The sequence below is a fragment of the Syngnathoides biaculeatus genome, chromosome 6, assembly GCF_019802595.1.
Source record: "Syngnathoides biaculeatus isolate LvHL_M chromosome 6, ASM1980259v1, whole genome shotgun sequence".
NCBI classification, from domain to species: Eukaryota; Metazoa; Chordata; class Actinopteri; order Syngnathiformes; family Syngnathidae; genus Syngnathoides; species Syngnathoides biaculeatus.
In genome coordinates this window covers 1,084,442-1,308,739 of record NC_084645.1, presented here as the reverse complement: position 1 = coordinate 1,308,739, position 224,298 = coordinate 1,084,442, and the positions used below count along the sequence as shown (strand labels likewise).

The following is a 224,298-nucleotide window of genomic DNA, read 5'->3' as shown; positions in this document are numbered from 1 at the left end:
CATCTTCCATTCCACATATTCTCACTCGGGTTGCGGGCCCGCTGGAATTTATCCCCATTATCTTTGGATGAAAGTCAGGGTACACCCTGAAGTGGTCGCAGGCCAATCGCAGGGCAAACAGAAACAACCATTCACACCTAGGAGCAATTTAGAGTCTCCAATTGCCCTTCGCTGCATGTTTTTAGGATGTGGAAAGAAACCAGAAAATAAACACGCAGGTATGGGGAGAACATGGAAACTCCACACAGAGGGGGTTGGATTTGAACCCAGGTCTTCAGATGTGCTAATCATTTGTACACCATAGCGCATAATATTTGTTTTTATTATTGTTAAGAATTCCAAAAAGAACAAATATAAGGAACAAGAACTTGGGAGCTTTCTGTATGTGCCAGCAGTACATTTCGGTCGAAAGCTAGTTTTTATTGTGGTGAATGACAGCTGCTCATCTTTCTATTGTCACATTTTCTCTTCCCAGAGAAAATGGTTGTTATTTGTTTTCAATCACCCTTGTAACAGGATCAGAGAGACTCGGGTAGGTGTGAATAAAACAAGTTCCTCGACTTTGAACAGAGGTGCTGGATTAGTGTTGGGGGAAGAGACTTCACAGGATTCACAGGCAGAAGCAAGATTGCAGACAAAAGGTGTCGAAAGGTGCGTACAGTTTGCCGGCGGGATGGAACAACATGCAGTAAATACACTCGGAAAGCTCTTTACAGATTGGAACAAATATGTCAAAAAATAGGAATGGAAATATGAATTCAATTAATTTTTGATTAAATTTGTAATGTCTGTGCACAGACAACGAGCTGTATCACTAAGCCATCAGCATTTGGGGTCAGTACCGTACGCGAAACGGGAATGAAATCTAATGAGCCCAGACAGCCAAGCCGAGCATAGGCTTTTGAATTGATTTCAACATTTCGGCATTTGATTCATGTACCCCTTGAAGTGCTCGGCCGACTCCAGAATTAAATCAGTTTCACATATAGTTTCACTATCCACAAATAGGAGGACTACAATTTTGTCTTTGTGTTTTGAGTTGTTTTATTACTTGACATCTACTGCCTTAATCTTGTGAGACAATCCACAGAGGAATGAAGAAAGTGCAACTTGCTTATTGAAAAAATAAAATACACTAATTTTGAAAAGAAATAAAAACAACAGACGTGACTTTTGACTTCTATGAACATTTTTTCCAACCTCCAAGGAAAACCATCCATCCATTTTCTTTACCATTTATCCCCACGAGGCTCGCGGGGAGTGCTGGAGCCTATCCCAGCTGTCAACGAGCAGGAGGCAGGGTACCCTGAACTTGTTGCCAGCCAATCGCAGGGCAAATGAGGACAGACAACAGTCGCACTTCGAATCATACTTAGGGGCAATTTAGAGTGTGTCCAATTAATGTTGCATGTTTTTGGGATGTGGGAGGAAACTGGAATGCCTGGAGAAAACCCACGCAGGCACGGGGAGAACATGCAAACTCCACACAGGTGGATCTGCGATCGAACCCGGGACCTAAGAACTGTGAGGCCAACACTTTACCAGCTGATCCACCGTGCCGCCTCCAAGCAAAACCATGAAATCAATTTTTTAAAAATCCATTTATTATATCTTGTGCTCTTATTAAGGCCACCTGAGTCCTACAGCTTGTCCAACTGACTTTGGGTGAGCTGCACCTTGGACTGGACACCAGTCAATCACCGATCTTCAAGCACTTTTGCTTCGATCTATACTCTACTGAGTGTATCCTAATAAATGTTCATGAACATACTGTACTATACAACACATACTGTACACTGGAGCCAATTTTAGATACAGTGAATCCAGCTGCTATCATCTTTATTTCACACATCCTACATCCTCAGATAATCCCTTTAGACATCCCTTCCTCTTGGTCTTACCATTAAATTCTCTGTGATGTTTTTAAAGTGTAAGAATTCCCTTGCATTTAGTAATATCGTTCCCCCCAAAATAGGATCAAGAATCCAAAAGGTCTCCCCCCTCCTAATCCCCCCGATGCCCACAAGGATGCAGGACATTGGTGTTTTAAGCGCACCATACCAAAAGCGGCATCTTCTTATAATGAAAAGAATTATTTTGGGCTGTCGCCGGAGGGAAACCACTCATCAAAACAGGAAGGTTGTAGAAAAAAAAATAATCAATGGGCACAGTTACTTCCTGAAAGGAGAAAAGAAGAAGCCAATAACACAGGCTGAAAAATCGCAACGCCAATGCCGTGAACACAGGAAGAGAGGAAAGGTATTTCTGGGCACAATAACGCCGACGGAGGCGTCATTAAGTGTTATATGATATTTTTACAGAAGCCCAGAAAGCCGACCTTAAAGTCTGAGGGAATTTTCGGTCGGACTTCATCATGATGGGAGCTAAAAAGTGAAACAGACATCAACACGTACAGCCGAATCCAAAGAACCTACATAGCAAACTGTATGTATGCACAAAATCTGATCTACAAAGCAAAAAATAAAATCTGACTGTAGAGTATTATTATAAAGATTATCATGACATTGTTATTATTACGAATATTATGATATGAAGTTAACCGGACATGTGAGAGGCATTATTATACAACATGGCTTCAATTCACCACATAATCAAATGCATCTCAAAATTTTTGTCTCCAAAATGTACTTCAGTCCACGAGAAGTTTTTCTGACGTCCCTCACCTGTCTCACCAGCAGGGGTCAAAACATTACGTTTGGGGGTGTTATCATTTCTTTCTCTTCTTCAAATTTATTCCTAAAATGTATAATAATTTCTGGCCTATAAACCGCAACTTTTTTCACATGCTTTCAACCCTGCAGTGTATGCGGCAATGTGGCTAATTTGTGCATTTTTTTTCTAACGGCCGCAAGGGGGCACCCGAACGGAAAAGATAAGAGTGAGACTGGTGGAATATATGTGCCGAGGAAGTGACTTTTACCGGTATGTTTTTTTTTAACCAGCCCTTTTAGCGCAGCACTAGCATTAGCGTTGTGCTAGCGTGTTGTTGTGTCTCAGTGATTTTTACTGGCATGTTTTTTTTTTTTTTTTTTAAACCGGCCCTGTTAGCGGAGTGCTAGCGTGTTGCTGCTGTGTTATTGCCGTGTCTCAGTGATTTAGGTATGTTTCTTTTCTTTTTTTTACCGGCCCTGTTAGTGCTGTGCTACCGTGTTGCTATTGTGTGCTGCCACTGCTGGTTTTTTTTTCCTGGTATGTTTTTTTTTTCAACAGTCCTGTTCGTGATACCGTGTTCTTGCTTTGTTAAGCTAAGCTAACGTATGAAAACTTTGAAAACTCTGTGTACTGTCTTTCTTTGTATATATCTCGTGTTTCAATGTAGACACTTGTGGCTTTTACACAGGTGCGACTTATGTATGTGCAAAATGGTATTTCATTTAGAAATGTACTGGGTAAGGCTTATCAGCAGGAACCAGAAATTACCGTAATTGCTTTTCCTCCCCAAAAACACTATTTTCACAATCTTTCTTCTTTTAATTTCTTCTGCCAGAAAACACCAGAATCGTTAAAAATGTTTAATCACGACCTACTTGGGTTAAATATCAGTATTGTAAGGAAGAAATCGTAAAACACCAACCCATGAAACATTGATAGTTGCGGATGTACACAAGACGTCATGTGTGCGGGCTTTATGTGTGCCGTAAACCAGCAAAGTCCTCGTAGTGGTCCTTCCCAGCAGTCCCAAGTATTGACAGTACTTGAGAAATAGCGACATTGTTCATCAGAGCAATAAAACATTTTCTTAGGTTAATCTATTGTCCGACCAGGATTTCGGGTCAAAGGTCGTTGCCAGACAGATGAAACATCCACGTTACAGTAACCTCCCAGATTCAGACTATGACTTAGATTTAAATTTTCCAGTTATTTTCTCCTCCCTGACAGTTATTGTGGCATTTTTAATTCTCTTGGACGGGGCCAAGAAAAAGTCATACAAAATTTAAAGGTTCCATATTTGGGCTATTTAGACTGCCAACGGACTAAATATAAAAATGTCAATTTTGTGTAAAAAAAAAAATATATATCTTGGTTTAGTCACACAAGTGTCCAGAAAAGAACCCTCTGACAGATATTTCCGCTTGACCTAGTTTTTTTAATCGGCTTTATCTATATTTGGCTAAGAGTACTCGATTTCGTCTGATTGGTTGTCTCAGTAGAAGATCTACTTGTGAGAGCAAACGCACCAGTTTTGTTGACAGCGGAAAGGGAAGACAGAGATCTTCGCTACAGACGTAGATAAGCTCGAGCCTTTCGGCAGAAAAACATCTGATACTCAAGCACGTGTGGACGGTTTTAAGTGATATTTCACATTCTTCCTGATGCACCAATATAACTCCCAAACACCGTTGGTTTGGCAAAATATGGAACCTTTAAAACAGTGCCGATACAGCTTTTAAAAGCAGTTGCACTGGAAATCATGGTGACTTTGCCTTTTTGTTACTAGTTAATTACTGCATTTTCCTTTGCTTTTAAATGAATCACTTTTGCTTCAGTTAGACATTTGCAGAGAATTAAAGAAGACCTGAGGTACTCAGAATATTATTTCCAATGAATCTCTCTCTAAAGGATGCAAGATAAAAGAGGAGTGCGATAAGTTCCTCCCAAATGAGCACACAGATTGCATGATAACTCATATTCAAAAACAATTAAGGCTGCTTTTGAATGTGAAGGAGGCCTCCAGGGCATTGGTACATTTGCCTCTCAGAAGCTGCCCCCATTATGAACACAATGGTAGCATACTGTCTTCTTTCTTCTAACACCTCCAAGAGGAAATTATTGAAACCAAACGCAGGCTGAAAGCTTCCACAATGTTTGACTGTTGAGAGGCTACTGGTACAAGCCCAAAATGTTTTGGAAATTGCAATATCCAAAGTCCCCCCCCCCCCCCCCCCCCAACTATGGTTAGCCAGAACACTAAAGGCTTCCATGAAATGAGGTTATTTCTACTCACAACGGCAGTGGATGCATGGAGTAGGATTTGAAAACTATCAAAACTGAGATGGTGAAAAGAAAGACATTATTTTGGCAGCAGATAACCCAGATGGATAGATTGTATACTTCAGAAAGAGCATGCACATACAGCTGCAGAGGTGTCATCACAATATTTAGTCACGCAGTAATACAATTGCTGCATGTAACATATGAATGTCATCATTATGTCAAGCGGATAATCCAAATTTCAGATACGGGAATCAAAAAAATCTTCCCGTTCTTGTGTTAAATTCACTTGATTGCCTCATTTCCAAGAAATGTATTCTGAGATCTGAAACATTTTGGCAATAGCTGTCTCCTTGAATTTCCTCAGTGCTGCGGTTCTTAACCTTCTGAAAAGGAATAACATTTCTGATACATTTTTCATCATGTCATGATTTGAAATACAATGCAATACAAGGTGTTACCAATGACCGTATACAAATAAAAGTGCTTATAAGCGTGTTGAGATTTTATCACCATTTTACTTCTTGACCCTACACCCTTGACCACTTCAACTATTAAATAATAATGACCATAAATTGGTTTTATAAAGAGCTTTTCTATTCATACAAAGATCCAGAATTGTATTAATCTTGACAGGCCCAGCTTCAGAGCATTATTAGTACAGTTTGAAGACATCTATGAGCAAACAATGGTATGTACAAATGTGTCAACAAAATCAAGCCAAAAAGCAGATTCAAAACTTTCCCCCTGCTGTTGTGCTTGATATGCAAATTGGTCATCAAGAGGGAGGGATGAGAGAATGCAGCCCTATGGGGGCACAAACCAGTGCAATCTGTAGGCCGGTCCCAAGCCCGGATAAATGCAGAGGGTTGCGTCAGGAAGGGCATCCGGCGTAAAAACTGTGCCAAACAAATATGAGCGTTCATCTAAAGAATCCCATACCGAATCGGTCGTGGCCCGGGTTAACAACGCCCGCCCCCGGCACTGCTAACCTGCAGGGCGTCGGTGGAAATTCAGCTACTGTGGGTCGAAGACAAAGAAGAGGAGGAAACCGGATCCAGCGTCAGAAGAAAAAGAGGAATGCACAGAGCCTACAACTGAGTGTAGGGACTTTGAATGTTGGGACTATGACAGGAAAAGCTCAGGAGTTGGTTGACATGATGATTAGGAGAAAGGTTGATATTCTGTGCATCCAAGAGAGCAGGTGGAAAGGTAATAAGGCTAGAAGTTTGGGAGCAGGGTTTAAATTATTCTACCACGGAGGAGATGGGAAGAGAAATGGAGTAGGGGTTATTTTAAAGGAAGAGCTGGCTAAGAATGTCTTGGAGGTGAAAAGAGTATCAGATCGAGTGATGAGACTAAAATTTGAAATTGAGGGTGTTATGTATAATGTGGTTAGCGGCTATGCACCACAGGTAGGAGGTGACCTAGAGTTGAAAGAGAAATTCTGGAAAGAACTAGATGAAGTTGTTCTGAGCATCCCAGACAGCGAGAGAGTTGTGATTGCTGCAGATTGTAATGGACATATTGGTAAAGGAAACAGGGGCGATGAAGAAGTGATGGGTAAGTACGGCATCCAGGAAAGGAACTTTGAGGGACAGATGGTGGTGGACTTTGCAAAAAGGATGGAGATGGCTGTAGTGAACACTTATTTCCAAAAGAGGGAGGAACATATAGTGACCTACAAGAGCGGAGGTAGAACCACGCAGGTAGATTATATTTTGTGCGATGTAATCTGAAGGAGGTTACTGACTGTAAAGTAGTGGTAGGGGAGAGTGTAGCTCGACAGCATAGGATGGTAGTATGTAGGATGATTCTGGTGGTGGGTAGGAAGATTAAGAAGACAAAGGTAGAGCAGAGAACCATGTGGTGGAAGCTGAGAAAGGAAGAATGTTGTGCGGCCTTCCGGAAAGAGGTGAGACAGGCTCTCGATGGACAACCAAAGCTCCCGGAAGACTGGACGACGACAGCCAAGGTGATCAGAGAGACAGGCAGGAGAGTACTTGGTGTGTCATCTGGTAGGAAAGGGGAGAAGGAGACTTGGTGGTGGAACCCCATAATACAGGGAGTCATACAAGGAAAGAGATTAGCGAAGAAGAAGTGGGATACTGAGAGGACTGAGGAGAGGCGAAAGGAGTACATCGAGATGCGACGTAGGGCAAAGGTAGAGGTGGCAAAGGCTAAACAAGAGGCATATGAAGACATGTACACCAGGTTGGACACGAAAGAAGGAGAAAAGGATCTCTACAGGTTGGCCAGACAGAGGGATAGAGATGGGAAGGATGTGCAGAAGGTTAGGGTGATTAAGGATAGAGATGGAAATGTGTTGACTGGTGCCGGTAGTGTGCTAAATAGATGGAAAGAATACTTTGAGAAGTTGATGAATGAAGAAAATGAGAGAGAAGGAAGAGTTGAAGAGGCAAGAGTGAAGGACCAGGAAGTGGAAATGATTACTAAGGGGGAAGTCAGAAAGGCATTACAAAGGATGAAAAATGGGAAGGCAGTTGGTCCTGATGACATACCGGTAGAGGTATGGAAGCAATTTGGAGAAATGGCTGTGGAGTTTTTGACCAACTTATTCAACAGAATACTAGCGGGCGAAAAGATGCCTGAAGAATGGAGGAAAAGTGTTCTAGTTCCCATTTTTAAGAACAAAGGGGATGTTCAGAGCTGTGGGAACAATAGAGGAATAAAGTTGATGAGCCACACAATGAAGTTATGGGAAAGAGTAGTGGAGGCTAGACTCAGGACAGAAGTAAGTATCTACGAGCAACAGTACGGTTTCATGCCTAGAAAGAGTACCACAGATGCATTATTTGCCTTGAGGATGCTCGTGGAAAAGTACAGAGAAGGTCAGAAGGAGCTACATTGTGTCTTTGTGGATCTAGAGAAAGCCTATGACAGAGTACCAAGAGAGGAACTGTGGTACTGCATGCGTAAGTCTGGTGTGGCAGAGAAGTATGTTAAAATAGTACAGGACATGTATGATGGCAGCAGAACAATGGTGAGGTGTGCCTTAGGTGTGACAGAGGAATTTAAGGTGGAGGTGGGACTGCATCAGGGATCAGCTCTGAGCCCCTTCCTGTTTGCAGTGGTAATGGATAGGCTGACAGATGAGGTTAGACTGGAATCCCCTTGGACCATGATGTTCACAGATGATATTGTCATATGCAGTGAAAGCAGGGAGCATGCAGAGGAACAATTGGAAAGATGGAGACATGCACTGGAAAGGAGAGGAATGAAGATTAGCCGAAGTAAAACAGAATATATGTGCGTGAATGAGAAAAGTGGAGGGGGAAGAGTGAGGCTACAGGGAGAAGAGATAGCGAGGGTGGATGACTTCAAATACTTGGGGTCAACAATACAGAGCAATGGAGAGTGTGGTCAGGAAGTGAAGAAACGGGTCCAAGCAGGTTGGAACAGCTGGCGAAAGGTGTCTGGTGTGTTATGTGACAGAAGAGTGTCTGCTAGGATGAAGGGCAAAGTTTACAAAACAGTGGTGAGGCCGGCCATGATGTACGGATTAGAGACAGTGGCACTGAAGAAACAACAGGAATCTGAACTGGAGGTGGCAGAAATGAAGATGTTGAGGTTCTCGCTCGGAGTGACCAGGTTGGATAGGATTAGAAATGAGCTCATTAGAGGGACAGCCAAAGCTGGATGTTTTGGAGACAAGATTCGAGAGAGCAGACTTCGATGGTTTGGACATGTTCAGAGGCGAGAGAGTGAGTATATTGGTAGAAGGATGCTGAGGATGGAGCTGCCAGGCAAAAGAGCGAGAGGAAGACCAAAGAGAAGGTTTATGGATGTTGAGAGGGAAGACATGAGGGCAGTTGGGGTTAGAGAGGAAGATGCAGGAGATAGGCTAAGATGGCAAAAGATGACACGCTGTGGCGACCCCTAACGGGACAAGCCGAAAGGAAAAGAAGAAGAAGAGGGAGGGATGAGAGAAAAAGGCATTTTAGGTGGTCCTTGAGCTATTTGGTACTTGAGTAATATTTAATCATTTTTACTGCAGTTACAGTTAAAGTTTGTTTCTGTAGATTGTGCATGAATGATTTGAAAACAACTCCAATTTTGAAATGACCAATAAACCATTCGATTTCATATATACAAAAAAAAAAAGCAGAGCTAGAAAACTGATGCAGGTAGGTCTGTGTTTGATTCCCCATCAGTTTCCTAGTATCCATCCACTGAAGCTCCCCCATGCCAAGCCCACCCCCAGAAAAAGAAAAGAGTTGCATCAGGAAGGGCATCTATGAAAAAATGCACCAAACTATCATTTGAGGGATTTGATCCAGAATTATCTCAACAAAATTTTTATGGCTTCCCCTGATTTGCAATATTTCTGCAGAGCAGATACATTTTTATAGCTTGACTTCCTCCAACTTGTGAGCTGCTTTCAATCCCAATTGCAAGGCAATTCTTCTTTGCAAAAGTGCAGGAAGGAAATAGCTTGCATATAATAAAGCAATAGAGCAGGAAAAGATCCACTGCTTTTACTCATGTGTTTGAAGACTATTCAAGGGAAACGTTTTTTCAATGTGATGCATTCATGAACATTCTGATGGAATCTGATTTTTCAGCGTTGGAAAACGTCTAATGTTGACTACATTGTGAGGCTTAAACATGTCTTTTATAGGCCTATTTACAAACTCAGGTTGCATAAAGTATCACAGTGTTGTTTTGTTGGCCTTTTGCGTGCACTGGATATTTTCCTCCTTCGCAAGTGGAGGTTGAGTGAGACGTGCTGACACTCATGAAATGTTAGCAGTGCCGCACGAAACACAACGACCCTGTGGGGATCCATTATAAGAGCCGACTTCTATTACACTTGCCCTTAGTGCTTTATTGATGTAACACTGACACACAACGTCCATTTTCTGCACAGCCCCGATCCTCGAACATAGGACAATTATTCATCTCATGCGGTTCGGCTATTTATTGACACAGGCAATTTACAACTGAAATATACCCCTTAGTGTACAAGTTAAAAAAAAAACAAAAAAAAAAGTGGTCCTTGTGTAGAGGCCAAAGCTGATTTCTTTAAGGAGGCAACAAACAAAGTCAACGAGAAAGCAAGAATAAGCTTTTTTTATACATGGAGATTGTGCAGTATTGCTGAAAGGGTGTAAAAGAGGCTAGCATGGGTTTCTTGTCACGAAACGGGGCTCAAGGGTGGACCCAAATGCACGACTCCAGAGACAGCAGACAGTACAGAGGAAACCTTTATTCGGTCCGAGGTCTGAGATCCGGTAGACAGTCCAAACAATCACAAGTACTAGTACGGATGGGCTTACGAGGGTGGTCAGTGGACAGGCGTGGGTCGGTGCACGGAGAGCAGCAATCAGGAAAACAGGAGTGCGGGAACGAGGCATCAAGAACAACGATCTAGCGGAGTATTTGTCGTCCCCCGGGTCCTATATATACTGGGTCTAATCAGTGGTCATGAGGCGCAGGTGTGCGCCTTCTGATTAGCTGGCCACGCCTAGCCCGGGCTGGAATCCAGGAGCATGACATTTCTGATATTACATCCAGAAGCTGGAAAATTGCCAGGTTAACTTCATTCCCTTTCAGTGCTGTTTAAGTACCAATACCAACTTTACAGGAGGTGTAAAAAAGCGACACTGGATTCAACCCAATCGTATACAGTACTACTTGTTTCGTGTAAATACCAAGGGGGTAATTCACAGGTCTCTACTACCGTAATTTCTGGCCTACAGAGCACACCTGATTATAAGCCTCACCTAGTACATTTGCAAAGGAAATACAATTTGGTACATACATAAGCTGCACCTGTGTAAAAGCCGCAAGTCCCCACATTGAAATATGAGATATTTACAAAGAAAGACGGTACACAGAAAGAGATTTCAAAGTTTTAATAAGTTAGCTTAGCTTAACATAGCAACAACACGGTAGCATGAACAGGCCTGGTTAAAAAAAAAAAAAAACAGCCACGACAGCTACACAGAAGCAACACGGTAGCACAGCACTAGCTGGGCCAGTTAAAAAAAAAAAAAAAAACATACCTTAATGACTGAGACGTGGCTTTAACACAGAAGCAACACGCTAGCGCGGCGCTAACAGGGCCGGTTAAAAAAAAAAAAAAACAGATGTAAAAATCACTGCGACACGACAGTAAGACAGCAGCAACACGCTAGCACAGTGCTAAAAATAGCGCAGCGCTAACAGAACCGGTTAAAAAAAAAACCATAAAAAGTAAAAGTCACTTCCTCAGCATATATATTCCACTGGTCTCACTCTTACCTTTTTCGCACAAGTGCCCCCTTGCGGCCGTTAGAAAAAATGCACAAATTTGTCGCATCATCGCAAGGTTGAAAGTGTGTGAAAAATGTTGCAGCTTATAGGCCAGAAATTACAGTAATTGTCTTCTTCCATCCATCATCCATCCATCCATCCATCATCCATCCATCTATCCATCCATCCGTCTGTCTAAACAGGTGCTGGTCTACTACATATAACTCAGAAAGACAGATTACGCCATGTATTGATCACCCGTCAGCGATGGGGGAAAAGGTGCACTCAGTGGGAATTGACTCCACACCAATTGCACAAAAGTCAGCTATGTGAACGGCTACACTTCCCATGACCCCAAAGTGGTCTCACGAGGTCAAAGACAAAATCAGTACTTATTCCTTTTCAGAACTCTCTCACTCAGTGATAATGGAATTAATGGCGCTTCACTTTGTACTTGGCCGCTTAGCATGTGAAGTGCAATGTGAAGTGTCTTATTTTAACGCAGCCGCCCTGCCGAATGTATTTTTCCATCACTTTAATAGATAATATACCGCCGACACACTTAGAATTTGGGCTACCAGGCCCCACCTTTTGATTTTTTTTTTTTTTTTTTTTTGTCAAGATGTTGTCGCATTAGTCAAAAGGTCTACTTGGGCTTTTATAGTCACGCTTAAGTGTAACAAACGTAAATGATTGTCAGCTTTGAAGGGAAATGGGCGCAGAGTGCATTCGACTGTGTCAAGCGAGCTATAAAAAGACCTCCACCACATTATTCACATTTCTCTAGCAGGTTGAATTTGAGTAGTGTAAATTAGTCACGTCAAAAAAACTCAAAGGAGACAAAGAAGGGTGCATGAGAGGAGAAATGTGAGGATTCAATATGGCTCCCAAAAAAAGCTTTGAGTGGGATATGAAAAGGTGTGGGGAGATTTAATGAGGATATTCAAACATCATAGCCCTTAAAAAGAAAACGAATAACCAACGCGCAAACTTGATTTGCAGCTTTATGGCTTTAGTGGTCATGAAAACAGCAAGACTATCAGAATCCAAACGAGCATTTCCACCCAAGCGGCAGCATACCAACCACCGAGCTTTCGCGCTCACAAAAAGACAAATGCATTGGAGGTGGTTAAAAGAGGCCCAGGAGGACGCTGATTTACACGGCAGAAAACCGATTGCGTTGGGCGCTGATGGGCTGCTCCGAGTGTGGAAAGGGAAACCATTTGTTCAATTACTACTGCGTGGCTCTCCCTTGGATGGTATTCGATTGACACAATGTTGTAACTTTTTTTTTTTTTTGTCCACGTAATGAATAACAACCAGGCTAGCACCTGAACTGACCATCACTAGAGCATCATGGTGTGTATTGCAGGTGGTGGAGGTCAGCTGGAATGGCTACGACGCGACTGCCCATCGATCATCCGTCCCTTCGATCAATTCAAGATGCAAATCACTCCCAGCATCAATCCATTTTCTTCCGCACATGTTGTGAGCATTGGCATATCCGCAAGCTGACTTTGGGCAAGAAATGGGGTAGACCTGGACGGTTGAATCCCTAAGAGACAGAGACAACCATTCCCTCTCATTTTCACCGAATGCGAGTTTTTGGAATGTGGGACAAGGATGGAGTGCCCAGAGAAAACACAAATGAGGCAGATGTGCTAATCATAGAGCACAAAGCGGCCCTCAATTCAAAGGCACTTTTTTGCATTTAACACAAAGTAATAAAAGAAATGTGGCTGTCTTCGGGACACACGAGATCATTGCTTTTGAGATTTTGCAGTGAGGCGCATGCTGATGTGCGCCATTAGGCTTGAGCAGCTATCAGAGAGGCAGAAAGCACGCAGGATACATCACATCTCATCATTGCCAAGTGTGAAAGAATCTGCTCAATGAACATGTCCTTGACAAGGACGGAGACTCAGAGTCAGTGAACCCGGCTGGCACTCAGATGCTCTGTGAAGACCCAGTCTGTCATTGTAGGAAGTGTGAAGTACATAAGAGTTCAGGACAGCGTGTTTGAATATAACCAAAACTCAGTCAATTTTTTTTTATGATTGTTCCATGCATTTTTAAATAATTACAATGGAAAAGATGTTTATTTTGTATATATTTAGTGGAAAGTGAATCTAAATAAGTTTCCCATGCTATGCATGTGAAGGTTAATGCCGAAACATTCAAAGATGACAACCGTGGACAATGACTGAATTATTGGTACTATACTACTAATGGTATTATTGCACCGTGAAACTGTTAACCATTTCAGTTTTTCAAATTTTTGTGGACCTGGCTAAAATGGGGGTCTTACCTTTCAGAGTTCCTTTTACCCAATGAACCCATGCACGCTCTGAGGTCCTCTGGCTCCTGCCTTTTAGTCATTCCTGAAGTCAGGACGCACTCATGTTCCACTTGTGGAAAAGCCTGCAGGAAAACAATTGCTGCAGAGAACAGGCAGAAGACCGACGTTTGTAATTTAGCTCTCAACTATTATTACTTTTATCATATTTACTTCATTTTGTTTTTCAGCTTTTGACTTCCTTTCCTTCATTATTGCATCTTGTCCTCACATTGCCTTGTTTAAGCCTGTCTCGTCTAAGTACCGTAATTCCGGGCCTATAGAGCGCACCTGATTATAAGCCTCACCCAAGATATTTGTTAAGGAAATACCATTTGGTACATACGTATGCCACAGCTGTGTAAAAACCACAAGTGCCCACATTGAAGTACGAGATATTTATAAAGAAAGACGGCACACAGAGTTTAACGTTAGGACCGTGCTAACGCTAACACTACTCCGCGCTGATGCTAGCGGTGCACTAACAGTGCCGGTTAAAAAAAAAAATCCAAGTAAAAATCACTAAGACATGGCAGTAATACGCTAGCACAGCACTACCAGGGCCAGACCGGTAAAAATCACTTCCTCAGCACATATATTCTACCAGTCTCACTCGTACCTTTTCCACTCGAGTGCCCCCTCGGAGCCGTTAGAAAAAAATGCACAAATTAGCCGCATCACCACATAAACTGCATGGATGAAAGCTTGTGGAAAAAAGTTGCGGCTAATAGGCGGAAAATTACAGTATTCGTTTATTTATTCTAAACATTTTTTATTTTAACATGCTTCAGTACTACTGTCCTCTGCGCTGGGAGCTATGGAAGGCCGTTGATGTGGTCCTGGCTCACGGGGTCCCCGGTCATTGAGCGTGGAGTTCTGGTGCAGCAGAGGCTTCATCCTGGGGCCCTGTGGTGTGCAGTTTGTGGTCTGGTTCTGGTCCAGATGGTTCTTTGAGATGGTGTTTCATCACCTAGATACTCTATCCTCAGCCTCCCAGTGTCAATGGATTATTCCAACACTCAGTGGCATGTGATACTGGAGCAGTGCCTTTAGAAGCATAAACACGGGATTTGGATCATGAGAATCGTTGCTAGACGTCATGAGGCGTGCACAAACTAAATACGTTGGGCCCAAAGGCCAAGCCAAGAGGGTAGGGGGGCATTGGGGCTAGAGCTAATCTCGTATCACATTTCCAGCGGCTGTGTCAAGCCTGCCAGGTGACTCACACGTTAGGCTTCCCGCTCACCTGAGCTCACCAGCTGTTGCCATGCCAACACAAGACGTAGCCACAAGGCATGACTGTCGTTGAGACTGTGCCCACCCTTGCTCCTCTCCTTTGCTCCCAGATTTCGCTCTCAACAACGAGCAGACTTCATGAAGGGTGCCAACAAAGATTAAATGCGCTCTCTCTCTAAACGTGCACACACACTTGTATTTGCTCTAAGTACTCGGGTTTCCTCCCACATCTGGAAAACGTGCAAGGTGGGTTGATTGAAAATTCCCAATTCCCCGTTGTTGTGAATGTGAAGAGGAATGGTTGTTTATATCTGCCCTGTGATTGCCCAGTTCAGGATGTACTCCGCTTCATGCCAGAAGATAGCTAGGATAGGCTACAGCACGACTGTGTACCTTGTGAGGATAAGCTGCTTAGAAGATTTATAGCCGTTTGTCTCCAAGTGGAAGTGCCATGAATGCATCTGTAGGTGATCATTGTGTGTGCACTAGTGTATGAACGTCACTGTGGAGGAGGATGCTGTCCTGTTGCTGATGGCGATAAAGCCTCTAATGAGCACATCCCCAAATTGGCAGGTGTCCAGTGACTTTGTCTCTCACATTTCAGCCTACATTCATCAGCTGCCTTGTTGGTGGGTCCACTGAAAGCATTTTAATGGATGTACACGCTTACTTAAACAGGCAGTGGGGAATCTCCTTGATAAATAAGACAATACATTTTGTTGATATAAATCCAAGTATTTTGGTTTTCCAAAAGTTTTAAAGCGGATTTGACTGATGTTGATGTGGGTGGAAAAAAAAGGGGAGGGAAAGGTTGACTGGGGCAGATTTTTCCAGAAGAATGCAAATTAAATTGGCAACAGGCCCTCATCCCGGGAGCGACACCAAGCTGTGCTCTTTTATTATATTTAGCGCACATTAAAAGGCGCTGTTTATGGAAAGATGAAATTAATAAACTGAGGTGTCGGGCAAAGTTAGGAGGAGATCCAGTGACTATCCTGTTGCACAGCACCACTGAAAAAAATTGCAAAGGTGAAAAAAATTGCAAAGGTGACACGACGCAATAATACTTCGCCAACAATAGAACAAGTGGACACTATTTATTACTGGCCATAAACTGAGATGATGATCAATTTGCAAACATTGTCAATGAAAACGGGGATTGAATCATTCGGAGTGCAACAGTAAAGAGCGCATATAAAGTTATATGTACACACTTCTTTGGTACCGATTAATACGAATGCACAAAAGTCTGACGTACAATTTCCAGATACTTGAACTGTACAGGACATTTTCATAAATTATGATCAATAACGGTAAAGACATTCCTCAGTGGATTTCATTTTGAAGCTCAGTTGACTTTACTGATCTGAGTATTTGAATCATTGGCAGTTATTACTATTCCAACACCAATTGTTGGTACTAAGAAAAACAACATTTAAAGTCCAACTGACACCAAAAGCATGATTTTTTAGAATCTTAAAAAAAAAAGGCAGTCAGAATGAAACCATCCGTTTTTTTTTTTTGTATGGCTTTTTGTCACTCCCACCATGAAAATCCTCTCGAGGGATTTGTTTTCGAGAAGAAGCAGGAAGTGACGTTATCTGCAGACACCCACTCAGGTGGGTTTGTGTGTTTATACCAGTTTTACCTGCTGGAAGGTAGCTCGTTGTTCGTTCATGTTAGCCAAAATGCCGGGTCGTTGTATTGCTGGATATTACTCGAACACTTGGGAGGATCGATTCACTCTTCATACTTTTCCAAAAGACCTGGTTCGTCGTAAAAAATGCATTGCACAGGTGAATAGGACGAGGGTTTCATGGGTTCCAAATGACAGGTAGGCGTGTACAGAGCTACTAAAGAAAAAGTTGGTGGGGGGGATGTAATCCTTCTTTCAGCGAGCGACAACAACGCTCACAGTCGGGCCGCGGTGGCTCATCGCGCCGTTGTCGTCACTCACGGCTGAGTACGCGACGTACTGTCAGAGAATCTGTTGTTAGTTACAAGGGCTCCGCATATCATCAAAATATGGCTTGGAACGATTGGGTAATATTGCCCCGGTCACTTCACTCGATTGTGAGATGTTCTCTTCTTCGAAAAGAGCTTCCGTGTCAGAAGGGGCATTGGAAAAAAAAAAATCTGAAAATCTCTGTTGTTCGTCTCCCATAGCAGGTGGCACAGCATCTTCTCAACTGGGACTGTCAAAGTGTATGGGTACCACTAGCAAGTCGAGTGAGACTTGCGCAACTTTGTGCATGAATGACACGCTCTCTGCTCATATTTATTTTTTAGTATAGACATTGAGGTGAATAATATTATATGTAATTTTCATAATATCTATTTTACAATGTACATGGGGAAAATGTTGAATACAAAAATATGCAAATGTCATGACTTGCACATTTTGCAAAGATGCTAACTAAATTTTTTGGGTGGACTGTGGAGGGGTTTTCTTCTATTGCTCAAAATGCATTTTCCATAAAAAACAATCCAAATGTATCTTAGTATTTTCGGAGTTCCTTTTTTTGTTCACATATGTCTCTTCTTTCTCAGCCACAAGCTAATTTTACTGTTAATGCCAGTGAAGAAAGAATATTTATTATTGCAATACACCATCTGGGATCTGGGAGCTCAAGTACCAGAATGTAGCAACAATTTTGCATAAGAAAAAGCCATTCTTCACACAACAATTAGCTTTGTCTTTTACAATGTTACATTAAATTCGATTAATACTGAAATTGTGTAGGGGGTGTGGCATGAGATTTTTATAATGTAAATGTGCCATGACTCAATAAAGGTTGAGAAACACAGATGCATGAGTTTCATTTTGTGAATGGGAAATACTGAAATAACATTTTTCCACCACACATGGTAGAGGTTAATAAAAGTGTAGGGACGAGTGATGAGTTGGGCGAGGTTTAGCCAGCCTTAAACTCGTTGTAAAATACTTTTAATACATTTGGTTAGCACCTCAGAGACTTCAACTGTGCAGGTGGTCCGAAGCCTAAATCCTGTGATAAATGAGGAATTACTTTACAGTATTGAGTCTTGCATGCATTTATCACAGTCTTCATGAGTAAACTTCAATTATATAATGAGAACTCAATGACATTACTTGACATTTACAATTTGAATTGGGAATTCAGAGCTGCCCAACATCACCTACGTTTTGCCACTATGAGTAATGATTTGTGAGCCAAAGAACCCGTGGATGCTTGCCAACAGGCAAAAAGAATTCGTACTCAATCCCGTTCAGTTCAACATTTTGTAGGATTAACTCGGCTCATGTTTAGCTTTTTTTTTTTTTTTTTTAACACCACTTATTCCAAAAGAACCAGCGTCAATGAGATTTAAGACTTCTACTTGAAACAGTAAGACTCCAGCAGCAAATTAAGATTTGAATGATTTTAAAAATTCTTTACACCCTTGTATGACAAGTACAAATGTTTAAACATAGAAAAATCTTTTACATTTGTCATCTTATGGCGGTGCTTCTTTTCTGTTGCATCCCTGCCCACTTTGCTGCGACTCCAAATATTGCCTATAAAATTGTTTTAATTGCAGCTCGGCATAACATTTTATACTTAAAGAAAACAAAACATATTTGCAAGAAATATAGTTCAACTGAGTTACAAAAGAACAGAAACAATTTCAAGCGCATCAATTTGCCTGAAATAAAAAAACTAATTGTTTAAACTCTAAACATTTTTGACTAACTTATTACATCATTTGATAGTGAAAAATAAAATTCAATAAAATCAACAAATAACTTCAAATTCAGCTCAGCAACATTAACTCAGGACCACAATACAGTATATAAAACACTAACTTACAAAACAAAAAGGAATAAATCTGCTATGGGACCCTACCTTGTATAATGCGAACAGTTTACTCAAGGGGGTTTCACAAAGCGGGATGATTGTGGGCAATATTCGGCAAGTTTTTGCTGAAAAAAAAATCCAGCAGTTTATCAGCATGAGTGGGGTGTAATGTCTTTAAGTGCCACTGCCATCTACTGTAGTGGATGTGCAATTACACTTTATTGCAGTATAACCAAAAAAGCAAGTGTTCCCCAGGGTCACGCACACCCTTCTCGCATAGGACCGCACCCAAATATTTGAGAAACACTGTATTATGGTGACAGTCTGACCCCAGGACAGTTTCACAATTTTTTCCCCCGAGCCCAAGCGGTCCCACTTAATACTATATAAAGGACACACTAACTACTCAGACACAACACTACAGCAGGTAGAAAGGTGACCTTATATGGAAATCACGATGCTCAATTAATGAAGAACGTGCTTGAGTTGATGATGCTCAAACAAGAACACCCAACGACAAAAAAACATGATTAATAATTTGCATAAAATGTATCTGTTAACATCTTCAGATAGTGAATATGAGTACTGTACTCTTACAGCTCCTCTCATCTTGTGCTCATAAGGACTGGAGATATATATATTATTTTACATCCATGCTTTGTATTTTTTTTCTACTCTCTTGCCAAGCTGAACCCATAGCGAGGGATTGTACAAAGCCATTTCTTGCCAGAAATTCCTGCAGCCTTATTTGGATCGTGGGGGAGCTGGCGCTTATCCCAGCCTGTCAATCACAGGACACAAAGACAATCATTTACACCTACAGGCAATTTAGAAATGAAGAGAGACCAGGGACTGAAAACAAACCTTATGCTAATCATGCAATATCTAATACGTGGGAGGTCTTCTTGTGCTTTTCTGACTAATAAATGAAATGAAAAATCATCTAACAGCTGACTTTTACTTCACAGTAATTGGCTGTTATTCTCCAATAAATGTGGTCAGTTCTGAAGTCACATATCCACCGTTAAACACACTAAACCCAATGATCGGTCCTATTAGAATAAACATCGTGTAGTGTTGTTCCCGTGTGCCCGCGACACTGCGGTGAAAAAGTATTTGCCGACTCCTGATTTGGTTTTTTTTGCATATCAAATCACACACAAAGTTTCAAATCATCAAATCAATTTTCATTACTCACATTTTTTTAAGATTTGTTGAATGTGCAACCAAATATTTAATTATATAACTGAATTAAATATACATTTTAACCAATCAGTTGAAGGAAAACTGGGTAAATTAATAAATACAAGTGTCTTTATAATGCAAATACTTGGTGGGCTGTATGTGTGTCTGCTTGAACCCGGTCCATTTTTTGAACCAATTGTTCACGTTAAAAGTTGGAATGTTGTAAAATAATGTCTTGTCTTATCCCATCAGTTTGGCCGGTGTGCATTCGTCCTTCAGCCAATCTCACATGAGATTGACAGTAAACCCACATGGTTCAACATTTTGAATAAATGTGGGTTTCCTTTATTTTGTAGAAGTTGTCATCATGCATTACGCCAGTATTTCAGAGATTTAACTGCGAACAAAACGGGCAGAGACAAAAGGTAAAAAAAAAAAAAAAGGAAAATTGTGACATTGCCATTAGTTTCTGCAAAAAATGTACATGCAGAGGAGCTGACATTCTCGTTGAAAAGGTTACTTTGAAGTACAAAAATAAATTAGCTTAAATGGTAAAAGTGTGTAGACCAAGGGTGCTTAATGCGTCGATTGCAATCGGTCGATCGCGATGGCGTGCCGAGAAAAAAATACAGCTGTATTTTTTTCCCCCCACATTAGCTCACCACCCATATGCAAACAACGACAGTACAGGGAAATGAGCTAGTCGGCGAGTTCCCCCCTATTTTCAGCTCTCGCTTAAGAAATTGTCATACTCCTGGCATCCTCCCCAGGCTGGGTGTGGTTGGCCAATTGTCGACAGACACCTGCACCCTGTTTCAGCTGATTAAACCCAGTACTTATAGAACACGGGGGACAACTAGTCCTCCACCAGATCGTTGATTCCCATGCCTCGTTCCCGCACTCCCGTATACCTGACCTACTGTGTACTGACCCCCGCCTCTTCCCTGGCCATCCTAATAAGCCTGCCACTTCTGATACTGCTGCTTTTCCTGACTGACTCGCTGATCATTGACCACGGACCGAATAAAGGCTTTCTGTACTCTACCTGCTTGCCTCTGGAGTCGTGCATTTGGGTCTGCCCTCGAGCCCCGGTCGTGACAGAACGATCTGGCCAAAACATGGACCCAGCCGACTCTGAGGCCATCCACCGTTCGCTGCAAGTCCAGGGCAGACGCCTGGTCGAGCAGGAAGCTGCTCTCCAGGTTACGAATCAACGTCTCCATGAGATCTGTGCCCGGCTGGAGCGGTGGCTAGCATCCCAAGCTAGCGCAGCTGCTACGCCGACGATGGTCATTCCGCCTGTTGCTTCAAGTCCACCCGTTTCGCATGTTATGGAGCCCTCCCGTGCTGGCATAACTCCGCTCTCCCGACCGGAACGTTTCTCAGGCGACTCAGGCAACGTCAAGCCCTTCCTTGCGCAGTGCGATCTCCATTTCGAACTGCAGGTGTCAGCTTTCCCCACGGACCGCTCCCGGAACGCCTTCGTCATTTCCCACATGACTGGGAGGGCGGAGGCGTGGGCCACTGCAGAGTGGAGTCGCAACTCGGAGATCTGCTGTTCATGGACGACGTTTGTCTGCGCGCTCACCCAAGTATTCCAGAACGCGGCTCCAGAACGCAAGGCGGCGGCCTCTCTCATGACAATTCGCCAAAGCCGTCACCGCGTGACAGACTACGCTCTCGAATTCCGGATCCGGGCCACCGAGAGCCGGTGGAACGAGGAGGCTTTCCATGGCGCCTTCTACCGGGGACTTTCCCCACAGATCCGTGGTCTCCTCATTGCTGTGGATCTTCCGCCTTCGCTGGATGCCCTCATCGCACTGGCCCTCAAGGTGGATCAGCGCTTGGCCGTGCAGGGGCAGATGGACAGCATGACTGAGGAGGAGACAGGGAGGCTCAGCCCGGTCGCTTCCCGGCTGCCCACGCTGCTTTCTACGTCGGAACCCATGCAAGTTGAGGAGCTCGGCGGCTCAGCAGAGGAGCGCTTACGCCGGCGACGAGAAGGCCGTTGTTTCTACTGCGGTCGTCTTGGACACTTAATCGCCCGCTGCATGGTTCGGCCGAAGCGCTCAGACCTTAAGATCTCTACGCCGGTGAGTGTGCGGTATACTGTCGCTGAGTCAGGGCGGTCGCTTTTGCACCTCACCGTAGGAACGGACTCTCACTCGTGCTTAGTGACCCCGTTCATTCACTCTGGTGCAGACGCTAACCTTATTAATCCCCGTGTGGTCGAATCGTTGCGTGCGGCAACCTTCCCCACACAGCATCTTCGTATTGCTTACGCCGCCAACGGCAAGTTCCTCTGCCGGGTTACACACCGCACACAAACCTTACGTATGGACTTTCCATACACGCACACAGAGCGCATTAGTTTCCACGTTTTTAACTCTAGGAGCAGTGATATAATCCTGGGGAGCCCGTGGCTCAAGAGACACCACCCCCACATTGACTGGGTCACGGGTCGGATAATGGCATGGGGTGAGGACTGTCACAAGCAGTGTCTCGCTGCTGAGGACGGAGGGATTCAAGTTGCTGAACTGAGTACCACCTCCGAATTAGCCACAGTACCCTCTTGTTACCATGTTTTAAAGGAGGTTTTTTCTGAGTCCAAAGCAAAATTTCTGCCGCCGCATCGGTCTTATGATTGTGCTATCGAACTCCTCCCGGGTACCACACTTCCCAGAGGGAAACTGTTTTCTTTGACAGGACAGGAGCACCAGGCAATGACGAAGTACGTCGAGAAGTCCCTGGCAACCGGACTTATTCGCCCGTCGTCCTCACCAGCCGGTGCAGGGTTTTTTTTTTTCGTTAAAAAGAAGGATTCCACTTTGCGATCCTGCATCGACTACCGAGGATTGAATGACATCACGGTCAAGAACAGGTACCCTTTGCCCCTAATCGCTACGGCTTTTGAACTCCTCCAAGGAGCCCGGATCTTCACCAAACTGGACTTGCGCAGCGCGTATCTGACGAATTCCTTCACGTCTTTGCTGAGGTTGGGCCACCAGAATCTCTGTTCGACCACTGAACGCGTTTTTGCCATACCCGGGTGGCAGACCGTTTTGTTGGTATATGCGGCCCATCCAGACGTTCGTGGGCCGTCGGGAGCCAGCCGTTGAGGGGTGGGTGGGGTGGCGCGGGGGTACTGTCTCCTGGTATCCTCCCCAGGCTGGGTGTGGTCAGCCAATTAGTCGACACACACCTGCACCCTGTTTCGGCTGATTACACCCAGTACTTATAGGACACGGGGGACAACTAGTCCTCCGCCAGATCGTTGATTCCCATGCCTCGTTCCCACACTCCCGTATACTTGACCTACCGTGTACAGACCCTCGGCTGTTCCCTGACCATCATAGTAAGTTATTCTGATACTGCTGCTTTTCCTGACTGACTCGCTGATCATTGACCACGGACCGAATAAAGTCTCTGTACTCTACCTGCTTTCCTCTGGAGTCGTGCATTTGGGTCCGCCCTCGAGCCCCGGTCGTGACAGAAATCTTAAGAAATGAGTATGGATACTGCAGTAAAGAAGACAAAAATGTATCACTTTCATAAGGAATGTGAGGCGAACGTTTATTCACCATGTCATTTTCAAAGTGCGTTCACTGGAGTGAAACGTTGAAAATTTCAGTCAATTGAGTTGTTTTGGTGGCGTGTAATTTTTACAGTGGAACCGGAACTAAAATGTTGGAAAGTTGATAGTCACTTCAGTTGTCGTGAGTTTGAACAGTGAGCATCATTCCACCGAGAAGAAAAAAAGTTAGGGCACAGACTTCAGCCACTAGCGCTGCTAGTAAGAATGCTAAGCCTCTTCCATCACAAGCAAGGTGTTTGGAGGAAAAACAGCAGCAGGAGGAAGAGCACGTTCGCGAAGTCACGCACCATGTGACACCCCCTGGGGACCCTAAACACCTTGAAAACCCCAGTGAGGACGGTCTGACAAAGAGACAAAAGAAGAAGAGAAAGGATTGGAGGATACTGGACCGGCTGTTAAGGATATAGAGTTTTTCCGCAAAAACGAACTGCTGTAGAACTCACTGAAGACAGATTACAGGAAGCGGTCTGACAAAGAGACAAAAGAAGAAGAGAAAGGATTGGAGGATACTGGACCGGCTGTTAAGGATATAGAGTTTTTCCGCAAAAACGAACTGCTGTAGAACTCACTGAAGACAGATTACAGGAACAAGGCGAAGAGGCAACAGATACTCGAGACCAAAGCCACAGAACTACAGATCAGCGTGGACCACTTGCGGACCTGGTTTAAGTCCCTCAGGGACATGTTCACAAAGTTAGTATTTACGTTTAAATTCGGGAAAATTCTTCAAGTAATTGCCCTGAATGTAAATATAATGGAATTTATATACTTAACATATACCTACCATATATGTATGTACTTAGTATATTCTGACCGTATGCTAATATCATCTACCAGGATGGACAAGAAGAAGAGTGGGGATGGCCAGAAACATTTGACAGAAAGGGAGACATGGATAAGAGAAATTTGGATTTTTCCCACAAAGGTATCTACCACCGGTCGAAGCCAATCAAGAGTGTAAGTTCTGATACAGATATTGAACTAATCCTATATCTATAATTATACTTCAATATTGATTGATAAGTAAGAGATGAATGTCTGTACAATTGTTTGTCAATTTCCAAACACGCTGCGTTTACCTGTGTCAATTCATGTATTTCTAGTTGAAGGCGATCATCGCCGAAAGTCAGGGCGACCTGGATAAGGCTGAGCGGGCCGCGGCGGAGGAGAGGGTTGAAATTGACGAGTTTGATGAGAACGTCAACCCACCCAAGCCTTGTCTGTTTCCTCCGATATTGCGACCTTCCAGAGGAAGTCCAAGGAGAGCGGCGACATCCTGACGATGCTGCGTGAACGTCAAGGTCCTGAAGCCTTTCTGCGAGTCGGAGTCAAGTGACGAACACAGTCAGAACCGGTCCAATAGACCCCCTCCAGACAGGACTCACTCACGATTCAGTCATGGAGAGCTTAATTATTGCTATTACTGTTAATTATAACTACCATTGGTGCATTAGGCAACCCCTTGTATATCCAGACTTGCATCATTACTAAAATTGGCCAATAGCTGGTACGAAAGTTCGTCAAAAGAGTTTAGATTGGTTCAAACTTTGATGAAAATCACTCATCCCCACTCTAGGAAGCCATCTGACCATTTTGATTTTTAATGTATTTTCAGTTTCACTGGTGACGGACTCTGCCTACGTGTCCATAATTCAAGAGCTGTGAGTCAAATAATCGGAAATACTGACTATACTACGATATTTTGAATATCAAGTGAAAGGCAATTGTTAATTTCCTATTATTATTGTTTAAATGCAGTTTTGAAGGTGATCTAGGTTAAAACTCAGGGGTGTTGGATGCATGCTGATGTCTCAGTACACAATCAGCATGCGACCTCGGTGGTGGTAACTTCGCATCCCGTACTACCTGAAGGCCGAGAATGCATTGCGGCAAACTGTTTTGTAAAAAATATTAATATAAACCCCATCTCACCTTCACTACCCCACAAACACAAAAAGCTCAAAGTTGCCGCCAGACTGAGCCTGTCAGGCGTTTGCACCGTGAATATCCAGTATCATTAATCACCTGTACTGGTCTGTGGTCTCCACAGAGGGGGTTGATTGGGAGCTTGTGGTCTCCAAATGGAAGTCCGTCCTTCAACACATCCAAAATGTGCAAGATGGATTTCCAGGTATATTTTGCCAATGTGCTCATGGGCCCCTTGAAGGACGGGAACAACGAAAACCATGGCTTAAGCCAGGAGAGGTATAAATAATGTACCATAAAACCCAAACATTTCCAGAAGTAAACTGGGAATTGCTTCTTGCTCTGGATCCTCCAGGTCACAGGCCTCCAAGGAGCCGGAGAAGATCCTGATGAGCACGACACTCCTGGCAGATCGACAGCGCCTCTCCCTGGTTTATCAGACATCCGACCTCGAGGCCTTCCACTCCTTGGTCATACATTTCGCACCAAAAATGTATGCTTTTTCTTTTGAAGGGATGGAATGCAGGTTTGTATCTGTATTGAGACAGTGTTGTTTACAGTAGCAATTTATATGTTAAATGTTTTTGTACCTTGGGACAATGTTAGCTGCAATGCATTACAATGAGAATGCGCATCGATCACAAAGTGCAACCGCAGATGGGAAATTTCGCTACAGTCTTCATTATCCAAAGTACAAGATTGGTGGTTTTGTCATCCGCAACATTCTTGATAATCCAAGCTATGGCAATTATGACATACAGTCAATCAATGATTTTGTAGGGTAGTCTTCCAGCTAATATATCATATAATATATATTATCATATGAAATTTCATGTTTTTGTCTGGTTATTTGTTTTTTAGTGATTCCTTTGCATATTTTCCTTTTCATGGAAACAAGATTACAGATAAGTTTCAAATTTCAGAAGGGTTATTTAACCTGTATTTTTTTTTTCCAGGTTGACTATGCCGCCCTCTGTCAAGAAAAGACTGGCCTTGTCGCAGAAAGTTGGCCGGCAGCGCCTGTATCTGCCTTGCACATTTACATATGGTCAGCTGAATTCACTCCTGAACCAGGTCAAGAAGTATAACAATATTTCAAGAGATGCAGACTTCCAGAAGTACAGAAGCTTATGATTGGAACCCTTCACTCCTGTTGGAATCCCTTGACCCACTACATGTACCCCACATAAGGAAACAGAGTTTACTACACTAGAGAGTGAGTACTTTTTTTTTTTTCTTTTCTTAAATAAATAAATAAATAAATAGTTTAACTTCAGGTGTTCATAATGGTTCTAACGATACATCCTAGCTCTCTAGTCAAATGTCTTAATAAATGGTCATGGATCAGATCAGTTTCCTGTTAAATCAAAAGTTTAAATGGCTGTAAAGAGCCAAGATTGTCAGTGCTGTACATTTTTTTTTTTAACAAAAGAGATCACATTTTATTTTAATTCTACTTTTCAGAGCCAGTGATTTCAGACAAAGGAGTGCAAGAGCAAACACTTATGCAAGCAAATGTCAGTAGTGCAGTCATATTTTTAGAGGTAAGTATTTAACTTTGTTCCTTCAGGAATTCCTTTGGAACCTACTAGAGTTGAGGGTACCATTGTCGCCTTTATTGGCTAAAACGGAATTTATCAATTTTAGGCTTGGTTGAGCTGCAACTTTTCCCCAGATACTGATCAGATGTCCTTTTTGTGATACACAATTTAAATAAAACATAGGTCGACTTGAATTTCTGTGTCACTGTAAATGTAATGTGGAATCCTTGTCATTTATTATAAAAATGTTAAGACTGTTCCAATTCTTTTTCACCCCTGTGCAAGCTCCAGAAACACAGACCCAGACACCAAGATATGCTCCATCATCATCATGCTCATCATCACTATGTTCATCTTCCCGCCTTAAAGGACCCTTTACCCCAAGGAAGTTGAATTTGTTTCTGAAAATAAGAGACCCATGGAAGTTAAATATAAAGAACGCTTGAAAAATGTTACGTTCAGAGTACAAGGATTTGCGTGAGAAAAAATACTTAACTCGGGAAAGCAATCGCAAAAAAAGTCTCCATAATCAAGAAGGACCAGAAGATCAAACGCCATTGAATGGAGTTGTCTCAGTCTTCTCTGGCAAAACAACTGAAGGACACTAAGAACAAACTCAAAAATGCACTACGCAGAGACAGAAGTTTATAAAAAAAAAAAATTCTAAATCTCGTGTTACTTCTTGTGCTTCCTGTGCTGATGCAGACAGTGCAGTTGTGGAAAGATGAACTTGCTAAGAAAAATTCAATCATCATGGATTTAGAAAATGAAAAATTTGGTTTGGAGGAAACTGTTGAATCTCTTCAAGCCAGTGGTGACAAAGGGAGTTGCTTCAATAAAGAAGGCAAAACTTATTCTTTGGCGTTAAGACAACTTGTCTATGATTCTGTGGTGAAGAATGTACAAACCAGAAATATTCCAAATTTAATTGAGAAATTTGCTAAGAGATCAGAAATGCAACTTGATATGCTACCTATTAGGAGCACTGTGGAAATGATGACCAGAGAACTTGGTGTAATTTCAGATTTCCAGGCTGCTGAAATGTGCCTTTCACATGATAACCTCACACCTGGCTTTGATGCCACTATTCAGGAGGGTGATCATATTAATAATGTGCATGTTACTTCAGCTAATGCATGCCAGGACATTGCTATTGACTAGTTAGCTGGTGGGACTGCTGAGGACTATTCTTTGCATATTGAGGACAGTTTCAATCGGATCAGTGATGTGTATTGCAAATTTTATTAAAAAGAGAGACAAGAGAAAAAATTCTCAATAGTCTATCTAATACAATTACAGATCGAGCGGTGGTGAATCATGCCACTATTGGACATCTGGAATGCTCATGGCGTATAAAGCTGAATGAGCTGAATTGCCATTTACATCCATTTGCCAGTTCAATGAGGTCGGTACTGAAAAGTTTGGAACCTGAGCACTTAGGTAAAAAAAACTCGGGCACAGAATCTATCAGCCATCAGATAGTACTAGCGGTGAACAAATTCAGGTACAAAGATGGGCAAGGTTATCCAAAAGGTTTCACGTCATACCTGGATGCAGCTCATTTTCCAAGAGGACTGATTCCTTGTTACAGAGGTAGTTGACTTTATATCTTGTTCCACATTTCTGCACAGCTGCACACTTCCACTGTGATTTTTTTCAGAAATTTATTTGAAGGAGTGGTATCTTGTGGTGGCCTCCAGGATGATCTGCGTGCTGATGATAGCAATCCCTGTGCTCAGGTTGAGCTTCAGATTCCAGGACTTATTGGAAAATTACTGTCTGGCCATGGATGGCTATATTCTATACAAAGAGTAACTCGCCAGTTAGCCATGTCGATGGCATTGGGATTGTTAAGGACGTAGTTAGTGTTCTCAGGAAATTTTGTGCTGCCCCCATGGATACACTCACGACAAAGACCGACTTCTTTGGCAATGCATTGGAGGCCTCTGATCCCTTGGTGCAGAAACTGCAGGAAGGTCCATTGAATCAGGCTGTGTTTGTTACCATGATGGGGGCCTGTCTTTCCAAGGCTGGGGCTGTTCTACAGAAGCAGTATGAGAGGTATTTTGTGATTGATGTCACTGACCAGTTGCGCAAGGAAACAGAGTCTGCTCGATGTCACAACATCGACGCTGAGCAGGTTATGAGCATGTTCAGTGCAGCAAAGGATCGTGCACCAAATGCCACAATGTGCTTTCTGTCATCTCGGATACGAACTCAGAAGAACTCTGTCACAGATTTCCTTGACAGCCTGGAACTGGGAAAGAGGAAGAAATTAATAAATTCTTGGCAAACGCAGGAAAAATGGAAAATGGAAGAAACAGGTTGAGGTAAAGAAAGAGATAGCCAGTCGACTCTCAAAAGAAGAGCAGAAAAAGAAAGCCCTGGAAAGGGATAAACTGGATTGTGTGCTAAAAACATGTAAAACTAAGTCATTGGATATTTCACAGCATGCTGAATTCAGTGACATTGACCCTTCAGTCCTTGAGAAAGTGAAGGACATCCTGAATGGAAGGGTTGTGAGGTATCAGATATCCCATATTTGGTTTGACAAAGAGACAAATAAAAGGACTGTTTGTTTTGACAAAATTGAAAAACTGCTGAAGAGAAATGGAGGCACAGAGAATTGGATATTGGCAAGAGGGGCAGACCTATGAAGAAGATGCAGAGGCCTATGACGTTTCAAAGTACAGGATGGCTGTGGATCTTATCTGTGAAGTCATTTCTTAAAGAACAAGAATTAGTGTATAGAAACTGTGGGACATTGATAGGCAGGTAAGAATCAAGCAAAGCAAAAGGCTTTGTTCACTGGGCAAGAAAAGCCCAGATAACACTTTGTTTTTCATTATCTGGGTGTGTTTCAAAATGTTTTTAAATGTTATTTAAATTAGAATTAAATGAAAGTTTCTTCCTTGATTTAAATGGAAGTGGTTGGAATCTGTTTTACTTTCATAGGGCTTTATTCACTGAAAATTTCATTCAAATCCATTGATAAATAAAGCAATGGCAGTCGTTTTTCAGTCAGTACTCCTATTTAAGGTCATAAATGTTTCTGACTTTCCTATTGTTTTAAGGTTAATTTAATTAGCCCTGCGCAGTCAACTTGAAAACTTTTTTCATTATTTTACTTATAGTAATGGTTTTTGTGTCATTGTAAAAGGGTTTTTTCAAGCTCTTCCCAATGGTACAGAAATAATGTAATATGTTAAGTCTTAATCATTCTGTAATTTTTTAGCACAAAATAAGCAAGGGAGCTGGTGTAAACAAGTTTTGTGCAAAACTATTCATGAAACTCTCCATTGCAACACCACTGTAACTTGCATCAAGCCTGGTCACTGTCACACCCCGGACAGCCACAACCCCACCGTAATTGGTCGGTTCGTCAGCTCTGCACACAATACTCTAAAAGTGCCATTCATATAAAACTTCAGAGCCACACCATAATTTAACTTTCATAGTAAGGTGGGGGCCACAGAATATCTTTGGGGCCGCAAATGGCCCGTGGGCCACTCTAAAGACTCGATAAGATTGTTGACTTCAGGAGGCATCCTTCACCACAGCTGAATTACGATGTCCAACTGTCTAGTGTCAACCGTCGAGACCTTCAAGTATTTGGGAATTACAGTCTCAGAGGACCTGAAGTGGGGGACAAATATCAACTTCATCCTTAAAGAAGCTCAGCAAAGGATGCACTTGTGGCTTCTGAGGAAGCACGGCCTGTCACAAGAGCTGTTGAGACAGTTCTCCACAGTGGTCATCCAATCAGTACTGTGTACCTCCATCACAGTCTGGCTTGGGGCTGCCACAAAAAAGGCCAAACTCAAGACTGCAACGGACAATCAAAACCGGTGAACGGATTGTCAGCACCACGCTACCCATTGTTGTCAGACATGCTGATGTCTCAGTACAGAATCAGTATGCAACGTCTGCATTGGTGCCTTCGCATCCTGTACTACCTGATTAACCAACCTATCTTTGGCTAACAGCTGGTTGTTATACCGGTGTCATCTGCCCCAAAAACAGGAAAAGAAATACATGCCGCTACTGGATTTCCATACAGAACTTGCAGACTCTCTCATAAAAGCTTCCCTGGAAGCTGCTGAGCTATCGCCTCCAACGACCCCACCTCTGGCTCCACTGCAGAGGATATTCACACCTTCAGCTGACCTCAGACTCGACAAATATGACCATTTCCTGTTCCATCCAGAAAAACGGTCGATGGAGACTGTGGAAATCTGATTATTCGCAAATGGCCTGCACAAAATGCAAAGTTGTGCTCTGCTTCAACAAAGACCAAAAGTGTTTGACTTTCACAGTAAAAAGTAATTTGTACATCATGAATGGCAGGTGGTCACAGACTGAGGACAGTCATTTGTCACCCAAGTCATGTTCAGACAGAAGGTCCAAACCTTTTCAAAACAATAGCGTTGTTTTCCAGTCTTCGCATGTAAAAAAGTGTTCTGTATTACAACACTTTTTATTGTTTGGTTTTGTTCAATATTGCTTTCTAGTTACACCTGAAAGCTAATGTTGCAAATTTGCAACCTCCCAGAATGCATTGCGGCAAAACTGTCTTATAAAAAATATTAATATAATTGAAAATTTTAAGTCCAGCAGTATCATTTTCTGAAAGTTTCAGATTTTCTCTACAAAATTTTACGTGGTCCAGATAGGGTGAAATGATATTGGATTAACCTGAAATTTTCAAGGTACAGTACGTATGACATGACCTATTGGATTAAGGCTTTTCATTGTTCAGCGGAGTATTCCTTTAAAGAGAATAATATTAGCAGTCAGTTTGCAACGAACATTGCTGACTATGCTAGCAAGGTGTCAAAAAAAAAAAAACCCAAAAAACGGGAAGCTGCCGCTCAGAAGTTGGCAACTAATTTGAAGGCTCAATAAAGTATCTTTCAATGTCAAACTGCCATTCAAGAGTCAAGTACAAGGCCAGTTTTATGCTTTCATTCAAAATAGTACAAGCCAACAAAATTCTGTCTGAGGGCGAGTTTTTGAAATAATGTATTTTGTGCCCTGTAGAACTAATAGATGAAGATATCAGCAGTTTAAACAAAAAAAACTGAGTCATTCACATTTTATTCTTTAGCGCCTGATGAAAGCAATAATGTTAATGACACTGCTCAGCTCCTCATTTTTATCCGTGGTATTAATGACACTTTTGAAATCACAGTTTTTGACAATGGAGTCTCTGAAAGGACAAACTCGGGGAGAGGACATGTTTGACTTGGTGTCTGCTCTCAACGAAAATATGAAGCTTACTTGGAGTAAGCTTATCAACGTCACCAAAGATGGATCTCTGGATTTAAAAGGGAAAAACGTTGGCCTGCTGAGGAGACTCCATAAACAAGTGAAAGATGAAAACCCTGACCAGGATTTAATTTTCATCCACTGCATCATTCCCCAAGCATCTCTATAAAAATCGGGTGTTACAGCTGGATCATGTTGTGAATCCTGTCATGACTTCTGCACTGTGTTCCTGGAGGAAACCGATGTGGATCACCAAGACCTGCTTTATCATTCTTGTGTCCACTGGTTAATTTTGGCCAAAGTGCTTCAACACGTGTGAGAGCTCAAAGAGGAGATTGGCATGTTTTTAAAGCAACTGTCATGCTCCTGGCATCCTCCCCAGGCTGGGTGTGGTCAGCCGATTAGTCGACACACACCTGCACCCTGTTTCGCCTGATTACACCCAGTACTTAAAGGACACAGGGGACAACTAGTCCTCTGCCAGATCGTTGATTCCCATGCCTCGTTCCCGCACTCCCGTATACCTGACCTACCGTGTACCGACCCTCGCCTGTTCCCTGACCATCCTAGTAAGCCTGCCACTTCTGATACTGCTGCTTTTCCTGATAGACTCGCTGATCATTGACCACGGACCGAATAAAGTCTTTCTACTCTACTACTACTCTACCTGCTTGCCTCTGGAGTCATGCATTTGGGTCCACCCTCGAGCCCCGGTCGTGACAGCAACTAGGTAAGGCTGATGAATTTTCTGAGCTGATCAACAAGAGCTGGATATGTGACTGTGTTTGCTAAGGACATATTTTCACACTTGAAGAAGCTCAGCACAAAACTGCAGGGGAAGGATCATTTTGTGCACGACGTACACAAACATGAAAGCCTTCAAATCCAAGCTGTCTTTATTCTTGGGGCAAATTTTGAACAAGTCATTCACTCATTTTCCTACACTAGCCACGCTGAAAGAGCCCGGAGCAAAAATGGAGGAATAGAGTGAGTCACTGAATGCACTGCACGGAGAATTCTGTCGTTTGGTTCTCGAATTTCAACAAAATTAACAAGTCACTTCAGTCGGTGGCCTGTCCTCTGTTACAAAACCCCGACAGCTTCAGAGGAGCTGCAACTCGAACTTATCGACCCTGTCGTAAAAGAGAAGTTCAACTCTCTGAAACTAAATTACTTCTTTGCTTCACTCAATGAAGCAGTGTTTCCAAGGCTACTGCGGACAGCGCAGGAGATGCTGTCATTGTTCGGCTCGACCGACGTGTGTGAACAGACCCTCAGTATCAGGAACATCAACAGAGCCAGCCACAGATCCAAGTTGATAGACCAACACCTCAAATCCATTCTGAGAATCGCCACAACAAAACTAACTCCAGACTTTGATTCTCTGGCTAAAAAAGGAGACCAACAACACTGTTCCCATTAAAATTGAAAGTGTCTCTCTGATGCGCATGTTAAAATAAAAATAAACAAAATAAACAGTACACGCAGATCAAATATAACACCGCTCCACCACAGACGAGATTGCTACCACTATTTCGTCCTTGCACTGATATTTTTTGACTTTTGGCACTGATGATACAAACTGAATAGAACGAGCAGGACAGGTACATCGTGTATCTTGTGCTGACCCGGCCCGTCTGTCAAATTTAAAAGTCGATGTGGGCCCCCAAGCCAAAAAGTTTGCCCACCCATGCAATAGACTCGGGATCTTTGCACAACTCTGACTTATATGAAATATGGTATGACAGAATATCTTTGTTCTTGTTTGTATGTTCCTGTTTCTCCGTACTCAACAGGAATGTCGTACTTGTGTGGCACAGACGGCCAGAGACAAATTCCTTGTGTTGTTAAGACATGATTTGACTGAATGAAAAACGACTGAAAAATAGCCAGGGGTCTGGGGGCTGCAAGCATGATCAAAGAATGATCATCAATTTTAACGTGCAAGTTTTATAAATGTATTATGTATAATGAAATATATCTATCACATCTATAGATAAGTGCTTTTTTGTTTTTAAAATGTACACAATATGATCGTTCATTATTTAGGTGCATACCTTTACCCCAAAAAATTACAAATTCAAATCCAAATTCAGCTAAGTAAACTACTAAATTGGATTCAGATTTGCATCATGGCATGCAAGCATGCTTGCATAACGTGTGTATCGTATCCATTCAAAAACATTTTAATTTCTTGTTTTTGTAGATTGAAATGCATGAATTGGACAATTTCATGTTTCGTTATCAATAAATATAACAGACATTTTTACAAGTAATTGTTTCTGAACGGTCACCTCGTTATTGACGACCCTGTCTGCAACTGGGGTTGGTTGTTTCGGTGGATCTTGCGTCTCAATACTGGGAGTAATGGAAGTAAACATGTCATTGTCATTTCGTGTGAACTTCCAATGCCTTGAAACCTCTTGATGCATAGTCAACGGTATCCTGACAACACGTGCACAATGCTTTACCCGGTCGATCAATTTTGCAAATGAAATCCCTTAACAGAGTGGTAACTTCCTTCTTTCCAACGGTATTGACAATTTCTCGTTCCATTGAAACTTATTTTTGACATTTCTATCAATTTCTTCCACTCTCGAGCACTGCCATTGTGTTCACTTGCAAATGGGCCCATTACTTGCCTGTTCCACATTCAACCAATCAACAGACGCGTATCATATTTTACGCCTCGCTTCCAAAAGTCGGATCGGAAAATGAACGAGTGTGGATTATGGCACGGGTTACGGTTGGAATATTATAGAAAAATCCAAAGTATTTTTTTTTATCTATGCAATTTAAAAAGATAGAATTCTATCTATAAACGGAAAAATCATATGTCTGGTTGTTACATACTTGGCCATTAAAGCAGATTCTGATTCTGATGTCCTGTGAGGTGAACAGTTAAAAGGTGGAATCTGAAAATTTGCTAACTTTGTCGCCAGAAATTGGAATGGTGGGAAAGCAGGAATTGGGAGTCAGTTGAGAAATGTGGAAGTAGAATGTGCTCCTCAGTATGTACATAATTAAATTTGGCATAAAGCATAAAAATCTATTTTTCTCTATTCTGTAAAAACAACCTAGAGGCTCGACATTAGATCACTCATAGTGCAAAGATTATGAACGCCACTTATGACTCAAATATATCCCTGATGACAAGGTGAGTTTTGGACACAGACAAGGCAGGGTACAGACGCCCGCTAAACGAGTGCTTGTAGTAATAAATAGGAGCAAGACACTTCCCTGGAGTTACATTGAAGAACGTTAACGTTCCACCGTCATAGTCGAGGAACACTCCCACCTGCTCCAGACTTTCTACAGTCACAGGGTTTTCTATCTGGTTGTGCACTGCATTCAGCTTCCCTCCATGAAATTCCAGGCACCAGGAGGATGCATTGTAGCCCAGAGAGGAGGTGCTCCCTGGACCTTTCCTGTCCATATGCGACTTGCAGAGTCCCACCTTCCAGGTGCCTTCGTCCTCAGGCACGTACACCTCCCAGTACCAACGGCCTCCTTCAAAGCCTTGATTGGCCAGCACCTGCGGGGAGGTGTTGAATCGAGTGTCTTGATCATCAAAGGACTGCGCGACCACATTGTAGGCCACCTTCCTGTTGTTATCTGACAGCCTCAGCTTGGGATGGGCTGTATTTGCATCCAAGATGGGGACAGTTCCATCTGCACAAGAAAAGGAAAGAGGGAACTTCTTGGGCAGGAGAAAAGGACTTACATTAAAAGATTGGGGACTTGTGTCGCACGACTTACACTGGGAATTTTAGGACCTGGGACTTTACCTTACGAAAGACTCAACTTAAGAAAACTGAAATTATTTAATAATTGTTTTCCCATTTATATTTGGAAAAAGTGTCTTTTGAAGAGACTGTGCTTTTTTTTATATAGTTCTAAATTGGGAAGAAATGTTACGTTTTGTGAAAAAACCTGGCAACCCAAAAGTTATGATGTGAACAGAGGCCATGTTATGGAAGTATCTGGAAGGAGCGATAAAATATTTTGGGGGGTATTCAAGTATCACGTTTAAGGTAAAATCGGGAATTCATTGATGCATTTCGATATGAGTGCCTCAACTTGTGTTTTGACATACAAGCTCCAATTCAGTCATTTTTTTGCTTTGACTTTCAAGCAGATACCAGCGGTGCACAGTGGCAGTGAATTCAACCCTACTCACTTCAACAGCACTTTGGAAAATACTTTACTACTATTTCTTCAAAAGGGGGAGTGTCATTTAGTGCCACTCATACTTGACATTGACTGTTTAAGAATTGTACTTTGTGTATTTAAACGACTACATTGTTTTTTTTTAATTGATTCGCAGTAACTCAGGAGTTACTTGAAACTGAAGGTTGAATTTTATTGTGACCACAACATGCCGTAATTTCTTGAGTATAATACGTCAAAAAAAAATCTTTCTACCAATGTATAATGCACACCACCAATTTGCTGCTATCCATATGATCAAAATATTAGGAATTTTCTGTATTTCTATTTTGCTAGATTTGTACTTGTATTTTTTTTTTTTTAAATCATCCGTACAACAATCATTACGAATAATCTTTGTGCATCTACTGATGATGTGATAATATACCATAATTTCTCAAAAATAATGCGAATTTTTTCCCAAAATATTTTCCAAAAGTCAGAGATAGACATATACATAGGTATAAATGAAAAATAAAAAATACAATCACATTGTGTAGTCGTATACAGTTACCTAGAGTGGTAAGAATGGGATACATATACATTTCGATATGATATTTGATGTCTTATGTTACATATTTATGTATATTATGGTAATGTGTGCCACCAACCTGAACTCTGACCTCCTGGGGGGTGAGCTATGCATTTTATGATTGTTAGCGTAGTACATTTGTTGCTACTGCACCAAACATCAGAAACGACTGCCCGTGAGTTTGTTTTAACTTAAAATCCCAATGACACGAAAAGCATGATTTTTAGTATGTTTAAAAAAAAAAAGGCAGCTGGAATGAACCCATCCATTTTTCCGCCACACAACATGATTTTGACATATATGGCTTTTTGTAACTCCCGTCATGAAAATCCTCTCGAGGGATTTGTTTTGGAGAAGAAGCAGGAAGTGACGTTATTAGCAGACGCCCACTCAGGCGGGTTCGTGTGTTAGTACCAGTTTTACCTGCAGCAAAGTAGGTCTTTTTTCCTTCGTGTTAGCTAAAATGCCAGCTCGTTGTATTGCTGGACATTGCTCGAACACTCAAGAGGATGGATTCACTCTTCACACTTTCCAAAAGGTCCGGTTCGTCGTGAAAAATAGATTGCACAAGTGCAAAGGATGAGAGCTATGTGGGTTCCAAATGACAGTTAAGTGTGTATAGAGCTATTTAAAAAAAAATAAATAAATAATACTTGGGGGGGTGGCGATGAACATGGCATTGTTAAAATCCAAAGCCCCGCCCAAAGCAGGTCAGAGTTCTCGTTGGTGGTGCACATTACTGTAATATAAATATACATATAAAAATGTGTAAAATCAGACATCGAATATCATATTGAAATGTATATGTATACCTTTTTTTACCACTCTATGTAGCTGTAAATGACTATACAATGTGATTTAACTTTTTATTTTTCATCCATGCATAAATATAATGTGCTCTAATGACTTTTTGAAAATATTTTGGGAAAAAATTCCACATTACTTTTGGGAAACCCCACCTCTCACTTAACACAAGTTTAGTTTTACAAGCTTTCATCATAAATTAATGGAAGGCGATCAAGTCTCACAGAGTGCTGCATGGAGGTCTCGGTCCAGATCGGGGATGACAACAGTGGCCAGACGCTTCTCTGTCCATGCCCTAAGAAATTTCATCTGAGCTTCATTTACTTCCTCTTGGGCCTCTAGCTGTTCCAAACAAGACTTCAGGCCACTGAGAATAGAAAACAAACACCACATGAACATCATTGACCATTTATGTGAAAATAACTTAACTTCTTAACACTGTTAAGTGGACTAAAAATTATTTTCAACATCTTCACGTTTTTTAATGGAATCGGTGGTCGACTGATGGGTATCCTAATCGTAGTGAATTGTGTCTGTGCATCAGCCCAACTTTTGCATGACATTTTTAAATTATCTTGTTTAAGATTAGAGTGGTATGGTTGGGAAGGTGTAAAAGATTGGCCTTACAGTTCTGAGGGCCGTGCTTCAATCCCAGCCCTGCCTGTGTGGCGTTAGCAAGTTCTCCTCGTGCCTGCATGGGTTTTCTCAAAGCACTTCTTGTTTTCTCCCACATCCCAAAATCATGCCAAATTGCCCCTAGTGTGATTGTGAGTGTGACTGTTGTCTGTCTTCATGTGTTCTGCAATTGGGTGGCAACCAGTTCAAGGTGTACATCGCTTCCTGCCCGATGACAGGTGCGATTGGCTCCAACACATACGCAATCCTCGTGAGGATAATAAGATCAGAAAATGAATGGATATTTAAGATTAGACCCTGCCAAAAAAAGCTAAATTGCAGTACAATGGACTAGTTACACGAGATCTGTGACGTAGTCCAATTTCTCATGAAATATACGCTTTCGGGCATAACGTGCACCTCCAAAAACCAGGAAGAAACCTATGTAGAAAGAGCATCATCTATTTGCTGCTTTCCATATGCTCAAAAGAGAGTGTTAGTTGTATTTTATTTTGCCAATAAATCTTTGTGCAGATCCTGAACTAATATATACATATTTTATACATATATATATATATTTAAGTTGGGAGAGTTCCTGCATAATGTATTAAAAAAAAAAAAAAAAAAAAAGAAAAAAACAATGTTGCTTGATATCACAATGCTGCAACGAATGGTTGCCTGCCTGCTGGCATTCTCCAATACTGCTTTAGAACATACTTCCCCTGTTCTTAACACTAAATGCCATTAATCTGGGAACCTACATAATACACAGATTATAAAATATAAAACAATGTACAGTGTTCCCAATTTTTGGCACTCTCTGCTGTTTATACATCACTGTATAAATATGATTTGTTTCCATAGTAAGATTAAAGTAAATGACTTACAGTTGTGGGACTTCGCTGTACTCCTGTGACCCACGAAAAAATTGTCTTGTTAAGTCATTAATCATACATATGTGTCATATTACATTCACACGCACCATTATAAAGGCTTGGTCCTGAATGACATTTTCTCCCTTCGCATTGATCAATGTGTCCCTGATGTAAAGGTCCTTCTGGACTGACTGCAGGGAGTTGTTCAGGTGGCCCAGTTTCTCCTCAAGGCTCCCCATCACTCTGCTCTCCTCCTGTTGCACACATTTGAGCACTGATTGCTCCTCCTGCTGCAGGGCCTCCCTGATGGCCACATACTGCTGACACACCCCCGAGCGCACCTTGCTCAAAACCGCCTGCAGATGCCAGAGGAATTGGTACAGGCAAAGACGGTTGTTTTAACAAATTCAATCAATCAAAACATGATTATAATTTTTAAGAGCCACAATGAAAATCATCCAGCTCACCAGCTTGACTCTTTGGGCAGACAGGAGGGCAAGGTTATTGGTGTGATCCCAGAGTACAAAGACATTACAGTAATCCCTTCTCTACTTAAGAGGATCCCCTATCGCGGACTCAGTGCATCGTATTTTTTCCACCCCCCACAAAAGTCAGATCGTCTTACATTAGATTCTACAGTGCCTTTTGAAAGTATTCGGCCCCCTTGAAGTTTTCAACCTTTCAGGCTTAAAACATAATGATATAAAATTTAAAATTTTTTTGTCAAGAATCAACAACAAGTGGGGCACAATTGTGAAGTGCAATTAATTTTTTGGGGATATTTTATACTTTTTTTCACAAATAAAAAACTGAAAAGTGGGGTGTGCAATATTGGGATATATATTATAATATTTGGGACACATCGGGAAAGCCTTAAAGTGAAAGAAAGGAATTCGAATGTTAGGACAATGACCGAGTTGGTTGAAATTAGTCAATACGGTAGACCACTGGTTAGAGCGTCAGTTTTCTCCGTGACTGAGTGACTTTTCTCCAGGTAGTCCGGTTTCCTTCCACATTCCAAAAGCATGCATTAATTGGAAGACTGTAAATTGCCCTTAGGTGTGATTGTGAGTGGAAATTGTTGGTATTTTCGATGTGCCCTACGATTGGCTTGCCACCAGTTTAGAGTGCACTCTGACAGCTAGAATAGAAAGTGATGAAAGTGTTCAAACTTTGCAATAATACAATGAGGTTGATTTCATGGACGAGGGACTCCGAATAGGTGGACTCGATGATAAGTTATCATGTTGACACAGCGATATAGTCCCTGCCGAAGTATTTTCTGGAATGCTGGAGAAGATGAGGTTGTCACGCATACTTGCATAAATTCCAAACTCTTCTGGAGTTTGGTGAATTCTTGTCAAAGCAAATCAAGTGAGACTGACAATTTCTTATCGTATGAGAAGAAGGCACCCATCTCTGTCGAAGCCAGTAAATATTCAGTTGAAGTGGAGGAATCTGTTTTTTTTCTCCTCTTCATTAGGACCTCGATAGAAGCGCCGGGGTCCTCCATTGCTGGTTGACTCATTGGTGTCCTCTATGCTGCACAGATGGTGTGGCAGTCTCAAAGTTACCGTTGTTAGCAACGCTGAAGGAGATTATAAATAACGAAACGAGAATCCGCCGTCAAAATAAGCTCGTAAGAAGAAAGATTCTTGCAATAGTTTCTTTCAATCTACATGAAAAGTCCCTTTTATCTTCAGATCATGCCTTGTCAGCATACATCTCAGTGTCCTATTGCCCAAGCATCTACATCGTGTGTGTGTGTTTGTGTGCTTCCTAGTTCAACATCATTTGCCCAAAGCGAAAGGTTTGATAAAATACTGTTACTATATAGAGATCGCGCGCGTGATGTCACCATTGTTTGCAACGCCATATTGCTGGTCAAACAAAGCTGCTCAGCAGTGCAGGAGTTGCTGAATCGGAGCAGATTTTTTCACAATGCCCGACCTGTTGTGTTGTTGGTTCTCACAAAGGATGAGAGAGTTCTTCAAAGAGATCATTCTATAGAATACCAGCTGAAATGACCAGAAAAGATTGATGGATTTCGGCAATTAAACGTCATGGATGGTGCCCAACTGAATACACACACTTGTGTAGCGAGCATTTCATTTCAAGTAGGAATTATTCTTCTCAATCTCAAATAACCAAGAAGTATTTATAATGCCAAGTTGACTCATTTGAGAACAATGCATATTTAAAAAAAAAACAAAAAACAGTTAGTTTACGGGAGTTAACGTGTGGCCGCAATACGCTTCCGTGTACGGAGGAGACGACTCCCTGTCCTAATTTCTTTTCCAAATCATAGTTAATTAATGAGTTTGTGTAAAACCAGGGGTCATTTATTTAAATATTGGTATTTGTATTGAAAAGAAATCTGTGTGGGTCAATCACAATGTGGGATTTATTCCTGATTGAGAACAGCTCCAGCAATGAAGTACTGTATTTTCCGGACTGTACGTCCCTCCGAAGTACAAGTCACAGAACCCATAAAATCCATAAAAACGAAGATAAAAACATATATAAGTCGTACTGGCGTATAAGATGAATTTTGGGGGGAAATTTATTTGATAAAAATCCAACACCAAGAACAGACATGTAATTTAAAATTAAAATGACAATTTCAAATAAAAATAGGGACTGGCAATATGGTGGTGTAGCCGCACGATTTCTACAGCATGTTTGAAACTCCAGAAACTTGGTTTTCTCATCCACATCACCCCACTTGCCCTATGTAGGAGCACACAAATACCAATGTAGATGACATTTTGTGTAGATGTAATCTGAAGGACATGAGTGACTATACATAAGGTGATGGGACAGCTATATTTGCTTCTATTACGGTGCAATTTGTGATCGCAATTAAGCAAATTAAAGCATACTTACTTAATTCAGTCTTATTAAATGAATCATTTTGAAGTTAACGTTGTTACATATTCTTTGTTCAAAAGAAATGCAATAAAAAAAGATTTTTCCCTTAAATAAGGAATAATTGTGTTAATGATTGTGATTAGAGCACAGATCAAACTAATTGTGAATATTATTTTGGCCAAAATCATCTAGCCCGACTAGAAATCATAGGATGAAAGACCAAAGAAGATTGATAGATGTCATGAAGACATGAGGGCAGTTGGTTTTTTGAGGACGCAGAAAATCCCGAACAAGATAAGGCAAAATAAGTACTTCGTGTTACACAAAAACATTGAATAAAACGTGAATAATTTAGTTTCTTACTCTGAAGGCTTCTTTTTTCTCAGTGAATTCAGTCACTCGGTCTTTTGTTTCTTGTTCCAGCCTCTGCAGTTGGTTGATCTCCTCTTTCATCTTACCTTGGAGAATCACAAAGCTCAATTTTAAAACTAAGGCTGTCACTATAGAATTTTTTTTTCTGTAATCGACTATCCTATCCAACATTCCATCAGTGATCAAGCAGGGTCATGTGCCACTTGTCACTATGTCACACAGTGACATAAATAGATGAACAAAGACACAATAGTCATCCATCCATTATTGTAAATATATTTTTAGAACAATTAAGTACACGAGGATACAGAGTAGATGAAAAGGTCATTTAAAGAGACACATTGGTGATTGGCTTTTGTTTTCTTTCAACGCGCTGATTGGTCCAAAAATTCTGGAAATTAGTACAACAATAAACACACTTGCATTAATTAATGGCTATAAATGTATAGCTGCAAACAGAGTTGCCAACTTATTCACTTCCAGATCAATTTGTCTAAATTAACATTTAAAACTCGAGAAAATTACCATCGGACAGTTACTACATTATATTATGTAACAGGATAAAAATCATTCAGAATATTGTTCATTTTCACAACATACTTTATAATTATAATCATTAACAAATTACTGCTTCTATCGTTGTCATTTCAACATACTGCATTTTCCGCACTATAAGGCAGACCTTCAATGAATGGCCTATTTGAAAACTGTTTTCATATATAAGGTGCACCGCATTATAGAGCTCGTGCACGTGATGTCACCATTTTCACGGCGCCATATTGCCAGTCAAAAAGAGCTGCTCAACAGTGTGGGGGACATTGAACTGGAGGGAATATACACAATGCCCGAGACTTGTTGTGCTCTTTGTTGTCACAACAGACGAGACAGATATCTAAAGAGATCATTCTATGGAATACCAGCTGAAAAGACAAAAAGCTTGATGGATTTCGGCAAAGATCGATGGATTTCGGCAATTAAATGTGATGGATGGTACGTACACGACCGTGCACTCCGTTTCAGCTAGGAATTGTTCTTCTCAATCTCAAATTTCCAAGAAGTATTTATAATGCCAAGTTGGCTCATTTGAGACCAATGCGTTTAAAAAAAAAAAAAAAAAAAAACAGGAGTCGTCGCCAACATACACGGAAGCGTGTTGCGGTCGTATGTTAAACTTCAGTAAACCTCTCAATGACAGACTTTTATTTTTAATATGCATTGTTCTCAAATGAGTCCACTGCATATTTAAAAAAAGAGAAACCGTCGGTCACAGTGATGTTTACGTAGGTTAACGTGGCCGCAACACGCGTCCATGTATGGGGGCTGATGCCTATCCCAGTGTTTTTTTTTGTTTATTTGTCAAAGTTTAAAGTGTGGCCACAACATGATTCGTGTATGGAGGAGCCGACTCGCTGTCCCCCCAATCATAGTTAATGAAGGTGGGACTGCATCAATATCCGCGCTGAGCCCATTCCCGTTTGCGTTAGTAATGGATAGGCTGACAGACGAGGTTAGACTGGAATCCCCTTGGACCATGATGTTCGCACGCAGATGATATTGTGATCTGCAGTGAAAGCAGGGAGCAGGCGGAGGAAGAAATAGAAAGACGGCGGTATGAACCAGAAAGGAATGAAGATTATCTGAAGTAAATCAGAATATATGTGTAATGAGAGGGGCGGAGGAGAAAGAGTGATGCTCCAGGGAGAAGCGATAGCGAGGGTGGATGACTTCAAATACTTGGTGTCAATTATACAGAGCAATGGTGAGTGTGGTAAGTAGTGAAGAAACAGGTCCATGCGGGATGGAGCAGTTGGTGGAAGTTCCCTGGTGTTTTATGTGACAAGAGTCTCTGCTCGGATGAAGGGCAAAGTTTATAAAACAGTGGTGAGGCTGGCTATGATGTACAGATTAGAGACGGTGGCACTGAAGAAATGACAGAAAGCAGAACTGGAGGTGGGAGAAATAAAGATGTTGAGGTTCTCCCTAGGCATGAACAGGTTGGATAGGATTAGAAATGAGCTCATTAGAGGGACAGCCAAAGTTGGATGTTTTAGAGACAAGGTTAGGGAGAGCAGACTTCGATGGTTTGGACATGTTCAGAGGCGAGAGCGTGAGTATATTGGTAGAAGGGTGCTGAGGATGGAGCTGCCAGGCAAAAGAGCGAGAGGAAGACTGAAGGTTGATGGATGTTGTGTGGGAGGACATGAGGCCAGTGAGTGTTAGAGAGGAAGATGCAGGAGATAGGGTAAGATGGAAAAAGGTGACACGCTGTGGCGACCCCTAACAAGACAAACCAAAAGAAAAATAAGTTAATGAATGAATTTGTGTAAAACCAGGGGTCATTCATCTAAAGGAAAAATCCAGTGCTTTGCATGAACAGTGTATCCAATAGGTCATGTAATATGTACCCTATTTTGACAATGTCACACTAAATCCTCTCTCATTTAATAGTGTTTTGACAACATTTACGTCACCAATTACAAATTTTAAGGGGCGCTGCCATCTTCGCTAGTCACATGATGTACGTGGGCATATGTGACGTGTACTGTGCCGTTACAAATGCTTGATTACATGGGACACCATTAGGCTCAGTGCTAATTTCTCGAATTTATCCTCATCTGATGAAGAAATAGCAGTATCGGTTGATCGGGAAGACTGAGGAATACTTTCATACAGATTTGAACCTGTGGCTGTAATTAATGTCAAATATTCAGATGGTTCTTCGGGCAGAGTGACGCGGAGTCTGACTATTCGGAGGGCTCCACGCGACATAAGTGCATGAACAAAGGCCCCCGGGAGCTCCAGGCCGGCAGCCGCGCATGGTTCTTCGGATGGAATGATGGAGTCTGACGAGCGAACTCCAGCGGCGGTGGCCTTTAGCCAAGCTTCGGTGGTGGCGGAGTCTTTTAGCCTAGCTTCGGCATCCGGGACTAACGGCCTCCACCGCACCCAGCTTCGTTAGCCCCGGACGCCGAAGCTAGGCTAAAGGCCTCCGCCGTCACCGAAGCGCGGCTAAAGGCCTCCCCTGACGTTGAAGCTCAGCTCCCGGCCTGCCTCCGGAGCTCGCTCGTCAGATTCTGCATCATTCCCATTCGAAGAACCATCCACAGCTGCCGGCCTGGAACTCCCGGAGGGCCTTTGTTTACGCACATATGTCAGAAATCTGAGAAATCAGCACTGGGCATAATGGTGTCCCATGTAATCCATCTTTTGGAATGGCACGGTACACGACACATACGCCAACCCAGATCATATGATTCGCAAAAATGGCACAGCCCATTAAAATTCAGTTACAGTTCAGTTCACACTATTAAACGAGACAGGATTTAACATCGCATTGTCAAAATAGGGTACACATCATGTCTTATTGGATACACAGTTAATGCAAGCACTGGATTTACCCTTTAAATATTGCTATTTGTATTGAAAAAAATCTGAGCGGGTCCATCACAATGTGGGATTTATTCCTGATTGAGAACAGATCAAGCAACTAAGTATTTGTATGCGTCCAGACTTTTCTACACTTTCAAACTCTTCCATGTAAATCTCGACGACTTACTCAACAGATACATGTGTAGATCTAGTTGTCCAAGACAAGCGGAAGCGGGTTAACAGTCGACTTTCTTATTGGCGAAAACATCGACTTCGGCATTAAATATGGGTCTTCTACGCCAAGTGTCTCACTTTTCCTCGTACCTTTGTTGATTATCACCTTATAAATGTTTAACCATATCGGACAAAACTCTGGGCGTTGTGCTATAAGCCATATTTTTGTGCGGTCTCCAACCGACTTAGCATTGAAGAATGCTTTGCTAGACCCTCATTATGCCCAGTCATATAACTTTGGTGATGTAGGTGCACGGGCTCTATAAGGGGCATAGAATAGAAGCTACAGTAGTGGCGGGGGTTGCATTATGCATCCACCAGATGGAGCTGTCCTAAAGGGAATGCCAAAACAAAACCGCCTGCAACAAGTATTCCCCAGTACAAAACAGTGGAAAGAAAGGAGGTTGTGCCAGGTGGGTTGGTCAAGGATTCCTCTCCACCCGAAACAATATATTGTACACAACCACATGTGGGCCACGATTTTTGCCTCCATCATCACGACAATCTGTTCCAGCTGTTTTATTCTGTGACAAAACACTTTTTGCCGCAAACCAAAAACACACTTTCAGGTCATTTTCAGCGACCAAAAATTTGATGAATCACTAATTATACTTACTCTGAGGTCTTGCTCTGCCTCCCTGATGCGGATGCAGCGATGGCTGCGGTCGGAACTGACAGCGGTGGACATTGTGCACATGCAGGTAACGCACTGCTGGGAGTAGATGCAGTTGATTTCCTGGTTCTCCTGGCATCTCCAAACAGAAACTTCCTCTGTGGGGGGAACCAGTGTGTGACTTTGGAACACGAGTGACTCGACATGGAGACGAAGATGCTCCGCACACATGGAGTCCCCGCACACAAGGCAGGTCCTCACCGCCAACTGGTGCACAGTTTTAGGGCAATAATGGCACTCTACAAGGTCTGAGCTTCTTCTCTTCGGCTGGGTGGATATGCCAATCCTGGTGGGGGATCCTGAGACAACAGCAGAATGCCTGGGGAACATCACAAATAACTCGTTTTTATTGTGTACAGATGACAGTGATAGCTGGGAGGTTGAGGCCGCTGTAAATGAATGACAGCTGGTAGGGGAGGCCCTTGGGTCTTGGACAACTTGCTGGGGTTTTTCAAGAGGAGGGATGCCACATAAATGTACTTCAGTGGAGCTATCCGAGGTATCCAATTCCACAATTTCAGATGAATTTGGTTGCTGTGAGCTTCCTTGTGGCACACCACCTGTGTTGTGCGAAGCTATCACCTGAGGAGGATGTACCACCATCCCACATGGAATCGACCTCTTTCCTGGTTGCTTCCACACTGGCGAGATGCTCTGCTTTCTCAAGCAGGGACTTTACAGATGTCTCAATGACACCTGACCTCTCACTTGTCGATGATCGCTTTGTATCAGGCTGCGCTGGAGATTGAGTGCTGGCCTTCCCCTTCCCGAGAAGCCGGATGGCCAGTGAGGGGACAGTCAGTGATGAATCTTTATTTGACGTCCCTGAAAATAAAAAGGAACACTCAGTTCAACTGAGCTTAAAACAGCAAAAGGAAAAAAAAAGAGAAAAGAACAAAGTACATGTTGATAGGTACATATTTAATACAAACTGAGAATAAAATTTTTCCTTCTCAAAACCCATATTTGGTTTATGTAGCATTATGGCACCATAAATAAAATAAAAGCACACACGCAACCAGATATCTTCAGCTCACAATCAGGCCTTTTCTAAATAGGTCATGTGATTAGGTATAGAGGTAAAGGACAACTGCCAATACATTCAACAGATGAACAGATTTGATGTTAATTGAAAGAATGCCATAAAGGATTCGGTAGCAGTACCTCGTAATCAATTAGGAGCATGGCTGAACAATTTCCGAGTTTGTTTTGGTTTCTTGTAAACAAATACTCCTATATAAATTTTAAATAAGGTAATTTACCATTATTTCTGTTTTGTTGTTTTTAGGGAAAGGAAAATTATCTTCAGCATTATTCACTAAAAGTAAATTATTCTATAGTATGACCAACGCAACATTGGATATAGCCTACAAAACTCTTTCTTGTATGTCATGGATAAACATTATGAATTATTAAAGAATACATCTTTATTTACCTATTTAATAGTTGAAAACAATAACCTTCTGTCACAATAGATTAACTTGATGCTGAGTAAAAATCTAAAAGTGCATCATGACGTTCTGTCAGTCGCATTGGTATCTGAGAAAAAAAAGTGGTATAGTTTTTCAGCGCCAAGGTGTATGTATATAAAAGGAGTTCAGACTCTGACCCCAGTTGTGAGAACTACAAACCGCTACCTAGTGGACTCTCAACTACCATCTAGCCTAGAAATCTGAACTTCCAAGCGTCAAAGGCCCCCACAATTCCTGAAACAAGGAGACACCTGCTGGCTGTTGAAAGGTACTGCAAAGTCAAACCATGAAGTATTTTAGTATAGTATTTTAGTATACTATTTTCCAAAAAATTACTCCAAAACATATGCTCTGATGTCTTTATCACATGTCAAATTTACAAACACAGCTGCTAAACTTGAGAACTGTTCGTCTTGATTTACTGGGAGCAGCATTAACATTTGATTTGCCAAGACGCGTACAAAGAGTCAAGTCTGCCATGCTTAACCTCTGAGTAAAGAGGACAAAGTTATGGTTGTATTAATATTAATATATGATTTCTAACGTCAGACTGGTTAGAGCATCTGGCTTGCAGTTCTGAGGAACAGGGTTCAAATCTCAGCCCCCGGCCGTCTGAAGTTTGCATGTTCTTCCGATGCCTGCGTGGGTTTTCTCCGGGCACTTCCCACATTCCACAAACATGCATAGTAGGTTAATTAAAGATTAAATTGGCCCTACGTATGAATGGTTGCTGATGTCTCCTGCGAGTGGGTGGCAACCAGTTCAGGGTGTACCCCGCCTCCTGCACAAAGATAGCTGGGATATGCCCCAGCATTCCTTTAACCCTTGTGAGGATAAGCGGCTCAGAAACTGGATATCTAAACCCATTTTATGGATCAAAATTGTAGAGTAGATTCAAGCTGATGGGTGTGGTCTTTACACTTCTTGAGCCCCACGTCAAGGCCATTCTCCTAAATTAATTACATCCATACTTCTTCTTTTCCTTTCGGCTTGTCCCGTTAGGGGTCGCCACAGCGTGTCATCTTTTGCCATCTTAGCCTATCTCCTGCATCTTCCTCTCTAACCCCAACTGCCCTCATGTCTTCCCTCACCACATCCATAAACCTTCTCTTTGGTCTTCCTCTCGCTCTTTTGCCTGGGAGCTCCATCCTCAGCATCCTTCTGCCAATATACTCACTCTCTCGCCTCTGAACATGTCCAAACCATCGAAGTCTGCTCTCTCGAATCTTGTCTCCAAAACATCCAGCTTTGGCTGTCCCCCTAATGAGCTCATTTCTAATCCTATCCAACCTGGTCACTCCGAGCGAGAACCTCAACATCTTCATTTCTGCCACCTCCATTTCTGCTTCCTGTTGTTTCTTCAGTGCCACCGTCTGGAATCCGTACATCATGGCCGGCCTCACCACTGTTTTGTAAACTTTGCCCTTCATCCTCGCAGAGACTCTTCTGTCACATAACACACCAGACACCTTTCGCCAGCTGTTCCAACCTGCTTGGACCCGTTTCTTCACTTCCTTACCACACTCACCATTGCTCTGTATTGTTGACCCCAAGTATTTGAAGTCGTCCACCCTCGCTATCTCTTCTCCCTGTAGCCTCACTCTTCCCCCTCTACTTTTCTCATTCACGCACATATATTCTGTTTTACTTCGGCTAATCTTCATTCCTCTCCTTTCCAGTGCATGTCTCCATCTTTCCAATTGTTCCTCTGCATGCTCCCTGCTTTCACTGCATATGACAATATCATCTGCGAACATCATGGTCCAAGGGGATTCCAGTCTAACCTCATCTGTCAGCCTATCCATTACCACTGCAAACAGGAAGGGGCTCAGAGCTGATCCCTGATGCAGTCCCACCTCCACCTTAAATTCCTCTGTCACACCTAAGGCACACCTCACCATTGTTCTGCTGCCATCATACATGTCCTGTACTATTTTAACATACTTCTCTGCCACACCAGACTTACGCATGCAGTACCACAGTTCCTCTCTTGGTACTCTGTCATAGGCTTTCTCTAGATCCACAAAGACACAATGTAGCTCCTTCTGACCTTCTCTGTACTTTTCCACGAGCATCCTCAAGGCAAATAATGCATCTGTGGTACTCTTTCTAGGCATGAAACCGTAATGTTGCTCGTAGATACTTCTGTCCTGAGTCTAGCCTCCACTACTCTTTCCCATAACTTCATTGTGTGGCTCATCAACTTTATTCCTCTATAGTTCCCACAGCTCTGAACATCCCCTTTGTTCTTAAAAATGGGAACTAGAACACTTTTCCTCCATTCTTCAGGCATCTTTTCGCCCGCTAGTATTCTGTTGAATAAGTTGGTCAAAAACTCTACAGCCATCTCTCCAAATTGCTACCATACCTCTACCGGTATGTCATCAGGACCAACTGCCTTTCCATTTTTCATCCTTTGTAGTGGCTTTCTGACTTCCCCCTTAGTAATCATTTCCACATCCTGGTCCTTCACTCTTGCCTCTTCAACTCTTCCTTCTCTCTCATTTTCTTCATTCATCAACTTCTCAAAGTATTCTTTCCATCTATTTAGCACACTACTGGCACCAGTCAACACATTTCCATCTCTATCCTTATTCACCCTAACCTGCTGCACATCCTTCCCATCTCTATCCCTCTGTCTGGCCAACCTGTAGAGATCCTTTTCTCCTTCTTTCGTGTCCAACCTGGTGTACATGACTTCATATGCCTCTTGTTTAGCCTTTGCCACCTCTACCTTTGCCCTACGTCGCATCTCGATGTACTCCTTTCACCTCTCCTCAGTCCTCTCAGTATCTCACTTCTTCTTCGCTAATCTCTTTCCTTAAAGGACTCCCTGTATTTTGGGGTTCCACCACCAAGTCTCCTTCTCCCCTTTCCTACCAGATAACACACCAAGTACTCTCCTGCCTGTCTCTCTGATCACCTTGGCTGTCGTCATCCAGTCTTCCGGGAGCTTTGGTTGTCCATCGAGAGCCTGTCTCACCTCTTTCCGGAAGGCCGCACAACATTTTTCCTTTCTCAGCTTCCACCACATGGTTCTCTGCTCTACCTTTGTCTTCTTAATCTTCCTACCCACCACCAGAGTCATCCTACATACTACCACCCTATGCTGTCGAGCTACACTCTCCCCTACCACTACTTTACAGTCAGTAACCTCCTTCAGATTACATCGTCTGCACAAAATATAATCTACCTGCGTGGTTCTACCTCCGCTCTTGTAGGTCACTATATGTTCCTCCCTCTTCTGGAAATAAGTGTTCACTACAGCCATCTCCATCCTTTTTGCAAAGTCCACCACCATCTGTCCCTCAAAGTTCCTTTCCTGGATGCCGTACTTACCCATCACTTCTTCATCGCCCCTGTTTCCTTTACCAATATGTCCATTACAATCTGCAGCAATCACAACTCTCTCGCTGTCTGGGATGCTCAGAACAACTTCATCTAGTTCTTTCCAGAATTTGTCTTTCAACTCTAGGTCACCTCCTACCTGTGGTGCATAGCCGCTAACCACATTATACATAACACCCTCAATTTCAAATTTTAGTCTCATCACTCGATCTGATACTCTTTTCACCTCCAAGACATTCTTAGCCAGCTCTTCCTTTAAAATAACCCTACTCCATTTCTCTTCCCATCTACTCCGTGGTACAATAATTTAAACCCTGCTCCCAAACTTCTAGCCTTATTACCTTTCCACCTGCTCTCTTGGATGCACAGAATATCAACCTTTCTCCTAATCATCATGTCAACCAACTCCTGAGCTTTTCCTGTCATAGTCCCAACATTCAAAGTCCCTACACTCAGTTGTAGGCTCTGTGCATTCCTCTTTTTCTTCTGACGCTGGATCCGGTTTCCTCCTCTTCTTTGTCTTCGACCCACAGTAGCTGAATTTCCACCGACGCCCTGCAGGTTAGCAGTGCCGGGGGCGGGCGTTGTTAACCCGGGCCACGACCGATCCGGTATGGGATTCTTTAGATGAACGCTCATATTTGTTTGGCACAGTTTTTACGCCGGATGCCCTTCCTGACGCAACCCTCTGCATTTATCCAGGCTTGGGACCGGCCTACAGATTGCACTGGTTTGTGCCCCCATAGGGCTGCATTAATTGAATCCATACACTCTACAATAATGTTCTTATCAGATGAAGTACAAGTGTTGAGATGATTTACTTTTGATAGTCATTTGATAAACCTAAATAATGATCTTGAGGACTTCATATTAAATTCAAACATGTTAATTTAAGATAATTTTCAAAATCTTGTGGTGAATCTTTTTACTTTGATCACAATAAAAAGACTGATTTAAAAAAAAGGATAGTGGAGGGTACAATTCAAAAACCTCAAATATGAAGTACTGCATGAAGGATTCAGAACATGGTTAGGTAAGACTTCTTAGTTGGACATCAAAGTGAAATCCTTGATTAAAAAAAGCTATGCATCCATTAGACTATTTTAATGTCGTCACTGTGATATGCTTGACTCAAATATTCAGGTCCAGAATTATTCAGCAATCAGAAATAGTGTTCCCCAATCTGCACATGCAGGGTGTGGGCACCAAGTGCTCTGGCACCCGTCCCTTTCCCTTTTGATGACCAAAATGTCCTTCTGTTAATTTTATTCTTTTTAAAGATACATATTTCATATGATGTTAACCTAAAGTATGCAAGCCTACTTAAGTAATTTTATTGATTAAAAAATAATATATATTTTAAAATAATTTAGGTAAATGGTCATTTATTTAATGAATTAACCTATAAGCTGTTTAACATAAACCTTGGAAGCCCTTTTTAAAAACTTATTTACGAATGACTTGGCCTCTGTGACCCTTTCAAAAATCAAACGTGGACCTACAACACTAAATGTAATTTTTCATTTCTGTTAAGTGAGCTCAAAGTTAACTTTGAAGTGAAAACGTACTCGTGCCACTTGGAGTCGAAAACCGTTGAGTGCTGCTTGGCCGCCATAAGGACACGCCGTCCAACGGCTGCGTCTGGTAGCTCGTTTTACACCGCCACTTCGGACAACGGAACGTCCCGTTAGGGGAAACAACTCCACAGGTCCCCGTTACATCGTCGGCAGAAGCGGTGGTCACACTTAAGAACGACAGGGTCCCTCGGAGGCTGGCTGCACAGAGGACACTTGGCTGGAGTTGTCAGAACAGACCCCATGTTGCTGTGTTTTCGTGAAAAAAAGCGAATTCTGGGATGAAGAAGCAAGCGGGCGGGGCTAGATTTGTTCGTTAGTCACTTCCTGCTAGGTTCAATGCTAGCATATAGAGTACCGTACTTTTTTCTTCATCTTCTTTATTGGCCTTGATTCAAGGATTGTTTCAAACCAAATTTGCTATTTCCTTTTAATTCATACTCGCTTGCTTAGAATGTACAACAAATGAGGGATTTATGAGATACATTTATTTTACTAGGATGTTACCTTTTTTTGGTTTTATCAGGTTCTACCTCGTACGTATGCACAGAAAAAGTGAGAGAGAAATAGCAGCACAAGTCATTTCATTTAAAACGTTTTTTTTTTTACTTGAAACAATGACAATTTCATTAAACTAAGTTCAAAAATAGGCATGATCATTTCTTCCTTGGATCAAATACATATTGAACACTGACACTTAAGTATCGAAGCGAGCCGTGAAACTATATTGATGGCTTCCCTCACCGCTGGTGGCCTTGTGAGGAAGCAAACCCGATTATATCTAGTCGAAACTTCTCAACATTTGCCTGGTCGTTCAAGGAAGACCTGTTGGCCATGGGGCATGGACCCCCAGACAACTTAGCTCGTAGGATCATTGGGAGACACAAACCCCTCAACCACGATAAAGTCACAGCTCAAGGAGGGGAATTACCCAGCAATTTAAAAATAAAACTAATTTGTTGCTGTTGCTGCATATACTCACTAATGGCCATTTAATTAAAAGCAGTCAATGTGATGTGAATTATTGTCCATGTGGGCCTGAGGAGACAGAATGACTCCAATGACAGCAGTGAATCACACACAACCAACCAGCCAGAAACCACTCACAAGCCTGATTGCTTTCACTGCATTGAAGTGACCTTATAACCCTTGGACGAACTATTCTTTTTTGATGGTTAATGAAATGGCTGTTCATGCCATCCATGATGCAGTTAACTTTAGTCCAAACATGGTCCCTCCTTTTAAGGCACTGTCCACTTTAATTACCTGTAAATTATTTTCTTCATGGTGGACATGGGACTTTGCAAAGGCTATTGTTATTTATGAGTAAAATATCAAGATGGCTTAATTTCACTTTCCACATTTCCTCCTTATTGAAGTGAATCCTGTAGTGTATGCATGTTGGATTTCATATTTTACATGGAAAAATATCATGTTTTTTTTTTGTGGAAAACAGTTCCTGGGTGTCTTTAAAACTTGGTGATGGAATTTCCCCTCCCCCCCAAGTTGGACTTGAACTCAGCCTGTGTGAAAAATCATGTGTGATGCGAATACTGTATGTTTTCAAGATCAGATGTAGAATAAGACCATCCATCCATTTTCATGGCCACTTATCCTCACAAGGGTCGCAGGAGTGCTAGAGCCTATCCCAGCTGTCATCGGGTATGGAGGCGGGGTACACCCTGAACTGGGTGCCAGCAAATCGCAGAATAGAGACAAACAGCCGCACTCACAATCACACCTAGGGGCAATTTAGAGTGTCCAATTAATGTTGCATGTTTTTGGGATGTGGGAGGAAACCGGAGTGCCGGGAGAAAACCCATGTAGGCACTGTGGAGAACATGCAAACTCCACACATGCGAGGTAGGGATCGAACCCTGGACCTCAGAACTGTGAGGCCAACACTTTATAGCTGATCCACCGTGTTGCCGCGGAATAAGAACATTTGAGGATGATCTATTTATTTATTTACATTATTCATTGATGGATTTACGGTGCAGTTGCATACAGAGGCCCGGGGGGGGGGAAAAAACAGCACAGTGATAGAGTGAAAATCTTTATTAAGTCTTGCTATATTCTTAAAGGAATCTCTTAAATTGGTGTTGGATAACACCCTATAGGTTGTGTCTACAGTCTTCCTATTTACACAAAACAGATGACGCTAAATCTGTTTCATCTCAACTTTACTCAAAAGCCACACCGTTAGATGAGACTGCATCCTGTTACCCTGTATGCGCTCACTAGTTAGCTCGTGGGGGAGTCAAAGAGAAACACAAACAGCAGAAGACATTAAAATAGATACACAACAGAAAATCTTTGTGTGTGTGTGTGTGTGTGTGTGTGCGTGTGTACTATCGTATAGTATACAAACTGAGACACATTCACACGAGCGTGCACACATGTGCTCATTAGGTCATACATTCACACAGTAGCTACACATCCTGCAACAGGCAGTCCGCTAACAGCCCCATCACAGTGTAGATAGGAGAGTTCAATACGAGAAAACAACAGAACCGAAGCACTGTGCAAAGTGAGCTAGACGGGGCATAGAAGGGATTGAATCTCATAACATCTTAACATATTTTCTGTACATACTTAAATCTACATGGAATATTTGTTAAACATGAACCGGGGAAGACAAACAAAATGGTTCAAATTCTTTTTTGTCATTGTCAAGCCTTACATAAAATAATGAAACACAACAAATGAAGAGTTTGTTTTCAAAAACGAGACATAGGCATTTTTTTCAGATTTACGAAACTCGCGCCAAAATTATCCAGCTCCGAATGGATAATTTTGGCGCGAGTTTTGTAAATCTGAAAAAAATGCCTATGTCTCATTTTGAAAACAAACTCTTCAAATCTACTGTACATGGATTCTGGTCTCGCCTGGATAAATTGTGAAACAGATATTAACAGTGGAACATACAGATCAGCGTTAACATAGAGTATAGTAAAAGGGTTATACAGTACACTATGCATGTGTGTATCGGATAATGATGTGTATGTTGTTGCAAGAATTGCTCAGTCCACACTTGTCATCTAGTAACAGTCTACGCCCCCTGACATGGTCCGTCAATGCAATGGGGGTTGTTCTGCTAGACTATCTGGGTTGAGGATGTATTACATGGGCTCGGTGTACGTCAGGGGGCTGCAGGCAAACAGGAGAGGACGATAGTTGAAGGTTTTTGGCAAGTTGATGGAAAGAAGGTGGGTCTCCTCTCCTCCCTTCCGGCGTGTGATGTTGACTCAAGTATTCTGTGGGTCACAGGAGCCTGAAAGTACGACAAATTTAAACTAATAATACAATACGTCCTCAAAAAAAAAAACTTACATCATTTCGTAGTCTAGTTACTTAGCAAGCAAGCTAAGTTTAATGTGTGACATGTGGGTTTTTTTTTCATGCATGGTGTAGAATAACATTCACTAGCAATGAAAAGACTTTTTTTGTGGACATATGTCCAGAGTAAAACAAGAATGTTATGGAAGTAAATATGTGCGACCAGGATTTGAATTTGAAATGCCACAGCAAGGATTTCAATTTGAAATGTAAAGTCATCACATTTTCAATAGTTGTATTTCAGTCTAACTTTTCAATGTTAACAATTCAACTGTCTACAATTCACTGTCCGAAATTCATCATTTGTTCCACAAGGCCAGGTCAGAACCAAACACCCAGCCAACCACAGTTACACTTTCTTCGCATGTGACGTTACGTGACTCAGAATTTTAGAAAGCGAATTGTCGCCAGGTGAATTGTTAACATTGCAAAGTTACACTGAAATACAACTATTGAAAATGTGATCACTTTACATTTCAAATTCAAATCCTGTTTTCTGTGGTATTTCAAATTCAAATCCTGGTGCCACATGTTTACTTCCATAGAATGTGCAGTGTGCATTTGAAGACATTTAATAAAAATACACTTTTTTGCAGGTCAAAAAGCACCAGCCAGCTCTTTGGGGAGACAAAATGAAAGTCTTCCAATAATTACAACAACTGAATTCAGGGGAGGCGGCACAGTGACCCAACTGGTTAGAGCGGTGACCTTACAGTTCTGCGGACTGGGGTTCATGTGGAGTTTGTATATTCTCCCCATGCCTGCGTGGGTTTTCTCTGGGCACTCCAGTTTCCAATATGTCCAACTCGATACAGACTGGCCTTTCAAATCGGCAAAGACATGCAGTGAAACTTATCAGGGTAGGCCAGTTTCTGTGCTTGGGTGCAGTTGTAGCCTCTATGAAAAATGGGTCTCACTTGCTCTTGCTTTTTCTCTTTCGCTCGTGCTAAGTGCTTGCTCATGGGTTCAGTTGTTGAGTGGATTCAGTGAGCAGTGTGGTTTTCGACCTGCTCCATGTGTGAAGTGCCCTGAGACAACGTCTCTTGTGATTTGGCGCTATATAAATATAATTCAGTTGAACTGAATTAACATCACTAAGACATGCCTACCAAATTATGTCTCGTAGTGTATAATTACATAATGATCCAAATGTCACATTTCCTTACTCACCAAAATGTTGCTAAGCATTGCCTCCCTCTGAAATAAAAAAGAAACATGGAGACAACATTAAAATGCATCTACACGTTCTCAAGGTCATGCTATTATTAGACTCCCACGTTCACTCTTTGCCGAAAGCATCTTTCGCATTGACTGCCTGTATTGCTCACATGCAGCAGCAGAGGGCAGCAGTGCTGAATTAGTTGGTGCAGAAAACAACAGCTTATCAGCAGACAGTGTTTGTGCTGTCTGCTAGGATTTGAACATTTAAGAGGATGTCATTCCTACATAATATCATTATTAGGTGATGATTGATGCTCACCCTTGCTCTCAGCCAACAGCTCCTCCGTCATGAGGCCGTCCTGTCGATTCCCGAGGACAAAAGCCAGAAATGAGAGGATGAGCGCATCGAGGATGCCCATGATGGCGAGGATGTAGGCCCAGCGCATGGAGCAGGCCCCCAAGCTGTACTTGTCCGTCTGCTCCCCACACATCCGCCGCACCTCGTCGCTGTCCCAGCCGTCCGGGTAGATCATGCATCCCAGGACCAGACACACACCTGCATGCGGGGGCAGAAGAACGGCAGCGTGTGTGAACATTTTTCAGCGCAAGATGAGGAAGGAGGGCGAAAAGTCACGAAATAGGATGGGATGTGAATACAGACTCATGAGAAACAAAGTCAGCAATACTTCAATGGCATTTTGCCAAAGACAAGTAAAAATGATTTAATGCTTCAAAATTAATTTGTTGTGATGCTCCTGCTGGTGTGGCTGCCTTGGCCAATTGGCACTAATATAATTCCGTCATACAGACAGAAATGAATAAGTCCCCAGTTCTCTTCAGTCAGACATCTACAGTATGTACTTTGTAAGCGGCAATCATATTTGTCATTTTTCACAGAGGACAAGAGAATATATGCCTGTGAGTAATGTAATATTATGTTTTAACATGGGTTGCTCTGCCATTTGTGTTCACGCCAAAACTATCCATTCGGCTGTCAAGGGGTTTTTTAATTATGTTTTATAGAGGTACAACAATGAATCAGGTCAGGACATTTGAATCTTTGTTTAGCCACACAACTTGATTTTCTTACTTGGCTTTTCAAGCAATCATTTGATCCATTTGTCGAGAGACCAGAGTGATGGTGAATTGTCTTGAATCAGAGCAGGAGAATAAGATCAGAGGCCTTTTTGAAATCGAATGAAACATTTCCCTTTTTTCAAATACTTTGGCCTTAGGGTTCAACTCTCTTGCTTTGTAAAATAAGATCTGAAGAAGCTGACTGTGCCACATTTCCACATTGGTAATGAAACAAAAAAAAAAAACCACAGTTATTGCCATTACTCTCACGTTGCTGAATTTTGGGTACGAATGCTTCTGCTTATCAACCTTATCATAGATTATGTAGAAATTTTTTCTTTAGCACCTTTTTAACTTCTTTTATGGACATCCCTTTTAAATTTAAATGCAATGCATTGATTTCCATCAATTTTTCTTGCTGTGGCTCCTCTCTAGTACTTGCCATTTTAAATGAATTGCTCTTCACATCAAGCTGTTGACACAATTGCATTAGGCTGAAACTGATATTGTAATCCATTGAAGAAACTATATACTGTACTACTCAGCCTCATCCAGTAGACAGTTGTAGGAAGGTCAAATCAATAAATTACACCAAACAAATTACAAATTAACTCCTTCAGAATACAAGATAGTTACACCAGTTTCCCAAAACTTCATTCAAGCATATAAAGAAATTTCATGGTGCACCACATCTCATCCGGTCTTTTCAGCTGGCACTGTATAGAATAATCACTTTGAATATCTGTCTCGTCTGTTGTAACAACCAAATCAGGACTCGGGTATTGTAAATGTTCTCCTCCGGTTCAACGTCTCCCACAATGTCGAGCAGCTCTGTTTGACCGGCAATATGGCGTCACGTGCACGAGCTCTATTCACAGGAAGTCATCTTATTCTGTTGCATCAATGGCAACAGGTGAAAACACACATTTATTGCACCTTATACTATTAACTGGAGGAACATTTAATCATTGTGCCTGTTCCTATTAGTCATTGGCAGAGATAGATGAAGAAATATCTGTTTGTGATTCATAAATAATCATTTTCAGATAAATTAATTGAAATTCCGACAGTACCCTTTCAATGTGCCATGACACCATGGTTGGGAATAACTTCATTGTATATTTAAAAAAAAAAGTTAAGGTTTTCAGTTATCTGAATTTTTACCGAAATTGGCCATAAAATGTGTTTTCATGTAAGTCCATAGACATCCATAGACAAACACGGTTATCTTAAACTAATATGAGAGAAATATTGAGAATGCGGTCTGCAGCAGGTTGTTTGAAATTGGAAGCGGCAGAGATTGTTTGAGTTTACACTTTATGAGAGGACCTGACACCAAACGAAGTGTAACCAAGGGTAGGAGCTTTGGACAAGATCAGACGAATCGCCGTTTTTTCCGTTTGTTGGTTTGTTTTTACACAAGTTGGCGGTGCTAGTAACGGCTTGGCTAAAAACAACTGCTAGTGACGGCACACAGTTTCTAAGAACGCCTGTGAAATGGGACATTGGCTTTCAGGGTGCTTCGTCTTTTGTAAAAGTCTTTTGACTTTGGTTCATTTACTTCCTGAAATGGCCAAAGGATTTTGACTTTTGTTAATTTGTTTCCTAAAAATGCAAGTGTTTCACAATTTGTTATATTGCGGGCCACTGTACAAAGGAGTCTGAACTACTTATTAACTCCAAAGGTCCAGATACATTTTCCTCCCTACACTGTGATATTTACATGTTGTGTTCAGTATAAACATGGACACATATAATTGTTTGTGTGGTATTAAGTGGAAGAAAACTGTGTTTGTCAATTGTTGTGACTTAAATGAAGCAGTGATCACGTTTTATAACCATTTTATGGCGAAATCCATGTAACTCCAAAGGGTTCACATACCGTTTTGCAAGTGTATATTAATCCTGAATGACAACAGGGGACATTTCAAGATGCTTCAGCGACTCCAAAGGAAATGACACAGGAATGCATGTAAGAGACAAATTTAAAAGAGCAGAGCGTCCTCCTCCAGGTCCCCCATGGCTCTAACTGTCATAAGCAATTCATGTGGGCCCGCTAGTTCACAGAGCAAAGACTCAGACTCTCGTTCTCATTCAGGTTGACAGCGAGCACCCTGCAGACTCACCAAGAGCCATGAACACGCCATTTCCCCTCCATTTAAATCCTGAAAACCAGCGATGAGGGAAGGAGGCAGGGAGCTAACTTTGCTGATTTAAAAAAAAAGTGTGCAAGTGGAGTTGAACCTTTCGCTGGAGCCACACTTAGTGAATGAAAAAGGGAGTTCCAACGGGTGGTACCGGACAACAAGACCTTTTCATTCATGTGAGATGTAAGTCGGACCTGACGGGCTGTGTACTTGGCCCCGTGTCACTCACTTTATGGTATCACAGCCTGCCAGATGTCCTCTAGAATCCTGTGCATGATTCTGCCCCCGGCTCGGGTCTTGACACACACGCATTGTGACTGGAGAGATGTTGTTCGTTTTAGACAGAAGTGGAGCCCGCAGCGGGTTGTCTCTGTTGCAATAGCCCCCTTTTTACCTAAATGTGTGTTCCTGTCACTAATACACCAATACAGCGGATTTTCGCATGGTGGAGCAATGGCCTCTTTGAGAGACTTTCTAGCGCGAAAACTCCAACACACAGGTAATATAGAGCTCGTCCACCTACGTCACTAAAATCACGTGACTGGCCATATTGCCGGTCTAGCAAAGCATTGGTCAATGCTAAGTTGGTTGGAGATGACACGAAAATATGTCTTATAGCACGACGCCCAGAGTCTTGTCCGATACTGTTAGACATTTAGAATGTGAAAATAAACGAAGGGACGTGGAAAAATTAGAGACAATTGGCATAGAAAACCCATATTTAATGCCAAAGTCGATGTTTTCGCCAATAAGAAAGTGGACTGAATTCGCTTCAGCTTGTGTTGGACATCTGGATCGACACATGGATCTGGTCAGTAAGTCGTCGAGATGTACACAGAAAAGTTTGAAAGCGTATAAAAGTTTGGACGCATGCAAATACTTCGTTGCTGGATCTGTTCTCAATGGGGAGACTGCTTGTGAACACGGAAGTGTGTTGAGCTACACATTAACATTTGCTGAAAACCATCAATCTTTTCAGCTAGTATTCAATACAAATACCAATATTTAAATAAATGACCCCTAGTTTTACACAAACTCACATTCATTAACTATGACTGAAAAAAAAAAGAGGACAGAGTCCTCTCCATGGAATGTAGACAGAAGCAATTGCAGCCACCCTTAACCTCCTTAAACCTCTGCAGCAGACAGCTTTTTTTTTTTTAAATACGCATTGTTCTCAAATGAGTCAATTTGATATTATAAATACCTCATAATTTGAGATTAAGAATAATTCCTACTTGAAATTAAGCAATTGCTGCACAAGTGTGTGTGTATTTTGCTTTGGCACCATCCATCATGTTAAATTGCCGAAATCCATGGATATTTTCTGGTCTTTTCAGCAGGTATTCCATAGAATTATCTCTTTGAATATCTGTCTCATCTGTTGTGACAACTAACAGCACAACAGGTCTTGGGTATTGTAAATATTCTCCTCTGGTTCAATGTCTCCCATGATGTCGAGCAGCTCTAACCCTAACCCGGCACCGTGAAAATGGTGACGTCACGTGCACGAGCTCTATAAAAACAGTCAATTCACATGTAAACTGAGCCACTTTACCGCTGCCTCAGTTTGGAACATTATTCCCTCCTCATTTAAAAATAGTGCAATGAGGAATTGGAAAAAAATCAGGACACTTTTGAGGTACCAGCTGGAAGAAGAAAAGCGTGTAGTGTGCATGTAGTTTAGTGAGAGTAAGGAGATTTTCAAGACAGACAGAAAACAGTGCTGCCGCAAAGTGAAGACTGAAGATGCAGAATCAATAAGATCTTATTTTTACATAGTCTTTATTTTTTTTTTAAATCATTAGACTGCACATAAGGACCTAAGCTTGCGACTGGTGAGTTTAGAGTATATTAGATATATGAACTCACATAAAAAAGGAAGAGAATCAATGGTTCAGTTCTTTCAGCATCATGTTATTTTTTTACTAGAGTAGTAACAAGATCTGTAGAAGATCCTTCTGGCTGTCTGCAGCACGGCTTCAGTGCCATCATGAATTTTACATGACCCAAAAGGATAAAGCAGAGGCAGAGAAAGAAGAATAGTCGCCTGCCATGGAGCGAAAACACCAGGGGAGGAAGTGGAGAACAAAAATAAGCAGTAAAAACCTCATGACAAGTCATAGAATGTGCTCTACATACTGTGCACATGCCTGCTGTCTGCATGCTGGCCTCATGTGACTCCAGACACAGAAAGTGGCAGGAACAGAAGCACAAAGCGGCCCTTCATGCAGTCAAACAAACAAAAAAAAAATGTAAATAAAATTATAGGCTTGCGGTCAACTCATCCACAAACACGGAAACTCACTCATTCCAGAAGTGGAGAATCCGCTTACATAAACTCTAAATTTGCACCACTTCAGCTGAATGAAAGACCCAATATACTTTATAGATGGGTAGCAAAATAAGAAAACACATATTTGTTAAACTGAGTTCCTGGGCAAATCTTACAAATAAAATAAATATGATTAAAGTTAATTGCCCAATAATTTTAATTAAGGAGGAGAATAGGACGACAGCTCTTCATTGAAGAATCTATCATGATGGGGAAATTCTGGTTCCGGTGTTTTTCTTTTGTCTATTTCTTTACTGATTCCTTGGTTGATTTTGGCACAACCAACTCATCCAGGCAAACTTTTATTTCGTCAGTTCAGAAAACAGAAAGTAGGAAGTCACATTGTCGTTTAAAAGTTTAATTGCTCTGTTGGCCAATCAGCAGCCCATATCGCTTGAACATTTTTTTATTGCTTCGGTCGCATCACTAGCGATCACTTCCTCATTTTTGTCCGTATAATAAAGAGTAAAAAACAAAACAAAACATCAACAAAGATCCAGTGCCGACCTCAGTTGCATTGCGCCAGTGATGGTCGCACAACATAGATCTTTCCGCTCTTTTATTGAAAGTGCACTTTAGCAGTTTCCCTTTTATCCTGGGTGCCATTCTGTCTGTTTTTTTTCTTTTTTTTTTTCTTTTTTTTTTTTTAGAAAATGTTCTGCACAAATAAGGCGCACCCCCTTTCATTCATAATCATGCGGCTGCTGGTTGCATCTGATAAGCTGAACGTGCATATCGGTGGAACCTTCACTGTTGAGAGCTATTTTTATGTTTTTACTCCAACTTTGTTGTTTTCATTAGAGACACTGCAATTAAATAAATAACATACATTTTGTAAATAGTATTTTTTGCCAAAAATAAAATAATTTCATTACTTTTTTTTTTTTTTTTTTACTCCATTAGCCTCAAACATGACTAGATTTCTGATTGAATGATCAAGGATGTTGCGGCAGAACTTCTGCCTAGAACAGATTTCAACCTTCTGCTGTGGAGCAGATTAGTTTTTACCTTGCATCCAAGTATTATGCACCGAGTCAATGATCATCATGCAGCTAAGGTAGAAGCCAACTTACTCTAGATCCTACCATTCGTCCATACCTAGACCATTCAAAAACCCAAAATAATACTTAACTAGAGGTAAGTTTCCTCCCCAAATTTTGTACATCCCTGAACTTGTATATAAACAGAGTCATTAGTAACCCGGTGTCCGACTTTGTTAGGGGTATTATTTTTCCATGACATCTGGAATCTCACATCCTCCCACTCCTACTGGAGCAGCATTTCTTCTCATTCTCGGCGGCAGCAGTAGCCTTACAGCTGACAGAAGAAAGAACATAATCAGTCGTAGCAGAGAGAAGAGGATGGCCTCATGCCAGGCTTGCCTCATGCCTCTTGCCTTTTCTCACTGAGGACAGGCACATACTGTGGAGGAGGAGAGACAGATTAGCAAGGGCGGGAGATGGTCGAGGTGGTGAGAGATGGATCTCACGCATGCAGGGTGACATGCTCCACCCCTGTCTGTCTGTCTGTCTGTCTGTCTGCATGGAGCCACTGGCAAGCAGCAACCACCACGCAAACATCAAAAGCATTGGCCGCCATATGCCCAAATACCCTCTGGCATGGCTATTTTAAGCCTTTATACTTTTCTGTCGTTAATGCACTCACCTCGCCTGTCTCTCTGCCATCCTGCAAACACTAGGATCATGCGAGTGAAAAACGGGGTTGAGAAATTCTAGTAAAGCCAACAGCTGCTTATGTAACAGGATGTAGCTAGGGCAGATGACGCTCAAACGGCGCAGCAAGAGAGTCTGACAGCAGACCGGCAGATGGTACTGCAGATTTGGCAACAGCGCATTGGCTCATTTGCACAAAGGGTGTAGCAAATCCAATCGATAGCAAAAGAAAAATCCCATTGACTTGTGAACTCTGAGCATCATTTGTTAGCGTTGTGGCACCATTTCAAGATTGGATTTGGCCAGAGCCAATAAATCTGTTCCTCAACAAAAATAAATCAATAAATAGATAAATAAATCAAGTTTTCAAATAACAAGACAGCTAGTAACTATAAATCCAGGTATCATTGTACTGTTTGCCATCTCGTAGGTTAATCATCACCATATATTCATTAATACTGTATCATCATTATTATTTATCATTATTCATCAGAATTATCACTGAATTGATCTTTCTACCATTGTATGGCACAGAAACAATAAATTTACGATACTTGTCATTAGTTCTAGTAAATGGACCAGTCAAGTGAAATTGGACAATTTCTCACAACACACTCATGCATGCGGCAGAGTGGGTGTAATCACGAGACTGTACAATTTGTCCGATAAAGGGGAACGTACCGAAAATCCAACAAAATTTGGAGAGTGTATTTCTGTGATTTTATCTACTGATGGCAAAGAGTAAAAATGGATTGAATAACGTGTAAGCGAAAATGAAATCAATTACATAAAGCTATTTTTACAAACATGCTAAGGAACAAGGTGTGGGGAAAAAGTGATATCTGTTGGATTATGAATAGCTGGTATTGATTATGTCAAGAATGAATAATTCACCGCCTTTGATGCAAAGCACATTTTGCTATTTGCCTTCCTCTTTGAATTTTTTACAAAATCTCTGAATCTGTTTTCTGGTTGTAGTGTGTTTAATTAGATTTCTTTAGATGACACGGGTGAGCTGTCACACTCCCCCCAAAAAAAGAACAACCCCCCCAAAAGACTCCATTGGACGAATGTTAGCATTTCTTCTCTTGTTCCCTTTATAGGATATAATCGATAGATTAATTTAAGCGGCATGCTGCACATTAAATTAACGATCACAATGACTAACTAATTACTAAAATATGCTAAACTTAATGTTGACATTTGACTTCAGAAATAAGCCTACTTCCGAAGTTCACTGATATTATTGCTAGAAATCCAAATCTAATGGAGGTTATTTTGGGATTGAGTGTTCTGCCTTGGCTTTCGTTACAGTAACAATCTTTGGTGAATTATATGCATGAAAAAAAAAATTAAACTCGGGAAATTGTCACCATTGTACTTCCAAACTGCAAATGAATGGCATTAGCATTGAAACCATCATGGCTAATCTATCTACAGTATATCTCTATTTATAAAGTAAGAACCCATAAAAATCTGATCAAATTTTTACTTGTGGAGCTAGCACCACCACCAGACCTCTGAAATACAAAGACGTAAAATGCGTAAATTTTTAGATTATCCTGCAAGATTATCCTTAGATCTCGTGCGTGTTAATAGCGGATCTGCTCCAATAAGAAGGTCCGAAATAGGTCGCGATTAAAATTTTAAATACTTAACGTCTTCAACCCCACCCAAAAAATTTCTCACATTTTTGGGAGAAGCCTACTTTTCCCAAATCATCGGAGAGTCTTAAATTGTGATCTGCAACAGAATGCAACCGACCAAGAAGCCTCCTAGACTAACGAACATGCGATTGGCTGTCAAAGAAAACCAAACATCTCTTACCCTATGTTATTTTTCTCTATTGAACATTTCAGTATGTGCTGGTTATCAGAAGCTACTACAGATAAAATCACGGTAGTCAGTGGCAACACTGCACTTTTGATTACCTAGTGGTTTTGACAGATTAGTAGGTCTGCGTAGATATACAGTATGTATATATATAAAAAAAAAAAACAAAAAACATCGGTATACAGGTGGGTCTTAGCCCAGCCTAGCTGCCGTGTCATGAGTGGAGAATGTGTCTGGTATGTTTATTAGGTCAGTTATCCAAATTGTTACACCCTAATTCACAAAACCCACTCAATAATTTGTAGACGAACAATGAAAAAGTTGGTTGTCTCTAAGACTCTCACATTTGCATTAAGCGACAGTATGCTGGAAGGATACCCCATCTCCTTTAGATAACATTCTCAAATGGTGTACATGAGAAATTATTCTAATTCCCTGTGTCAGAAAATGATTAAGACTATGAGGGAGTCATTCCAGTCAGAACTGTGTGTCGAAATAATGAGTCCATAGAAAAAGAAAGTGGGGGCCGCTCCTCACCCTGGACAGTTTGGACTCTTATCAAGCTCAAAGACAACAGCATAACTTTCCAAATACATGTACATGGCGCAATATTATCCATCCATACATTTTCTGAACTGCTTATCCTCACAAGGGTCATGGGAATGCTGGAGTTGATCCCAGCTGTCATTGGGCAGCAGACGGGATACACCCTGAACTGGTTACCAGCTATTCGCAGTGTGCATGGAGACTGACAACAGTCACACTCACAATCACACCTAGGGGCAATTTAGACTCACCAATGAATGCATATTTTTAGGATGTGGAAGGAAACCACAATTTCCAGAGACAACCCACATAGGCACGGGGAAAACATGCAAACTCCACACAGGTGGGGCCAGGATTTGAAACCTGGATCTCAGAACTGTGAGGCCAACGCTCTACAGCTGTTCCACCGTTCCACCACGCAATATTATGCATCCTGGTGGGCTGCAGTGACAGTGAAGGCTCGAATTATTAAGTGATTATGTTTCACGATTGACTCATCAGATGACAAAAAGACTGAATCTAGCAGTAGAGGAAGTAAAAGGAAAGCGTCAAAGGAATGTTTGAGTAATGTTTCTTTGCCGCCTACACTATGACAGATATAATTGTTAAATAAGATGGTTATTTAATCCATGAATATGTAATTTATTGTCTCCCAACAATCCACGCCAAGCAAACTAAAATGCATCTTGCAATTAGTGAATTCAGTATTAAAATATTTTTATCCAAACAACCTTACCTAATCTGTCTTTTAACAGGAAATAACTACTTATTAGCACACGAACTAGTGCTGTCGAGGTGAGGGAGAGGGAGTTAGGGGCCGGGTTGCGGGACAGACACATCCAGCTCGGAAAAGGAGGGAGCTACAGCTTATGTAACAGGTCCAGAAAGAGGTTGTAGACCTCCACTGAGGATAAGCACTGGCAAAGGGAATGGGGATCAAAAACATCATTAAAACTCGTGTAAATACTGACAGGTCCAGCAGTTCAGGGTCTACAGATGCAGAACACCCACAGAATTTAGAATGACTCACTTATCAGATGATTACTTCTGGCATGTTATTCAAAAAGCAATATATAGCAATTGTAGAATGACCTCAGATTTCCTATTGAACCAAGTCACATATTTTAAATTGGAAAAATCTGACGGCATACCACCAAGCAAAAATGTCACATAAACTGTTTATAGAAATAATGATGATCTCATCTCTATTTACGGAAACATTTACAGGCTACGTGAAATGTGGGCCAGTTTATTTGAACACAAAGTTGCAAGAAGGTATGACTTATTCTGTTGTATGAATGGCAACCAGCGATTGAACAGGTTCATTGTACCTTTTGTCATTTAGTGCAATCTTCCTCGGCTTTTATTGGAACAAGGAACAAACTTTACATTACAAAAGTGTAATGACATACCATCCGTCCATCAATTGTCTGAGCCGCTTATCCTCACAACGCTGCTGTTGAACTGTGTTTTACTATTGACACATGAATTTCATCCATTAATCTTTGCCACTTATCCTCACGAGGTGTGCGGGGGGTGCTGGAGCCAATCGCAGCTGTCATCGGGCAGCAGGCGGGGTACACCCTGAACTGGTTGCCGCATGGCACATAGAGACAAACAGCCGCACTCACAATCACACCTCGGGGAAATTTAGAGTGTCCAATTAATGCTGCATGTTTTTTTTTTTTTTTGGGACGTGGGAGGACACCGGAGTGCCCAGAGAAAACACACGCAGGCACGGGGAGAACACACAAACTCCACACAGGCGGGCCAGGATTGATCCCGGGACCTCAGGACTGTGACGTAGATGCCCTAACTGTCCACCGCGCCACTATTGACATAACATAAACTAAAAAAAGCACATGTACTTATTTTCTATTTACCCACAACTGGGGGGAAAATAGCTAAATACTTTACTCACGTAAGAGTACTGTTACATGAGAATAATGCAGCTCAAATTAAGTAAAATGTTGTCCTTGGCAAAAAACACTTAAGAGTAAAAAGTACACAGTGAAAAAATACTCTAGTACTCTGTGAATGGTGAGTAACTTCTGATTATTTAAATCAGAGCATGAAGATGAGTAAAATAAAAATAAAATGTGAATATGCAAATTGATTGGTGTGTGTATGTACAGTATGTCCATGTTTACAGTGTGTGAGATTAGCACATACGCTAAGAGATTTCGAGTATGCAGTGCGTGTCTGAACCATTCAGAAATGTTTGTGACATCTATGATACAACAAAAAGCAACCGAGTGCACTTGGAGTTTTGTGGATTTCGGGGATGCACAAGAAACCATTGTGAAAAGAAAAATAATTTCAAAACCATGACTGAAGTGATGGACATGTTTGAAGGGAAGCAAAAAGAGGAAATGAAAGCTATAATGAAACAAATGCCGATCTTAGTTTTATTCAATTATTTATTTTAATTTTAATTACTTTTTATTTTGGGTTGTATTTTTTTAACTGTAATTTAGCTTGGATTGCTCTTGTTCTGATGAAAAAGGCTTTTTGCTGTCTTTGAATATTTGTGATGTTGACCTCAACAAATTGAACAAATTGCTCATTAAAAAAAAAAAACAATCGCATTCGCCCTTTAAGATTTGTATACAAGTAGTGCTGCTCTTAAAAAAAAAAAAAAAAATCTTCTTTTTGATGATGAAAGTAAAAGGAAACCTGAGCGCTTTTTTCAGATACAATTCAATGAGATAATTCAGAAAATGTTGCACAGTACTTTGAAATGTAATGACAGTGGTTTGAATCTGAAAAGCAACTGGCAACAATTTAAGGTTGTTTCTATTCTCTTTGTTACCTTATTCAGTTTTATGATCATTCTCCGTGCCATGTGACAGCCAGAGATTGTCTCTTGCTCAAAGAAGATATTTGTCAAGAGAGGCCTACTTAGGGTGAGTGAGAGATTCTGCTGGGGATTCATTTTCCTCTCATTTCAAAAATCACCCCGTAGACTTGTTTTTATACTTAATCCTGCCGAACTGGGCGTAGCATATTCGTGCTGCACGCACATAGACATGCTGATGACTTGCACTGCAGCAGATTTTTCCCCTAAACCATATTATTGTGTAACACTTGATAAAGCCCAAAAGTAAAAGGCCTGAATATGCAAAAATATTGAACCTAGTGGTGGTTTGTTCACCTCTGAGGGTTTACGAGTTCATTTTCTCATTTCCCAACGGCAAAGTACTATATACGTACTGCTTGTGAAGAGTGAAATGCCCAGTTGCATCGCAGTGTAATAGTAACAGACAGTTTGTGCATTACATAAATCTCCCCAGTGGGTATCCAACACCATCTTCTCTCGCATGTAGCTACAGCACTACAACTGACTCAATGTGTTGTTTGCAACATGAGAATGAACCTTCACACAACTTGGTACAAATATCCACAGGAGTCCCAAGGTGGCATTGAAGGTAGGAAAGAACAATACAAGTGAAAGCCCATTTACCCATCCATTTTCTGAGCCGCTTATCCTCACAAGGGGATTACTGGACCCTATCCCTGTCACGAACCTCTGGTACTGGGGTGGTCCCAAATGCAGGGCTTCGAGGCTTAGGCATAATGTTCAATGTAGTTTATTCCGGAAATTGGGTCATACACGATGTAGCAGTTCGACAAGGCAGAGGTACAGAAACGCTAGGCGAGGGGGGATCCAAAAGACATGCAGCAAGGTCCGATGACCATGGGGCAAACTCACAACTCAACAAGACAGGATCAAACAAAAGGGCACAGAATCGCTGTGACTAGAGTTACTCTAATTTACGCGTATAGCGGAGAGTCCCACAGGAAGTGAATGCAGCTCACTAACACAAAGCAACAAACTGGCAAATGCCAGTGACAAAAACTCCAACTTAAACACAGGTCTAATTACAGTCCCAATGCGAAACAGCTGTGAGGGGTGACCGGTGTCACCGCCCAGAGCAGTGGCCTGGCCACGCCCCTCTCGGCAGCGGCCAAGCCTTGCTCATGACAATCGCAGCTGTCAACGGGCAGGAGGCAGGGTACACGCTGAACTAGTTGCAAGCCAATCGCAGCCCATTTACCCATTTCAAATGAATAACTGTGGCGGAAACGCAAATTTTTTAATTTTGGATTCATGTAGAACTGCACTGCGTACAGTGGAAAGTGCTCTTGATACTCTATTCCCCTCTTTGAATGAGGTGACCATTACAAATACATACAAATAGATCAACGTGTTGGTGTGGCTTCATAAGTCACTGCTATGCATGTGCATACCCAGATTGTTCTTCCAAAAAGAATTAAAAAAAAAAAAAAACACGTGACAGTACCAGCAAGAGCCACAGCTATTGTACCGGATCACATTTAACTTTGTAGGTGCAGGTGTACCGAATGAAGTGTCTTGCAGGAACAAGCCTCGTCATTGCAATTGTGCCCAAAGCCAGCAAATATCGACTTGTGCATTTCAATCGCTACACATTTGATCGATCTACTAATCGTTAGTTCCATTCGGACGAGAGTTCAGCACTGGCCAACTGTCTCGTGAATGGCCAGAACGCATCAGTATGACAAACACACACAACACAATCGGACACATCAGACGTTTCTCCAATGAACCTTCACAAATGCTTTCACAGGCCTGATTGGGAATGAAAGTATTAATTTGCAGCATTATGTCTGTGGAGTGTAACCAGCGTAGATAATGGCCGCGACTGCAGTTATTACCTGAACTTCTTCCTCATTTAAGTCAAATAACTGTTTTTTTTTCTTTGTCGTCAATTAACGCATTTGGATGTACGTACTTCAGTTAGCAACTGAGACTGTGGCCTTGTGTCATGATTATAGTACTCATTCGGTGGAATGTTTTTAAGAAAATGTACAAGACACACATACTGAAGCTTTTTTTTGTGGCTTGTCCACATTTTCTGCAAAGATGGACAAATTAATGCTGGCTTTAAGCCTTCGGTGCTTGCAATAATATATGAGGTTGGTCAGTCATAATAATTTTGTGTAAATTCATATAATGTAAAGCGTCACTACAGTATATTGAAGAGTGGACACACCATAATATGACCCATGCTGCTCCTGTATCATTTTTTTCAGGCTTTCATTTGGATAAATAGGATTTAACAGTCAACAAAGATTTTTTTGGTGTTATTTGAAAGTAAACATTTTTAATGTGTGGAGTCGCATATCTTCTTCTGCTGATGTTACAAAGCATATCGTATATCCTGCATTTTTGCACGTATGACTCAATATTGAGATTAGAGAAAAGGCTACCATAGCGTGTGAGAGCTGTGCACATGCCTGTGAACGAATTCTGACTGACCTCAAAGAGCGTGTAAATAACGAATAAGGCAGCACGTTGCGTTCTCTTGAAACCAAGGAAAATAGATGTGTTTTCAGGAGTAACAAGGGGCCATTGAAGTTCAAAAGGATATTCTACGAAGTCAAAATAAGAGGGAGAAATGCACATATGGGTGAAATTATGTGAAACTAACAGAAGGGGATAAGGTAAGAGGGCTTTGATGAGTGGACAGGAATAACTGCACGGGCAAAGATCGGACTCCATCAAATGGACACAGGAGCACTCATTGTTTTTTTGTTTTTTTTCAAGACATCTGCACAGAACTCAGGTGTTTCTGTATGGTCTGTATTTACGTTAAAAATACAACATTTTTATCTGAACATCACAATCACCCCCTCCCTCTTTTCGGGAAAGGAGCTCTTACATGAAATAAATCTCAGGAGAATAGTGTTATGAAACTGTATGAATTTATCATTACTTGCCCTTAGGAATATTTCAGCTCCGTACAGCATTGAAAAGAGGCGCAAACTTGGCCACCACACGCAGTGTGACCTCGATGTTTTGTCAAAACAGTTGTCTATGGTACTTGAGCTGCTCCAACTACAATCCTAAAGTATATATATATATTTCAAAAACAACTCCGGTGGTGAAGGTAATTAAAACAATGTGGTGCAACAATACTTATGCATGTTACACTAAATTCTATGCTTTATCAAAACCTCGGCAGGACGGTGGGTCAGCTGGAAAGCGTTGGCCTCACAGTTCTGAGGTCCTGGGTTCAATCCTGGACCCACCTGTGTGGAGTTTGCATGCTCTCCCCGTGCATGCGTGGGTTTTTGCCGGGCACTCCGGTTTCCTCCCACATCCCAAAAACATGGATCATTAATTCGACACTCAAAATTGCCTCTAGGTGTGATTGTGAGTGCGACTGTTTGTCTCAATCTGCCCTGTGATTGGCTGGCAACCAGTTCAGGGTGTACCCCCTCTCCTGCCCGTTGACAGCTGGGATAGACTCCAGCGCTCCCCGCGACCCTTGTGAGGATAAGCGGCTCAGAAAATGGATGGCTAGAACAAAAACCTCCACGAGTGCTTTGCTCACCACAAGTCTTCCACAGAGGAGGTAAGAGAAGGCAGTGGCAGTTGGAGCTTCATCAAAGAGGACCGCCGCTCGACAGTCTTAAGCAGTCAGGCTCGCTCATTAGACATCAGCACCGTGTCATGGTCAGACTATCTCCTCTCTGCTTTCTCTTTCATCTCTTCGCCGCAGCAGTGGCCTGCTCATTAAAACAGCCTTAATGCATTAATTTGGCCCGTCAAACCACGCAGAGCTGGAACCGCTCCGCATAATAAGACCTCATGCTGGCTGCCTCAACAATGCAAACAACTCTTGAACTGCGTGAAGCGCACGCATTGGATGGACAATACTAACAGACGGTGATGGGATTGTCGTCCAACTGTCACCACTTTTGAATTAATCTTTTGCTGTGAATGCCTAAGAAGTGTACAATTTTATGAATGTGCGAGAGCCAACACATGGTGTTGGAAAAGGAAAAACAAAGTGCTTATTGTTCTTATACTATGTGGCGACCAACACCTCACACCACACACATTGATATCACCACTGAAAATCATGATTCTCCTCCCCTATCAACCAGCAGTGCACTTTTAACTGCATTGCAGGTACAAACGTTCCTCCATGTCATTTTTATTGGTGTAAATGATTTGGCAGTATTCCTTTTCATGGTGTTGACCACTCACGAGAGTTTACGATTGGTAAATATTGAACAGGTTTTACTTTCACGATTGTTGGCCCTGACCGAGCGGATCGGGAAGCATTCGTAACACACCCCTCACCGCAGGATCGCAGGATCAGGTCAGGATAAACTTTGAGACATCCAATAATAGTGCCTTTCCTTATTTTGACCAGAAGAAAGAAAAAGAAAATCCCTTGAGGGATAGTATTAGAATATTAACTGGAGAGTTGTATTTTCAGGGGAAATTCAGCTATGTAAAAATCATACTGATAAATATCATTAAAATGACTGTTCTGTTTATTCACTTGCCACAAAATTACGTACACATGCACTATATAGCTGCACTCAATAAAAACGGTGCATGAAAAATGTGATGTTTCAGCTCTTGTACTCAATCCCATTCAAAATGGGTTCCCACGCTATACATTCAGTAATACGGCTTAACCTCTCTCATCTGTAAAGCTTCTAGAAAAAAATTACTCCTAGAAGCAAATGTCATATTTTACAATCTTGGAATTTCAATTGTATGACACCAGTTCACCATCACCTTCATTGAATGGTGGAGTTGAGATTTTAGAAGAACACAGAATAGTAGTAGTTATTTCTTGGTGAACGAGTCCCAACATCTTTAGTATTGTTTGAAAAACTCTTGATTATCAGGAGTAAAATATGACTTGACATCTATATGTCACCGCACCTGTTGTAAGAGCTGTAGATGTCCTAAAAGGTGTGCAGGTCGCCCATCATTGCAACATTACATGCAAACCTCCAAGAGTATTTCTGGACAGGGTTCACCAGTCTTGGCAGCCCCCACTGAAAATTCATTTATCTAGTCAGTGCACCACTCACAGGGAACGGAGTCCATGGAGTCTAATTGGCAGAGCGCAAATGCAGGTGGATCCTGTTTTTCATAAGAGCGCATATCTCTCTGAAAGTGTTTGCCCATTTGGTAGACCATTCTGGGCCAAACTGGGTGTTCTGGTGCAGCAGAGGGAGTGTGTGACTAGGGCAGGGACAAATTGGGGGCAGAAAGAAATCTGGAAATGAAAATTACACCTCCTGATATCACATCAAACTGCCATTCTGTAGGCTAGACCGCTAGTCTAACGTGATTTGGGTGTATTTGATCAGGAGCGCAGGCAAACAGATACTGAGGTCCGTATATATAATATAATATAATATAATATAATATAATATAATATAATATAATAATATAATATAATATAATATAATATAGGTGGCACAGTGGCTCAGCTGTAAAGTGTTCGCCTCACAGTTCTCAGGTCCCGGTTTAAATCTCGGACCTGCCTGTGTGGAGTTTGCATGTTCTCCCCGTGCCTGCCTGGGTTTTCTCCGGTCACTCAGGTTTCCTCTGACACCCCAAAAACGTGCATTAATGGGTGACTCTAAATTGCCCCGAGGTGGGATTGTGAGGGTGACTGTTGTCTGTCTCTATGTACCCTGCAATTGCCTGGCAACCAGTTCAGGGTGTACCCCGCCTCCTGCCCGATGATAGCTGGGATAGGTTCCAGGACTTCTATAACCCTTATGAGGATAAGTGGCTCAGAAAATTGATGCACTTATCTCCAACTCATTTTGTACTTACTGAACATACCCACTCACATTGTGTTTTGCCACACCGGCCAACGGCAATTTCCACAGCAATATCAATGCTCCACTCATGTTAAATCACTGCGATTAAACATCATCTTCTTCCACACAGAGCTATTCACTTGTGAAACTGTCATTGCACCACATTTAAAGGGAATGAGAGGAGCCACTTTGATTGAGGTGGCCTGTATAGATTCCCACAGTGGGACAGCCTGCCAACTCGCGGATCTCCTGTGATATTCTGGTCTAAGAAAATACCAACAACGTTGTACATTGCCACTCATGCACAGTTTCACCACCTGCCGCACGGGATTTACGCCATTCATGAAAATAGGACTCCTAATCTTTATGTACAAATTTATGATTGAGTACAATGCAGAAGTAAGTGTAAGACTCTACCGTACTATATCTGGTTATTATTGTATCTTTTGTGGTATGATTGTTTGACACTTGGGACATGAAAAAATTCCACGAGACCTTAGTTCAGCTAGCAATTTTGCACTTGTCTTTGTCTTGTGAAGGAGTGTTAAGAGAAGAAAAACCTGAGAAAAATATGCACATAAGCTCAGGAAATTCAAAATTGAAAGAGTACATACATAACATATATCATTATAATACCGTATGTTGTGTCCTGCTATCCAAGTATGAACATGCAAGCTCCACACAGGCAAGGCTAGATTTGAAACTGGGTCCTTAGAACAGTGAGCTTTACCAGCTGCACCACCGTGCCGCCTAAATTCCATCTATTTATTTATTTATTTATTTTTTAAAGCTCTAACAATGTCTGATCTAATCAATCTAACCACAATGTGCTAACCAGTTGACCACCATCCCATTATTTAACATTTGATCATGTTTAAAATAATGAGATGTGCCAGCTGGATCAGCATGACACGATAAAATGGATGAAAGCGATGTCTTGGTCACTCATTTATATGACACCAGTGCTATGGAGAAGAAAACTTTTTTTGTATGCACTGATCAATAAAATGAGCCTGGTAATGATAATTTGGAGAACTTCGGAACTGACCAATTCTTGCGAGTAATCCATCCATTTTCTTTGCCACATATCTTCACAAGGGTCGCGGGGAGCGCTGGCGTCTATCCCAGCTGTCAACGGGCAGGGGGGGGGGGGTACACCCTGAACTAGTTGCCAGCCACTTGCAGGGCACATCAAGACAAACAGCCGTACTCACAAACACACCTAGGGGCAATTTTAGCGTGTCTAATTAATGTTGCATGTTTTTGGGATGGGGGAGGAAACTGGAGTGCCCGGAGAAAACCCACGCAGGCACAGGGAGAACATGCAAGCTCCACACAGGCGGGCCTTGATCGAACTGGGTCCTCACAACTGTGAGGCCAACGCTTTACCAGCTGATCTCCTGTGCTGCCTTAATTTTGTTTATCTATTTATGTATTCATTTATTTGTAGCTCTAACAATGTTATAATGTTAATGTTACAGAAACATCACTTACCCAAAGTTGTGCGATGGTGACAGGTTGACCCTAGAGCACATTATTTAATTTTTCTTTTTTTCAGCCAGTCATTTACAGAGAGGGCACATATCGACAACATTTTGAAATATGAACGATTTTGTATCTTCACTTAACCTAACATGGAGGGTTTTGTCCTGGGAGAGCCATCCAGAGAGCCCCAAAGGAAACCTGTAGTGCACCAGTTTCCTTTTTACAGAAAATAAATCTCAAGTTCATTTCGTGCTTGGGGCGGTTTTAACTGAGCCAAGGAGAGTCCAGTATGTATGGATGATGAACAGGTAGATTAGATTAGATTAGATTAGATAGATAGATAGATAGATAGATAGATAGATAGATAGATAGATAGATAGATAGATAGATAGATAGATAGATAGATAGATAGATAGATAGATAGATAGATAGATAGATAGATAGATAGATAGATAGATAGATAGATAGATAGATAGATGTACATTTTTTTAAATGTACAATTGGTGCAAAAGAAGTTATGCTGTTAGTAGCAGTGAAATATATTGACATCGTGAGGAATCATAATACAGTACACCAAATATGTATTGTATTGCATTGTATTGTGTTGTATTTGACTATTGCTCCGTACGATAAGGATGGCTGTTATCTCCTTTGGTTTGTACAGTGATGGACTCACAGGCATGGAGTTTGTTGAGTGCGCCTTACCCGCAGCAGCTTGCATCCAGCCACAGATCTTGTACACGGTGGAGGTGCTGAGGAGGAAGAAGAGGGAGAAGCAGCCGATGCAGGTGACCACCAGCATCATGGACATCCCGATGAAGAAGGAGGCGGCCTTGAAGGCTCTGGACGGGATGGCGGAGAACTCGGTGAAGCTGCCCTGGCAGGCCAGCTCTCTGTTGGCCCCGTCCCCGATGCAGTAGTGAAAGAGGCCGAAGTACCCGGCCTGCGGCGTGTGCATGCCATCGCCGATCCAATAGGGCTGCGAGAAGATGGTCACGTTCACGATGCCGAACAGGATGGTGAATATGGCCCACAGGAGTCCGATGACGCGGGAGTTTCGGACGTCATTGGTCTGGTACAGTTTGGCAGCTTCTGCAGACGGTAACATTGATGCGGCGCTGGCGGGTATCATTGTATGCACACAAAAAAATGGAAGAGGTGCAAAAGCTGGAGAGAAAAAGAGTCGAGGAGTCTATGGCCGTGCAAGTGCGGCACAGCAACAGCCTTTGCCTCGCGCGATCATCTCGTCGAAACAGGCGGTAGTCCCCGTCAATGAAACCCGATGAAGCCGCGATCACACCAGCGGGGCGTGCACGCTCGCTCTCTCCTGCGCCGTGCAGTCGCCGTCAGACGTGCACATCGCCAGTGTCCTTGCAGCCCCAGCGAGGTCCTATTCGCGCTGACGTGCAGCAGACAGTCAACAACTGAGCGTCGGTATATACTACCACACAAATCAAAGAATTAACGACAAGGCCTCCGCCGGTCCTTCAATCGGATTTTATTCTCCGGTTTGATGACAGCATCGTCGGTCAGCAGTGATGCTCGCAGTCGGAGAGGGTGGGGCGTGAAATGTGTGTGCTGGTGGAAACGCTGACACACATAGACATGGAAAGACAAACGTGTGTTCCCCCCTGCAATGTCACTTCATGGACGTTTATGAAGTGAATAAATTACGATCGAAAACGACCCCCCCCCCCAAAAAAAGGAGAAAAATAACTTGAGCTTTGATTAACAAGGAGAGAGATTCATTCAACATTTTTTACTAATGCTAATTAGACTGAGAGGTGCTCCTATTGGTTTTCATGAAGGTACAATGCAACACAACTGCCAACTATCCATCCATTCATCCGTGTAGGGGCATGCATAGATAAGACACAAAATGGGGCTCAAGCACTGGCCCGTTTCCCTGGGGCAAAAAAGTGGCATTCTTGGTGTAGTACCTGCACTTTTAGAAGGGACGATTTTCCTGTCATCGTGTACAGTGGAAGCTCGGAATTCGAACGTCTCGGTAGTTGCACAAAAAATCCGGGTTTCGACTCAAAAATCTGCGTAAAAACTACCTCACTTTTTGACCCAATTCTCGGTTTCTGAACACCCGAAACCCATGTTGATCTGGTGGCTCACTCGAGCGAAGCTATGACAAATGCGCACAGGGTGGTGCCGAGACGAGCCGGTGCTCACTTCGAGTCAAGCAGTCACTCACAGTTTGCCAGTGCATGCTCATAGTGTGAGCCCGCACCTTCGCTATTGCTTCTCAAGAAAGTTTTTTTTTTTGTTATTTTTCCAGTATTTTCTTTGCCGTGGGCACAAAGAAAAACAGCGGTGCTCCGTGCATCGAAGGAAAAAGAAAGTTAAGTGAACCACAGTGGATATAAGTTTGGAAATGCGATGTGTGTTTGTTCCAGCTCTTGCTAGCATTGTATGGCTAAGTTGAGTATTTTGACTATCTGAAAGAATAAAAATGTAATAAATGGCAGCTAGTATTCCCAAAGGAGTGACTGGCATTAGAAAGCAAAAGCCACAGATAATCGAAGAAAAGGAGAAGCTACTTGAGGATTACACAGTCAAATCATGGAGGTAAATGAGCCACATTTAAGTTGATTTGAGTTCAATCATTTTTTAAAATACAAGCTATACGTTTTTACATTAATAGGAATTAAAAAGAGAATTTAAGATTTGGATGTTGGCAATGGATTGAACTCATTTACATTATTTCCTAGGAGAAAATGTATTACAGAAGTTGAACAACTTGGATTTTGAACACAGGAAAATGTTGACCAGCAATCTCAGTCAACAAATACTTTCATAAATCACCTTTGGAAAAAAAAAACCACCCCCCCAAAAAAGAGCACACGCCCTCTGACATCTCTGCAGATAGAAAGCAATTATACATTTACAGTATATATTCCACAGTCACAATGGATCTTTGAGGGAAACCATAAGTACAATAGGGCCTCCAATCAAAATTTGTTTTGACGCCTCTGATTTGGTCTTGAGCATACCAAAAGTTCCATGTTTTTGAAATATGGGAGGAAAATGCAATACCTGGAGAAAAAACACGCAAGCTGAGGGCCAACATGAAAACTCCATATAGGCCGGAGCTGTATGGATTCAAGATTCAAAATTCAAAACCCAAATGTATTAACTGTGAAGCAGACATGATAACCACTTGGGTACCATGCTGCCCACTTTACAGAATACAGCCAAACGGTGTGTTAGTAATTTCATAGATGAGTTTAGCCCAGTGGATCAGATAGTGGGGGTGCTGCACCACAGTGGGAGTGCCGACTTCATTCCCCACCAATTGAAGCGGGTCCTCTTGTTCCCTCCAAATGTGGCACAATGACAGTCTCAACTGACATCTTTGTGATCCATATAGGACTGGACCATTGGCATTGGTCTTGCCCATTGCCCCCCTACCCTCGGATCGCCCAGCTTGTTACAAACACTCCTGCCAAATTGACAAACACCCACGAAAATCCAAATTCGCTGACATTTGCTCCATGGAAGTTTTATTTTTGTAAGCCTGGTGGTGTGTGCCTGTGATGAGTGATGATTCTGTGTCTTATGGGTTGTTTTTCATTGGACATGGTTGTTTCTTGTAGCTCAAATGATAGGCACAATGTGGGGCCAAAGATGGCTGACATTTTTACAGATCATATTAATCATGCAGTATTCTCTAACTGGACAGGTGAACTCCACGTAGAATATGATGGAAGATGAATTTTTACTCTTTTCCTGTAATTTACGACGCGCTGTGGCGAACACTGACATGACGAGCTGAAAGGAAAAGAAGAAGATTTGGTTCTTGGTGTAAAAAATATGAGAAGCACTGTAATATGGTGTTCAGGTCAGCAGTCTGATTGTAGTCAGTTAAACAATACTTCAAAATGCACTGGAGAAAATAGTGCAGTCACTTAGGTATACTGTATATTATAGTATCTAACCAACAGAGAGCGCTATAATGCAATTTTAGGTACCATCACGTTGTACAGTCAGTTATGAGACACGATCCATTCATCCATTTTCTGAACCGCTTACAATTTTCATAATTTTGCACAATTGAGTTTAAATTAAATCTTGATGGAAGCATAGATTTATATCTTCAATACAATGGGTCTTACTTAACGTAATATCCCGAAAATAATTTATCGCGCTTTACAGACATTTTGTGCCAAATTCCCTGAGTCAGCTGCATTGTCCCAATTTTGCTCCCTTCGTGGCTTCTGTGCTTAATGCTTTCCTCTCATCGTGGATTAACATTCGGATTTACAGGGAGAGTTCAAGCACAGATGGATTGGGAGTCTCTCCTACTGAAACTCCCCACGTATATTTGAAAGAATCTTACTCAAAGAACAGCCATCTGCAGCAAAAGACAAATCAAAACAAGTGAACAAAAGCCTCTTGACTTTAATGTGACAGGTATTTGCATTAAACCCACGACCCTGATAGCATGCAGAAAATATTCTTTTTACATCAATGCAGATCATTTCACGGGAAACCTTGGTGATGCTAATGATATTAATTCTATTGTCTGTGCAGGGATCACACTCCTCAGCCTCCCTGGTAAGATCTATTCACGGGTGTTGGAGAGGAGGGTCCGTCAGGTAGTAGAATTTCAGATCGAGGAGAAGCAATGTGGTTTTTGTCCTGGCCGTCGAATAGTGGACGAGCTCTACACCCTCGGCAGGATCCTCGAGGGTGCATGGGAGTTCGCCCAACCAGTCTACATGTGTTTTGTGGACTTGGAAAAGGCGTTCAACTGTGTCCCTCGGGGAGTCATGTGGGGGGTTCTTCGGGAGTATGGGGTACCGAGCCCCCTGAAACGGGCTGTTCGGTCCCTGTACGACCGCTGTTAGAGTTTGGTCTGGATTGCCGGCAATAAGTCGGACTCGTTTCCGGTGAGAGTTGGACTCCGCCAAGGCTGGCCGTTGTCACCGATTTTGTTCACAACTTTTATTGACAGAATTTATAGGTGCAGCCGAGGCATAGAGAGTGTCCAGTTTGGTGGCCTCAGCATTGCATCCATGCTCTTTGCAGATGATGTGGTTCTGTTGCCTTCATCAACCCGTGATCTCCAACGCTCACTGGAGCGGTTCGCAGCCAAGTGTGGAGCGGCTGCGATGAAAATCAGCACCTCCAAATCAGAGACCATAGTCCTCAGTCGGAAAATTGTGGCGTGCCCTCTCCAGGTCCCAAGTGGAGGAGTTCAAGTATCTTGGGGTCCTGTTCATGAGTGAGGGAAGAATGGAGCGGGAGGTTGACAGACAGATCGGTGAAGCATCTGCAATGATTTGGACTTTGTATCGGTCTGTTGTGGTGAAGAGGGAGCTAAGTCGAAAGGAAAAGCACTCAATTTACCAGTTGATCTACGTTCCTACCCTCACCTATGGGGACGGGCTGTGGGTCGTGACCGAAAGAACAAGATCCCGGATACAAGCGGCAGAAATGAGTTTCCTCCGCAGGGTCTCCGGGTTCTCTCTTAGCGATAGGGTGAGAAGCTCGGTCATCAGGGAGGGGCTCAGTGTTGAGCTGGTGCTCCTCCACATTGAGATGAGCCAGATGAGGTGGCTGGGGCATTTAATTCAGATGCCTCCCGGACGTCTCCCTGGTGAGGTGTTCCGGGCATGTCCCACCGGAAAGAGACCTCTGGGATGACCCAGGACACGCTGGAGAGACAATGTCTCTCGGTTGGTCTAGAACACTTCGGGATCCCTCCAGAAGAGCTGGAAGAAGTGGCCAGGGAAAGGGAAGTCTGGGTATCCCTGCTGAAGCTACTCCCCTGCAACCCGACCCGGAGAAGCGGTAGAAAATGGATGGATGTCTGTGGAGGTCTTCATTAATGTGATTAAAACCATATATTTGTTTCCCCTTTTCAAGTGCAAAGGACTGAGAAGAGATATGTTTTAGAATGAAAAAGTGAATCCTCTGAGCACTGAGATTGAGTTTGTTCTGCTTTAACTTTTAGCTGATTAGCACCAATCCACTTTCCTGCCAGTTACCCGACCGCGCCCCTTTCTGTCTCACCAGCCTATCATGAGGTGTGGAGTGCCACACCTGATTATCAATCAGCAAGTACCTATTCATGATATAATTCGTCGTTGGAATGGGTTTATTTTGTTTGCAAATATATTGTTAATAAGCCTCCTGCTCATTGGATGTCATTATTGGTCCCTCCTGTCCTGCACCCCGTCTTGTGATATCTTCGGGTTTGTCAAAGCATCGTTGACAAGGCAGTGAAGAGTACATATAACAGTAAAGTATGTGTTGGGAAACGTTGTAATAATGCAATTGCCCAAAAGGGGTCAATGTAAGCTCATTTTAAATCCTGTAAGCGACTGAAAGTGATGCACGGCGTTCTCGGTTAAAGACGGTCTCCGAATATCACACAGTAGGGGCTTTTTGGAGCGCAAGAAGGCAGGCTCAATTCCCACGGTGTTTACGGGTTTTATAAGAACATTGATGGATGATTTATTTTACAGACTAGGAATGTTTTGTAAAGAAATACTTATTATAGTTATGAATTATCAGAGATGTAGAGATCACAGGTGACTGTGGATGCCTCAGGTGAAACACCAAATAAAAACATGCATAATTGTCTAAATGATATTGCCACATGGGCTCAAGAACCCTTTGGAATAACACAGTTTGTTGTCACAGCTACAAGGGAAAAAAAAGTTGAAACTATTATGCAACACAAAAATCATATACCAAGAGTTAGAAAAACCACAGGCTTCTCTGGGGCAGAACTCATCTGAAATGGAGTGAAGCAAAGTAGAGAAGTGTCCTGTGGTCTGATTAGTCCACATTTCAAGTTCATCCATCCATTTTCCATACCAGTTGTCCTCACTAGGGTTGCGGGCGTGCTCAGATGATTTTGGGGGAGAAGCAGATTAACCCGCTAAATGGGTTGCCAGCATTTCGCAGGGCACAGAAATAATCAACCATCTGCACTCACATTCACATCTCCTGGCTAGGGAGGATGGACCTGGGGAAAACCCACACAGGCACAAGAAGCACACGCAAACTATATGCTGCCATCCAAGCAATTTTTTTTTTTCAGGGAAGCCCCTGCTTATTTTAGCAAGACTATACCAAGCCAGAATCTGCATTTGTTAGAGGAGCATGCTTTTTGTATTAAAAAAATATTAGATTGGCCTTAAAATCCACAATTGTCTCCCCTCGAAAATGTGTGATGCATTATGAAGCCTGAAAATACAACGGCAGAGACCCCAGACTGTTGAGCAACTGAAGTTTATACATCAAGCAAGAATTAGAAATAGTTTCATATCAAAGATTCAACAAGTAGAGCTCTCAGTTGCCAATTGCTTATTGACCGTTGTTAAAAGGAAAGATGATGTAACAGTGGTAAACCTGACCCAGTCTCAGCATTTTTGGAACATGTTGCTGTCATCAAATTCAAAATGAGTGAATATTTGAAAAACAAAAAAAGCAAGTTTATTAATTTGAATATTAAATATATTTTCTTTACACCGTATTCAATTGAATATAGGTCAAAAGGATTTGGAAATCATGGTATCTTGTTTATTTACGTTTTACACAGGGTCCCGATTTTATTGGAATTGGGAACAGCGAATGCACATCTGATTCTCTTTATTCTGAACTGTGAAACTTTACAAAGACATAAAAAACTACACAAAACATATGACAGCAAAATGGTCTAGCCAAAATGAAGACAGGAACTTAGCTACCAACTGAGTTTTCAACTACATTGAGGGCAGTTTCTTCCACATCATAGAATATGGCCTCGTGAGGCCTCATGACTTTGCATGGCTAAATGTGGACAAAATGAATGCATTTGCTGCTGGAGCATATTTGATTTTAATTTAGAAAGAAGGAACTGGACAAAGCTGTGAAGCAGAACACTTCAGTGTTTGCCAGAATGGAGATTTCAGAGGCAGTACTGGGACTGAGAAAGGAACAGTGGCTGTAAGAGTTGATGAGGAAAGAATGTTTGGGAAAGGATGAGAGAGATTTGCCTTCGTGAATTTGGAATTAAAAGACAGGCCTATCTGAGGATGTGTGTGACTGAATGCCAAGGAGAGAATGGCTGCATGTGTTGAGATAAGCATGGTTTGTTGTTGTTGTTGTTCTGTGTGTGTGTGTTTTAATGGACATACTGCATGTCTATGTGCATGTGGTAATAATGGTCTTTTTGTAGCATGCCAAATGTTTGTGGCTAGCTGAAGTTTGCTGAGATACACTAATAATCACATTTTACTCCAGCTTTACAGAAGTTTAATGGCAAATCTACAAAGTTTAGAGATTCAAATAATTATCATTATTTTTCAAAATGTACATAGTGCGTCATATAGTGGCTAGCAGTAAGTTTTACTTAACTGCAGAGAGTACAATGATTCTATTTGATGTAAGGAGTTGTATGGGGGACTCTGCTTGTGCTTTTCTGCTTTTGTGGATTTGAATAATAATAATAATTTAAAACTAATTGTCTTTCCACAAACAAATTGCAGAAATGGAATTCAATTACTGACGCTGACATGCAGGGTGTAGAGCTCCGTCAGTCTATCATTCATTTTTGTCAATTGTCATCTCACTAGCAATTTGCTGGGGTAAGGTGTGCATTTGGGGAAATGATCTGACAAATGCCCAGGAAGTAATCTGGAATTTCTCAATGCTGATCCCACTCCCAGCAGACCAATGACAATAACACTGTCAATAGCAACCAACAGATGAATAGTCAACCAGCTTGTAATTTTCCAAAACAAATCAACTCAGTGTAGCCCCAGTCTGCAATCAGCATCAAAATTCAATTTTTGTTGACACAAAATCAACCTGCTGAGTGTCCTCTCTGTGCCTCAGTGTCTGAAAGCCCTTATTTTTGATTGTGAGGAGGTTTCCGGACTTTTTTCGTTTCCCAGCTGGCACTCGGTTTTGTCTTTTGTATCACTGACTCCCACTGTGACCTGAAAATGTCGCCGGCATCATCACAATGCTGATTCTGACTCTCAGTCACGTTGTCAGGCAGTCTCATAATTGTGTATTTTCATTGAAATTACACTGGCGTCTCTTCCCAAATCCCCTTCTTTTTTCCCCTGCTGGTGCTTTTCATTCGCCACCGTGGATCAAACAGAGCTTCTGCCAGCAATTTGCTTCCCTAACCCTCTGAAAAGAAAGCCCATCATGACACAAAAGACAAACATTCACATTTGCAGTTGTTGAAAAGTGGCTCATGATTGGTGCTGAAGGTTGATGACTGTGGAGGGTAAACTTGTACGGGTGAATGTTTACATGTGTCTCCTCTTGTTGGTGAGAGTAATGCGGTCTACACGTATATGTCACGAACCAATGGTGCACGGGCGGACCCAAATCCAGGACGCCAAGACGAAGACATGATGTTCAGTAGGTTTTATTAGAAACGAAAGTTGTGCATGTCAACACAGTCCAAGATGGCAGTATCCAAAACTCAAGTAACAATGTCCAATAACTATGAGTGAACTAAAGAGCATAACCAAAAGCATGACTAGGCTATAATGGCGCAGTGGTGAAGTCACCATGTATGCAGGAAATCATACTCAATGAGGTGGCAAGTACCAGAGACAAACTCCAACTTAAATACATTGTCTGATCACAGTGCCTCATGTGACACAGCTGTGACCGGCGACAAGTGTCAGAGATGAAACCGCTCGGAGCGGTGGCCAGGCCACGCCCTCTTGGCCGTGGTTCAGCCTTGTTCATGACATCATAAAGGCTTTTGACATCTTAATCACTTGATAAAATATGGTCGACCCCACCCATGACAATTGTGTCCGTACTGCTATGACCGCATTTAGTAGAGATGACCAAAACAGCAAACTACTCACATATAGTAAAAATGTGTTCAATGACAATGGCTTAATAATAGTGCTTAATGCTTGATTATTTAACTATTGCACTTCTACTGTACTTAACTTCAGGTAAGGATTAAAAATTTGGATATTAGTATGTTCATGCAAGCCTTGTTGATTATTTCACAAGGTTTTTTTTTCCCCCTGAAGGTGGAAGGAACGAGAGGAAGTCTTTCTCTACTTTCCTCCTGCTGTGCTTTCTCCCTCTGCAGTATCAAGGCCTGTTTGACATTAACAGCCTTGCAGCATCTTAGAAGGGAATACCCATTTATTAGTTGTATGAATGCAAACTTGGGTTCATTAATGCTGCTGATGAACATCTGTCCTAAAATAATACACCCACACTGTTACCTATGCTCAGTCCACTTGTATGGGGCTTTGTGACACCAATTTCTTCATCCAACTGGTAAAAATAGTTGTACAAGTGGATATACAATAACTCCTCATCATTTATACAATGGAATGGCATGTAATGAACAGTAATAACATTGTCAAATACTCAAATACTATTTTGACTTTAGTGAGCCGTATTCAAAACAAGTGCGACCGTATGTCTTGTAACTTGCCACTAGGTGGCACCATGAGAGCAATCTTCATCACTTGGGAGTAGAGGTACAAAAGGAGGAATATGATGAAATGATACTCTTTCATTCTTTCATTCATACATTCATTTTCTGAACCGCTTATCCTCACTAGTGCCGTGGGCGTGCTGGTTTTAGGCAGGTTAACAGTGACCTAAAAGGCTCATGTGGAATGGAGACAACGAGGGATTCTTTTATTCCCCAGTTAAATTGGAATGTAGAAAATGGGGAATTTCAGCAGGTTGAATGTTTCTCTGTGCGAACAAGCAAACCTTGGGGGTCTTCTTTAACAGTGGCAAATATATGCACTTGAGGTGATGAGTCAAGTGTGTGTGTTTAATGTTTGCCTTTGTGAATGAGACAGGCCAGGTTCCGTTTACCGTGCGTGACTGTGAACAGTTTGTCAGCAGCCTGCTGAGGGTACACATGAATCAAGAACACATGTGGAAATGTTTCAAACCATCCTACACCACCTTTACTCACTTTCATGTTTTTATCCTTTAAGTGGACATTTACGAATTAATAACTTTTTCTCGCTCCATTCAGCAATTCACTACGTCCGCTCACACCTCACCTTTTCGTCAGTCGCACTGTGCTGACTCTTCTCAGAGCAAATCTCTCATTCATTATTGATACTTGTTTCTTTTCCGTCTCAGAATAAAGAAGATGAACAGATCTTTTGAATATTTCATAGCACCTATGAAAAATATATCATAAGTCATTTTCAACAACGGGTAAAAATTTTGTCAGTGGAAGGGACAGAAGAGGGGTTGTTGGGCTTGATAGGAAGAAGAAGAGGTGTGCACAACATCCAGAAGATTGGGAACTATGGGAGTGCTCAAGCAATTCTGCATACGCACTCTGGACACGTAAAAATACGGCACGACTGCGTGGGAAAGCCAAAGGTGTTATTAAAACCCAAATGTAAGTGTCATTTTCTAGTCTATTGCCTCAAAGAACTCTCCATATTCTCTTAGACTCTACCCCTGACCACTTTACCTAAAGCAAAACCCGTGCTCCCCAGCTCTTTAAACAAGTGGCCAACCGGACACCATTATTGAGTAATACTAACAACATTTTCAAAGATATAGTCAAGTTTGGGCCACACATCCTGTCACAGAGAAACATTTGATGACAGAAGAAATGGAACCTCAAGCATGTGCGATCTGTAAGTGCAATAATGAAGTGAAAGTACAGGCAAGGCTTGAGAATGATGAAAATGACAAAAGCCAAGCTATTAATATTGACTACCATATGTATTATTATTTTTTTAATCGCAATCCTTGTCAGATACAGAATTAAGCCACGTGAATCAAGGAGGTTACATACAATAGAAGACAGTAAGCTCTCAGGATATGACAGACTGTTTTTGAATCCATCTTATCTATCCTGAGCATCAGTGTGGTTCCAAAAAGCTTCAGCTCTCAACACCTCCATATTTGAGGCATTCATATTGTATATCCGAGCTCCAAGGGAAGGCAGAAACAGAAATGGATCAATAACTGGAGGAGGTCACATATTCATGCCAAGGGCCTCCGGCATACCATTTATGCACTCAGTTGTTTATGTCTGCAAATAGGGAACGGTTTGTCACAGCTCATGAGTACTACCACACCATATTTATGCAATGCAGTTGTCACGAGCTGTGCGGGTGCCCGCGTGGGTGCGCTGATTGGGAGGTGCACACCTGCGCCTCATGCAGCCTGATTATGCCGTGTATTTATATGACCCCGATGACGATTGGCCGGCGCCAGTTCGTTGAGCTTCATGTCCCGTTCGTGTGCTCCGGTATTCCTGATCGAACCTGTGTGTACCGACCTTCGCCCGTTCTCCGACCACCCTTGTAAGCCTGACTCCTTTGATACTTCTGCCTGCTTTGATTGTTCCCCTGTGTACCGACTCCTGCCTGCCCGCTCACCTGCTCTCTTCGCCCGACGTCCCAACTACCGCTGCTGCACCTGACTCCCTGCTCGATCCCAGACCTCGGCATATAATAAATGTTTCTCCTTGAACTACCTGGCATCGTTGGAGTCCTGCATTTGGGTCCTACTCTCGTTCCGATGGGACGTGACAGCAGTATACAGTACCCTGTTGAATATCATGCGGAATGCAAAACATAAATGCACACAGTTTGGAATCAATGTATGGTCCAAATCAATGACTCCGTGACGCACCCGAGAGAGCCTTATAGAAGCTGTATTGGTATAGGAAACATACTGGGAGGAATAATACATAAAAAAGAACAATATACAGTATACTGAAACATAAAGAAAGAGATTGTAACAAACAGTTGGTTTGAAACCATTTCTATATAACTCCTTTTTTCCCTCATTCTCTTTAGAATATATCCCGTTTTTGATCACATTACTTGCACTGTATGTGGTTTTGTCTTTTTTGTTGTTGTCATTTTTATTATTTTATCCCATTTTAAATGTTTTATCTCTTTGTTTTCAAATGCCTTTGATCATGTAAAGCACATTGAGTTACCGAGTGTATGAAATGCGCTATATAAGCAAATTTGCTTTGCTTTGCTTTATAAGGACCCAAATAAAAGGTTGTGGTAGAGGGTGAGTTGTGTTCATTGTCATAGTTTTTTTTTCTATATGTTGATGATTTAGATCAGCAGTGGTATGACTGACAGAGAGAGTGAGAAAGAGAGAGAGAGAGAGAGAAAGAGAGAGCGAGAGAGAGAGATCTGGAGGACAGGAAGGGACCCACTGCTCTAGTTACACAGCCCAGCGATGGATGTTTGTGTCACACAGACCTTGAGTGGTTATGATATGCAGGAGGATGCATGAAGGACCTGGCCTCATCTCGTATATGGCCAACCCTTTGTGAACCCCAGTTAGCCCGAGGTGGTGTTCTTGGAGCCGTCCGGCACCATTTGAAGGACATCATGAATGAGGTTTACACCGACGACTGGAGTCCCCACTACTATTTTTGCCTTTAGTGTGTCCATGTTATTTTACTTTCTCGCTAGTTGCATTACTGTTGAAAGCAGAAGACAGTGATAATGATGGATGATATGGATATTGTTTTGTCAGGTCGAGCACCTTGTAGATGCAAATTGTTGGACCCCCCCCCCCCATAAGATAACATCGTCAGAAAGGCAATAATCCATCCATCCATTTTCTGAGCTGCTAATCCTCACGAGGATCATATTGTCAATTAAACTAATCACAGCACTTCCTGAGTATCCCAATAAATTGTGATTATGATGTTAATACACCATTGTACTTACTGACTGTTAAATTACAAGATGTTAATGATCAGGCTTTATAAAGTGCACAGACCCTGTTGGACTAGATGAGTTCTAATATCAACTCAATCATCTTCATAGCCCATGGAAAGAGTTCAGTGTGCTGTGCTGTACTGTACATACCCACTTTGCAGTCTTCAATGTTTTTAATTAAGGTGGCCTTTTGACTTGATAACAGCATTCAAGTTCTTCATGATTGCTAAAACAATAAAGCTCATTGTTCAAACCAAATCCTTAGTGGCCTAAACTCAATTTTCAAATCAACACTCATTTGGCCCAACCCTAAACACTGAAGTTGCATAAGAACTACCCCCCCCCCACAAAAACGTGTTACATATTCCCAGTTGCTAAACACATTTTGCACTGTGATACAGTTGCGTTGCAAAACTGTAAGCACTGGCAACAAAGTGTGAATGTGAATCAGTCATAATAGATGAAATTCAGCCAACGACTGCTCTAAAATAGTTGGGACAGGCCCCAGCAGGACCCTTGTGAGGATAAGCGACTCAGAAAATGGATGGACAATGTGACCAAATAGTCCAAACCAATTCAATTCTATGTGGGGTGCATTCAGAGAATATAACAGTCCACTGCTTCTTGCTGTGAAATATTTGATACACATAATACTACACTGAAAGTACTCTCGAGCTTTTTATAATACTATTTTTACTGGCTGTATAATTGTCAGTCTTACTCTGATACTGTTTTTCAAAATTTACAATAAACATTTTCTCTTAACAACTTGCCCTGGATGCTGTGCCGTGTATTATTCTGCGTAATGTCTAACGAATGCTCTATTTTTACTTGCTGTGTGTATCGAGCTAAACATGTTGCCTTGTTTTGAACAAATTATAACTAGTTTATAGTTTGACTTGAGACAGGAAAGTTCAGGGTTTTGTCAATGCGGTTACAAGTTTTGAGAAAGAGGAGTTCTGAGAAAAAGGGGGGCGGTTTTAAGAAAAGTGTTTAGACAATTGTGAAAAACTAATCAACATTCACACGACTATTTTTTCAAATGTGAAATGTATCAACTTGAAATTAAAATCTTAATATGGCCCAGGATCAACTAGTGTCAGAGCTGTGGATTAAAAAAAAAAGCATCACGCTTTACAGTTTATGTTTTAAGCAAGCAGGTGTTGGGAATGTGGGTTTCATGTACAATATGCAGAATGTATAGCCCACGGCGATAGACAGAAATAGAAGCAACAGCCTGTCAATGAAGTGTCAAGAGAACAAGGAGCACATAGTTCAAATGAGGAGGAGGAGGAGGAGGAGGAGGAACGGCGCAGGAGCGTCTAATGAGAGGAGGATCGAACCTGTAAAATTCCTGCATAACAGCAGGAAGCAAATGAGAGACAATTCATAATCATATCTGACAAAGGTGAACGTCGTCTGTCTTCATTTAAATGCGATTTGGCTCCTGCGCCAATGGTGAGAAGTTTTAATAGGGAATTGATTTTTTTTAAAGCGTGACCTCCTGACCTTGAGGCATCGCAGAAGATGGTCCTCATCTCTGAGAATCGATGCAGCAGACCTTTTGAACGCCCCCCTCCCCGCTACTCCCCCAAAAGCTGATTTCACAGGCCCCAATGTGTCATTAATGTGTCATTGACTACGTCTTCGCTGGAGGCGACAGGATGTTCCTCACCCGACCCCTCGTTGGATGAGAGGGTAGGGAGAGCCCCCAACCCCCACACCCCAATTCTGTGAAATGGGACAGAAAACCAGGAGAATTACAGTACATTAAACCAATCAAATTTGATTTATTTCGCATTTTTCATGTGTTAAAAAGGCATGCCAAAGTGTTTCAAAGAGATGAAAAAAAGAATTGAAATAGTAGGAAATATAGACAAACCCACCCCTCCTATCTTCCAAATGCAAATGTACCCATACAAATAAACATTTATCAACTCATAAAATGGTCATGCCTCGCAGTGTCTATCAATCCTGACCTCCTGTGAAACTTCATCTCACTGCCTTCCTCTACTAGTGAATGGCAAAGGAGGTAAAAGAGGAGTGGGGCTTCATCCAGGGATACATAATTCAGTGTTTCTCTCACAACAGCCTGAGCTTGGAAGGACTCAGCTCCCCCAGCCATGAGGCTGGCAAAGTCTGTTCATATGAAAGCGGCCCACAAGCCACTGTGTTGTTCCTTCAGGCTTTCTGGCTCCGCAGACTCCTAGTCAGACTAGCATGATTTATTCTGCCTCTTCATCCATGACGTGTGGCCGGGACCCCAAGGGACGACTTCGAAAACATTTTTTGTCCTTGTCAGGATTCGGTTGCAAAAAATTTTGGCATAAGTAAAGTGCCAGCATCACCGTGGGCCGTTGAAGTGACACCGCGGTAGGTCACCGCTCAGCCACTGTACGGCGGCGCTGCCTCGGCCTCAATAAACGACACAGGAGAGAACTGCAGAGGGCACAGATTGGGCACCTACATTTGGAGGCACAGCTTGCAGTTCAGGCCAACCGCACTGAACAACTTGCAGCGCAGCGTGGATGAACCTGCAAATAGTTTTCCAGATTTGGTGAGCGTCTACAAGTAGTTTCCAAATGTTGCATCGAAAGTGGATGACATCATCACAATAACAGATGTTTACGGCCAATCGACACGGTAGGTTATATCAGATTGACTTTCTCAACAAAATTTAGTGAAGCTTAAAAAAAAAAAGAAACCTAATCTACTACCTAGACATACCATTACATGTACAGTAATTGTTCAAAAATACATAATTGTGTTTTAATTTTATATGTTGGGAAAACATGAAGCACTTTGGAGAAACTGGCACCAAAATAGATGCAAAAACATTGGTGTTCATGTGCTCCATAAATGTAGTTATCATTGCCATGACCCTCTCTGAATGAATCTTGGAAAAGTTTTGGAAAGGATGTGTGATCACCAGCTTGAAAATTGGTGGCAAGATTGTTCATTGCCCTGGCAATATTTGCTTCAGTCTCACCATTTCCTCTCTCTGTACTCGCCACAAACTGAGAAATGTAGCAACAACGACCAGGGCAATCACATCATCTTGGTCGCGGTTCAGTAAAATAATACAGAACCTTTTTATCATCATATAAACTATTTTCATAGAATGATTTGAGGTGTTTTTCATGTGTATAGGGAAGAAGGCAAAGTGCTCATCACATCTGTGCTGCTGTTTGTTGTATAATGTCGACAAAGGCCGGTCCCAAAAAATGCATTTTGAAATTCATTGCCAATATGTGCAACAGGATAAGCGGATCAAGTGCAGAAAATGAATTGCCAAGCTTTGTTTTATGTCTGGACAAGCCTGTGACTTTTCATTCTGTGGTTGTGGCTGTTGTGTGAGCTTTAAATTTTTCTGACAATGTCAGCAAATGTCACTTTGTGGTCTAGCTGGAACCTCAAATTCTCTCTTCCCCCTGACCACTTGGCCCTTACTTACACTTAGCCTCCCCCATCACTAACAGTGTGCAGCTCCAGGTCAAACATCGGGCTGTGATGCCTCATGTAATGAGGCAGTATGGCGGCTTGTTAAATAGCTTGGCGGGAAATGGTGGTGAGCAGAAGGGTGGCGGAGGTGAAAATACAGGCCTGCTGCTGAATGTTTTTATGACCATAATGTGTCAGCTTCTGATGAGGAGGAGATAGATGCCCAGTTGACATTTGTGATTAAAATTGATACCTAATTGCGTGGAAAGCTTCCACCTTGGATGAGCAGATGGATTTGATCTCATACTAAGCAATTCATACGAACCACTTCTTCCCAGTTGCTGGAGTTTTTCTTCCTCTTATATACAGTGAAGAAAATAAGTATTTGAACACCCTGCTATATTGCAAGTTCTCCAACTTAGAAATCATGGAGCGGTCTGACATTTTCATCAGAAGTGCATGTCCACTGTGAGAGAGATAATCTAAAAAGAAAAATTCCTCGTGGGGTCTTAATGATCCTTAGAAAGGTGAGGAACCAGCCCAGGACTATACGACAGGACTTGGTCAAAGACCTGAAAAGAGCTGAGACCACCGTTTCCAAGGTGAGTGTTGGTAATACACTAAGACGTCATGGCTTGAAATCATGCATGGTACGAAAGGTTCCCCTGCTTAAACCAGCACATGTCAAGGCCTTTCTTAAGTTTGCCAATGACCATTTGGTTGATACAAAGGAGTCATGCGAGAAAGTTTTGTGGTCAGATGAGACCTAAATGGAACTTTTTGGTCATAATTCCTTTAACCGTATTTAGAGGAAGACGAATGATGAGTTCCATCCCAAGAACACCAACCCTACTGTGAAGCATAGGGGTGGTAGCATCATGCTTTGGGGGTGTTTTTTGCACATGGGGCAGGATGACTGCACTGTATTAAGGAGAGGATGACCGCAGCCATGTATTGTGAGATTTTGGTGAACAACCTCTTTCACACAGTAAGAGCATTGAAGATGGGTCATGGCTGGGACTTTCAACATGACAATGACCCGAAGGACACAGTCAGGAAAACCAAGGAGTAGCTCCATAAAAAGTATATCAAGGTTTTGGCGTGGCCGAGTCAGTTTCCAGACCTAAACCCAATAGAAAGTCTTTGGAGGGAGCTGCAACTACGTGTTTCTCAGCGACAGCCCAGAAAACTGTCTGATCTAGAGAAGATTTGTGTGGAGGAGTGGGCCAAAATCCCCCCTGCAGTGTGTACAAACCTGGTGAACAACTACAGGAAATGTTTGACCTCTGTAATTGCAAACACAGGCTACTGTACCAAATATTAACATTAGTTTTCTCAGGTGTTCAAATACTTATTTGCAGCTGTATCACACAAATAAATCGTTGAAAAAAAAAAATCATACATTGTGATTTCTGGAATTTTCTTTTTAGATTATCTCTCTCACAGTGGACATGCACCTGAAAATTTCAGACCCCTCCATGATTTCTAAGTGGGAGAACTTGCAATATAGCAGTTTGTTCAAACGCTTATTTTCTTCACTGTATGAGAAAAGCCAATCACAATGAGCAGCCCAATTTCAGGAAGACTGCAGTCCTTATTTTGAACCAGTGCAGTTGGACTTTTTATCGATCCACATCAATATCGAGGTGTATTGTTTGTTTCCCTTCACTCTTTTAAAATATGTTAGATTTTTTCGGGGGGAAGATAATGTCCTCATCTTATAACATCCATCACACCATCGTGCAAGATTGTAGTTTATACAAAGGTTTTGTCATGTATATACCATGACTGAGCTGCAATCGTAGCACCCGCCTATTAGCTGGCACTCATTAGCATCTTGACTAATTGAACATCATTTACAGGCTAAGATGATTTGCTGAGGTGACCTTGATCCAGCAGCTGTGTAATGGTTATGCCAGTGCAACAGAGTGTGCATCTCCCGTTTATACTATTATGAACACAAATTGCAGTCAGGGCCCGTGTTTGGCCATAAAAGTCTGCACTTCATTAGTCATAATTACACTGCTGTTGCCAGGAGCGCTGATGAGTTTCTTTGCTCTTTGTCGACCGATGCCAGAAACTCAGCCAGGGGAGTAGGGATCTAAAAATCCTACTTCTCATCTCAATTTTTGCCGTTCCTCTTATAATTGCTCTCTGTGCATGAACATCTCCCGTAATCTGATGGTGAGAAGGGCGTCTGTATGTGAGGCAGTCAGGCGAGACAAGTAACAAATGCGTGTTGGAGGAGGAGAGTGGAGGGGAGTGAGGCTTGTTGCTGTGATGGATTAATGAGACGTTGCTCGTCTGTGTGGGCTTTGTGGTGTTTGAATACAGGATATGTGGCTGCGATTGATCTAAGCTATTTGGCTTTTGCTGTTTATTCAAAATTTTAAGACACTTGTGACTGGTGTATTGAGTTCGCGCTACATTGTTAAAGGAGTGACACGTGAACGTGAAAGATCCAGAGTCAGGATTTTCCTCAGCAAGTTGAGTCTGTCGAGGGCGAGATCTTCTCTCGGCTTGAGATTTCACGTGTGATGTGAGAGTCTGAGGAGTAAAGGGGAGGGAGAGTCGGAACAACCACGTATGTGTGTAGGAGAGCGCCTGGAGAGGTGGGCAACGATTGAGATAAGGCCGACTGCTGAGATGTGAGGTCATCGGAGGAAGTGTAGCGACGACACGCGCAGGAGAGAAACTCATTCAGTCTGAGAGAAGTAAAACATTACCTTCTTTTATGTGTAGTCACTCCGAGCGCGCTTGCGGACGTACGAAGATGGCCAGACACATTTGTGATAGACACGGACAATGAGCTCAAGCTCGATGAGCACAGTCAATGGCTATTTAGAGGAGATGAAGTGAGAAATGACAGCTGAGCAAAAGACTGTGAAGGGAGGGCGATGAATGAAAGAGGAAAATGCTGGGAAGGTGGGGGAAGAAAGTCAGAGGCCCTATTGTCCACCGGTCGGTCTTGTGATCTCTGACCTGCAATTGCCTGGATAACTGTGTGAATTAAGTTTTTACGACGTCATATTGTCCACGAGGATACCGATATCATTTTGCCATAACATTCGATTGCATATGTATCTTATAAGCCAAACAGGAGCTAGAGCGAGAGAATATTGTTGCTCCATGGAGACAAGACAAATTTGTCTCACTACAGTATTAAAAAAATTCCCTTGTGCCGTACAGGAGTCTCCTACACAATCAGGTTTAACAATTTATGTATTCATCCATTTATTTTTCCAACTATTTTGCTCACCTATTTTCAGTTTCTGCTCTTTCTAAAATCTCATAAGATGCCGCAACATGCCAAATTGATTGAAACCGGAAAAGAAGCACAGCAATTGTGTCAAGGAGGATGTTTATGGAGGAGGTTAAGTAGGAGTTAAGTTTAGCCTGGGTTGTTTGTGGACGTTAGGAGAGACTTTGTTGCATGTGCGTGACCTTAATTTCTTGCATTTTTTATTTTTCAATATTTATGGCAGGACATGGTTAATATTATTATTCTATACCGCCAGACTATGTGTGCCTCACAGCTGCTGATGTGTACCTCGAAAATCAACAAATGACTCAACCAAGCATCGCTGGAGTGCTCACATTTCAGGAAGCAAAACAATCGGGAAAAATAATGACATAGTTACATTTTACTTTTCCGCTTGAGATGGCACAATGAAAGCGGCTCAACAGTGTGTTTGTTGTATTTTTAACACAGTGTTATAGTTAATTAATAACGACATAGGATTTTCATGTACCAATGTGATTTGAATTCATATTGAACCAATATGCAGGCCAAGGCCTTCAGATAACTTATTTGTCACCTTTTCATTTAAAATATGCTTGTTGCCTATGAGAGAAAATAACTACATTATTTTAAAAATTATCAATCAATAATGATATTATAATATTGTCTAATATGTACTCTGTACTTTGAATGCAATTATGGAAATCTATATTTGATGTCGAAAATTGCAAGGGGCTCTCTTTTGCTTTTCCAGCCTTTGGTGGATCTTTTTCTCCTTCTTTTTCGTGACTTCATCAACTTCTTTTTTGTCCCTGCCATCTTCAGATATCGAATTCTTATTTCCACCGCTAAAAACAAACTGATCTCTGTCTGTGTCTGCGCATTTGTTTGTTTGGTTGCCCCCCACCCCCACTCCATCCATCGGTCAGAACACAAGTAACAACCTTATGTGCTGACTCATATAATTAAGGCTAAAGTTCACCCTCGGTCTCTTTGTTGCTACAAAAATTATTTGTATCATCTATCTGTCAATCATTACTCAGGCTTCACCACATTGTTGCTTTTAGGTTTATATTATATACATATCATATCATATACAGTACATCTATATCACATCTGACAGAAGGCATGATCCTCATCACTCTCCTCTCTTGCGTACCCAAACCACACAGTCCACATGACACTCATCCATGTCAATTTAACTAATGCATCATAATATTGATCCAGCACCATTTAAAATGGAAATTGAAGCGGTTAGTGGTTTGGCCCGACCAAGTCAAAATTAGCAATAAATATTCAAGTTAATGTGCCAAGTTTCTTTCTGCTGCAATGCCCGAGTATGGTCTTCTCTCTGGAAATATTTTCCCCAAATCTTTCCTAACTCCAGCACAGGCAACTGTGGAACCAGAACCGAATCTGTATGCTGCATCCCAGTTTCCACTGTCAATCTACTGTCCAGTGTCAGATTGTCGTGTGGTCCGTTTCTGGCAGGATTCCCATCAGGAAAAAGTCGGTGTCTCTGAGGGAATGCGATAGGTTGGGATGGAAGGAGATGAAGCGATGGATGCTGGGCCTGCCTCCCTGTCTTTGTGCTCTTCTAGTATGAAACACGGATGCATGGGAGCGAAGGAGGGGTTTGTAGGGCTCTGAGCCACCGGGTCAAAATGAGATTTTCTCTTATTTATATATTTAGTTGAGCTTCCAGCTTGAGGCTGTCTCCTTGCTTATTGTTTAGTATGTGCTCTGGACCCAGTGCCCCCCTTTCCTGACCCCCCTCCCGTGTTTCGATCAGTGTGAGTATGAGCTAGTGTGTGCAGAGGGTCATTTACACGTCTACTAGAATTCACGATCTTTTGTTGTTGTTGTTGTTTCTATACATTTCAGCCATGAGTTTCAGTGTACATCTCTGCATTTGTCCTCCAGTTGGGTGAATGGCATATCTCTTACTTTAGCCTTACTTTTACTCTTACTTTTTACTTTTTTTTAAGCAAACATAAATTGTGATTTGTCAGTTTTCATGGATTCACCGTGAACCACACTAAAATCAATACTGTATTTAACATGTGATAAAATGCTTTATCCATGCTATAATTTCTCAAAGATACACAGTCTCCCCCCAAAAACATTTAATTGTTCAAAACAGAGAAGTACTTTGTAAAATATATTCATTTAAACGGCATCTCAGGACAGAAGAAATTACAGTACATGGAGGATGGAACACATTTTAGGATTGTTTGTCACACATTGTACTCTTAAATACCTTGTCCCTAATTGTTTGCATTCCTAATTGTTCAACTAGGGAAAATGCAAGTTGCTGTAAAACCACTTAGCACTCGGTATGTCTGTGTGACAATGCGGCCTTGTGTCGGTCATTTTCCTCTTTCCTACTTCTCAGCTTGTGCTTTCACAGCTCCAGTTACCATGACTGCAACGTGAGGGGGGGTGCTGTGGTGACAGGGAACTGAAAACACAGAATTTGGCATTCTGAGCCTAACAAATGCAAAGGAAGTACGAGGCCAACCGTCTGTGCATGTTGTAGCAGCCCCGAGCGAGGCACTTTGCTATGCTCCGAGCTCGCGATGGTGACTCACAGCTGTTGAAAAATGTATCACACTTAAATGGTGCCAGGCCATGTGTCCTACCCATTTGAATGCATCTGCTGCAGGGCCTGTAGACAAAAAAAAGAAGAAAAAAATCCCACCACCCCGCTATTTGACTGATATTAGAAAGCCCATTTGTAGTTATACCAATTAAGTCTGTCATGGAAAGCAAATTCGGCTCGTGGAAAAGTACAGAGGTCAGAAGGAGCTACATTGTGTCTTTGTAGACCTAGAGAAAGCCTATGACAGAGTACTAAGAGAGGAATTGTGGTACTGCATGCACAAGTCTGGTGTGGCGGAGAAATATGTTGGAATAGTACAGGACATATATGAGGGCACCAGAACAGCGGTGAGATGTGGTGTATGTGTGTCAGAAGAATTTCAGGTGGAGGAGGGACTGCATCAGGGATCTGCACTGAGCCCCTTCCTGTTTGCGGTAGTAATGGATAGGCTGACAGATGAGGTTAGACTGGAATCCCCTTGATGTTCGCAAATGATATTGTGATATGCAGTGAAAGCAGGGAGCAGGCGGAGGAAAAATTAGAAAGATGGAGACATGCACTGGAAAGGAGAGGAATGAAGATTAGCCAAAGTAAAACAGAATAAATGTGCGTGAATGAGAGCGACGGAAAGGGAAGAGTCAGGCTACAGGGAGAAGAGATACCTCGGGTGGACAACTTCAAATATTTAGGGTCAACAATCCAGAGCAATGGTGAGTGTGGTAAGGAAGTGAAGATACAGGTCCAAGGGGGATGGAACAGTTGGCAGAAGGTGTCTGGTCCTCTATGTGACAGAGGAGTATCCGCCGGGATGAAGGGCAAAGTTTATGAAACAGTGGTGAGGCCGGCCATGATGTACGGATTTGAGACGATGACATTGAAGAAACAACAGGAAGCAGAACTGGAGGTAGCAGAAATGAAGATGTTGAGGTTCTCACTTGGTGTGAACAGATGGGATAGATAGGATTAGAAATGAGCTCATTAGAGGGACAGCCAAAGTTGGATGTTTTGGAGACAGGGTTAGAGAGAGAAGACTTAGATGGTTTGGACATGTTCAGAGGCGAGAGAGTGAGTATATTGGTAGAAAGGTGCTGACGATGGAGCTGCCAGGCAAAGGCCAAAGGAAAGGTTGATGGATGTTATGAGGGAGGACATGAGTACAGTGGGTGTTAAAGAGGAAGATGCAGGAGATAGGGTTAGATGGAAAATGATGACACGCTGTGGCGACCCCCAACGGGACAAGCCGAAAGGAAAAGAAGAAGAATACTGTTTATTTTGGGTAATGGTCAATGCTGGCAGTGTGGGTCGATTTTTCTACACTGAGGTGTGAAGGGTTGTCGCTATATGTGTCCTCTGATTGATGGGTGACCAGTATAGGGCATCGTCCACCTTTTGATCTTAGTCACCTGGCAGAAGTACAGCTCTTATGAAACTTTGAAATATATACATGGTATAGAAAACGGATGTTTCCTTTGGTGTTGTTGGTGCCCGATGTTGACATTCTTGCAGTTGCTGACTTGCATTTTCGATGCCTTGGCAAGAGTTATTTCACGTGTTCATTCATATCTGCTATGATTCTGGCTATGTGCCACTCAAAATGAACATTTAAAAAGTCACTAAAGTGGAATTGCCGTGTCAACCGAATTGTGTTTAGCGGTTAAATGTATTGGCACACTGTTGCTGTGCGATAGGACTCATAATTGAGTTCCTTCCAAAGATGTTTGATGATGTTGAGGTCAGGCTGTCAAGTAGGTGGATCCAGAGAAAATTCATTCATGACTTTACGGACCCTGTGAATGGCTGGCAACCAGTTCAGGGTATACCCCGCCTCCAGCCCAATGATAGCTGGTATAGGCTGCGGCACTCCCGTGACCCTCATGAGGGTAAGTGGCTGAAGATAACGGATGGATGGACTTTGCGGACCTTGATTTATGTCCTGGGAAGCAGCCACACTGGAACCTAAAAGGGCCTTCCTCAAATCTTTCACACAATCGTGGAAGTGTTCCATTGTCCAGTATCTCTTGGAAAGATGAGGAATGACTGAAGAGGTGAATAATTCATGGGGTCAAGCCTTATGTGGATGATGTTCAGTATTCATTAACTGAATTCCAGGCTTGTAAGCGTGCCTGACTGTAATAACAATTCTTATTTTAAAATATGTTCAGTGTCTAATTTTGTTAGAAACTGCAGTATGAAGAAAAACATGCTGTTTTGTTTCATTGCCCGTGCTCAGTGCTGGTCTGACAACCAGACCAAGTTTTTCCTTGTTTGTCACCAGCAACTCTCTAAGTTTTTAGGGGGATGAGCAACCTTTTCCTTGTACATCTTTTTGGTGGGTTGTCAGAGTTGGGGGATTTGCTTTTCATGGGACTAATTGAAGTCCGCAAGCCACCACAGCTGAAGTGCTCCCGCAGGGCTTCTCTTTTCTTTTTGCTTGTTTCGTCCCCTCCTCCAACACCAGCTTTTATTATCATTTGCCATATCCAGTAAACAACCTGTTAGTGGAAATTAGGGTCCAGTGAGTGATGAAGCGACACTTCATACCCCTCCTGCCTCGTCTGCTTCTCGCTCTCTCTCACTGTCATACTCTGTGCATCCCTTTCAGCTCTTTCCACTTTTGTGCCCCCGCCCTCTGTTCTGCCTTGTTTGGCACGCAGGGCTGTATTAAGAGTGGTGGGTATGCGGTGATGGTGGTGGAGTGCGTGTATGGATGCAGGCGGGGAAGTGGTGGGGTGGGTGGGCGGTTGTCTGAAATGAAGATTGAAGTGGACAAAAAAGCCCTGGCGCAACCTGGAGGTGGAAATTAATGATAAAAATAATTACTGCCCCATGCCTACCTGACCTAGTTTTCATAATGGAGAGCGATTGCCCCCAGTCGCACACTATGTATGTGTGTTTAAGTATGAGAGTATCTGTGTGTGCGCACATGTCCAAGAGTGTAATCGGAATGGATGTATGACCGGACCTGCAACGAGACAGTTTTCACTAATTCCTGGCAAGATGCTCCTTGCCTATTTCCCAAATGTCCTCCTCCTTTTTCGACAGATGATCCACACAATCACCAAAGAGCCAATTGTCATAAATTTGTTTGTTCATTGAATATCAATAAAAGTATAGTAAACATATCGAATTTGCCATTGAACTGTATTGATTCCACATTTTGTTTGACGATGTCACATCAAGCAGTTTTATAGTTTTGGGGGGAAATGCCAATGTCATCTGACAGCGCTGATTTTCAAAAACAATCTGACCAACCCCTTTTTTCTTGGCTGTTTTCTATTCTGTTTATCCGGAACTTTCTTCCTGGCCTCTTGCCCCGTCTCGCACACATCGACTTCCAAAGCTGCTCTCGATCAGCGATTGGCAACGTCGTGTCACATGGGAGAAGCCACAATGCACGTAACTGGTCCGAGTATAAAAAGGGGCTATGAATGTGGACCGGGGGCTGTTTATCCTTTCGTACAATAATCAAAGATGTTATCAATTTTCAAGATGTACGACCTCGAGTTCAGTCTTATGTTTGAGTAACACTTTGGCTATTGACCACATCAAGTGACACCCTTGTGAAAGAGTATACAGCAATCCCTCCTTTTTGGAGGGTTACATTTCGCACCACCCATGCGGCACATTTAATCCCCTAAGTAGCCTCTATATATTCATTTTGTTATTTGTATCCATATTTTAAAGATTTATGCTCAGTTCTAAAAGTTTATGTATAGATGATTTTGGAACAATGAGTCCCTGCAATTTATCATCACAGAATCCAGATTCACTAATTCTCCACCATATCATATTCTTGATTCGCAGTCCTGCTATGTTGCAGATATTTTATCACACTTGTTGCTCTCTTTTTTAATGATTTTAGGGTATTTTTAGGGCAGCACAGTGGTGCAGGGGGAAAGCATCGCCCTCACAGTTCCGAGGACCCGGGTTCATTCCCAGCCCTCCCTGTGTGGAGTTTGCATGTTCTCCCCATGCCTGCATGGGTTTTCTCCGAGCACTCCGGTGTCCTCCCACATCCCAAAAACATGCAACATGAATTGGACACTCTAAATTGCCCCTAGGAGTGATTGTGAGTGTGGCTATTTGTCTCGATGTGCCCTGTGATTGGCTGGCAACCAGTTCAGGGTGCACCCCGCCGCTTGCCCGTAGACAGCTGAGATAGGCTCCAGCACTCCTGCGACCCTCGTGAGGATAAGCGGCTAAGAAGATGGATGGATGGATATTTTTAATGTCCATTGAACTTGCTCCCTCTCAATATATTATATAGCCCTGCCATGATAGCAATTCTTATAGAACAATTTCCCCAAAACGTTCCTGAGAAACAATTGTATGTTTGCTACTGATGATGATAATGATATTACAGCATAATAAAGAATTGACAAATTCTTTTCCAACTTTCAAAAAACTTTCATCAAATGTCTATTTGCACTAATTGTCACCTCAGACTGAATCTAGTGAGAAGATTTTTTCCCCCCTAAGAAAATTCTAAAACTATAAATTCATTTTTACATGCAATTGGAACCTGGCAACTTGACAGAAAGGAATACAGTCTGAGTGGGGCATTAAAAACTTCCAGCCTGAGCTCTTTAAGAAGTCTGCCAGCAAGTTAATTAAAAGTGCTTAATGATAAAAAGCTTGAGGGGTGGTTGCAACTGCGATAACCTTTCATCCTTCTCCTCAATCTCCTCACGCTGGTCCAGCTTGCTGACTTTGTGGAACCACCGGGATTACACATCTTCGGAAAAGTTACTGCCTCTTCGGACTTTACGCTGTCACTTTATCCTCACAGTAGTGCAATACTTATACTTAACATGGTTTTAACAACATAAAGAACATTGTAGCACACCTGCTCCTTGTCTCACTCTTTTAGGCTCATTTGCATCACTTCATTTCGTCTGCTGATGTCCTGCAGAAAACATCCGTGTTAAGTCTTAACTGCAGAAACTACCTGTACAAGTCAGATAATCAGCCCATCACTGACAACATTCACCTGTTAAACAAATGTGAAATCTGCAATCAATGTTTCACAGTATTGAACAAGCATACAAACAAGAATTCATTCAATTTTCAAAGTTGTAAAATAAAGTATTCTGTGTTGTCAAGCAAACAGAAGCAGACACAGGCAAGGCTACAGTGTGTGGTTTGTTTGAGATTACATATGCATTTAACCTCATTTAACCACGTGAAAGCATCTGGCCTGAGTCCGCTCCTGCTGTGGGTCAGTCTGTCTGTTTGGACACGACACAGCCCACCAGAGTGTGTGTCCAACTTGATCCTTTTTGTATGTTTGTGTGCATTTAACCATACCGTACACTCAGCAGACACCAACCTGATCTCACATGTAGTTAACAGGTTGTCCTATCTACAATTAGGTTGGTTAGTCAAAAAACTCATGATGATTACAATGGATAGCTTTTTTTTGTGTGGTATTGCAATGATCCCGTTACAGCTCAACACTATTGACTAATTGTCAAAACATCAGTTGATTGTGTTTTTAATTGGAGCAAGAAGTGCCGCTCATATAGTCATTCATTCATAATATTGAGAAGACTTATACATTTACTTAGCCCTCAAATTTGGCACAATCCCTCTGGACTTAATTATTTTTGTCGAAGTAAAATGGGAAGGTGTTCAGAACATGCAGAGGGTGTCTCAAACATTTTTGAAACAACTACAAAAGACTGAATGATAATTTTATTCATATCAATCAAGAAATGTTGTCAAATATCTATCTACAGAACACATTACAATTACCGTAATTTCCGGACTACAAGCTGCGACTTTTTTCGCATGCCTGCGGTTTATGCAATGATGAGACTAATTTGTGAATCTTTTCTAATGGCCGCCAGGGGCGCTCGAGCAGAAAAGTTAAGCGTGAGACAAGTGGAATATACGTGCCGAGGAAGACTCAAGTTTAATGTAAATTTGCGCTTTGTGCATGAATAAAATCAGCATGAACGTACCCTCATAATGGAAAATGCAAAAAGAAATGGGTATGATGCAGCTTTCAAGTTAAAAGCAATCGAGCTGGCCAATAAAGAAGGAAACAGAGCTCCTGCATGTAAACTTGGGATAAATGAATCGATGGTGAGACGCTGGAAACGGCAGTAGGAAGAAAAGGAGCAGAGTAAAAAGACCAAAAAAGCTTTCAGAGGTAATAAAAGTAGGTGACCTGAACCGTATTGCTGCTGTGTTTCTGCCGCCCGTCACAGGCTCTGTTTGGAAAGAAAAGCTAAGGTATATTATTAAAACTTTGAAAACTTTTTCTGTGGACCGTCTTTCTTTGTAAATATCTTATGTTTCAATGTGGGCACATCCGGCTTATAGACAGTTGCGGCTTATGTATGTACAAAATGTTTTTTCCTTTGAAAATATACTGGGTAGGGCTTATGATCAGGTGCGGTTTAAAGACCAGAAATTATGGCACACTATGACCCTGCTGTCACAACCCATCGGAACGGAGGTAGGACCAAAATGCAGGAGTACATGGGAGACGCAGAGATAATTCAGGAAAAACGTTTATTGTTCCACGGTCGGGGATCGGGCAGGCAGTCAGGTACAGCAGCGGTAGTCAGGCCGTCGGGCGTGGAGAGAAGGTCCGCAGGCAGGAGTCGGTACACGGGAGATCGATCAAACCAGGCAGGAATATCAAAGGAGTCAGGCCTACGGGGTCAGTCGGAGAGCAGGTGGAGGTCGGTACACACGGGAAAACGATCAGAGATACGGGAGTGCTGGAACAGGGTATGAACCGCAACGATCTTGCCCGGACCAGTCGTCCCCATGGTCCTATGTACACCGGGGCCAATCAGCCAGCATGAGGCGCAGGTGTGTGCCTCCCAATCAGCGCGACCGCACGGGCACCCGCGCAGCCAGGGCTGGAACGGCAGGATCATGACACCTGCATTGACAAGTGGAGTAAATCCTTCTTTCCAAATGCAGCTGTGATGTCAGACTAAGTTTCATTCTGGTCAAATCTAGCTTTTTTTTTTCTTAACCAGTGTCAAGTTCAACAAGAAACATGTCATTCAACAGTTTCAAAGACTTTTGTCAAGCCCAGGTGTCGTGAACCTAATAATCTAGGACCCTACCCCAGCTGACTTTGGAAGAAAGGCAGACTAAACCCTCAAGTGGTGGCCAGTCAGTCGCAAGCGACATACAGACACAGACAACCATTCGCACCCACATTTACACCATTACTGATTAGGAATTGAACCCACGCACCCCATACTAAAGTCAGATGAATGAATCGCAACACTAAGAGTGACTAAACTTATTAAACATAATAAATTCAGCTGAAATTTAACATAAAACATTGTGTAGGCGGCACGGTGGATGAGCTGGAAAGCATTGGCCTCACAGTTCTGGGGATCCGGGTTCAATCCCAGCCCTCCCTGTGTGGAGTTGGCATGTTCTCCCTGTGCCTGTGTGGGTTTCCTCCGGGCACTCTGGTTTCCTCCCACAACCCCCCCCCCAAAAAAAAAACATGCAACATTAATTGGACTCTAAATTGCCCCGAGGTGTGATTGTGAGTGCTGCTGTTTGTCTCCGTGTGCCCCACTATTGCCTGGCAGCCAGTTCGGGGTGTACCCTCCCTCCTGCCATTGACAGCTGGGATAGGCTCCAGCACTCCCCGCAACCCTTGTGAGGATACGCAACTAAGAAAATGGATTAGCAGTAGCAAACCAGGGTCATTGTGAATGTGAGGTCAAGAAGTAAACTTCCCTCCTTTTGATGAAAATAGTCAGAAAGCTGATGACAAAGATGAAAATGAACAGAGGGCAAAATGAGGATTACAGCACATTTCAGCATAAATGGACAAAGAAATTTTGCCTCGGTGGAGAGAGCAGGTTCTACAAAGTGTCTAGTATGCAATAATACAATTTCAGTGATGAAATTGGGAAATATGAAGCAGCACTTCGACACATGCTATGCTGGCTTTGCTGGCCCTTCAGATGTAGTGAAGAACGGAAAACCATTCACAGAGGGAGAGTATGCCAAAGCATTCCTGCTTAATCTTTTTTGACGACTTTTCATCTTGAGATATTTAAACAAATAAAATACATGCCTCCGTCAGCAAGAAGTGTTCACAAGCGTACCGTCATGCTGGCAGATCAAATGGAAGAATCACAAGTGAAAGACATATGCAGAGACATAGTTTTCTATTGCTTTGCATAAGTCGACAAAGGTAAGCATTTTCTCGCAGTTCTACGCGATTGGAATGTATTTTGCCAATGACGCACTATGTGAGGAAAGTCTTGCCGTTTTGCCAATGAAGGGGTCAACAAAAAGGGGGGGATTCAAGAAAATACACAGAGGGATAAAAAGGAGGGATGAAAAGTTTGCCAGATGTTGAGAACAACCCAAGTAATCCAAAATTACACAGAAACCCAAACATATAAGATCAGAAATTAAGTTGTGCATAAAAATGTGAAATGATACAGGGAAAAAGCGTAGAACACAAGGAAGTTAGGGAGGTGCAAAAGGGCAAGAAAACCCAAGATAACACTTAAAATCTCTCACTCAAAGAGCAATCCAGCCCCTTGTCAGTATCAATGTGTAATCATGTGAAATGACACAGGGAAAATTTTTTGAATGAATTGAAGAGGTATTTGTTTAATACGTCGTACAAAAACCTTTGTTTGGAATGAATGGTTCAAGACGCCTCCTGTATGGAGAAATTAGTCGCATGCATTGCTCTGATTTTTGCCCATTCTTCCGAAGAAGGAGTTTTCAAAACTTGAAGGTTCCATGGGCTTCTTTTATGGACCTTGAGTTTGTCATGACCCATCGATATGGAAGGAGGACCCAAATGCAGGACTCGGGAGACGCAGAGGTAATTCGGGAAAAAAACGTTTATTGTTCCAATGTCGGGGATCGGGCAGACAGTCAGGTGCAGCAGCGGTAGTCAGGATGTCGGGTGTAGAGAGCAGGTCCACGGGCAGCCAGGAGTCGGTACACGGGAGCTCGATCAAGAGAAGCAGGAGTGTCAGAGGAGTCAAGCTTACGGGGTCGGTCGAAGAACAGGCAGAGGTCGGTACACACAGGTTCGCGATCAGAGATACGGGAGTGCGGGAACGGGGCATGAGTTGCAACGATCTGGCGAAGGATCAGTCGTCCCTAGGGTCCTATATACACCGGGACCAATCAGCCAGCATGAGGTACAGGTGTGCGCCTCCCAATCACCATGGCTGCACGGGCACCCGCACAGCCAGGGCTGAACTGGCAGGACCATGACAGAGTTCCGGTTCTTTCCATAGATTTTCGATTGATTCAAGTCAGGTGATTGGCTGGGATTTTCGATCAGCTTTATTTTTCTCTTTGAAACCAACTGAGAGTTTCCCTGGCAGTGTCATTATCCTGCTGCAATATCCACCCTCATTTCATTTTCATCAGCCTTGCAGATGTCTGATTTTTATCAAGAAATTATTGGTACATTTGCTTTTTAATCCTTCCTTCAATAATACGAAGTGTATCAGTACCATTTCCTGAAAAGCAGCGCCACGCAATCACGTTCCCGCCTCCAAACTTCACTGTTGCTATGTTGTTTTAAGGGTGATGTGCAGTGCCATTTCTCCTCTAAACGTGGTGTTCATTATGGCATCCAATCAATTCAATTTTGCACTAATCAGACCAGAATACAGTCTCCCAGTATTTATCTGGCTTGTCCATATGTTGTTCAGAAGAATTTAAACATGTTTTTGCCATGATTTTGTTCCAGCAATGAGGTCTTGCATTGTGAGTGTGCATACAAGCCATGGCAGCAGAGTACCTTACTTAATGTTTTCCTTGTGACAGTACCTGATAATTCCAGGTCCTTTTTAAGCTCTCCAGAGGTGGTCCTTGTCTCTTAAACTCTTTCTTTGCACTCCTCTGTCAGAAGTCTAATGAGGAGCACCTGATGAAGGCAAATATATGGTGGTATGATTGGCTTTCCACTTATGTTTTATAGCCCCAAACATGATCATTAGTGCTCACCAGAAGCTTAGATATGCGTCTGCAACCAATGTCATTGTTACGCTTTTGTCATGATCCTGCCGGTCCAGCCCTGACTGCGCGGATGCCCGCGCGGTCACGCTCATTGGGAGGCACACACCTGCGCCTCATGCTGGCTGATTGGCCCCGGTGTATATAGGACCATGGGGACGACTGGTCCGGGCCAGATGGTTGCGGTTCATGCCCCGTTCCAGCACTCCCGTATCGCTGATCGTTTTCCCGTATGTACCGACCTCCGCCCGTTCTCCGACTGACCCTGTAGGCCTGACTCCTTTGATATTCCTGCCTGCTTTGATCGATCTCTCGTGTACCAACTCCTGCCTGCCTGCGGACCTGCTCTCCACGCCCAACGCCCTGACTACCGCTGCTGCACCTGACTGCCTGCCCGATCCCTGACCGTGGAACAATAAACATTTTTCCCGAATTACACCTGCGGCTTGAGATGGTCTTGAGACAGATCTCTGCTCTTACCCATCATGAGATGTGTCTTGACTCACCTTGGCAATGAGACCTTTTTGTAGTCCATCAATTAGGACTCAACCAGCTGAAACGGACAAGGGACAAGATTCTCTTTGATTGATAGATTGTAAGTATCCCGGTTTTCCATGCCGTTTTGCGCCTCTCTATCTTTTTTGTGATCAACACATTTCCCCAGCGTCATTTCACATTTTTACACACAACTTAATTTCTGATCTCATTTGTTCTACTTTTTTGGATGTATGAATTACTTGGGTTGCTCCCAATATGAAATGTTTAGGTCCATACCAGATTTGGAAGAATATTTAATGAGAAAAATAGTGACTTGTCAAATACTTAACTCATCCGTTTATATTCTAAAATAGTTAGGGGCATGCTTAAAAATCCATGGTTTTACTTGTATTCACCCTTAAAATATTTTAAATACCTCTCAGAGAAATCCACTGCAACATGTGTGTCTTTGATTGCTCTCCTGCCAAAAAGGTTCCTGACTGACCCCTGACCTCGCCTGTAGTGGCGGGAGAGATGGGAGGACTCAAGCCAGCCCAACTCCGTGCTCAGGAGGATCCGGATCAGAAAGGGCATCAAACCTAGGCCAAAATTAATAGTCCTAAACAAATGTAGTGAGTAAGAAGTAGATGCGAAGGAGACCCCTGAAGAAACATTTGGAGTCTCATTTAAAACGGGAATCCCGAACAGAGAAACGCTCTTTTTGTCTCGATTGATTTCCACCTATCCTACTTTGGCCCCTTTTTTTAAAAATCTTGTCTTTCAGTTGCTCCTGTATGCATCAAAATTCTACACTGTAACCACTCAATGTTGCTTAAGACTTGGCACAGGCTGCTCGAGCGCTTGTATTATTGTTAATGTGCTGTCTGCGCATGGCCTTGAACTGCACAGATCATTGTGTTCTCATTTGGGAATATGCGCTGAGGATTAAAACAAGGAAGGAGCCATGCGTTGGGTGTGTACACTGTGCATGCAAAATGCTCATCTATCAGCCAGACCCAGTGGGGGTTACAAAGCAGCATTATGGCTGGTGTCAGCTTGTGCTGGAGCGGTGGCTTCATTTGAAGTGGGGGGGTGGGGGAAGTTGGAGAATCCCGTGGAAAAGCAGATTCTGATGGAAAACCCAGGAAAGACGCAACAGAGGGGGAGAGGAAAAACAAACTGTAGTCTTGCCGAAGAGGGGAGGAGAGATGGAGAGGTTGCAAAAGCTGGAGATTGAAAGTGGGGAGGGAATTGTGGAAGGAAAAGAGGTGTGATTGAGGGTGGGACAGGAGCAGACAGTCTCGTGGATGGGCAAAAAGACAAAGGAAAGACAGAGGAGAGTGAGAGGAATCTGTCATGTGGCTGGTTAGACTTCAGCACACTAAGCTGCAAGAAGATCTCAGGTCTCAAGAGTGTCTCAAGGGTGCCAAAGCAGCGCTTTTGTGAGGCTTGAAGACACTGTGGAGAAGACAGGACCAGGAGAGGCTTAAGCAAAAGGCAGAGTGATAGACAGCGAAGAGGAGGGAGGAGGAGAGGGGAGGCCGTCTCATGGAGCTCTAACAGCACGCGAGGAGCTGGTGTTGGAGCGAGGCAAACGCAAGAGAGGGAGGAGAGAGGGAGCCAAGGGGAGGAGGGGGGGGGGTGAGGTATTTAAAGACTGGAGCAGGACAGCGCAACCAAAGCTCTCAACTCCCTGAGTGAAGGTAGGACTGGGAGCTGAAAGAAGCAACGGAGGAACAGAGCTTCTTCCACAGTTTTTCATACTTTGACACAATATCACAGCACACACGCACCTCCCGCACGCACTTTTGGACTTTTTACTCATCACTGGACTCCAGAAGCTTTTCCCTAGAATCCAGCTACCTGGGTTCATTCATCACTCTCCTCAAATTGACACATCTTGCTCTCACTCTTTGAGGGCAGATGGCCGCGGCGTGGGCCTCTCTCGGGGGCGCCTTCAGCTGTACCCTGCTGGCCCTGGTCCTGGGGAGCAGCAGCGTGGACTTCGCGGTGCCCCCTGCAAGTTTTTACCCCCGGTTCAACCCCTTTTTCTTCCTGTGCACCCATCACGCAGAGCTGGATGGAGTTGGGGTGGTGGAAGGTGGGGGCGAGGTGCTGCTCACCCTCCAGATCTTGGGTAAACCCACTGCCTACACCCCAGGACAGGAATACCAAGGTGTGTCCACTTTTTTCTTTAATATGAAATAAAACGTTCCTTAAATCATATCATTTTACATGCCTTCTATTACTGTTATCATACTACTTTTGTTATGAAACATAAATTCCATGGTAACAGTTTCTTTTTATTGTTAGTTGCAACTGTTTGATGACTGAAGAGTCACCCATTAAAAACAGTTATGGTTATTTTCTCAGTCCATTCAAAAAAATCATGGGAAGAACAAAAAGACAACCATCGGGAACATTCAAAGTGATCTGAATTTTTTTTTCAGGTGATTTACACTTTTTTTTCCATCATTCCTTGTGTGCAAGTGCAGTTTGGATCAAGTGGCTTTTGTTTTCAGGCAGTGTTCATGTAACAGTCCGAAAAAAAAAAAGAAAAAAATTGTGATATTGAATTGGACCTGTTCCGTGTTTTGAGTAGCTTTGGTGTTTGACTAATCTGTGATCCGGATGCTCCAAGCGTAGGCAGCTTCTCTACAGGATCAGAGAACTGAACGAGAGTGTGAGTGTCCATTTGTCTGTGTGTGAGTGTGCGCGCAAACACTGCGAATAGTTATCGACAAAAAGAGTAAAAATCCATAAAATCCAAAAGATTTAGGTTTGGTTAAACCATCTCTGGGGTGCGAGACGGGACAGATTTTCCTACGCGGATGCGCTGGCACCTGGTTGTGAAAAAGTGCTCCCCCATGATTGCTCCAACTGTGTGAGCACCGCTCTGTGCTGGCTCTCGAAACTTGCGTACTTAACACTGGGGACAGTGACCCTCACGGGCCAGCGCAGTTCTACAGAGGTCACGTTCCCATGCTACTAACCTCTCCTCAAGAGTCATGTGTATACACATTTGATTTATTATTATAGATTTCATCTCACTTTCAAAGTTAAGTAATAAATGGGCTGTGTTCTCCCCTTTGGTTTCCTTTCATTTTACGTGGCTGACTTCTAACACTTGCCCTCGCTTGATTAGCTAAATTGTTTAGTTGGAACAAATAAACTTCTTGAGGATCCATTCAACGCAGTTTGTCGGGAAGCAAGGGATGAGGGCCAAGAAGAATATCTTTTCAGGAACAGGCAGTAGTCTGGAAGAATCAGTTTTTATCAAGCTTTGAGTCAAGCACCTTTTAACTGGGGCTTGTTTTGAGAGATTTAGAAGAACTGGCTGCCGGATGGGAGGGATGGTGCGCGCAGAGAGGTTTAAATAATTAGCATTATAAACGTGGCGGACTGGGAGGAGGGAGAGATTTAAATCGGGCCGAGGAGTGAGCAGGAGATTTGAATGACGATGAGAGGATTGAGAAGATAAGGTAGGAGCAGCGAGGCTTACGCGGAAAAACGACAGGCTTCCAAGCTGCTCACTTTTCTTTTCCGTCCCATGTTTTGGCCCATGATGGTGGCTCATTGTTAAATTTTTGAGGTTTTGACTATGCAGGATTGGAGGCTGAATGGCAAGTGAACAAGTGAAACATGGCTGCTTGTAGACAAAGTTAACCAATAGCTTTGCCTTTATGTTTTTTACTTAACTGGTTATATATGGGTGGCACGGTGGCGCAGCTGGTAAAGTGTTGGCCTCACAGTTCTGAGGTCCCAGGTTCAGTCCCGGACCCACCAGTGTGGAGTTTGCATGTTCTCCCCACGCCTGCGTGGGTTTCCTCTGGGCGCTCTGGTTTCCTCCAACATCCCAATGCAACATTAATTGGACACTCCACATTGCCCCTCGGTTGTGATTGTGGCTGTTTGTCTCGATGTGCCCTGCGTTTGCCTGGCAAGCAGTTCAGGGTGTATCCCGCCTCCTGCCCGATGACAGCTGGGATAGGCTCCAGAACTCCTCGCGACCCTTCTGAGGATAGGCGGCAAAGCAAATGGATGGATGGATGGTTACATGTGCGCATGCTCTCCCCCTTGCAAATGTCGGAGTGAGAAGAACATTTTGCTTTGAGGATTTCATGTTGTGTTAAATTCACCAGTATATCCTTCATTGCCTAATGACACAATAACAATCCTTCCCGTTGACATAATGTAAATCTTAAAGTTTGCTGTTATTATTTCATGTGAATTTCTAGTTAAATAGCAGTCATGTACTTGGCCTGGCTTGATCTAAATTGCCTTTTTTCACGGGATGAATGGCCCTCACTTTTGGATTAGATGTGGTTTAATCTCCTAAAAGCAACGTGTGATCTAACCAGAAAGCAAGCTCGATGAGGAAATGGTGGGTGGCAGGCATTGGGGATGCTTGCAGTGAGGTTGGCGAAGGCTTGTGAAGAAATGCCATCTCAGGTTGTTTATAGAAGAAAGTGGATGACAAATGTGAATTAGTGAACCTTTTCGCGGCAGAGACAAGAGGTGAAAGTCTAAGGAAAACATCAGAGCTTTCAAGCCGAGAAGAAGTAAGATTCTGCGTGGCCCATGTGCTTTGCCGTAATTCAGTTTCTGACCTGACCTCTCTGCCTCGTCCTGTTGTTGCTTAGGAGCGATAAGACTGGGATGTGTGGGCCGTGCACTGCTTTAGATTACTGTATTAAGTTATCAGAATGCGATGGCCAAGAAAGGTTACTGCTTGTGCTACAACCCTTGCCAGGATTGCGGTGGAGAAATGAAATGTGGAGGGAAATAAGAGTTCTCGGAAAATAAAAGAGAAGGACCAATGAAAAGATTACGCCTGCTTTAAGTTCATGCCAGACATGAGCAAGTGTCAGTCACACATTCAACCGCAGTGCCTACATCTGCACTTATCTTCAGGAGGGAAGCGCAGGAAGGTCATGCGGAGATCTGAGCTCTGCCCAAAATAACCAACAGGTCCCTTCAAGATGCAGTCGCTTCACTAGTCACGTGTTGGTTGGTTGGTTGGTTTGTCCTCCAGATTACAGAAAACACAATAAAACGTCATAGTTTGTGGGTAAAGGAGCCCGCTGAGGAATTTGTTGTCACGTTTTACCTTTTGAGACGCTGTGGCCTGGACTGAAAAGTGAAAAAAAAAATGGAAACTTTCCTCCATTTGTAACCTCAATCAGTAGTACTTCTGATTAGATTTATGACAAAGTAGGGCTTTTTGGCACACTATTGTTCCCTCTTGTAACAGTAGAAATCCTCCCTATACGGCAACACGTTTGCAAGAAGCAACAGAAATCATCTTAAATTCAAAGTAATTATATTAAATACCATCACCAACATATGTGTGTGTTTTTTAAAGACCCATAAATTTGAGTGCACAATGGAAACAATTAGTGGGGAAATGGTGGTGAGGTGTCCTGCAAGGGCTAGTTGCTTCTTGTTACATTAATTAATTTATTACACCCTTGTTTGACATCTCGTGTTCAGTTGTTGGGAAAGTCATAGCTGTGTCAGGATACGTCTGCATAGAACCCCAATAGGTTGTCCTTTTTATTTTTTCGCAACTAAATAGCTGGTGGAAGTGTTTATTGTTTATTGAATCTCAATTTGCATACAGTGGTGACATCCACATGCTTTATAATGGCATACAAATTTGTTTTTTGTTACACACGACATGTCTTCGTTCTATCCCACTGGGGAAATACATGAGATTCATTGGTTTCAGTTTCAATCATTTTCTTGTTTGTTTGCAGGACTCGAGTCACAGTTTTGTTTCTGAGTTGTTCAAATATTGTGGGTTTATAACAAATTCCAAGAACACACAGAGTCCCAAAATGCAATCCCTTTCTCCAATTTTGGTAAAGTCGGATATTTTTTCCTTCTCGTTTGAATGTTACCAGTTTCATCTGAGCTGACCTTTCTTATCAGAACCTCGTTTTTTTGCAGCAACTTGTATGGTACATATGCTTTATTATAAAAAAAAACAAACAAACATAAGATTGTCTGTCAGGACACATCGTTGTCTCCTTCAACCATACATTCGTTTAATGTGAGTCAGCAGTCCATGTTCACTCCAGGCTAACTCGTTTGATAGTCCTTGGACACGACTACTCTGTTGCTGCTTTCGTACAAACATCGTGAAAAGAATAACAGGAGGAGGTGCGTGCTTCAACAAATGCCGGGAACAGCTAAAGACTCTATTGTTTGTGTCCAAATCGTGAACAGACTGACTGGGTGACCACAGAATGAATCCATGCTTACCCTGGCGTCGTCTTCAAACTACAACAAAAATACAATTTCTGGTGCGTGAGAACATTTCTGGCATGGGCATTCTCCTGATTTGTGCTAAATGTCTGAAAGTGTAAGAAAAGCTCAGGCCTAGATTCTCACTCTCACATGAAAGACCAGCTGGAAAGTAGTTTACACAAGTGTCCCATTGCACCAGATGATTGGAGTGCCAAATTATAAAACTAGAGATTCGATTAAATTTGTAGAGGTTATAGGGAACTTGTAAAAAAAAAAAAAAAAAAAAGGATTTTCAAATGCCATCAGGTGTTTCCGTTGTCACCAGACAGAAGATCTTTTCTCAAACCTTTCAACATTTTTCCAGCCAAACATCTTCATTATGGGTTATGCGTCTCTTCTTATTTTCTTTTGAAGAACAACATGCCAACCATATTGAAGTACAGGTGAGCAGCACAAGGTGTTGCTCAGGTTTTAGAAAAGCAGACCGGGCACTCGGGCTAGTCATGGAAGCACATCTCTCATTTTTAAGGCCATAAAAAAAAGAAAAAAAGAATGGCTGTAATTTGTTGTGACTTCAGTATTCTGTTGAATGTCAAGGTCACCCAACACAGCTCCAAAAACCTTGACAGCTGGTTAGGGTCTGACTTCTGATGTCTCACCCCTTTTTTTTTCTTTTTTCCAATTCTGCATTGTATCGGATTTTTTTTTTTTTAGGTCATCTTCTCACTTCTCTGTAGCACGTGCTCATTTAAAAGAGCTGTTCCAAGAATTGTTCTGTGGCCCAACAAAAGCCTGGCCTAGTTTGCATGCAGTCATCAAATTTCGGGGAACCGGTGAGACTGAAAGGAGGCAAGAGCGAAGTGAGTGGCGAGGGGACAAGGGCTAATGGTTTAATGGGTCTCTCTGGTGAGCAAAAGGAAAACCAACATGTGGTGCATACTTGCACTTTAAAGTGTACCAAACCATTTGAATTCATTAACTTGCCAGCTCTTCAGTCACTCAGCCTCCCGCTGCTTTGTCTGAAAAGGTCACTTCACTGAGTCGGGGGAAGTGTGTCAAGTGCAGTAGTTCGTATTTGTATGGGCGTGCTGTGCGTGTTTGGGTGTTCGGTCTACGTGGACAATGAATGATGAAGCATTTAAAGAGCTTTGTGTTTGCCGGGATATGTCCGTCGCTTTTGTGTGGAGGAGCAGATGGGCGAGAAATGAGAATGGATATGCATTTGGACTCTTCCCTTTGTCACATGCACGCTTGGCCGTGCAGACAGCGGGTGATCCATCATTACAAAGAGACAGGTCAGATGTTCCACTAGCTAAACAGATATGGCCCGATTATCAGGCTTTTAGAATGTGTTATATCAGTGTTACAAAAAGGACATGATAGCAGGACTGAGGAGGCTTTTATTTTCACACGTGTTCATGTGTCTAATTGAGAGTCGATTGAAATGTATGGACAGAAACTGTCAGTAGGTTCTGCTCTGGAAAAGTTGGAAAACTGATGTTGAACTCGTGGAACCTCAAAGCACAAAGAGTCACTTCCGATTGCTTCATTTTGTTAGCGACTGCTACAATGCTGCATCTATGGTGCAAATTTGCAAGAAAAGCAAGAACCCAGTGAGTGCATCTGTGTGCTGAGGTGTGTTCACTGAGCTCTTACATTTTTTATTGTTTGTTTCCTCAACGGATTCTTTTTTTCTTTTTTTTTCATTCATTCAGCCAAAAACATGCAGGCTCTTAACAAGCAAGCAAATGCAAATTGTGTTTTCAGAAACTTACATGAGTGGGCAGATGAGAGGATGTAAGTACTTTCAGGATGTTGAAGAGTGAGCGTGTCTGTTGATTTAGATACAAGTCAGCTGCAGTCCAAGCGTGCACTTGCTTTCTTGTGTCTCTTTGTGGTTTGTGAAGTATTACGCTTTTGGCTATGTATACATTGACAAAAAAAAAATACAAAAAAAAAAAAAAAAAACCACACTTTGCAGTCCATTATGTTTTGAATGCAGAAATAACATTGCTGTTGTTCTTAATTCCACATTTTTAAGCAATGTCAAGAGATTTTCACATTGACAAGATCACTACTTTTCAGGAATAAAAAAAACTCCTCATAAAAATATACTGTTGCGGACCAACATCAACACCACACCATAGTAAAATCTTGCTCAATCACAAATTGAGATCATGGGTCATAGATTCTCAAGTTATCCAGTAATTCAAACCATTACCTGACTACGCAATTCAGTAGGCTGAAATGGATCTGCGAGCACTTACCTTCGTACCTGACCAGTTTCTTCTACACCGAAGCGTTACAGTGATTCATTTTGAGCAAAATAAGCTTACTCAAATGTATTGCATCAAGAAGAAAATGGAGCCAACCAAAAAAATCTCAGAGGACACAAAAACAAAAATGTCACAAAAAGAGGATGCATTAATTACTGCATGTACTCCCTTTCATCTAATAGAAGAGCATTTATTTGTTCTGCCTTTCACAATAACTTAATATGCCTCAATAAATAGATGACCAAAGATACATTATTTCTTGTAAATAAATAATTGTTTGAGCAATTGACTAAAATGTTAAAATTTCCCACAGCACATTTGAAGAGCACTCACGGCACACTAATGTGCCCCTGAAGATCATTGACCTAACCTAACTACTGTATTTTCACTTGGTATTGTCTTGAAAAAAAAAAAAAAATCATCCAGACTTTCATATACTGGATGACATAATACCACACGGCTCTCACATATTGAGGCAAAAGGTGGATTTTGACAGTTCTCTTACAGTTGAGCATTCAAGACAGTTAATAGATATTTTCCAGCCAGTAATCCATCAATTTCAATAATTTGATGAGGCAGGTGGCAGAGTGGTGTAACTGGGTTCAAATTCCGGCCCCACCGATGTGGAGTTTGCATGTTGCATCTAACCTGCGTGGGTTTTCTACGGTTTCCTCCCACATTCACAAAACATGTTAATAGGAAACCCTAAATTGCCCCTAGATGTGATTGTGAGTGCGATTGTTTTCTGCGATTGGCTGGCAATCAGTTCAAGGTGTAACCTGCCTCCTGTGTGACGATAGCTGGGATCCCTCAACCCTGGTGAGGATAAGCAGCTCATAAAATAGATGGATGAACGATGAGACATTAAACATTGATACGGTTTCACAGTCAAAAATCATAACGACAATGTGGTCTTAACAGAAATGAGTTTCACAGGGCTTGTCCAGCTGTTCCCTGAGACTGACTGGTGACCAACTACAATCACTTGAAAATGGACATTTTGGGCATTTCAAAACCAAGATACCTTGCAAACCTTACAAAAGGACATAAATTGATTGAAGGAAAGCTCTAATGAGTAACTTGCTACTTTGATTTGGCAAAACCTGCTACTTGGCAAAAGTGAGTTAATCTCCATATTTTTTAGTGGTATATTTAGATTACCTACTTCTTCCTCCACCATTGTTTTGTCATTTTTCAACACATACGACTACTACTACTACTACTACAACTGTGTTTATGCAAAGTACTGCTAAGGCCTACCTCATAACAATGGCGCTGTGTTCATTTTCCTCGAGGGCTGGAAAATGTCCTTAGGCTACACTTGAAACGTGATGGATGCTTTTTAAACCATCTCCTCCTTCTTTTTCGCCACTGGTGCTCCTCGTGTTGTTTTTGCGGCAATTTCCTTGCTGCCTTTGAATGAAACGTCAACTTCACCCACGGCCTCTTCCTTGCAGAGAAAGTAGCTGCTGTTGGTGGATCGTACACCTTTTGCCACTGTTTCTCCCACTCTAGAACCTCCCCCTGGTTCCTTCATTGACAGTTCAGTAATCCCCTCTTGAGGGGGAAGGGAGCCAACGTGTCGTCTGTGTTGATAGCATTCACCGGGCCTTGTAGCGCCTCGGGAGACCCAGGACAGCATAGGCTACGTGGTGCAACTAGCAGGGTGCTGGTGACTCGGCGTGTGGCGCAGGCGGATTAGCCTCAACCCTACGCCCCCCTCTTTTTCCAGCACCGGCCCCCTTCAAAAAGCCTGGCCCATTCTAGCTCCACTTGGCAGGCTGGCAGAGGCAGATTACACAGCCTCGCATGCACAGCTCACACGTCCTCTAGTCCAAAATGACAGCATGGGTGAGGGGGATGGTATTTACAGGGGTTTGAAAATATCTAATTCTGCTAATACTGTACTCTGGTGTGACATACCTTCCACCCCCACAAAAATGATTGGTAACTCCAGACCCCACAGATTTGTGTCATCAGTTAGTTTCATCCAGTTTTTGGTGCGAGATTTGTCTTTAGTGTCTCGTTTTGAAGCGGACTAAATGAACAATTCCATACCATATCATCCTGCAGCACCGTTTCTTTGGGAGGCATTGATACAATAGTTGCAAAGCTAAAAACTTGCTATTTATTGAATTGCCAACTGAGAACTGGAAATGGAAAAGCACTAAAAGTAATGGTAAGAATGTCTATCTCGCAGTTCTGACTGTGGTGATTCGAATCTGCCAGTTTGATGTGTGGAAATTGTACGCTGTATAAAATGAATGGATGGATGTAAAAAAAAAAAAACAGATGATGGAGAGACAATTGTTTACAGAAATCAATTATTACAACAATGCTGTGTATCATCCCTTTGTTGAATTAATTGGTGGATTATATTTTTTCTTTACATATTTTACAGAAATACTATACACTTGATCGGGATTTAGAATTGTGAAGTGGACATTTGCCATTTGATTAATACATTTTTAGGCTTTTTCCTCTTATTCACTCAATGTGGGGAACATCTGACATGATGAGAAGGTAGAAGTTAAGAAAAAGAGCTTGGAATTTATTCAATCTGACTATTTTAATTACCGCTATGGTTGTCTAATTATAGCAATTCAATTAGATATTAAGATGGAGTCTCTTACATTGATTCACCAGCTTGTTGTTTTTAATTACTACATTTAGTTGTCAATATTAGATATCAGTCCCCCGACTCAACTCCCCCCGCCCTTTCAAATCGGTTACTTCTGCATTTTTCTTTTCCACTGAATTCTTTTCTATCTGAGGCAAAGTTACAAATGTCATTAGTTCACTAAATTGGTAATAATCTGTAACCTTTGACACCAGAAAGCGACACAAAATATCCCTGCTTCCTTTCCAGTCATCAAAATGTCTTAAACTTCCATCAGCTCCTCTCTGGCTTCAAGATTGACAAAATAAATTAGACTCATCATTTAATGCTGAATGACATCTGTGTGCTGTCTTGAAAACCTGAAAATATTAATCATCATGACTAACCCGAATTGAAATTAGTCACATAATTATTGGTTGTTTTTTTATTTATCAGAACTTTGGTTGATGTCTGTTCTTTGAGCTGATGAGCTAATTGCTTGATTGATTGCATAAAAGTCAAAGATACTGAATGCATTTATTAACCATTGTGCTGGATTCAAAAGAGATTTTAAAAAGTAAAAAGAGAAGGTAACATTTACCTACTTATTCTAAACATGGAATTCCAGAGTCAGTGACTTTGTTGGCATGGAGGTAGATCTAGAAAAGGCAGATCCTGAATGTTGACAGATGCTCTTTGTAGATTAGACATACTGTACACAAACTACAGTGTCGTGAAAATGTATTTGCCACCATCTAAAATTCTCGTGTAATGACATTTCATGTTCTTCATGTAAGGCATTGCCTGCAGTTATTTAGATGTTGTCCTGGATTAATTTGTGACCTTGTGGATGAGTCCTTGGTGTACTCTTGAATAAATTTTGTTGACAGGCCACTCCACTGTTCCATGTTTTCTTCATGTGTAGATAATGGCTCTCACCGTGGTTTACTGGAATCCTAAAGCTTTAGAAATTGCTTTGTAACCCTGTCCAGAGAGCTAGTTGTCAGTCATTTATTCGATTTCAGGACTCCTCTTGAATTTCTTGACATTGTCCCATTTTTTTTGCACCCTTTTGAGATCTCTTTAGCCAACTTCATTTTGTCAAACAGGTTCTATTTCAGTGCTTTCCTGATTGAATAGGCCTGGAGGTAATTAGGTGGGAATGTGGTATGTGAAAACGAACACAGTTTAAAAAAAATTGTGATTACCTATTGTTAATTCATGATTTAACAGAGCTGGAAATTATGACACAATGGGATAGGTGGTTTTGAATACTTTCACCTGACCAGTAAATTCATTTAAAAATAAAATCTTATATTTACCCGGGGCAGCATAGAGGGCGACTGGTTAACACATCTGCCTCACAGTTCTGAGGACCTGGTCTTTCTGTAGTTTGGATGCTTTCCCCTAGCCTGTGTGGGGTTTTCCTGGGTACTCCGTTTTCCTTCCACATCCTCAAAACATGCGTGACAGGTTAATTGAAAACTCAAAATTGCACATACACTGTAGGTATGAATGTGAGTGCTAATAGTTGTTTTTTTGCTCTTGTGTCCAGGGATTGGCTCGTGACCAGTCCAGGGTGTACCCCGCCTCTTGCCCAGTTTCAGCTGGGGTATGCTCCAGCATGACCCGAGTGAGGATAGGCGTACAGAAAATAGATACAGTAGATGTTTACTTGGGATATCTTTTGTTGATATTTAAATGTTTGATGGTCTTAAACATAGTGGGGAGATTATGAAAAAGATGAGAAGGGGAGAGCATTGATTGGATTCATAATCTTCAACAATTGGAGTATACATGGTGGGATATATTAGTAGTTGTCATAATGTACCATCCTGTTGGAGAAACAGTTAACAATTAGAAACTCTTTCCATATCTTATGAACTGGAAACACTTCATCAAAGTGAATATCTCAGATCTTCATGCACATCTTCTGTTTGGTGGCTTAGCAATACAGCATGTTAGATCTGCCATGTCTCCTGGTACCAAAATGCATTTGCCCTGCAAAGTCATGTTTACTGAGTTTCTGCATTGATCAAACTTGTTGGTGTGAAATAAAGAAATAAAGATATGTTATTACGGTACTTAAGTAGAGGTTTACTTTTCTGTATTTAAGTTTTTATTTTTTTGACAAGGATTTTTTTACTTTTGCTCCCTGTATTTGAAGATGGATATCTTTTTACTCTTTACTTTGTCAAAAAAGGCTTTTTACATTGATTAACTTCCCTGAATGACGGCACAATATATATATATATATATATATATATATAAATAAAAAAGCATTTAAAGAGACGTAAAGTTGAGGCCTTGGTTGAGTGATTCTAAATCCATATTAAGAGAATTGTTTAATGATTCATGGTATTGTCTAGTGCCAGACTAAGAGCTGCAATCTTCTGGGACTGGCAAAAAAAAAAAACAAACAAACAAATGGGGGTAAGGAATAGTTTTTCAGTTGCAACCATTAACTATTTAATATTTAGCTCAGCGTTAGCCAAGCTGTGGGAACACAAAGTTTTGATTGCGCAAATGCCCGACCCAATACTAGCAAGCTCTAAGTCAGGGGTCGGGAATCTTTTCGACTGAGGCAGACCATAAAGGCCAAATATTTTAAAATGTAATTTCTTCTTACCATTAATGTGACATCTGGTGCTGCACGGTTTTGCTGATGGCTTTGTAGTCCGTTTCATACATTGTCAGATTAAGCTTCAGGCAGGCGTTGAGAATTCCATCCGTTTATCGTGAACGTAATTCAATCTGATTTGCCATCATGCTGCTACGATGAACAGCTCTTGCCGACAAAAGCATGTCTTTTATTCGTTTGATTATCTTGTCTTAATGCAAAGTGAGCAAAAAGTTTATTGGCAACGTTGAATACGAATGCTTTGGCATGCTCCCCATCTGTGAATTTAAACACACAGCAGAACCCTTCCTCTCCACAAAGGCTCTCCATTCATGTTGAAAAATATTTTTTTTCTTTGAGCGACTTTAGTCAAAAGCGTTTCCATAATTAGTTGTTCTGACACGATCGGCGTTAGACGCTTCTGCACCTGTGGACATCGACTGCCACACTAAACTACGGCGTCCCCACTAGGACAAACTGTCGCTGTGTCATTTGCGTTGCCTCCCACACCAAACTACAGCAACTCCACCAGGACAAACTTTCTATGCACGACAGAAATCACATACAGTATCTCGTGATGAGGGCTCCCACGAGCCATATGCAACCACCAAAAGAGGCTCGCAAGCCATAGGTTCCCGACACCTGGTCTAAGTCTAAAATAAAACTTTACTTTCTTTGTGTCGAATTATCAAAAGGGTATTGTCCCTTCCTAAAACTGGAGCAGAGCCATCCAGTTTCCCGTTCAGTTCGCCAACTCCTCACTGTCAGAAGTTGCGTGGTCACGGCTCGCTAAGTTGTGTGGTAACGCTGTGGTAACGGGAGGTTGGCGAAAGTCCGGCTGTTGGAAAGAAGGAAAGGAGGTCAAGTTGTTTACCGTCGTCAAGTGGGACCTTGCAGTTTTAGCACCTCGGTGTGGGAGAGTGTGTACGAGATTCTACGATTGACAGCTTGGTCCGCATTATCTCCTTCATGTTTCCCATCAGCACAGTTCCCACACAAGCGGCTCAGATTGGATAAAGGACCGCTTGCATGACACATTTTTCAGTTTTTCATTGATTTTTGAGGTAGTCACTGTTGAGGTAATGAAACTGTATTCGTTTGTGTGCACAATCAAAAATTACATTAAAAGGAATAGACCGATTTCACCAAATTTGGGGGAAGAGAGGGGTCCACACTTAGTCAAGGAGAAAAGAAGTAAATATCTCTGATCTTGATGCAAATTAGCAATCAACGTACAATTTGGTGCTCATCCAATCAAGGATGATCCCACTTTGGCAGAGGTTTTCACTCAAGACAGGGTTATTCCAGTTTGAATCTTTTTTTTAGTGTGTGGTATTTCTTCATTTGTACTGAAATCTGTATTTCCACAGAATTTGTACAGGGCCATGGTTTTGTCCCTTAAGCCAATTTGTTACTGTGTTTGTACATTCCTTGAGATTTTGTCTTGCCTCTAGTAATACAGTAAAAGCCTCTATGTTTACATTTTGGATTATTTGTTTCCTGACGAATGTGTCTCTCATCGCGATGTAGCTTTTTTCTAATATTTAAGAAGCTCATTTTTGCTCTTGCAACTGAAGCGTGCTTGTCAAGTGTGGAAATCTGAAGCTGTGTCTTGGTCTGCACAACACATGGTGTTAATCATAAGGACAGCTCACTCTCCAGTCCTGGCAGTCACCAAGCGACAGGGGGAACAAATCATGGCGTTCCTGAACCCTAATCCAATTTCATATTTTTAACAACCACTAATGCTGCTTTTTTCTTTTTTGCCGAATACTATACAGATTATTTTTCATTTTTTGTGCCGGATATTACAGCTTCAAGTCTCTGATGTCTTGTTGCCTTTCGGTATTACCGGTCCTCAGCCCTGATTCTCATGTCAAATATTTAGTATTTCCTTCTATTTAAAACAGTTTTGGTATGTTGATAACATGTCTGTGGAATGCTTTAGTCAAAATTCCCCATGGATCAAGAATGACACCAAACAGATTATTTTAATTGTCGACGCAGGAATCAAATGTTTTCACTCCCCCTAAACTGACCATCATGGATGGAGAGTAGAGGGATCAAAGTGGAGCTAAGGAATAGAATGAGGCGAGCCGCTACCACACCACTTCTCCAAAATGTGATTAATTAGAACGAGGGCCCATAAACAGTTACGCTCGAGGAATGGCTGGTCATGCAGGTCTCAATTTTGGTGTGGCTCCACATAGCGGACATGTCACATTCCGAGCACATAGTCGAAGCTAATTCTAATCTTCGATAACAAAATTCATTCATCTCTGCTTGACTTTTGGTTGTGACATATGTCGTCTTTCAGGCAGTGTAGCCCAGTCGTAGCTTGAAAGTTGCCGATCTTTGTCCATTTTAGATGGCAAGTCATAGGTATAGAAATGTTTCGGGGAGGTATTATGTAAATTTCCGGCTCTGTTAAATCACACCTGGCAAAATTTGCAGAATGTCTTGTCCACGGAAATATTTTCAGAAATACGTGGCTGACAAATGATTTACTTGGTTGTACAATGTCACATTTGATGAGAGAGTCGGCACACCAGAGACTCAACTATTTTTACGGGCAAATAAAAAGTACATTTTCATGAATATTACCCTATAAAATAGAAATGATTATAACAAATACTAGCTCTGTGTCCTACAAGTGTTTTTATCAGAAAAATCTGAAAACACTTTCACATTCTGGATGGAGAATTTGATTTACAGCCTTATACGAATGCAGACAGACACATGCATTTGCATTGTAGCACAATGAAGTGTGATGGCGACACAGATTATGTGTGAAGAACAGGATGCTTAGGACTGAACCGCACGCCTTTCTCTTCATGGCTGTTGCAGGGCTGAAGCCAAACTAAGGGAAACAAGAACCTCGATAGAGATACAGTCTGATGCCACGACTCGACATTACAATGCCTGGCAGCATTCGTAAAAGCGCCTGTAAAACTGGTCCTCTGGGATAACTTGTGTCGAACCTTTTGCATAGGGAGCGGGATATGGTATCATTAAGACCTGTAGAAGCTCGGTGTTCAATAGGTTGGCTTTGATCGAGTGTCTCGCAGCAGATGGCAGTGCCAGCAGGCCACGGTGGTGCCAGAAGGTTACGCAATGGAATGATTCTTCTTAGACCTTACTGGAACACGGCATGACACATACATGTGCAGCGACTCATTTCCCACATGATGCCTTGATACTGTAACAGATACCTCCATACTTAGTAATAATTCTGCATTTTACTGAATTTGCTGAAGACAACAGTTTTGCATCCTACCACTTCAGTGACAGTACTGTACTGATAAACTGACAGTTTGAAGAATTTCAGGATTCTTGCAGCGAAGTGGCACCCTGACCCTGCTGTCATGGCCACCCAAACAGATGGAATTGTAGCTTCCCTACGGCCGGTTCTTCATTTCCGGGTCCTCTCTGGGCACGTGTATGTCTGCCTGTGGGATATGGGTCAGATGGTCAGCTATCTTTATCTAAAATGTTGCCAAGAAAAGCGCCATTCATTTGGAAACGAAAAGGGTGTTCTCCTCGCTTTTGTTTTGTGTGTGTGTGTGTGTGTGTGTGTGTGTGGTTTTTCCGTCCAACAATATTTGGGCTGCTATGGGGCTTGCTCTACATTGCGCTTGGAGAATCTTTAGCGTGGCGTCTGCGGTGAAGCTTATGAAAGTAGGTGTGTTTGTGCACAAGAGTATTAAAAAAAGGAACCATTCAGACCTCGCCAATGATGCTGAGAGGACTTCATTCGAAGCGGGCAAGTTTGAAACATAATCAGTTTTTCTTATTTTCCAGTGCCACTCAAGCCTACTCCATGATTATTTCTAAGAATGGGATCATGCCAGCGAGCTTTTCAACAGCATCAGGAGATATTATTGTTGTTTTAACTTGCTAGAGGGCACTATTTAGCATAAATAAATAAATATATAAATGCTTCCTTACCCAGCATACAGTGATCCATTCACATAAGTAAAACCCTCTTTGTATGCTCTGGTGCATTCATTAGTGGATTCCAAAACAAAACTCTTAGGGATGAGCTGGAATGTGTAATATTTTACCCATTACTCTTTTCAAAGCAATTTTCACAAACCTACTACTGTACCATTTTGCATCTGAAGTAACGTTATGCTTGTTTTTTTTTTTTTTTTTTTTCAAACTGATCTGCTCCATCTTGGCCAATATGAGCAAGAATAACAATTATGGAAATTGTTTGTTAATTAATAACACAATTGCAAATAAGTTAAACAAAAACAAGAAATACAATGATTTACAAATCATATTCAACCAATATTTAATTGAATACACTACAAACACAAGATATGTAATGTTCAAACTGATAAACTTTATTCTTTTTACCAAATAATCATTAACTTGGAACTTTATGACTGCAATACCTTCAAAAAAAGCTGGGGCAGGTCATGTTTGTCATTCTCTTACATCAGCTTTTCTTTTAGCAACATCCAATAAAAATTTTGCAACTGAGGACACTAATTGTTCAAGCTTTGTCGCTGGAATTTTTTCCCATTTTGTTTGCTGAACAGCTTCAGCTGTTCAACAGTCGGGGGTCTCCATTGTCATATTTTGAACTTCATATTGCGCCACACATTTTGAATAGGAGACAGGTCTGGACTGCCGGGAGGCCAGGCTGGTACCGTACTCTTTTACTATGATGCCACGCTGTTTTAAGACATGACGAAAGTGGTTTTGCATTGTCTTAGGGTTAGGATGGCAGCATCTGTTTCTCTAAAACCTGTATGTACATTTTAGCATTAATGGCACCTTCACAGATGTGCAAATTACCCATGCCATTGGGACTAACATAGCCCCATACCATCACAGATGCTGGCTTTTCAAATTTTCGTCCATAACAGTTCAGATGGTTCTTTTCCTCTTTGGCCCACAGGACACGACCTCCACAATTTCCCAAAACGATTTGAAATGTGGACTCGGACCACAGAACACTTTTCCAATTTTGCATCACTTCATCCCAAGAGCTCGGGCCCAGAAAAGCCTACTGCATTTTTGGGTGTCGTTGATAAATGTCTTACTTTGCATAGTCCAGTTTTAAGTTCCACTTACGCATGTAGCGCCGATCTGTATTTACTGGCACTAGTTTTCTGAAGTGTTCCTGAGCCATTGTGGTGATATCCTTAACATGTTGATGTTTTCTTTCAATCCAGTGCTGCCTGAAGGATCAAAGGTCACAGGCATTCAATGTTGTTTTTTTGGCCTTGCCACTTACATGCAGGGATTTGTCCAGATTCTCTGAACCTTTTGATGATACGCTGGCTGATGTTTTCTGCCATAACATTACTCGTGGTGCTGTTGGAGAAATCTCAAGTCCCATCAATACTTGAGCACCAGCGTGGTTGTTTGTGTCTGTAATGAGGCATACTCCATTCCAACGTTAATATTACATGCTGGTTTAAGGCCACTGGTTCTGCTCTCTGCACTGTTCAAACACAAAATAATACTGGAATGTGATATTATAATGCCAGCAAGTGTCTTTATAATTGTAATAATTTTACATTAAAAGAGACTTTTTTCCCCAATTTGAAACAGCTCCCAGGTAGTTTGATGAGTCTTTGACATTCTATGGTCAATAATCTAGAATAATAAAGAAATTGGAGAGAGCGGATGGAGGTGTGGGGGGTTCTGTCTTCACGTTGTTTACCTTTCCGGTTCTCTCAAAGGACAATAGGATTTTATTACCATGACTAATAGAGGCAGGACAAGGTGGGACTAGGCGGGGCCTTAGACTACTTGCAAAAGTAAGATAACTCAAAGTTGGGTCATAATGCCATTTACGTACAACTACTGGGATTTCACTTTACAGGTCCTATGATTTAAAGTATGTTATTTTGTAAAAATGTAAAGCAATGAAAAATTACTCATAAGTTTATGAATACTTGATTAGTTGTGACACTAAATACATATTTATCCATCCATCCATCCATTTTCTTACGGGAGTGCTGCAGCCTATGACAGCTGTTAATGGGCGAGAGGCAGGGTACACCCTGAACTGGTCGCCAGCCAATTGCAGGGCACATGGAGACAAACAGCTGCACTCACAATCACACCTAGGGGCAATTTAGGGTGTCCAATTAATGTTGCATGTTTTCGGGATATGTCTGGAAACTGGAGTGCCCGGAGAAAACCCACGCAGGCACGGGGAGAACATGCGAACTCCACACAGGGAGGGCCAGGATTGAACAAGCCGAAAGGAAAAGAAGATTTTACAGTGAGTTCAAATGTAAAATAATAAAAAAAAAAAACGTAAAACAAATGGACGTAAGTAAAGTCTGTTTTTACTGTTTTAAATAAATTTTTGGAGGTATACCTTTAACTTGTATTTGTGTCTTATTTTTCTAAAATTACTTTATTCTTACGTGAGTAAATACGTGGCTATTCTACCCACTAAACTAAGAATGTAAGGAATGAATGGTCACAAACGCATGCACACACATGCACATGCACATGCACGCACACGCACGCAGACGCACACACACGCACACCCACACAGCTTGCCTCTTTGTTGTATGAGAGTGTTGGCTGCCATTCCTCCATTATGGCTCCTCATTCCCTTTGGCCAAGTGAGCTGTAGTCAAAAATAAAAATATGGATGAGAATGAGAAAATCAACCATCAAAGCCTGTCAGTCTACACCTGAAAATTTGTGTGTGCGCGCGTGTGAATGAATAGTACCCCCACAAGTAATTGGATTTGATCAGATCGGCTCATTTGATCGGCTGCAAGTGTGACATGAGTGTTGATGAGGGTATGTGTAAATAATTTAGTTCTTGCATTTGTATTGATCAGCTTGCTTCGCGCTGCACAGCCATCACCATCTTTTCATACCTTTTGCCCCCACTCTCGTTTTGTTGCCTGAATCCATAATCTTGTGCTCCCAACTGCCCTTATGCCTCCACATCAAACGGAGCTGGTTGTCTCTAAAGAGGGAAAGTGCAGAAGGGAGTTTTTTTTTTTTTGGGGGGGGGTGGTGGTGGCATGATTTCTGAAACGGGAAATGAAGAGAAACTGCAGGCGGATCCTTTGTATGTGTGTGAATAGCACTCAGTGCACGTGTCTATGGAGAATAATGGAGTATGTGTAACCTTGAAGATGCAGGTCAATGGAAATATGGAGCTAAACGAATTGTGTGTACGGAGGCTGGTGAAACCAGGGCTGACATAGTGCATTAAATCTATTCCACCACTCCATTGAATACAACATAACATGGCCTTGGATCAATGAATGCAATGTAAACACTCCCCATGTGTCTCAGTGCACATTGGATTGCATCTGTTGAATAGATAATGTATTTCGGGAAGCAAAAATAGCACCAAAACACACCCCAAAACAAAACATGCATTCACAGTGTAAACAGTGAAATTGCTCATATGAATTAGAAAACAGTTTTCCCTCATTTATAGTGGTGTTTGAGGTATAATATACTGTACATAATGCTGCTGTTGGCAAGCAAAATACATGGCATACCTGTCTTTGTGGTCTTCATTTTAAGTTAGTAGGGAGAGCTTTGAGATATTACAAGTGTAAGAAAGATTCAAGATTGGTGTCAAAAAAGAAACAATGAGGTAAATTATAACCTTAAAAGAGGTCATAGTGCATAAACTATGCACAAAAACAGGACACGCTCATCCAGACACACTAACACAAACATTAGGCAGGCGCCTTGCGTGTGTCATAAGACTTAATGGAGTCACCCAAACACCCAGACAGGCAGGCAGGGTCTGAGACTGGGCCACACAGTCTGCTCAGCCAAAGATCCCACATGAAAACACAGCGAGCCCCACAAGAAGAAGTGCAGAAACCAAACTTACATGCTGCCATTTAATAACAAAAACAATATCAGCACCGCGGTGTCACTGGATTCCCCGAAATGCAGAGGGGAATTCCAGGGTCGATCACACCCGACTGCAGGTTATTTTTTCACTACATCTTGCGTAAAGTGTATTTTGGGGTAGTAGGTTCTTCTTGAGGCCAGACTTCTCCCCAGTGTTCGGCTCTGTCTGGCTGGAAGCCGTCCAGAGGCGAATCTACCGGCTCTGTGGTCCCATCACTCATTGTCTTTGTTTGCAGGGTGGATCAATAGATAACTTGTAGTAAACTGTAGATTTCAACTGCAGAATTATAGCCCTCTGGCAGATTTCTGACCTGATGCTGTTTGAGGTGACCTGAAATAAATACAGACCTAACTCCACTGTCAGGGTCACAGCTAATTAGCTTATCATGGTTGTTGGTGTCAGGCTGTGATCAAAGCCCAGGGATTTTTTTTTTAAATTATTCATTTATGTGGCCTTGTTTCAAGAAACCCACGTTTTTAATTTAAGGTGTTTTTGTGTGTCTCCCATATGCCGTGTTTCCCATACACAGTTTTATTGGGTGTGCAAAGTGAACATAGCTGTGTTGGTTTCTTAGATGCGGACACAGCAAAAGCAAACAATCGAATTATCAAAAAGGATCCCTATGAGAACATCGATTTTTTTTTAAATTGATATTCTGACTTCTTGCAGCCCCAATTAAGAAGCCACAGTGAAGTGACAATTCTTTGTTGACTGATAATTGCACTGTATTATGTCAAGCTAGTCCATGTAATTCCAAACCATTCCATATTATTCCCAAATGAAAGGGTTTAAAAATTTTGACCCCTTAAGAACTGAAGGAAACGAATTGAATCTACGATCAAAATGGAATTTTACTGTACTGCCATTAGGGGAATTGTAAATTCAAGTTTGTAATCTGTCATATTTAATTTTCCACACCTAAGCAGGGTGGTTATTTTATTCACTTGAAATGTCATCTTTTTAAGGTCTTCTCATTAGCAGCAGGATCCATAAGTTGTGATCAGTAACCACCTGAACACTAGCCATCCTCACATGTGCATGTCACATGTCTAATTATCTCTAATCTGTACCTGTAATCAGTTCACAAAGTCTGAGGCTCGGTGTATTATCCGTTCGATATCAATTAACAATTGGAACGTCAAATGAAAATAAACAATACAATCTTCTCTCCCCAGTGACCATCTCTACCAGTGTGTCCTTCGATGGTCTGTTGGTGACTGGCCTTTACACCTCCACACCCGTCCAGTCCGCTCCCATCCCCGCGCCGGCTGCTTTTGGCTTTGGTAAGTCTGAGATGTTACCCTCAGTGTGACGTCCTCAATAGTGATGTGAGGGCCAGCAAAAGCTCTTCAATGCACGACCAACTGAGCAGACCCTTCCTGAGAACTGGAACGATGATGTTTCAAAGGGCACACGACCCAGCGAAGTAATCCACATCCGTTCCCAGAGTGAATAGAAGACCACTTCCCTGCTCCCGTTTTGACAGGCTCTGATAGATGAAGAGTAGGAATGCAGGATGATTTTTATGTCTTCTGGGAGAAGAAAGGCTCAACATTGAACAAGAAGACTGCACTTTTAAGAAAAGAAGCCTGATGTGCTCGTGGTCTGTCTCACAGTTTTGATGTTCAAGGTTGGAATTTCTTGCCTTCCTGCGGGAAGTTCATGTGTTCTCTGCATTTGTGTTGGTCTTCCTCTCACATCCCTAAAATATGCATTAATTGGAGACTCTAAATTGCCGTTAGGTGTGATTGCGAGTTTGAATGTTTATTTGGACATCTGCACATTGCAGACTGTACCTTTGGAGTGACAAACTGGGGTGGAGGACCCCATTTTTAAGAAGGGTGAGGGGAGGGTTTGTTCTAGCCTGAGGGGCATCACACTCAGCCTCCCTGGTAAGGTCTATTCAGGGAAGCTGGAGAGGAGGGTCTGTTGGGAAGTCAAATCTCACATTCAGGGGATGCAGTGTGGTTTTCATCCTGAACATGGAACAGTGGAGCAGCTTCACACCCTCGACAGGGTTCCTAGAGGGTTTATGTGAGTTCGCCCAACCTACCTGTGTTTTGTGGACTTAGAGAAGGCGTTCTACTGTGTCCCACAGGGAGTCCTGTGTGGGATCTTTTGAGAATATGGGGGGTGGGGGGTGGGGTCATGCATAGCGGTAAAGCATAAACAATTTCATAGCAACTATATTACTTTTACAATTCACATATTTTTCCCTTCACACTGTAAGGGTAAACCTGCATAAACGATCGGAACTACTACGTAACTACTCATCAAACCCGTTGCACGCTTGTCTTTTTTGTTTTGCTATCTGCTATTAATGTTAATAAAAATGGCTGCCACATCCTGACACTTTTGGCCACACAATCCTCTGGTGTACTGCCACAACATAATGTGGCTCCCTCCAGTAGGATTAAAAGTAAGTACAGCTTGAGTGACTCTGTCACACCATTTGTGAAAGAACCAATCAAAGGAACTCTTAATATGCTAAGATGCATGTCTTTATTTTCATGGATAAGGTGTATTTAGCAATAGGAGAAAAATCTTATATAAACCATTCATTCATTTTCTGTGCTGCTTATCCTCACAAGGGTCGCAGAAGTGCTGGAGCCTATCCCAGCTGTCAACAGGCAGGAGGCAGGGTACACCCTGAACTGGTTGCCAGCCAATCGCAGCGCACATGGAGACAGACAACAGTCACACTCACAAGAGACAATTTAGAGTCTCCAATTAATTTTGCATGTTTTTGGGACGTGCGAGGAAACCGGAGTGCCCGAAGAAAACACACGCAGGCACGGGAAGAACATGCAAACTCCACACAAGCAGGGCCGGGTATGAACCCAGGTACTCAGAATTGTGAGACCAACACTTTACAACTGTGCTACCGTGCCACCAAAAAAGCATATCGATAAATCCAAGTAGCATCGTCAGAAACCAAACTCCAAATCATGAAATTTCATTTGGGATAGTTAAGAAATGTTTTCATTAAAAGTGTGAAAAGTATCATAGTGGAACATTTCAGTAAATTGCATTGATTTTCATAAAGAAAATTCAGCGGGTTTTTATTTTGAATGTATTGTTACTGAAAATGACTGTATTTACACAGCCAATTGAAGCCCACCTTGACCCAATTTCTGAACAAACAAAGCAGATGTTTAAAGTCTGTCAAATGTGAACAGATGGAGCCCTTGTGGGCAGGGGGGATTTCTTGTGGCAGTGACCAACCAACAATGAGGAAGCCCTTGGAGAAGAGACCGACTGGCCCAGAATCGATGCCTGGTGGTCTCACTTAATCCAGAGGCTAACTTTTACATGCCCGTTTCACACCGGCCATTTTTTTCTCAGATGTGTGAAACAGGTAGCTCACACAGTGATTTAAAAAAAAAAAAAATCACTGTGCACAGTAATGGGCATTGGGCATCAGCGTATAAAACTGTTTTCTAAAAGTCTGTTATAAATTTATAATCTATCATTTCATGGAGGGGGGATATAACAGTGTTCAATTTGGCAGAGTGTCACTTCTGTAACAAAATACAGCTTTCCCATAAACAAAGCTTCATTACTTTACTCAAAGAAATGCCGTTGACATAACTGTGTGTAAGAGAGCCAGTGATTAAAACACGCAAGATGTGGAATGGTTCTATCACGATTTGCATTGTTGTTGTGACAAGTATTAAAGGATCCAAGGGGCCCGAGGGGCACACAAATCAAAGAGGGAATTTTACAATCCGAGTCTTGAGTGCCTAGTGTCGCCGAAAGGTGTGGCTCTGATCCCTCTCAATGGAGGCATGCGAGGGATATGCACACAGAATTCAATAGCGAACTGCACATGCACACTCTGGATGTGTCCAGCTGCTCAAGAGGTAACTGGCGGGGGTGCATGTGGCTGACAGATGTATCGGTGCAGGAAGCTACATGAAGCATCTTTGCACTGGCATCATTTATTGTACTATATCCATCTGTTTTTAAGGCCTTAAATTACATGGTAAAAATAAATAAATTATATCCATTTACCAGAGCACTAGATATTGTCACGACCAGAGCACAGGGTTGGACCCAAATGCATGACTCGGGAGACGTAGAGGCAGCCCGAGAAATGTGTTTATTCAGTCCAGTGACGGGCATCAGGTAGGCAGTCAACGGGAGTAGCAGTAACAAGAACGTCAGGTGTAGGAGGCAGGTCAGTGGGCAGGTTAGGAGATCAGGAACGGGATTACAAGAGTGCGGGAGCGAGACATGAAGCAACGATCTGGCAAAGGCCAGACCGTACGTGTGGTTCTATACAACTGGGACGTAATTACTAGAGACGAGGCGCAGGTGTGCGCCTCTGCCGATTGCGCACCACCCAGGGCACCGATATGGCCATGACAGATATATCCCTAAAAAATATCCAGTGACATCCCATACAAGAGGTGCATTTAAATGTACAAAGTGCATATATGGTGTTTATCTACGTAAAATAAAAAATACTAAATAAAATATTGGCCATTCTCCATTCTCCGGGTTCACTTCCACCCTATCAAACAGAACATGTGTCTCTCAGGAACTCCAAATCACACAAGGGTCAATACTTGGCCCTCTACTCTTCTCTGTATATGCTTCCTCTAGGATCCTTCCTCCATCACTATGGTATTCAATTTGACTATTATGCAGACAACACTCAAATCCCTCACTCCTGATGACCACTGACAAATGATTCATCAAATCATTCACCTTGAATACTGTTTGCATGCTATCACTAGAAATATGTCCTCAAACGCAATCCCAACAAAACTGAGATGCTGGTTACTGGGCCAAAAAACAAACTCCCTTGTTATGCAGAGCTCAACCTAACCCTCAACAACTCCAACATTACTACAAAGTGCAATAGTTAAAAACTTGGTCATCTCTTCATCACTTCATCACTTCACTCTTGACTTCTCACATTAAAGACATTTCCAAAACAGCCTTCTTCCACCTATGTATCATCGCCAAAATAGCTCAATGATAACAACCCCAGATACAGAAACCCTTATCCATATGTTTCTTTTAGACACAACAGATAAACTACAATTTGTGAAAAAAGGTGGTGTCTGAATACTCATTTGCACCCAAAATTTCACATTGCCCCTGTCCCTAATTTCTTTCATTGGCTATCTGTTAAGGCCAGATCAGACTTCATTATCTTCGGCCGAAAGGCAGGGCGGTTGCCAACTTATTGTAGGGCACATATAAACAAACAACCATTCACACTCAAAACCATATCTACGAGCAATTTAGACTCTTTGTCATGAGCAAGGCTGGACCACGGCCAAGAGGGGCTCTAACACCTGTCGCCGGTCAGAGCTGTGTCACATGAGGCACTGTGAGTAGACAATGTATTTAAGTTGGACTTTTGTCACTGACTCGCTGAGTATGCTTTCCCACATCCAGAGTTACTCCGCCACTGCGCCATCATAGTCCAGTCACGCTTTTGGTTATGCTCTTTAGTTGATTCATAGTTATCGGACATTGTTTCTTGAGTTTTGGATCCTGCCTTCTTGGACTGTGTTGTCATGCACAAATTTCGTTTATAATATTACCCACTGATCATCATGTCCTCGTGTTGGAGTCCTGCATTTAGGCCCGCCCGTGCGCCATTGGTACGTGACGGTCTTCAGTTAACCTAGGCTATAGTCTACCCAATATTGTCCAGACAGTGTAGGCTGCATGGTAAACAAGGCAAGCAGGATGGATGTTTAAACAGACAAGAAAGTGTGTGTGCAAGTTTGTATTTAGTGGTCGGTGTCAGATGGCCCTGCAAGAGATCATTCCTCAGTTTGCTGTGTCACTCATACTCAAACTCCTAAAACCAGCACAGCAGTTTGCACTTCTCTTTTTCTGTGTGTGTTTTATTGGTGGGTGGTGGGGGTCTATCACATCGAATAGTAGAAAGAAACATTCAGATGCCAGAGCATTGTGACAGGGAAGGGAACATTTATTGTCTTTTGACTCTGGGTGGGGGGCTTCATCGTGTATCTATGCAGCATCATTACTGCATCATCAGAACTCAACACCCACTCATTGTCAAATTAGCTCAATGGAGCAATTGGGCTGTTAGTCAGGGTAATGTGAACAATGTCACATTTGCTGCTTAGAGCCAAGAGATTCACCACAAGCTGCTGGGTGGCTCACCACAGAACTGGTCTTATTACTCAGCCATGACGAGTGTGGAATCAGTCAAGCTGGCGATTAAAACGTTGTTTGTGGAGAAGCCAGACATGCTTAAGAAAGAAGGAGTGTAGAATGACTTTTTTTTTAAATATACCACCACATAAAGTTGACAGAGGAACTGTATCACTGTGCCATGGTTACAGTGTGGTATTTTGGGCATCTTGCACTCACATGCACTTGTTATGTGGGTTAGTGTGGAAAGAAGTTCATTTTGGTCTGTTGTATTGTGTAGCGGAGACAACTTCAGTGTGGCCTGAATTCCGACTGCCTCATGTTTTTACTCCTTTGACGTATTTATTCCATTTAGAACTTTTTGTTTCCATTCCATTTTTTTGGCTTTCCTGAAAGGAAATAATGCAGTCTTCATACTGTTATCCTCTGGGGATTTTTATTAAGGACAACAGCAAATTGTTATGTCATGGGTTTCTGTACTTTATCTAGATTTTACACAACAACAGTTAGATGTAGTGTCACACTGCAACGAAGAGGTCATTAGTCTCAAGAGGCATGAACCTTGATGGTAAAAAAAATGTGTCATGGTTCAATTGCTGCTCTAATGGCTAAATGTTTTCTCTCACATTAAAAAAAAAGACTGCATATGCCTTCCAAATGTCTTGCTCAACATTAAAATTATGGGGTTGAACAAAAGTCTTTCGTGGAGAATGGCCTGAAATTGATGAGAAGAGAAGACAAGCAAAGTGCTGAGATTAAAGGAAAGGCAATGAGTCCAAAGCAAGACGGGGGTTTTGGACAACGTGTGCATGAAAAGTGGCAAATGGCGAGTAATAATAGGAAGCGTGTGTGAGGAGGGCAAGGAAGGAAGGGGACCGAGGCATAATTGGATGGCGTTCCATCACAGCCGGTTTCAGGGTGGCTGATTGGTGTTGCCGCGCCGATGCTAAGCTTCTGAGAACACGGTCATTGATGGATAGCTCAGTCACAGGGTGATGTTTATTTCCTCGTTAATTTGCATATATGTATGTGTTTGTGGCTCTGCTCTCCTTAGCTAGGGATGGCCAGTCCTCATCTCGGTATGATGGAACTGGCTGATTGACAAAAGGACAGCTTAGTGACAGGGACATCTAGACCCCTGTCTGTCCTCATGACGTATGGCCTGCTGCTAACACAGAGCATTATTCCAGATGAATTTTTGGCTGCACCTAGACCTCTGGAGGAGGTGGCAGTTAGTCTGTATGTGAGATCAACCTCCAATCATTCTACATGAAAACACGCAAAGAAACGTATACCTAGTATTAGTGGCATTGATTACTGATTATAGTGATATTTACATTTCAGATCATTAACAAACAAGCGTATTAAAACATACTTATGTAAATATTCCTCAGCAGTTATTTTGTCAGGAAATGGTTATTGGACTCACTCACGTATTTTCGAATGGGAGGCAAAGTTTGTTTGCTTCGAGGTTTTTGCCACTCTGAGTTGAATTTTACAGAAAACAGATGTTTAAAACTGAATTAAACATTGCATGCTTAACCACCAAAATATCGCTGAATGAAGGTGTCTTGGTGTTTTGGTTTGTGTTGTGTTTGGTTTTGTTAAATGTTCTCCTGTGTTTCATGTTTTTTATGTCTGATGTGCTCAGTTGTTTGGATCCACCAGTTCTCGTCAAACGTCTACCTTGTGCCAATCAGCTCCAGGTGTCCAGGTGTTCTTCGTAGTCTGGTCAATCTGTTTGTATTTACCTCTTTGGTTTCTTTCACTTCTTGTTTGTTCATTGTCATCTTTGGGTGTCATTGTCACGTTCTGTGCCACGCTTTAGTCACCAGTCATTTTTGGTTTCCAGTTTTAGGTTTATTTAAGTGTTTCTTTAGTTATCAGTTATAGGACTTGGTTTAGTTTGCCTTTTACGGAAATTAAATATCATTTTTGCGACTCCTTGACCCCTACCTTCACCCCCTGCTTCCATTCATTTGGTTCCTCCTTTTGCTTTGCCTCGCTGGCCTTCAAAAACCCAACAGAAAGTGACAGAAAGTCCACCAAGTGCCAACATTTAATGTGAAAGAGTAAACTGTTTAATGGAAATGATCAAAGGTGTTATTGGAATTATAAACCTTTGAACAATTGCTAATTTAGCACACATAGAGCGGCACACAGGGAATGTGTGGTAGTTTAGTATAGTAGAGGACTTGTTTTTGCTTTTATTTATGGTGCATGTACTCAGTGTTGCCTAGCATATTGCAGTAAAACTTGATATTAGACTTAAAGGGCTATTGTCATGAAATGGATGATTTTTAGTATGTTATGAATGAAAAAACGTCAGCCAATGTGGGCCCATGTATTTTTTTCACCACAAAACATGATTTTGACATATACAGCTTTTTGTAACTCCCACCATGAAAATCCTCTCGAGGGATTTGTTTTCGAGAGGAAGCAGGATGTGACATAAAGGACAGCGGCGCCCCCAAGTGGACTCGTTTGTTTCCATTAGTTTTACCTCCGACATTGCTTGACCACTTGGGAGAATGGATTTACCCTTCATAAGTTTGCAAGAGACCCCGTTTGTTGTGAAAAATGGATTGCACGGGTGCAGACGACGAGAGCTTCGTAGGTTCCACATAACAGGTAGGTGTGTATACAGCTACTAAAAAAAAAATAATAGTTTGGGGTGGACCACGTAATCGGTCTCTCATAATGTAACAAAAAATCCGCGTACAAAATATGTCGATGTGCTCGTCGGACGGCATCGGGCTGCTGCACGGACACCGGCGAATCTGAAGAACCCAGCCAAGAATGCCTCACTCAGCCGCATGCGCGCAGTAATGCGCCCCGGCTCAACGGTGTTCATCGAGTACTGCGGCGGCTATGAACATCCCCCTAAAAGCAGCACGGCTCGGCTCCATTATATGCCACCACGGGGCTGAAAATCGGCCACACCGGCTGAGGCGCCGCTTTCGGCGTTCACGTCTTCTGCGAAGACTGCGTGTCGGGCTTTGCAGACAGGGACAGCTCTGAAGAAGCCAGCCTAGAATGCCTCACTCAGCCGCGTGCGCTCAGTAAAGCACCCCGACTTGATGGTATTCTTCTCATACTGCGGCTTAGGGATGGCAAAAAAACGCTTACTTTCATAACAAAAAAACGATTAACCGGTGGTGTTTCCATAATTCGTTGGTTAGTTGGGGTGCGGGGTTCCGCACGGACCGTTTTTGTTGTTGTTCACAGAGTTATGTGAGTAGTGTTTTGATGTCTGCCAATAAAACAAGTTTTGTTCCTGTGTCCGACACTCCGCCTCCGACTCCTTTTTCTCTTCTTGTAAAGTACTCCCATACTTTGGAGCATTTCCTCGATGCCTTGTTTGATGTTTCTTTGATTTAACTGAATGTTCTTTTGAGTCCAACTTTACTCAAACAGCGAAACTTGAAGAAAGTGGAAATGATATTGAAAAAATAGCGCAATGTGGAGTACCGGAACCGGAAGAAATGATTGGAAATTTTAACCGATTTCGAAAGTCCGATTACGGTTTCGGTTTAAAAATAACGAAAAAAGGTTATAACCGGTTATTTGCAACCGGTTGCGATCCCTACTGCGGCGGCTATGAACAACCGCCTAAAGCAGCACCCCTCGACTCCGTCATACGCCACACCGGCCGGCTGCGATGAGCCGCGGTGGCTCATCTCCGCCGCGGAAGTGGATCGGACGGGGATGCGGTTTGGCTGTGATCGCATATCATCTGAATATGGCTCGAAACAATAGTGTAATATCGCCCTGAGGGCTCCAAACAATAGTGTAATATTGCCCCGGTAACTTCACTCGGTTGTGTGGTGTTCTCCTTTTCAAAAAGAGCTTCCGTGTCAGATGTGGCGCGTTTGTCTCCCATAGTTAGGGTGCACCGCGTGTTTTCATTGGTGAATGTCCAGGTGACGTCACGGACGGAGGATGAAGCGAATATGGCGACTACTTGGATACCGTAGAATGACACTTCTGCAACTTTGCGCATGGGTGACGCGCTCTCCGCTCACATTTATTTTTTCGTATAGACATTGAAATGAATAATGCTATTTGTATTTTTCATTACAATATCTATTTTAGAATGTTTAAAGGGATGACACTTGGCCTTTAAAGCACAGAACTCTAAATTTGGACCTGTCCGGTATCCTGTAAAATCCCCCAGAAAACAATGTCTTAAAAATCTGTGCTATAGGAAATGTGTGAAAGATGAACTGTAATATACTGGGGATTGACTGTATATACAATCACGATTTAAATTCTACCGTCACCATCTTGCGGCAGAAGTTCAGCTGTCTTCGCTCTCCCACCACCGAGTCCGAGTGAATGTCAGTTGATGACCGATGACAGCTCATCATGTTGCTGTTTATGCAAACACACTCACAGTGGTGAACAAGGCCTTGTTTTTGCAGCCTTAAGCTATTCTCACACGTGTCTCCAAGAGGCCCCAGAGAGTGCAAGTGTGTTTCCTCATCCCCAACATACCACCCCTACTAATACACCTTTCATCATCTCGCTCCCTGAGGAACACGATAGTGAAAGGGTGGTGCAGGGCGAGGAGAAGGGGCGAGCAAAGGCCTTTCCATGGGGGAGAGAAACTGTCAGTCCCTGGGAGACTTCAAACACGTTGCATTCCTGTGATCAGGCTGCTTCCCGGTTCTCTGCTGACAGCTCCCTGACTGCGCCACTTACACTTCTTCATACACACACACCATGTAGTAGATACACACACCCAGAGGCTCTCACCACCACGGGCACACCCGCACTCTGATTTATCTATTCATTCCACAACACGTCCTCGCATTCAGGATGCACACATCTGCGCTGACATCCTTCACTGCAATAACCTTGAATGCCGACACACGTTCGGAACTCTTTAGAGTCCCAAACTGTTGATGCGTCACTCAGAGTGGAAGAGAAGACTTGCAAGTTGTTGCTGGCAGAAGCAGCAGCAGAGGTGGTGAGGATGTTAATAATGATGACGATGACTTATCTTTGCCATTACTCCTGCCCCGCTCAGGGTTGTGACGTTCCGAGGCGCGCGTTTCCTCATGATGGATTAATTAGTGTAGAAAATGAAATGAGTTGTCAGGAGCAGAGGTTATTTGTGCTCTCCGAGGCACAAACCTGGGAGCGTAGATTGACTGGGACAGTTTGTTGGAATTCATACTGCATTTCTGCCCCAGCCCCATTGAGTCTCCTCTCTGTCTCCTCCGCAATGACAAGAGACTGATAACAGGTGGCTAAACATTTGGTTTCTTTCCTTAACCCCAAGGACGCTCCGGTGATGATGCACCAAAAGTCGAGCCCGCCCATATGCGAAGTTCCCCTTCCTGCAAGTTAAAAGCAAGCCCACCTTCAAAGAATTCAAGGGAGAACAGATTCCATTATTTATTCAAGCTATATCAAGAACAAAGTCCAAGACCAGTGCATTAGTGAAGGCCATACCACCCATCAGAATAAGTCTTTCCTCCCAGGTGAGACAGACCTGCGGCTTTACCTTCCCTGGTACAGTAGTCGCTCATTGCGTGTTTGTCTTTGGTCCTGCCTGCTTGACCACAAACAAGTATAAGCCTTTAAATATGGATGCATGTTTTCAACGTAGCTGGGTTTACTGCATGCATACAAGTCAGCTGATGGACTGACCGTGTTAGATTTCGCAGAAGTGTGTTTGTGTATTCCAGTGTCCATTTTCTAACCTTTACTATTCTATTTCATTTTTTTCTTTTCCTGGAGGAAAGCAGCTGGCGTAGGCTGTGCGGTCTCCCTTGATCTTGAGTTATTTTCTGCCATGCTCAGTGATTGGTTCTATGCCAGAAACCAGGAGATGTAGAAATATTGATGGCATTTGACTCAGAGACTCAGTTTGGCGTATTTCTGTGCACACTAGTGGGTTTGCGTCAGTTTCAGCACAAAAGGCAAGTTGACTTTGAAGTGTGTCTTCTGTGGCGTCACGTTCCATACCTCCACATCCACCTTGCAAAGTGAGTGGGCAGCTGTGAACTTGGTGTGCAAATGCAAGAAAAGTGATTTTCCAAAGCCTTCTCTGCCTCTGTGCTCTATTCATATTTAAAGTTCTCCTTCAGGGAGTGTTAAAACACTTGAAGTACTTTCGGCCGTTGCGAGACGAGGAGTGCATGTAGTATTTCGACAAATTTCTTCCTCCACTCTTTTTCATCTTCAAAGAACCGTCTTGTCCTCGTACACAAGTTATGAGTGAGCAACTCAGCCATATTCAATCTGACCCACATTTCGGAAGTGAAAATAGTCATTCACCTTTTTGTTTTTCGCCTTCCTTAAGAGCCAGGCTGTTGTCATGATGAGTCTGCCGCCTCTCAGCTCCGAACCTGGTCCATATTCACAATTAATCAAACATAAAACCAAGTAACATGTCAAATGCATGCTGCGAAGCAAGGGCAACATACTTTGCTTCCCTGGGCTTTCCACCTGTCGCTGTAGGTCTTGTTTTTTCCCAACATGTGTGTCAGGACACAGCCCGCGAGAGCGCAGCCTCACCAGTTTGTTTATTTGCTGTCTCGCAGTGCATGGGCGTGGGAGCTAGAAATTAGCACAAGTCAAATCAGATTAATTAATCCCCGACTCAAACTATCAGTCAAGGAGTCGCGTTGAATTAAAAATCAAATTAGCCTTGGCGCCTGCCGGTAAAGCTCCTGTAATGTGTGCCTGCCAAGCCACAGTGACACACATCTGCAAAAGGCTCATGGCTGTCACTGATGGATGGACGTGTGGAGGGACGGAGAGATTGACGGGTGCAGGAAAAACGGCTGCTCGAGGACTACAAGGACAAGGGGAATGGCAACTCGATGACTTTGCCACTCTTTGTGGAAAGCTTCTCCTCGGGCTCACAGTTGGCAGACCACCCATGGTAGCTCCGCCACAGGCTCCAGCCCGTCCGCAAACACCGAGGCATGTCGCTCCATCGTGGCCTTTCGGTAACCCTCCACTTCGACGGATTATTCAAATGCAGTCATATAAAGAGAAACATACACACTTTGATATCTTAATTACTCATTATAGAGAAGGAGAAGTGGTGCGCTTGTGTTTCTACTTGCTCGGATACATACAAATACAGTAAATGCAGTACCTTATTCCATATTTGCATGTTTGTTTGGTAAATGACTGGTGAGATGGATGGTAATGGCTGCATGCTAAGGTTAAAGCTTCATCCATCAAACACAGCACAGCTCCAAAACAACACTTTATTTCATTCAGAATAACATTAGTTTCAATGATGACACATTCGTTCGCGGGGAATATTATTAAGCCTCACTGTGCGCCATTCATCATTTGTGCTCAAAAGACTTTTAGGTCCTGAAATAATGTTCCACAGAGATGTAGTAAGTGCAAGCACCTGTGTGGACTATACTTTTTAGTTTGATATTGTTTAGTATTGGAAGGTATGTTGAATTAAAATTAAAAAAGACACAAATATTCTTTAGGCATTTCTAGCCCAATGTATTGTCAGACAGTACTTGGTTTTACTGAATGGTATTGCATTCATTTTGGAAAAAAACAAAACAAAACAAAACAAAACAGTTTTATGGAATAATGTTTATGAGAGCTTTCTTTTTTAATCTATTTTAGGAGTAATTATTTTTCTTAGTTTTTCTAATTATTTTCCCTGTTTTATGACCATCCCCACCCCATTAATCTTCATAATCCCTGCCCCTACTATTTTTCTCACTATTTTAGTTTCTGTTTTTCTGACATTTTTTTTCTCACCTGTTTTTCAGATTTTTTTTTTCTGAGATATCAGGAAAGATCAAACTCACACAAGAGATCTATCTGCATGTGACTCTTTCACTAATGGTGGATTACTGCTCGCACTTTTTCAACCTGCTCATACACATTTACCTTACAGGTTCAATTAAGGAAAGCCACTCTAAAACCAAACTATATAAAATATCATACAATGTGTGTTACTAATTATTTGACAGAAAAATAGACTGAAAAACTGAGGAAAATAATTAGCAAGAAAAAACGAAAAAATACTCGGAAAAATAGAAACAAGTATTCACAAAAAAAAAAAATATTCATGAAAAACAGTAAGTGATATTTATTTTTAATTCAAGTGAATGCAATATGCTTCCATAGAAATTTAATATTATAACCACATTCTATACAATGTATTCACGTATTCAAGTCAAATTTCATTTGCATGTTGTACATTACATTTCATATAGAAGTCCAAAAAAAAAAGCACCATTTGTGGTAGTTTTAGTATTGACTACAGGGGGCTGCTTTACTCCAGAAAAACAAATGGACATTGTTGATATGTATGCATAGAGCTGCGACTGTATCAAAATGTCTAGCAAGGTTCAATATTTTGGATTCATAAAACCATTTGATTCCGTTTTTTGCTGTGGCTCAACATTTAAAACCTTTAATCAAGTTTAATGATTTAGTTACTGTTTCCTCCAAAATGTTTTGCTTCCCTTGCATAAATATGTAAACGCAATTGCATTAAAATGTACAAAATAGTACAATTTCCCCTTGCCTGGAGTTCTGGAGTTGAAGAGTCCTAAACCTCTGATCCAGGAATTATCCCTAACTATGTCTGTTTGTATTGCGTATGCGTAAGACTTGGAAGCCTAAATGAAAGGGTTTAATTTGACTATTGTCTTTTCAAAGTGTGTGTGTATATCAGGATGAATCAACATTGTAGTTTGTGTACTGTTTGTCTTTCAAGGAAATTCAACTGAAAACGCCAGCTGAGGCACCGTAAGCATCTCACCCCAGGTGTCCTTTTCTTCTGCCCCTCCACTCACATTTTCCCACAATGTGCCTTTCCTTTTTTATTTTGGTGACCGTTGGCATCGTTCACCGCCCACTTCAATGCACAGCTTCTTCCTGGCAAGCTCACTCCTCACCCCTCCCGTCGCCACACTACCGCTGGGCCATCTTTGAGGCATAAGCCGAGATGGATGCCTGTCCCAGCCAATGGTAGAGCAGAGTTCATGGCCATGAGACTAAAGAATGACTGAATGCAGCAGAACACACAAAGCCATACTCAGATCACTTGGGCTTTTTCAGTAGCACAAAAGCGTATGGGGACCCTACTGGAACTGCCAGACTTTGCATGATGTATCATTTATGTCACCATTGTATGGGTCTCTACCGAACATGTTGACAGGATCCTTCAGCCTCCATGTGGGTGGATTCCCATACATTACCTGGCCTTTTAATAATCAGAATGCTCCACTAGGTTTGAAATATTACTGTGAAGTATGAGTTGATAATGGGCAGGGCTGTTCTCTCTAGTCTCTGGAATTGTGTAGATATCACTGTGGGATTGCAGACCCACAGCATTAACACATATAGTGAGCCTGGAGCACAAGAGATACAGTTGGAGCCAGACGATTACATACAGTGTGCAAAAACACACATTTCATATTTCAGACAGTGAGACAAAAAAAAAAAGAAATGTGTGTATGTCAACTTCTTGCTCGGTTTTCTACAAGGGGCTTAGAGTAGAGTCACTGCTCCTCCACGTTGAGGAGAGCCAGATGAGGTGGCGAGGGGTTCTTATTCGAATCTCTCTCAGACGCCTCTCTGGTGAGGTGTTCTAGGCACGTCCCACTGGAAAGAGACTCCGGGGATGATCCAGGACACATTGGAGAGACTTGGTCTCTCGGATGACCTCGGAATCCCTCGGGATCCCCCCTGAAGAGCTGGATGAAGCGGCTGGGGAAAAGGAAGTCTAGGCGTCCCTGCTAAAGCTACTGCCGCCATGACCTGACCTCAGATAAGCGGTAGAAGATTGATGGATGGACATACATTTCTGGCTTTAACTGTCTGTATTTCTATCATAAAAGGATAACTTGTGACTTCAAAATTAACCTCACTGCAAATCAAACAATTCAATATTCTAACAATACATTTATTTTATCAACACTCCTCTTTGTCTATGAGTGTACAGCCATAGTTATAAAAGCCCTCACGGTTATGTCTGCTTGTGTCCCAATAAATGAAAATATCTATCATCTGAAAACAACTCAGATATTTCAGAATACTAACCTTCATCAGAAAATTGAATGAGAAACAAAGTCCATACCAGACGTGACCATTTGTCTATAACAACACATATGTATGCTACTGGAGTGCATGATGTTGGATATTACTTACTGGCCAGATGTGTAATGGTGGTTACTGTGTCAATTTTGCATTTGTGCACACTAACTTGAACGGCGCCTCTCTCTAACTATGATTTCTCATGGCAGTGCACTGGCTCCTGCTGCTCTTGCAGTGTGGAATGCGCGCCAGGCAGAGACACCAATCGCCCATCTGCTCCATCAGGGAGATTCTCACTCCATGCAGTTTACTTGATTTGTGCTTGGCTGTGGAAAGCTTTTCAACTTTGCAAAGTGAGATAGTGGGGGGAGATAAGATGAAAATGCTGCATCACAAAGGACAAATGCTAAAAAGGATAAAGACAGACGTGAACTGCCAAAGTGGTGATAAAGTAAAGCATGCCCGCTTGGGAAAGCAAAATCTGCTGACACTTGAAAACAGTGAAAAATTATGACTGGCGTTGTTGATTGGTGATGGGAAACTGATTTGTACCAAATTTTACATGAGTTGTCCACGTTCCTCTAAAAATGTACACATTTTTATCCATTTGGAATGGATTGATGCATGTAATCGCGTACAGCAGTGGTCCGTAGACCATTTTGTACCGGCCCCCCAAAAAAGTAGTAATAAATGATTGGTGTTTTTTTTTCGGGTGTCTTATTTTGAAAGACAACAACTTTTGCCATTGCCTAGTTTCTGCGCCTGACTCGTTGACTGATCTTTTTCTTGTATCGGCAATCTAAGCTAGCCCTTGTAAAATGCAACAGAAACAGTTCACCAGATAGTTTCTTTGGGAAGGGTAAACAAGACAACGATGACACAACAGCGGGATCACAGACTGCTTGCAAAACTAAAGCTGCATTTAAAAGAAAACACCAAGATTCCTGTCTGTGTTACGGGTTCATCGCAACAAGTGATTCACAAGCCCCACACCTGCGGCGTCAGGTTGCTATCAAAACAACGAGGCCTCAAAAGTGAAAGGTGAAAACCTACGGAGAGGCTGGCGTAAAAATTGTTGAAAACATTATAAAACTGCTCCACAGCAGGTACATTACAAGAATTTGCAGCTCGTAGTATTTTGCCAATAACCAGTCCCGACAGCTGAAATTTTAAAGAACTGCTGCATTTTTTTTTTTTTTTTTTTTTTTTTACTGTACATAGCCGACTACTCATTTTTTGCATGTTTGCTTACCGGAGATGAAAATGTCTTTACAACAGAACAGTGCACCCTGATCCTTTTGTCGCAACTTAAGAAGTCCCACATCCCATGTCTTGCGTCCCTGTTAACTTGTGCGACAACCACAATATTGAATAAGCCTTAAAAGTTCATCATTACTAAATTACATTTGTGTTGGTCCTGGCATTTTCAGAAGGAAAAAAAAAAAGAGTCTTTATCCCAAAAGATTTTCAAAGATCTTTAAAAATTCCAACATGACAATAAACATAACCTTAACTTTTCATCGTAAATATTTGTATTTGCTGGAAATTAAATTAAGTGAATCTGGTGGACCACATAATTATCCATAACCAGGCTGCTAAAACCTGCAAATCTTAGTGTTCACAAAATTGTGCTCATTGGAATTGTGTTTCAGGATTGAAACATTAGTTTGCTAAACGTTATATTGGGGGGGGGGGGGGAATTCTTTCATGATGATATCCAAATCTTTTTTTTGGCAGCACGATGAACAATTCGTGAGCACAAATGGATCACACTTCTGAAAACATGCATGGGAGGTTAATTAAAAAAAAAACTTAGAATTGCCCGATAGTGTGGATGTGAGCGCGAATGGTTGTTTGTGTAGATGTGACCTGCAACTGGTGGGCGACCAGTTCAAGAGGTACCCCGCCTCTCGCCCAAGGTCTTCTGAGCTCGGCGCCAGCACCACCGTGACCCGAATGAGGATACTTGCTTCAAAATGGAAGAATGGACTTTCAGATCCAATTATTTGTATTAAAAAAAACAAACACAAAACATTGTATTGTGGTCATTTTGAACAAATGTTAAATTGACTAAGGTGGGGGTACACACCCTAAAAACATTTTAAATTCGCCTCTCTAAGGTCAGCTGAAAGCTTAAATTATATACATCCTTTGCATATCCCTGATTTTGGCAATAGGATTCTTGCATTATTTACTGAGAAATGAACGAACATCATCATTAATTGAAAAAAAAAAACAATAATGCTGGGAAAGCATCTTTGTGTGAATTTGGAGGGTAAAGAAAATTCAAAAGAATTCGACATCAGTTGTTGAAATATGTTCCTCTGTTATTGAATAGAAGAGTGAATGAACACGGGTATCGGCACAGGGCCTGAGTGCATTGTTACATATTTGCATTTTACAGCGATGAAAACGCTTTTGTCTCCTTTGCTCATCTGGAGCAAAGAGTGTCGGCTCTCCAAAGTTTATTGCTGAACCGAAACATTTGCTGTTTGGATTTAGATTGAGTAATCTTTTTTTGATCTTTTCTTCCTCAACATGAAAGATGACTTGTTTGCTTTTTTGCATTTTATGGCCAAGTGTATTTTTCCAATGGGAATAGAAATTTTGTGTGTTGTGTGTCCAGAGGCCCCATGTACAAAAGGTGCATATGCACAAGACCGTGACGTCCATTCTTTTTCACGGCAAAGTTCAGATTTATAAAGATGTAAATGACTGGAAATGTGCGGTGCCTCACGCCAACTTCATGGCCGGCGTACTCGTGTTTCTGCAGATGTTGGTGCTTTGCCATCTATTGCGCTCATAATCTTTTTTTGTGACTCCAGCATATGCACGAAAACCTTACTTTTAAATTCTATCTATCCATTTTCTTTCCCGCTTGTCCTCACGAGGGTAGCGGGGAGTGCTGGAGCCTATCCCAGCTGTCAACGGGCAGGAGACGGGGTACACGCTGAACTGGTCGCCAGTCAATTGCAGGGCACATAGAGACAAACAGTCGCACTCACAATCACATCTAGGGGCAATTTAGAATGTCCAATTAATGTTGCATGGTTTTTTTCGGATGTGGGAGGAAACCGGAATCCCCGGAGGAAACCCATGCAGGCACGGGGACAAGATGCAAACTCCACACAGGCCGGGCTGGGATTGAACCCGGGTCCTCAGAACTGTGAGGCTTTACCAGCTGATCCACCGTGACGCCCTACTTTTAATTTAATTTACTTAAAGGGCTACTGTCATGAAAGGTATGTTATTAATGAAAAAACGTCAGCCAATCTGGGCCCATGCATTTTTTTCACTACAAAACATGATTTTAACATATACAGCTTTTTGTAACTCCCACCATGAAAATCCTCTCGAGGGATTTGTATTCGAGAAGAAGGAGGAAGTGACATAAAGCACAGTGGCGCCCCCAAGTGGACTCATTTGTTTCCATTAGTTTTACCTCCGACATTGATTGACCACTTGGGAGAATGGATTTACCCTTCATAAGTTTGCAAGAGACCCCGTTCGTTGTGAAAAATGGGTGCAGACGACAAGAGCTTCGTTGGCTCCAAATAACAGGTAGGTGTGTAAACAGCTACTAAAAAAAATAATAGTTTGGGGCAGACCACATAATCGGTCTCTCATAACATAACAAAAAATCCGCGTACGAAATATGTCGATGTGCGCGTCGGACGGGGTCGGGCTGCTGCGCGGACGGCGGCGAATCTGAAGAACCCAGCCAAGAATGCCTCACTCAGTCGCGTACGCGCAGTAATGCACCCCGGCTCGACGGTGTTCATCGAGTACTGCGGCGGCTATGAACATCCCCCTAAAAGCAGCACGGCTCGGCTCCATTATATGTCACCACGGCGCCGAAAATCAGCCACACTGGCTGAGGCGCGCGTTCAGCGGTCACGGCTTCTGCGAAGACTGCGTGTCGGGCTTTGCGGACAGAGGCAGCTCTGAAGAGCCCAGCCGAGAATGTGTCACTCAGCCGCATGCGTGCTGTAAAGCGCCCCGGCTTGACTGTGTTGTTCATCGCGTACTGCGGCGTCTATGAACAACCCCCTAAAGCAGCACCGCTTGGCTCCATCATAAGCCACACTGGCCGGCTGCGATGAGCCGCGATGGCTCATCTCCGCCGCGGAAGTGGATCAGACGGGGATGCGGTTTGGCTGTGATCGCATATCATCTGAATATGGCTCGAAACAATAGTGTAATATTGCCCCGAGGGCTCGAAACAATAGTGTATTATTGACCCGGTAAATTCACTCTGTTGTGTGGTGTTCTCCTTTTCAAAAAGAGCTTCCGTGTCAGAAGGGGCGTGTTTGTCTCCCATAGTTAGGGTGCACCGCGTGTTTTCATTGGCGAATGTCCGGGTGACGTCACGGACAGAGGATGCAGCCAATATGGCGACCACTTGGATATCGTACAATGACACTTCTGCAACTTTGCGCATGGATGACGCGCTCTCCGCTCACATTAATTTTTTCGTATAGATAGTGAATAATAAATAATAATATATTTTTAATTACAATAACTATTTTAGAATATTTATAGGGATGACACTTGGGCTTTAATTTGATCATGTACATCGGTTGCACATGATTGTGTCAAAATGACTTTTTTTCTTTTTTTTTTTTTTATCCCGAGGAGATAAATCGTGTCATTTTAACACATTTTGTTCATGTGCAACCGATGAACAAGTTCAAATTAAATGAAATCAAAGGACTCATCAGTGTGCACGTGTGAGGAAACAGGCAGGCAGCAGCAGCCTGTTGTGGTGCGTGGAAAACGCTGGGTATGCCAGAGGAGACTGTAGGAACCGTGGACCAATCTTCCTCGTCTGTGAGACTATAGATGTTGACGAATGCCCTGAACACGAAGAGCGTGGTTTGCTAATGCATGGCCGCTCCTGTGTATTCAAATGATAAATCGAGTAATCAGAGAAAAGTTTTTATGTCATCCTGAACATGCTGATATGCTTTTATTTGAATTCAAAGATTTATTACAGATAGCACATATATTTTACGCATCACCCCTGATTTCATAGGGCTGAGTGTAGGTTACTGTTTGAGACTTTTGTGGTGAGCTATGAAAATCTTCACCTTGGGGGTGATCAGACTCTGCCATATGAGAGAGTAGTGTCACACGATGTTTGCAGGGACTCTCTCCTCGAATTGGGTGAGGCCCTTGGCGTCGGTTCTTCAGCCTGTTTTAGGGATTCTTTGGTGGTAGGCAGTTGTCCTGTGGTTCACATCCACCTTAATGCCTGAACACATGCTGTCCCATTCACTCCTCTTTCGCGTGTTGGTAATGCTGGAGGATGGCGTGCCAAACGAGGATTTTCTTGTGCACCTCCACTTCATTGAGCAACTTCACATTCAGATTTTTTTGTTTTGATACCTTGCTCATTTTCCTTTTTTTTTCCTGATCATGCAGAGAACGGGATTTTGGGTGTAGGGTTCATTGAAATAAGGGCATGAACAGGAAGGGGTCAGCTGCTCCAACACGTGCGCTCAATTCTTCGTTTATCGGGACGTACCTGGTGAGCAGTTAAGGTTGTAGTGCGCCTTTCGCCTGAAGTTAGCTGGGATAGGCTTCAGCAGTCCCGTGACCCCTATGAGGATAAGCAGCTTGGAAAATGGATGGATGGTTAAAGACAGCATTTGACTTGAGGTCCTTTAAAACCAGTTTTAATATCAAACCTATGTACTAAAAGTCAATACGTGAAAGCTAATATTTTCTCCAGAGTGCTACAATTTTTTGCCTCAAGTGATAAATTAAGTGCCACTTTCAGGTTAAAAGTAAGAAATATTCACTTGTGTTTCATTGTGTGTCTCCCAGAGTGGCCGTTAACTGTAAACACAGGATACTGACAGGATCATAATTGCAAAATCCTTGACAGTAGTATGCCTTTATTTTGGTTTTTTTTCTGAGTCAGTTTAAGAGTGAATTGTGGCCGTACACTGAGAGGTTGTAACCGAGGTGATTATCGGTAAGTGTGTCATTATACGCTTCTTTGTATGGGAAAAGTGGTGCTTACCCACAGGTCGTAAATCCCATGGCACATGTGCTGGCGTAGAATCACATATGTTAAATATTTGGGACTCCCTTGCAAACAAAGTGTTGTATCTCAAGGGCTTCATCCCATGTAATAATTTTCAACAATATTAAGTGAACATCGCTGTAATTCAAGTGGTTCTGGAGGGGCTTTTACGCCCACTTCTGTGGGACAATTGCCCACTTGTCTCACTGCTCTAACGTTCAACCATTTTCTAGAGTCCTTGTCCTTATTACAGTAAGTAAATCATTTTAAAAAGATCATTTTGTTTAAATCAAGATGTGCATAGGAGTGGTAAAGATGCGACAGATTTCAAGCATTATCATGTATTTTATAAACATATCTCAGTTTCTGCTTCTGTAATCTCTTTCCAATAGGGAGAGACTACCGTTTTTTTCCCAGCCTACAGAGCGCACCTGGTTATAAGCCTCACCCAGTACATTTGTAAAGGAAATCCCATTTGGTACATACATAGGCCGCAGTCGTGTAAAAGCGTGTGAAAAAAGTCGCTTGTTTATGGGTTTATAGAAACACAAATGAAGTGAATATCATCAAATCACAAACACAAAGGATATGTAGGAAAACCACTGACTTGCCACATTTGATGTCATTGTCGCCATGACAACCAGTTTGACATATAGATGGAATGACGGAGTCTTTATAGGCAAACATTCTCCCAATCAAAGGCATTGCTCAATGTTCAAAATGCGAGCATACATTAGATTAATGAGTTGGCCATTTCACGTAAATTGTACAGTGTTGAACAGGCTTGAACACAGCTGACGCTAGGACACTAGTTAAACTGTAATTTGTTTATACAGTATTTGTATTATTTTGAAAAACAAAATTAAACATTCCTTCCATTAGAAAATACTAGAAATATGTCATTCCTTGGTCAAAATGTCACCATGAGGCAGAGCTAGTATAACTGTACAGGCAATGTTTTAAGTAATTTCTCAACATTGTTGACAGTCCACAGGTGTAAACATTAATTAAACCTTTTTGAACTGATAAAAATCTTTAAAGACAGATGAGGAACTCAAAGCAAAGCAACAAACATTGCAGATATGCTTGACTCCATTTCAGTCAATTCTTAAAACCAGTGCATGAGTGTAAAAATGAGCATGAACACATGCCAACGATAACAAAAATATGCTACATCTTGTGTGATGTCTTGCGTGACATCAGTTTGAACTATAAGTTTAAGGTTTTGTGCGACTTTACAAGATACTGCCCTCCCAAATATTCGTGCACATTCACATACATTTACAGCGATTAACTTTAGAGTTTGGTCCTCTTTGCACAGAAAAGTTAAGATGGCTAGCGGGCTAATGAATGGAAGGCACACAGACTCACGTGCAACTGGCTGTGTTGAATTGGAACATTTATAGTGCTGTCAGCATCACATTATTTATGTACATAGACGGTGGGGTCAACATTATTATGGGCAGCAATGGCTAAAATGATTTCCCTTTAAGTCATTTGTTGTCGACTGCACAGACGCAATTTTGCATAATGATTTGCACGGTGATCTAAGGGATATTACAGCTTCAGCGTTATTCATCTTGTCATGAGAATGATTATGGTCTCAGTGTGTTGAGTTATGACTGGTGCAGGTGAGAATGGTAACTCTTAATTATTTTAAACTGCGATGTTTGCTGTGCGCACAAACTGGCTTACAATTGGTGACCAAGTATTGTAAGAAGATGGGTTAATTTCCAGAATTATCACACAATTATCTTTGCAGATGAATGACTTACATATAATGACAGTATATTTAGTAGTACTAGTAGACAGTATTTAGTATATATACTGCAAAGCCCAGAGTCCTCCCTGTTGACACTCGAAAACCATTTAGGTAAGTAAAATATGAAAGCTCTTTTAATGGCTGTACAGCCATTGATGAATAAGACATTGTTGCGCCTTTGCCCTCTGTGATATGAAGATTATGTACATGATGTAATTTCTCCAGTGCGATCCAAGGTGAACATGGGCCCTCATGAATAAGAAGAGTATTACGTCAGGTGGCCTAGAGAGGGAAAAAGTTGTGCTTGTGACTCAGTGAAAGAGGAAATGAAAGAGAAGGCACAGAAGAACATTTGGATTATCTGGAAGGGTGAATGGGAAAAAAATTCAATACTTGGGGGTTGCTAGGAGATAGAAAAACATCCCTTGGTGTAGGTCAGCCACTGACTGAGGCCAACAATAACTAGATACAAAAGACATTTTCCCCTTGTTCTTGTTTTCAGCTATCGGTTGTCTCATACCTCAAGTACTAAAGCCACCCCCCCCAAAAAAAATGTTTTTTCTCATACTGATTCGATATTGTCCAATTCTGTCTATTTGGAAGAGATTTGCATACATTTTCAGTCATAATTGATTATGTTCCTCAAGTTATCACAGTTCATAAATACATGTGTAATATATGCACGTGTACATATGTGTATATAAAATATGGCCAGGCCATGAATATACGACAATCAAATGAAAACATACAGCAGTTTGTTTACTGCGTGCTTTATTGTGCCACGTGATGCTGCACAAACTAGTTCAACAAAGTACTGTGCAGTGTACCCCACTGAGGTCTTCAAGGTCTGCAGTACTGCATATGTTGTTCCCAGGATGTGGCTGGTTAAGTTTTTTTTAACCATTACTTTGTGTTATATTCAACTGCATTGAATTGAAAAAAAATCTTAGTGGGCTCGTTCCATAATGGACAGCTCCAGGTACAGAGGTTGTGCTTGGACATTCTGTTAAAACCCAAAGCGCTGCAACACTATGATGACGGTCTTGGTGTGTTTCTTCCAGGTATGATGCCAGAGCGTCAGTTTAGCGGCACCCAGTTTGTCTGCAGTGTGGTCGCCTCCCATGTGAGCCACCAGCCCTCCACAAGTTTCAGCTTTGTCTGGATCGCCCCACCGCCCGGCACCGGCTGCGTCAACTTCTTGTAAGTCACCTTTTGTGGACTGTACCATCTTTGTGTGTATGCGTGTTTTTTTTTTTTTTTTTCAAAGGCTGAGTGATGTCTGTCAAATGAGTAGCAAGTTTTGTTCAAATGTGAACATGCCCCCAGACAGGCAGACAGTTGTCTGGCCCTGTTTTGACTCAGTGGCTGTAAGAATACTTTGTAAGCTGATGGCAAGGATGTTTGTTCTTTGTTCTGGAGCGCAAACTAGATGCTAAGCAAGCTATACACTCAGTTGAAGTGCATTGGGGTAAAATACAAAACTTAACTGGAGATCTGCTATTCTCTAAAATTCAACCATTAGTGCTTTCTGTAAGATCTCGAGATGCCACCACAAATGCTCTGTTCCTTCTAAGGTCCCATATTTGTGAAGGAGTACTTGGAGTTGGCCACCACCTGATTAGCAAGTTAAGTGAAGAGGTTCCAGTAGAGGTCCAACATGCAGGGAAGTTTCCTTTAGTGTTTGTACTGGAGAAAACAGCACGGTACACCCTAGACTGGGCTCTTCCCAATTCCAGGCTGTAATATTATATAGCATACGTCTATGTATTTTATAATTCTGGTCTAATGTACATAATTAAGACTAAGTAACTGTTTCTGTTGACAGAAGTATCAGTGTCGTAAGCGCATGTGCTGGGAGAAAGGCATGCATATTCCACTTTCGTTTTGTTTGGCCTGTGTGCAAAAGTAAGCATTGCCACTTGATTTAAGAAAGGGGGAAAAAAGATTTGGAAAAACAAACCCAATAAAATTATTAGAAAAAAAACCCAAATTATCATCTTATTATAACAGTGTATTATTAAATTATGCTTCATACTAATAATTCTTTTTGCACAGATACCAACAATTTTGGGGTACATGTTATATATTATATGGATAGAAGAAAAAGTCAACCGCCAAATTACGATCTTGGGGGTTGTATATTATACTCAGTAGCATGTTAGACTTGAGAAATTAGAATAATTATCATCCTGTGTGTTGATAAACACCAACATGTACTGGCTTCAGTAGGCTTGTTGTTGATGAAAGCCACGTGCGTTTTGTTTGTCAGAAGTAATTGGCTGCTTGTGCTGAAAAAGCTTGGATTTAACAAAGTAAGCCCAGTCAAGTGCCCATGTAAACTGGATTGAAACCATCAAGAAACCAAAATGTAATCAGTCAGACGAGAGAAATTCAAGTGCAGATAAAAATCATACAAACGTATGACTGTCAACTGCCTGTTAATGATAGAGTCTTCATAAACTAAATGCCAAATCTTTTCCTGTCTTTCTAAGCAGTTTTCATCTTGTAAAAGATAAACCAGCCAACTGCACATCAGTGTTCCACTAAAACCTCAACAGAATGAAGCATTTTGGCAGTAATCACGAAACTCAGAATGAATGCAAACCGTCTGACAGAGACTTTTATGGTGAGACTGAAAAAAAAAAAAAAGATTCAACGAGGGAATTTGGTGAAGCTGAGCTGATATTTAGACAATATTCACTAAGCCAAACAGATTTACTGGATTTTTGTGTCTGCCAGCACACACATTTACTGATGAGCATGTGTCGGCTTATGAGGATGGTATTTTTGTGTTTGTCTGTATTGTTAGCTGTGTGTCACAAAGCGGTGGCATATCACTGCTGATGACAGAGGGCCACAACTGCTTGAGAGCAGGGGCCCCCGCCCCGCGATTGACCTTATCAAAGTTAGCCAGTTCCGCTCAAACCAATGCACACTAATGTTCGAGTTCATAGCTCCCATCTGGCCCAGTAAATTGTATCCCTCAATGACACGTCCCTGGTGATCACTGATGCGACCCTCAACAGGCAACCTTGGCGGCTTTGTGGTCATTTCAAATACTGATCCATCCACTGTCAACACCGCTTATCCCGGTTAGTGTCGTGGGACGCGGGGGCGTTATCGCAGCTGACTTCAGACGAAAGGTGGACTACCCAGAACTTGTCGCCAGTCAGTCGTTGGGCACACATTTCCAATACTGAATTGACAATTTTGTGGCTTTTTCTGGTGGCATGACACCTCTCTCAGACTTTATGAAAACTTTAATCAAATGTTATTTTGAATTGTCATTGGTAGGAGAAAAAAAAAAGTGTCGTGTCCCGAAAGTTTCAATCGTGATAACGATCATTTTAAAGGAAACAGAGTGAGTTCAGAGATTTGCTGGAACAGCCAGATAAACATTTAAAGGAATCGTCATGTAAATTAATTTTTTCCTGTTCTTCCCTGGTGTCTTGTGGCTTGAAATGAATGGAAAAGCCATTAATCCGTGAGAGCCTCCCCAAAAGATCCAACAAAAAATTGGGTCATGTGTTTTTCAATCAGAACTATTGCGCTCAATAAAAGTGTAGATTACACTATAAAAACATGGAGTAATAATGTAATTAAATAGAATATCAATGGTTTAACAGCTTGTATATAAGTTCTGATTAATTGCAACTCTTGGTGCTGTGCATGAATTAGCCACATGGGACAGTATTATACAGCCATTCACAAAAAGAAAGGTTCCACAACTATTGTGACTCTGTATAGTGTAGTAACAGTATTTTTTCCCCCAGAGTATAAAGATTGTATGGCCATGAGTAATCTTATATTTTAATGTGTTGATGCACTGTTTGGGTAAAATATCTGTTTCTTTATGCATTATAACCCTGCTGCATGAATGTTCGCAATGAGGTTATCTATGACATTTTGTCTTGCATTAAAGACCCTGTGAAGGAAATTCTGAGATTTGTTTCTAAATCTTTATCTTTGAAATAATTGCTTAAAAGAATGAGAACTTTGAAGTACACAGCTATGGAGATATGAAACTGTTTTTCTACATTTTCGTCTTCCAGATTTTTCTAACAAAGCCGAGGTATCAACTTGAGTTTGTAGCAATTGTCATCCCTCCCAGCTATATAAGAATTGAGTGCTTTGGCTCCACCACTGGTTATCCGGCACATTTGCGAGATACAGTACTTAGTTTTCATTACTCGGCCCATTTCTATTGCTCCTGTTATCTAGCAGGCTCTACCTACACCCTGAAAATGCTTTATCCTTTGGTGCCACAATTCACTGAATAGCTTGATCGGTTATTGTGATGTATTGTGTTATTCAAGATAGGGGACTCCGTTGATATGCAAAAGAGGTTTGGGTTTATAAATAGTAGGAAGGGTGTGCTTAAATGTCTGTCATCGTGTAGTGTGATCCATCCATCCATTATCCTGCGCTGCTTGTCCTCACAAGGGTCGCGGGATTGCTGGAGCCTATCGCAGTTATCTTCGATCAAGAGGTCCGGTGCATCCTGTAGTGGTTGCCAGCCAATCGCAGGGTACATGGAAACAAAGGACTCTTCACACCTATGGGCAATTTAGAATCTCCAAGTAATGCATGTTTTCGGAATGTAGGAGGAAACCATTGTTCTCCATGTGCCTGCGTGTTTTCTCCCGAAACCCCGGTTTTCTTCCTTATGCATATGCAGTAGGTTGATTGAATAATCTAATCTGCCCACAGGACTGCATGTGAGTGCGAAGCGTTGTTCGTCTGTATGTGCACTGTGATTGGCCGGCGACCAGTTCAGGGTGTAACCATCCTCTCGCTTGATGATACCTTGTGTGGAAAATCAGTCCAGATAATGGATTGATGGATGGATGTTTTTGTATAAATACGTGTCGTAATTATGACTTTAGTACCGCGATAGCATATATTACTGATAGACTAGGCAACATTCCGACTTAAAGGGGAATTCTGGTGGTTTGCACGAACAATGTATCCAATAGGTCATATGTACTCTATCTTGACAATGTGATGTTAAATCCTCTATCATTTAATAGTGTTTTGAGAAGATTTTTATCAAAAATTGTGAATTTTCAGGGGCACTGCCATTTTCGGGAAATCGCAAAGACGAAAGTCTTCCCGATCAACCGATACTGCTATTTCTTCATCAGATGAGGATAAATCTAAGAAATCAGCGCTGGGCATGATGGTGTCCCATGGAATCGAGCATTTGGAACGGCACGTAAAATGTCGTAGGTCATGTGACTCGTGAAAGTGGCAGTGCCCCTGAAAATTCATAATTGTCGATTAAAAGTCTTCTCAAAACACTATTAAATGAGAAAGGATTTAACATCACATTGTCAAGAAAGAACACACATTACATGACCTGTTGGATATACTGTTAATGCAAACCACCAGAATTCCCCTTTAAGAAGAAATTGGAGAACTCCATCGTAAAACAAGGACCTCCTGTACAAAAAACTACAAAACAGTTACACACAACCAAGTTCCACAAGTGAACGGAAACCCTCCTTCAAAACTTTTTCTCTGAAGTAATAGGGAAGTGAAATATCACGTTTTGTTTTTATTAAGAGGGAATTTCTTTCAATGTGTTTTGTGTGTGAATGTAGTCACAGTGAAAAATAAGTTTGGGCATTTTAGGGTTTGTTTCAGGTCATTGCGTCAGCGAAAAGCTAAAAGCTTTGTACATCTGTTCAGATACAGAGTCAGTGGCAAGCCATTGGTCTTTGACAACCTGGGATGAGAATGAGCTCAAATTGTTAAAAAGAAAAAAGAAAAAAAGGTCCCCTGGGTGAAACCCAAATTACACTTGATCATATCCTGCCCTTGCCTGTAGCGCTTGAGCTCTGATTGAGTGTCTATGCAGTGTCCGTGAGTGTTTGAATTAAAGCCACAGACACCCCGTGTCCTTCAAAAGGCCAAAGCCGGGCTGTCACTGCATTAAAATGTGGCTGTGGAGCGTTTTTATGGCTGATATTGTGGGAAGGTTGGTGGCAACACATCACTGCGAGGAGCATGATGGAGTGCAGTGACATGAACATCCAGAAGAACTCATTTTCTACAGGGCTGTAAATTGCTTGCAGCCTTGGAGGAGAGCGGCAAGATGAACAAGAAGTACACGTACACAACTCACACTATTTCATCTCAAACTACTTTTACAAGTCAATTGTATTTAGCACCTAGTTTTAAAGATGGATACGATCGTTCTAGTTTTACGGAATTTAGATTACAGATTATATAATTCAATAACAATAAGAAGTTCAATTATGACCAAGGATGCCGCTGCACTTTAGCCAAGTCACAAAAAAACAACAGTGACCCCCGTTTTATTCTTTGTGCAGTGATGTGATGGGCGCAGTGCTGTTAAAGTGGCTCGTCTGCACAGCACAAAGGTGGAAATGGTTCATAGTTTGTTCTGTTGAATGTTGATACATTTTGCTGTGTCTGCTTCTTTCTGAGCAGCTTTATTCCACTTGCACCGTGCAGGCAATCACTACTGTGTCTCTATGTGTGTGTCGATGACAGAGAAAATGGCATTCTTTTACGTACAGCATCTTAATCCGGAATCAAATGCACAGTTAATGTATGTATCAATTTCACCTTTCGGTTTAATGTGTGAGTAATCTCTTCTCTCTATCGACTCCGGGATGTTGACAGACTGAAAATTGACAGCTTCTCATTACTATGAGGGGTCAGAGTTCAGACTTCAAACTGACAGATGACATATCTCACACTTAATTGTGACTGGTGATAGCCTTGGTTATTGATTTCCATGTACCCTTATCTATAACCCAGTAAATATCAACAGAAGATCGCTGGTTAACAAGCTCCCCCCTTCATTAAAACCTCAGGTGACAAATCCACAGTAGATACTGTGCTATCAAACATGACCGATTGTCAAAGGTAATCTTGTTGAAGATGCAAAAATGATCCGGGACAATTGCTTTTAAGACTTACTAAAATTTCCCAGAGGAATTACATTTAATTAATCCCTTTCTGAGTCAATCTGCTGCGATCATGAAACCTGTGAACAATACAAGTAATATTTTACCATTCTTGATGGTCAAGTGTAACATTAAGTCAACCTCTTAACCTGACAACCTCATGTATTTATTTTTTTTTGTATTACTGAAATCAGCCCGTTCAAGGGGCAGCCCCTGTACTGCCTCACATACTGCTGGGCCGATGTGGAGTTTGCATTCGATTTTGTGAGCTGATCGGCTGCCCTTTGGCCATCTCCTGCACTTCGGTGGTGGCTCTCTTGCTCTACACTTGCAAAGCAGGGCTCCGCTGGGCTGCTTGCTTATTTTTGCAGAACTATTTTAACTTGTTGATGCTGCAGTTCATACGCTGTACAAATGTGGCGCATGGACACATTGGCAAACACAAACAGATAGACACAGTCAACAATGGATTTGCGTGGTTGTTTCATTTTGATTGTGCCAGAAACCCAAACAACCCAACAATAAAAAACACAGTTTCCAGATTACAGGATTAATAACCAATGATGAAACATATTTGCATAGAATAGAATGGAATGGAATAATTCTTTATCATCCACCAAGGAGGAAAATTGTGTGTTCCAGCAAACAAAGACAAAGAAGACAGAGAGCAGTAAAATACAGATATAGACATGTATTGAGGAAAAAAAAAAAAACTAAAATAGGATAAAATATAAAACACACTAGAAACAGAAGTGATATGTGTTTGTAATAAGAAAAAAATAAATACAACTGAGATCTTGTAAAAGATCTAAGTGTCCCAAATTTAAAACACCTTTTCCTTTCCTTTTTCCTTTTCTGAGGAGCTTCTCGTCACAAGGGTCATGGGAGTGCTGGAGCTTATCCCAGCTATTATCGGGCAGGAGGCGGGGTACACCCTAAACTGGTTGCTCGCCAATCGCAGGGCACATGGAGACAAACAACCATTCCCACTCACAATCACACTTATGGGCAGTTTAGAGTCTCTATTTAATGCTTGTGTTTGGGATGCAGGAGGAAATCGGAGTGCCCAGAGAAAACCCACATAAGCGGAGCCGAGAATATAACCTCCAGTCTTCACAACTGAGAGGCAGATGCTCTAACCAGTCGCTCCACTGTGCCGCCTCATAAAATATTCAAACCATGAATGCTTTGCCTGCACACTGACCACGGCAACGTATTCTCTAATAGTATTGAAATAGGTGTGGAGAAAAGCCAAAGATAAAGCAAAATTTTGAGTTATCCCTTGAAAGCACGCTAGGCAGAGGCCTTATGAAGTATGATGAGGTCTTGCACGATATTCTGAACTCTCATGTGAGGTCTTGGTTCTGTCTAGCCATCCATTTCTATTGATTTGGCTGGAGCGTGTCCAGCTGACTTTCGCTACACCACTTGAGTGGTTGCCAGTCATTCACAGGTTGCCTACAAAAAAAAAACATTCACAGTCAAATCATTTTTATTTCAATGATTGGCTTTTCGTTTTATTGAACAATGATTTATAATGTTGAAGGTTGCTGGAGTACTATTAGAAAACCCACAAAAGCTCAGGCAGAACGTAAAACAATCTCCAAGCAGGAAGGCCTAAGACCAGATTGGAATCTTAAACCTCAAGAATTGGGATACAGTTGTGCTAACCACTCATCCACTGTGCTTCCTTGACTGCAACTCTTTTGGAAAAGAAATGATGTTCGATGAAGTGAGGTTGGTTATGTCCCGCTCGATATAGAGAACTGGTGTTTTTATGGTTCTTTTTTTTTTTTTTTCAAAACTTTATAGGGAAATTCCGTTTTGTACAATCTCAGGGGATTTCTATTTTCATCCTTGTAATTGTGCATATACACCAAGAACACTTCAACAGATCCATGCATATTACTTCTCAATGTTGTGAAGAACACTGTAGCAAAAGCGTCCTGATCTCATGCACGCGGCGCCAACATCACGCGGTCTTGCCAGGAGGTGGCATTCCCACCTGCTGGGATATATGAATTTAAAGATTTAAAAAAAGAGAGAATGGCGCTGGGGAATAAGAGCCCCGCTTTTTCCAAGTCACACATGGGAGACAAGTCCTAGTCTGACCTTTAAGCAGCACGCATTTCAGACACAAAAGCGGAACCTCCTCAATGTTTGCATTCATTTTGTCCCACCTTTCTCTAACCCTGACAATTACTTCGATACGGTGCTTTTTTTGTTTGCTGCCTCTTTGGAGCTGTAACACTCAACGACCTGTGTTAACAGGCAAGTAATGTGCCAAATAACTCCCAAAGCTCTTCCTCTGTTGAGCCCCATTAGATTTACATGAGCTCCAGGAGCCCTTCACAATTAATTTAGCGGGCTGGAAAGGAGGGGCTGAATCTGGCTCCACTACCCGCTGCAGCTTCTCAAGCATGTCCGACCATGGTGATAGTGATGAAATTACAGAAAACCCATTGCTATTTTTCATCGACCCAATCATTTTTTTTCTTGGATGTAAAAAAGAAAATATAATTTAAATGGTTTATGTGACAGAAATACTCAACATTATACCAGGGGTTTAATAATTTATTTGAAAAAAAGAACATGTGAGTAACATGTACAAGGCAAGGAAAATTAAAACATACACATAAGACCTATATCCCAAATATAATGATTTATTTTCCCTTGAATTTCAGCTTCAAAGCTTGTGAATGATTTTGTGTTGAGAAAAAGTAAAACATTAGACGTGGTTATTTTCTACACGGGCGGCATGTTGGTCAGCTGGAAGGTGTTGGCCTCGCAGTTCTGAGGTCCCGGGTTCGATCCTGGACTTGCCTGTGTGGAGTTTGCACATTCTCCCCGTGCCTGCGTGGGTTTTCTCCGGGCACTCCAGTTTCCTCCACACCCCAAAAACATGCAACATGAATTGGACGCTCTAAATTGCCCCTAGGTGTGATTGTGAGTGCGGCTGTATGTCTCGATGTGCCGTGCGATTGCCTGGCAACCAGTTCAGGGTGTACCCTGCCTCGTGCCCGTTGTCAGCTGGGATAGGCATCAATGCAATTTTGTCCCTAGATTAACAAATTTATCAATTTTGGATTTGCAATTAATTTTGATGGATTTGAATCAGAACATGAATGAAATGGTACAAGTCTAATATTCACAAATAATCTGGATCGAAGCCCTGTAAGTCATTCTGTTTGGTACTGCAGTCTGTGTCTGTTGTGCTCTATCTAATTCTCCCTTTGGCGCCATAACCGCAGCTGGTCGCCACCGTGCAACATAAATCAACCAGTTAGGGTGTGTTTTGTTGGTACAGCTTTTCTAAATACACTAAATTCTCATTTTCATGGCCATAACTCATAGCTTTTGGAATATGATGGTGATGGTGGTAGTGATGAATAACAAAGTTGAACTGTTTTGAGTACAGGGAGGATAAGTAAGTCTTTGCATCGTCTGATATTCAAGGAGAGTTTATGCATGTATGCAAATGTGCACGCGCGCTGTGTATGTTCTTTGAAAATGTTCAACAATTTGAGAATAAATCAGTTGTAGTGGGCATGCCTAATGGTTAGTGTGTGTGTGTATGTCTAAGTGAAGAAAGCTGGCAAAGTGGCTCCTGAGGGATGTGCTTATGGCCGACAGCAACATGTAATCTAACATGGAAGACACGCTTCGTAATTACCCAGTCCAGGCCCTTTAGGGAGTTCTTTGACTGACAGGCTGTCCATCTGCATACACGTTTAAAGCTCATATATGCCTTGGAGTCTGTGTGTGTGTATGCATGTGTGTGCGTGTGTGTCAGTTAATACCCCATACACGATACATATTTGAGCGCAGACTATGGGCTTTGAGAGACGAGACCGTCAAAACCCGATCTGTTTCCCCTAAACAAATCTCAAACCTTCTCTATCATACTGCTTTGTTATCATGCTTATCCTTTCTCTCTTATACATATTCCATTTCCTCTTTATCTCGTTTGCCTTTTCATCTCAGAGAATCTCCTTTCGTCAAATGAAAGAGGAGAGAATGACACTTATTTTCACAAGATGAATGATGCCCCTGTTTAAGGATGAAGAGGAAACTATTGGGCCCCTAATTGCTTTTTTTTTCTCCCGAGCAAAAGTCCAATTAACATTTAAATGTTCGACAAATGTTTTGTGTGCAAGCGCAGGCGCACGCACATGGACACACACACACACACACACACACACCACACACACACACGCGCACACACGCAAACACGCACACACACGCAAACACGCACACAGGCCCGCTGGAGAGTGACAGCAGGGCAGACCCAAGTGTCACACTTCCAACAATTATGTGCCCTTGTCGAGGAAATATGCCCTCTTTTAGTTTGGCTTTAACGACACATATGACATTAATTCAGTCTCATACTTTAATTAATATAAAGCTCCAAATTTGGTTGGATTCGGTAAAATTTGCAAGCAAGGCTGGCAGAGCTACACTGAATTCTGTTAGATACACAGATTATCATTAGTTTGTGACAAATACTATTTACTTGATTACTCTGGCAATTTAAATTTAACATCATATGCACAGAATAGTTCAGGACACGACTGGACAATTTTATTTATTTTTGGAAGAGTGGTTAAGGGAAATGTCAGCAAGCTAATGCCAATTGTCTTTCATAATAATTGAGTCCACTTATCACTAATCCCTAAACATAAGAAAAAATATTTCACGTGTACATCAAAATAAAAGCACCAGATATGTTGTTTTATTTTAATTTACCGGGTGTTAGTTACTTGGTAAAAATGGGATAATATTTTCTTGGGGTGTCGCGGTACAAATTTTTGTAGTTCCAGTTCCCCTCAAACGACCATAAAATTCTTTCATCCCCTCATAAAAATGTACACATTAAATTTATGAGCTTGTTCTGAAATCACAAATCAAGGCTAATGGGTTTTTCAACTATTGTTGATGTTTGGTAACACAAAAATGCGTCCAATATCTCAATGTTATTGTTAATTCTATGGCAATTTGAAATTTGGGTGCAGATTTGAACAAAAATCATGGAAGTTGATGCACATGATTTGCCCTCGCGGGCAACATAAAACCATGTGGTAGGCCGGACCTGGCCCCCAGGCCTTGAGTTTGACATGTGCATTACATAAAATGCTGATTGTAATCCAGTTCTTTAGTTATTCTGCTAAAATTAAATTAGCACATACTAAACATCAAGGGTCCACCCCATTACTTTGGTAAAGCAAATTCTGGATGGACTGAGATGACGAGAGGGAAGAAACTTGCATCTTGGCTGACATGAGGCTCGCCAGCTGTGTCTTCTTGTTGCACAACAACGTGGGGGGTGGCGGGGGGCTGTGGGGCTACCCCTTTTCACTGAAGGATTCGCACAGAGGCCATTCATTGAATAAACACACTAGCGCATGTGGACAGAATGCCAGAACCAACCAGGGCATGGCACTTCTCCCAACTTCACTTCAACACCTTGGAGCCATTTTTTTTTTTTTTTTTTAACGGGAGGGTTGCAAGTCCACAATGTCTCCCTTGATGGCAAATACTTTTCAATTGCAAAGGCCACGGCAATCTGAGTGATAATTGGAGAAAGGGATAATTGTTCTTCTATTCCCTTTCTAGCAATGTAATCCAATGCAATCTCTGTAATTTAGATTTTCTTACAACAAACTCATTTCTTGTTCAAAATGATCCCATCCCAAACTTGTCTGCGCTCATGTTTAGTGAACCTGTGTTTAGTAAATATTTAAGAGGCTTGTTCCGACATTGCAACCCGCTGTTGGAAATGCATCATCTTTTATTCATAGATACCAAACTCAAATTAGTTCTCAACCAATTCTGAAATATGACTATAATTAAGTATGTTTTTCTCCTGCTTAGCTCTGCACAGGCACAGGAGCTATTACTAAATAATGAGGGCTTTATTCATTATTCATGAGCAGAGACAAACGCAGCCATAAAAGGTCCGCACGCTGGGGCAGGTGTACATGTGGCAAAATTCCATACAGCATAAGAGGACAGTGAAATATGAGTGGTAGCTAAATTTAGATGGATAGCAATGATTGCTGACTGTTTTCATACTTTTAGTAATCAGAAATAGGAAAATGCCTTGAAAAGTTTCTCTTCTGGATGTTTAAAAAAAATGTTTTCGCCAAAACGATGAAGCAGCTGCCCCTGGAATGAACAAAAATAGGAAAAGGTTGAAAAAAAAAGAATCCCATAATAATTATTATCCAAGCAAAAATAATTAGAAACTAAAATTATATTTTGATGTTAGACGGGACAAGTAAACCAAGTTTCCACTGTTTATTGAACAAGGAAAAGCAACTCAATTGTCATCTCCGGTCCAAGATGAATTTTTCTCTGTCTACTAAATTGCCTGTTTAGCTTTTGCAAATAAACATTGGGCTCAATTTCCCTCTGTGACAAAATCTCCCTACATCGGCGTTGGTCTCCACAACTCCGGACACTAGAGAACTGCATTTTATCATAAAAGTGTATCTTATGTGCTGTGGAGTTGTCAGTACTCATTGATAACTCTTTAACTAGTTACCCTTTGATAACAGTTTTGAACCTGTGACATGCCTTTTAAATTTCCAATAGTATTTTCAGCTAAGCCTGACTCAATGTTTTTCAAATGGTCTGATTTGCACAGTTGATGTTTGTTTTCTTCCTCTCTACTATATCTTACCTTTCAGTTAAAGCACCGCCTCTCTTCACAGACTAAAAGTACCCTTACGTCTTTTTTTCAGATGCGTTTCATGCACTCATTGAGCCGTATGCATGTCACTTGAATAATTTATACTTGAAAACTCAAGATTACACTTGGTATGGGTTAACATGTTTACAGTATAATAAAGTGTCTGGCAGGTAAAATGTTACTAATCCTTGATATGATTGTTTTTAGTACACCGAAAGAAAAGAACTGTTGTCACGAAAGACATGTTTTGGAAGAGGTGGCAGCAAAGTAGACCAGGAAAAACTTTGTAACTGCAAATGCGTTTGGATGTTTTGTGTTTACAGAGCATTGTAGCATGCAGCAAAGATTGCGTATAAAAAAAGATTTGTATATATCCATATAAATAATGCACCTCATATCTCTGCAGGGGGATTCATATTGTGTTCAATACATGCAATATAATGTATGGAAGAATTGGCTTTCTCAATCATACAACAATTCAGCAACGTGGTGGTGAAAAACCGATGCGAGGAAAGGGTTTATCTTCTGCACACATATATACTTAAGTCCCACAAAAACATTGGAATTATGTAACAATTAAGGCTGCATGACAGCACATTTGTGTGAGAACATGTTTTAATGTCATGTTGTGTTTTTTTTTTTAATTTCCTTTTTTGTTTACTCAGCAAACAGCCTTTGAATATACAATGATTTAGTCCTTTAAGGAAATTATGCTTGATGTACTGCACCGAACATATACTGTAAAGTAACTAAAAGATGAAGCCTTTTGGTATTTTTTGTCTTCATTCACATCTTTTCCAATCTTTTAGAGCCACAGCCACACACCGAGGACAGATCCTCTTCAAGGATGCTCTGGCACAACAGTTATGTGAACAGGGAGGTGAGCATAAACACACACACACACACACACACACCTGAATCAAAACACGCACGCCTCAACTTAGTTGGAAACTTAACACAAAGTTCAATACCATTATATTTGAACTGGAAATTTTTCCAACTGTTTTAGTCCCTGTTTTGATGTAAAAAAAATAAATAAATAAAAATAAATAAATCCTTGAAAAAAATGTAAGAAAAATGGTTGAACATGCTGAAAATACTGACATAAAGTTTGGTGAATTAGATCTTTAATTTTTTTGTTCTGTTTATGATTTAATAGAAAGCAAGCTTACTCCCATTCCAAGCTAAAATTTTGCATTTTGTAACGTTTTGTTCATTTACTGAATTATCCGTATTAGAGCGTCAACCTCCTGTCTAAATCCTCAATCGTTATTTGCAGTGACAATAACAAATGAATCACATGTAGTTTTGTCTTGTTAGCACTTATTGTTAGTGTGCTACTTCTTCATTCCAGAGGCGTAGCATTAGAATGTCACAGCTGGGGCTAGAAATTCTTAGAGGCCCAATTTTGCCAGCTTAATTTCAGCTTATGCTCAAGTCAGCTTTTTAACCCTCTCCCTTGCTCTTTCTCACTGTCAGAGATTTAGTATATTTTATGGCAGACACTGCATATATCCACTTTCTGTGACAGCCCTTAAGTAGCAATTGACAGCGCGGTCCAACTCCGCATGCTGAGCGAGTATAATCGCTTGTTTACAGGAAAGAAGCCCCTTGCTTTCTCGTGGACTCCTCCTCATAGTTGAAATTTGATTTTCAAATCAATAGAGCGATGCAGTCATTCAATTCTTCATGCCTTTTTGTTGACAGAAAGGTCCTGTAAATGAGAGGATATATTCTCTCATTGGCTCCAAGTGGTTAAATGAATACAAAAAAAAAAGCCATGGTCCTGGTGCCTTCCCAAACGCGGGTTGTTTAAAGGTGAAGTCATGGATGGCGACTCTGGATAATGTTCACTGGAGGACTTATTAATTTTGGATAACATTTACAAAGAAAACTGAGCTGTCGGTTATTCAGACTTCTGCTCACTTTGACTACGGAGGTGCTAGCTCAGGAACCTCATCATAAGTCACTCATTACCTTTTCAAAGTACTTACCAGTGCACGTGATAATAATATGCCTAAAAAAATGATGACTTCCTCGTCATAATACCCCCCCCCCAAAAAAAAAAAAAAGTGACTTCTCTATACCGTAATAGTAAAAAAAAAAAATCATTTTTTTTGGGTCATAAGAAAAATATTTTCATCAATCTCAGTCCCAACCAAAGGTTACCAGTTTGGGCAAAAAGGAAAGGTGTAATGATAAGCATAGAGATGATTTCTGATAGTGATAATACGTTTTGGATGAGTACAACTTGGAAGTCAACCAGCATCACAAAAGTCGATTGTGTCTGACTTTGGAAGTTACACTCTAACTGAAGCCAACATACGTCACTTCAGCGCCAAGGCCTCCAGCATCCCACTAATGAAAACCAGAGTGGACAAACTGCACAGATTTCAACCTCAAGGTTTGGAAATGTCGTTAATGGCAGCAGAGCAACAGGCAGTGATGTATACACGATGATCTGTGGTCAACAAATACTGTAAAAGTGTGACACTGATAAAGTGGGCGGCCTGCAGGAGAGTTATAGAGCTGGAAACAGCTAACAGTGATGAAACACAAAGGATGAAAAAAGGTCCGCAAGCACAAAACGGAGAGAGCGGCAACATTTCAGTGATGACCTCTCACTTTGACCATTAATGTGTCCGAACAGTGCAGACTGCTCAGAGCAAGAAGTTACTTTAAATTTCAAGATTAACATTCAAAGCGGAATAATAAAATCTACAAGGCCAGCTGGAGCCTCTTCATATGCTTAAGACCGATACTTTGAAGAGCCACAGAAATGAAAGCTATCTAAAGCAGGGTTATGATCCTTGGAGGAGGGAGAAAGGAGGAGGAAAACTGAAAAGCAAAGTTGGAGGGAGAGACGTTGAGGCAGAGGCTGCATTGTGAGGTAATTTACCAGGAGGATTACTTAATGAACACGTGGTTGGATTAATCAGGATGATAAAAAAGGTTACAGTGGGGTATAAAGTTATAAAGACAGAAGTTATGAGTTCCAAACTATGCAGACATTCAGATTAGTGTTTGAGTGTGGAATAAGATGCCGAGCAGTGCTGTTTATGTTTGGTCTCATTCACTCTGTAGCCTGCAGTGCCCTCATAGCTGATGTGGCGGCACTTTTTTTGCCCTCCAGCCTTTCATCCTACCTTTCGCAATTGCTCCCACCTACTTTGATCCATGCCCAAAATATATATTGTAGTTCCTAATTTGGAAATGGTGGAAAGATATTCAAATAGTTTTTTTAATTAATTCATTTCTGTATGCTTATAATAATCGTTGTGAACAGCTAACACTAACTCATTCAAAGTTCCCGCTATAAATTGTGACTTTTTTACCCTGCTTTCCCGCTTGTTGCTTATACAATGCAGCTAATTTACGGAATTTCCATGCCAGGAGCATCATGTTGTCATCTATTCTCAGCTTCACTCAAACCCACCAGAATCATGTTTACAGTTCATGAGTTCCTCAATGTGCTCCATGTCAAACTGTTCATTTTTTTTAAAACTCAAATTCTCACACAGCATTCAGATCTGCTTTGTTCAAGCACATGCCCTCACCATGGTGAACCTCTTATTTCCTACAGTAACATTTGAAGTTTTCGTTTTGTCTTGTGTTTGTAAATGTAATATGAACGTCTTATAAATCATGTTTCTAAAGACAGAATTCTGTGGTCCAGTGAAGAGCCATCTCTTTGCAATTTGCTATTGACAAATTCACTTGAGCTTTTTCCGTCTAACTTATCCTTAGCTATTCCACTCAGCTGAAAAACACAACTAATGTATTCTCAATTTTAGTACTTTTTCTGAAAATCCTCCAGATGCCACATGATGTTACCAAAGATCGGCCACTAGTAAACTTGTCATTAATGTCTAAAAAGTACTGTATGCTGAATTGATACAGCTCAACTTTTCTAACATTGAAGCTAAATTTGGCTTGAGTTGTTAGCAGAAGACAGAACAATCACAGATTTTCTGTGCTAACTGGCTATCAAACACTTGAGCTGAAAGACAAAGATCCGGTTCCAGTTATTTATTTATTGGCTGCTATCCCTATCTTTCCAAATCACAGATGTTTACTTCATAAAAAGTAGGAGAATTTGTAGCCTTAACTTTTAGCAGAAAATATGCTTTGAAATAGGCGGCACGGTGGATCTGCTGGAAAGCATTGGCCTCACAGTTCTGAATTCCTGGGTTCAAACCCGGGCCCGCCTGTGTGGAGTTTGCATGTTCTCTCCGTGCCCGCGTGGGTTTTCTCCGGCCACTCCTGTTTCCTCCCACATCCCAAAAACATGCAACATTAATTGGACACTCTAAATTGCCCCTAGGTGTGATTGTGAGTGTGGCTGTTTGTCTCTATGCGCCCTGCGATTGGCTGGCAACCAGTTCAGGGTGTACCCCTCCCCCTGCCTGTTGACAGCTGGGATAGGCTCCAGCACTCCCCACGACCCTTGTGAGGATAAGCGGCTGAGAAAATTGTTGGTTGGATGGTGCTTTGAAATATCATTCGGGTGTTACAGTAGTTGAATAGTCTACTAGAAAAAGCATTTTAAAAAAACACCTTAGCTGGATAAAATAAATACACCCCCACTGAATTCATACCAAGCTAGATGAGAGGAGGCCATGGCAAGAGGGACGTGCGGGGATGTGCTGAAGACTTAAAGCTTTACTGGTTGCGGCTTTAGAGCCAGCAGGCTGTCCATCAGCTCCACCTCCTGACAGCAGAGCCAGCAGTCCCAGCGTTCTGCCCGGCGTCGTCAGGTCCTCATTTCCAGTAGGGAAATAAATCTGTTCTTTATGGGCCCAGACTAGTACACTGCAGCCCAGATGGATTATTACAGAGACTTATAACTCAAAGAGGCCACTGCTCCCTGAGGGATGCTTGATCACGGTGTATAAGAGAAGTGATTGAGGGCCTCGTCTGTCTGGTCACCTCACCAATACCCATGCCAGGCTGTCACTGCTGAGTGGTTGCCTTCAATAAAGTTGAAATGACCCTTGTCCACAATTTGTCAATCAAATCCTTACAAATGTGCATGCAAACCTTTCCAGCTCAAGACCCAAATTATACATTTACTCCCTGCTTGTCGCTTAAAAAATTGCCTTCAGATTCTATCATATAAATATACCAAATAACACAAATCAATATTTGCATGTAAGTCAATAATGAAGAACCCAATATATGGATGCTCACCACGATAAGTTCAAAACCTGTTTGCTACAAAAAATGTTCACCTACTTGACAAAGTAGGTGTACATTTTTTGTAGCCTAAAGTTGACCCAGGACTTATAGAGTGCCATCCATCCATTTTCTGAACTGTTTATGCTCACTACAGTCGCATGCCTGCTGGACTCAATCCCAGCTATTGTATGATGAAAGGCATGGTGGACACTGAACTATTCACCAGCCAATTATAGGTCACATAGAAACAATTTGCAACCGCATTGACACCTCAAGCAATTTGGTCTCTTCAGTTAACCTACTATGGATGTCTTAGGGATGAAACCGTAGTACCCGGAGAAAACACACGCTGGCACGGGGTGATTTCAAATTCCAGTTTTATTCTTATTTTATGCTCAAGATCTTTGTTGGTGAATGACACGCAAACAACAGAAGGTGCAGGACACAGTTGAGCTACACAACTAAGAAAACTCATTTTGTCCCCAAGCAAAATCTCTTAATTCATTGATTCATCCATCCATTTTCTTATTTGCTTATCCTCACAAGGGTCACAGGAGTGCTGGAGCCTATCCCAGCTATCTTTGGGCAGGAGCCGGGGTACACCCTGGATTGGTTCTTAGCCAGCTGTTATAATTGCAAACAACCCTAAATGTTTCTCTCATTAGAGGTCGTCACCACAACGTACTTCAATACTTAGGAAACCATGAAACTAAAATATGGCAATTTTTAATTAGAAATTGTTGCATATTTAGCTTTCTCAGAGATCCTGAAGAAACCTGAACAAAGTTCATGAAAGGTTCTTGGCAGGACTGGGATTTGAACCCACATCTCTGAAGAGACTCAAACCTTTAAACCAGGGTACACCACCCCTGTGAAGTGGTTGTTGTTGTCTCAGCAGCACAAGGCCAAATGGGTTGAACCAATGCCAACTAAACTCACTGGTGTGAAGTAAAAAAAATCTTTGTTTCCACCTGCACTTAAAAAACCGGGCCAGAGAAAATAATGATAGAACTGGAAGATATTGGTGTCTTCTTGTGGCTTTTTGTTTGCCTCGTTAACCTACAGTACATGATTACTGTAATGATGCCAATTGAAACCCACAGGAAGGCCCAGCTTCTCTCAAAGTCGGGTGGAGTGGTTGCAAACTAACAATCGCTGCAATTCATTGAAGCTAAAACAACAGCATCCTGAGTCCTGGGGAGAGTGTAATTGCGACCGCCGGTTAGCGGCAACTTCAAACGACCCTCGCCTCGTTGAGGATGTGAGTCAGACGACGTTAACAAGAGTAAACTGGAGAGACGGGGAGGTGGATGGATGGCATTTGCGGAGTGGTGAGGAAAAAGCCAAGAGAGGGGGAGATTAGAATAGGACGGAGAGAGTTGAAGAGGGGAAGAAGATTTAATATGGCTTGTGCTCCGCTCCATTTGTGCACAGATGGCAAAGTCTGCCAGAGCTTATGCTTCTTACTTTCATTCACCCCCCCCAAAAAATGCTCATAAGCACTTCTGTGCTTTAAATTGTGGTGCAACATGTTTTTTTTTTCTTTTTACATATTTCCTTTGAGTCATTTTCCTGTTTATCTGTGCTTCTGACTATCAGGGGGGAAATAAGGATAGTGTATGTGTGCGTAGTTGTGTGTACGTGTTTGATTATAAGCCCTGGCTGGTAAGATACAAGCATTAGCAGGGATGAGCTCCTAATAGAGGAGGCAGTAATTGAAGTCTTTAAGGAAGTGAGAGGGGATTAATCCCAGTGAAATGAGCACCACTGTCTGGTCCTGATTCCGGAAGCGCTGAGGGTGAAGCGGCTCTGCACGATAGGACAGGAAGAGAGAGCTTGATGAAGTGTGGAGAAAGAAAACTGTAAATGAGTCAATTTTTTCAAGAAAGAAAGGATTACCCAATCACAAAAAAAAAGAAAATCAAAACTTCTAGGTCTTTCTGCAGCCAATTGGACTCAGTAGAATGACCAAAGGCAATTTAGAACGATTGTGAAAGAGAGCACAGAAACAACCAAGCATGTGCTTTACAAGAATTTGAGTGGGCGGATTAGTCTGAATCTCTCTTTGCATGCATTTGTAAACTGGTTATACAATTATTTATTCCCTTCTTATAACACTTTAGGAAGGACATAAACAAGGCGTGCAAAGAATGCACGGTTTGCACATCGAGGGAATCCTACATAGATACTTTGAGTGTGTTTAGAGCTCGGAGACGTTGCAGGATTAGAAGCAGAGGACAAGTGCTCGCGGAGGTCTTTGATCTGCTTTTAATGGGCTTCATGTTGCCACCGTGAAGTTGAGCAGCAAAGAACACCAGGGCAGTACAGGCTGAGCTGGCCTGCATCAAACTTAAGCAGCACTGGGTGACTTTGTACAGCCCGCTCTAATTGACATAAAGAACTCTTAAACGAAAATGTGGCCTAAACTTAAAGCAACAGTTCTCGCAAAGAATTTATTATATTGAGCCACGTTGTTTGAAAAAGTCATCTCCCTTATTTTGGACAGTCTGAAGTGAACCAAAGTTACTCAATTTTAGATCATTTGATTGTATCTGTGTTTTATCAAATGCGTAGGCTCATCCTGGATTGAAAATATAGAGGCGGATTATCCTTCTCTTCAGTCTAGAAAATGATAGCTTTGTATAAGAGCAGAGCAAAGAAGGTTTAAAAGGTGGCATTGTTCAACCAGGTCAAAAGCACTGTCACACTTAACAGGTCTTACTTTTGGGAGCCTCAAACCCTGCTTTATGTAGATACTCCATATCATTCCTTCATCTGCTTTGCAAGCTTTTGCAAAGCTATCAAATGTTTCAGTACTAGAGGTCTGAAATGAAATGGCTAGAATGACATCAAAAAGTTTTGCAATGGGATTAATGAGCCAGCACAAACTTGCCACTCACTACAAAACTGCCCATCGATCGTCAATTCTAGAAACTCAACCTTTTTGGTCCCATTATTTACAATTAGCTTTCAAGCACAAAAGTTGTGTATATGCTCTGTGACATAAAGATATTTCAAAATGGCAGACTAAGTATTTTAAAACTGTTTTTAAATAGTTATGTTTATTCATTAAGTGCTAGTACTTTTCCGCTCAGGAGAGGGATGCTTACCTTAGTTTTAGTTTGACCCAGTTGGAGAACTGGAGCATTAAAACACCCAAACGCCTCTGCGGAGGACAGCGGTTAATTGGTAATGAACCGTTAATCATGGCCGCCTGGCCCTTCATGACTTGAAGGAATTAACAGTAACAGCCAGGAGACCACAGCTGCGGCCAGCCTGGACGTCACCAAAGTTTGCTCTCCCCTCAAATGATTTAAAACGAGGCCCACAAAAATGTATGCAGTTAGTGACAGCTTGTACATACGGAGGATATTTGTCTGTTTGCAGGACTATGCAGCAGGGTGATTGTTGAGCAACTTGAGGAAACAATGTCACACCATATTAAATACATATATCATAAAACAGTACATTTATTATATCCTACTGCAGGAAACCCAGAAGAACGTATAGTTCATAGCTGTCATCTGGAATTTTGCATGCATGAAACATCCTCCACAGTTTGATTTGGACCAGGTTCAAATTTTATTACACAGTTTGAACAGTACTTCTTTGAGTTTTAAAAAAAGTTAGGACATTTTTTTTCTCAACACACATTGAAAATATTTCACTTGAACTGCAGCTTGTAACCATATCGTACTGTATTTATCTGTAGCCTGATAAAAGCCATCCATTTTTTAAACATCTGTTTCATACTGTAACTGTACTGTACTCACATCTTGAGCTAATGTGGGGCCTTGCTCAAGGGAATTTCAAACATAGTCAGGAAACAGATGACCATTTCTCCAAAAACTAGTTGCCATTTCACACTTCTGCAGCCCGTTAAACCGCCTGCCTCCAATTCCAAAGGCCAGATCTTTGTAAATGAGCTACCCCCACCCTAATGCATGGACCCCATGTGTTTAATCTGTGCAGGAAAGTCACAACCTTCGAGGAAGTCATTTACCCGATACTGTAGATTATCACCATCTTCATGATCGATTTACATGTTGGCAGTGCTAATTCTAACATGGGGTTAGGTTTTTGAATGCGGCAATGATATTAATTATTGTTAATTATTATTAACAGCTTGACGGAAAACATTTACCATTTCCCCATGGATTGCATGTTTGGAGTCTACTTGGGTCCTCATATTAACTCAGTTTCTGTCTGTTTCAGCTCCAACAGAGTCCCCACTGAGACCAAGTCTGTGTGAGTCTGCTTTTCAGGACATTGCTTTTGTTGTCTTTACGTATTATAAAACTTCAGAGAACTGCAAATAGTGTCTAACGTTGAGCAAATGGAATGTGTATGCGTGTGCAGTGGAGGTCCACGCTAATCATGCTGTGCTGCGTGACGACTTTGATTCCAACCTGCAAGGGGAGCTGGACCCAACCATCTGGTACGCGCCTGATCGTCTTTCAGTCAGCAAATGCATTCCTGGGCTTGATCATATTCATCTTTATAATTCCTGTTCAGGTCCGAGAGCTCAAACTCCGAGCTGGGCGAGCAGTGTGGGGTTCTGATGCATGGAAGTGCGGTCACTTTCTGTGAGCCCCTTGGAGAGCGAGAGCTGGCAAGTCCCATTTGGGATTGATCCTAAACACTTTTTATGCCCATTTACAAAATATTTTTACTTTTTTTGCCATTACATACTGTGTGGTATTTGCATGTTCTCCACGTGCTTCTGTGGGTTTTCTCTGGGTAATCCAGCTTCCTCCCACACTCTGGAATCATGCAGGATTATTTATGATGACAGTAAATTGTCCATATGAGTGTGAATGGTGGTTTTTCTATTTTTGATTGACTGTCGACCAGTCGAGGCTGTACCATGGCTCTTGCCTTAAAGTCAGCCAGGATAGGCTGCAACTCACCTGCAACTCTAATTAGTTCAAGCACTATAAAAATGGTTCTGTTTTTATAGATTTGTATATTAAAAAAATGAAATGTAGCTATTTGATTTGATGCCATAATGTCCTAAAAAGCCTTTCTCTATGCCCTACAGATCACTGTCCCTCTCAACACCAGCACAGCATTTGTCCTTCAGTTTGCCTTGGGTGAGTATTAAATGGACTCAGGGATGCTGTCATGGTTTTTGGGCCCTTTGTAAAAAAAAAAAAAAAAAAAAAAAAAACATATATCATTTTGGGCCTCACCACTTCAATACCACAAATTGAAAATACAACTTTTTTTGGACTCCTGGCTCCAAAAATCTCTCGCTTTTCTGTTGCGCATGTGTCCCAGCATCCACATTCAACACTGTACTACGTGAAGCCACATTTTGTATTCAACAAGTTTATCCTTCCTTTCCTTTTAACCTTGTCCAAACACTAAAGAGATTGCATGTGCAAGTCCTATTCAGTCTGGACAATAAGTGCTTGTGTAGCTCAAGGAAATAGAGGTCTTTCGTGCTCAAATGTCATGCCGCCGGCTTGGACACAATACAGTTCTGCTCACCGTCTCTTATTAATCTTTTACATGAGGTACCCAGAGGGCCTTGACAGAGTTTTAAAGATGTTCTATTTTTCATGGCCATTGTAAGCATCCGGCGGTCTTCATGGGAAGGTGCGACTGAACACATTATTCCCTATTTTGTCTTCCTCTCAGTGTTTTATTTACGAGTGTTTTGTCATACATGTGAGTTTATACAATTAAAGCTGTGCGGTTAGGTGGTGGCTGCATCATGCTCTGCTGTCTCCAGGTGGACAGGGAGCAATGCAATACGTATGGACACTGACAAAACATGGATGGCTCACACCATCAGGGGGAGTACACAGTTGGGAATGCAGGCAGTGGGATTCTCCATTAGTGACCTTTGAACCCACCATATCCCAAAGCATCAACACAAACAAGTTACAAATGCACAGTAGTCTCACATCAAGGCTTTAAAGAACAGTTTTACCACTTGAAAATTGATGGCTTTTTGTGTGGTTGGCCTAAAAATGCATTTTTTATTTTAATTTTTTAAGAATTCTGTTCTATGATTAATAATTCTATTTGTGTTTAAAAAAAATTCACAAGAATTTACAAGCTGTCATGAATTATTCTTTCCCACACTCCAATCCAATCCCTCAATATCGTTCTTGTGTCACTTATTTCCACGATGATACCATGAGAATTCTAAAACAAATGACGATTTTTCCATCTGGTTTGACACATTTAAAAAAAACTTCACATTGCATTTACACAGAATTGTCCTTTTTCATCCTTTGTGCCACCCAGGTTCAGGTTCTTGTCGTTTCAGTTACTCGGACCCCAGCATCATTGTATCTTACAGCCTCAATGGAAATGCCAACACCTCTGACTGGATCACACTGGAGAAAATCAGGTCTCCTTCAATTCCTTAGCTCTCTGTGAAATTTCTCTCTTTTAATGGTTCCATGTACTGTACTGCATTCAAGAATTTTGCTCGCACACTTGCAGTAATTGAACAAGAACGTATAAACTGTGTGGCCTCTAGAGCTCCTACCAATAGCAGCACCGCTGTCCACCTTCTTCCAATGCCACTGAGATCGAAGGCTGAGAATGTTCGACTCCGCTGGTCTCAGGAAGCTCCTCAAGGACCCGAAGGCTACGAGTCTTGCTGGGGGCTGGACAATGTGCTGCTGGTCAATGCCGCTCATAAAGTTCCTCTATTGGAAGACAGCCTGGACCCCCTGGACACTGCCAACTGGCTCTTTTTCCCAGGCGCTACAGTCAAGGTTTGATTACATGAATAAAGGTGTTTGGAGATAAGACAGAAAGCTATAAACTCTCGCACGCATTCCCTTCTCTTACTGTTTATGGTCACCTAACCCAGTACACTGTTTTACAGCATGCTTGCCAGTCAGAGGGTAACTCACTATATTTCCATGGTGGTGAAGCGGTTGGCCACAGCTTCGCCTCCAGCAGAGACATTGACCTGCACCGTGAGGAGGGAAGAAGCTACTGGGAGGAAGATTTTGAGAGCCCACCCTCAAAGTGAGTCAAGATAACGGTCATAAGTAACCCCGATTTCCAGGTTTAGGGTTGTCAACAGCAGAATGTCACAAAAAGGTGACATCGCTGAAATGATCTCATATTCTAAGAAAATGTGTAAAAATAACTGAATTTAAACGCATTTTGAACATTTGGGATGCTTTGTGGAATCGGTTGTAAAATCTATTTATTTCTTTGAATGGGATGTTGTGATTTGGATGAAGTAATCTTTTGTTTTCAAAAAAGAAACCTATTCAATTCCGTCAGGCTATGACAGTGTTTTCCAACTATTGTGAATGTAAAAAGCTACAAAATTAGCTGATGAAATCCTTAAAAGCATGCCTATAATTACCATGATCAGAGACATTTTTACAGAGCAGAACCACAGGGAGGCTTTAAAAGTAATGTTAAGGATCTGAGAAGCACTGCAGGACCTTTATTCCTGCCCTTCTGGTTTTATTCCTCAATGTGATAAAAGATCAGTGACTCAAAAAGTACACAAAGTTGCACTTAACTTTTGAGCGCATTGTGTTGAAGACCACGGTAATCTGTGTGAGATATAAAAGCGGTTTTAACTGATAATGAAATATGCATAAAACTAAATCTATACTAATTATAACCAAGTATGCTTTGTGCACAGAACACACACACCTGCCATATGACGTGACATGCAACTACTGTTTATTACATGCCTCTGACTGCTTCACAGGCAGCAGTCCATCTGTTCACATTGAGAAACGTTGTGCATACGATAACACAACACAGGCCTACACAGAGTATTATCACTGCCATTGGCTCATAGTTAATAGAGGAGCGCAGGAAATAGAGATGATAGATTTTATAATTATCTACCTGTGTATTTTTCCATCACGAGTGTGGCTTTCCACCATCATGACGTGTGGCATCATGCTGCACAGCGGTCCTGTCACACCCGTCAGGTGTCATGGGCTCACTTATTTGTTGGCTAAGCAGGCGGAATTTTTGTGGTTAATGATACCCACTAGCAGTATTATTTACCCCAAAACAGTGACGGTGACACACCAGCATGCATGACATTATTTTACATTCTCTTAAAGGGAGCGGAAGGGATAGGGACACCCAGGAGAGGGTTGACATACTGAGTTAACTTCTGTCAGTGTTAATGAGGATCCTCTCCTACTGTGCATAAATATGTCTTTTCACCATCTTCCAGGTGATTTATACAAACCATTCCATGACAAAAAAAAAAAGCTCTCTTTTTTTTTAAATAGATTTTCCTTGTTTCTAACTTTACTTACCAAAACTGGCCATTTGTTTCCCTCAGCTGGGAAATACAGGGAGCTGTGTACGGGACCCAGTGCGGCGAGATTGAGTCGGGCTCGGCGCTGGTGTTTGAGATGGAGGGGCGAAGGAGAGTGTGCACGCCATACATCGACACGACCTCATATGGAAACCTCCGCTTCCACTTCTCTATGGGTAAAAAAACAAATCGTTGACTGTATCTTCTAATGTAGCTTTACATTCCACACTCTATCCATGGGTCTGAAAGTAGTGCTCTTCCGCAGGTGGTGCTGAATGTGATCCCGGAGAGTCACATGATCATGATGTGATTCTTTTTGGTAGGTCAGAAGGCAGGAGGGAACGTGTTGTCCTCGACACCCTCCCATATTCTTCCTACAGGGTGAGATACATCCACAAATTACCAGATACTAAAACGACTGTACTGGCATCCTTCTGACAAGGAGATGATTTTTCATCAGTGTGAGTTTGTTCTTGTGCCACATCCTGGCTATAGTTTTTCAGTTTTTGGTACTTAAACCTGTGGCACGGTGACTCAGCTGGAAAGAAAAGGTTCAATCCCGGACCCGCCTCTGTGGAGTTTGTATGTTTTCCCCATGCCTGCATGGGTTTTCTCTGGGCACTCTGGTTTCCTCCCGCATCCCAAAACATGCAACATTAATTGGACACTCTAAAATTGCCCATAGGTGTGGTTGTGAGTGTGACTGTTTGTCTCGATGTGCCCTGCAACTGGCTGGCAACCAGTTCAGGGTGTTACCCGCCTCCTGCCCGTTGACAGCTGGGATAGGCTCTGGCACTCGCGCAACCCTAGTGAGGACTAGCGGCTCAGAAAATGGATGGATGGATGGATGGATGGATGGTACTTTCACCTTGGTTTCTTTAATGTTGTGTAGTGATCGTTATGATGATGTAATTAAAATACAATTTTAGAATGGACAATCACATTTGAAATTCAATTCGGTTCAGTTGCTTATACAGTATCTCCATGTGTTGGTGCTAATATAGGATATACTGTATGTTCCAATATTTATGGTTTCCATGAGAAGACTGCTATCATTGTAAAAGCAAACCATTTGTAATTATGTAAATGTTTAGTATAGTCACCACATCATATTATTACATACACACAATCGCCATTGAAATTGATAATTTCATATATACTTTTAAAAACAAATTTAATTTGAAATCACAAGTAATGCAAAGTTGTGCCCCCCCAGAACCCGGGTGTGCACCTATGCAGTAAAAAGTCTGGATTTGGATGAAACTTAGAATTCCATGTCGCAATTATTATTATTTATGTATATATGCATCACTCTTATATGCATGCATGTACTATATGTACATAGACGAAATATTACAAATTGCTTTTCTTAAAATAATTAATTCATAAACCACTTTTAGTGACCCTCTCCTCCTTATCCCCACCTCTGTGTCTTCCCCGTCAGACACCCGCTGTGGTTTCAGTGGCGTTGCCCTCTGAGCTCCAGACGCCAGTCTCCCAGTTCTGCTTGGAGCAGCATTCACACGGGGGCGCCAACCGCCACGTGTGGGCCGTGGACTTTATGCAGCTGCTGCCCGTGCTCCCTGGCACGCACACGCACGTCGTTCAGTTCTCCATCAATCTCGGCTGCGGCTCCTACCAACCTGCCAACAGGTGGGGCGTATTTGAAAAATTGGCTAGAACAGTGAGTTTACACTAAGTGCAAAAAAAAAAAAAAAAAAAAACCAACCAAAAAACCTTATAACTCTCCAACTTATAAGATTATGATCAATATTAAAATACAAAACCATAAATGGTCCAAGTGTACATCAACAATGCAGCACGTTTATTTAAAAAATAGTGTAGGCCACTGTAAATATATGACATGAACATTAATACTAATATGGGGGGGCTGTACTTAATGAGTTACTGCAAATATATTAGACATATTAGTTGAATAAAATTGTACTTAAATATTTTTTAAAAAAACAGAATCTCTCTGAAAGGCAATGTGGTGAACTTAAAAGTTAAATACAACCAAACTGTACCTTGGCATTGCTAATTAGACTTTCCAGTAGAGGGGCCCGTGTACAATTTAAAAAAAAAGTATGTTAAAAGTCTGACTGAAAACAAATAATAATGAGGAAAAAATAATAAGAAAAATAAATAAAAATTACAATCCCTAAAATATTTTTTTTATTTTTTTTTAAATTATATTCATTGCAAGGATCCAACAGTTGCTTTACATTTTTTAATAATAGTCTTTATTATAATAATAATAATAATAATAGAAATACTGACAATGGATGGGCAATAGCGTAATGTATATTATAATAGCAAATTACCTAATAATATTTTGTACTCAGTGTCAGTCTGGAGTTTTCCACCAATCACGGTCGTTCCTGGTCTCTACTCCACACTGAGTGTCTGCCAGAGCTTTGCGCAGGACCCCACCTACCCCACAGTACCATCTACTCCTCGGACAACTACAGCGGGTAGGACTCACCACACAGTGGAAAGAGCGGGCGCTGCAACTCCAGGATGTCAATGCATCACTTTGAACCCTGCCTTGCATTTCTGCAGATGGACCAGGATTTCCATCCCTCTGCCCAATGCTGCCCTGACAGAGACCACGCGATTTCGCTGGAAACAGTCTGGCACCGGCTTGGGCAACATGTGGGCCATTGATAATGGTCTGAACCGTAGACACACACGAAATTTCTTTTTATGGCTATAATCAAAACACATTTATTCTTTCATGGAGTTAAACCCAAATGACTTGACAAAAATACCATTCATTGTCCATGTATGTTCTTCAGTGTATATTGGTCCAGCCTGTCTCCGTTTCTGTTCTGGGAGAGGACATTGTTCCCGCACTGGCTGCAAGTATGTCGAAATACTGTCTGCACAACAAAATGTATCATCTCATTTCCAACCTACTGGTATTTAGAAGTATTCAAATGTATTATCTTAATAACATATTGATTCATTTTAATTGTATTTCTTTCATTTTAAAGTGGACTTGTTTTTACCCAGATGTGACCCAGGCTTCAGCGGTCCAGCCTGCGAGCTCGCCTCCCAGACGTTTCCAGCCTTCCTCTCCGAGGGTTTCTCCAGCCCGCGACTTTCCTCCTACCACAGCTTCTCGTCCCTGCGTGGAGCTGAAGTCAGCTTTGGCTGTGGGGTTCTGGCAAGTGGCAAGGCGCTGGTCTTCAACAGGGATAGTAGGAGACACCTCGTCACCGCACCGCTGGACAGCTCTCAGGCCAGGCAAGTAAAGATATGGCCCTTTATGTTGCACTGACCTCCTCCAAGTTTGAACAGTCCGGATGTGTAGGAGCACTAATTAGTACACCTTTATAATTCAACAAGCGTGAACGTAACAGTTTTGATTGCTCACATAAACTCTATAACTGTACCTAACTACCTGCACCTAACCCTAACCTAATCAAGTCCTTCCTTCATTTCCATCAATTCTTTGATGGAAATGAAGGAAGGACTCGATGCTTCTTGCACATTAACCTTAACTGTGAACCAAAAATAAATCTCTTTTGACACACTACAGTAAAGAAAGTGTGTGTGCCACCTGATGGTAGATTTTAATGTCAGTTTCCTGACTCATTGAGTAAGCATCTGGCTAAAAGAGCAATCAGCTGTGCTAATGAAAGTCTGGATCACCCAAGGAGGGCGACGTGCAGGTTTACAATGTTAGCTTTAGAAATGAGATATAATACATTTTACCTCATAGCAGGATGATTATCTCTTCTAAAATGAGAACTTGATCTTTACATAGATACACTACCCATGAGTGCACTCACATGAACTTGCTCACTTGACACTCTTCTTTTTGCCTTTGCTTTCTCTCATTTAATTTAGTCCTCATTAATTTAATCATCTCATCCATCATTTCAATGCGCCACATAACCTCTGACTTTGACTTTATGTAGCCACTGCCTCCGATCTGCACACACTCAATCCCCTTTTTCATTTCCATTTATCAACTTGACACTCTCTCTATTTGTGAATTTTAATTATGTTTTAACCGAAAGTGCTGCAATTATGAATGTTCTCATCTATACAGATACCTCCAGTTCACCCTCCGACTGGGCAGCCGAAGTACCTTGAGCTCCTGCCCTGCTCCCGACCAGGCAGGAGAGGGTGTCCTGCTGCATTACTCCACAGACAACGGCATAACCTGGACTCTGTTGCAGCACTATGCTTACCAAGGGTTCCATGAACCAAGGTTTGTGTGTTTGTGATTTCAGTTGGACGCTAACAATTAATTAGCATCTATATCAGCAGTAGGCCTACTCATTGTTTTCTGTCTGCGTGGGCTACTGGGACCCATTGAGGAAGTTGGTGCCATCTATTTTTGCAATGTAGACAAAAGTGGAGTATTAGAATGGGAAATGTGTCTGACTGTTGTGTGGACTGTAAGCAAATGGGTAAGCACACGTTCTTGCTGCAAGGAGGTAAACTGAATTTGTGAACAGTGCTCCACAACTATACATTACGAGAGCGGTATGGTGGCGCTGTCAGATATAATTAATTATTGCGCCACTTGATCCCACTTGAGTTCTAGGGAGGAAAGACCTCATGCAATTTGGTTGTTGCATCCAGGCAGGAAAGTATATGGCAAGGGTTTTTGTTGTTGTTTTGTGGGTGCCTGATATGGCTTGATGGCATTTTTATGCATTTGATATGGGGAAAGCTGGTATTTAGTACAATTGTTTTGAGTTACAAGTATGGCCAAAGCACTGTATTAGTATTCCTACATTTCTGTTGTTTTGACCCTGGAAGGAAGATATTTAGACTTTAAATCCACTATATTCTCTCTCCCAAATAGGATCGTGTCTGTTGAGCTCCCGACTGGCGCCCGAAAGTTTGGTGTGCAGTTCCGCTGGTGGCAGCCGTACCATTCAGGGCGCAGTCATGATGTCTGGGCCCTGGATGAAATCAGCATGACCTCTGTGCTATTCAACACTATAAGTCTGGACTTCAGCAACGTGTTGGATGTCACGCAGAGTCTCGGTTTTTACCTTGGCCATGTACAGCCCTACTGCCAGCATGATTGGACCCTCAGGTAGAGAAAGAGTTTTTTCTTTCTTTTTTTTTCTAGAGTCACCTTGTCAGCTAATAAACATGATAACGATGATGATCTGTTTTCCTTTGTTGCCTTCCAGTTTCTCTGGTGAGCCCAGTCCCGGTTCCAGTATTCGCTATGTGGAGACTCAGTCGATGCAGATTGGAGCCTCCTACAGTCTTCAGTTCTCGTTAGTTATGGGCTGTGGTCGCGAGTCGTCCCCTCACATTGACACGCAGGTCCGCCTGGAGTTTTCCACCAATCATGGCCTCACTTGGCACTTGGTCAAAGAGGTAAGCGAGAAGTGGCACGTCTACACTTATGGCCACCATATTAGCGAAGATGACTACTCTTTGGTATTATTACTTACACATGCGATACCTGTTGTCATTCATTCACATGACTCCAAGCTCCAGTTCCCCGTGACTCTGAACAGGATAAGCAGAATACAAAATAGATAGACGGACTTAATAAAAGTCTGTAGAGGTATCTATGAGGAGTAAAGAAATGTTTAATATATTCATGATTATGTTTAAAAGTTTCTCAAATAAAGCCCCCTTAATATTGCTTTAATGTTTAAATACTTAAAATACCGCACTCGGTGTAATCACAAATGATCGCACGGTGGCCTCATTGCCTTTTAATCTCCCTACTTTTTGCGAATACATTACAAGTCTTCTTCTTAACTTGCTTTCCTTCACTTAGGCCTGTCTACCTGGCATGCCAAGCTGCTCTGAGTTCACGGCTCCAAGCGTGTACCACCCATCAGAGTTTGCCAACTGGAGACGCATCACTCTGTCTCTCCCTCAAAAGACATGGTAACAACTCTGTGCAACATTCAGACAGTAGGAGTAATAGTCGGAGTTACAGTCTTTCTATGCCTTATCTTTGGAATATGTACGTTCTATAGAAAGCATCCATAAACTTGAATGGCATTTTGTCACACTTTTCATCCACTTCTTTGAAAATCATAGCGGTTGAATTAATGAAAGAATCATACAAATGCATACAAAAAATATCATTAAATCAACAAACTGCATCACTCTGAGGTCTCATGCTTTTAACAAGAAAAAAAGCTGACTGCAATCAAAAAGTTTTATAGAGAGGTTTTGGATGGTCACTGCCAAACAAACAAGATCCTTTATACAATTATTCTTTGCATTTTGACCATTCCTCACCTGACAAAATGTGCACCTACTTTTTTTTTTTTTTTTACCAGAACTCAATATTTAGCCTTTGTGTTTTCTTGACATATCTGCTTTGCTTGATGTCAAATGTTGATTAAATTTATTGATTAAAGTAAATGTTATTTCCATATAGCATAAAGAAATATTTGTCATATTCCACTTTTTTATTCACAAGATCACTTTTGGGAAATTTTACCTTGTGATACCTGGGTTCACCACACCGAGTCATTCAATTGGAGTTAAAAAAAAAAAAAAAAAACAGCAGAACATTTTTTTAAGCATTATCAACATGGGAGGCTCTTTTGGAGTCCACAACTGCTAAATATTCCGTTACTCACACATTATTGTTGGAAAACCCATTGGCATCATGAACCTATCTTCTCTCCTGACATAACATGATTGCATGTGCCATCAACCATAGGTTGCACATACATCAAAGCAGCTGACAGATCACTTTGACCTCCATACCAAGTCTGACTTCATTTAGATATGCATGCTCGAATCTCCTGGAGTGTGGTGATCAATCACAGGCGAGATCATGACTGCAATTTGGCAAGAAAACAGTTGTGGTCAGATGCCGAGTCTCAGGTGATGTAGTTTCTAAAGCAAATTCTGAATTTGTGTCTGTGTACCATCTGTGTTTAGGTCCAGTGCAACACGGTTCCGATGGATCCAGAGTTATTACGGAGAGCAGGACGAGTGGGCCCTAGATGACATTTATATCGGCCAGCAATGTCCTAACATGTGCCACGGTCACGGCTGGTGTGACCACGGACATTGCAGGTCAGGCTCCAGGGTCACAAAATTTAGAGAAATCTGACTTGTTTGTATTTTTGGTACATGAAAGCTCTTCTTCGGCAGGTGTGACAATGGCTTCTCTGGAACAGACTGCTTGCCCACCTCCCCCCTCTTGTCCAGTGTCCTCTCAGACTTTGAGTCCCAGGATCTACTTCTGACCACTTGGCAGGAAGTGATAGGCGGAGAGGTGGTCAACCCTGATGTCGGCTGTGGGGTGGTCTCATCCGGTTCGTCGCTGTACTTCAGCAAGGTGAGGCATAGTCTCATCGTATCTTTCGTATTCTGTTTGAATCTCTCCTGCATAAAACTGTATATTAAATGAAGTATTTTATAACAGCCCGCCTATGAAGTTGAACTTTCAAAATAAAGGTTATCTCTTTTTGAAAAATGTGTTTGCAAGTGGACTGTCGGTCAAATCGGGCGTATGATCAATCTTCTTCCACATTCCACAAAACAGGTCGAAGCATTCTCTTCCGAAAAGAGACTGACAAATCTGTCGGAACTTTAACATTTATCTATTTGTTCAACACAAGATGTCACCACAAAGCTACCAAAGACAACAATAGACAGTCTTTAGGCTTTTAAGTTTACGTGCATCATATCATATTTTTATCAATACATTCATTTTAACATCTGTCTGAAAACACCAGCCATAAACAATGGAGGAGGTTACTTTCGGCTTGTCCCTTTCAGGGTCACCACAGCGTGCCATCTCAGCTGAACACACATATATGTTTGGCACAATTTTTACACTGGAGGCTCTTCCTCACACAACCCTTCTCAGGGAGTGGAGGCCCCAGTGGGATATGAACCCACAACCCCTGGTTTACTAAACCAGTGATCTAACCACTGAGCTACGGGGCCTTTACCCAGCCATAAATAATATGATAGTAAATTCAACCCATAGTCATGTTTGTCACACTTGGATTCATGCTCGCATTCACAGGAAGTCCGCTAACCTGTTTCTGGGTTTAGTCATGCAATGTTCCGCATATAGTGGAGTAAAACAATAACCACCCCCAGACTGAGTTTTCCAATGACCAGCTGGCCAAATATCAGGAACAAAATCCACTATTTGTAATCATAATTATGCAACTGAATCTCTATGGGTGCTCACTTTTCATGGGAGTGTACATGTGGGGCAATATGGTGAAAGTTAGCCAGTGATGCCCTTGTAAGAAGAGCTGCAATGAGCTTTGTTGAAGCTCACATTATCTTAATTGGTCTGTACACAAACAAGTGTGGCTAGTGTGGGTGTTTTGCAGTGTTTCTATGACCGACCCCACCCCCAACACGTAGTGAACTTTTGCCTTCGCCGGTTAAAATACAGTACTTTCATTGTCTTTAAGCTAAGTGTGCTTGCTTTGGACTCTCCTTCCGCTAGTAGAGGCAAGCAGCCAGTGGAAGAGAGGGGAGCAAGGAATGCACAGGCAAGTTCCATCCAAATGGTTGTCATTCTACCAAAAGCCAGGCTCACCATTCCTCCAGCAGTAAATGGGGCTGGAATGAGTGCTGAATCACTTGTGTGAAAGCCCTAAAAAGGCTTTTGTTTTGGAGGAAAGAAAATTAGGTGTATAAAATGTGGTTTCTTTCTTGATCCTTGGGATATTTTAACAAGACCAGGTCACATAAATGTTAATAAGACACTTGGGAACTGTGGAAATTGCGGGGGGAAAAAAAATCTGCCTTAGATCTACAACAAGAATAACTTACACCCCCACTGCTCTGTGGTTCCAAAGACTCCTTCATGTTGACTTTGTGTGTGGCATCAGGCTGGCCTGCGGCAACTGGTGAGTTGGGACCTGGACACCGAATGGGCTGAGTTTGTTCAGTTCTACCTGCGTGTGGGTGGAGACTGGGGAGATTGTAACCAGGCTGATACTAGGGAGGAGGGAGTATTGCTGCAGTACAGCAATGATGGAGGCATTACCTGGGGCCTCATTGCTGAGATGTACTTCACTGACTTCACCAAGCCTCGGTGAGATAAGCAATGCTATTTTCGAACGTATTTGCTTCTTTCAAATACTGGAAATACATCATTTTCTATAATAATTTGTTCTTTATCAGTTTTGTCCACTACGAGCTTCCTTTGGCATCAAAGACACCCTGCACCAGATTTCGCTGGTGGCAGCCCCTTCACTCTGGAGAGGGCTATGACCAGTGGGCAATCGATGATGTCATCATTTTATCTGAGAGGGAGAAGCACATCATACCCATGGCCAGCCCTACTCTACCACAGGTATGACTGCATTTGTGTGAAAAAAAAAAAAAAGGATGGCTTCTGGACAACTCTAAATGTCCAGCTAAATTTCAAACTCGATACGGATGTAAACATCTCGGGAGTTAAGTGAACATGGCTGTGCACCGAGGCCCTCTATCCAACCTGATGGAGCGGAAGAGGTCTCGGAAAGAGGAATGGGCCAATTGGCCGAAAATAGACATGACACCTCTTTTATCTTTTTCAAAAAGACAAAGCAAACAAATAAAGCAGTAAAGTATTGTCCAAAGGCTGTGAACACTTGTGTACATGTCATTTCTTAGTTTGTATTGTCATTATGAGTTGTTGTGAGAGGAATTTTAAGGGAAAAAAAATAATTTTATTCCATTTTGAAATAAGACTGTAAAACCCATGTGGAAAATTGACTGCCACCCCTTTCTGGGTGCACTGTAGACATTTTAACATGTTAATAGTATCAGCTGAATCCCATCTGTTAGAACTTCTACGAGAAACCGGCTTTCGACTACCCACTGAACCAGATGAGCGTGTGGTTGATGCTGGGTAATGAAGGCATGGAGAGGGATAGTAACAACAGCTTCTGTGCACCGACCGCATCTTCCATGGTTTTTGGGCGATCTGATGGGGACAGGGTGGCGGTCACCAGGGACCTTGCCCTGCGACCGGGCTACACCCTCCAGTTTAAGGTACACTGTACAAATATAGCCACAGTCAGGACTTGTCACATTGTGCGTGGACAGTGCTGTTAAATGTGTATTTTCTAAAATGTTCTTGTTATTTTTTTATGCTAGTTAAACATTGGTTGTGAGCCAGAGTTCAGTGCGTCTGCCCCAGTCCTGCTGCAGTACTCCCATGATGCTGGTCGTACTTGGGCTCTGGTGAAGGAGGGCTGTTACCCAGGTTCCCCAGGTGCTGGGAACTGTGAAGGCAGTGGCCGGGAGCTTCGGGAACCCACTGTGTACACCACTGGGGACTATGAAGAGTGGACCAGGGTCACTGTGGTCATTCCACGCAATGTTGCAGCCAGGTAAGCTATTGTAGTGTGGTGGGATCTCTAGCGGGGGGGGTGGGCAAAGTATGGCCAAGGAGCGTTTACATGATCAAGAGTTGTATAATAATTGGTGGCACATTGTTTTCCAGATATTTGTAAACCAATATTTTTTCCCAAAAGTTGATTAAAACATATTAACTTTTAAAAATCATTTATTTAATAAAATAGTTAAGTGTTTTTTGTAAATAGTAACTAAAAGTAGTAGCAATAAAAGAAATTTTTTAAAAAGATAATTATATTCATTATGAAAAAATAAAATCACAAACTGATAATGGATATTAAGGCATTGTTAGTGTTAAGTATTCATCATCATTCACATCCACATTATAACTTTTGTCTTTTTACCACATGTGCCAATTATGTAGCTCATGTGTTTGTTTAAAAAAAATAATCCAATTTGGCCCTGGAACCCAATAGTTCAATTACCCCTTATGTATAGAATATACTGTGAGTAACTTGTAGCATATGCACCATAACCTGAACCAAGTATTTAATCAATATGTGATTGATTTAGACCTCTATATTGCTCTGAAACTTAATCTTCATATTTTAAGATTGTTTGGGTCGAACGTCCTCACATCCCAGTACAATACAGTATCAGTATCTTTTTTTATAAAACGTATTAATAGTGTTGTTAACAATCTGTATATTTCAACAGTGCTATTGCATTCATTTCCCCAGTAAAACCCGGTTCCGCTGGTTCCAGGAAAGCAGCATTTACAGAGACGCCCCAGCTTTTGCACTGGACGGAGTATACATCTCGGAGCCTTGTCCGAATCATTGTGGTGGCCACGGAGATTGCATTTCTGGAGTCTGCTTCTGTGACATGGGATACACAGGTAACACAAGTGATGGACTCCGTGAATAAATAAGTTTATTTGGTCATAAATTTCTTCGCTTTGTTTGTTTTGTACCACAGTGGAACAAGATAGCTGTGTCCCATCCGTTGCGAGTCCCACTGAGCTGACTGAGGGCTTTGAGGGTAAGCTAAGTCCACTTTGGCAAAGCCTAAGTGGAGGCCAAGTAGGAGGTGGTTGTGGCATAATCAGTGAGGGCAAGGCACTTTACTTCAGTAGCCCTGGAAGGAGGGAGGCTCGCACAGTGCCCCTTGACACCACCAACACTCGGTGGGTGCATTCCACTTTTGTTACTTCAGGTTTTCAGAGTCAAGTCATGACATTCAAAACCAGGTTTTAAAATCTTCTGTCATGACTGTACAGGTTGTTGCAATTCTACGTTCGAATAGGCAGTAAAAGTTTGGGACCCACTTGCACCAGGCCTCGCTCACGCAATGAAGGTAACAGTGGTATAATCCCAGTATAGTACTCTGCTGTATATTCATTCGGGATCTTTTTAGGTAATGAAGATTATTTTCCTGTGATTAATTTTATTTATATATATTTCTCTCCAGGTGTACTTGTACAGTTTTCCACCAACAATGGAGTCCAATGGCAGTTTCTACGAGAGTTGGACTTCAGCTCCTTCCTGGAGCCTCAAGTGGTGACCATCGAATTGCCCCCACACGCCAAATCCCCTTACACAGTATTTCGGTGGTGGCAGCCCCAGCAAGGTTGGTGCTGTGGGTGCAGTAATTCAGAAATGTAAATTCAAACTACTCTCTTCTCTGATTTATTGTGTTGTTTTTTTCGCGTCTTGTTTTCAGGGAAACATTCAGCCCAGTGGGCTCTGGATGATGTCCTAATTGGTATGAACGACAGCTCCAGAACTGGTTTCCATGACAAGTTTGATGGCACCACACCTCTGAGGCACAACTGGTTCCGAATTCAGGGCGGGGAGGTGACTGTGGACTGTTTGTCCCTGGACACGGCACTGACCTTCAACTCTGAAGCCATCGATAGTGAGTCACACAAACAAACACACCCAACTTGCAAGCGTGAATAGGACATACCATTTACATTTTCTATTTATGTAGCACAGTGAGAGAAAACAGTGAAATGGCTTAATAGTGGCATAATTCACAACGGGCTGAAACTGAATTAGCCATTTACTGTGGCGTCATAAATGGTGCAATATAAATGAGGGCAAACTTGATTGAGTATACTGCCTGTTTTTTTTGTTTGCTTTTTTTATGAGAACACCAAGCTGTGACCCCATTTATTTTGTCAATAATGCTTTGAAATGGGCTTAATCTTCGGGTGTGATCGTTGCAAAACACAATGAGCCTGTAAGAGTGCACAATGCATTTGAATGCCAGCTTTGAATTTTCAATTCTCATTATGTGCTTGAAAATTGTGCATTTGAGCATCTGATTGTAGTTTATCTGGGAATTTTGTACTTTGCTCTGCCCTTTATTTTCTTTTTTTTGTGTGTGGTAACCTGAATATAAAGATGCTCATACTTATTTGTGCACTGTATGGCAAAAATTGTTTGGACATTATACTTACACAATGTGTAAACTGATGTTATCTTGTATTGCAGAGAAGCCAAGGTATGCAGAGAGCTGGGACTTTGAGGTGTCAGGTTCATCCTTCCTCCAGTTTGAGTTGAGTATGGGCTGCAGCAAGTCCACTTCTTTTTCCCATGGCGTGCGTCTGGAGTACTCCACAGATTGTGGACGTCGCTGGTCCCTCATCATCCCGGAGTGTGTTCCGCCAGCTATCGGTTGTGCTGCTTATACTCAGAGCTCCGTCTATACGTCCACCCAGTACAAACACTGGCGGAGGATCACCGTGTACCTGCCAAGTGCCGCTAAGTATGCATTAGACACAACCTCAATTTTTAGTCTATATAAAGCTATATTTGTTCATGATTGATGTTTGCTCTTGGCATCTCAGTTCTCCAAGAACTCGATTCCGTTGGATCCAGACCCATTTCACTCCAGGGGCTGAGGGTTGGGCTCTGGATAATGTGTTACTAGCCCCCGGGTGCCCATGGATGTGCTCTGGCCATGGTCTGTGTGACAATGGACGCTGTGTGTAAGTTGGACATGAATGTTAAACATTTCATGTCTGTAAAAGCGTTAATAGGTTGTCATCCTTGTTCAAGGTGTGACAAAGGTTATGAGGGTGCACACTGCGTACCCTCGGCCCCCCTCCCATCTGTACTGAGGGAAGACTTCAATGAGCACTTGCAGCAGGAGACCTGGCCCGAGGTTTATGGAGCAGAAAGGGGAACTCTGAGTGGAGAGCCTCTTAAATCTGGAACCGCCCTCATCTTTAAAGGGGTACCTGTCTTAATAGTTGTCATTTTCTGAATTTTGTCATCTAAAAAAAATCCTCCTCTTTACAGGATGGTCTGCGTATGATTGTGTCAAGGGACCTGGATTGTACAAACACACTCTATATTCAATTCTCCTTCAAGTTCATCACAAAAGGTACCATATATACCGTAATTTCCGGCCTACTGAGCGTACTGGATTATAAACCTCACCCAGTACATTTGTAAAGGAAATACCATTTGGTACATACATAACCCACACCTGTGTAAAAGCCGCAAGTGCCCACATTGAAACTCACATTGAAACACGAGATATTTACAAAGAAAGACAGTACACAGAAAGAGTTTTCAACGTTTTAATACCTTAGCTTAGTTTAACACAACACAGTAGCATGAACAGGGCTGGTTAAAAAAAAAAAAAATACCCGTTAAAAAAAAAAAAAAAAAAAAACAGCCGCAGCAGCTACACAGTAGCAACACAGTAACACAGCACTAACAGAGCCGGTTAAAAAAAAAATCACGCATCACCGCATAAGCCGCAGGGTTGAAAGCGTTTGACAAAAGTCGCGGCTTATAGACCGGAAATTACGGTAGTTGTTTTTTCTTGTTTTGTGTTAATCGGTAATGTGTATTTGATGTGGTTTTCTAGGTGTGCCTGAGCGCTCCCACTCAGTGCTGCTTCAGTACTCGGTGAATGGGGGGATTAGCTGGCTGTTGCTGGATGAGTTTTACTTCCCAGCATCCACAGACTCTCTGTTCCTCCACCTGCCGCTGCCCGCCAGCGCTCAGACCAATGCTACCCGTTTCAGACTCTGGCAGCCTTACAACGGTGGTGAGAAGACACATTGGAAAACAGAATTGATCTTTATCATGGTCATCAAAGTCCATCAAATTTTAACATTTTCCTATGTGTGTCAAATGCTTTAAAGTCAAACCAAGTTACATCCAGCTGTGATCCAGATGTGGGAGCGATTAAAAGTTCACATGGAAATTCATTCCACATTTTTAAATGTTACATCACATCTTGTGTGATGAAGTTTTAACTTTTGTGCCCATCTTAAATTTACTGACCGAGTGGACTCTCTCAAACAATATGTTTTGAAATGAATAATCAACCTCATGCCTGATGAAGATGAGCAAACATTCAATCATTTTTCCAGGCATTTATTTTTTGTCCAGTTTATCCTCACTTGCATTCACAAAATGTATTTGTTGTCAGTACAAAAGCACATAATTATAGGTTTATTTTTCGAACAGAAGATGGGCCTGTGGTGTTACTAAAAGTAAACTAAAGAATACTCATTATAATCTTTGATTTGAAAAAATGTACTTTCCTTTCATTTTTTAGCAATAAAAACTCAATAATTCAAATCATGTAACTGACATTGAAAATTGCAAAAAAATAATAGCTTTGCATATTCTTGAACAAGTCTAAAATTGAAAGTGATTCATGAAGGGAACAAGGCACAAAAAATATTAATGTATGATGATTTGGCAGCTGTGTCTAATTTTTTTTTAACCTTAATTTATCCAGATAAAGGAACTGAGGACAAATTCTCATTCAGAAACTAATCTATCTAACTGACTAACCTGGTTACAAACAGCAAATTAAAAGAAATATAAAAAGATTTGAAAGACACAAAATTTTCAAATTTAAAATAACCCTTCTTGCTAAATGTAATGCCATGAGCTATGCTACAATCAAAAACAAGTGTTCAATACAAAGATTTAACAACACACAGAGAAAATGTACAGAACTGTTTGAGGTAGACAATGGGGGTATTGATATGTGGAGATTCTCCAGAAGAGAGGATTAATTTGTTTGTTTACAAATGAAGGTCTTCTTGTGTCCATCAGGTAAGAAGGAGGAGGTGTGGGTGATAGACGATCTCATCATCGATGGTAGTTCCTTACACAACCCCCTAGTAGTTGTCGACAGCTTTGAAGAAGGCCCAAACGAGTCCAACTGGCTCTTCTACCCAGGAGGCAACACCGGCCTCTACTGCCCCTACCAGAAGACTGGCTTGTAATAAAAGAACCTTTTTAACTTTGAATGTTTACAAAAACTAAGTTTCCTTTTGCATATACAGTTTTGGGAGGTAATTAGTAAACCTCAGGGTGATATGATGTCCAAAGAGGATGTGTTTAACCTTGACTAATCTTTTTTGTTGGTGTGCCTGTGTTTCAGAGAGGAGGATGAGTCAGCTATGGTGTTTGTCTCCAGCGAGCTGGGGGAGCACTCCATCACCACCAGGGACATTGACGTGAATGAGAACACAATCATCCAGTTTGAGGTAAACAAACAGTCTTGATGAGTTCTTTCCCAAAGCACCAATCTGCACACTCATTAAAGACATTAATCATAACAGGCATTCCTCGTTGATGTCTTGTTTTCTCGACAGATAAATGTCGGCTGCACGGCCGAAAGCTCCTCGGCCCACCCGGTGCGTCTTGAGTTCTCGCGGGACTTCGGCGCCACGTGGCACCTGCTGGTGCCACTGTGTGCTGGTGGGCCACAGCCATCTTCCCTTTGCTCCACCGAGCTCCACCCGGCCAGTGTCTATTTCCCAGGCACCACACAGGGCTGGAGGAGAGAGGTCATACACTTTGGCAAGTTGCGTCTCTGCGGGTGAGCACCAATACATTCTCTTTCTCGAACATTCTCCTTCAGTATAGGTGTATCTCTTTATCCTCTATTTGCCATTTACGTTGTCCCTACAGATCTGTGAGGTTCCGTTGGTATCAAGGCTTCTTTTCCACTGGATCTGCTCCTCCAACGTGGGCACTAGACAATGTTTACATTGGCCCTCAATGTCAGGACATGTGCAGTGGTCATGGAGCCTGTGTTGGGGGCACTCACTGTATGTGTGACCCTGGCTACTCGGGAAATGACTGCTCTGTGCCTGACATTCCCAACCCGGACTTCCTCAAAGAGGACTTTGAAGGTACCGTGCTCTACCATAACAAGATGTATGTACAAGTATCTCAGGAGTTGTGTTGTAATTACATAAACTATTGTTTGGGTTTAGGTGGTGCAGTGGATGTTGACCTATTTAGACAGCTGAGTGGTGGCAAGCCATCGAGAAAATGTGGCATCATGTCCAGTGGAAACCATTTATTCTTCAGCGAGGATGGGCTGCGCATGTTAGTCACCAATGAATTGGACTTGTCTAATGCCAGGTATTGCTTGTTTTACACACAATACATTGTCTTATGATATCACCAATATGATACATGGAAATTGATTTGCTAAAATAGGAAGTCCTGTAATCATGACTGTCAATGGTGCCAGGTTTGTTCAGTTTTTCCTTCGTCTCGGCTGCGGTAAGGCAGCACCGGACCCTCGCTCCCAGCCAGTTCTGCTGCAGTACTCTCTGAATGGCGGTCTGACATGGGGTCTCCTCCAGGAATTTCTATTCAGCAACAACAGTAACCAGGCCCGCCTGGTGGCCCTCGAGATCCCACTGCGGGCTCACACTTCTTCCACTCGCCTGCGCTGGTGGCAGCCTTCTGAGAACGGACAGTTTTACAGTCCGTGGGTGATTGACCAGGTGCTGTGATGGAGGGGGTCTTGGGGGAAGCAATGACTTGCCATCAATAAACCTACTAGCTAAGAGCAACTTTAAATTTTAACTTCCTTCCAACTCCAGGTGGTTGTTGGTGGTAGTGCCAGTGGTTGGGGGCCACTGGAAGATGATTTCTCATCAATCGATGGACGCTCGTGGCTCCTCCACCCAGGCGGAACAAGAATGCCAGTGTGTGGTTCAGAAGGACCCGCTTTTGCTTTCATAGAAAAGTCCAACACACGCTACGCTGTCACCACCGATATCAGTCTGGGTCCAGATGCCTTCATTCAGTTTGACTTTTCTGCATCCTGCTCTGTAACCAACTCCTGTTACTGTAAGTAACAAGACATGTGAAGATCAGAATAGTCTTTGCATGAAAAAGTCAGACTCACCAGTATAAATATCGCTTCTCTAATATTTTTATAGCTGTCGAGCTGGAGTACTCACTGGATTTAGGTCTGACGTGGCAACCTGTTGTTCGAGATTGTTTACCAACAAGCCCCGATTGTTCCTCCTACACCTTGCAGAGGTTGCTCATTTCTGACACCTACAACAAGTGGGGCCGGGTGACCCTACATATCCCATCATACGCAAGGTCAGTGCTCCAATTTTTTTACTCTGGCGTCCAATAACCCCCCCACTATTAGTAGTAGCCTGTTGATGTTTGACAATTGCTACCTGGTGAGAGGCAGGAGATTCCGCCTTCCAACACTCTCTATGGAGATTGCAACATAAAGTAAAGCCGCAACAAAACGGGATTGTGACAATTTCAAACTCATTTTACAATGGTACCCTTGAAAAATAAAAGCCTTACAAATAATTTGAACAAATACACCAGAAGTCTGCATATACACGCAAATCCATCTCTGTAAATTCCACAAACAACCCAGGCTGAACATACCTCCTCGCCAACATACCACGATCCCGTCTCTCATTCAAGATGTATCACTTCAATGATACTTCCTTGACACTACTTATTATTTTCCTAATAGCGAGGGCATTGAAACCATCTCTTGGGAGGGTGATATGTAAAGAACAAAAATAGAAGTAAATAACAGAAAAGAAATATGAATAGGTGGATTTGTGAAGAACGAAGTGCAACTGCGCAGGGGTTAAAATAATTAAATGTCATGAACACTGATAAGAAATTGTGCCTATATTTTCTTGCATGGCTGTTCACATTTTGTTTTTAATGGATGAATTATTTTTGTAGGTCTCCAGCCACTAGGTTCCGCTGGTTCCAGCAGGCTCCATTTGACAAGCAGCAGACCTGGGCTCTGGATAACCTCTACATTGGAGATGGCTGTCCAGATATGTGTTCTGGACACGGACGGTGCCAACAGAACACCTGTGTGTAAGTAACATAGAGTACAGTACACCAACGTTTCTAAGGCAGCATTAAAAGTGCATGGTTAAAGTGGTACAGTTCAGGTGGTCTTCATTGAAATGGAAAAGGAAAAAAAGCATGAAATGGAATATTTTTACATCCGTATCAAACCTTTTCCAAACGGGGATAAAAATCTGAGATGGACATCTTCCAATGCGAGTGCAGCCACAATGCACTGACTTGACTTATGAGCATTTCATTGAAATACACTGACTGAAGGCACATACACACCCACGTCATCGCACACAAAATAAATACACACATTAAACACCACTTTCTGTAAATCTAAACTAAAATAAGACCATTGACAATTAAATATGGGCTAAATCAGGGGTTTCAGACTCATTTTTTTTCATGGGCCACATTGTAGTTACGGTTTCTCTCTGAAGGCCGTTACGACAGTGAAATCATTAAAATATCTAATCACCTCATCATATTTACACACAATTTATCAATTAGTTTTGAAGTCAGAAATCAATGTTAAATTTTTTCCCAACTGTTGTTCATGTTTGCTAAAACAGAATGCAAGAACAGTCATGGAACTTGAAACACAAGATTTGCCTTTGCGGAACACATAAAATCATGTGGCGGGCCAGATCTGGCCGTGGAGCCTTGAATTTGACATCTGTGGTCTAAATATAGTACTACTACATAAGAGAGGTTTCCATCCATAAGTAAGTTGATAAATGGCACGGGGTGGCCAGTGGAGTAATCTGGCGGTTATCCTCATTAAAATGAGTGAAGATAAAGAGTTAATCATTTTTTAGTTACTTATTTTAATGTACATACAGACGCACTGCCAGTCACCTTGTGGGTATCTGAGCAGCACAGAGCCACACACGTACGTAACTAATTGACAGCTGAAGGAGAGCATAAAGCAAACATGCCCACACAGTCCTCCAGCTTGAGGGTCTTCTTCTTCTTCTTCTTTTCCTTTCGGCTTGTCCCGTTAGTGTTCGCCACAGCGTGTCATCTAACCCTATCTCGTGCATCTTCCTCTCTAACACCCACTGTCCTCATGTCGTCCCTCACAACATCCATCAACCTTTTCTTTGGTCTTCCTCTCGCTCGTTTGCCCGGGAGCTCCATCCTCAGCACCCTTCTACCAATATACTCACGCTCTCGCCTCTGAACATGTCCAAACCATCGAAGTCTGCTCTCTCTAACCTTGTCTCCAAAACATCCAACTTTGGCTGTCCCTCTAATGAGCTCATTTCTAATCTTATCCAACCTGTTCACACCAAGACTGGCCTCACCACTGTATTATAAACTTTAGCCTTCATCCTAGCGGATACTCTTCTGTCACCTTTATTTTTCATGATTTGGAAGACCTTATTTGATGTAATTGGTGATTTTCTTCTGATGATTTCAATCTAGCTGACTAACACTCTTCTGTGAGGTGTGTCAAAACGAAATCCAAAGTTTTTGGTACTTTTACAAGGACTTTGAGATGTTTTGATGATGAACCGCATGTTGTGTCTTCATTAGGTGCGATCCAGAGTGGGGTGGTGAGTACTGCGATGAGCCAGTAGATGCACTCCCCTCCCAGCTGAAGGACAGCTTCAGTCGAGCTCCCTCACTTAGTCACTGGCACACACTCACTGGTGGGAAACTCAGTACTGTGTGTGGAGCTGTGGCCTCTGGAGCTGCACTGCATTTTAGCGGTGTAAGTACTTCCTGTCTTTCTTGTGTTCATGTATGCGGTACATTTATCACCAAGATTGTTTCTCGGGTGCCACTAAGCAGAGTTGCAGCCGTCAGTTGGTGACAGTGGACCTCAACCTGACCAACGCCGAGTTCATTCAGTTCTACTTCATGTACGGCTGCATGATCCCACCCAGCAGCCGTAACCAGGGTGTGCTTTTGGAGTACAGCTTGAATGGAGGAATTCACTGGCATCTACTGACAGAGATCTTCTATGATCTATACACAAAGCCTGGGTTAGTACTGTACCTTCAAAGCAAGGGATTACTAAGAATGGAACTGAGGAGATTTCTCTCTCGAGTTATGTGGCACTTTGTTTTAAAGTTCTTCATTTGCCATTATGTGTTTAGGTTTGTGAATGTATTGCTGCCTCCTGCTGCCCGTCAACAAGGTGTGCGTGTGCGCTGGTGGCAGCCTCAGCACGACGGAGCGGACCAGAGTGACTGGGCTTTGGATAACGTCCTCATCGCGGGTTCAGACACGCGTGCGCAGATTTCGGACACATTCGGCGGCGTGGCGCTTCCAAGCCACGAGAGAGCTCCAGCTGATGAAACCTCAGCACCAGGCAGTGACCTGAGCGAGCTAGAGGAAACGCCCATAGGTATGGCACATTTGGATTGAATCGTTCAATCAAAGCTTCATTCTTACAATAATAATAATAACAAGAAGAAGAAAAAGAAGAAAAATGGTGTATATTGGTTTGTTCTCTCGTCAGTGAGCGACCATTGGTTGTTCTCCGAGGACTGCTCAGTGCAGCGTTTCTGCAGCTCCCAAGATGGAGTGATGGCATGTGGCAGTGCTGATGGAAGAGAGGTCTACGCTGTCACGCATGATATAATCCCTGAAAAGGGTTGGGTCATGCAGTTCAAGGTGCTTCATGAACAAAAAACAAACAAACAAACAAAAAAAAGGCATGTTCCGTGGCAGCATTGGGCAAAGTTTTGTGTTCAAGGGCCACATTTGATTTTTAAAAAGGACAGATTGGCAAGATCTTTTGGGGGTTGATAAAATGATAACATGTATATTTAAAATTGGTACAATAATTTATTTTGATAATAAAATAATTAACTCTTTTTCATACTAAGATATTTTGTTACGTCATTTAACTAGTACTTGATTAAAATATACATTTAAAAAAACTGTTTACAATACAACTTTTATTTACATTAATAAAATTAATTAAATTAAATTAATTTTTGCAATCGGAAGAATCAAAGTACTAAAACAATAAATACTTCAATTCACCAATGATTTAATTGAATTTTCACAAAGCTAAATGATTTAAAAATACTTTTTTAAAAATCCATACATTTTTACTACCCCAAAGTTTACTAAAACACATACAGAATTGTTCAATGTATAAAAATTTCAATTTTATTCAATTTTTTACAATAAATAAATTATTTCATCAAATAAATTAGAATGAAATGAATGCATTCATTTTAAGTAGCGGATTTTGGGCGCAAAATTGCTACATTAATAAATAAAAATATTAGGGGACTCTTGATTGAATGCTTGCTGGGACAGACTCTAGTCAGGCCTTTGTTTCTCGTATAGTGTTTGCGTGCCGACCAGTCCAGAGTGTATGCTGCCGCTTACCAAAATTCACTTGCACCCACAGGCAACCGAAATGAGGACAAGCATAATAGAAAATGGATGGATTGATATCATTAGACTATGCAAGTGAACTGAATTATTGTGGCTGTGATGTACATTTTCCATTTCACAGTACCAATAAATGATGCATCAGATATATTTCACGTGTATCCATTAGATTGCGGTGGGCTGTGTCGTGCCAGATCGTGCTGCGGACCGACAGGTCCACATTCAGTACTCTGCAGACTACGGTGTAACGTGGAAGTACCTGGTTCCTCAGTGTCTGCCTGCTGATCCACGTTGCGGAGGACACATCTCGCAGCCATCAGTCTTCTTCCCTGCGGATGGATGGAAGCGGGCTGTCTTTCCCTTGCCTGACAGCCTGGCTGGCACGTAGGTCAAGCCATTGCTAAACATGAAGTCATCTTAATATTTAATGCAACATCGTGCACGAGCTCCATTATTGATAGCTCTATTTATTGTTACAGCATCAGTGATTTAAACTTTTGTCATATAAATCTTACAAAAGGCAGATGAATGTTGTTCAACTAAACTTCTTACATTACCCGAAGGATTCAGCCGCCGCCTCCTTTCCTTTAGTCCAGTGCGCTTCAGGTTCTATGAGCAGCACTCAGACATTCAGTGGGGTGTGGAGAACTTTTACATTGGGCCAGCGTGCGAGAGCCATTGTGGCGGCCATGGAGACTGTTTGGATCAACGCTGCCTCTGTGATCCGGGATTTACTGGACCAAACTGCTATGCTAGTACAGCTCTGAAGGTAGAGTCTGGGTTTTTAAAAATATGCTTCTCTGATCTTATTCCTCAATATCATGTTCAAATGACGTATTTTTTAGATGTCTTTTCCATCCAAAGTTCTGTTCACATGAAAATATTGGCATTCAACGGTCTCCCATTGAAAATGTGTGGCACATTATGAAGTGTAAAATACGACAACGGAGACCCGGACTGTTGAACAGCGGAAACTGTATATCAATCAAGAATTGGAAAGAATTCCACCTACAAAGCTTCAACAATTCATGTCCTCAGTTCCTAAACATTTTTTGAATGTTGTTATAAAGAAAAGGTGATGCAAGCACAGTGGCTAACATGACCCCCATCCCAGTTTTCTTGGAACGTATTGCAGCCATAAAATTCCAAGTTAATGATTATTTGCTAAAAACAAAGTTTATCAGTTTGAACATTAAATGTAGGTTGAACATGATGTGTAAATAAGTGTATTTAGTTTTTTTTTTTTAACAGTACGTCCAAAGTTCACTGGAATTGGGTTTGTACATGTGGACCTACACAGTATATACCTAGCTCAATTGAAGAAAAATACAGGTGCATGTCAATAAAGTAAATTCACAACAAAGCATTATTTCATATTATTCTTTGATTTTTTTTGGGGGGGAGAGGCTTCTATTATTACAGTTTATAGAACCCCCCCAAATCATTGTATCCAGAAATACAAATTTTAAAAAAAAGAAATTATTGTTAATATACAAATTGGGCAGGAGTACTAACAGGTATTTCCCTGTTTCTGTTATCTAATTTTCACTTCTCTGTAATGTTCTAATTTTATCGAGATGTGCCAGTAAATCTGTAAAAGTGGACACGATTGGAAAAACATTTCTTGAATCTGAAGTCTCTTTTCAGTGACTTAAAACACAGTTTGTGCATAGAATATGCAAAATCGGGGGGAAAAATGTGATATTTCATGTGAAGAAATATTTCTTTTTTTTAAGCAGTCTTTCTGTTTCCCCTTTGTAGGCATCTTTGAAAGAACGTTTTGACTGGGAAGGAGCAGCCGGGCCTCACTGGGAGGTTCTAGAGGGGGGCCGACCCTGTACAGACTGTGGTGTGTTGGTAGAAGGTACAGCCCTGTATTTCGGAGGGGCTGACGCCAGACAGGCTGTTACTGCTGACCTTGACCTTCGTGGAGCCAAGTCAGTATTGAAGTCTGCAAAAGCAGCATGTTTTCCCATTTTTCTTAAGTGAGGTAAATATCATATATACCATTTTTTTAAATGAGTGATCCCACACACGGCAACACGAAGAATCAGCAAGTGTGCTCTTATTGCTCTAAATGACAAACCAAAACGAGACTTGAAGAAATGGAAGAAGCTAGCCTAGATGTTAGCCTACCTGGTAACTACAATGTTGATGCAAACTCTTTTCCTTTTCATTTTCACTGTGGTGAATGAATTGGGAGACATGTTCCTCAACCACTTAACATAACCAGTTCCTCCTTTTTTTGTTTATGGCAGCAGAAGACTTAATATTTGGTTATTGTTCGGTTTCACGTCACAATTACAAAATCAATGTCCCTCCCTTCATCTGTGCTGACCACACATAAAAGGATTTATAATCATAAGTGTTGAACAGATTTAAAATGTATGATTGTCGGCTGGGACTGTTTTTCAAACAGATGGGGAAGGAAAACTCACTCTTATTTTGCTGCACAAGAGAAGATAATTAATTACGACAATCTCACACCTTTGCTGTTTTAGATCACAATGGAATGGAAATGCTTAAATTTGTCCAGATTGTCAGTAAATGCGTACCCTCCTTTAGGCATCATAAACTATCATGGCCTGTTTTGTGGATATAGGTTTGTGGAGTACTGGGCCAGGATTGGGAGTGAAAATAACATGTCCATGTGCCACCGTCCAACATGTCGAAAAGAGGGAGTGCTCCTCGACTACTCTACTGATGGAGGTGCACTAGAAAACGTGTCATAGAACTGTCTCTTTTTGTCTCCCGCTCTGCCAATGTGTCCGTATGTTCCTCAGGTGTGTCATGGATCCTACTCCACGAGATGGATTACCTCAAATACGTGTCTGTGAGGAGGGATTACATTGTGCTGCCCGAGGGAGCCCTGACCAATACCACTCGCCTACGATGGTGGCAGCCTTTTACTATTTCTTCTGGCTTGGCCTCTCCCAGCCTGGAAAGAGCCCAGTGGGCCATAGACAACATCTTGGTCGGGGGGTCAGACATCAATCCATCAACCTTGCTTGACACTTTCGATGACGGTAAGTCTCGGGGGGGAAAAAAAAAAGTTTATTGATGAGGAGGGGAGCAGCTCCCTTTATGTAATGTTGGTTTTCAAGAGGGTGTATCTCATGAGGAAAGCTGGAGCTTCTACCCAAATGCTGTGCGTACTGCTGGCTTCTGCGGAAACCCCTCATTCCACCTTTACTGGCCCAACAAAAACCAAGACACACACAACATCCTCGCTACTCGAGAACTTATAGTGCAGCCTGGGTATATTTTACAGTTCAAGGTATTCAAAACGCTTTGGAATCTTCATGAACAACACTTGCCCATGATTTGCATTGGGGTTATGTTTTCTGTTGCTGTGTTGTAGATAGTAGTTGGTTGTGAGACGGACACGTGTCAGGACCATCATTCTGTCCTGCTGCAGTACAGGAAGGATGCAAGGTAGACAGATACAGCATCTAAAGTGTATGGAAGTAGATTAGTGCCACCAGGAATTGAATTTGAAATGTAAAGTGATCACATTTTCAATAGTTGTATTTCACTGTAACTTTTCAATGTTAACAATTCAACTGGCTAAAATTCGCTGTCTGAAATTAATTTGCTGTTTAAAATTCACCGTCTGTGCCACCAGGCAGGGTTACGTCAGGTCAGAAACGAAAAGCCAGCCAATCCAGTTATGCTTTCTTAGTATGTGACTTGACGTGACTCAGAAAGCCTAACTGCGATTGGCTGGGTGTTCAGTTCTGACCTGAAGTAACCCTGCATGGTGGCACAGACGGTGAATTTTAGACAGCGAATTGTAGCCAGTTGAATTTCAGACAGCGAATTTTGGCGACTATTGAAAATGTGATCACTTTACATTTCAAATTCAAATCCCATTTTCTTTGGCATTTCAAATTCAAATCCTATTTCACTTTACATTTCAAATTCAAATTCTGGAGGCATTAATCTACTTCCATAAAAGTGCCTCATATATTTTTCCTACGGAAGTGTGCATTTGTCACTCACCCTTTCCAGGTCCGACTCATGGCAGTTGGTACAGTCCGAGTGCCTCCCCTCCTCAGTCAACAACGTGGGCTGCTCTCCTTTCCAATTCCACGAGTCGACCATCTTCAGTCCGGTCAACAGCTCAACGTGGACCAGGGTTACTGTTCAATTGCCTGACCATGTCTCCTCGGGGTAGGGCTCGGAAATTTAATGGATTTTATCACAACAATTTATTTATTTTTTTTTTAAACCTCCACGTTGATGTGCTCTGCTTTTACTAACATGGCAGCAGTCACTGTTCCCAGTTTGGCAATTTGGTCACTATATTTAGCAACTTTTGCCACTCCTGTTGGGACTTTTGTAGTTTGTATGTTTTTTTCAAAGAATTATTCTGCAGTGAAGCCTTTTTTTTGGACATGTAATGCTTTATTTTTATTGACTGGCTCTTATTTTGAAATTCACTGCCCTACTTGTATTTGGTAAATTAGAAAACAAACTCATATGTTTGATTACCCAAGCACAATTTTACAGTTGGATACAATTATTTAAAGAAAACATGAAAGACCAGACAACACATTTAATTTTATTTTAATGAGATTCAAATTAAACTGTCAAACATTACTTTAAAGCATTGTCATTAAACAAAACACAACCATAAATGAATTAACTATGGTTGTTTTTCATTCATCAGTCCTATTTAAAATAATAATAATAATAAATTACAAATTCCGCCTGATTATATAAACTTGTGAGCACAGCTGTACATATATGAAATTGTACATGCCCCTGGAATGGAAGTCGAGGCAACATTTTTTTCATAACCTCGACTTGGCAGAATACATTTATAAAATGTGAACATTTTTTTTTAGTCCCCCCATTTCCCTCTATACCTATGTATAATGAACATTGTTGATTTTGGGCATTTTTTTGGGGGGGGGTGGAATAAAATGCACATTATACGTGAGAAATTATTGTAACTTTTAAAGTAGATCTTTAAAAGAGAACTCAAGCTCTTGCAGGAAATTGTATCTTATCCTGGTGATTTAGGCTTTGTGCTTTCCTTTTATGCTAAGTCTGTTTATAAGACTTATTCACATAAGTTTTTAATTTGATTCATTAACGTAATAATCAGGTTATCATGGAACATAAACAAAATGTTTCCATGTCTCCAAGTCCAGTGTAAAGGGTCCCTGGCTCTCCATTGTTTATCGTTTGTGATGTTTTTGGAATTTCCAGGGCGACACAGTTCCGTTGGATTCAAAAGGAGGGGACGGGTGAGCGTCAGAGCTGGGGAGTCGACCATGTTTACATTGGAGAAGCCTGCCCAGGTGTCTGCAGCGGACACGGCTACTGCACAAGTGGAGTGGTCTGCATCTGCGATGAGGGATATCACAGTGGGTCACAAACCGTGGAATATGTTAAAAACTGCAAAATATCTTTACAGTTTTATGCTTTTTAACAGAGATGTGTGACTGGAGTCAGCTCTGCTAAGAAAATATTTATCTTTGCATGTTTTTATTTCATTTTACAATATCATCCCAACAAATCAACATATTTCATCACTGGCCCCTCCCACCTTCACAGGTGATGACTGCTCCCTCTCCAGCAGCGACTTTCCCAGCTCCATCAAGGACAACTTTGAGTCAGGCAGCGTGTCCTCAGAGAGCTGGCAGCTGATCCAGGGCGGAGGAGTGGGCAGTGGGTGTGGACAACTCTCACCACATGCCCACGGAGACTCGCTTTATTTTAATGGCTGTAAGATGAGGCAGGCTGTTACTAAGCCGCTGGACCTCACTCGAGCCAGGTACAGGTACAACCAAAACCCAAATTGCATATCATGGTGGCTTATTTGTCACAGCTGCTTCAGATCATGACACCAATTTTAGTATTTCACCAAGACAACACAAGTAAGTTTAAAATGCACTTGTTGTTTTCAGTTGTGAGAAAAAAAGCAAACCTATCTGACCCTACATGTAAATTTGTATAATGGCCCTTATAACGGAAATCAAGCATTAGCGATGAGTTATATTGAAGAATTTTCAAGCATGAATTCGGGCACTCCAACACCTTCATTATGTTTTTTGTTTTTGTTTTTTTCGATTTGCTGGTGTGTTTTGGATCATTAATCAAAGAGCATTTGATCTTAAGGGAATGAACTAAAGCGCAGGAGAGCAGAATTCATTGTTCGATTAATTACATAAAGTTGTCCAGGTCTTTAATTTGAAAAGCAAGCCCAGACCATCATACTACCATCACCACCATATTTGACACGAGGCATTAAATTCTTTCTAATAAATGCTGTTTTATGCAAGACAACTATGACCTAACGAAAGTTGAATTTTGCCTTTTTAGTCATCAAAATATCTCTCCACAGGTCTTGAGGAGGATCTTTTTTTTTTCTTTTGAGCATATGTGAGATTATCTTTTGTGTTTTTACTCAGCACTGGTTTTTACCTTGGAAATATCCCATGGATGCCGTTTTTTACCCTTTTTCTTCATAAGATTGAGCATTGTTTTCACTTGAGTTGGCAATGTGAGGTATGGTGATAAAATTGGTAGTTGATCAAATGTTGGAGTGAAAAAAAAAACTATTCAGGAAGGGGGGGGGTTATACTTTACACAGCACTATATGTGATTCCTCAGTCCTCGGGATGCTAAAATAAATGTACTGGCATCTCAGATGTTGAGGTCTCGCTCAAACTTTTACAATCTTTTCTTTTCTGTGTTTTCCTGCAGTAAGATCATGTTTGTGCTGCAGATTGGCAGCGTGGCACAGACGGACAGTTGTAATATTGCTCTGGACCGTGCCGACACGGTCGATCGAGCAGTGCTGCTGCAGTACAGCATCAACAACGGAGTTAGCTGGCACGTCATCGCCCAGCACCAACCCAAAGATTTCATAAAGGCCCAGAGGGTTTCATACAACATTCCACTGTGAGTGACCACACAGACTTACTCTACTAGGACTCTAATGCGCTCTTTGTTGGGCTCTCACTTTTTGAGGTTTTCAGTTTACACTACTTTAAGGATACATCAGTGTGTATTGCTTTTAAGGAAACATTAACAATTACCATCCATCCATTTTCTGAGCCACTTATCCTCACAAGGGTCGGCCTCGCAGGAGTTTTGGAGCCGATCCCAGCGATCTTTGGACAGGAGGTGGGGTACACCCTGAGCTGGTTGCCAGACGATCACAGGCCACATAGAGACCGACAGTAGTCATATTCACAACCACACCTAAGGGCAATTTAGTGTCTCCAATGAATGCATGTTTTTGCAATGTGGAGAAAACTCACGCAGGCACGGGATAACATACGAACTCCATACAGATGGAGCCCAGTCCTCAGAACTGAGAGGCCAACGCTCAAACCAGATGCGCCACCGTTAACCTGTATTTGATGATCAATTAATCAAAAGTGTACCCTGTAGAACACCAAATAGATTTTAAGAGCATTTAAGATAATGAAGCATATATCAATTATGTATTCATGTATTGTAAGAGCTGCAGGGTGATCTCGTGGTCAGCCCCACAGTTGAGAGGTTACGTCTTTAAATCCTTCCTCGCTTACATGGGTTTTCTTTGGAGAATCTATCTTCTTCCCACATTCCAAAAACATGCATGTAAGATTCAGTCCACCAGTCCTGGGTGTACCCCACCTCACGGCTTGTACTTTACAAAGGCAGCAATGCTCAATGCCACTGAAAACAATAACTGTACCCATGAACTTTAATAAATCATGACCATTCTGACATTGTTATCTTTTCAAATGTAAAATTGTTGCCATAGCTCATTCATGTTCATCAATGCAAGCAGCTTTATTTCATTTTTGGCTGGTGATTATATCCATCCATTTTGCACACTGCTTATTCTCACTGGGGTTGTTGGTGTGCTGGTACATATCTCACACATACAAAGAAACAACCATACACACGCACATCCACTCTTACAGGTAATTTAGTCTTCAATCAACCTACCATGCTTGTTTTGGGAGTGTGCTATTAAACCAGAACACTTGGGGAAAACCTACACTGGCCTGGGAGAACATGTGAGGCCAGATTTGAATCCAGATCCTTCAAACTGTGAGGGAGATGTGCTAACCAGTCGATCAATGTGCCGCTGTGTGATTATATCAGTATTTTAATAATAACTTTGCCATTATTTCACCTGTCCATTATAATGTACACTTAAGAAGTAGCACAAGGCTGAATAAACTGTAGTATGCTATCTGAGTCAGGATGTTCCCATGCTTTCTTCAGAGAGGCGAGGGGCAAAGGGGTGATGCTGCGGTGGTGGCAGCCACGCCATGACGGCGCAGGACATGACCAGTGGGCACTGGACCATGTTGAAGTCGTTCTGTGAGTACCCAACTCCCGGCCAGACATCGGCCCACCCTTTCATCAGAGCCCAGATCTGCCCTTGTCTGTTCCCGCATCACCTGTAGAAGGCACACTCTTTTATTCCACGCACACACCGGAATACCGTGTACACTGATCGTAAGCGCATCTTTCCACATGCGTACACAGACAGTGAAGTTCATCACTGCTTCTGGTGTCCTGAGAGCAGGAAAATTACTGCAGTATGCTTGGCTTTTGAGAGTTCTGTTTGTGGGTGGCTGGCAAATTGTATGTTCAGTATGTTGTGAAATAATTCAAAAAACAGAGTTGGGTATGTTACCTCATGTAGTCAAAGGCTCGGGCACTGAGATTATGGTGCTCTGTTATCAGCTAGGAAATTGACATGCAGGTACCATGAAGCAATTTGTATGCATTTCCTGCATGTTGCCCAGGATCCGTCTCTCTGCTATTGTGGGTGCTTGTTGTTCTTTCAGATTTAAAGTCAATGCATTAAAAGCGGCTGACTGCATTCTTATTACAAAGCCACGTACATAGTTTTGCCCACTTTTCTTTAAACTGTACAGTGCAGTTCAGTTGAGCATGATAATAAATGTTGGTAAAAACAATAAAAGTGTTCCTGTATTTACATGTGGGAAATCTCACGGTGCACTGCCAAACAAAAAGTCACAAAAAGAAAATGAACTGAACGTACATACTTGGCATGAAATCAAGGCCTGTGTAGTTGAACCCAACGCTATTACAGTACGCGAACGGATGAATGACACTAGTGGAAAAGCATTTAATTGTTCTCCCTGTCATTTCATATCATTTTCATAGACAAACGAGCAGGGAGATATTATTTGAAGTAAAATGAGAATGTTTCACCGTTTGAATGAAATTGAATTTTTTGCCATGCCACTCATGACTAATGTCTCAAGGCACAGCAGTTAGGAATTATTGAAATAGTATTACAATCTAGTCCATTTATTTTTAGAGGCCCAACTGCTGGAGCAGTCATTTTAATTGGATTTAAATCCATTTGCATTTGTTGTTTGTGGACAGTATTAGCATGATCCATGTTGGATTTCATTGGTAGGCCCACACTGCTATGATGGCCCGCTGTTTACCTGGCAGTTATCGCCATAGTGGCGAGACAAACGACATTCGGGTCAAGTGTTCACACTGAACTGTACTGTAGCACTCGGTGGGAACTTGCTTTTAGTACCCAAACCTGAGCTGCCCCCTGGTCTCTGTGGCCGTGACCCCACCCTCCAACACCATCCCCATGACCCCCCGCTCCCTGTGCACGCCATTTGACGGTGTCTGCTGACAAGTGTGATCATGATCCTCGCGCGATTATTTCTTTCTTTCCCACTTCTGCTCTCCTCCACACACTGAATTTCCTCTTTTTTTTTGCTCTTCCCGTGACTCGCCTCCCTTGCCGCTTCATGTGTTGCTTTCCCGCTGCTCATACCGCCTCCAGTCCAACCTCACTTCATCCCCCATCTTAAACTTTCACACCGTCTTGTTTTGCTCTATGATGGATGTTTACTTGTTTTTTCTTCTCTCTGTCTCTTCACATCATTACGCCCATCACACTACCATTGATTCCATTTAATCTCACTCTTTCTCTTCTCCTCCTCTTCCTAATCCTGGGGGCCCCCGCCCCATCCCTCCCCAGGCCAGGGCTCCTACACCCCCTCACCTTTCTGCAAGACAGCAGTCCTCTTCACCTGCCCCTCCCCTCTCGCGCTCTAACCTCTGCTCTCTTCTGTATTCTGCTCTCTATGGCATGGCTGTAGTGTCAGGTAAGTTCACCGCCTCTTCCTGAATGAAGCCCCCCACAACCCAAACCCCACCCACCCTCCACTCCGCTTCCCTCACAACCCGTACTCAGCCCTCCTTTTTTTGCCAGCCTTCCTCCTCCTCCCTCACACAGCACACACACACACACACACAGACTCTTTCTCGGTTTCACCCAACACTCATCATCACGCCAGTCATCTCCATGGCGTCGCTTTTATCTCGAGTCCCACGCCGACCAGCTGCTCACACAGTCCAGGTGGAAGCTCCGTAATATCTAACAACATGAGAGTCACTGAAACCAAACAAAATGAAATGGCTCCTCTGCACTGCAAGACACAAAATGATGCTGCCAACTTTTCCAGGATAAAAATTGACAAAGTAACACAAATTCCAGTGTGGTGCTGTGTTGGTGTGTCCAGTATGTGTGACGTACTCCATCGTGACACATTTTTTTCCGTTTTGTTTGACCTATCTGCTTACTTAACAGCCGACTCTTATGTTTCAAGCGGATTTAAATTCAGGGTTTGGGGTTTAGCATTCGTTGTTGAGTGCCTGGAATGCGCTTTTGATCCACACGCCAGCTTCAGCTTTTACCTCCAGTCTGAAACATTTGGCTGTTGCACTTCATCTGCTCTAGTCTGCACTCTGCATGTCTCATTGCTTTGGGTCAATCTCTTTCCTTATTTGCAAACTCCAGTATCCTCGAACTCCTCGAACCTCTGTTCACGTATCAGCACCTCCCTCTCCAGCAGGGGCGGCATGTGGGCCACGCGCACCCTGCTGTGTTCTTTAACTGACCATTTAAATAATCAAGAGTCTTGTCATATTTGTTGTATTCATTTGTCCATTTTTTCATCAAATTTATTAAAGGGAAGTCCTCTGTAAGCAAGCAAGTGAGACCCTCATACTGCCAATAGAGAGTACGGACTTCGTTATCATGATGACTAAGGACAGAGCGATCAGTAGCTATACTTAAGGGCATATTCTCCCATGTGCTGAAGTTAAAATTGTGGCACAGCTATGCAGTTTTCTGGCTTTCATTTACACACCTTTGTGCCAGATGGGGACTCTGGGTAGAGAAACCGTAAAATGTGTACATTCAATGTCAAATTTGATCATAGGAGCATTCCGTACTCAAGAGGGGGGCAGTAAGTTCCATGCCCCGAGAAGTTGTAACATCATATTGGACTAAAGTTTGAATTCAGTTGCAACTTGAGATAGCAGAAATGAAGATGTTGAAGTCCTCGCTCGGAGTGAGCAGGTTGGATAGGATTAGAAATTAGCTCATTAGAGGGACACAGGTGGATGTTTTGGAGACAAGGTTTGAGAGAGCAGACTTCAATGGTTTGGACATGTTCAGAGGCGAGAGAGTGAGTATATTGGTAGAAGGGTGCTGACGATGGAGGTGCCAGGCAAAAGAGCGAGAGGAAGACCAAAGAAAAGGTTGATGGATGTGGTGAGGGAGGACATGAAGACTGTGGGTGTTAGTGAGGAAGATGCACGAGATAGGCTTAGACACACTGTGGCGACCCCTAATCGGGACAAGCCAAATGTCTGTATGCAGAGAGACAGAACAAAATGGTATTTCTAATATTAATAATAATGTTAATCATAATATTACTATTCAGCAGCCATCCAGTTTATTACATCTTAAAACTGTGACCAATTATTCTGCATTTTTGAAACTACAATCTGACACAATGGTGAGTTTAATATTTAATCAATTGTTGTTATTGTCTCTCTTTGCTGGTCATCAAATTGTGTACATGATAAAGTGACTCCACCGGTCTGTGGTGCAAGAAAGGTTGGACACCGCTGAGATATTGAGTGGGAGGCCTTTTTCTATTGATGGACCTGAAACATGCTTTCAGTCTTCATCACAGTATTCTAATTAATACTGCTATTTAATTTATTGGATACAGAATTATATAAAAAAAAAAAAAGTGCTGTCCTTCAGAATGATAGCATGAGTCAGCTATGCGCACATGGCCGACACGTCCGCTACATAAGGTAATTTCATAAGGTGTGCAATATTTTCCTTATGGATTGAAATGACACAAAAAAACTCCATGCTCAATGATTTACATCCACCCTCAGAATTCAATCAATCATGATAAGTGTTTGCCCTCTCATTCCCAGTTTCCATGCAGTGGGTTTGTCAAAAGTCTGAATGAGAGATAATAATAATATCAATAGTCATCTTTATAAATGCAGTTTACATTGAATTAACTAAGTGTTATTAGTTACCCTTAAAAATAAACACAAAGCTACATTAGATACAGTATATGAAGAAACACTATCATCTCTAAATGGTGTGTTTGCAAGGGTGTTTTTATAAAGCATCCACAGTTTGTGGTGCCCTCAGGTTGTCAGGGAGAGCATTCCACAGACTGTGAGGAGCCAAACAAAAAGTGAGATGTCCCATTGTTCTCAGCCTCTCCCTCAGAGGCCGGCGGAGATTCGTCTATCCAGAGAGGAGGTGTTGTGTTGTGTTGTGGAATGGGGGTGAGAAGTTCCTTAAAAGCACTGGCCGGACAGCAGCAGAATTTTGTAATTGATCCTGAGTTGGACAGGATGCAAGTGAAAGGATTTAAGGTCAGGTGTGATAGGGTCATATTTTCTTGCTGTCGGTAGGATACACGTAGCATACTTTTGGTGATTAATTTGCTAAAGTCCAGCCTGGAGGAAACATGACATGGTTAAGCTTTTTAGCATCTTAGAGGCGGGGTCTGGAAATGTTCCTGAAACTGAAAAACGAGGTCTTGAATAACTCTTTAATATGAGCCTCAAAGGTCAGGTGCGTGTCATTTTAAACACCATGCTTGGTAGATGGGTTTGAGGGTTGAAGAAATGGTTCATGGCGAGGGAAAAAGTTGCTTGGAGTTTCTGGTGTGACGATCTTAGCGCTCACGATGCTGAAAAGTCTTGCTGTGATTAACCCACATGTGCGTATATTAATGCGCTTGCACGTATATTTTGTAAACTTCCAGCAAGTCTGAAACATCCCTATCCATGCTTCAACAGGTGCCATTTGACAACTTGTCGCCAAGTGTTTATGTTCGCTATGGACGTCTCAGAAAGACGAACACAGCGAACGTACATATATGTGTATATCTTTTTGTCAACTTTCATTTTAACTATGAGACCGGGAGATTTCCCAGTAAGCATCTGCTACGTACCCAGACTTCCCCTGTTAATAACAAATGTGCATTAATCACAAGATTTTTCAGCACGGGAGCGCACTTAGACCGTCACACCGGGCTGCTGGTGATGATAGAGTAGAATCAGGACCGTGTGTCGCTGAGAAACATACTGTAGGCTTTTTGATGTTCGCGGTAGTTTGTGAACTGTAAGTCGGCATTACATGCCCCACCCTCTTCAATTGCCTCAGCTGGATGTATAAAAAGTGTGCTAGCCCAGGTGTCTAAATAAAGACTGTAAATGTATTTCTTTCAGCTTGTCCCATTTGGGGTCGCCACATTGTGTCATCTCCATTGAACGCTCATATTTGTTTGGCAGAGTATTTGGGGACCTAAATTGCAAAGCACACACAAGATAATTTAAAAAGAAAAAAAAAAAACATTGACTTTGTTTGCCTCCCAATTATACTTGTCAAATATTATGTGTTTTTCTTTATGAGGCATCAGACAAATCCCTAAACACAAATACGGAGCACCACCCCACTGCACACTGAAAATTCCAGTGTCACGTATCAGAAGAAAACCTAATGCAGATTTGCTTACCTTTTGGCTTTTATGTAGTTTTTCACTCTTCTGTGTTCAGACTGCAAATGAATGTTGCTTCTGTGAACCTGGCTAACGTTAATCAAAATCAGTTCCATGACCAATGACTGAACTAAATTTAATAATTCAGCTTCCACTGTGCTCATTAGAGTACAACTGCTGTAGATCGCTTGCGTATCCTCCATTATAGCGACTTGCTCAAACCCCATCAGCGCTCACTACATTCGTCACTGATAAGGTGGCTTGAGATTGACTTCCAGATCGCTGAGGAAGAATGGAGGACCGTGGAGATATGCAAATAAGACAAATGACATCAACCCATAGGCTGTTGTGATGGAAGGACCCCTTTCCCATAGTTCTTGGCTGTTTGTCTGTAGACATCGTGCACTCACCCCTCCATCTTCACAGCATCAAGCATCCAAACTCCCACCCCTCCCCCAGCTGTCCCGCTTTGCAGAGAACCGCTGCCTGGCCTGGCTGCAGAGCTGGCTCACTGGCACCGCCCTGCTGGACGGAAGAGGCACTAAACAGGCTAAGCGAGAGTGACGCAAAACCTTGCAATTTCTTCCACTTGTCTGCTCAAGACCATTGAACTTCTTTTCTCACACTCTTTGCTCAGCCATCAGTCGCTCCGTGTCAGTGTGTGTGTTAGTGTGTGTGTGTGTGTGTGTGTGTGTGTGTGTGTGTCCAACGTCCCGTCCTAAGTATTCATGCAAATCTGTGTGTCATTCGGTTTCTCCATTTTAAATTGGCAGACAAAATCAAAAAAGTGGCTGATTATTATACGATTGCAGTGTTTACTTTTTCATCCAACACAGAAAAACAAAGGAAGCCGTTTTGCATTCAATTTTAGTCTAACATCAAAACTTAAAAAAAAATTAAAACAGATGACTGGACCGAGCTTGATTTAAATATTTAATATCCATCCATTTATCGAACTACTTATCCTCACAAGCGTCGTAGGAGTGCTGGAGCCTATCCTAGCTATCATCGCAGATAACAGTCGCACTCCCAATCACACCTTGGGGCAATTAAGAGTGTCCAATGAATTATGATTCTGGGATGTGAGAGGAAACCGGTGTGCCCAGAGAAAACCCACACAGGCACGGGGAGAACATGCAAACTCCACATAGGCGAACCGGGATTTGAACCCCGGTCTGTCAAGATCCTGTCGCTCCAGCACGAGCTGTGCGGGTGCGGTGATTGGGAGGTGCACACCTGCGCCTCATGCAGCCTGATTATGCTGTGGATTTATATGACCGCCATGACAACTGGCCGGGGCCAGGTCGTTCTGTCACGTCCCATCGGAACGAGAGTAGGACCCAAATGCAGGACTCGGAAGATGCAAGGTAGTTCAAGGAGAAACGTTTATTATATGCCGAGGTCGGGGATCGAGCAGGCAGTCCGGTGCAGCAGCGGTAGTTTGGACGTCGGGCGAAGAGAGCAGGTGAGCGGACAGGCAGGAGTCGGTACACAGGAGAACAATCAAAGCAGGCAGAAGTATCAAAGGAGTCAGGCTTACAAGGGTGGTCGGAGAACGGGCGAACACGAACGGGACATGAAGCTCAACGAACTGGCCCCGGCCAGTCGTCATCGCGGTCATATAAATCCACAGCATAATCAGGCTGCATGAGGCGCAGGTGTGCACCTCCCAATTAGCGCACCCGCACAGCTGGTGCTGGAGCGGCAGGATCATGACACGGTCCTCAGAACTGTGAGGCCAATGCTTTACAGCTGCTCCACCATGCCACCCAGTCTTTATTGTTTCAATCATAATATTTAATGATATATCCAATTAATAATAAGAATATTTTGGGTGACACTGAAGTTTGTATTGAAGATTTGTAAAGACGTGTGTTTGTTACCCACCACAGTCAACTGTACAATCTGTTTAACTTTCTTACATGAAAGAATATAAAGCTGTCAAAGTGATTAATCAACTAATCTACATTTCCTAATTAAAGAGGTGAAAACAATTTGTAGTAATGCTTCAAACTTGTCTTTGAGCTGATGGGTCATGTGATGGATCATGGTTATGCTATGGATTGATTGTGGCAGATGACACAAGAAACCCTCTGGCTTAGATAAACCCAACCAATAAAATATTCAAATCAAATTTTAGTCCTGTGCCAATTTTGTCCAAATTTTTGTTTTTAATGTAAGCCTAGAAATTACATTTAAAGATTAATATATTCTTTTTTTCATTGCATTTTCACACAAGTAAATAATCTGTCACTGTTTCATTTTTCCATGACCAAATGAAAGCAATAGGAACAAATAACACACAGAGACACGTAGGTCTAGCACCATGTCCTTTGTAAGTCTGTAGTACATGAACAAATCCACTTTTGTTGAGTAGTACCACAATATTGAGTAGTACCCGATGACTGAGGTCATGCATGCTGCTAGAGTAGAGCAGTAGTATATTTTTTTAGACCATCACCAAGTGTGTGTGTGTGTGTGTGTGTGTGTGTGTGTGGTGTGTGTGTGTGTGTGTGTGTGTGTGTGCGCGCAAGCGCCTCTTGACTGCTCCAACTTTCTTCTTTCACTAATCATACATCTCCACCCCCCCCCTTCAATATGTTTGTATTCCAACAGCACCCGCAAACAAAACTACATGATGAACTTTGCCAGACAAAACAGCTTGCGTCACTACTACAGCCGCAAGCGGCGGGCACTGCCACAGCGCGCCTGAGCTTCCGGAGATGGGATTCTGCCCCCCAGCCCCCTCCCGCTGACCTGCCGATCACACACTGACCCGTCCACGCTCATCCCCTTTTTTCTTCCGACTAAGTAAACACCAAATCGAGTTCATGCTTTAGCCAAAATCCTCACCCACCTTGTGCCCGCAATGCTTTGGTTCGGATGAAGCTCAGAAGACAGGAGTGTCGCAGCCATTTTTGTTTACTTTCAACCATGGACGGTCAGGGTTTCTAATTGATTTCTAAATGTTGCTGTGGTTCCTCTTCCTACCTGGCTCCCCCATCCCCTTTCCCCTCCTCCTTTTCCAACCACACTGTGAAATTGAGAGATAATATATCACTGCTGAAGCGAGCAGCCAATTTGGAGACTTGCCTCCCGATTCCACTGAGCCGCCAGGGGATGATGCCTCCAAGCCGCCAGTCTGTACGCCAGGAGAAAGACCATGACTACAATACGGACCATGAAGAGGAATTAACGGTGATGAAATGTTGGGGAGGGAGGGGGTTGAAACTATAATACTGTGTTCTTGCTGTTCTTGTGTGTCTGTGGGTTCTTTTTGTGCTGAATTGACTGTGGTGTTTGTTCATTTGTTTGTTTTCTACTAATTCATATGCTTTTAAGAGGGGGTGGGGCGCTGGGTTCGAGTCCCCCCCTCCACCCCCATTTTCTGGATCGGGCCGGTGAGGGCAGAATGGAAATTCCAGAGAGCAGAATGAAAGCTGGGGGGAACACACAAAAAAATGACAGACTGAACAATGCTTTTTGTTCATTAAAAAAAAAAAAAAATCATTTTATATATGTTGGCTCCCGAAGAATACAGATATTTATGGTATATGGCTCTTCACGTGACCTATTTAAGATGCACTGTGCGTGAAATGTACGTTATTTTCAAGTTGTTAAGTTATTAGGCAGTCCAGTCAAGTTGTTCTACTGCATCATCTCCCCCTCTCCTTCTCTTGTGCTGTCCCCCCCCCAAAAAAAAACTCCCGCCCCCACCCTTTCCTCCTTCCTCTCCGCTGATTACCGATACCTGGAGGTGAGGCTCTCTCTGTGTTGTTTTTTGAAGTGTGTAATATGGATCCTCTGCCCTCAGTGTAACTCCAGTCTTGCAAACTCCTGTACATACATGTATACCCACTACGGGGAGACCCAGCAGCCTTATAAAAGGGAAATAAAGAACTGCCCAAACCTCATGTTCTTCACCTTGCTTCAACTCTTCAATGATTTACCGCCAATCACTTCAATCATCTAGCATGTGCCGTTGGTGTGTCAGAAGAATTTAAGGTGGAGGTGGGACTGCATCAGGGTTCCGCGCTGAGCCCCTTCCTGTTTGCGGTAATAATGGATAGGCTGACAGACGAGGTTAGACTGGATTCACCTTGGACCATGATGTTCGCAGATGATATTGTGATCTGCAGTCAAAGCAGGGAGCAGGCGAAGGAACAATTAGAAAGATGGAGGCACGTACTGGAAAGGAGAGGAATGAAGATTAGCCAAAGTAAAACAGAATATATGTGCGTGAATGAGAGGGGCGGAGGTGAAAGAGCGAAGCTCCTGGGAGAAGAGATAGCGAGGGTGGATTAATTCAAATACTTGAGGTCAACAATACAGAGCAATGGAGAGTGTGGTAAGGAAGTGAAGAAACAGGTCCAAGCAAGTTGGAACAGCTGGCGGAAGGTGTCTGGTGTTCTATGTGAAGAGTCTCCGCTAGGATGAAGGGCAAAGTCTATAAAACAGTGGTGAGTCCGGCCATGATGTACGCATTAGAGACGGCGGCACTGAAGAGACAAATGAAACAGAACTGGAGGTAGCACAAATGAAGATGTTGAGGTTCTCGCTCTGAGTGAGCAAGCTGGATAGGATTAGAAATGAGCTCATTAGAGGGACAGCCAAAGTTGAACGTTTTGGAGACAAGGTTTGAGAGAGCAGACTTCGATGGTTTGGACATGTCCAGAGGCGAGAGAGTGAGTATATTGGCAGACGGGTGCTGAGGATGGAGCTGCCAGGCAAAAGAGCGAGAGGAAGATGAAAGAAAAGTTAGATGGATGTTGTGAGGGAGGACATGAGGACAGTGGGTTTTAGAGAGGAAGATGCACGAGATAGGCTTAGATGGAAACAGATGACACGCTGTGGCGGCCCCTAATCGGGACAAACGGAAAGGAAAAGGAGAATACTTCAATCATCTAGCAGGGGTGTCATCTCAGCCTACTTTTGACTACAGCGGCTCGGTTTGAAAAAAAACGTTTTAATGATGCTAACTATTCTAAACCAATACACTACAGTGAAAATTATATTTTCCAGGACCAGGAAAGTCTTGGCAAACAGGAGTTATTTTTGTTGTTTTAATTTCATGCTTTTTGTATTACCTATTTTCTAGGCACATGATTGTGTTCACTGTGAGTAAAAAAAATTAAATGTTTTCAATACACAAGGCATAAGAGGTTGGGGGCCAGAGATTGTTCTGCATTGGTCAGAGTTTGCTGCTTTTTTTTTTTTTTTTTTGTGTCATTACAAAGATTCTGACAATTTGAACAAGCTTGTGGGTTTCCTCCGGGCACTCCGGTTTCCT

The 224,298-nt window shown here is 42.0% G+C and overlaps 3 protein-coding genes, 1 long non-coding RNA gene and 1 other non-coding gene across 9 annotated transcripts; 1 reads left to right on the top strand and 4 right to left on the bottom strand.

The window, feature by feature from the left end:
* Positions 1 to 25,873: 25,873 nt before the first annotated feature.
* Positions 25,874 to 47,254, bottom strand: LOC133502509 (E3 ubiquitin-protein ligase TRIM11-like). Of its 4 annotated transcripts, none has more exons than XR_009795488.1 (7): positions 46,613 to 47,254; positions 42,385 to 42,479; positions 39,258 to 39,506; positions 39,163 to 39,185; positions 37,885 to 38,027; positions 34,410 to 35,787; positions 25,874 to 29,104 (listed from the first exon to the last, which is right to left on the bottom strand). XR_009795488.1 is itself a non-coding variant. In XM_061823383.1 (7 exons), exons 1-7 carry the CDS (start codon positions 46,746 to 46,748, stop codon positions 35,243 to 35,245), a joined length of 1,104 nt encoding a protein of 367 aa, XP_061679367.1. In that variant the 5' UTR covers positions 46,749 to 47,254; the 3' UTR covers positions 31,786 to 35,242. The 4 variants fall into 4 exon arrangements, 3 of the variants coding, with proteins under 3 accessions (XP_061679367.1, XP_061679366.1, XP_061679365.1); XM_061823383.1 differs by lacking the exon at positions 25,874 to 29,104 and having other exon boundaries at positions 31,786 to 35,787; positions 39,258 to 39,404; positions 39,492 to 39,506; XM_061823382.1 differs by lacking the exon at positions 25,874 to 29,104 and having other exon boundaries at positions 31,786 to 35,787; positions 46,613 to 46,767; positions 46,871 to 47,254.
* A 7,836-nt stretch (positions 47,255 to 55,090) lies between these two features.
* On the bottom strand, positions 55,091 to 78,801 carry LOC133502510 (LHFPL tetraspan subfamily member 3 protein-like). The gene is made up of 4 exons (XM_061823384.1): positions 77,993 to 78,801; positions 57,883 to 58,119; positions 57,573 to 57,599; positions 55,091 to 56,337 (listed from the first exon to the last, which is right to left on the bottom strand). Exons 1-3 carry the CDS (start codon positions 78,417 to 78,419, stop codon positions 57,583 to 57,585), a joined length of 681 nt encoding a protein of 226 aa, XP_061679368.1. The 5' UTR covers positions 78,420 to 78,801; the 3' UTR covers positions 55,091 to 56,337; positions 57,573 to 57,582.
* Positions 78,802 to 112,408: 33,607 nt separating this feature from the next.
* reln (reelin) lies at positions 112,409 to 222,930 on the top strand. Of its 2 annotated transcripts, none has more exons than XM_061823378.1 (64): positions 112,409 to 112,887; positions 133,504 to 133,611; positions 157,371 to 157,509; positions 170,748 to 170,818; positions 179,332 to 179,364; positions 179,476 to 179,554; positions 179,632 to 179,728; positions 180,158 to 180,209; positions 181,375 to 181,480; positions 181,613 to 181,853; positions 181,967 to 182,112; positions 183,413 to 183,564; positions 183,654 to 183,769; positions 184,833 to 185,041; positions 185,734 to 185,862; positions 185,951 to 186,060; positions 186,187 to 186,253; positions 186,404 to 186,637; positions 187,449 to 187,610; positions 188,214 to 188,450; positions 188,551 to 188,743; positions 189,156 to 189,268; positions 190,283 to 190,420; positions 190,499 to 190,685; positions 192,208 to 192,413; positions 192,503 to 192,674; positions 193,151 to 193,357; positions 193,463 to 193,698; positions 194,404 to 194,561; positions 194,642 to 194,849; positions 194,943 to 195,019; positions 195,134 to 195,292; positions 195,386 to 195,580; positions 196,162 to 196,435; positions 196,518 to 196,658; positions 196,729 to 196,906; positions 196,972 to 197,056; positions 197,549 to 197,731; positions 198,757 to 198,925; positions 199,088 to 199,193; positions 199,302 to 199,528; positions 199,621 to 199,844; positions 199,929 to 200,079; positions 200,192 to 200,450; positions 200,550 to 200,799; positions 200,892 to 201,060; positions 201,679 to 201,819; positions 203,341 to 203,518; positions 203,599 to 203,792; positions 203,907 to 204,157; positions 204,272 to 204,426; positions 205,331 to 205,545; positions 205,753 to 205,930; positions 206,923 to 207,098; positions 207,764 to 207,870; positions 207,945 to 208,187; positions 208,266 to 208,438; positions 208,523 to 208,596; positions 209,173 to 209,334; positions 210,379 to 210,536; positions 210,727 to 210,952; positions 211,879 to 212,076; positions 213,400 to 213,498; positions 221,625 to 222,930. In XM_061823378.1, the coding sequence occupies exons 1-64, from the start codon at positions 112,635 to 112,637 to the stop codon at positions 221,719 to 221,721; spliced, it is 10,431 nt and encodes a 3,476-aa protein (XP_061679362.1). In that variant the 5' UTR covers positions 112,409 to 112,634; the 3' UTR covers positions 221,722 to 222,930. The 2 variants fall into 2 exon arrangements, with proteins under 2 accessions (XP_061679362.1, XP_061679363.1); XM_061823379.1 differs by having other exon boundaries at positions 210,727 to 210,946; positions 221,625 to 222,929.
* LOC133502511 (uncharacterized) lies at positions 118,403 to 121,335 on the bottom strand. The gene is made up of 3 exons (XR_009795489.1): positions 120,500 to 121,335; positions 118,739 to 118,795; positions 118,403 to 118,541 (listed from the first exon to the last, which is right to left on the bottom strand). It is a non-coding gene; the product is annotated as an uncharacterized LOC133502511 (long non-coding RNA).
* On the bottom strand, positions 191,227 to 191,299 carry trnat-agu (transfer RNA threonine (anticodon AGU)). The gene has a single exon. It is a non-coding gene; the product is annotated as a tRNA-Thr (tRNA).
* Positions 222,931 to 224,298: the final 1,368 nt, after the last annotated feature.

Bases quoted from the DNA above. Each gene is read 5' to 3' on its own strand.
- LOC133502509 (XM_061823381.1), bottom strand. From the start codon at position 46,748: ATGCCAGGAGAACCAGGAAATCAACTGCATCTACTCCCAGCAGTGCGT. The intron at 42,480-46,612 runs GTAAGTATAATT...TGATTCTCCAAG, and splicing joins AGGCAGAGCAAGACCTCAGA to GTAAGATGAAAGAGGAGATC. The intron at 39,507-42,384 runs GTAAGAAACTAA...TGGCATCTGCAG, and splicing joins AGAAAAAAGAAGCCTTCAGA to GCGGTTTTGAGCAAGGTGCG.
- LOC133502510 (XM_061823384.1), bottom strand. From the start codon at position 78,419: ATGATACCCGCCAGCGCCGCATCAATGTTACCGTCTGCAGAAGCTGCC. The intron at 58,120-77,992 runs GTAAGGCGCACT...CCCCGCATGCAG, and splicing joins CTGGATGCAAGCTGCTGCGG to GTGTGTGTCTGGTCCTGGGA.
- reln (XM_061823378.1), top strand. From the start codon at position 112,635: ATGGCCGCGGCGTGGGCCTCTCTCGGGGGCGCCTTCAGCTGTACCCTG. The intron at 183,565-183,653 runs GTAAAAAAACAA...GCTCTTCCGCAG, and splicing joins CCGCTTCCACTTCTCTATGG to GTGGTGCTGAATGTGATCCC. The intron at 208,597-209,172 runs GTAGACAGATAC...CACCCTTTCCAG, and splicing joins CAGTACAGGAAGGATGCAAG to GTCCGACTCATGGCAGTTGG.